Below are 207,563 nucleotides of genomic sequence, written 5' to 3'. Positions count from 1 at the left end.
ACTGAAATCACTTCCATTGAATTTATGACTATTCTGAAGCATTTTTAAAAAGAAAATGAATAAAATCTACGGACATAAAGGTGGCTTTATTTAATCATCAGTCGATTAGGGTTCTCATTTTCCACAAATTCTAACGGTTTCTCATAAAAATGATTAAAACCATTGGCTATTCCATTTAGCATTTTTGGAGGCTTTATTTGACGTATACGTCAGTTTATAAAGACTTGAGTTAGAATATAATCAGATGACGTACTCGTTAAGTGTCTGACGGTAGTGGACGGATCACTCGAGATCTAACACCCAGGTTTGTGCTGAGGTTAAATTCAAAAGGACTTATTAATGCAGTGACGTGATTAGCACGAGTGAAGGCTTAACGGAACTCAAAGAAAAAAAATCGGACACAATTCGTGTTTATATTCTTATAAGAATATATGTCTATATTTTTCTTTATGAATAATGTTTATAAAAACCACTGCAAGACATTTAAGTAAGTTTCAGTTTTTGCAAAAAAACTAAACAAAATCCAGTTATAGATGCAACGCAAATCTGAAAAATTTAAATGGAAGAAAAATACATTGGAATAGCAAAATTGTAAATTTTACTCAATACAAGGAAAACTATTTTCTTCATGTTTCAGATAAGAAGAGCCTGGGGGTCATAATAGCGTCATTTAGATACAATTTGTTATTGGAATAAATTATTCAGATTAAGTAAACCTAATTTGGGTTCAATTAGCTTCATATTTGTGGTGTATTTTAATAGATTTTAAAAAATGAACAAGATACTTTTCCTATAAAAAGTGAGCTTTTCATAAAGAATTCCACAGAAGACTTAAACTGATTGCTGGATTTTATCAATAAATGCTAACAAACACAACAGATATTCATTTTAAAAAACTATTTTATTATCCTAACAAACAATCAATTAAATCAGAAAAATAATTGATAGCTGCGTCATAAAAGTAATGGCAAAATAAAGTCAATCCAATTCAAGTTGACTTGCTAAAAATTAGTCAGCAACCATTTTTCAAATTGTATTTTCAGCCCCCAAAAAATCCATTAAGAGAATCACTATCTTGTAAATTCACACATTATGAAGGAACATCTGGATACACAACCAAATCCTGCGCAGTGTTATTCTGCGCAAGCGCTATCCACTTTTGTGGTATTATTCAATTACACGCAGATTTGGTGCCTTTACTGAGGTATGCGCTCTCTTAAATATATCCTCACTTGCAATTTTCTTCAGAACCACGAATGCAGGGCAATCTTTTCTCCTATATATAATTTGCTATTTCTATATTTTTAAACCCTTTTAATTTATATCATGGCAAAGATTTTGTTTATACATTCGCAAGGTATACCCGGAAGGAAAACGGGGGGGGGGGGAAGAAAACAGTAAAACGTGTGGAATTTTTGCCGCAAACTTTGACTGGAAAAAGGTAACACCTATGGATCTCTAAAACTGAATGCGAGTAATCGACAATGAAAAGTTCACATAAAGGATTTCATTATTCTGTGTTAAGATATAAGTGGGCAAATCATTGTCAAAGTTGTCTCGAAAAATACATCACTGTGGAGTTATGGAGCGAGATGAAAGTCAGCGCTAAAGTGAAGTGACGTGGGATAGACGGCTAAATGGGAAAGGAGATGTACTGATCCTTGGTTTCCTTGGCAACTAACAGCTGTTAAAAAACAGCAGTTGTTTGTTTACATCAACATCAGCTGCAGCTGCCAATGCAAGTGATGTCATTAAAGTGAAAGTAAGATGACAATTTCGAGCTATTAAAGTTAATTGACTGCAAAAAATATTTTTTACGTTGGTACACTTCAGTCTGTAATTTTCAGTACTTCTCCTTTTAGCTCGTAAGAATCCATATGGTATGACTGTGAGTACTTTTGCCACCTCTGAACAGGCATCTTGTTAGATGGTTTAGACTCAAAATCGTCCGTGAGGAGAAGATTATTTATACGGAGTGGGATGTCCTCGAGTACACCACATAAAATAAGAACGGTGAGAAGAACCTTACCGATCGTATGGGGTCTCTCGTGTTTCAAAAATCGATATATTGTACACCGGTATGTTGGGACTGTGAGGCTGAATCGGCGTAGTCTCCATTTCAACATGCATGGACATTTTACATGCAACCGAACATGATGCTCTTGCATGATTTCCATGTGGAATACGTACGTGTTATGTAAATGGCCGTGAGCACCGCTCATTGAGATTGGATATGGATAAAGTTTTGTAAATCTCCCGAGCCGCTCCAAGAATGTGGGCTTACTCGGCAATGCCCGCAGCGTCGCCGCACAACAAATTTCATGGCTATCGTCTGTCTTTGGATGAGACGCAGATGTCGGATCCTGTTCCCACATTACCAATGTAATGTGTTACTTATGGAATGGTGCATTGGCGGGCGGGGGGGGTTTGTTTGTTCACTCTGAGCTCTTCCTGTGGACACGCTACTGTCAACATGGAAAGCTTACGGTAATTGCATGTGAATGAAACTGTTGAGTTGCTTTTCTATTAACGTTCTATTTCCATCCAGAGCAGTCGCAGCTTTATTGCAGCATCCGTGACCAATGGAAGAAAGCAAATACAAAATATTCCCACCACATGAGTATTCTAGCAAAGTGTTTATCATTGGAGCAGTGTTGACTTGGTCACAGTGGAGAGTTGCTCTCAAGAAACCGGCCAAAGGCACGGCGGGACTTTTGCCACGTGCTTGTCAAAAGATCTGAAGTAATGAAGAATTGAATTACAACCAAACAATCCTAATCCCTTTGACAACAAGTGAGCTGACCCGGCAGGTCTGCTTCCAATGTTTATAACAGAAACATGACTGATCTTGGCTTTATCCTCACATCCTGCATGCGTACGCTGATGTAAACTGGCATGTAGTACAATACATCACGATCACACCGGCAACAGAAACCTCCAATAATTTATTTTTACAAAAAATGTTATGACTACAGGACATTTTAGCAAGGTAGTCTACAGCAGTGACTCGCCAAGTATTGTTTGCGTACCATTTGAGGTATATTGGCTCCCTCTAGTGGCACGCAAAAGAATTACAAGCAATTATTTTCACGTTACAAAGGGTCTGTATCACGCTATTAACTGTAGATATATGTTTATATATTACCTTTGGCAAAACAGCGATCCAATTTCATGAAATATGAGTTATGTTGGTGGAACTAAAGCAAAGGTTTGTTCAAGCGCAAATACTTTATATTGTTTGTGCCAGCATTAATTGAAAGCAGTGCACTGAATAATAATCCATTTGTGGAATTTGAGTAAAACAAAGCTCGGGCCGCCAGGAGTGATGTCGGAGGTCCAAAAAAAAATCCAGTTTCAAACTGTCATCATGAAAATTTCATTCACTACAAGTGATGAAATGTAATGCCAATTGTTAAACACAATTTAATAGCAATTGACCCGACATGATCACATGAAAATGAAGACACGAAAAATGGCGGAAGCGTCAGTTGTCACTTACCGACATTAGCAATCATTGCATCGTCGCTGTTTCATCGCGATGCCGTTGCGCTGGTTGACCGATGGGGCGGTTCGGCTAAACCCTACGAATTCTGTGATACAACAAGTACCTTAACAAATAATTAGAATAATACCACCATAATAGCATAATATCACCAATACTTCTATAGAGAAATAGCAAGCGAAAAAAAAAAAAGTCAATATGTAAAAATGACATCCGGCAATGTCACATTTGGGAATGTTTTTGGACCTCTTGCCCGTTTTTGCTTAAAACTAACCACTGAGCCTTCGGGCTGTTAACATTTCTAATTTGTTTCTTCATGACGTGGAAAAGCAGATTGTTTGTATTTGCTCGGTTGCATGAGAAACTGAGGAGGTTTCGACAAGTGGTTTGGACATAATTGGTGCGATTATGATTGATCAAGACAAGCGGTTGAGCTCGATTGTGTGCACACGCAAAGAGCGAGGATGTTTCGTGTTGGAAAATGTTTGTTGAAAAGCAAGCAAAATGAGAAACAACTGTAAAATCTCTCCCAGATGCCGCCATGTAAGACTATGACTACTATTGAAAATAATAAAATACCGGACAAGAGTTTTGCTGACTTTATGTGGCGTCATATATTTAGCGATTAAATGTCTGATATTAGCAAAATAAAGTACGGCAGAATAAAGAATTAAATTAACTTAGGAAATGTTGAAAATTAAAACAATCGTCGTGTGTAGACCAAGGTTATTTTTGTTCACGAAAACTAACGAAATAATTTAAACTAAAAATATTTACCTAATACTAACTCCAAAAAAATAATTGAAACTATATTTTATATTTAGAAAACTAACTATAATCATGGCAGTGAATTGATTGCAGGAGCCTTTTGGGTCGATTTTAAATGGATTTATTTCAATATTACTGAACGGCCTTTAGGGAAGGTCAAACGGTCGTCTGGAAGTTGTCGTCCTCTTTATGGGTCGCACAGAAGCGACGTCATCAAGCAGCAGCCATTAAGAGTAAATGATGTCGCTCGTTGGACTTTTGGGCTCACCTGCTCTCAGCCCGAAATGCAACGCTAGGCAAAAAGTGCTTTACATTTTTGTTTCATACGTGAAAAAAAATAAATAAATAACCCAAAAAGAATTCAATTCACAAATCCACTTTAGAAGTTGGCAACAAGGCATCTTAGCTTTATTTGATTAGGCCGCTTACATGCATGCATCTAACTTTAGAAGCGGTATCATGCACCACACTCATTGTAATTCTAAGCCTGTTAAACTGTACGCAGTATTATGAAAATGTTTTTAAAATAATATTTTCGGTGAATTTTTCCAATAGAATACTTATCTTGCACAAAAAACAAAAAAAACTAATACTAAAACTAACAAAATCTAAACAAAAGCTAAATGTTTTTGAAAAAACTAAAACAAAAAAAAAACTAAAAAGCTGCCCTGAAAACTACTTAAAACTAACTAAATTAAAAATAAAAAAATAAAAAACACTAAAAACAAAATATAAATAAAATTCTAAACTATAACCCTGGTTTAGACTCAAGTTCACTTTATATTTACATACCATTCTTATTCTTATCGACAACAACATATTTTCATGTTCACGTCCAATTTCCAGTTCTTTAGTTGGCATCGAACATTTCCTCTTTGCCTTCATTGCTACCCTCCTCGGGTGCAAATCAGGACTGTCGCAATGTCACCATCAAATATGTACGTGTATTTTTGCAGATTTTTTTCAAATCAAATTCCCAATTTTGCGCCATTGGAACCATTCGACATTTGGGGTTGTAGCGTAAGTATTAAGCAATAATACACATGGGACCAACGTATTGGTGCACAGGTGAAGCAGAGCTCTGAGAGAACAAAAGAAACACGGGAAGTCAAACAAACAGAGAACACGTCAGTGAAGTTTAAAAAGAAGTCAAAACAGGAAAAAACACAAGATTGTTGAGTTCCTCCTTTGTGGTAAGTGGAGCAAACTTCCAGAAAAGTGATTTCCAACATGTCACTCGCTATTCCACATCACTATCAATAGACCTCACCTTGATGGCGCTCTGCTTTTAAATCCGCTGCGGAGCTTTCCTGTGAGACCTGACCTCTGCGCTCCCTGCCTTCCCCCCCCTCGCTCTCGGGAACTCGAAAGGAGTTTTCGACGAGGGTTTCGGTGGAATTGTTGCCGACCTGCCAAGTGACAGGATTACATATACAGCGGCCACGCTTGGCTTGGACCATTGAAGGCTTTTGTGTCCTTGTTGATTGGGTCGCCTTTTGTTATCTGGGTAATTAAATGTGTTCACAGTAAAGCATACATAATTTAATGTCTAATGATGACACTTAAAAAAAAAAAAAAACATGACGCTTGCTTGACTGCAAACAAAAGGCGAGAGAAGTGGCGAGATTTTGATCTATTTTTCAGGAATTATCACTTTGAAAATTCCAAATTGTTAATTTAAGCCTCTTAAATTTGAATACTCTTCGATTTCTTTAATCCTCCATTGATTGAAACAAATTGTCTCTGTGTTTTAAGCAAACCATTATTCGTGGACATCAGCAGCTCGGAAAAATGTGTTACGAAATGTTAAAATGGAATTTAATTGTTTTAATGACTGCACAAGGCTGTGGGGGTGTGTGTGTGTGTGTGTGTGTGTGCGTGTGTTTGCTAGTGGAAGAATTTGGAGTGGGGGGTGTTACATAGGATGCCGTTCAAATTAGGACTGCCACTGGAGATGAATGATACATTTGAAATATGTTTCTTGCAAAACGTGTAAACAGTCCAGATAAAAAGAATCAGAATTTCGCTCTGCTGAATATTTATGTGAGATCCACAAAATATAACAAAAGTACATCTGATCTAGGTGTCATTTAAAATGCCGCCCCTGTAAGAGCATATTTCCGTCCAAGTGCAATAAAAGGATATAGACCCATGATTTATGGACGCACCATGAATACAGTACATCCATTTAAAGTCATAGTACAGAGGTAAAGCAAACGTGGCTTTAAATAGTAGAAGTGGTCGAAGAGGAAGGCAGGAACTATGCGCTGTTATCATTGAAACGTCTCAAGGAGCATATGGGAAACATTTGAGACACAAGTTGGAGGTGAATGGGCTAAGAAAACAGACGCGATCTTAATACGGATGCTTACTTGTGTCGCATATCTGCTTATCAGGCTCTTCTGTATTACAGTTTCGGTCTGCTTCTTCTCCATGCAGGACTCTACAGGGGGAAAAAAACATCTCGGATGATTTTAGGTTTGGCTTGCTCACGTAAACTAAAACACCTAAAAACATGAATAAATGAATAAAAAAATAAAGTTGCAAATTAAATACAAAATGTTCTTTTATTTAAGAACCATCAAATAGCTGTACTGCAATTTTAATAATTCAGGGTAGTTATGATGTTATAAACTATGAATAAACTACAATGAAATACATGTTATAATGTATGTAAATTAGAAGTTATGCGAATTAAGTGACGGTTTCCCACAAAACTTGTGTGCCAACCAACGACTTAAGGGTCTGTATATCTCACTGGTCTCTTATCCCGCGGTCACCAGACGCTGCTACTGTTTACCAAGGGAAGTCTTATTATAAACTATCATTTTCATAAGGTCCGCTTGATACTACATCTAACTGGCACAGGGGAGGAAAGCAAAATTTGGCAACCAGGAAGTCGCTCATCTAATAACTGGCTGTTTATGAAGTTTCATAAAGTGGTGACGCATTTTCAAGTGATGTTTCTGATTAATTCATTGAAATCAAAAATTCAAAAAGGCAAACTCACACATTAGATATGTTAATTTTCTTAATTTTATATATAGTTGAAAAATTTGATTAATGGCAATTAATCATGGATATTTTTGTGATTAATTATTAATTATAATCACTGGATATCTGCCTTGGAGAAGGCTTCGGATAACAAACAGAATTCCTACAGTATTAGTATTGCAAATCTGATAATGATTAAAAATAAATTAAAAATATTAATATTTACATTTTTTAAAGTGACCCCCTGAGTGAAACCACATTCAGCTCGTGAGCCACAGGTTGACCACCCTTGTGTCTCCATTCGAGACGACGTTTGCTTTCAATTCACTCTGCGTCAACATTTATAAACAAAACATTAACGTGGCCTTTTTTTCTACGCTGGCATCATATTTACTCTTTATAGTTAAAATTACATTCGATTCCCTTTTGTGTTTGAAATGAGAACCGCATGTTTTCACCAGGATTTCAATGACAATATAGTCACTTGTGAAAAAAAAAACATGAGCTAATGTGCTTTGCAGCAAAACGTTTTCATACTCACAAGAGGCGTGGAAGCGAAGGAGACCAACAGTTAGCCGGAGTGTTTATTTAGCTTGGCAGCGGTCACACGAGCTTCTAAAATGACTTCCAGCGCCGCACACATGCTTCAGGTTAGACGGACGGGTCCGCTGCTTCCTTTCATACCTGCGCAAGTGCGCCGAGACCTGCACGCAGCTGTGGAAACAGTCGAGTTGATTTGCCGTGACCTCTGTCGGCTCCCGGTCACTCCCGCTTGACTGTCACAACATGCCAGTTGAGTGATGCGTTTGCGATGCGCAGTTGGATCGTTACGGTATAGAATCCGTTGAATGGCTCTTACACGGCCTTTAAAAGCACTTTCTATTCTCAAATGTGCAATTTTTTTTAATGCGCAAAAGATGTGGCCTTGTGGCATCATTGTGCAGTGAAATAATGATGAAAAATGAGAAAATATGACACTAAAGCGTGTATAGATAGAATAAAGTGAGGAACTTCTGAAGACAAACAACTAAAACAAAGACTCTTTTTGATTAGTGGTCTTTTCACACAAGCAAAGTTTCAATTCCAGTTTCTCTTCTGATCTGATTTTTTGATTTTCAACTGCGCCGACTCTTCTAAGAACGTTAATGACTGTAAAAAATTTTATGAATCGACTTTGCGCAGGTAACCATCACCTGTTTTCCTGGTTTGGTCATGTGACATTCACAAGATGAGCGCTCGGGCACTATGATGTCATTTTCTGCGATGGAAACAAATGGGTGGATTTTGCTGATTTATTCATTTATTCGAGTGAATCTTGACTTTTTTCAAGAAGGGACACGTGTGAAGCATTAGCTCAACCAAAGATGAACCAGTTTCCTGAAAACATTCACAGCAAATGAAGATTATTGTTGTGTTGTGGTTGAGAATTTGATTCCCAAAAGGAAGTAGGAAGACTGCACGATAATTCATAAAGTTTAGCATGTAGAATTTTCCATAAAAAGATTGGCCCACATTCACATTTCTATCCTTTTTTTTTTTACATTGTGCTATTGTCCTGTCTTTTCCCTTCTGCATCACAATGAGAGCGTTTGTCAACAATTAGCATTGAGAAATGTGAATGTTGCCCAGTTTCTTGTGCAACTTTCAATTTAGAATATCACTTTTGAGAGACGTTCTAATCATTTTGAGAAAAAAAATGCTTTTGCAGGGGAACCATGGTGATGTTTTACTATTTGTACGAATTGTTTTGAGAAATGCACTTCGGTTTGGCCAATTTTAACTCTGATCTGAGAAATGTATCATAGCGAGTGTTTTTATTTACAGAACCTTTTTGGTTCTAGCACTGAAAAACTAAGAGCGAACAAATGCTTATAGATAGATAGATAGATAGATAGTTGCGACATATACATAAGCAAAATGTATCAGAGATGCATATATCATAATCCATCGGTTTCCCACAGAGGAAATGCGATTAGGGGAGGGGACTGCTGTGCCCATAAAGCGCTTCAGCAGAGCAGAAGTTCGGTGGACTCCGTTCGACACATGGCCAGCTGTCTTCTTGAACTCTCAAAGGGAAGCTTGCCATTATATCATGTCATATTTTGTTATTCAAGCAATAATTGAACCAAATTGATGGGAGATCGTGTCGGCTCCAGCTTCACGATGTGACCACGACCTGCGCTTTTTTTACGCACGATGGAGGACTTTTTGCGCGCGGATGACATCCGGCCCCACAACTCGTCGTGGGACAGGTGGCGTGCGTGGGACAACGGGAGTCACTCCACCAACGCCACCGCCGCCGTGAACCCTTTGAAACGTAACGACGATGTGGCTAAAGCGGAAGTGGCCGTACTGGTGTTGGTGCTGCTCCTCGCGCTCACCGGCAACCTGTGCGTGCTGTGGGCAATCCGCGCCGCCAAAACGCGCCAATCTCGGATGCTCTACTTTATGAGACACCTGAGCATCGCCGACCTGGTCGTGGCCGTCTTCCAGGTTCTACCGCAGCTCATCTGGGACATCACGTTCCGCTTCTACGGGCCGGACTTGCTGTGCAGGCTGGTGAAGTACGCGCAGGTGGTGGGCATGTTCGCGTCGACTTACATGCTGGTGCTGATGTCTATCGACAGGTGCTTGGCGATATGCCTGCCACTCCGACCCGTGCGCAGGGGACGGGACCGCGCGTGCGTGGGCACGTCGTGGCTGCTTAGTCTGATATTCAGCACACCTCAAATGTACATCTTCTCCATGCGGGACGTCGGGGATGGCGTGCACGACTGCTGGGGGGATTTTGTGCAGCCGTGGGGGGCCAAGGCGTACATAACATGGATGAGCCTGAGCATTTACATCCTCCCCGTGTGCGTCCTCAGCGTGTGCTACGGCCTCATATGTGTCAAAATCTGGCAGAACTTTAACCTTAAAACCAGGAGGGAGCACGTCTTGGCTCTGTCACCCAAAGGTGCGACTCACCTCTGTAGGGTGAGCAGCGTCAGGCTCATCTCCAAAGCCAAGATCCGCACCGTGAAAATGACTTTTGTGGTGGTTCTGGCCTACATCGTGTGCTGGACCCCCTTTTTCTTTGTCCAGATGTGGTCTGCGTGGGATGATGCGGCTCCACGGGAAGGTAGACATGCATGCACCCAAAATGTACTTTTACGCTCATGTTGAAGTTTGCGCTTCCATATAAAGTGCATCCGATTAAACGAACAAGAGAAATGTACAACTTCAAGTCAAGAAATAAATACATTAAATAAATAGATAATAAATAAGATCAGACTTTTAGCTCAACAGAGGGATCAGCCGGAGGCGGTTGAGGATAAGGTTAAAAAATGTTAAAATGTGTTTGGAAAATCATTAAGAAATTAAGATTTCACTTTGAGTGATAAAGAATGGAATTACAAATTTAATCAATATGTAAAACTGTTCATTTTATAAATGTTTTATATTTCATTATTTCCAATAAATCTGTGATTGTTTGGTGACTATTCCAGGGTAGCCCCTCAAACTCATTAAAGTCAGACGGGATAAGTTGATAACGATATGCTTGATATAATAAAGAAGCATGGATGGATATATGATAGATGTCAATTAGCAGATTCAATGAGATAAATGCATAAAAAAAGATAAACATTTGAATACATTTCTGTTAACCAATTTCAGGTATAAATTAATGCAATAGCTATTATAAGACTTTCATATGCTCAGTGGACCAAATTAAACAACAGAGTGGGCCGTATGTGGCCCGCAGACCACATTTTTTTTTTTCCCATCAGGCATCTTTGCCCCTTCTGTCTCGGTCTGGTGGAAACTGGAAAATTAATTTCATTGCTATTAATTTCTATTTCCATTCTATTTGGTATGCTTGACACCCTGATGACATCCAATCAGTACAATATTTATGTACAATGCTCATACAGTCGATCCCAGCGATAAGGACCAGGACTGCCTGCTAATCGTGAAGATTTGCATGTAATAAACGCCCATTGATATATATTGTGAAATGCCACCTCCCCATTTGATTTATTTATTTATTTATTTATTTATTTATTCAGCTTGCATCAAAATTAACGCATAATAATGAAGTTTTACAGCGATAATAATCGCTTTATTGGTAATGAATGCCGCTCTGACAGAGTCAATTCAAAATGGAACTAAAACATCACTATATAAGAGAAAGAATTCTCCTGAAACTGTATTGGATTGCATTGGTTTATACGTGACAGGTGTACCTAATATTGTGACCAGACATCTTGGAGCACAGATGAAGGTTATTCATTTTTATTCTTCCGTGCGTGAGATAAGACTTTCCTTTGATATTTCCAAAGCAACGGGCCTGAATGGTGTACCAGACGTGTTCCCAATGGGACCACATGTCAGTGAATGAGTGTCATTGACAGTGTTTATCAGTGGAAGGAAAAAGTCCGTGGGAGTCACGGAGGGAAGGGAAATGTAGGACTCCAAAGAGTGGACACAAGAGCAGGGAACTATTAAAACGTCATTATCGTTCAGTTATTCTTGGCATGTAATCGTGCAGGAGTCTTTAATGAACTCATTCTTTTCTTTTAGAATTCAATGGGTTATGTTTTTACTTGGATCAATGTTCCCCCGAGGCACAAGCAATATAAAGTTATTGTTAATGAGCACATTGTATCAAATAGTCTATTAGTGGTTATGACTGAATGCACGGAAGTTTAATCAGAAGGCCACAATTCTCGTGAAAGGTTAGCGTCTTTCGGGTATTATTGTTTTAGCGGTAAATACTGAAGGAAATAAAGTCAAAATACATTTTAGCATGCAAACAAAAAACATGAGCAACAACACAAGCATTATGTGCTTTGTGTTTTAATTTTGCAATCAATTAACTCATTCACTTTCAGCCGAGCGAAAGAAAATGGATCTTTGACGTATTTATCCGTCAATGGCAGTGAGTGAGTTAATTATTATTTTTGAAATATTTGTTTATTATTAAATGTCAAATATATTAACGTTTTGATTTTTCTGACAGTATATCGTATATATGTCAACAATTATATCTAAAAAAAAAAAAAAGCACAGCTGATGTTGATCTTCTTTAGAACACAGGTGTCAAACCCAAGGCTGGCGGGGCCAGATCTGGTCCGCCATATCATTAAAGCAAATTACGACCATCGACTTAATATTTCCCACGAAAATATAAAAATCTGACATTTTCTTGTGTGTCCGCACTCTTTTGAGTTCCGTTCAAGTTTTATCCCGGGATTCCCGGTGGGTTCTCATGTTTAGAAGCCATGTAGGGAAGTTCACTTTAATGAGCTCAACAGGGCTTGAACTCCAAATGGGACTTTGTGCACTCATGCAATGTTTGCATAACTTCTGCTCTTTGATATAGTGCACGCTCCTAATCGAATAAATGATGGCGTTGTCATCGTAATCCGCTTCTGGATTTCAACATGACCTCAACTCCATCCTCGCAGCGCCGCTCGCTAAAGAGGCGTGAAACGAAAATGAGCGTTTCATCTCTGGCGTAGGACAAATGTAAAAGTCAAACAAGGATGAAAGTTCACCGTCATTTGAAGGCATTTCCCCAGAACGATCGTTTTCCCACTCGGCACATTTAAACAGGATTGACGTGTGGATGTCAAAGCACCACTCGAGCACGCAAGAGGTCAGCACCTTCAGGAGAACAACATTTGACACACTTTAAATCCCTTGCACCCCATTATAGGATTAGTAAAAAAAAAACATGGAAACATTTTCTCTTTTCCGCTTTCCCAATGGCATACTCCCCCCCTGTGTGTTGAGTCCCTCCCATCACTGGAATGATCATCATTTCCATGAATAATAAATGACTTTTTTCCACGCAGGACAGTCACAATGGACCGAGGACATTTATCATACTTGTTCCGATGGAAATGCACCAAGCGACCGAAAGTTCAATTCGTGTGGCATACTTATAATGCCAGATGTTCCTGAGGTTTCGCTTTGCCTTAACAATGATTTGTAACATCACCGCAGCTGGCCCGAGCTGTGGCTGATCTATACTGTAGACATACAGTAAACATGAGGGAAATTGTTGACTGTCTCTTTTCCACTTGTGCAAATGTGTAGAGGATGGATTTTGTTTTGGTTTTTTTTTAGAAATATATGACATTAAATAGGGCAATGCATTGGGCGAGCGGTTCACATGTTTGGCTCACAGTTTCAAGGTTCAAGGCTTGAGTCTTGCATCCTTGTGTGTGGTTTGCATTATTTTTTTCCAAAATATCTCACCATCAAATTAACAAAGGGATACACGGGCCATTTATGCACATTCAGACATGTAATGATGAGCATAAGCCGCTACTTTTTTCCTAGATTTTGAACAACACGGCTAATAATGCAGTGCAGCTTTTCGGTGGATTTTTTTCTTTCACCACTAGGGGCGCTCTATAGTCCAGAAAATACGCTAAATAAATCTCGATTTTTTTTTTTTCCTCTTGTGTCTGTCCTGTTTTAATTAGCAAAGTTGTTGCCGTGTTAAAAGGCACTGTTTTAAAAATTTGTTTATGTACCTTTATGTGCATTTACAGAACAAAATCGTTCTGTACATGCAGTAAACAACTATTATTTTTCATCATAGAAAAGTGTGGTTTATAGCCTGGCGCGGCTTGTGTATTTTGTAATTTTTTTATTTATTCATTTAATTTTTGGGGAGAGTTGCTGCGGCCATATACAGGTGTGTCTTATGGTAAATACGGCAAATGCTTTTCGGGACAAATTAAGTGATCTCGCATAAGTTGCATGCAATTGCCTGATAAACTCTCAAGGAGAATCGTTGCGCCACATCATGCTCGTTGGCCTGATGTCATGTCATGTCATGTAATGTAACCCATTGTAATCTAATTTGACATATTCGAATGCAATATAGTCTAATCTTATTTTAGCATGGATGGATGGATATATGGGTAGATATCATATTGTTTCCTTCACTCTAATAGAAGTTGTGTGTCTGACAAATACAGTGGAGCTTCAATTTTTTCAAGACGACACACGATTGTTTTGTCAATTTTTTTTCAATTAACTCAACTCAGCTCACAATTCAACATGTAAAACTTTGGCACATGAAAGTGATATTATTTTTCTGAAATGGAGGCTTCAAGTTATTAATTGATATTCCCAATTTAACTTTAGTGTCAAGCTAAACGTAAAACAAAGATTACATGTTGTGTATTTATACCAACCACACACTTTAACGTTCCCTTTCTGATAGCGTGATGTTGACATCATATGTAAATGTTTTATGTAATTATACAATTACTATTATTTATGTAGAATGTAATCTTCCTGACAAAAAAAAAGCATGAGAAAAATATAATTTTAGGGGGGAAGCTGGAAGAGATTAATGACATTTCCATCATTTTCTTTCATTAAACAAATGAAATTCTATCGCAAGGCAAGCACTGCTACAAAAAAAACTACAAAAAAACAAACAAAGAAAAAAAAAAACAGGTCCTAACTGTTACCTTTATGATTGCCGCGTTTCAATCAAGAATAGTTTAGTGGACTATGTCCTGATTTGGTTCGCCGCATGACTTCTGTAAATTGCGCAACATCATAACAGCAAGCTAACGTGTAACTTGGCAGCAAAGTCAACAATGAAAAAAAAACAGAGCGCAAGTAAACTGCTGCGTGTCATCGTGGTCTGGAACAAGAAACACACATGTCTTCATCTCGCCGTCGTGACCCACAAGTCATGCTTCGGTTTACTCTCCAAGGGGTTCGCGTTAGAAGTAGGGCTTATGTAAGAGTGGCGCTAAGGTTCGGGCTCGAGTTCGGTTGGTGGGATTAAGGGCGCATGTTTATGTTTAGTCAGGCTATGGTTGTGGCAACATTTGGCGATGGGGGTTTAAGGTTAGCATTGGTTTTGGGGTGTGATAGAGATCTGTGTAATTGCATATTTTTTTATGTGCTTTTAGCTTTGCTTTTAATTTGGAGAACTCTGAGACCCTGTGATCAAAAATGTGGTTGAAATCAAATTGGGTTTTTATTGTTATTATTAATATTAGGATTACCATTATTATTATTATTATTATTATTATTATTATTATTACCATTATTATTATTATTATTATTATTGTTATTATTATTATTATTATTATTATTATTATTATTATTATTATTATTATTAAGGATATGCGCGTTTATGTTTAGAATTAGTAATTTTAGGTAATTGTGAAGGGTTACCTTGTGCAGGTTTGGGTTAAGAGGGTAGGTGTTAGTGTTAGCGCAAAGCTAGGTTTGGTTTAAGAGGCACAAGGGTTGGGATTTATGCTAAGGCGTAGTGTTGGTAAAAGTACAGAAAAAAAACATTAAGCACTACTGAGTATAAAGAAGATCATAAATCCTACTCAAAGAAGCAAAAACCACAAAAAAAAAATAGCAGCATGGGAGTGAAAAAGAATTCAGACAGAAAGACAAAAGATCTGGCAACTTCTTGCTGTGGCTGTAAAACTCAAGACTGGGAGGTGTGATCTTCCATGCTTACATTTTCTGCGACATTTAAAAGGAAACTGCAGGGCAAACAGAGTAAAAAAACAACTCGGGAAAGTTTTTTTAGGGACGTTAGGGTTCGGGTTCCTTCACTGACCGTCCAGATCAGATCAGGATAGAATATTCCTACTTGACAGTACATGGTCATACTGACCACAATTTTCTTCCATGCGTCCTCTTTTTGACAGACACGGGCTTCATCATCAGTATGTTGCTGGCCAGTCTGAACAGCTGCTGCAACCCGTGGATCTACATGTTCTTCGCCGGTCACATGTTCCAGGGCGTCACGAGCGGCTTCTTCTGCTGTCGGCGCTACGCGGCGGCGTCCTCGTGCAGCCGCCATCACACCACCAAGAAGGACAGCAGCCAAAAGAGCCTCTCGCACACCTCGAGCACGGGCGAGCCGGCGCACTGAGACTCCATCCCGCCGTTCAAGTTGACGTCGTCTTCACTGGCACGTCATTATTTCAGAAGCTTCAAATGGAAACGTCCTTTCCAGACAGTTGCATCCACGTGATAAGAAGAGAACAATTTTTTTTACGTTTGCATGGCTACTTGTTGCTAAGTAGAGTAGAAATGTTGGCCTGAGAACAATTGAGCCACTGAGAACTTGAGCAGGCTAACTGGTTGTTATTTTGCCCAGCTTTATGGCAACAGTAAAATCTGGGTGTTGTTGGGGACTTGGTTGACAATGATTACTTTTTTTTTTAATTTATTTTTTTTACAGAAATTGGATTTCCTAAGGTTTGGCATTTTCTTCCAGAGATCATAATTTTGATAAAACGTATGTGCACTGTTATCTACTGAGTTGCAGTTCTGACATCATCTTTGATTTTGTAAATTGAATCCCAGTCATTATAATCTAGACTGCTTCAAGGATTAAACACAAATACATTCACTTCTATAAACATACGCTGTTTAGCACGCAAGCAAAAGCCCAACTTAAAGTCCAAGTCTTCCATCAATCTCTGATCCTCACTTTCTGGGATGCCCACCGAGTGTTGCGCTGGTGAATCAAGAAAAGTCTCGAGTGTAATAGTTGACTCAATCCAGTCAACGAAGGGAAGTAAACCTTGATGAAATGCCATGTACGATATTTAGTTCCTCACTTATTTAAAAAAAAAAATGACCAAAAGGGAGTTCTCATTGGCTAAATTTAACTTAAAATCACACAATGTTGTTCCTTTAGGGAGATTCGGCAGTCCGAAAACACTTTTTTTTCATTATAAAATATGCAGCTGCCTTTTCTTTTCACCGCTGCACCATCTTGTCGATTATGTAAAATATCAACGTGAATACATTTGGAAGTAACACAAACCTTTACTGGTGGACCAGCCAGGGCACCGCTCATATTACATAATCAGTCAATTTTGAAATGTTTTATGAACAAGTGAAACTAAGTATGATTTTAATTTGTAAGGACACGCGTAACACAATAAAGACACATTTCAGTCAATGATGTAGCTATGTGTTGCATTTATGAGATTGTCCAATTTACAAATATCAAACAAAGCCTCTTTTGTTTTACTGCTCTTAGTGTTTTCCATCAGCATCTCTGGGACGTCCATTTCTGTCATTGTTTGTTTGTTTCAATTGCATTTGGTGTAATGTTGCAATTATATTACACCACGTGGAAAGAGTTTTGTTACACCTTCAGCTGTTGTGAAATGAGCTTTATAAATGAAGTTGTATTGTATGCGTGTATTGAAAAGTATCAAAACAAAAGTAAGAGCTCTCTGATTTAAGACTGCCCCCTTGTGGCCACATGTTGTTATCTGTCAGGGATGAAGAACATTTTCCTGCTGTTTCCTGCGTGGATTTTAAGATAAATCAAATGAATTGTTATTTAATATGATCATCTATTAAAAACCTTGTGTATGTTTAGCAATTTAAGAGCGATAGTCTATTTAGTGTCCATGCCTCTGTCGTGTATCTTTAATATTGTACATGTCACTGAAGTTACAACATAGTCGAGGAAAATGGGTGGCACAAAAATAGTATAACGGCACATATACTGAGATCCAAAAACTTTATTCAAAATCAGTCTTAACTGGGAGGTGTTTTCAATAATTTTACCTGGAACAAAGTATTTAGGGGGAGGGGCAAAGTCTCCGAATAAACCAAAAGAAATTTAACAATGCATAAATTCTCGTTAACGGGAGTATAGAAAATTCCACAATTTATGGAGTAAAACGTTGATCACGTTGTGTTATACTGCTTTCATTCTCAATCTTAGAATGTGAAAATGTCTTTTTTTTTGTAATCTCCACGCAATGCAATATTCAAAGAACTAGTTTTAATCTAATGAAAATTGTTATAGAGCTAAGTTTTTTGCTGCAAGAATTATAATAATGCATATATGCACTGCGAGTGGGATCACTTTCTTGTTTAATTCTTCCATAAGGGAGAGTAATGTTTTATTTGTTTAAAAAAACTAAAAACTAAATCATAATCAAATAGACTATAAAGGTTGGTACCACATAAAGTTGTAAACTGCACACTGTTACTAATTATTTAAAGTGTCAGGCACAAGTTATTGTTTCCAAACCTCATACACTGTTGAACTCTGAGCAAAGGTGCTGTAAACACAACTATGATGAACACTGTAATGAAATATCCTTGTCCACAAGTGATTAATCCACATGGTGGCTGTGCCCTCGTTACAAACAAAAGGTGAGAATGTGTTATTCCTCAGCCAGGTGAACGCTTAAGGCGCCACAGCAGCGTCCGGCGCTGGTCAACAAGGGCCTCACGAGAACGTCCAGCACGACGCTCCAAAGGTTCTGCAGCCAGCGTGTTCCGATAAGAAGGCTCTTGATGCACGGGCTGATCATCCTGGTCGACACAACAACACGCTTACTGCATATAGCTTGTCATGGTTTTTTTTTTCTATTTAATAAGAAATTGATCCCAAAGTCCATTTCCACTTGAACAAAAATCATATTGCAAAACAACTACTTTGTCACAGCGCAGTCCAAATCAGATTTCAATGATTATAGTATAAATACTAGCACAGATTGTTAATTAAACAACAAATAATAATATAATAACAACTAATACAATACAATAATTTGAATCAAGTACAGATTTTAAAAATGAAATATTTACTTATTTCATTTACCTAATTAACTGCTCTTTTTTTTTTTTTTACAGAATACGTCAAAGGAACAAAACTAATTATAAGTATTTTTTTTTTCTTCAAACTGGCCCACTTACCATATGTGTATGCAACTGAGGACAGCAAAGAGGATTCCAGAAAGGATGGACATGGGAATGGCCAAAAGCACTGTGATGATCCTGTATACCCAAATTCGACTGACTTCAAACAAAGCGTGGCTCCAGATCCACACTCGGTCCCCACTGCGCACAGACATTGGCTCCGCAATAACATCCTCAAACGTCACCTGCTGGGCGAAATAACGCACAAGTTTGATTGACAAGACCAAATACTGCATATGAATAGTACAGAGTTTTTCTTTCATTCATTCATTTTGTATTTAATACTGAGTAGTGATCCCTGAGTACACAAGTGATGTTACTACAACAAAAAATCATTGTAATTGCAATTGGGAGGTACCCCACTAGAGGGCGCTGTTTTTCGAGTTTCATATTGTGTACAGAGTATAGAATCAGGTGAGGATGATTGGGTATCATGAACGTGATACATAAATCAATAAATGAATTGTCACGTACAAACGAACAAATGTTCCTTTCTGTCAGAATTTTTTAAGTGTCTTTCATTCATTCTAAAAGCATTTTATAGCTAATACAGAGTACTGTGTGCACGGCATGAGTGAAGTGGTTAATCACTACCCATTCAATGATGATTCAGTGTGGATGTGAGTGGTTCTCTCTCCACTCTATGTGCCCTGTAATTGACTGGAGATCAATACAGGATGTAGTCTTCCTTTTCCCCATCCTCAAGTCAGCTGGGATTGACTCCAGCCCACACGATAAATAAATGTGGACGTGGCTGTCATCTGCAATTTTTGGACCGAGCTGAGGGGCACAAATTATTGTGCTACACAAATTCTGCCTGGCAACAGGTTGATGGTATGAAAAAAAATGAAAACAATTCTGTTCACCTAAGTCACGAAACACATTTCAGCCATGAAAGCATATCAGCATTTGCTACCTTAAGGCAGTCGTTCATCCCCCGAGGGTCTCGAAAATCGAGCAGAGGTTTAGTATCGCTGATATCCACCAGAGAAGACGAATGAATACTTTCTTCTGCGCGGTCAGAAGGCGCTTTCCATAGCGTCTCTGGTTGTTCCTCCGTATCAAACTCCTCAGGGTCACTGGAGTCCTCCAGGTCAATCTCCACCTCCTCTAAATCCCCGCGCTTTCTCAGGTCGTCCATTGAAACAGGTGAACACAACACAGTATAGACGGCAGACACTCCCAACTGAGGCCAAAGCTCGCTTCAGCTGTGGGCAAGGGGGGGCTATATTGGGAAGACTGCGTTGGCCTGGATGGTATTTTCAGATGGGCTTTCAACTTGGATCACTTTCCTGTGCTGTGAGACGATGGAGGGATATAAATACTGGCCACACCACCAACCACACGCACGCATTATGTCATTTCATAATATTGAATGACAAATAGGAGTGGCTCGCAGATGTGGCAGATCTGGGAACGCATTTATTTCAGAGAACTATAAACTAGTCTCATTTTATAGATCAGTGGTGCTGCTGTAAAGTTTGGATTTGCTGTGAATTTATTGTTAAATGCAGAAACGCATACTGCGCATTGTCTTAGTGTTCTCTCATGTCACTCAACAGGCAGTGACGGGCCGTGCATTTCACACTCAGGCCTTCAGCGAAGTCGTACTTAGTCTCACTTGAATAATACATATTACCATCATTTATGAGTCACCACGGCTTGGACAAATAATACACAAAAATGCACGAATGAGTGAGTGTTGGGCGACCTGGCTTCTCTTGAAAGGTCTGTCTTGAAAATGGCCTTGCAAGTGTATCTGCAATTAAATCTACACTTTTCCCTCCTTCGACCATTGTGGTTTAAAAATATTATAAAAAATATATATATATGTAAAAATATTTTAGATTTTCAAACAGTCGCCAGGTACAACGTTTGGGTGTGTTGATTCCGCATTGCACTGCCCCCTCACAAGTGAGTATCCAATCACAAGACGCGCTCATCTCCTTCAACGTAAGGCCAGCGAGAAGGCCTTACTGTCCTCAACTCGAGATGATTGGCTAAAAGCCGCCTTACTCACACGGAACAGATGCCCGCACGATTGTGTCTGAAGGCCTTGGACGAATAGTGCATGCTTAATGGTATTATGAAATCTGCCTGGCAACACGAGCTAGCTGAATTCTGATTGGATAAAAACTCTAACCTAAAAATTCAACACTGGGTCATAATATGATATCAATGTGAAAAATATGATCATGATTTCTTGATCATTAGGCCAGCAGAGAAGGCCTTGACTGCCCCAAATTGCTCCAAGGGTTACCACATTGAGTATAAATATGTAGTTTAGCTTTAATACACATTTAATGAGTATATATATTTAGTAGTGTGCGTTAAATTTTCCCCATAATTTTCTTACTGGAATCTAGTACCTACTTCTTTTCATCCTGATATTTTCGAAAATTATGTTACATAAATCTGTTTGCAATACTTTTCGTATGAAATCTTACATTCCTTTAAGAAAAGACATTTTCGACAGCCCTGCACGTTGGTACTTCGTAGAGGCTTTTTTTTCTTATACATATCGTCAGAAACAACAGAGATCCTCAATGCAGACCTGCAGAAAAAATGTGTCGCAAGCTGAATCAGTAACTGGCTGCAATTTAGTGGAATATCAAAACAAGGGCCATCGCGGAGGGATGTGATCAATGAGAATAATTCAATGACGACAACATCCGCCATCCTTTTGAAATGGAGTTAATGAGGCTTCTTGTTCGAGGGCCAGCTGCACACAAGCGGTTGCGGTGGTCCTTTACTATACGTGCTAGTCCTCTCACCGCAAGACACAATCAAAGAGGAAGTCAAGGCCGAGCCACACTCACAAAACTAATGAATAGCACAGATTGGTACACTACGTGCTTGGAGATTTTTTTTTTTCATGATTGCAAAAGAAGCCAAGAAATGCTATTTCAAGATTATATGATACACACCATATAAAATTTCCATTTTGTCAAAAGGCCTCCAGTTGTGTCTTCTTTTGATTACAGTATATTATTTCAGTCCCTTTATAGTGCACGTAAACTTAAGCATATTCCTCCAAGGCGAATCAATAAAAAAGTAATTTAAAGCCGACTATACGATATCGCAAAAATTTCTTCCAAATTCACAGCACTGACATCTGCTGGAGAATATTCCCATTCATACACAGATGTAATGAAGTTAGCAAGAGTGGAACATAACTATTCCCTTAAGTTTATTATTGGCACAAATGCAGTGAAGCACAACAACAAAGTGATTCAGATATTGCTTATATGTGCACCGAAACTCACCAGACACAGCCTAAGGTGCACACACATGAACATTCTTTATTAAAGTGTAGTCCCGCTACCTAGTTTGGAAGTTGCTCAATTTGTTTTAACTCATGGACCCTTTGAACATAAAATACTTAATCTGGTGGGATACAAAAAAAAACCAAAAAACATTTCTGTTCTGTCTGTATCCATCAAAACGGAGCATTAGTAGCTTTGTAAAGGAAGAATTTTGGATACAGCACTAGTATTTTTGCACCTTGCAGATAATCAGTACCTCGTACCTAAAAACGAAACGACTTCCGATTAGTGAGAAACTGTGCTTAAAACGGCCACCAAATGTCCTCATTAAAAAGAAAGACGGGAAAAAAAAAACATCTGACCCCTACTTGGGATCTTTTTTTAAAAAAGGTCAATACTGACTGAAATGTTCAAAATGGTTTAAAAAAAAATTACGCAAGTGAGGAGTTGACTCCTCTTGGACCGGACATCCATTAAGGTCATTAGTGTTTTTTGTTGGACAACAAACGGATTTTCGACAGAGCAAAGCAAACATTAAAATACAATGTAAGAACGTGCTAGTCTATATCACACGTGAGCTTAAAAGCACTGTACATTTGCCCTCCGGGATATGTAATACTGTCTAATGAGAGCGGTCCCAAGTTTACAAAAAGGTGATTACTATAAAAAAAATAACCTAATTGTAGCACTACATTGAATAATGTGGATTAGGAGAGGCGAGATAATGGCTGGATGGACCTGTCACACGGTTACAGTGCAGCACACACACGAGCAGACAAGATGAAGGCCGAAGCGCACCGCTGACTGGCATCAATCATATCGACGCGTTGTCGGGCAGGGGTTGCTCGGCTTTGTGTTCCACTTTCACCAAGCCCATTCTCTTCTTCAGCAATTTGTCCTCATTGTTCAACTTGGTCCGGATGGCCGTCTTGATCTGGCTTCTGTCCACACCAAACTTGACCGCCACGTGCTCTGGAGGGAATGACGAGACGATAATGAAGAGGAATCAAAAGGTTGTGTGTGAATGCTGAGATGATGTCATCCAGCAAGTCCGGCATCTCTACGCAGACCCCACTGTGTTCCTTCGGTGAGTTCTTATCGATTGAGCGCAACAGTGGTAAGAAACTAGTCGTTGGAAATATGCTAGTCGGCATCCAGAGTGGAATACCATGTTCTTTTATTAACACATTCACTGCCATTGACGGATTAAGACGTCAAATTTCCTTTTTTTTTTTTTTTTACTTGGCTGGTCGTGAATGAGTTAAGAATGGAACCAAGGGGCAGCAGACACAAATACAATAGAGGCCCCAGAATTGAACCCTGAGTAACACCATCCGACACTGGGGCAGTGCAGAATTCAGAGCAACCAAGGCTAACGCAAAAAGTTCTAACTCTTCACTCAAGTCTCACACATTGTTGTGAAAGCTTGATTATTAATCATTCCATGACATTCGTTCTCCGCAACCTACCGATGATACTCCTGAGGATTTCAGGTGGAAGCTGGGGCTTGTGACATTCCTCCCCATTCATAGCGTTCCTGCGGCCCTGCAGCGAGTGTGTGGCCAGCGTTTCTCTGTCAAAAAGCATCATGAGCAGCGCCGCGGTGTATTTCTTGAAGTCGGCGATTTCGCCCACGTGCTCGTAGAGATTCCTCGGAACGCGGATGTTTTCGGCGAGGTACATGTAGTTGTTGATGTCCTGAGGGTGAGAAAGACTGAGCGTGTGACGACGCATAAGAAAGGCGGTACGGCGACACCGATTAACGAGCGCTGACCTCTGGCTTGTCGCCTACTGCTACGATGTTGGCTTCGTGCTCTGACAGGAAGGAGATGCTTTCGTCTTGGGAGTTGTGGGGTATCATCATCGGGTCGCCGCCTTGGAGGACGTGGTCCAGCGTGGCTCGGAGGTCATGAGCCGTGTGTCGCATCTCCACCATCAGCGTGTTCATCTCTGCGCCGAGCGCCGCGTCAAGACAAATGAGCATTATGTGTTTGAATGTCCACAGCCTAGGCTAACGGAGCGAATCACAATTCTGGAATCAATTTTTTGCCACCAAACAAAACAAAAAGACATCAATCATCACAATTCACAAAAAAACACACCTATTCGCAGTTGTTGCTCTTTCTGAAATGCCCTTAGATGCCACAAGATGGCACCAAAACCCTGGCTAATAGTTGTAATTGTGGGTAAAAGGAGACATGATCAATTGACCCAACTCTTCTAAAATCTTTCTATGTCAAGGAAGTTTAGCCTGGGGCATGAGCGGAAGAAGTATGTTTTTGTCGAGCCAACTGGCTATTAAAATCTCATGCTGACAAACAACCAAGGGCTCATTACTGCTTGATATTTCGTATTTCTACGAACTGCAAAGGTAATACACAATAAATGTGCATTTCGTCTTTCTTTCAAAATTGAAGAATCTAAAAAATGTTTTGAGATGATAGTTTATGGCATGCTGTGGTTGGAATTATTAAAGGTAGAGTTTTCATTTTAGAAGCTGCTAGCAAGATTGGAATGTAGCCTCATGAAGCTGCTAGAAAGGTTGGAATGTAGCCTCACTTCACCCCCCATCCCCTGTCAAGCCAAAGGAACAGCCACTGCTCACTCAAGTGCATGCACAGGCGCATGCTAAGGTCGCTACATTGCTAACATAACTTCATTCTTGATGGAGTGATGCCAAAAATGAAATGTCACCGGAAAATTTTTCTTCAGACTCCCAAAAATAATTACATACCACAAATTTGACAACCACACAGAAAAAGAATGAACAGACGCCATTCAAACACAATATACCGCCCACTTGTCCGCTCGTCTAAAGTCGCCGTGAACTTTTTTCTAACCTACAAAACGGCACTAAAAACTTCAAGTCGCGAAAACTAATCTAGATATTTACACTTAACAATGTACTGCCGTTCATAGTGAAAAGGCGAAGCAGCACACAACTGTGGTTGACCGCATAGGATTGTGGGAAATTGTACTATTTTTTTTAGCAAAAAGCTTGAATACCTGGAAGTTTACAGTTTTTGATTTGTTAGTTTTAGTCACACAGTGATGAGTTACGAAATAATAAACAAAAATGAAATTACAGGCATAAGATAGAGCCAGAAATGGATGACTTACCAAAAATAGTATTCTACTGTTGGATCATACATGCGGTTTTAAGATATATGGCTGAATAAAAGCTGCTTTTTTAAAGCACTGCAAACTCCACTTTTTAAATAAGCAGTCATCAACACTTGGGGGTGTCGATTACAGGTGTTTTTTGCTATTTGCATCTGAGACTTTGTGATAGGGAGGGATAAGTAATCAGTCTCAACTAACAAAGTTAAGCTCTGCATTATCCTCTTCAATACAACCACGATATGGAAACAGGAGTTCAGAACATTCTGATATGCTACCCATCTTATTATCAGCAACAAACACATACAAAACAAACTTTTTCATCTTTCTGCCCACCTTTCATATCCCTCAGCTCTCTCTCAGCAAGAATTCGACACCTTCGTTCATATTTGAGTTGGGCCTGCAGCTGTTCGATCTTCATCAGCAGGCTGATGGTGTCCGTTCGGATGCCTGGACTCTCTTCATCTTCAATTCCCTCAAATTCGTGCTGGGAGAGGAAACCACGCCCTGTGGTGAGGAAAAGTGCACAACGCGTGTGTGTGCAGCGTTCAAGAGAACCGAATCCTACCTCGGTGTTGAGAAAAGCAGAGTAAGTGGACTCGGCCAACTCCTCCATTGGACCACCCTCCAGTTGGACCGTGTTGATCTTTAGCATCTTTCCCGGCGTCGGGGAGGGAGTCGCCCCCGCCTCTCTCTTAGGTGGCATAAGGGTTCAAAGGAAATCTGGAGAGGGAAGACACATTTTGTAAAGTTCAGCCCCAGGGAACGCCGTCTAACTTTGCGCCTCAGGGAGAGACGAAAATGGAAAGTTAGTTGACGCCGCGTCCTCAGCTCGACCCCTCCGCTGCCCACTCAGCTCAACGTGATAAACACCCTCTGTGTGCGGCGGGGGTGAATAAATTTCGCATTTTAAGGATACAATGATGGAAAATGAACCTCACCTGGTCACTCGGGATATTATCGGGGAATTAAAGTGTAACGACACCCACTGAGGACAAAGGCAGTGCAATATATGCAAATACTGCGTTGTCGAGGAAGTAGCAGTACTACTGCAGTACTACAGTACATGGATCCCGGTGTGATAATGTCAGTGTTACATGAGCAGCTCGAAAGGTTTTGAGCTCAATGCACGAGGGGAATAAATTGCATTTGGTTTTAATATATATAGTATGAATGTGTCAGGAATAACTGTGTTGTTTGATTTTTTTATTTTATATGCGGAACTAACCCGCGACACATTTTTCTACCAGGGTCCTATTTTTCCACAGCACTGTTTCCTGTTATTCCCAAATTCCATTTTTAGCCAATAGGATTACAGAGCCATCTAAATAGGCGGGATTTGGTATCCATAAACCAACCAGCATCAATTTTCATTCCGATTCAATTTCGTGTTAGGTTGACCTGCATGTTACCCATGTGGGTGCAATGTTGACTTGAGTCCTGCGAAAGTATTGATTTTTTCATCAACAGCGTAGTTTGTTTTAACGCATTTCACAATGTCGTCGTCCTTCTTCATCAAGGGGTCCAAAAAACCCAAAATCATGAAAACTGCGAAAAAGACAACGATATCGAAGCGGAAAGTAAGTGTGACTGACTGGGGCAAGCTAGCCACCGCTAATGGCTAAATTTTGCAATGCGCATTTAAACGTACACTTTTCATTGCATGTCACTATTAAAATCATGTTTTGTAATCTGCTTTTACTCAGATCGATGGCGACACTGCTGGGAAAGTTAAAGGCAAGAAAACGAAATCAAATTATAACGAAGAGATTTCCAGCGAATCTGAGACAGAGAGGTAGATTTAACTTTATAATATGTTTATAACATAAGTATAGAGACATTATTAGCCACATTAATATTTTTCAATATATTTTTGCTGAGCAGTCCGGTCGTTAGCAAGCAAAGAGAGGCCGACGAGGAGTATGACTATGACGAGACACCGCAGGAGAAGAAGCTCAGATTAGCCAAACTTTACCTCGACCAATTAAAGGAACAAGGTAAATTTCTTCTTGTATGTCATTTTTTTCTTTAGCCCACACTTGTCTTTCACTTTTTTATCCTGTCTTAATTAGAAGAAGATAAGGTAGAAGATGAATCATTTGAGACTGATCTGATTGCGGGTAGACTTCATGAAGAAGTGGTAAGATGGGCAGCTATGGACACGTACTCAGTTTGTGGAAAGAACGCACATGTGTTTGATATGGAATCTTTTCTCTTTTTTTATAGCTTGAACAGAAAGGGAAACTACAGCGATTTATTGCCAAAGATGTAAGAAGTTACAGAAAGTTTAGCACTCTGTGCCTTTGGTGGGGGTACATTTATTAAATGTTTTTCTTTTAGCTATTACCACCCGACGCTTCCGAAATCCGTCTTTTACGAGGACACAAGCTCCCAATCACCTGCTTGGTCGTCAGTCCTGGCGATAAGTACATCTTCTCATCCGCAAAAGACTGCTCCATAATTAAATGTAACACATTGTCGATTTATGTTCAGCATTGTGTCGATGATAAAAATGTGTCTTGAACGACCTCTGGTTTTATATTTTTTCAGGGGATGTCGAGAGCGGGAAAAAGCTGCGGGTCATACCTGGTGGAAGGAAGGGTATGCAGGATCGCCATGTTGGACATACGACACAAGTCCTGTGCATGGCCATGTCATCCGATGGAAAATACTTGGTGAGAACCCATCACTTTTACAGTGTAACTGAAACTCACAAACAACCCGAGAATTAACAAACACTTTTTTTTAAGGCAACTGGAGACATGAACAAGCTGATCATGATTTGGGAAGCTGAAACGTGCAAACATCTCTATAAATTCACAGGACACAAAGGCCCCGTGTCGGTGGGTAGTCACTTAATATCAGGAGTTAGCAATTTTTGATTAATTTGGAGTTTATTGTCAGTGTGGTAAAGCCTTCTTAATGTAACCCTCTCGTGTACATAATAGTACATTTTAATTAAATGTTGAACATGAAAATATCAACTTAAGAATCGTATTTGACAAAGAAGACATTTTCCCAAGTCCTTATTTTCACATTATCTATAAAGAAAAAAAACCAAGTCATGTATTCAGGGGGGGCGTATGGCATTGTCCTTGAAACACTCCCACCTGAACAAATGTAGAAGCTCTTTTGCGTGAACGTGCTTGTTTGCTTGCAGGGTCTCTCGTTCAGGAGGGGAACTCACGATCTGTACAGCGCCTCACACGATCGCTCCATCAAAGTGTGGAATGTGGATGAAAATGCCTATGTGGAAACTCTGTGAGTGAACTCATGTATCTGACACCTTAAGTACATCAGCCCGATACTCACTTAGTTGTAGAAATACTGGCTTTATATTTTATAATTCTATTCATTTACATCCCATTATGACTTCTCACAGCTTCGGGCATCAGGATGCCATCACGGGACTAGACAGCCTGAGCCGGGAGCGCTGCGTGACGGCCGGCGGCCGCGACCGCACCGTGCGGGTGTGGAAGATCGCCGAAGAGTCACAGCTCATTTTCCACGCCCACGAGTAAGTGTTTGTGTGCGTCACATGATGGCGCCAGTGAGACAAGTTGTTTTAATTTTAGTTTTCTTAATTAGTTGATTTATAACAGTTCTGGTCGTGGTTATAAATAGCATGCAATGAAGCGTTAGTTGTCCTACACCATTGGAGTTTTCGCCAATGATAAAAAGACATCGACTTTTAATTTGTTACAAATGTGTTTCTTACAGCGGATCAATAGATTGCATCCAGCTCATCAACGAGGAGCACATGATCACGGGAGCTGACGACGGGTACGTCACGTCATAAGACAAGTCATTAATATTGTCAGTTTGTCAATTGGATCACATGTCCCTCCGTTTCTGGGCCGACTTCCTCAGCTCCGTGTGTCTTTGGAGCGTCAATAAGAAGAAGCCCCTCAGCACGGTGAAGCAGGCTCACGGTTGCCAAGGCGACGCCGGGCTGGAGCAGCCTCACTGGATCGCCGCGGTGGCCGCACTTCAGAACAGCGACGTCGTAGCCTCAGGTGCCTCTGGCTGTGAGAGTCCTTCCTAACACACACACACGCATTCATTGAACCTTGTAATGGCCCTGTTGAATGGATGCAAATGTTTTCAGAGCAGTGTGATGCACACACATTTCCATCTGGTTGAGTGTACCGAGCACAACACCAGTCCAGTCACCTCAGGTTCTCTTTCGCAGGTTCCAGCAACTCGCAGGTGCAAGTGTGGAAGTGCGGTCCAAATTATCGATCGCTTGAGCCTCTCTTCACTATTCCAGTGGTAAAAGCATTTTGAAATTCACTGACCTTCATGCAACACCTTGAGACCTCGTGTCTTCTTATTCTGCGTCCCTTTTTTCCCCCTCCCTCAGATCGGTTTTGTCAACAGCTTGAAGTTTTCTCACTCTGGTCACTTCTTGGTGGCGGGTGTCGGCCAGGAGCACAGGTAATATTGCACGAATGCTGCTGTTTCCATGGCAACTGTTCCCTGACATTTTTTTCAGCACCAGATGTTGCACTCGGTGTCCACTAGATGGTAGTGTTCTTCTTTGCTTTTAAGGGAAAGGTCATATGACCTGTTGGGTGTAGTAGCAAAAATTTGCGAATAGTAATTTTAATTAATAGGTTTTATCCTGACCCAAAATATGATCCAAACCATTTCAATATTATTTATTTTATGATAAAATTTATTGTAAGAATATCAGTTCGTCTGTGGGGACTATTTGAACATTGTGTCAGAGGTCATTGAAGTTGGACCTCATCTCAAAGTCTGGTCTGAAAGTAGGAATTTGCCCTTTTGAGGCTTTGGTGTTATTAAATTTTTCATCTGTCTCTGTGCAGGTTGGGTCGATGGTGGAGACAAAAAGAGGCCCGCAACGGGATCTGTATCATTCCCCTTAAAAGGAAATCTCCCAATCAAGTTGAAGCCCCGACATCAGAATAGTGGACTTATTTTTCTTTTGTAAATTAAAGGTGTTTAAAACCTTTTCCCTCAATATTACTTTTTATTAAAAAAAAAAAAAAATCCAAACATCTTTCGAGAATGAATTGATGTTCCTAAAACCGGTTATTTGTTGGTGAAAAACATGAATTCAAGTTTTTACTGGGTTACAAATGGGTGGCTCACAAGACTCACCTCCAAAAGACAACAGACAAACTGATTCCTTTTATTTGTTGTACACTGAAAACATTTCAATTGAAAAAAAAAATATAAAGCTGAACTATTTGTCATCATTTTCATTGATAAAGTACTCGATTAATTAATGTAAGTAAAAAGTGGAAGCATCCTGTTTATATGTTGCGTTCTAATTCCAATTCTTTAGCTGCACTATAAATGTCTTGACCATTTTAAACTAAAATGGAGACTTACTGCAAAGTAAGAAATTGATCTTACCATACTGGTAAATTGAGGTTCTCTAATTTCAAAGTGGAACTTGAATGATTAATAACCAGTGTATTTTAAAACTCGAAATGGGTGCCCATATGGATTTATTAATCCCTTGCCTTTCTGTAGGCTGACTTACAAATTTCCACACAAAATAAAAAGCTTTGAAAGAGGCCATTGAACTGAAATGGCACTAAATTGGCCCTCCCTGTTAAAAAAAAAAAAAAAAAAAACTTCATGAATGCACATCACAATGTAAAAGTGCTGAAAGTTTCAATACATTCACAAAATGACTTCATCCTGCACAAATGAAAGCAACATGCTAATGTGAATTGGAATGAAAGTCAGGTTTGCTCTGACACAAACGTGAGATGATCTTCGGCTCGTATGAGTACAATTGCACATGACATAAAAAACAGCATTCATATTCATACTTGGAGGAGAATGTCAAGTTCTTTTTTTGAAAATGTTAAAATACAACTCTATTCTCTATTCTGATATTACAATAAAAAAAAAAACGTTTTATTTACATTAGTTACATGAAAGCACACGTTCTAGAAAGTCTACATCAGCACATTCATACATCAGTAGTCTAATTTCCCAAATGCTCACGAAGGTTGGTCACATTTTTACAGACGGACTAATTTAAATAAACATTATTAGACTTCAAACATTGGATATATTCACATCACTGGATGGACAATAAGATATAAGAACAACTGTATTACGCCACTGCCACACACAACATGACGAGTTAGGACAAGGCACGGTGCAAGGCGTCACGATCCACTTCTCGCCAGGAATTTGTAAGATTTTGTACAAAAAAAAAATGCATTCATTCTAATTCGTAGAAAAATTGCAATCTTCTTTTGTTTCAGTATAGTTTATTTATAATGATTTGTTTCATAACGGCGAATTTGATTCATGACATTTCATTTTGAATTTAAATGAGCGAATAAAGCTTTAAAATGCTAAACTATTTCAAGGTTTTTCTTTTTTTTTTTTTTTACACTATGATTGTTGAGAATGTTAAATACTTCCTGTACAGTCAATAAAGATTTCACAATAATGACAGTTAGACCTCGGAACAGATTATTCCGGTGCCTAATTTTCGTACAATTTCCTACTAAATTCTCACAAAAACGAATTGTCACATCGAAGTGTAAACCAAAGAAGTCACAGTATCTGAAATCTATACAAGTGATCCGTACTGCTTGCTGGGGGAACTTCGGCTCAGCCCGCACATTAATTGTCTCTCTGGTGCCACGGCGACCTGGCTTCTTTTTCGCACCGATGATGGGATGTGCTCACAAAGAAGAAGTGGTCGAGTCCACCACCTCGCGACCGTTACACACCGCTGGCACGTAGTTGGACGCTGACCCTGAGAGATGTTCAGAACAAATGTTTCAATGATTGTCAAGGAATCATATTAGGTATCGCTTTGGAGGGTGGATCATGAATTTAGTATTTGGTAACTTGTAATTACTTGTAATTTTCTTCAAAAGAATATTTTTTTTTGCTGGAGCACTCGTTGAAATATGGCATTGTGATGAATATTGCGATTGCGCAATACAAGTTAAGCAGTAAAATCCACCCATTTTTAACTATGTTATTGGGCGGCCATTGTGTCACTACTGTTGCCGGAAAATGACATCACAGGTGCTCAGGTACGGACCAATCATGGCTCAGCTTCAAGAAAACATCTGCGCTCTGATTGGTCGTTACTTGAGTCCTGAGCAAATGTGATGTCATTTTGAGTCGACAGAAGTGACAAAATGGCCGCCGCCTGCGATAGCTAAAAACAGGTGGATTTTGCTGCTTAGCTCATATTTCACAAATGCAATATTAATCACAATGCCATGTTTAGAGTAGTGAAGGCGCATAGAACAAATATTGCCAGAATTTTGCCGAGATTTGAAGAATATTGATGTAACTTTTAGCAAGCGTGGAAACGTCTTTTGTAACTAGGTGCATTATTAAAAATATGAATATTTGCATTTACAATTGAATGCAGCTACATTAATCATGTACGTTTTATTTAACATGTCCTGATCAAAACAATAAATACATCTTCCTCCATGCTTGTTGGCGCTGACTTCACTGCCTCCCCCATTTTGTTTTGATACGCTACTCTCGCGTAGTGATGAAGATCTCATGTAAATTTATGGGGGGAAAGTCGTTATTAAAAGTATGAATATTTTTTTTTATCATTATCAGGCTATGAAAAGAAAAATTGCTGCATACATTTTTTTTTAACCCCGGCCCTAGTTTGCAATTTATGCCGGTCGTTTCATCAAGATGATGGTTGTGTGAACGTGTGCACCTTTGGAGTAACTGGAGCTGGGCGCCGATGCGGAAGCTGACACGGTGGCACTGAAGCGGTTGGCTGTGACCCGCAGCGAGGCCACGTTCTTCTGAGGCTGGAAGAGGATGATGTGGATCTTGGGAGCGAACAGGCAGCCCAGGACCACAGAGCCGCTCAGACTGACAGAGATGCACATGGTAGTGGTTTGGACCTGCCAGGACATGTGGGATGGCACAAGGTGAACACATTCAACATGTCCTTCTAAAGATCACTTAAATGCATCTTCCCTCTTCCTACCACTCTCCATCATCATCGCAACCGGGAATTCATCACCCCACTCGTTGATTAAATCACCAATTACATACAGGCTGCAAATGCAAATCTTGAAATATTTAGTGCGCTTTTCCCGGCCTTTACTTCAAAGTGCCCATTAATGCTAAATAATTCTAAAAAAAAAAAAACACTAAAGGTCCTTGTGGTTAATATCACGTAAGTGAGTCTGTTATTCAATTAATGTCATCAAAGAAATTTAATACAATTAGTCCAATCAAAAATAACATACAATATGTTAATACAAATACACACATCTGCATTAAATATAAAAGAATAATAAGAATAGGCTACTGGTTGTCAGTCCGCGTCTGTGACTGTTATGCTCACCTTTAATTTTAAATGAAAGTGGACAAAAGCATTACGACAATATACATGTCTTTGAAAAACCACAGTATTTAGGAAATATTAACAAGGTTAATTCATCAATTTTTTTTTTTAATTCGGCGGGCCGGATTAAGACATTTAACGTGCCGCATGTGGCCCCCGAACCGTAGTTTGCTCTAGAGTATTTCAATTGGTACAAAGATGAATCCTCAACAGTATAGAAATTGTAATCACTGCATATAAAAAGTAGTATTAATAAAAGTAATATTTTGCGTTTCTCCGAAAGGCAAATTTATGGTACACTGAGATGTCAGAGAAAGGGGACTGAATCACTATGTCATACTCCGCAGCCATCGGGGGTGTTTGACACCTTACTCGAGGGCACTTCATTTGGCAGGGCTCAGGAAGTTCACAGACCACACTCAAGAAACGTACTACACTAATTTTCCTTACATGTACATTTTTTTTCCAAGTTTGAATGAAAGTGCATGTACTGTATGTGAAGACAAACGCGGGTAAGAATGCGAATCATATGTCGTTGTAATGGACAGTCAGGGGCATGTTAGTCACGTTTCAGCCTCTAATAAGAGCTGACTGTTGGGGTCATGTGCCTGAGCACCATCTCTTTCAACGCCTACTGGATAGCCCCACAGTACAAGAACTTCTATTTGCAGACAGCATGAAGTGACGAGAGACCCCTCACCACCTCCAAAACAAAGAGAAGACACACACGTTCGAACCTTTTCCTGGAGAAATACTGTAAATTGGGCGAAAAAAATAACATTTCAGCAAAGGCTGCTGGTTGGCTGAAAAAGTTCCTGAAAAATTAAAATGAAAAATTCACAACCCTGTCAAATTGGAACGATTTAAAAAATTGCCAAGTATCAGCAAATTAAATGATGCTTAGTTCTAAATCGTTAAAAAGCAAGCAGTTGTCTCGCCCCGCTGAAAAATGGAGGCAACTTTGTCCAGCAATTTTCTTTTGCCAACACATTAAAACATGATTAAGCCACGAAAATAATTCCTCATTTGTCTGAAATTTATCTCACTGGGTTGTCATGGGCTTCCATGCCACCAAGCGCTAGCTATCAGCTAGCTCACGAGCTAACAGACTTCCGAGGCTCCATTCAACCGGCACAGGGCTCGTTCTCGGTGTCACCTTCTTCATTGAGAATTTAAATAATGACAAGGTTGTCTTCTTTAATGTGTGACATCAAAGAAAGTGTTTTTAGGTGTTCTGTGGGCATAGCTAGCCAGCTAATTGAACGCTGTTGTGGTAGAAATAGTGACAACGAACATACACGTAACTCGTACGGTATAACCACTGATCTGAATGAAGGCGCTCAAGTTTTTACATTTACATTTAGGAACAAATGTCTGAATTCTCTTTACAGACTCCTTGGCGTAGTCTACTCTTTTCTTATCCTGCTTAATGTAGTGATAATCCACGCTGGTTTTCTAGAGTTCTGTAACCATTGATTTTAAATTCAAATTTGTAATATTCAACCACAAAGGACCTAGTTTCGTATTTGTTATTTTGTTTTTGTCATTCTGTGCCTGTCATTTATCTAAATTAGATTAGCAATTGGAAACAGCCATCTGCACGAGGAAGTACATCTGTTCAACACTGTTATGCAAATGTTGTCTATTCGTTCCTGATTGTTTGTGACACACAGGTGAGAGCCCACCTTTGGCCATATGTGGAACACCTGAAGGGAGCAAAACTTTGATCACATGCAACAATAATGCAAAACTCTTTATTGTATTTTCCCTGACAACTTGGTCTGCCAAGAATTGTCACTGTTGAATGAATCGGTCGTTAATAAGATCTATTTGCGTACGTGTGTGTGTTTGTGAGAGAGTGCATTTTTTTGGTGTTTAGGAGGATTTTGTAATATAGGAGCAAGTTTCATGTGTGAGAGGTTTTGAGAATGTGAGGGAGCATTTACATGTCATTGAGAGCTTTTTTTAGGCGTTTAGTTTTTTTTGTAGGTGAGAGAGATTTTTGTTTTTGAGCGAGATGTTTAAGAGAGAGTGAATATGCGTCAGAGGAAGACCATAACCGCGCCATTCCACTAAATTTGTGCCATTTGCTTGTTATAATGTACTGATATATTTATATACCTATATTTGAGTACGGAACAGGAAAAAAGCGACAGGAATGAGTTTTTTAGCATAGAATTTTGAAATATATGAAATAAAGCCAGATGGCATTTTTGTTTGTTTCTTTAAGGAATGAAAGTACATAGTTGAAATAAGCAATAACATAAAAAAGAAATAAAAAAATAATAATAAAAATAATAAAACATTTCTAAAGGATTTAAATGATTAGATTTAATGGTAAAGGTGGATTTTATGAAGCGTGGAACGTCAACAAAGGGAATTTTTCCGATGTTGAAGGGAGTTACATTCTATTTGTTAAATATGCAATAAATCCAACATGCAGGACACTGTGCTCAATAAAATATGTATCATGCATTTATGCATTTTATTTCCTAAGTACGCAAATGGCGCCAATTCGGTGGAATGGCCCAACTTTTAAAATGCATTCGACATCCCTGCCGGAGGTGCTCCGCAGGATCCGAACAGAATGATAGTTACCCTGTAGTCACTGGCGGTGACGTAGAAGATGGGCTGGAAGGCGAGCCAGATGATGCAGGTGGTGTACATGGTAAAACCAATGAACTTGGCCTCGTTGAAGTTTTCCGGGCACTTCCTCGTCTTGAAGGCGTAGACGGTGCAGAGGACGATGAGGACGCAGTTGTAGGTGAGCGACATGAGCATGCTGGAGTCCCTGCTGTTGCACTTGAGGGTGACCACGTCTCTCCGCTCCGGGCTCACCTCCTTCCTCACGCCGGGCACCTCCACCAGCAGCCAAATGACGGCCACCAGAAGCTGGCAGGAGATAAGCGCTCCGCATATGGCCACCTGGGAGGCCGGACTGATGAAGCGTGGCCGCTGGGCGCCGTCTTTCACGCCGCTGAAGATGCGAGCGATCCGGTTGGTCTTGGTGAGGAGGGCCGAGTAGCACACGGCGAACGAGGTGCCCAGGCCCAGTCGGCGGAGCGTGCACACGGCGGTGGAGGGTTTGCCGATGTAGATGAAGGTCATGCTGTAGCACATGAGGACTCCCAGCAGGAGGATGTAGGAGAGCTCACGTCCGCTCGCCTTCACCACGGGCGTCTCGTTGTGCTTGAAGAACAGACCCACCACGGACAGGGTGCACATTATTCCCAAGCAGGAAATGGTAACGGGTCCGATGGCCCACGCGTCCTCCCAGCGGATGTACTCTTCGGGCAGATCGTAGCAGCCCGTCAGGTTGTCCAGGGGCCACTGGCCAAAACCGCAGTCGGCACACGTAAACTCATCCTGCAGGTACTGGTAGGGTTGGCAGGGGATGCAGATCCAGCAGCACACATCCCCGGGCTGCATGCTCTTCACCTCGTTCTTCCTGCAGGGGTCGCTGCACTGCGACGTGGGCGGCAACAGCCCGCGCCAGCTTACCAGGGTGGTGTTCAAGGTCAGGTTCTGGTCCCAGTAGCCGACCTTCTTGTAGACGAACTTGCCGTCTTCTTTGTGGTAGTGGAAGATGTTGTAGCGGCTGATGCTGTCGCCAACCGAGTCGAAGCGGACCATGTTCTCTGTGTCGACGGGTCGAAACGGAGCTGGAAGGAACCCGAAGAAGAATTAAGGGATCAACCATTTGCTTTAGAAGTTTTGACTTTTGAATTATAGTGGAATGCGCCTTAACATTTTTTTTCCTGGAATGACAGCCCTTAAAAGTTTTATCTCTTACATAGCTCTGAGCTTTTGCTTTAGTTTTGATCTTCAGCCTCGGTGGTCTTTGGATAGATGTGCAAAAATGTCATAGATCAGCTCATTTCGTTGGCTCCCACAGATCAGTCCACTTCCACTGCGGTCACCTTGGCACATATATCTGCTATTTTGTGCTGTGATATGATCAAGACTGGATTCGGATATCGGATATTTAATTTCTCACAATTGTTTTTGTTATTACGCTGCCACAATGCATATGGGATGAAAAAACTTGGATCACTTTTATCGCTATTTTGTAGCTACCAGGCCAAACATTGAATTTACATTCCCACATCGCATAAATTACGTTAGACCAGTGGTTCTCAAACGGGGTTCCGGGGACCCCCGAGGTCCCGTGAGCCATAACTTGGGGCTCCACATGCCGTATCGTTTTCTAAAATCCGTGTACTTTCATATGTTGAAACAAATCAATTATTCTTACCTACTTTAGATTTGGAGCCAAATAAAAACTCTGACTGGGACGTGTCACATAAATTTCACATTCTTGCATGCTGCACGCATTTCTAGCTCTCTCACACTCGTAGAGTTGTATAGGTGAAACAAAATTATCTTTGCAATATGTTCACACCTTATATGCGCAACTCAGCTCAAAATGTTCCAACACCTCAGTAAATTCCGTCTGCAATGTACAAATGTCTTTATCAATGTTCAGCTATTGTTGTCTCTTCCACTACTTACCGGTACATAAAAAAAATAAAAAGATTCTGGAGCAATAAAAAAGAAAGTCTCTAAATATAGCAAACATGTGACTTTTGGCAATACTGACTAGTACGCAGCCATTTTGTTAGCTCAACTGGCGACGATAAACAATGAATTTAATTAGTATGGTGCCACTACCGGCCTTATTTTAAGGTATCGGGCTCTTGTGGAAGATGTCGATACCAGCCAACAATAGTTAAGGCAAAAAAAAATAATAATAATAAACTGACATCAACTAAGTCCTGCAGCAGTTTAACATATCGGCGACATCATCTGCGTCTTCACCTTTTTTTCCCTTTGAGTAAAATAACATATTAAAAATTAAAAGTACTACAGGTGTGGTTCGGTATTGTTGTTATCAGTGAGAATGAGAGGAAAAAAGTGGCATCAAACATCCCTAAAGAGATTTTGGTGACGTTCCTTTCTATTGATGCATATTTAGGGTGAGACCACCCAAAAATAAAATATTCTCATGTCACTAAGTGGTGTACTTGGTTGTTGGAGTTAATCTGCATAAGGTGAAAAAAAATTCTGTCTTGTTTGTGGCGCCTTGACCTCTTCCCTTGTGAATGGATAATAACTGCCTGCCAGTCGATCGGGTCGGTATTAACATTTGATGTGAAATTCTTTTGCTCACCTTCAAACTTGGTTTTCAGGATGAACTCCTTGTAAAATCTTTTCCCATTGCCTGGTTTCATTGCATCACAGACCTTGGATGTGTTGGAACACACGGCTTGCCTCATGTTGTGCAGGGCGTAGGCCATGGCGTAGACCGCGTTGACCACAAACATGATCTTGGACTCCTGCTCAAAAGTGCCGTCTCGAAGGCTGCGGTCGCTGCATCCGTGTTCCTGGAGGCTGCAGGCGAAGCGGTGCTCCCAGAATTCTTTGAACCACGGGTTCCTGGTGTTGGTGTATGGGTTCAGTTTCGTGAAGTAGTCTTCAAACTCTCTGATGGGGTAGGAGGCCAGCTCGATGGTGAAAGCGCCATCCGCTGCCGTCTCGCTGCTCCTCACCACGCTCTCCTGCGCCCCCCAGCCGTCGCTGGCCACCCAAATGAAGGTGACTTTCATGCGGGCGGCTGCCACCAGCAGCTCCCTGGCATCCTCGCTGCGGGTGAACATGATGACCACCTTGGCGTTGGACTTCTGCTGCAGGGAGCGGATCACGTTCTCGAAGCCCTGACGGTTCATGGAGCGGCTCACCTTGGCCGAGGTGGCGATGCAGATTTGGTGAGAGCGGGCCTCCTGCTGGAAGGCATCGATGCCCGTCTCGCCGTAGTCGCCCTCTGAGGCTACGGTTGACACGTATGTCCAGTTGAAATAACGCAGAATCTCCGCCATGGCTTTGGCTTGGTAGAAGTCTGCGGGCACGGTGCGGGCGAAGTAGTCATAACGGGATTTATCACTGAGCTTGGCACTGGTGGAGGCGTAGCTGATCTGAGGGATCTGGAAGAGTCGCAGGAGGTTGGCCACCTTCATAGAAAAACAAAAGGAGGTTTATTGCTAGAAAACACTGTTCTAAGTAATCCGCTATTTGACCAAATCTGTGGTATTAGCTTTTTTCAGGGCCAATACCGATACTGATTATTAGTTGTCATGGATAACCGATATTTTAAGCCGATATTCATTCCTAGAAAAAAGGGGTAAAATGGTGTCAAAATTTTGAAAAATAAAAACTCCAAAAGTTGAATTTTATAAATGCCTTTAAGTACATATTTATTCAACTACGAGTGATTAACAACAAGTTAACGCTCTTTTTTAGATCTTAGAAAATAGACAACTTTATTGTAGTAGACTGACATTTATTAAAATTTCGGCAAAGTCTGTCGCTATACCTTCGTCTACTCACGGGACGTCCCCCCGTAGTGCGTGTCACTTGAGATAAAAAGCAAACGGGCAGCTTACTGCTGATTGGCTGCACAAGTAATCAATCTGTGGGTGGGCCAATCTGCCTCTGCAGGCAGGGCCACGAGCACAGCAGAGAGAGAGAGAGAGAAGTGCGCTGCAGCCAGCCAAAATAAACCATCTTATAATTTGTCGCCCTTGAAAGTTAAAAAAAAAAAAGGCAGATTTTCCTTGCCCTCCTGGGGGTTAAGATCGGGGATGTCGATTGTGGCTATGTAAAGCCCTTTGAGACTGTCTGTGATTAAGGGCTATGCAAATAAAATTGACTTGACTTGACTAGATGCCGATAATCGGCAAAATGACAAGTATCGGCCTTGATAATCGGCTCGGCCGATAGTCGCTCTATCACTTCTATCATATGCTGTGATGTAGCACATCGAAGCTTCTCTTAAATATAGTTTTTTACCACAAGGCTTTTACGACCTGTCTATGGCTTGTCTCACATGTTTTAAACATTTATCTTTAGCTTGTGGGTATTGTCCACGTGGGGACATTTATTGCCAAGGAGCGGCCAAAAGACTGACATGAGCATTTGTTAATTTGGATTTTGCCCCCTCCGGTAACTGTTTTGGTCTATGCTTTCACATTAATTTCGAGCAAGAGGCTCTTTGCATGGAGCTCAAGACTGTTTCTCGGTGTAGATGCCTCCGAATGCAGAGGCTGCACTACACGTTGGGGACTTACTGCTTGTTTTTGTTGTTGTTTTTTTTTTTTTTTTTTTGACAGATAACAGCTTCTTAACACAATACTAAGTGAGACATTGAACTGCAAAGTTATACAATGCAAAAACAACACTAAGAACATTCTCCGTTAGCATAACAACTCGGCATTTCCATCAGTTATGTGCATTACAGGGGCACTCAAACCCACTCATGAGACCCTCCACATCCACGTTCGGCTAAAATGTTGGTGATTAAAGTTCATTTCTGACTAAAAAGTGTGATTTTGAGAAATATCTGATTTACGGAGCAAGATGAAGTCTTTTAAATCCTGTGCTTTCACTTAAATGGATAAAAACATTTATCAATACTGAATATAGTTTACACACATCCCATCTATACTTCTGCCCATCCATGTACCACGCGAGTGGCACACAACTATATCAGCATTTTTCTGTCCTTTCATTGGTTGCTCAGAGCAAAACTCCCTGAAAACAAAGACAGAAACCTTCATTTGCACTTAATACATATTCATCAGATTCCTTTCCAAATGAATGAATGTATTTTACATTTTAATTTATGTAGGCTCTTGTTTGATCTACTGTATCTTATGTAGGCTATTAGTAGTAGTCGTCGTCATCGAAGTAGAATTGGTCCTTTAAGACACGTTATTTATTTGAGATGGTGGAGCTGAATACAACATTATCACGGTGACAAAGCACACTGGTTAAAAACAAAACAAAAAAAAAAAAACTGCATTTTTTTTCAGGATCCGCACGAGACACCTTGGCGATTATTGAACAAACGCACGCTTATTATGCATCCCCTTGCTTTATTGTAAGCCTGAGGGCTTCCCAAACAATAATGTACTCATGGGTGTAATATTGAAAAATCCCCCCTCTTAAGATTAAGCCTGATTAACGTGTTTTTATAACATAACTCATTCCTGCCCTTACAAGGAAAGAAAGCCATTAATCCTGTATAATATTATACACTCACTAGCCACAACATTAGGTGCAACTGCACAATCTAATTGCCCAAAACACACGCTAATGTCAGAAATTCTGCCTTTGCAAAAACAGCATTGGACAGTTTTGATTGTCAGTAGGTCAATAGATACGCAAGTCGGACGGTATGTCTGTCCGCAGGTGGGTAGAGATGCATAGGTAGGGTAGGCAATCATGTAGTAGCAGGAAAGTAAGTAGACAGGGTACGTAGCATAAAAGTAGGGGATTTGCTTACCCACTAATTTTACTCTAAGCAGATCTCAAATCACTGTCAAACTATTATTTTAAGGTAAAGATGACCATATTGCTGTTTTAAATAAAATACAGAACGTAAAAATACAAACGCAACCCATGTAACTGAGCAGTAACTTGCAACAAGCTATATTTGAGGAAGGATCTAGTTTAATTTTCCTGGATAATATTTTCCCACCATTAAGACACACCACGCTGCCTGAGAAATTTAAATGGTAAACTGTAATCAGCCGCACATACCCACGCAATTGACCTCTTTCTGCCGCAACAGCCCAAAGACAAGAGACGGCACAGGCGGCGCTCTACCAGTTCCTGAGGGTATGAAGTGAGTCAATGTGATGGATTCAGACAGGCACGCCACACACCCGCCAGTGCTTATATTGTGTGCGTACTGGGCCTGGGAATATATATAAAATATGCCACAGATGTCTGTAAATTCATGTTGCTTTTGTGTGTATGATCTTTACCATACAGCAGGCTGAAAAACGGTCCTAGCCAACAGCAGAAGTAGCAGAAGTCCTCACACTGTGCTTACGTAAAAGTAAGAAAGTGCTGATTCTAAAACAGACTAAATTAGAAAGTAAAAATTCACATTAAAGGTCAGTTATATACAATACTGTACCTGTTTTGTTGAAAAAAAATCCCTGCACACAAATAAAAATGGTCTCACCTCACCTTACCTTTAACGTTCTTTAACTGATAACAACAGTTGGCTCAACTTAAATAGTGTAAAATAATATAAATACATAAATATTATTAATCTGGGAAGTTATGTATGTAGGTTTTTATGTAGTTAGCTAGCTAGTTAGGTACGTAGTTAGGTAAGTAGGTAGCTCGCTAGCTTGGTAAGAAAGTACAGCAGAGGAAGACGATAGATAGTTAGCTAGCGAGCTAGCTAGCCAGACAGACAGACAGACAGACTAGATAGATAGATAGATAGATAGATAGAATAATATTGTTTTGTGTGAGACCGTCCACATTAACACTAAATGACATTTAAGCTACTGCCTGTAAGCCTCGTAAAGCTGACATTTTTGCGGTTGGTATTTTTATTGTACAAGCAAAGGTAGGTTTGGTAGATTAGATAAGTATGAGGGCTACACTAGGTAGGCAGTTAAGTGGTGTGTGCATGAGATTTATGCGGAGTGTGAGACTGGCCAAGATTCTTATTTAAAGTCTCACACATTCACTTTGGCAGTACAACCAGAATGACACCAATTAGATGCTCTTTACAGTTCAGTGGTCTCATCTCCGAAAAATTGGCCGCCTGCTCCGTGTCATAACTTCCGCTTCAGTGAGCGCGGTAAAAGATGCGTTCCGGAGGATTAGACTGCTACATCCATGAGTATTATGAGCTAATTAGATTATCAGTTATGGTCGCAATGCTCAGACTCAATGGCGTCATTGTGTGATTCAAGACTTTCTTATAAACAATTAGTTGACCATACTGAGTCTCTGTTAACATGGCGGCGATAGTATTGAATATGCACTCGAAGCAGTTAATGTTCTGCATTGTTTTGAATTACTTGTAGTCACAAGCCTGGAAGAATCGTCTCAGACCCTAACTTACATTCACAAATGCGGAAGTTAAGTCCGATTTGTGTACAGCAATGTACTGCAGGTATGGCAGAATTACAGGATTCTAATGCAAAGAGTCAGGATAAAGCAAAAACATATGGAATATAGAATGCTTCCTAACTCATGTTGATGTCACAATTTCACTCTGTTATTTTTTTCATCTCAACATGGAAAGTCCATCTGCATGTCTCCGAGGTGCGTGTCAAGTGGAAGCCTCCAGCGGATGACATTCAGGCAGACACTTGAAGACCTGCAGCCTACTCCAGTTCAAGCTTTCACTGAACGGCCCAGAAAAACGGCTCAGTCTTTGTATAATATATAAGTATACCATATAGGACCTGTATGGTGTACTATCATCCACTGGAATGATAATCCTCCAACGTGACCAGTAGGATTGTGTGATAATGTTTGCAAAAGGATAGAAAATTCCCATCACATTTGACACTTTCTTCCATGGGAAGAATTTTAGGAATATTTGGCCAAATTGTGTGTAATTACTGATAAATGGAACGCGCACGAAAACTTAAAATATGTAACGTGTATAAAGTGTATTTTATTTATTCATTTATTTATTTATTTATTTCATATATATTCATATACATTTAATATAAAAAGCATTATTCCTCAAAGCATGCCAGTGAATTGAACAGTTATCCCTCAAATAATGTGTTAAATGAAAAAAAAATGTTAAAATGAAAATTACCCAAAAATTCCGCCAAATTCCATTTTTGAACATTCAAAACATTACACATCCGCAATTTTTTTGTTTCATTTTTCAAATTAAATGAGAAAACTGAATGACCATCTTGTGCCATCCATCCATTGTCCAAAAATAATTTCAAAAGAAATCATGCTGTGAAAACGCATTTCTACCATTAATATATAAAAACTGATTAGTTTTCAGTCTACAAAAACTTTTTGTCATATACTATATGTTAAAACTGTTTTGTATGGCCTTACTGCAGAATATTATTCAAATTATGTCACTCCGAATCACTAACTTCACATAAAACCTCTTGCATTACCAAATTTTGTAATCAAATGAATGTGATTGTTGACAAAACACACAATAAAAACATGCTCGGACAAGATGAAGTGACACCTTTTGTCAGTAAATGAGCAAAAATACTGATTGTTTAGGTGCCGACTTGACATCACCAAGTCTTACTTCACTTGTGAGTGTCACTGTGACGTGTTAATTGGGAGCAGAGTTTGTGTACTTTCTGTTGCACACAACGTGTGAGAGGTTCTTGCATAAACACGACAGTGTGAGGCAAGTGAGAGGACAGGATGGTGGAGGCTGAGGGATTAACAAGCAATTAAAACACCTTTGTCAACACACGATTCTTATTTTCACGCGGTGCCTTTGGCAACGAAAGATCCAGTTTACAGTTTGGGTGCAAAAGCAAGTTCAGAAATGTGAAATTGAACAACGGATGGAAAACGAGGAGAACATTACGGCCTTCTTGCCAGCAGTTCTGAAGGTTTTTAATCAAGTGCATATTACCGTTTCATGAGTGGCTGTTACAAGCTCAATGAAAAAAAATTATTTGGCTGTCTTTAATGTTCATTTTCATGTAAAAAAAAAATAAAATGAAAATTATTTGCAAAATCCGCTTTACCCCACATAGTAAGACAACTGACCTGATAGTTTTGCAACACTCTCTGCACTGACACAAAATATGAAAATGACATCAATTTGTTACACATTTTGTTTAAGTATGATGTAGTGACTCTAAGAAGTGGAAAAGGGGGTAAAGAAAAAATTGTGACATCAAGACTCGATCGTTGCTATCAGACATTTTTAACATGCACGTTTATTTATTTATTTATGTGTTTATTTATTGATTAATTCTTTCATTTATTTATTTATTCATTATTCCATTTATCTATTCATTTATTTATTTATTTATTCATTATTCCATTTATTCATTCATTCATTTATTTTTTTTATTTACTTTTTTTTTTTTTTATTTATTTTTTTTTTTTTACGTTATCTACAAATAACCTGCCCTAAAAATGAAATGTATCCTTGAGGTGAAATATTTTGCCTCTCCAGTTATAAGGTAAAGTATGTCAGTGTTTGGAAAGGTTAACGTTTTGGTGTTGTATATTTTTTGATAGATTTTAGAACCTAAGCGGCATTGGACTTTCACAGGAAGTTCCTTCCGTTGATGTAAAAATTGGATATTGGCATGAAATGTGAATTGGACGCTAAGACAAGCAGTGTAAATGCACGTCAATATTCAAGGCTAATTCAATTCTCCACCAGATGGTCCTGACTGCTTCTTTTGTATTAAGTTAAGACTTGACAAGGAAGACAAAAAAAAAGATGATGAAAGTGTTTAATTATGAGACAATTCTTGTCAGGCTCACGAGAGGGTGGCTCATCTTTCGTTAGCTTTCTTTCTCACACACAGGTGGACGCTTCGCTGCTCGCCAAAGGAGAAATCTCACAGATGGCGGGAAAAGACACTTCTCCTAAGTTTACGACGATCATTCTCGGCAGGCTCTCGTTCCCTTATGAGACGGCGCAATCCTGCAATTTGGGGAAATTGTTTATACTATAATTCTCCCCAAAAAATGCTGAAAAAAAATGATAAAATAAAAAGAATTCTCACTTTTAATGCCAAAATGCCTTTACTGTTATGTGCCTCAAATGACATTTCAAGATTTGCAACATGTATCTTTTCTGATGTATGTTTTAAGCGCGAGGAATTGCATGACGTAGCGTGTCTTTACCGTCATTACGGTGACTGCCATGGTTTGTGACTGGAATGACAAGTTCTGATCATGTATTCACTTGTATCTCTAGCATTTGAAGGGCAACCCATATAAATTGTACATCTTACAAGGTTGCAAAAAAGCTGTTTTTGTCTTGATTACGCAAGAAGTGTATTTCAGTGGGCCACCACCACTTGCTCTATCAATGAGTTCCATCAACAAAGATGTGGCAAAATGTAACGTGAACCCAAGTTGAACAAATTTTGTTCAGATTACATTTGCAATGAAATGCTCTGAAATAATATTTTTCTTCCATGATTATTCATGGGGGTCAACTTTACCTTTAATCGTGGGATTGTGATGGTACAGGATAAAAAGTTAAAAGGGACAAGGAGAGTTCATAAGGAAAAGGTTGCGACAAACCTTTTTTTAAAAATTTTTTTTAAATTTCGCTGACCTCCAAAACAGGAACGATACGAGAATCGCAGTCATTCTGAATTGGAGCAACACAGAATGGGAGTCGTTTTCACCGGAACGGGACGGCACCGGATTTATATTTTTTACCTATGTGTACTGTGCGGATTTTTTTTTTCTGTGGGAGTGGGAGGGGATGGGAGTGAAATTCTTCTCCCTTGTCACCATTTATTGACGTGCCTGACAAGCATCTGAATGACAAAATGCACAAGAAGTGAAAGGATCAATCAAATTCCAGGTTCAGTAAGAATTACTATTTAAAATGTTTACAAGGAACATCACCTGCAGATGTTTTAATGCATTTCCACTTCAGCCTGAATTTTCACCCTCCGATTTTTTATGAGTAGTGTTCAACTCCTGGCTACTTTTTTGTCTCCATTCAGAGCTAGAATGAAAACAGACACTTGAGCGGAGTGACAGTGGCGCTGTAAGCTTGATTTTGGGCCTGGGTGGTCTCTCGCACGTTGGCGGGGGAAGTGGCACAAACTCGCTGTGCTTTTATCAGAGGCGTCGGCATCACAGAAAGAAGGTCGGTATTGTGCCCGTGACTTCCAATGAGGACGTCCCGTTGTTAAAATGGTCTTTTGGAGACACGCTCATGAATATGCTCATCATTTAGCCTCAATACTGTGATACTGGACTCATGCCCAGAAGTGATTCAAGACTGAATGTTTTAAATCACGCTGCGGCGTCACAGTCTTATTGAAAGAATCGCTGCTTCCACCTCATATGTTACTTTCTGTGTGGAGGAGCTGGCAATTACAGTGCAAAAAAATATGTTTTTCTACTCCCACAGGGAGAGGCAAAGGAACTACAAATAGATTTGGTTATGAGGAACCATCCAACTCGTTTTTTCTCAAATGCAAAGCACTAAAAAGTAAGCAGAGAGCAGAAACTGAAAAAAAATTCAAATGGGGCCAGATTTCAAAAGCAACCAAAAAGTGATTGAAAATTGACAATATGATGATTATTATTTTTCAAATCAATTATCAATTCTACAATATATAATTCAAGCATGGCATGGATGAAAATATGACATGTCTGTATTTCTTCCGGTTGTAAAAATGAATTTATCATTGTGATAATGTCAAAACTTAGTGCTGATTTCTGCACGGGGCGATCCAACACAATAAAACCATCTTAACATTTTGCCCTAAAGGCATTCTCATGTGAAAAAGAAAAATAGTATTATGAAGACTTGTATTCTAATCCAAGCTGTCAATTGAAAAGTTGTTCTTTTTGCTGATAAAATTGGAATCTGAAAAGTAATAATTGCATTGTAACGAGTACACAACCAACACTTCAAGGAGCTCAATGACGCTGATTAACCGCATCAATAATAAATGAATACCGGGCACACTAGCACAAATACTCTTACATTTGCATGCAAACAGCAATATGTGGCAGGTTATATAATTGGAGAATACCGTATATACATAATTAAGCTGTCTGAAGTTGGTTCATGTCAAGTATGTGCACAAATCCACATACTGTACGTACGCAGCAACAAATACGAGGATTAAAAGGCGGAAACACATCTGCATATTCATGATCTCACTTAGTCACCAACACTTCAGGTGTTATGTCAATTATTAATGCAATGCCACGCAGGGTGTGTTTACTACAACACACAAGAACATGTTGACTGTCTCGCAATAAAGAATGTGGAACTCAAGTTTGAGGCACGAACATTCCTTGCATTTATTTGGATGTTATCGTCATTCAGATTTTTATTCCAAATAAAACAGGGGAATAAAAGCCTGTGGGAATCGATATTGTACCACAAATGACAAAATCAACTTTCCAAGAGTGCATTTCTGCCAAATATGTTTTGGCCCGAAAAAAAAAAACTAACTCTGTTGAAAATGTGTTTTAATAAGTTTAAGTGTGTTTTAACGTAATAATGTTCAGTGTTTAATGTGTGTGGTTGGGGTAAAACGATTTAAAAAATTTGCATGTGGTCTTTGGATATTACGGATTTTCCGGAAACAACCCTTCTTAATAAACAAGGCTTCATTGTAAGGATGTTCGAGACCACTTTGTTTTGAGACCGATAGTATTGTTGAGTCCTCAACGATACCCCTCATATATTATAAAATTTCATTTTACAGATCTTTCTTTTGGACGCAGGTGATGATTCACCGACGTGTCAAACTGCAACAGTTCAGCGCCAACTACTGCCGAGGAGGGTTTACTCAATGTCAGAGTGAAGTATCGGTGGCAGGTTTCAGCAGCCTGCACAAGCACCCGGTACCCTAAAACAGGCGTGGGCAAACTACGGCCCGGGGGCCACATGCGGCCCATTAAATGTTTTAATCCGGCCCGCCGAACTTGAAAAAAATTAAATGAATAAACCTTGTTAATGTTTTCTGTTCTAAATACTGTGTTTTTTGAAAAGACATTTATATGGTTGTAATTGTAATGTTTTGGTTCACTTTCATTTAAAATTAAATGTATTTTTTTTTTCCTCCGATGAGATGAGGTTACCAAAACACTCCATCCATCTAATCCTGGTCCGGCCCGTCTGTCAAATTTTAGAACCCATTGTGGCCCGCCAATCAAAATGTTTGCCGACCCATGTTTTAGAATGAAGCCGTACCGGGTCGTTACCGATATCTTTGATCAGTACTCGTCCATCCCTACTCCAATGTATTATATATGTTTTTGAAAGTGAGTACAATAGATTAAAATATAAAAATAAAAATTCTCAACTGGCACATGCTTCCATTCATGCACGAATGAATTTTCACATTTACCTGGATGGAAACATCACTATAGGAACCACCGATTACCCCGGAAATGGCCAGCGGGACCTCATTCTGGATGGGTCGCGACCCGTCCGGGCAGATGAAGCCTGGGTCGTGCACCTTAGTGAGGGACGCCCTGACAAAATCAAGCGACTGCTCCAAAGCGTAAGTGTCCTTTGAGCAGGTGTCAAGGATGTGCGCCCCCAGCTGGAGTCCAGGAAGGATGCGATCACTCGAGTTAATCTCGTCGAGCGCCAGCAGCATGGCCTCCAGTCTTTGGATCCCTCGTTCCTCGTTGATTTTCCCGCAGTCCTCCGTCCCTTCACCTTTGTGGTGCACCGGGAAGAGGCCGCCGATCACCAATTCGCCGTCTATGAGGATCTCACGCTTGGCCGCCGGGGGGAGTCTGGACATGCTGGGCAGGCTCGCCGGAACCAGCAGCTCCAGTAGGAGGATGTGAAGGGGCCAGTAGGACGGCGCAAGAATGGTCGACGACCTGAGGTGGAGCGCGGCGCTTAGCATGGCGGCAGCAGGATGATGCGCTCAGTGTTTCGAAGTGGAAGGAGTTGTTGGTTTACAGCGAGTGTGTGTCTCCTGATACTGGACACAGCATGTTGGACACTTCCTAGAAATGAAATGAAGAATCAATATGGTCATTAATATAACCCCACAGGGTGAAAACATGGACGAAAACAGAAGAGATACGAATGGTTAAGAGGACATTTTTTGGCACTGATGTTACCTTGGAGCCCAGTTAAGTCAAGCAAGGAGAATAATTCGAAAAGAGGAAGAGAATGCACGGGAAATTATGTGAACTAATCAGACTCCCATTCACAGTGGTAAAAATGCAGTGTGACCAAATTTTTCTTCACTTGTTCTCAAAGTAAAGCTCTTGTTTTATCATTTTTGGGATTAAAAGTGGTTAAACTCTTCTTCCACTTGCGTGACGGTAATGATTGTTAAAATTAATTTAAATATTGAGTTAAGTGGGATTTATTTGCTTGGATATAACCTAATTTTTCTCGTAAAAGTATCATTTTATTTTTAGCCTTTTGGTGGCCAAGGCAAATAATTGTATTATTTCACAGGGCACACCTGAAATTGTTTACTTTTGTCCTCAGGAGATGTGACATATCCAAGCTGCAGATATTCCAGACACCTCCCGAGTGAGGAGGATTTTCCCAGCTTACGAGAAGATGACACAAGGTGGTGCTCCTCAATGAAGGGGGGTTGCCATGGTAACTTGCTGGGTTAAAAAAAAAAAAAACAAGTGAGGGTTGGACTGCAGGGAAGCGGGCAGTGTATGCTAATATGGATCTCCATAAAGGCGAGCGTACTGGTTTTGGATTAGTTGAGTTGTTGTGATGTCTAATGATAATGACGAGCGCTCATTAAATGATTCTAAAGATGCCAAACATGCTTATTTATTCATATTCAATCGTGTCTTTAAACTTTCGAGTGTGTCCACACCACATGCTGCATATTTCCTAATAAACAGGTGATAACCCAAAATGTACTGTTAACGATCATCAACATTGCTTGTAGGCGGCGACGGCCTAAAATGTGCTCCAAGAATATTCAATGACATTCCCAACAGGAAAACAACAGGAAGGTACGAGTCTAATGAATGCTGCATTCCCCCGCTCAGGATAAATATTACATCAGGTTGTGGGTGGCAGCTCGAGCGGCGCATTGATGAATGCACTGTTTTGTATCCAGCGAGGAGGTTCGCCGAGAGTGTGAAGACGTGATCTAAGTCGTGTCTGGGAGTGCAACACGGAGAACAGAAAGCAGGGTGCGGGCCTCGTCAAACACATTTGACCTCATAGAGTCAAGGTCAGAGTGCCCACTTGCACGTCCAATATGAAAAAAAAAGTCTAATTGCGCTTCTGCACAGGAGCAGATGGCAGCTTTCTGGTTGCAAAGGCAAGGTCGCCGTGTGAATTAATGGCGCCATAAGGAACAGACAATTAGGCGAGCCTTTGTAAACTAGGCCAAATGGAGGTTGGAGGTCTCTCAAAGCCCTAAGAAGTGCAAATGCCGTCAGACGCCATAGAGAACATGAAACGCACGCTATCAAAAAAACCCCCAAAAAAACGCATTTCCGATTTGAAAGACAACCAGGGGCTCGATCAGCCTTCAAATGGTCCCATCAGCTTTCAATCAGGTCATTAAAAGGACGCCGATGGAGGCGTAGCGGCGGAGTGCGTTCGTGCTCCGAAAGTTCAAACGTAAGGAGGCAGTCAGAGAGGACTTGTCCATTCCAAATTAGCATAAAAGATGCCTTGATAACACCATTTTTCATTGTCTCGTCCAAATATAGCCAGTGTGTAAGGCGTGAGTCAGTGCAGACTCACTGTCAGCTCCGCTGTGATTGGCACGTACAGTTACACAGTGTGCACGGCAATGTGTAAGTGTGTGTGTGAACATGTTAAGTGGGAGCCAAACATAACAAGAACCACCTGTGCTTGAGTCCTACTGGGAACATTGGTGATGCAGTCATCCATGCATCTTCTATAGAGCTTGTCCTCATTAGGGTCGTGTATGAGCTCAAGCCCTATAAGGACACCCAACCATTCACACTCACAATAACACCTGTGTGTATTTATATTTATATGTATATATATATATATATATATATATATATATATATATATAAATATATATATATATATAATGCAGTTTATTTTGGAGTCAGCCAGTCCATCCTCAAACATCTACAGTTGATGAGGGAGAAAATAACTGCAATTTGGGCCTCGTTTTACTGGCTTCTGTAGATTTTATAATTCATTTTAAGATTATTTTATATGTTTTCAAATCTTTACATAGGCTGGGCCCACCTAAGCCCTTTGACCTCCTCCACCTCGAAGTACGGTACCTGCCCAGTGCCTCAGGTCAGTGGATCAGACACAACTGGAGGTACCTGAGAAACATTTTCCGCTGATTGTCCCTCCCTTTGGAATAAACTTTCATTAAATGTTAGGCAAGCGTCGTCTTAAAACACATTTTTATTCTTTAGATTTTGAATCAGCATGAAACTGGACATTGTTTTTTTGTGTTTTATTGTATTTGTTGTTTTTACCTTATATCCATTATTTGAACTGTTTTTTTTTTAATGTTTATTTTGTACTGCACTTTGCATGCAACTGTGGTTATTTTAAGTCCTCTATAAATAAAGTTGTAATTACTATTTTGGCTTGAGTCTGTAGTATGCTAAATTTCACTGCATCGTAGCGAGAGTTGTTTCTGAGAACTTCTGTGGTTAGAATTAAAGTTAACCAAACTATCAATCAAAGCTGTTGAGTTTCAGACAAGATGTAAGCCTAAACTCTATTTTGCCTCACTTGCATTGTAATTCTTGTAAAGGCAGAATTAGTTTTTTATTAGATTGTGTGATGCACCTAATAGTGTAGCCGGTGGGTGTAAATGAGATTTAATTGGCTGGATTGGATGTGATGTGAATGTTCAGTATCATTTGAATAAAATCATTCAAAGCATGTATCTATTATGATTAGAAGTGTGAGCCTGTACACACTTTGGTGGACTCCTCCACGGTACAAGGATTGACATTTAATTTAGTATTTACGAATTACAGTGGTAACAGCTAAAACGCGGCACTCCTCCTCGTGAGATTTAGAAGGGGGGAGAAAAGGCTTCCATGTATTTGTACCACCGACACTGACAAGATTATCATTTCTTACAGAGAGTGAGTACCTGATATTGTGCACAACACCACCCAAATGGATTTCATGGGCACAAACAAATGACCATGTATTAAAATAAAGCAAAGGGTTTCTCAATTTAAAATTCACAACTTGGTCTCGGCTAATAAAGAAAACCGACTTGTACTTCATCCTCATCTCCTGCACCTTCACTTGACATCTTATGTTTTTAAATTGGTGTGGCAATTCAGTACATAAAAGTGAAGTGCAAGGATGCAACTTGTTTGGATTCAACATTGATTTACACTCTAACCAAGCACGTTTCGTGTGGAAGAGCATGGCTGAAAGTGACAGTGACAGCTCCAGCCTATTGTCATCCATCACTGTCAAGCGCTTACATCCGATGACCACTAGATTAGGTACACTTGCACAGTCCTGACAGATCATAATGCAAGAGCTGCATTAAAAAAAAAAAAAAAAAAAACTCAGTTTGTATTGAGAGTTTTACACCACTGCCATCGACAAACGCACTACAATTACCATATTGGTAAATCTTGTCATTATTATTTTTGTAAAAACGCATTTTTTTTTATTTATTCATTATCAGGTAAGTATATGCAGGTGTAGGTCTACCTAATGAAGTGGCCAGGGGATGAAATGTCTTCGATTTGGATATTTCGGAGCAAAGTAGAAAACATTCAGACGTGTAGTACTGTTTCTAGCATTGCTTAAGTTTTCTTCATAAACGAATTAGTCAATTGTGTCCAATTGTGTCAGTCAGGAGCGTCTTAAAAATGGAGATAGTGTTGAGGCTCATGATGAATAATAATAAAAAGCACATTGAAAGCGAAGTGAATAATGTCTTACCTAAAATGTTATTGGCGCGCAGCTCTCCTTGGTGACCGCGAACGCACCGCGAGCCGCTTCATGTGACCAGCAGCGTACAGATGTTGCCCTCTCCTATCGTGTTTGCCAGGCTGCTGCTTGGATCTGTCCTTGGTTCTGAAGTGTTTGCTCACACTGGCAAAACTCCTTCGTGCTCTCCAACTTGCCAGCCGTCGGACCGCCGGACCAGCCAGGTCCAGCCTCGCGCGAAAAGACGCCCTGACTGCCACTGGGCACTATAGAGAAGAACCGAGCTGGACTTGGGAATGAAGTGGCGGTTTTAAAACAACTTCACGAGCTTTTGTCGTGGGGAAGTGGTCAGAAGGAACTTCAAAACAAGAGGGAGCTGAAGAATGTCGCTAGTGGTGCTGGTGCAACACGGACGCGCCTCTGCTGCTCCACTGAGCGCAACGCGACCACGCTGCGCGCTCCCGCCTGTCAGCAGCTTCCAAACAAAGCCAAACGAGACACAGGCTGAGAGAAGCTCGGTTTGAAACAAAACGAAAGCTTGGCGAGCAGGAGAAATCGCATTAGAAAAAAAAGAAGAGAATTCCAGGCTGAGCTTCCCTTCTCTTATTTTAACACAGCTTGGGTTAACTAAAACTAAATTTGGCCACACAAAAAGAGACCTTTCATTAAGGACTGGCAATCTCATTCACCTTTATCTCATTGAAGCCCAAACACACTCGAGTTGAGTGGGGTATGCACTCCACTGCAAATTTGGAGGTTTCATGTGTGTGAGGGGGTGTGTGCGCGTGTTTCTGCACATACCTTGATGAATAGGACAGCATTTGTACGTCGGCGGATGGGGGGTTTACAATTGAAGTCCCACTGTGGTACGATTCTATTCTTCTTCCCGGCTACAGTGGAAGAGCCCTTGAGCATGGCGTCATGAAACTACGGCCCAAGTTCAAGAGGTGCAGCATTGTTTTGTGAACCCCTTTCAATCGGACATCTCTGCTTGCATGCTCGCATGCATGCGTGCAATTTCGTTCAGTGTGGTGTAACACAAAGATATACAGTGATGTGTCATTTAAATTTCCCTTGGAGATTCAAAATTCAAAAATGAAAACATGTACTGCAATAATTACTTACTAGAAGTGGTTTTAATATATCATGACATGGATCACATACTGTATACACATGCATTCACACTTACATTTACACCTAATTTAGAGTCATCAACTAATTTAAGAAACAGGATTGGATCATTGAGCTATGTAAAATATTTACTGTACGAATTGTAAATAACTAAAGTCGAACGAGGACACTGCAATAGAGTGACACACTTACAGTACGGCAAGTGAGGAGAGACATTTAAATGTTCTAATTTCAGTTAGTATAGGGCAGGGATTGACAGCTCCAACATCCATCCCACGACCTCTGCAGGGTGAGGCTGTGGCCGTCATTTTATAATCTTAAATTATGTCATTGTAACGTTGCCCACTTGGCATCCATTACAGCTTGGTCATCCTGAAAAGGGGATTTCCCCATCTGCGGCCCCTTCTCAAGGTTTCTAAATTTTCCCCATTATTTTTTTTCTCTCTTGCCCTCCTGGGGGTCAAGATGAGGGGATGGTTTTTTTTTCATTGAATGTGAAGCCATTTGAGAATTTTCTGTTATTAAGAGCTATATAAAAAAATTGGACTTGACTAGACAGCAGCTATAGAATCATCAAAAATATGTTATGACCCTATTGTCTGTCGGGTCATAAGAACAAATGCTCCCTCAACCCCCCCCACACTCCCAAGCATTTCTTGTGCCTACCGTAAAACTGAGATCTGGTGACAAGTCTTCTATTCTTTCTATTTCTATTACTTGTATTCATAGAATCAAGATGTAATTGCAGTTTACACTTTCAACTTTAATTTAAGCACTTGACAAAAATATGATAATTTACCAATCATAAATTAATCGCTTTCACGCAGAGTAGCTGGCTCAAAAGTAAGAGGTTAAGTGGCGGCCTATTCTTTTGTTACTTCAAGACAAATGAAGTTAATATCAGGTATTGAGTTGGGATTTGGCTGATGTTCAATTGAAGCCACCAATATGAAGTCCAGGGAGATCTCAAAGCGAGTGAAATAAAACAAGATAAGTCCGCAAGCGAGAGAAGAAAAACCAAAGATGTGACCAAGAAATAAAATAATTGTGAGCGCAACGTTGAGTATCCTGAAACACCACTAAAACCCGAGTCTTCGTGAATAAAATCAAAACCACATCGGATCTTCTGTGTCATTTTAGATTGCATGACAAAGCTTGCCGTGATTTTTCCATGACTTCTGTTCAAAACCAGTTGTCAATCAAAAAAATGATCATGACCAAATGCAGGGCCGCGTAGGCAATTATGTAATATGATAAGATAATTATTAAAGTTCCCACAAAGGACATATTAGGTAAGGCACAAGAAATATAAGTTTTGCACTCTAGTCACACGCCACAGGTGCACGTCTGCATCAAGCTTATCCCAACAAGAAGAAACTATTGATGTTGCACTTTCCGAAAATTAAAAGATTTAGGAAGCTGATGTTTTATTTTGTGCAATTAAATCTATCCTGCTGTACATAAGAGAAAGGCTGTTTGGTTTGCATTTTCTTCCCTGACTGAATCGCCAACTGGAAACCAAGTTACATACCTAACCATGATTTCTGTCATACTGTTACGTCCCTAAAAATACATACCGAAATACCATAAGTAGAATATAATCACGCCGTGATGAGAGTTTGACACTGTCCCGGTTCCAAGTTTTAAAAACAATGGGACACAGGATGGGCACTACCAGTACATGCAATTGCCACGCGATCAAATATAACAAATCCCAACTTCAATACATTAGCAGGCTTTTGTAAAATTAATGAAATGATCAATTTATTTTCGGTAACGCAATAATATATTTGTACCAATTTTCCACTAACACTTCCAATTCTTTGATACATAAAAAGAAGGAAAGATAAGAAGCGACAAAAAAAATCTCAGCAAAGCGGGAGACAAAAACATAAATCCAGGAAGCAAGAGGGAACAAAAGCATGAACTCCCCTAACATGAAACAATAACGCTTTCAAAGATGTCTGGTTCAGAACATGACAGAAGACAAAACAATTTTATAAAGGGCGGTGGTAGAGGCAGACTATTTATACATAAGGAAATGCGACACACAGGTGGACACAATCAGGGAATGGACAATCATATATATATATATATATGTAAAGTCCATTTAGCACTCGAATCGCCAACTTTGGTCCTTGAGGGCACCTATCATGCATGTGTTTGATGTTTCCTCCCTCTCACACATCTGATTCAAAGGAATAGCTTATCAGGTGGTAACCCTTGATTTAGCTTATATTCAAGACTCCGGATTGCAGCTGAGTGAGCATTTTCCCCATTCTCCGGGGAATATGACATCAGCAGCATTCTTGTTGCATAATTGGTCAGCCGCGGCGAGGTGTTCGACTGCACAAACACAATTAAACAAACAATTCCTCTCAGGAAGCGACATCAAGTTGCTTCTACAGAATATGTGACTGCGGCTTCCTTCCTCAAACAGGTCAGCCACCTTTAACATACTTCAAACACACGCACGCGCGCGCACATTTCAGGACAATAGCTGTGCAGGGGGGGGGGGGGGGGGCAAATAAGGACTTTCGCTGTGCTGCGGCAATTAAAATGACAAGCAGGTCCTGCCTGTTACGTAATTCTCTCAACTAACACAAAGGGACCAATTTTCTCCTGAAATACAATTGTAGTTTATGTTACAATGATGGATGGCAAGTGGGCGGAATCCAGACTTTAGATAGGAACATGCCAATTAATGTCAGGGGGGGGGGGTCAGCTGAAACAAAGTGCTGCTATCCTGTAGTGAGGATGTGGCGGCGTTGGGTCTTTATGTAATTATTTAAAAAAAAACAACAGATAACAGCTAAACAATGTATTCCAATGAGAAATTAATCGGAAATTGTAAAAATGTTTGAAAACAAATGTGATTTTTCCAGCAACAAATGAACACTCACTCACACCCCACTAGCTATATATATATATATATATATATTGTTTTGAGAATGTACTCATACTTTTTCTTTTTTTCATTCGGTTGTCTTAAATGAATCGCATTGCTAATTACTTTTTTTCCCATTATTAATACAGAAGTATCCTCAAACTCTTTCAGTGAAGTGATTTTTTTTAATGTAAATTATATTTTAATTATATCAGTAATTATCCATGGATTGACCATGAATGCTACATCACATTTGAGTATTATACTTATAGTATTATTAGTAGCTATATTTCTTGGGTATCTTAGTAAAAATAAAACAATTAATAAAAAGTACCCCCTAATTATAAATTGATAGTGAGACAGACGCTCAACTGATGAGTCAATTATTTTTTTTAAACTGGCGCAGTTGCTCATTTAGTGCATGATAATGTAATCCTTTTTTTTTCTTTAATTGACAAATTGTTTAAATCAGACGGATTAAGGGGATTGTTGCCGGGAAAAAAATGTGTGGGAAAAATGGTTGTAAATCTTGTTTTACATTTGTGCAAGTGCTGCAAAAAAAAAAAGAAAAAGTTGGCTATTGATCACAAAAGAGGAAGGACCAATTATTAAAGTTGACATCTGGCTAAATGATTCTGCCACATTCAATATATTTTATATGACTTTTATGCAAATGATACCGTCTACTTCTCTGTGTGAGTGGATGTTGCAATGTGTTCTCTTCATTGGCGCTGATAACTTTGCTGCTGCTCTTAATGAGTTTATTTGCCCTCTTCACCCGAACATTAAGTCTCGCAATACAGTCGTCAATGTAAATACGCTCGTGTGTTGCTACTTTGCTTTACTTCATTTCGTTCGGGGTCAAACTACCAGAAAGCGTTCTAAAATGTTATGCAAGTGTAAAAAGAAGCAAAGCGCAGCATAATAAATCACTCACTGGATAAGGAGTCCATGAGGAAGTAAAGGAAAGTGAGACTTGAGTGTAAAAAGAAATTAATTAATAGTTCATAATACAACTTTAAAATTATTGTATTGACTATTTTTCTTTTTTTATAGTGGTGCCCTAAGATCTTTAAAAGCTTTACACCACCACCATATATATGCTATTCATTAGCTTGTCTATGGCGTTCTCCGTAATATGTTAGCATACACAAAGTGTGCGGTATATCTCTTTGTTTGATCTTTCGTCTCACTTGAGGTCGTGCGTGTAGTTTAGGTGGCGATATTTTCCCTGAAAGTTTTGGTCGAATTGTACATCATCAGATTTCGATAAGCCATCCAGTCCTTGCTTTCCTGCAAGACTCCGAATCAATCTAGAGATGTTGCTGATAACCAAAATATCAGCGTATGACCTCACTCTGGCCATCTTAAGTCTTATTCCACTTTGAGGCAAAATCCAAACTTAAGCTTGGAAAGAGGTGATTTTTTTTTTTTACTTCTCCAGCCTCAGCCTCGACCCAACCGTGGAATCGTCCCTCACGATCTTAAAGGTCGGCCCAATCTTCAGAGTGTTTAAGAGACGCCTCGTTTCTATCCCATTCTTTTTATTCCTTCTGTCCTGTCAATCTTATTCTTGAAGCTCATTACTCATATATGGACTTCTGTCTGTGAAGGCATTCCTCATAGCGCTCAGAGTTTGAAAGAAGTTGAACCTATTTTGGCAGTACATCTGTGTGTGTGTGCGCAGTAAACAAGGCAGGGCTGGGGTACATCTGCTGTCTGTAATTATACACCTCAGGGCTTCTCTTACATCCGTAAAGCTCATCAATCACGTTAATCCTCGGGGAACAAAAGCCCTTTAGCATTTAGATTTAGAATGTATAAACCAACTATAGATCATCTTATTTGGAGAACATTTAAAAGATAAACACTCAGCATTCTTTCATCGTCCCAGAGGCATAACTGATTTCAAGTAAATTAAAGAATTGGTGATGCGCATTGGTGATATCTTACGTAGTGCTCGTACTGAGATGGGGGGAAAAAAAATGATGTTAATTGTCGGACGGAGTTTAAGAGCTCGCTAGCATCTGCTTGACTGTTATGCTAGCAAAACAAATCGTAAGTATAGCCTTGCCAACTGAGTAACCAAAACATTTGAAATTAGCTAATGATTAGAATTGGAAAAAATATACTGTATTTTCCTGACTATAAGCTGCTATTTTTTTCCTAGATTTTGAACCATGCGGCTAATACAACGGTGCGGCTTTTCTGTGGATTTTTCTTTCACCAGTAGGGGCGCTCTACAGTTCAGAAAATACGCTAAATAAATTAAAAAAAAATTCCTCTTGGGTCTGTTCTGTTTTAATTAGCAAAGTTGTTGCCGTGTTAAAAGGCCCATTTTTAAGAATCCGTTTATGTTCCTTTATGTGCATTCACACTACAAAATCGTTCTGTACATGCAGTAAACAACTATTTTTTTCAACATAGAAAACGGCAGCTTTTTTTTTTTTTTTTAAAGAGCTGCTGCGGCTTATATACAGTTGCGCTTTGTTGTCGGGAAAATACAAATTTAGTTTTTCCCCATATTGAACTGAGATTTTTTTTTTTAAATTGCAAATGGCTGTGATATTTAGGCCGGCATAAGGCGGATGATTGTCTGTCTGTCAGCTCCCTCCTGTTAGAATGAAAATTGAGTTCACCAAACGGTAAATGCAGGAAGAGTTGTGGCTTGTGCCCTCAGGTCGGTAAGGTTACGGGCCACGTTTCTCCCTGGAGAGTTGCTGAGATTTGCAAGCACCATTATGGATGGCCACAGGGACTCTGACTACTCCATTTGAAGGCCACCATCATTTTGAAATACAACATCAAATCTCAATTAAAAGTTAAAAAAAAACTGGTTGGCATCCTGGGAAGTTTCTCACAAAAGTGGAATGGTAGGTTTATAACAGTTGATGATGTATTTATTTGTTTATTACACATGTAATTACAGTGACATAGGCTACTGATTGCAGATTTATTATGAAGTTCATCAGATCTTAAAGAAATTTCCTGGATGGCACCTAGGGATAGTCTAGTTTCTCCCATAAGTCGAATGGGGTATTATCTTTAGAAAAAATCAAAAGAATCGACTGCATGTTGGTCCATATTCCACCTGTGAATGATGGGGGGTGGGTGGGCGGGCAATCTGCGGTGCCAAAACTGGATTAGTTATTTGTTCAATTGTTTCCCAAATCATTCTGTGTGAAATAATAAGCGCAAAGAATGAATAGTTCTACCCTGCAGCAAGCTCTCACTCAATCCACCGGGGCAGCTGTGGAACCATTGTAGAGTGACTCACACTTACCATCAAGTCTCAAGTGATGGAAATGTGACAAGGAGCTTAGCGGGCTTCGATTTTAGACAAGACAAAAGCCATTGTTTACCTTATTTTCATCAAGGCGAACACGGCAGTCTGAAAAGTCTTAAATGAACATTCGAGACACCCAAATGCTCACAGGCGTTGACTTGATGACAAGTGTGTGCCGTGCGTACACTCGCAAGACACCGAGCGGCTTGCAATGAAAAGCTCGCTGTGATCTCTTGTTTGCTCAGAGATGAAGGCTACGGATGGATATGACTGCACATACATCACAGACTGCAGGTCAACAGGTGGTCTTGCAGACTGCTGCTGCCATCTCTATTCCGGAGAGGAAAAAGAGCAATGGGACGAGAGGGGAAATGACATTAGGTTACAGCAAAGAAATGGTAGATTAGAATTGGATGACAAAACAGAGCGGGAAAGCGGCGTGTGATTTTATGAGTGGGGATAATCGGAAGAGGTGACAGGCTGATAATTGTACAAACAAGAGACATTTAATCAATTACGTGCCTTAGGGGTTCTCAAACCTTTTGGGTCCATTAACCCCTTAAATGCCAGAACCTAATGTGTACTGTTGATGTGAGGTTTGAGAGCAAAATATTGATACTTCCAATACCATTTATGCTCAAAAATTGATTCTCAAATATAATAAAATGTACAGTGGTGCCTTGAGATGTGAGTTTAATATCTTGTGGGACCAAACTCGTGACTTAAAATTAGGGCCCAAAGGATTTGGCTGATCTTAGCTTTTTTTTTTCTTTAAAAAAAAAAAAAGACTGAATTTTATTATTGTTTTTTTTAAACATATTATATTGCAACATACGACAAAGATAACGACATTTACTCATTGCCGACCCCATCAAAAAAAAAAATAATAATCTACAGAATTTTCTCACTGTTCTAAAAAACAAAGACAAATATTCTGCCGCTAATTCATTCATTTATTGTTGAAAGCGTTGAGACGCAAAAATATGTTATTTTATTGCATTAAATTTTTGGGGGAAAAGCAATCTGTTCCAGTCCTGCCCAGAAATAAAACGATATTTTTTTTTCATGATGAAAATTGCTCTCTTTAATATCCTATCTTTTAAAAACACAGCGCGAGGTCCTTAAACAGAATGAAAAAAATATGCGGGAAAAGAATAATCCATTCACAATGTGTGTTTTTCAAAAATACATTTATTGAAATCAACTCAATAAAAAAAAAACATACACAGCACTAGTACAGCGTCTGCGAGGTTAAAAAGCTTAAAACAATCAGTGGGCATCATATGTAACACTACGTACACTGGAACACAATTTGACTCGTGCTAAATGGAACTGGATCCCTCAGTTGCTTCTGAATCTAAAATATTCCGTTTCTCAATATTTTTTGGACAAGAGTATGCCTCCAACTTTGAAGGAACAACTTGAGAAAGGCTCTTTTTTTGTAAGCTTGTGCGAAAAGCAACATCAGTAAAGGCATTTGTGTGCGAGTTTGAAGTGGAACATTGCCACCAACAAACAGCTCGGGGATGAACTACAACATAAATGAGGCAGGCACATTTTTCTCGGGTTCGATGTCGCAAATATTCCCGCAGAAGAAAAGAGCAAAATGGATCAAAGTTGAAGAAGCTACGAGCAACTAATATCCAGGTGCCCCAAATACTCTATTAATTCATGACTCTAATAAGATTTACAATTGAACCAAGTAGAAATCATTCCATTGAAAATGATTTGGCTCATCGAAAAGCAGCACTTGTTAAAACAAATAAAGGGTGCAAAATTCTACCAGCAGGAATCCTTGCGGCAAGGATGAATAGTACATTATCAAGTCATCAGTCACAATTATATAACAATACATGATGGGGAAAAAAAATAACATTCATACATGAAGATATGTATTCAAGATTTGCGCCTCCAGGAAAAGAGTAGGCATGTGACTTCGGGTTATGGAGAAAGTAAAAAAGTTCAGCGTATCCTGAGAATTGAACTTTTTTCGTTTGCTCTTTTTTTTGCAGAGGAACTTCTGACACAACAGAGGATCTACTGTATAAATCTTTAAACCTGTGCAGTCACCCTTCACTCCTCGCCGCCAACAACACCCAACAACTGCGGGACGGGGTCAAGGCTCAGCCGGCTCGAGCATTTATTAAACCGTTCTCCTTCTTGCTCGTCCCGTTCCCAGTCCGTCTCCACGGGCGAGCGTTCCCTGGACGCTTCCCCTCGGGGATCTTCGTCCCGGCCGCCCCGGACCGACTCGGAGCGGACCGAGGACGCCACCGGTGACGTCTCTCGGCTGTCTGATAGGAAAATCCCAGTCCCTGAGCTGTATTCGCTGTTTGAGTCTGCACCTAGAGAGCGGCCATCAAAAAGAAGAGGAGGAGATGGGACAGATGGTGGGAGCACTTTCATAAACAAACACAAGGAAAGCACGGCTTCCCAAATAAACCAAGAGATTCAGGCGAAATCTGCCTGCTCCAATTTGAGCTGCATTGCAACTCATCCATTATTTGCCACCCTGAAGCAAAAACATTGATTGCCCTAATGTTACCAACTGCACAGAATGCATATACACTCGGGATTGCAGCTGTTAATATTCCGACATTCACACTTCTGGTTAGATGACAACTGCTTTTTATTGGCCGTGCACAAAAACAATAAAGTGGACTCTCGGCTCAAATCTTTTCTTTCCCTCTCGTGTTCTCATTAAAGGAGCAGAACCGTCTAGTTAAGTTAATTGGCTGTCAATAGCAGATTCGCATTTTAGCATTCAAAAAAACCCCCCATTGTTATTTCTTTGAAAAAATACAGAAGGAAAAAAAAAATATTAGGACCACATTAAAAAGTAAAACAAATGGAGATTATAACAGTTAGATGAAAAACAACTAAAAAAAAATAAAAAATGTAATTTTTTTATGTGAAAAGTCAGAATATTGATTGAATTTGTAGTGTTAAAAAAAAGTCATAATAGTAGAAAAATACAACCAAAGTTTACTTTCTTTTTCTTTTATTGCATTTTCTCCCCTTCAAATCCTTAGACAGTAGTGTATGAGCATCATCACGGCTTTCGGATGTAATGACCATGAAATTTTAAGTGGCATTGCACCAAATTAAAGGGAGTTTAGTTGACCAGAAGCTCATTAGCATAAGACAAGACCACCCCTCAAATGTTCTTAAAGCTAAAAAATAACAAGGTTTAAAGAATTATAATTATTGCTACTTAATATATTTTTGAAGTAAGCACATCACAGAGATGCTATAAATCTGGTAATTATTTGAAACTTTGGAAAAAAAAGGACTCTCGAGAGAGAGAGATGGTGGTCGTTCACCTCAGACATGTGTGCGAGATTTCACACATTCACCTGATGAAAAGACTTTTTTGTCGATCACCAAAATAGCAAAACTATTTTTATATTCTTACGTTTACATTTTACACAACAGAAACTATGAATTCCAAGGCTATATTAATCCTGCCACGGTGACATTTTACATTGCCTCTTGGCCTAGTATGGAAGGTCAAAATTTGCACTTTTTTTTCCCACCAAGGCATTTTACATCCACTAAATGTCTTCTTCTCTTTCATTCGAAGTTTATATTACGTATACAACCTTGTAACTTTCTCTTTTTTTTTTTTTCCAATTTGCCCTTTGCAGGTTAATCTGATCAATTTTATGCCTGTGTGCAACCACTCTGCTGCCCTTTTTGGCCTTTTGTGTGGCAGTGAGTGTTTTCACAAGATTTTTCTCAAATCAATACATCCAAACAAGCAACGAGCCTGTCATTAGCGGCCGGCAAAATGAGGAAGATAAACACACAGTATGAAGTAACCTTTTGCATGAAACAAGAAGGGGAAAGCAAGCAAATATTAGCATGCAAACAGCAAACATTAACTGTCCTTAAAAAAAAAAAGTTTCCTCACATATTTAATAGTTCAAGTGAGAGATAAAGAAGGCCAGGTTGCTGAAGAGCTACACGGTGGCAATTTAGAGGATCGAATGAGTTAATCTTTCCAGCCATATAATTCAAGTTGACCGTAATTTCCAATCTATAAGGCGCAGTAACTCTTTTCGGGAGGAAAAAAAAAACACTACTTTGCTAATTAAAACAGAACAGATCCAAGAAAAAAAAAATCTAAATTTATTTAGCCTATTTTCTGAACTACAGAGTGCCCCTACCGGTGAAAGAAAAATCCACAGAAAAGCCGCACTGTTGTATGAGCCGGATGGTTCAAAATCTTGGGGAAAAACGTTGCGGCTTATAGTCCGGAAACTACGGTAATGCTCAATTATAGCTATTCTCATTAGGGGTATATTTAGGGAACAAATTATTATCCTAAACAATTGTAATCATTTTGAGGAGGGTGTCAATAAGTTGGAGACTGTACTGTTTATGATTTGCTTTGCTTCAAAATCTTTTATTGGCTAGGCAAAGTTATTTAATACACTAATATGGTTCTTTGCCTGCAGCTCACCCAGTTTCATATAAATGTGCCCATGTCCCGTGACACTGCATTATTAAATGCCATCAACACAAGAGACATGATATGAAAGTAGAGAGCATAGCTTTGAACATGCCTCCACGTTGACGGAGAATATTAGAGCCAAACTGAAGAGAAATGGATGGCAGGAAATGTAATAATCACTTCATGCATGCCCAGCGGCTTGTTGTTTTCAACCCTACACACGAAATGTTAAATGCACAAGAAAGTATGCCAATGAAATAAACCTCGGAATAATCCTCATATGTGGATAGAAAGCAGCAAATCACTTTTAAATGGAGCTGACAGCTCTTGATTAATTTAATCCTAATTGATTAATTTACACATAATGAATGTAGGCGAAACAAAAATAAAAAAAATAAAAAAAAAACATGCATACTGCACTGTAGTAGAAATATTAGTTATAACAATGTATCAATGCCAAAGGCAAACCACTAAATGGGATTTGGGCGGAAAAATAAACTGCAGGTATGCTTGATATTTTTGGTGTGGAAATTGATTCTGTAGGCATTACACATACGGTACCAGTCAAAAGTTTGAAAGCAATTTCTCCTGCTATTGAATAAGATATTGCGTCAAAACTTTTGACGGGAAGTGTAGCGATTGGAATAATAAACTGGAATACAATACGGGCCATTCAGTATGTGCTTCAACCTTTGTCGCAAAAAGAACTGAAGGACAAACAGTGAACTCAGATGACGTGTCTCCCTCAAGACCTGCATATGTTCAAGAGTTTTAAATTCATTCTTGTAAGAACAGACACAAACACGTGAAAGGAGAATTTCTAAGATGCTGTCTAACAGATCCATGCGCCACAAAGCGAGAAGTTCGAGGGTTGATTGTCCCGACCCCGAGACGGAATCGGCGTGGGGAGGCAGAACAGCGTGTAGGCAGCCTGGACGGGTCAGTGGGCCGGCCGAGGTTCCAGTGAGCGAGCCGAGTGAGTCGATCACACAGCCTGACAGGAGCACGACTACCTGTCATATTATTATACCGAGTCGCGGACCCGTACGTCACATCCACTCGGTGCATATGACACGAGAAGTGCTGTGATTTTGTGAGGGCAGGACACTTTTGGAACAAAGGTGCAAAAATGATGGGGAAAAAGAAAATTGCTTTGACGGCACCTGAAGTTGTCAATTTTACAAGTGAATAAAATTTAAGTAAGTTCTAAAAAACACATTTTGGGCACATGTGCTTTTTCTTTGTCTTTTGGCGGCCACCAGAGCCGCGCAGTCGGTCCTGGGGGCGAAACAGTCCAGCCCTCCGGACGACCATTTTTGGGCCGGGGGTCCGGTAGTGACAAATGTTTAAAAAAAAAAAAGGTTGGATTAACAAAGGCCGTAGGTCGATTTTAGTCCGGCCCGCAAATCGGCCCTCGTTCGTGTGATGAACCTAGCCGCAAAATGGGCAAACGACAAAAATTGCCCCGGAACGCGTCAAAAGCGCCACTACCAACTGTTTGTGTATGAAGAGACGTTAGATGGCAGCGTGCGTTCACGCGTGCGTGTATTGCAGGTCGTAGGCCGACAATTTTTAAGAATAAGGCCGGACGGTCGAGGCCGGAACGGTCCAGAGATCGTATGGGACTGACCGGCAAAAAAGGGTCAAGTGCCCTCCAACATTTATGATGTTACATGAAAAGTCAGCATCTTGTGAAAGCTCAATTTGGCTAGAATAAAAACATTTCCGATCATTACTTAAAGGGGAAGCCAACCCCCAAAAATTCTTTGCTATAATAAGTTCTTTGCGCCTTCACTGGTCTAAACATGGCATTCTGATTAATACTGTGATCGTGGAATATGAGTTAAGCAACAAAATCCAGCAGTTTTTAGCCAGCTCTGTGAGCGGCCATTTTGGCACTTCTGTGGCTGGAAATGACATCACAGTTGCTCAGGTAACGACAAATCGTCTCAGTTTCTGAGGACAGGTGAGCCATGATTGGTCGTTATAACAACTTGTTTTGTGGTTTAGTCATTTGACTGCCAAACACTTAAATATAACTTTAACTAGGACTCAGTCTGAAAAAAAAATGATACTGATACATCTCTAATCACAACCCAGTGGAGGCCTGTTTGAGAGAAACAACTGACAATCAACCAAATATATTTATCATGACATCATGGTTGTCATCTGCTTTCCTAATTTAAGCATGCTTCACATTATAAGCAGTACAAAGAATTCTTTCACAAAGACCAGTAGAGGAATTGAGCAACCCAAGAGAATCCTGAGACTACGATAAGCACTTCGCTTGTGACATCCTTGGGTCAGGTGGCCATATATTGAACGGGGAAAAAAAAAAAAATCTATACATATATGATGAGCACAGAACTATCACGCTACCTTCCAGCTGTGTCAAGTTCAAACACAGGCCTCTTTTTATAGAACTAAAAGATTCTCCTGTTCCTATCACCCGGGCTTCTCGTTACACATTGCATAAATAGGATGCGCTTCATACAGCAGCGAGTGTGATAAACACTCCCTCAGAAGCATAATAGTCTCACGAGGATAAATTAGTGTCAGGTGGAATAGCGTTAACATGCTTGTGCATCTTTTCCAGTGAAAGCAACTTTTCCATATGGCATCCGTCTTGTTGCGGACAGCCCCTGGGTGAGTGGCAGGACACATTCACCGGATGCTGTTGTGGCTGGTCTTTTCATTAACACCTAAAAAGGCGTAAATCACACACGCTGCTGCGCGGGCCGCGTAAACAAAACAGTAATGGAAACAAACAACGAGGAAAAACCCAAGAGTCATCTACCACGGATGAATGTCAAAAAAAAGAGGGTCAATTAAATTGAGTAGTGTTATATTTGTTCTACAGTAGTTGCAGTTTTGTATAAGATACAGAGTTCAGTATGTTCTCGTTAAAATTTGGACTGGGAATCGCTGAAGCTAAAATGTGTGTTTGAATACATTTGATTGACTATCGGGAAAATTAATCCATTTACCAATTGATTTTTCTCATTTTTTTTTTTATTGTTCATTTTTAATGTGATGGTAGATTCTCACTGAATTTTCGAAACGCGTTAAACACAGCATTGTATTGAATAAAATAACGCTACTTGGAGAAGTTGCCATTACGTGGAGAGTTTCGAAAAATTTGCAAAATTATATAGCAATTATTATATTAAATTATATATATTATATATAGTAAACATAAATTTGACATACAAGCAGGTCCTTGGTCACAAGTTTATTTCGTTCTGTAACCACACTTGTAACATAAATCAAATCTCAAATCGTATTTCCCCATTGAAATGAATGGAAATGCTATTAATCTGTTCCAGCCATTGTCCTCCTTCTAGTGTTTGCGCTTTGGTCATCAGGTGGCAGTATAATCGATCCATGCATGTATTATCTGATTATCTTTGTCATTCAGAAAAGTGTTTCCCAACTTCGTGATTCAGTAAACTGTTTGCCATGTTTTGCAGAGAATAAAACGATACATGACATTCAAGTCCACAAAGTCCAACATGGGATTCACAGTACCTGAAATTTCAGAGTCAGAATCCAATTCTTCTTGTTCTGAAAGCCTCCTTTCCGCCAGACGGGCTTCCGGAACGTAGAAGTCTCCCTGCCGAGCCAACGGCGCCATGAAGTGGATCAGCTTGTCACTGTAGATCTCGAGGAACGGGTGTGCACACAGCTTTCTATCCTGTGACAACATCACAGTAAAGTTTGTGAGCTTAGCAAATATAATCCAAATCGATTTGCCCTTTTTCTTTTTTCTATTTTAGGAGTGGAGTTTTGCAGCATAACCTAATACAGGGTTTCCCAAAAGTCAGTACTTTTTTTTCCATTTTGTTTCACGTATCACCTGGACAGATGTGAGATTTCTGGAATGCATTTTATTCCATCACCGTGCCAAGTGACATTGGAGCAGCGTTGCAAAATTGTCGCCCTGCAAGAGGATTTTCTGTCCCCGCCTGCAGTTTAACACCAGTTGGAGAAGCTTTATGGTCATCAAACTACTCTAATGAAGCACAATTTACATTTTTCCTTGGCAAGTTTCTGGAAACAGGTTCTGTCTTGACAAACCACGCAGCAGAAAGCCTGCGTCGGCCACCACGGATAAAAACACAGAACTTCTATAGTGGGCATTCATGAAAGCTGTCAAGTGGAAGATGATGCTCAATAACAACCTGAAGTTGGTACGGTTAAAGCTTCATCACTCGCTGAAGCAGTCAATAAATCGAGCTTTTGTTGACTAATTACAACACAGTCAACGCTCGCAAGCGTGTACAGTGTGCTGGTCATTTTTCTGCATCAACATCAATAAGGTGAATTGAAATTATTTTGGCATTTTATAACGAATCAAATTGAGACCCCCCAAAGGGGAATAAAAAAAAATCTACCAAGCAAGCAAATTCGGGTGACATTTGTTCGTCATAACTGCCATTCCCCGGCTTCACCATTCGCGTCAATCAACCAGAGGCTCACGAAACGCACACTACTCCACTTCTCACTGCTCATTAACCTTTCATATGCTGCCTTTTTGTTATTCTGCTCCTGCGCCTCAGACGCGGATTACTTCCACACTTTTGCCGTAAGCGAAACGTCTGGCAGGGTGCAGCTCCAGTGCAACAAGCAAGGGTAATCGATGACATGTGAAAGTACATTTGAAGGTCAACATGTTCTCAGAAGAATTTGGTTGGAAAGCATACAAAATGTTTTCAATTAACATTTATTATTTTGTTATTATAATTTGTGTGATCAAAAGTAACAAATTCATTCATTATCTGTACCGCTTCTCCTCACGAAGGATGCGGGGGGGTGCTGGAACCTATCCCAGCTGTCTGCGGGCAGGAAGCGGGGTACACCCTGAACTGGTTGCCAGCCAATTGCAGGACACACAGAGACAACCAACCATCCGCGTTCACACTCATACCTGGGGGCAATTCAGAGTGTCCAATCAACCTGCCATGGATGTTTTTGGAATGTGGGAGGAAACCGGAGTACCCGGAGGAAACCCACGCAGGCATGGGGAGAACATGCAAACTCCACACAGGAAGACCGGAGCCGGGATTGAACCCGCGACCTCTACACTGTGAGCCCATCATGCTAAGCAGTCGCCACCATGCCGCTCATTAAAATATATTAATAGGATTTTTAGATTGTGTATGACAGTCTACTAAATTTTGTTTTTATTCATCTTTTGTGAACCTGACTGCACATTAGTGAAAATATAATAAGCAAATTGGGATAGTACTGTACGCCAGACTAGATGACATCAAACCTGTTGAAACTGAGAGCTACTTCTTGTCTAATCCTCCTTATTTTTACAACAGGACGGCAGTCTCCTTGTTTATCACCTCATTGCTAAACACTGGTGCCTTAATTGTTGGAATCACAGAAAACACGACAAGCCAAGGAAAAAGCAAAACACGACGAGTCTTACCTAAATGACAGACGGGATTTTTTTTAAAAAAAATATCATTGGCTCAGTTACATCTTGTTCAACCAGCAAAACATTTGATTTATGGTTCCACCGTATTCGAATTGGTATTACTTGATTTGACGGGAAGAAGAGCATGACGATATTTAGTCAAACATCTTGTCATACTAAACGTCTCTTTGATCGACAAAGTTATACCTTTCTTCGAGTGTTAAGTGTGGGTTTCACTGCCACCGCTAGCACCTTAGCATGAGCGTTTAGAGCCATCAATAATTTCACATGCCCTTTCCAAGACTTTCAACCATCAAGATTGTTTTATAGCCTCTTGACAGATCAGGAGAGAAAAAAAAGTCTCCTTGTAGGCCCTGCTCATAGTCCACTTTGAATAAAGTAAGAGTGGAGACAGTGAGGTTTTTTTTTTGAAGTGTGAAACCGAACTTGTACGACTCACATGCACACACACGGGAGACATCTGACTTCTTTTCAAACTCCATCCCATCATCTTCATCACCATCTGTCTCAGCAGTGATATTCCTCGCTCCGCCATATGCACCAACATCCATTTCAGTGATGTCAACGTCAATTATAAATCCCCTCCCACACCCCGACCCACCTAGAGGCATGTATATCCACGTCATGAGTAGAATACGCGTTGCATCATGCATACCGATGCGCTACCTCACAGACACAAGCCATCGGAAATTTGTCAATCTAAAATAAAAGAATGCATTAAGAGGAGCTGGCCCGGTAATGCAGTGGGTCCATTTTCATTCGTTATTTCTTTTGTTCTAAATAATGGAAGGTCAGAGAACTTGACGCAACAGAAAGGGGAAGCGGCACTTGTGAGTTCAAATGAACTGACAGGCAGCGGTATTTAAGAGTAGACCGTAGTCTAATAAAAGAATGAAATCTTTAGCAATCAACCTCTTTGTCCTCTGCAAATGCGTCAATCACTTTTACTTTTCAACTTCAGGATGTGAGCCATTTGCAATAAAATGTTTCAAATAAAGATACGTCTTCTATCTATGCATGCATGCATTGAGGTCCCGATCAAAGTTGAGGGAGTCTGCTTTTAACCATCGTGTCAAGTTGTTTCATGTAGTCTAGTCACAGTTCAGCTTCTCTCTTCTTTAGAATTTACTTAAAATGAATCCCATCTTAAAATACATTTGGAGTAAAAAGAGCAGGAAATAAATGTATGAGTAGATAACCGTTACTTATTCTTTTGGTTTGGAACTTTTATTCGGGTAAAAGTGATAGCTCGACAAGTATAAGAATAAGGTCAAATGTCCGGTAAAAATGACAAAGTTGTAAACCAGACAAAAGTTTGAATGGACATTCACTTCATCACTTAATTCCACAGAGCAAAATGTTGATTTGTTTTTCCTGATGTTTGTGATATTGCCACAAAAGTCTACCATTGACGGAAAAGTGGAGACATGTGATTTCCATCAACCGAATTGATGAATTAACTACATGGAAATCGTACGTGCTTCTTTCTCCTTGCTAATTCACCAATTCAACTTAAGATGACAACGATAAAGTGGCCGAGGCTAATTTTTGAAGGACAACGAGCCCAATGCCTGTCGCAACAGTTCAAGATTTTATGCTGCTGACAGATTGCCCTGGGTACAGATTCATTCAACTGACATTTAAAAAAAAAAAAATAGGAACAATAGCTTTGAAATAAGAACAATTCTAAGGTTGACAAGTGTGCCGGCGTGAATTGTGCTCAACCGTAGATGTTTCGCTGTTATTAATTCTAAATGGATTAATCCCAGAAAGCAGCCCAAAGTGAATGATAGGAATAAATATGTCACTGTAATACAGGTGTGGGAAAACTACGGCCCGGGGGCCACATGCGGCTCGTTATACGTTTTCATCCGGCCCGCCGAACTTGAAAAAAATTAAATGAATAAACCTTTTTTTTTTTTTATAAATAGTGTGATTTTTCAAAGACATATATATTGTTGTAATGCTTTTGTTCACTTTCATTTAAAATTAAATGTTTTTTTTTTCTCCGATGAGATAAGGTTACCAAAACACTCCATCCATGTGTCAAATTTTAGAACCCATTGTGGCCCGCCAATCAAAAAGTTTGCCCACCCTGCTGTAATACAAAGATGAATCATGACCAAGACTGTAACGAGTATGTCATCTTTAAAATGGTGACTAAAAAATACAGTCAATGCAAAAGCATCAAATGCAGTGATCGACTTCAGCCTGGCAGCAATGCATGTCTCGCTATAATTGAAGCGGTGCAGACAGCGCCTCATTTAGGCTCCATGCATAATTGAAGCGCGCTTTCATTGCTTCCACTAATTAGTTGTGGATTTGTTTTGTATTTATTCATTTTTGACCAATTTGATGGGCTTCCCGGCTCCCTGCAAAAACAAAAACATGACAGCTTTGCGTTGATTTTTAATCAAAATGGCTTAAGTACTCGTTAAAGATTGTGAGTATTATTCAGCAACTGATTAATATGAGCTGTATATTAATAGCAGCACAAAGGTTTTGTTGGGAATGAACCAAAAATAAATTGGAGTGCCCTTGTTTGTTGTGTTGACAAGAAGGTGTCGCCCAGTTCAACGCCGTCGTCTTTCATGTGTGTGAATCATTTTTGGAACACAGCGGTGATCGCTGGCAAAATGGAACCTCAAGCTCTGACTACGAAGGAAACTGTTTGTTCGATTAAATATTTCTGTGCCTTTGTATATTCGGGGGAAATGGATAAATTATATTAGCTTCACAGACCACTAATCAAAGGCAACATTTTTGTACCAGTTTAATCTTTTAAAAGAGTTTCTACCATTTATGAGGTATGTAATACGTAAACCTCAATTGGGAAAAAAAATCCAGAGAAGGAATATAAAAATGTCGTTGCGCCCTCTTAAAACTAGGATGGCATTGTGTGAATTAACCAATTACATCCAACCTCAGTACAGGACACACCTGCCATCCTTTAAAATGGCTTTGAGTAACCCCAAATTAATTTCAGATGTTCTAGTAGGCTTTTGATGACATTTTCATCATAACATTTTACAGCACAAGCGATGGTCTGCAGAGTGCTTCCACGGCATCAGCGGGATCGCCATGTTCAAAGTTATGAGCAAACCACTCCACTTCGGTTGCACACACAATTTATACCGGTTATTTATGTTTAGACTCTCGTAGGCCACATTAATGGAATGGTGGAAAAAGCTTTGAAATGATTCATCTTGGTCTGATAAGCCCCGAATTGAAATCATTATGATGTTTTTGTTACGCCTGTAATTTCAACTGTGTGGACAGAGTAAAGGTAAGATAGATTCTTTAAAATTATCTGTGAAGACCTAATCCTTGGAGCCCTAACTGGTCCGTTTGTATGCTACTTCCCAGCTTGGAGGCTTGGGACAAAGGGCAAAGGCCAAATAAGAAGACCTGCAGTGGAATCCCTGACTCACAACTGCATGCTTGTATAATTGGGGAGAGGATTGTGTATAGTGAGCTATTGATTTTTGCGGTGTTTTCTCCAAACGCTGCAGAATCAGGACCACCGGGACCAGTGCAAGCATTTAAAGGTAGTAAAGACTATCATGGTCACGGGAAGGGCATTTCTTTCGGGACAGCACGTGAATTACATTATTCCAACAGAATGTCGATTTCTGAACTTTCTATGAAAGTGTTAATCGATAACGCCATTAAGGGGATGGTCGCTGTCCACTTTTGTGATCTTTCAACATTTTCCCGTTAATGGAATGTCTGTAATGCAGAAACCCCATTCACATTATTGAAAAAAAAAAAAAGACGCAATTTGTTTTTGACAGAACAGCGACGCTATGTGAAATCACACAGGTCAACAAAATGACTTTTTTTTTTCAATAAATGAGGCACGGTTGAAGATATCCATCTCTGTCAGTAAATAAGCGTCTTTAATACCGAACAGGGTTGTCACTGCGTTTAAAAAAAAATAATTAAATTGTAACTACAGCTTTATTACACCATTTATTTTTACTGTCCTACCAAAGACCAAAACTCCACCGGTTAAATGCTGCTTATTTACCGCCGATCTGCAGCAGATCCTGAGGGACCTGCTGACCGATAGATGGTCAACATAGGAAGAGGATGTGCAAGTGTTTTCTCTTTCCAGGTCCCTCGCCTCGGGGACTACATCTGCATGAGACCCTACAGTGAGTGCGTCATGCTCTCTTGGATAAATAAATGAAACACTGCCGTGTATTTTTAGAGCTCGAAAACAAGATAATTCTCATCTCCCTTGGTAAAACATGCCTATACACTTAGCCTATGCCATACAGTATGGCTTGACAGTTTATTTCTTTTCCTCGAAAGCCAAGTAAATGCATAATACAGGTATTACACTAAAAAGAAGAAATGCTGCTGTCACATATCTTGGCGTTAATGCGACTTGAGTGGTCATTAAATTGTTCGCTTGTAACTCTCTCAAATCTTCTTTGCCGATTGAAATGCATTGAAATGCGATTAATCCGTTCGAGTCCACTGTGCAATGCATTTTAATAAGTACCACTCTACACAATATTGCGCTTGATAAAAAACTGAATAATGACACAAGTAGTATGGAAAGAATTAGAAAGTTTTTACCATAATTTTTATCTTCAATTCAATGGACATTGTACTGTTCCTTCTCATGTTTGCCCCGAGGCCATCTTTGGGCAGCACAGACATGGATGCATGGATGAACCGAAAAATTTTACGAAAACGGAACTAATTGTACTATCAAATCACATTTGTTTTCATTAAATGATTTCCTTTCATTATCTGAAGATAATTTCAAGAAAAAAATCAGCCAAATTACTTTCATTCATGTCAATCCAATGAGAGTGATGTGCTTTAATATGATCAGCTACTGCGCATGTTAACGCCTTTGACCAGGTGCAAATTGAGAAGAAGCAAAAGAAATGACTTGTCGCAGACTTGAAGTCGTCATTCACAACAGTGCGATGCATTTGCTGAGGAGCAACTTTAAAAAAATAAACATATACTGAATATTAAAAGGAAGGCTTATTATACATAATTTCAGCTACAAGTATGGTGAGAATTGAATCCCAGAACGTCCTCAGGGAAAACTCAACAAAACTGTTTAAATACAACGTGCAGAAGATAAGTTGATAATGTCTTCAGATCCCAGGGGGCATTGCATCCACTGGACTGGAGAGGGAATGAGTCATCATAGCTGACACAAAGTTTGTTTTTATATGGAGAAAACAGTCAACAAATGTGCAAAAAAAAAAAAAAAAACCTTAGCTCACAAAGGCCTTTTTCTCTAGAGAAGGCCAGCATAAAGAAAGAAACTTTGGGATGCAAACGCTGCTGAAATATTTAATTTCAGATCATGTGTCAGCATGTTTTGGGGATGCTATTTCTTAACTTTTTATTATTATTTTTTTTTAAATCACTGCTTTGTGATTAGTAGCAACATTAGGATAAATGTCATGTAGCTTTTTGTCATGAATTTGCTAATTTTATGCTAAAGACACACCTGCCGCTCAAATGCGTTGTAGTACAATAAATCAATGTCACAAAAACTTTTTGTATTTGTTCAATGAGTATGATCAGATAGGTTGAATTTTTAAAATATAAATTTTATTTGGAGTGTGTTATAATGGAATTGCCTAAAGACAAAAAAAATGGATAACAAATCAACAATGTATAATCAACTATTTAGTTTTCCTTTGAATAAAAATAAATAGAAAAAAAAAATATTTCTAGTTACCAAAAGGTTTAGTGAGACTTAAACAACACCGCAAAACCATCTTTCACACTCGTGCTACAAAGCAGACTGACATTGGACCACATCTGGAACAGACCACGCTTTAATGACAGTAATCATTAAGATTATGGGTTGGCAAACGCCACTGCTCATTTGAGTGTTGAACTATTTGCGGTGTGACTACAAAGCACCTCGTATTATTTGTGAGCTCGTACAAAATAAAAACACATCGTGGACACAGTGCCTTCTTTGATGAGACTTTCTCTGAATGCTCTGCTCTACAGTTGATATAAACGCCCTAAAGGTGTAAAAGTCAATTCAAAGATGCTGAAGACATAATGAGTGACAGAACTCACTGTCACTCCGAACAATCCCGACGTCACTCAAGCAGCAATTCTCACTTCATTGACGTGTACAGCCATGACAATATTAGAAAATGATTGCCCCAAAGTCAGTGACCTGAATAAAGCAGTTAATTCCTAAGCCTCTTCTTTATCTACACAATTTTCTTTAGTTCCCCCGCTGAAGTACCAGACCCCTTCACCTTAGTTAACAGGACTCCATCCCTGTCGCGCTTATATTTGAACTCTTTAAAATTGCTTTCTCGATTGCCATTCGCAAAATCCCTTGAGGGCAGCACAATGGAGGTTGTGGTTAATACATGCGCCTGCCGTTCTGAGGTTGGCCGTTCAAAATTGGGATCTAGGCTTGCTGTGTGGGATTTGTATTGCTTCTTGCCCCCCCCCCCCAATCTTGTGTTGTTGTTTTTTTTTCCTCATTGTATGTTGGCTTTGTGTCAGTAACATCCATATTATGTTCATTGAAGACTCAAAATCGTCATTGAATGGGAATGCGAATGGTTGTCCAGGGTGCACTCTGCCACCCACCAGAAAGTCAGATGGGATGGGCTCGAACACACCCCGCGATCCTACCGAGGATAAGCAAATCCTTCCAGAGGACGCTCTCGGATTCAGTTTATTTGCATGCCGGTATCACCAAAAAACACATGCAAATGGTTGGAAATATTTACGAAAATAGCATGCACACCTCGGTGCAGGGAAAACAACCGATGTTAACGACTGACATTGATCAGACTAAATCTACCATCATGCAAAGTGCCGCAGATTTCTCCGCGAGTTCATTCAATTATATTCAAACGGGATCAATAAGTTAACAAGTGTTGTGGTCTTTTCTCACGGCCTCACGACACCCGGACAAGACACAGTAGAAATTGTGCAACCTACAACAAACCTATGTAATCGACTGTAAATCTTGCAAGTAGAAAGGACACTTTACTAACTCACATCAAAAACAGCAATCAAATAGCATCAATGAAGGCAGCTTTAAAAGCGTCTTTAACGCACATTTCACTTGATTGATTAGCTCACCGGTGGCACGAAACAATTTGTCCCACATCTAAAAATAACCACGCCTCTTCTATTGCAATCACACTTAGCAGCATGATCTTGATTCAGAGCGACAGGGTAACGTTTGAATCGGATCAATCAAATGCAGATGTGACATTTAACACCAACTGTAGAGTCCCAAACGCCTGCAGATGAAAGTCATGTTTGAACGAGGCAAACTCTGCAGAGCCTCCTGTGGGAAGTGTTCGCTTGCAGGCTCGTGATGCAACATTCTCATAAGAGTGAACACTAACTTGGTTTTGTGACTTGAAATTGGATTACCGGTACATTAAATTCCAAGGAAATGGAAAAAAAAAAAATAGATTGGCGAAACCCCTCCAAAATTAAAAACGTTGGGGGGGGAAATTTGTATTTAGAAGCGATTTCTAATACAGATAGTAATTAAGCGGGGAAAAAAAAATAATTGTGCCGATTGTGTGGACTGATTGATCGCGTGATGAATAATTATGCTCGTGTTTATGAGGACAAAATGCCTCCCAGCATACAATTCTACCTCCGTGTCTTTGTCGAGCACAAAACCCCGTGACCTTCACTGACCTTTTGGAATTTACATCCCGGCCAAATATCTGCATGTTTCATAAGCCCTGAGGACAAGCAGATGTGCCCTAGCTTGCACCACTCGGGTCCGCCATACTGGCAGGACTAACGCAAAATTGCAAGCGGCAGCACTTTTGTGAGGCTTCATGAGCATGTTGCCATGTGTGTCAAGTTGCTAAAAATAAGGACATTATTGAGGAACAAAGGTAAACTTGCTTATATATGCAGCACGGAGGCTCAGCGCTGGCAATCAACTTTTAGTGCCCTCAAGCAAACAAATGTTCCATAGTCTGCCTTTCTCGAACCTTTAGATCTCGGTGAATGTCAGCAATATTATCTTCCCATTCCAGTCGGCCCGGCCGCTGCGCACCAATCAAATCTCAAGACGATGCCGCATCTGTGATGAAGCTCACCACTTGAGGGGTTCGGCACAGAAGAAAGACTCGGGGGCTGATCGATGGTCTGACTAGGCAAATATCAGGCCTGACCACGGGGTGGCAAAACAAAGTGTCTGACAGCGAGAAATCATCTTGCCATGGCAAGCCAGATCTGCTAAATGCTGATGAGCCGCTTTGAAAAGGTCTCACCATTTGGGAGAGTCAACGTGTGAGACATTAACTGCATGCTTTATTCGAGTGAAACCAAGCTCAGAACGGACAGCGTTATTCAATATAGTTCAAAGGAAGATCTGCAGCTCTGGGGGAAGACTGTAAAGCGTGAATGTTTGTTTTTTGGAAAGGAAAAAAAAAAAAAAAAAAAAAAGGCTCGTCACTGTTTGAATGCCAGCAATGCAAAAACTGAAATCTTATGGAAGATGTGTCTTTAATTTAAGCAACATTTGCATAACTTAAGATTGCTTTAAGTTATTTTTAATTCAAATAAAATTATCAAACGAATTCATTGTTTCTTACTTAATTATCTTATTTGAACTTAGACTTGGCATCAATTATTGATAGCGAGTTTTAAGTATTCTGAGGCTTAAAACAAACACTTTCAACATTTTACGATGACTGACCAACAATCAAAAGTGCCCCCAGAGATAAATAGATAGATAAATAAATAAAAAAATAAGTAAAAAATTAAATTAAAAAAAATAATAATTGTGAGTTAACGCTTTCATTTTAACAGCCATATATATATATACACTTACACACAGTATAGTGTGGTTAAAATGGGGTTCTGGCTCTGTTAAAAATTAAGCATTTGTAGAGTTAAGTAAACAGCTGCTGGTCAAGAATATAAGCGCATTTAAAATCTAACAAAGTTTTGACATCTTGGGTTTATTTCCCCATCAAATGGATTCATCACACACCTGCCACCCCTTAAAGTGCCTCTGATTACCCCAAATAAAGTTCATCTGTTTTATTGTGCTTGTTCTAACTTTCATAGTCACATCTTACAGCACGAGTCAAAATCCTCACACAGCTTCCTCCACATCAAAAGGATCTCACAGTTCAAAGTTGTCAGTCAGGAGAAGCGTACAAAAGAATTTCCAAGCTATTAAATATTCCATGGAACACAGTGAAGACAGTCATCATACTTTAGAAAAGGTATGACAAAGCAGTGATGTAAACAAGAACACTCCAAAAGAAATGAGAAGAGAAGAACACTGATCAGGAAGGCATTTCGTCACTTTATGCAATTATGTTGGAAAGCATTGGAGAGCAAATCTAAAATGGGAACCAAAGGAATTTTCAACTGTTAAAACAAATGGAATTTAAACTGTCTTTCGGATGCTTTCATGTCATATGATTAGATGTGTAAAGAAGGAAGCAAGTAAGGGGAAGAAAAAAAAAGTATTCCAAATGAACCTATTTGGGATTACCGACAACGCTTCAAAATACTTGCTGGGTGTCTGAGAGCAGTGTCAGTGCATTCTGGGTGATGCAACAGAATCATGTATTAGGTATGGCAAGAAGTGAATTTCAAAATATATATATATCTATATACAGTGAGGTTTGAGACCTCATTATTATGTCTCAGGCAAACTTCAAACTGGGAACACTGAGCTGTATTTCAATAACAAAACACCACAATGCTGTTCTGCTGGGGACTGCAAATGTGCAGTACAGTTAAAAGAAGCGCTGCAAATCCCTCAACACTCATAACATCATCTGCTCAAGCATGAGCATTTTCTAGTCAAAGCTGACTGATGTTATTGCGATAAATAGAAATAAAACGACTTGCCGAGACTTTAACCTATATTAACCAGAATTTTTTTTTTTTTTAGTCACTTTTGTGATTGGTTGTTACCTGAGCCTTGAACAACCGCGATGTAATTTTCAGTCGACAGTAAGTGACAAATTGGTGCGCATGTCCTTTCACGAGGGCATCAGTGACGATGGATCAAAAGGAGAAAATACAAATGACAACCACAGAAGAACTTGCAGGGAAAGCATTAAGTGGAATCATTAACAGCAGTTGCGTGCGCAACTTCTTTTTTTTTTTTTTAATGTTCAATCCCTGGAACAACCTAATTTCCATATTTCTGACATGAGAAATTAGTTTTTAAAAAAAAAAATCGGAGTAAATCATATTTTGTGTTTGAGTTCCGAATGAAAGAATACCAACGGAGCAAAACTGGGCAACTACAGCCAGTGAATGAGTCACACACTAAATCTCAGGGGTACGGGTGGATAAGATGGACTAAAACTGACAGCTGAGCTACTTGAGGGCAAGCAAAGATAAAATTGTGATGTAATTAGGAGAAGAAGAAGACCGATGGCCAGTTAGATCATCGACAGTGTACGTTGACCTCTTAGACTTGTCTAAGTGCCACTGGAGGGCAGCCAGCTTTCCATAGCGACCAAACAGATGGCGGAGGTAGCCAGACAGGACCCGAGCCAACATTCCTCCGACAGAAGCAGCGCTAGTGAAGACAACCTGTGGTGCTGCCACCTGTTTTGAGCACACTGCATAATTAAACAATCGGCAGATTCGCCACACAAGTCAGCACATCCCAATGACTCATTTTCACGGCATCCCTCAAGCAGCATCGAGTAAATAAGGCCCTTCATCCGACGGCGATAAAAACAACGTTCACTTTCTATCCTCGCTTTTGCCCTCCGGTTGACTCCACACGGTGCGATAAATCAGTTGTAAATAATACCATCACAACTTGCGAGGATGCTGTAAAAACTGTAAAAGAATATTAAAATACAGAAGCCACATGATTTTATAATCCTGAGAACTTAATTTCTTCTGTTTGACTTCACCCTTAGCAATGATTCATTTTGTCACCCACACACACTCTTATTTCATTTCTCTTGTCTCCGCTGCTAAAATGAGCCTGTGATTCATTGTGTATCCCTCCCCCCCCATCTCCTCCTGCCAGAAAGAGCAGGAATTTAGTTTTACATTACAGTATTTTAAAAAAAAAAAAAGCAGTTGCCTAAGAGAGAATATTAAAGACTGAACACTTATTAAATTCCTAACGGAAACACTTAAATAACAGTTTAAATTATATTTGCTATTGCAATAATGACACACAACCCATAATTGTGCGATGGATTCAATTTAATTCAACGAGATAAAGGTACAGACCTTGCACACTTGTTTTTTTGTGCAAATATTTCAATCTAAATATAAAGGAAAGGGGGTCCTTGATTTAAACCCATCAAAAATCATCACCCTGACCCCACTCAGTGATCTACTTTGTCTACTCCAGGTGTGGGAAAACTACGGCCCGGGGGCCACATGTGGCCCGTTAAACGTTTTAATCCGGCCCGCCAAACTTGGAAAAAATTAAATGAATAAACCTTATTCATGTTTTATTTTCTAAATACTGGGGGTTTTCAAAGACGTATATATTGTTGTAATGCTTTTGTTCACTTTCATTTAAATTAAATTTTAGTTTTTTTCTCCGATGAGGTGAGGTTACCAAAACACTGCATCCATCCACTCCTGGTCCAGCCCCTCTGTCAAATTTTAGAACCCATTGAGGCCGCCAATCAAAATGTTTGCCCACCCCTGGTCTACTCCAATTCAAATCAAAAGGCAATATTTTTGCAGCTCTGTCTTGAGCGCAAAACTCAATACTATAGGAGTTGAGGAGTAGAACTTTTGTGTTGTGATTATAGAGTTGGAGTTAAGCCCAAGTAGGCATTTTTTTTTTAATTCAGGGGAAATTTTCATTGCGTTATAACTGGAATAAAGAAGAGAAAGTAGCACAAGACTGTAGAATGTAGCATTAAAGATAAAAATCAAATTGAGAATTTCAGTGTATATAAGCCATATGCAAAATATATTTTTTGATTGATGTGAGGTTGAGCGGCTTGGATAATGGATGAACATACAATCCACTTTAAGTCAAGTTTGGCAATGCAAAAAATATTTTTCATCTTAACTGAATATGTTCTCTTTCTTTGCGGGCCTTTTTCCAACCTCACATTCATGTTTGGGATCACGTTTCTAATTGCAAGCCTGAGATTCCAAGCAATATTTCTGAAGCCATAAAAAGGGTCAATTGTGTGACGAATGAGTGCAAAAAGCAAAATACCTTGATGTAGCTTTCTAGCCGTGGATAGACTCGTTTTACTCCCAGGAGGATAGAGAAAATGGTCCTGTGAGGGAATGAGGTCGTGACAACGTGTGTGACTTCGGGAAAGGAGAAAACTTTAAAGCCAGATGTCTCGTAGAGCTTCAGAAGCTCCTTGTCGGGCTTGTCCTCCCCCTCGCTCACAATACTGCCGACAGCACAGCGGCACTGAGGTCCAGGCACCTTTGAATTAAATAAACACGTGGAAAAGGGCCATCATTAAAACAGAACATGCACAGGCAGCCTATATTTAAGGGGCTGACAATGTGAAGATTTTCTCCATCATCAACCAGGTGAGGAATTTTAAGAGAAAACATGCTCATTAATCAGAACTCTAATTGAAGAATTTGACGCGCTGAGCCTTGAGAGCAGCCTGATGCCAATTAAGTAGAGGAGGATGGAGACAGAGGGAAAAAAAACAACGAACATCCATGCATGCGTGCCACTAGAAGCACAGAATACATCCGATTTGTGCAAAAACCTCACGTTTACGTTCTTCATGTGCTCCCATCATGCTAATTATTTCGATTGCGCAACAGTGCTGACGACAAAGGTTCTGTTCATTACACCTTGCGCTGCTTTGCAGCAGACACAAGTAGTGCTGATTTGACAGAACAGAGAACACTAATAGTTTTAGGGTAGCACCTGCAAGATTTTTTTTAAGAAATTATTTCACTGATTATCACAATAATTAACTGAGTTACTGAATCATGACTGATTTTGCATTATTAAACAACAAAATATGCTTGTCGTATTTTTGTTGTAGCCTGGGGATACAACAGAGATGTCAAACTCTGGCTCGCGGGCCAAATTTGGCACGTAGTGTAATTATATTTGGCTCGCAAAGTTATACCAAATGACTACTACAACATTTTCCATTCTATATAAAAATAGAAACACTTTTTCTTGCAACTCCAAGACATGGGCTTGAATGGTTGATTGATTTATCATTGTTTTTTTTTTTATTTTAAAATAATTATTGGTTATTCAAATTTTATTTAATGAATGAATGCCATTCATTTTTTTTTTATTCAATTTTGCATATCTGGACTATTACGTTATACATTGTATCATAATAAGTGTTGCTTGTTCCATATTCAATCAAATCTTGTTTGGGTCCATATTAAAAGGTTCATTTGTTCAACACTGGCTAGCGGCTTTGTTCAAATTTAGCTTTTCGTCCCACTGTGTCTTTGAGTTTGACACCCCTGTTGACACCCAACATACTATCTGTATCTTTGAGTGTATGTGGCCGGAAAGGTGAGGCCTAGCCTCATAAATGACATAGAACTCAGGGAATAAGAGCGTAGAGATGGCTGTTGTCAGCTCATATTAGCAGCTGTTTTCTTTTCAGTTGTGGCTGTAGCAGCTTGTATATGATATATGCGTATGGGCATTCCAATATGAGCTAACTGACACCGTGTGTTGGCGATCATAGACATGCTGTTTGGTACGTCAGTAGTAAGTTTAGCGTTGCAAGAGATATATTGCACTTTATCTTCTTTTTTTAAGTGTGAAATCATTCAATATTATAAACATTTTGTCTTTCACACATTCTTTCCGCCGTCATCACACCAACTTATTTTTTATGTAAAGTTGGGCGTGAGGCTGTGGTGACTTGAGTTAGAGACGAAAAATGATCACCGCAAAGCTTTGAGGCTGAGAGTTTTTTTTCCTTTTCAATCAAATTAATTTATTCGATTAATCATTTCGGCCCCAGCTGGTTCCGTCATGGACTGGCACTTAGCAAAAATTCGAGTATGCAGTGGTACAATTTGGAATTCAACAATGAACATCGAAAGATAGTTTGTTTTTCTTTGCTTTAGCTTTGTTTGTGTGTGTGTCTGTGTTTTTTTTTCATACCAGGCAGCAGTTTAAGCTAATAAGAAATGTATTCACTTGATAGTATACTGTATCTAATGGAAGTCAACCAGGGTCATGCAACAAATTGTGTACAACTTTGGACGCCCCCCAGGATTTTTGGCTTTGTGGACCTCTGAAAATGCACTTGAATAATATTCAGTATCACTCGTGCCTTTTTAGTGAAAAAGTGTGGACGAGGAGCTGTAAGCATTTAAAGTGCGCTCAATACTTCTCAACTGAACGAGGGCTGATCCCAGAAGCAATCACAACAAAACATCTCATCATGTTTCAAATCAATGCTAGTGATTGTAAATTACAAGACGCATGAGATGCTTTGCAACTACTTTGCAAGGAATAATGTGTCAAACGCATTGTGAAATATTGAAATCGGTTGTTTCGATGTGTCACATATTCTGTTCACAAATGATCCAACCCTTCACGTGCATTCTTGACATCGTGGATGTATCTTTCGGGAGTTCACAGTGGAAACCTTCAGCCAAGTGGGTTTATCAATAACCGCAGGACTACATGTAGAGAATTTAGAAAAAGCAATATCCTCTTGTTTTGCCTCGCTGCATTTACTGCACTTAAGCCAAAGACCATATGTGTGTGGATTTAGCCAGGTTATAAACGCAATCCTGTTGAATCCATTTTGTGAAAAACAGATCGTTTACATTATTTTAAATAATAAAATCCCAAAAGTCATTTTATTCTGGCTCAAAGGCCAATTTATTTCCCCCGTGTAGGCAACTTGGTTTTACTTTGTTTATGGAGACTTTAACCTCTGCTGAATTTTCTAAAGAAATCAACACCAGCTACAGAAAATGTATTATGTTACAAGTCCCAAACCACAAAAAGAGTTTGAACAGTTTTCCCTCCGCCCCTCCTATATAATGTTTGGCCGGTAACAGCCGCATTGATTTGTCAGAGGGATGTTGCCCTTCGGCAGAGACTGCTTTCTAATCTACTCCAATTTCGCTAAACAAACATCATGCTTTGTTGACAAAAAGTTGAAACTACTTTGCCTTTGTGATGAATTACATATTTATACAAATGTATTCACGGTCAAAATAATTTTACTCAATCGGCAAGGTCCCCAACATTTCAAGGGTTGTAAAAAGTTATACTGTTTATTTAAAGGGACATTATTGTAAATCACATTTTGTTTTAATTTTACTGCGAAAGTCTTAAAGGGGAAGTGAAGTCAAAAATCTTCTTTCCAATAAAATATTTTATGCACTCTCACTAGTCTAAACACGGTATTGTAATATTAATATTGAGTGTGTGGAATATGAATTAAAAAGCAAAAGTCACCCGTTTTTATCCAATCTGACTGAAAATGACCTCACAGCTCAGGTAACAACCAATCACGGCTCACCTGTTTTCTGTGTTTGGTCATGTGACGTTCGCAAGATGGCGATGATAATAATTAATCATTTCATGATTTAACATTTAGGTTGATAAGCCGAATAGATTAAGACAGCAAAATGTCCATCGTGACAATATTATCAAAACTATTTTCATGATTTGTCCACAAAAAACAGACAACACTGGCCAAAGAGATCAACTGCAGTTCAGTGCCACACGTGGGGAGACAGCCCATCTCTCATGTCTTTGATCTCTCCAGGAGCGAGTTCCGAGAGCACTTTTTTTGCTTGCTTTTGTTTTCCCATTACATTCCAAAAAAGTTGAGGATAAGTGGTACGGAAAATGGGTGGATGTTTAAGTAAAATTTGTAAAAGGGTCAATTTGCCTTCAAAAGGCCTTTTTATGCTGTGCTTAGTTTTCTTAGGCTGCACGCAAGGACGACAGCATCCCGGTGCAAACTTGACCATATTTGGAAGCGCTTGCATAGGAGCCGACCAGGACGGAACATTTTTTAGCTGGTCTTTCGCTGTTAACACGCTGAAATCACTCCGCCAGACCCTCGGCTATTGGATGCGCTTCATGACGTCATCATGACGATGCTCTCAAATTGAATATTTTATTTTTTAATTTGAGGGTAAGTCACAGCAATTGAACACCTTACAAGGTAACACGGCACTCTGTCATTGTGCACTGGCAGCATATCCACAAAAAATTGATTAGTGCATGTTGTGCTACGGTTTGATAAGTGCAGTATGGGGAGAAAGAAGAAGAAAAAAAAAATCACATGCAATAGCATCGCAAATGACATTTCAAATACAACTCTGACCCTTGTTCTACATAAAACAATTTAGCAGAGGACAAATAACTGTTAAAGCCATCCCAGAGGGATAGAATTAAAATGTTCTTTATGATTTATGTTGAGTGAGGCAATAGAAGGGGTGAGGCAAACTATTCTGCGGCAATATGAAGTACTTTCACGTGGACTTTCTGTCGGAGACAGCATTAGAGAGATTGTCGACTATTTCATCAGCCTCCACAAAGGATACCAGCCGCACTAATTCGCGTCTTCCGACCAACTCGTCCTTTTCAGCTTCCATCATGTTATGACCTCAGCGTGGCTTGCTGAAACTTTCAAACGTGTCATCACACTAACAGCCATTTTAATGAAGACAATGTATGTCAAAACGCTGGCCTTGACGGCTTACGAGAACGTGGATAGGATGTAAACATCCTCGTAGAGGATGAAGTAAGCCACGGGGCAGAGAAGAGGCCACATTAGGTCAGGGAAACACCGCTTGAAATTGAAGAGTTGTCAGGGAGGAGGAATTCATGAGCGGGGCCCAGACTATACGATCGCTTTTTTTTAGGGAACAAAAAGAGCCACTCCAGACCTGTATCCATGGCAACCATCACAGGACCAACTTAAGTTCTCGCGGAGGTCTTTAGTTTCCCCAGAGGAAATAATTAACGGTGGCAAACGTGAGAACGGGGTACGAGGAGAACAAGTCTGGGGACGAGAGTAGTCATGCAGACACTAGTCCTGTGTCAACCGCACCTTTTGAAAAATCTTCTCACCGCAAACATCAATAGCAAGTCTCTCCCCAGTTAGACACCAAATAGGAGTCCTCTTATTTGAGAGCACTCTCTGGGGTTCCTGTCTAGGACTGAAGACATCCAGCGGCTTGGACGCTAATGAGCTGAGATCATTACACCAATTATTTGAACTTAAATCTGGAGTTGGCTGAGACCGTGCAGAACCAGCACCCAGTGCTATCCTAATTGTCAGCGTTTGAAAAGAAGATTTAAAACGGGGCTAGGCTGATTCTGTCTGAGCCAATTGCAAGGTGCCGCAAGACAACTCGGATCTTGTAGTAGGCATCAATGACTTGATGGGCAATCGCAATTGCAGTAACAAGCTGCAATTTTGAATCTAAATACATTTAGAGTTCACTTTTGTTGACAAAGCCTATTTTAAGTTAAGACTTGGGCAAGAACCAGTGGGGGACTCACCCACTAATGCAATTAGTTGGCCCAAAAAATAAAAATAAAAAAAAATAAAATATATATATATATATATATATATATATATATATATATATTATATATTATATATTAAAAAAAAATTATTATTAAAAGCGAACAACACAATACATTGTTTTTTCAACAGCACTTTCACAACAGCTGCAACAAAGCGCTTTAAAAATATATACATAAACCTTAACAATAATACACCAAAACACACAAGATTAAACACTGAAGATAAGAAATCTAGAATATCTTACGAAATAAAAACATAATTAAATTAGAGGGCAATTTATGTTTGTGCATGTTCTATACTCTCAATTTGAAATAATGTCATGTTGTTGTTTTTTTAATAAAGGGATGCAACTTAAAATGTGTTTTTTGACACAGTTCATCGATTAATCCTCAAAACAATGGACAGATTAATTGATTAGTAATAGAATCATTACTTGCAGCCCTAAAAGAAATAGACAGACTCAGCACCTTTCTAAGACTCTCCACACGGCAGTCATATTAGCTGTTCTTCGCAGAGCATAAAGAATATACACGTGTGTGTATTGTTATTTCTTTCTAGACGTGTTACTCTGCCGTTTGTGTTCAGATATGTGTCGCTTCAAGTGTAACAACACTGCTACACAAGATGCTAATTGTTATCCCATGTGTCAATGGTGTTTCCCAGTGTAAGATAGCAGAGGTTAATTTGTTGTCTTGACTCAATCAACGTGTAACATGGTTTGTTTTGTTTGGCGTGACATAAAGCGTTCATGTCTGGGGCAGACACGGGCCTTTAAGTGACTTGTTACTCGAAAACGTCCTAAGTTCAGCCACTCGTATCTCGAGGCACCCCACTGTATTGGGTCAAGTCAGTTTACACTTCAGCGTTAAGATTGGGGCTCATTTTGGGCTAGTGAGAGATTTTTATTTATTTTAAAAATTTTTAAGCTTTGTTTTTTTTTTGTTTGTTTCTTTTAACTGTTGGACTGTCTTGTAAAATGTTGATCTTTCCATCACAATGGAACATTCAGTTTATCAACACTGTAATATTCAGAATCAGTCTCTCCGTCATTAAACAGTTGCCATTTACCATTCCGAGGTAAGGCATTTCTAAATTTCTAGTTGTTTGGATTTAGCTTATTGGATAATAAAGTTTGCCCGGTGGACTCACAGGTGGGAAAACGCACCGCATGAGTTGGAAGACTGCAGAACGTGTGCAGGATTAGGTATCAGGAGCGGTTCAAACAGATATTATTGCCTGCTGTGCACAGCCTCAGATATGTTTGAATAAGCTCTCATGAACAGAAGGTAGGAAAACATCTCAAACAATTCCACCCCACTAACTTTTATATGTAGTATTCTAGGTGGAGGAAAGCCTACTAGTTTACAACGCATGCACAGCTGATTTGGATTCTTAAAGTGACATATTCTGGGGGCAACAAGAAGTGACAAGTGACATGACATTGTTTAAAAATGTATTTTGCTTTCTATTTCATAACATTCTTGTTTAAGATAACGGTTCGATTGGGGTCAATAGAAAACGTCTATACAGTGGTAGTTCTCATTAATTAGTAGGGCCCAACCGATATGGATTTTCCTTTTGGACCGATTTTTAGCAGGAAAGAAAGTTGATTACCAATTAATCTGTTGATTAATTCCAAATATATATCACAAATAATGGGCGTCAATTATATGCAGATTTTCTCTATTCAGGGGCCCACTTGGCTGTCAATAACCAATATCACTAATAACAAATAATACAGAAAAATTATTTTCATTATTAATTATCGTCTCCCTAGAGATCTTAAATTATGCGGAAATTTCCTACCCAACCAAGCAGCCTGAACCGCAGCATGTATAGTATTTGTTTTAAATCGGAACACACCTTGTCCAGATGCTTCAGCAAAACTAAAAAAAAAACATTTGTCATGCATTCCCGAACTGTTATTTCAGTTTATTATTGCTAGATGTATTTTTCATACCAATTTTATCATGCATAAGTGCTAATGTATCGTGTATATTTATTTAAAAATACTGTACATGGAATTTATTACCAACAGCAACTTTCTGTTACAGTATATTGTCTAGAGAAGTGTGTTGGCGCCATCTACCGACTACATCCATGTATTGCCTGACTCATAATCACTGAAATCCAACACAGAGGTGAACTGCCAAATACAAATATGCCTCATCTTCATAATAACTGGTGCGTGTTTTTCTTACCTTTTTGGGATCATCATAGAAAATTCCGATACAAGAAAGCTCGGGTGCGAGACTGTTGGTCTCTTTGAACAGTTCTGCGCATTTTTTGTACGGCCCTTCTTTAAACTTGTAGACAAACGTCACCTTTCTTATAGGAGGCGAGCCTGTTAATATGAGAATATCTGACAAGAGTCCGGAGTACAAAAAGTAACCTGCCAGTAACAAAAGAGTGACGAATACGCTAACAGCCACACACAGACTCGCCCACTCTGACATAATAATTACAGGCAGGAATAATCTTTTACTTGCTTTAAAAATCGTTGTATAATCGCAACTGCCACACTGTGTTGGATAAAGCCACAAGTGGATAATCGCAGGAATTTTGACTCATCCTTTTTGGACTGAACTTGTGATACATTCAGCGAGCAAACCACCTGGTTGGAGAATGAATGAAAGAAACTTCCTGGAATGTACCATGTGAGCCAGTGAGACGGGGGTAATAGTAGTAAACGCGCCGTTTGTGGGCGACGCCACTAAAAGAAAACCCACTTTTCCAAATTAATTTCGTATTTGTCATTTTTAACACAATTCAAGTTAGAAATAACTTTAATGGCGAAATTCAGCCGTAAAGTTCAAACGAGGTACACTGTGACTGCTGCGTTTCCTTGGGTCCATGTGAACATTAAGAGGGTTGGGCTATTTTTTTCATTGCCATCTGGACGCGTCACACGGAAATAAACTCTCCCTTTTTTTAAATAACGAAAAAACAAACTCCCACACAATCAGAATGGCTGCGAGACGGTTTTACGACTTGACAGCTAAATTACTGACTGGAGAAATGTTGAGTTTCTCCTCACTGAAAGGTAAAGTGGTCCTCGTTGAGAATGTGGCGTCACTTTGAGGAACGACATCCAGGGATTATACCCAGATGAACGACCTTCACTGTCGCTACTCTGCTCAAGGCCTCGTCGTTCTGGGTGTACCCTGCAATCAATTTGGACATCAGGTAGGAGGTCACTGAAAAACATCAAAAACGTCTTTTAGGTACATTTCACAAATCGGTGAGGTGTCTGTTAAACTTTACACAGTCAGTTTAAGGTCCACCCTGTCACTGTCCACTTCACAACCGAACTTCGTTACACTCATTTAACATGATTATTCAATGAAAAATCTCCATTTGTTGGGGAGGGCGGGTGTTGATACTGATTAAGTAAAAAAAAAAAAAAGAAAAAGAACTGACCTATATTAAGCCCCCTAAATTCAGATATGAATTCCATTAAATTGCACTCTCTTCATTTTGTGCTGTTTGTTTGCTAGTTGTTTTTTTAATACAATTACATATTAGCAGTTAATTTTTTTAATCGAACTTGAATTAATTAAAAGAATAAACCTTGTTAATGTTTTTTTAATTAGTTCAATAAGCCTTAGATGTAACAAGTTACACTCTAAATTGCCCCTAGGTATGAGTGTGAGCGCCAAGGGTTGTTTGTCTATGTGTGCCCTGTGATTGGCTGGCAACCAGTTCAGGGTGTCCCCCGCCTACTGCCCGAAGATAACCGGGATAGGCTATTATTAATATTTCTTTTTGTCTTGTTCATAGGAAAACTGCAAAAATGAAGAGATCTTGAGGTCACTCAAGTATGTCCGTCCAGGGAACGGCTTTGAACCAAAGTTCCAGCTTCTCGAGAAAGTGGAAGTGAATGGAAACAATGCTCACCCCTTGTTTGTATTTTTGAAAGAAAAGCTCCCATTCCCCTGTGATGATGCCATGGCTCTCATGACAGATCCAAAGTTCATCATTTGGAGTCCTGTCGGTCGCAGTGATGTGTCCTGGAACTTTGAGAAGTTCCTGGTTGGGCCAGATGGGCAGCCCTATAAGCGCTACAGCAGGAAGTTCCACACCATTGACATAGAAACAGATATTAAAGAGCTGCTTAAGCAAGTTAGGTAAATTGCACTCCAATTTGCTTGCTGTGAGTATTACCCATACGGTTTGGGAATATGTCTAATAGTAAGTAGTCACCCTGTCTTTTGTGTATCCACTGCCACTGTTTAAAAAAATCTGTATTGATATGAGCAAGATATCATGACCATTCAGTCGTTTTACTCAATGATGATACGCCTTGAAACCATTCAGTATGGGGAGTTTCTGATGAATATGTAAAAGACTGATTTGGCCACGATGTGAACTGATATCATAAAATGATTTAAAGCCATTAAAAAACATTTTGAATCATTGCTGTCTCGTTTACAATGCTTTTATAAAACAACGTTATAGACCTATTAAAAGGAATGGCTTTATTCATGCATATTTCTGACTGACGCCACCAGAAATATATTTTGATTTTTCCAACCATTTTCTTAATTGCTTGTCCTCATTAATGTTACGGGTGAGTTGAACATCATGGCGATAGGTGCGGCACACCCTGGACTGGTCGCCAGTTAATCTCAGGGCACATAGACAAACAGTCACACTCACATTCAGAGTGTGTCTGCATCATTGAAGCCTTTTTTTAATGAAAATGGGGAAATACGGTTGTTACTGTAAAGCACAATATGTTTGACAGCAGTTTCCGGTGTAGAATTTGTGGAACACCACTAGAAATAAAACAGGTATAGAATCATTTTTATACAAACCTATATTTAATGGAATGGTATTTTTTAGCATTTAAAAACTGCTTTTTGTTAAGCTCATTAAACATACGTTCCTAAAATGGACATTTGTGGATATATATTTTTGTCGACCCCTAAGGCTCATTTCCGGTTTTACGCAGCTGGACGCTAGCTTGACAACGCAAAACTCGACTCGTCCAACATGGCCGGCCAGGAAGATCCAGTTCAGAGAGAAATTCACCAAGACTGGGCCAACCGGGAGTACATCGAAGTAATCACGAGCAGCATCAAGAAAATTACTGACTTCCTTAACTCTTTTGGTAAGCGTTTTCTTTCTACAGCGTACGATTGAGGTTCGACTTTCCTGACGTTTGGCAAGCTAACTCCTGATGTCCTCCGTAGCCACTCCCAGATATCATCTAGTTTATGGGTGTATATTGTTGTCGTTCTTGAAACGTCGATGTCAAGCTGTATTACAATATTATAATGTAGTCTGTTCTTTGGATAATATTCGCATCAAGCAATATCGCAAACCTAAACTGATCTTAATAATTGTATTCGAGTAGCCTGTTAGCACCGCTCGGTGGCCGCAGCTATCCAAATGCTCTTCTAGTTGTATTTGGCACATATAATATGAATGTTACATAAACTGATCATGATGTGTAAAATTTTGTGGTGGTGGATTTGCATTTTGAATACGTCTTTATGTGTCTCAATTAGACATGTCATGTCGATCTCGCTTGGCTACCCTCAATGAGAAGTTGACAGCCTTGGAGAGGAGAATCGAGTACATTGAAGCAAGAGTAAGTAAGATGTGTGGCGTTTGAGATCTTACACCCGTGCCTCACATTGTTTTTTATATTAATATATGAGAGCGACACTGAAAATAAACAAATAATTGTATTTATGAGAATGATATCGTAAAATTAACGAGTGGATGTCACAATTCCGACACGAACCTAAACGCAACAGTCGGAGACCACCCATTTGTCTCTTTCGTCCTTTCATTGCTTGCACCACCTGGTATCACCTTTTGTGCAATACAACTTTTATTTGATTAAATACATTTTTGCTTACTATGTGAGGGAATTTTCTTTAAAAATATTTCCATACCATCAAAATCCCATTTATTTCCATTGCATTTCCCATTTTCATTCTTAAATCAGAATTCTGTCTCCTTTTTACAGCTAACTACATTTCCATTGTTTATGTTTTATAGTTGATAAACTTGCATTGTTGTTGTTTTATTCTATTGAACTATTGGCTTGTTGAATATTTATTCTATATTGTATCCATCTATCCATCCATCCATCCATCCATTATCCAAGCCGCTATTATCCTCACAAAGGTCACGGCCGTGCTGGAGCCGATCACACCTGTCTTCGGGCAGTAGGCGGGGTACATCCTGAACTGATTGACAGCCAATCACAGGGCACACATAGACAATCAATCATTCACAATCACAACTAGGGACAATTTGGAGTGTTCCTGCATGTTTTTGGAATGTGGGGGGAAACCGGAGAAAACCAAAGCAGGCACAGAGAGGTGGGACATGCAAACACCACACAGGATGGCCGGAGCCGGAATCAAACCCTCGTTTTAAAAATTTTCGTTTTAGTGATATTGCTACGAGCAATATGCTTTTCTTAAAAATGACAGTATTTGACAATATTTATCTGTCTTACAGGTAACAAAAGGCGAGACATTGACTTAAACATTATCATGGAAAGTTGCAGCATCCAGATGCTATCCTTCCATCTCCCAGTGGCCCACTTATTTTTTTTTTTGAGTTTGCGTGATGGATTCCACCCTCCTTTTTGATGCTAATTTTTAAATTGTATCACTCGTTTTGATTATTATTTTTTTTATATATGATTCCACCGCTGTGTGTTATATACAGAAAATGGCTGTCTGAGTGTGTGTTACTTGGGCATGGCATTTTTAGGAAACAAAACAAAAAAAAAAATAACCATCTAAAAACGTTGCTTTTAACATTTTGGGGACTTTGCTACTTGTGTGGTAACAGAAGGTCAAATTGGACCACTTGTGTTTTACATCATGTCAATAACACAGCACAGAATTGATGAGTGGGGACCATCCTCTTGTGCCAATTTGAACAAGTCTTGTGTAGTCTTTAAAAAGGACTGTGTGTACAGTGCACTCTTTGCTCATGTGTCAACATTTAAATATTGTAATAAAGTATAAGAAAAACATTGTTGAAAATGAAACCAACTTTGAATTGTTCTTTTTTTGTCTCGTCATTATTTTTGTTTCTACCATTCAGGCATAAAAACAAGCATTTTCATTAGCTCTGTTGGTTGCTATCATTTATGTTTTGTAATAAAATTATGTTACCCTGCCTGTATTTCGGTACGCTTTCTGTAGAATACTTTGCGGTTTCATACTGCGGTACACCCTGAATTGGTTGCCAGCTAATCGCATTGAATTGAAAATAATTATAAAAAAAATAAAAAATTTTAATAAATAATAAACCAGCTTTTATTCTATTAATTCGAACATTTACCACCAAAAAAAATAGCTCATTCGAATATCCCCTTTAAACAGACATTTGAACTTTATCAGGAACAAAACACGTCTCCGCTCGCTGGAAATCAAGTTGTAGCGCTCACACAAATTATTTGCGGTTTTATACAATGACGGAATATTTACTGAACAATTTGGAATCAAATATTAAGCAGTCGCAGCAACATAACATTTCATGACAGAGTGATTCACGCAATAAACGTTAAGATTTATTTCCCCATTTACAAATTCAGGAATTATTCTGATCTGATGTTGCCAATTAATGTCACTATTTCACATTTCTAAAGAGTCTAATGATTCTGATAACTCGTGTATTTATCGTTTACTTGTGTGAGGTAAAAATACAATCTAAATTAAACCCCTTGATGCGTTTGAACTCGACCTATTCGGTGTCAAATGTCCTGTAAGGCAGAATTCGGGTCATAGTTTACCTATTTAGAGTGAAACCCTGATGCATCTTGGGAAGAAAGGGGTGTGTGTCTTTCATGAGAGGCGTTCCTGAATGTAGCCGGTTGAAAATATTGGACATATAAACTAGCAATACCATACTGGTGAGTTAGTGTTACATTGCAACGTAAATATTGAACCATTCGTTTATTTACCTTCACATCGTTGAAATTCAATAAATGTTTGTAATGACAGAGCTGTAAATTAGTACACTCAACATTGGAGCTGTTTTGTGAGTCCATAGCCTTTGAGTCTTTCATTTTGCATGCATGTTTCGTTTTATTTTCGTAAACATTTGAATTAGATTTTTTTTTTTTTTGCTAATTTTCTAGAGGTCGTGTGGAAACAGTCGAGACAAATTGGAGCAGATAAGAGGTGAGTTGGAGCGCCACAATAGCAGAAAAAATGTTTGCCCCTTTCCTGATGTCTCATTTGTTTGTATGTTTGTCACACTTAAATGTTTCAGATCATCAAACAAATTTAAATATTAGTCAAAGATAACCCAAGTAAACTCAAAAGGCAATATTTAAAGCAAGGTCTTTATTATTAAAGGAGAAAAAAAATCTGAACCTAAATGCCCTTGTGTGAAAGTGTTTTCACCCTGTTAAAACATAACTGCTTTATCATGCCTGAGTTCATTTTCTCGAGCCACACCCAGGCTTGATTACTGCCTTACCTGTTCTCAATCAAGAAATCACTTAAACAGGACTTGTCTGACAAAGTGAGGTAGACCCTAAAGATCCTGAAAAGCTCGACATCATGCCAAAATCAAAAGAAATTCAGGAACAAATGAGAAAGAAAGTAATTGAGCGTTGTCAGTCTGGTGAAGGTTATAAAGCCATTTCTAAAGCTTTGGGACTCCAGCGAACCACAGTGAGAGCCATTATCAGCAAATGGCGAAAACATGGAACGGTGGTGAACCTTCCCAGGAGTGGCCGACCGACCAAAATTAACCCCAGGAGCGCAGCGACGACTCATCAAAGAGGTCACAAAAGACCCCACAACAACGTCCAAAGAACTGCAGACCTCACTTGCTTCAGTTAAAATTACTGTTTGTGACTCCACCATACGAAAGAGACTGGGCAAAAATGGCTTTGCATTCCTAAAGTAAATACAGAAATTCAGCTCATCTTTAAGATACTAAAAACGTTGGTAATAATAATTGTTCTTTGCAGAGGATAAAGAATATATGCCTGTGAGTATTGTTATCTTTCCAGTTGTTACTCTGTCATTTGTGTTCTGATAGATGTTGCTTCAAGTGTAACACTATCAATAACTGATATCACTAATAACTAACAATAGAGAACATTTATTTATCATAGGCCACACAATATGAAATTAGGCCAAACACCATTTCAGAAAAGAGGCAATTTGCTACACATCCAAGCAGCCTAAACCGCAGCATGTATAGTATTTGTTTTAAATCGGAACACACCTTCTCCAGATGCTTCAACAAAACCCTAAAACCAATGTGTCATGCATTTCAGTTTATTATTACTAGATTTATTTTTCATACCACTTTTATCTTGCATGAATGCTAATGTAGTATGTTTATATCTGAGAATACTGTACTTGGAATTCATTACCGTACTGTGCTTTTCTGCAATTGTATGTGTAGAGAAATGTGGCGTTGCCATCAACAGACTATAAAAAAAAAACAGAGTTTATTACTAGATGTATTTTATCTTGCATGAATTCTAATGCATTGTGCTTATTTGAAAATACTGTACTTTACCATGCTGTACCTTTCAGTTGCTGTATATCGTCTAGTGAAGTGTGTTGTCGTCATCTGAACTCCAAAACTGAGGATAAGTGCCAAATACAAATATGCCTCATCTTCGTAACTGGTGTGTTTTTCTTAATCATAGACTGTTCCGATTTCAGACAGCTCAGGTCAGAGACTGCTGGCTTCTTTAAACAGTTCTGCGCCTTTTTGTATAGGTCCTTCTTAAACTTCCAGACGAACGTCACCTTCCTTATATGAGGAGAACTTGATTTATATTTCACCGGATAAAAAAAAAAAAGACCCGCAAGTAACAAAAGTGACAAATACGCTAACAGCCACACTGACTCGTCCCAGGAATAATCTTTTAATAGATTTAAAAATCGTTGTATAATCACAACTGGCAAACAGTGTTGGATAAAGCCGCAACTGGATAATCGCAGGAATTTTCACTCATCCTTTGTGGATGTGATGCATTTAGCGAGCAAACCACCTGGTTGCAGAATGACTGAAATTTGTGCCAGTTGTGTGTGTGTGTGTGTTTGTAATAAACGCGCTCTTGTGGGCGATGCCACAAAAAGAAAACACTTTTTCAAATAAACAACAATTTAAGTTATAAATTACTTTTTGAAGAACGACATCCAGGGATTACCCCGTGTTGAATGTCCTTCACCGCCTTTTCTGTGGTGATGAGTCTGATAAACTGTTTAGCATATCTGCCTCACAGTTCAGTGGTGCGGGGTTCAATTCCGGCCCTCCCGTGTAGAGTTTGCATGATCAAAACAAGTTGTAGCACTCACACAATTTATTAACGGGCAAATATTTTCTTACCGTACTGGAAAGCAAGTATTAAGCAGTGGTAGAGTAACATAACATTTTGTTTTTTCACACAATGATTTGCATAAGAACACTTAAGCTGCATACAACTTGTAAAAACAAAAAGTATGCATGTTTTTCAAACACCTGGGTGTTTAGCTTCTCTGGTGTTTAGCACCTCTCACAGGCAATTAACAAAATCGCCATAGCAATTTGGCACATAATGCACTTGCGTCGTTAGCTTTTGCATTGTGGGGCTCCGTACAAAACAACTCTGACCATGAGAGATTTTGCGAATCGCACTATCGACGTCATGGTTTTATCTCCCCATTCACAAATTGAATAAATTGTCTGATCTCATTTAGGCAATTAATGTTATGTCTCACTTCTGCATCATTTAATGCTTTTTATAACTTGCGTATAAATCGTTTTGTCGTGTAAGGTGAAAATGAAATGGAAATTAAATCACATGATGCGTTTGAGCACGACTTATTCGGCTCATAACCTCCTTTAAGACAAAATCCGGGTCATGCTATCAATATTAATTGAAACCCCGATGCATCTTGGGAAGAAGAAGGTGTCGTCGTTCTTTCATGAGTGTCAACTCTGAATGTAGCTGGTGGATAATTTCGAAAACAGCAGACAAATATTCGAAGGTAGCCATACCGCACTGGTGAGTTCGTGTGCACATAGACACGTAAATGTTTAATCATTCGTTTATTTACCTTCAGATTGTTAAAATTCATGTTTGAAAATGAGTACATTCAACATCGGAGCTGTTTTGTGCGGCCATAGCCCTTGAGTCTTTCAGTTGTCGCATTTTGCTGTTGTGCATGCATGTTTCGTGTTATTTTTTTTTTCTTAGCAATATTTGAATATGCTTTTTTTGTGTGCTCATTTTCTAGAGTCCGTGTGGAAACAGTCGGGACAAATGGGAGCCGATAAGAGGTGAGTTGAAGCGCCACGAGAGCAGTTATAAACTATTACGTGTGGTGTCAATAAACGATTGAAAATGAGAGCTTCTTCTGGAATACTGATCAATGCAAGGGGTTATCAGTTTTATATTTCTGTGTAAACATTTGCTAATATTTACCTTTGTTATTAACGATGATATTCGTCAATGTGAGAGCACTGGTCTTATTAATGGTATATCAGTATTGGTTAAAGCTTTAACAAAGTAGAAAATATAAACATTAGTTTTATATTGAAATGGACAACCCAAACATCATTCCTATGAAATCACAATGTCCTGGTGAGCGAATCGTCTCATTGCATTTCATTGTTCTGCTGACATTTTATGCCACTGTTATAGATAGCTGAACAAACATTTAATAAATACGTTGTGTTTGATCGTTTTTTTTTTAATTTTTTTGATTGGATACGTTGGATAATCTGATGGTAAAATGTTATCTTCATCACCATATGACACTTTAATTTGTATATTGCTATTGCCTGTTCAATAGGATAAGTCGGACTGAACGGAGCGGCAGGTATGGCTCGGACGCTCCCCGTGATGCTTCTGATTGGCGCGACCGACGAGAACGCGATCAAGAGCGTGATCGCCGCTGGTCTGATGAGAGACGTGGAGATCGCAATGAAGGAGAGCGAGATCGAGATCGTCGAGGATCCAGAGACAGTCCAGAGGTGATTACATCATAATCGGTTCATATCAACGCTCAAAATAACCGTTTTTCTCTTTGCAGCCCAGTTTTGCTAATCAGTGACTTGATTTGGGTAACAGTTTACTTACTTTGTGGAGGAATTTTTGCTGGTTAATCCCAAAGAGATGAAGCAAGTCTTTTATTAAAGCAACACACCACTGAAAGTTCATTGCCCACCATTAATTTAGTCAGTGTGTATATATGAGAGTAGTGCAAATATCAGTGGCATTACATTCCTTAAAAAAATTATTTAGGCTATCAAAATAATGACAAACCCTGTGCAGTGCCATCTTGACCAGTTTTGAGCAGGTATTTGATCACTGATGCAGTGCGTGCATTAACATGGAACTGTTAATTTAATGCACTTGTTTTTTTATTTTATGTTCTAGCCAAGAGAGCGGAAAAGGCGCAACAGTGACAGATCGGAGGACGGCTATCACTCTGATGGTGATTACCCAGATCAGGATTACAGAAGAGAAGCTGGGGATGAGAAGAGGAGCAAGACCATCATGCTATGGGGTCTTTCTTCTCACGTCACAGAGGAAGATGTGCGTATTTTTTTGTGCTTGCATGTGGAATGAAGCCTTTTAGGTTTGTAGTTGCTGACTATTTTGTGCGTCATGCAGATTTGTTTTGCCATTGATCAACTGGAGGGTCCCCAGCCAGCCGATGTCAGACTGATGAAAAAGAAGACAGGTGAGACTGGGATACATGATGGACCTTCACTTTCCCCTAAACTTTGACCATAGGGCAAATCTGCTTCCAGTCAGACCCATTTACTCATAACAACATGGTTAGATTAGTTCTTAAAAAAAAAAAAAAAAAAAAAAAATCAAATGATGCTTTCATGTGTCATCATTTTGAGTCCTGTGCAGGTAAGTAAGAAGAGCAATAGGGGTACTTTTGTTACGTAGCGTGGCGTGAGCAATGGTTTCCATGGTATTGGGCAATGTTTCCCTTCTTCCTTTTTGTTTTGCTGTGGTAAAACCCGTAAGGATTGGTCTATTGTTTTACCAATCAAGGCCTGGGTCGTGAAGCAGTTTGTGGAACAGTTTTAATAAAATGCCCATGGACTCTTAACTAACACGCCTCCCGTCTATATTTGAATGCTGTCTCTAGGTATAAGCCGTGGTTTCGCCTTCGTGGACTTTTATCACTTGCAAGATGCTACCCGATGGATGGAGACCAATCAGGTTGCTTCACAATCGCCAAGTCTAGCTTTAATCTTGGAGATCTAGGGAAAAGTAACCCCAAAGGCAACCTTAAATGCTTTGAGCCCAAACATTTTTTTGTCCATTATGTGTTGGGGGCTTTTCCCCCTGGATGATAGATTATTTTGAGGTAGTGTATTGTAATACCAGTACTATGCAGCATATTTCTTTGGACTCGTGAGGCCATCTTTTTAAAATACTGTACGTGTATCTCATACTGTTTTGCATTGATTACGCTGGCATTACTGATTAGACTTGGATAGCCCCATGCAAAAAAAAAAACAAACTTTAATCCATGGGGCATTATTATATATATATTTTAAGTATTTGTTTTTATTGTAGTCATTTTGCCAACATTTCTGTGGGGAGGTCATCTGTGGTTTTCCAGAAAGCAGTCAGAATTGTCTTTTAGGGTCTCATAAAAACACTTTACTCCAGCTCACCCTGAGCACTTGGGTCCCAAACACTTAAAGATCTTTCTACACATCACATACATCACGTCTGTCTTTAACAAAGGATACATGCTGGGGGTCCCTCACCCCCTCCTCTCCCCTTCCAAAATGGTTGCTCTGTTGAGTTGAGATCAACACACGCCACAAACACTCGGGTAACATTTGTATTCCTCTTTCAGAAACGTCTGGTCATCCAAGGGAAAAATGCGGACATGCACTACAGTCATCCCAGACACAACTACGGAGACTGGCTCTGTAATACTGTAAGTTAATGCTCCGTCTTGATTCCACTATGCAAACGACCACACTCTCCATGCATGTAGATATGTCATCAAGTTTTAAATAGCTTCAGTCCTGTTAGCTTGTTTTCATTCAGTTATATATTTACATAAGTGCTTGAGGCTAGGTGGTATCCCAGGTAAGTAGGGTGTGCTGCACCAATCTAGACTTCAAGTTGTCTCAGGCAGCACTGTGCAGGAGGGCATTTGCAGGTGTATAATAAAAATGATGTGAACGGTTACTTGCAGTGTGGCCTGTACAATTTCCGGAGGCGGCTGAAGTGCTTCAGGTGTTCAGCAGCTAAAGTTGGTAAGTAGTTAAAGATCAACAGGAGGCCACCGACCCCCAACATGCAAGCAGGCTGAGGCAACAATGTTGGGATACAGCCCAGTGTTTATTTTTGAGACTTCTAGAATTCTTGTGAGATGGACAATTGTCCTGTCCCTGTTGGACATTTGACCCAGCACAGATGGGAGGCTGAGCATGCACTTCAGACAAAATCCTTCTCAATTGGCTAAATTACAAACTTTGGCGTTATCTCTCTAAAGTCCTTTGAAAGGGTTTTAGTGATTTTCCTTTTTGTTGACTCGTCTAGAAGTCACATTTACGCACCAAGTCTGTCTTTCTCTCTACAGAATGTGAGACGAGCAATAGTGCTGACATCAATGATACTCAGCCCGGTGGAGACTTCTGTGGTGACAGTAAGGACTATTAATTTTGTAGACGTATTGGACCCATAATTTGGAATCAAAGGCTGCTCACCATGTGGTAATATTTTTAATTTGTTCTTTGTCATTCACAGCAATCATCCTGAGAAATATAGCTCCCCTGAGCACCGTGGAAGGCATCATGACGGTCCTGGCACCATATGCTAATCTTTCGCCGAGCAACATTCGCCTAATCAAGGACAAACAGACGGGCCAGAACAGAGGCTTTGCCTTTGTGCAACTGTCTTCTCCTCTGGTAAAAAAAAATAAAATAATTGATAGCAGGTTATCTTTCATTCACGTTGATGCAATATTAATCAAAACATATCTGCTCTATTTGTGAACACAGGAGGCCTCTCAGCTGCTCACAATCTTACAAGGACTGCAGCCTGGGCTCAAATTGGATGGGAAAACAATTGGGGTGGATTATGCCAAGAGTGCTCGAAAGTGTGTAACTGTCCAACTTAATTGTTTTATGACTGATGAATGAATTTATATTGAGTAGACGGTAATAGTTCTTTAATTGCAACTCTAGGGACCTTTTACTCCCTGATGGGAATCGCGTCAGTGCCTTCTCTGTTGCTAGCACAGCGATTGCTGCAGCTCAGTGGTCCTCAAGTCAGGTAAAAGCATACTTTCTTTTTTTTTTTTCCCCCTCACCAATTTGTGCAGGCTTCTAATTGTGTCGCTTTTTCAGCCTCATCCGAATTCAGAGGGAGTGTCCGAGTACAGCCTTTTGCACGAAGGCTACACTCCAATGTCACAGGTTCGTAGAACAGTAGAGGTCACTATTGTAACGCATGAATTTGGGATTTCTGTAAAGGCTAATGTAAATCTATAAAATTGTGGCACCACAGTCCCATCTAGTTGGTAGAGCACCATATGGCCCTAGAGTCATCCTTGGACGTTTATTGACCTTTCTGCATTATTTGCAGGCATATTATCAGGTTGCAGGCGCCAGCACCTCACAGGAAAATGGGATTCTTGGAGGTATCAAACGCTAAGCTCATCATCATTATGTTTACGACGTGATATTTACAATCCTTTATGTGCTTAAATACAGCCGCCCCGAGCATGAAGCTTGTTCCTGCTGCCGGCGTAGTTCTCTCCCCGGCCATGCAAGTCTTTCAACCGCATATAATTGGCCAACCTGCTATTCAGGTAACGCGGTTGTGTTTGCTTGTACCGCAAATGGAATGAGCAGTGTTACAGAGGTGAAATGACAAATGTTTTGCTTATAGGCATTGCAGCTGGCTCAGCAGTTGGAGGCCAAATCTCAGGCAGGACATTTCTCAGGCGCTGACGCTGTGGCTGTAGCCACAGTGACGGCTGCCACTGCAGCTACGACTCCGGGTCAAGCGACAGACTCCGCCACTGGTATAACCATGTCGAAATTATTTCTAGGTTCACCTGACTACTTTCCTATCCTTGTTGTTTTGGATTGTCAAATGTCTTTTCATTGCCAGTTCCAGATACATCCACTTATCAGTATGACGAATCATCTGGCTATTATTTTGACCCTCAAACTGGCCTCTACTACGATCCGAACACGCACGTAAGCAGCATCCAATTTCGGAATAGCTCCCTTCATAATCACTGCTGTCGTTATCTAGTAATGTACGCTCGTGTTTATGTTTTTCCTCCTCAGTATTACTACAACTCTCAGACTCAGCAATATCTTTATTGGGATGGCGAGAAGCAGACGTATGTCCCCGTCGCAGTCGACGCAAACACTACACCCGCTCCCACCACCGCAAATTCGAAAGAACCCCGTGAAGGAAAGGAGAAGAAAGAAAAGCCCAAGAGTAAAACTGCTCAGCAGGTATCATATTTATCCTACAGCAGCACAATTATTGCTACTTTCTTCTTTGTTCTCTTTTGACTCAATGATTTGCTTCCAGATTGCTAAAGATATGGAACGCTGGGCTAAAAGTCTTAATAAGCAGAAGGAGAACTTCAGGAGCAGCTTCCACCCGATCAGTCAAGAGGAAAGGAAGGAGGCTGCTGCTGCGGATGCTGGCTTCACACTTTTTGAGAAAAAGGTAACCCGGTATTTTGATCAACTTCGGTTGTACGTCACTAGTTGCCGTTGTTTAAGTGGATGTACTACATTTTCAGCAAGCCGGTGTACTGGACAGATTCATTCCAGAGATGATAAATGTTCCCGAAGAGGAAGCGGCCACCAGCTCCTCCAACACCTCCAAGGTGAGATTTTGTCTCACTTTGGGGCCGATCAATAAGTCCTTTGATTGGGGTGCGAAAAGTCATGCGTTTGTGTTGTTAGTGTGGCCTTGTGGCGGCCTATAGCGGAGACAGTGACCCCGAGGAGGCAGCCGACGGTGGAGAGGGAAGCCAGGACAAGTTGACTGACTGGAAAAAGCTCGCCTGCTTGTTGTGCAGGAGGCAGTTTCCCAATAAAGAAGGTTTAATCCGACATCAACAGCTGTCCGACCTCCATAAGGTAAGAAATATTTTTTGTGTGCTTATTAACAATGTCGACGTTTGGTTCACGTCAGATGTTCTTTCCTAGAAAAACCTGGAAGTTATGCGACGATCGCAACTGAGTGAAGCTGAGCTCGAGGAGTTGGAGAGAAGAGAAACGGAGGTTGGCCTGACGGCCTTTTTGAGTGCAATATTTATAGTTCTTGCATATAAATGAAATTGTTTTAATTCTTTGTTTGTGTAGTTGAAATACAGAGACAGAGCAGCAGAGCGACGAGAAAAATACGGCATCCCTGAACCCCCTGCCCCAAAAAAGAAGAAATACAGCCAGCCAACACCTGTTGTGTAAGAATTTTGTATACACTTTTTTACTCACGTTTCATAATTTGATTCTAATTTGTTTCTTCCTTTACTGCAGTAACTACGAGCAACCCACCAAAGATGGCCTCAACAGTGACAATATTGGCAACAAAATGTTGCAAGCTATGGGCTGGAAGGAGGGGAAAGGCCTCGGTCGCAACCAGCAGGGCATCACTGCACCCATTCAGGTATTTAGTGGGGGTTGTCTTGATGAACATCCATTCACTTTACTCAAAGTACACATGAGGAGATTGTTCACACTTGTTTTGTTTGTCCTTCTCATTCTTGCAGGCACAGCTAAGAACCAAAGGAGCCGGTCTCGGCACTCAAGGCACCAACTACACCCTCTCTGCATCAGACACATATAAAGATGCAGTCCGCAAAGCCATGTTTGCACGCTTTACTGAGCTGGAGTGAATGAGATGATCACTGAAGTCGTACACTACATTGTCCCGCGTGTTCATTATTTTTGCCTCGAGCCGAAGTGGCTGAACCATCCAATGGAAAAGAATTTCACATGGAGGCATTTGCAAATAAGTACATATAATTTATGTTGTAAATATGCACAGTCAAAGTAACACCCCTGTTTTACACGCTTTCTTTTTTTTGTGGTGCTAATAGGATATTCATTAGTAAAGAGATTGTACAGTTTATACAAAATGTCTTGTCTGTTTACAGCAAATAAACTATACTAAAAAAACAGTCTTGTCCCTTAAAAAAAATAAACCAGTTACACCTTGACCTGGTATGCAAATGATCTAAAATATAATTGCGGTGAGCTTAAGAATTGTACACGTCCAAAGGCCCATCATGGTTTTGAACAGAAATACGTCAGTTCCTCTGCTGACAGTTGTGAAAATAAATTAAGTGTAAACATATTTGGGGCGCTTGTCGTGCATCATAAAATACTTCCGTCGTTGCAATGTCAACTTGTGAAAGAAGGTCACTTTTTTTGCTGCATGGCCATTAATTATACTCAGGTCCTCTTAAACACAAATTAGGAAGTCATGAACAGAAAAAAAACAACAACAGAGAATGTGCTGGTATGAGCATGGTCAAACAAGTTGTCGCTCCATGCTGTATTTTGTCCATGTCAACACCAGCCTTGACAGCACACAGCAAGTGTACCTAATGAAATGGCCACTGTGAGTACTATTATTTTTGGCTGCCCTTTTAACCCTTCGCGGCGGAAGTGAGCGCTCATTGTTTTCGGGTGCTTGAAACCTGATGCGAGCCGTAACGCTACACTTGACAACCTGCTGCGCTTTTACGTCGAGACTGACATAATTTAAAGAAACAACGGGGGCAGGGGTGACGATAATGTCTTTTTTGGGGGGGAATCGCGTGTTTTACCGTGACGCTGGGCAGAAACGAGCGTCGTGATTTACGCACATGCCTCTCCGTGCGTAAATGGTTTTCCACTCGAGCTACTCGAGGAGGTGGCGGTGTTCGTGTGGGAAGCAAGTGTGTGAGAGGGTGGGTGGCTTACGTGGGTGGGTTGGGATGGGGGGAGAGGAGGGGGGGGGGGGGGTTGGTTGTAGAGAGCCACCAGGGGAGGCGGACCTTCTCCAACCCCCACAGTTTGGGCAGCAATGTGCTTCACAATGCCGACCATTTCTCCACAAGCATTGCTCGCTGCTACCGAGGCGGGCGACCCTTCAATCGTGCGTAAAAGTCCCAAACACATTTCAATATATATTCCAAGAAGGACGACCTTCGATTCGTCACGCGCCTGAGGAATTAATACTGACAATTTCCACACTAGAGACCTTTTGGTAAGACATGTTTCATTTTCTTTTCTTTCTTTCTCCTTTTCTTCGTTTTTGTAATATATATATATATATATATATATATTATTTTTACGTTTGTATTGCCCATGCGCGCACCGTACTGGATTGATCCGGTTGAATTAAGGGACTAGCTGATAAATAAAAACTCAGGATAAAATATTACAAATACAGATTGATGAGGCTTACAATTCGAGGGCCACCTATCGTCATTTAACGAGTGTGTTTTTATCTCTAGAGAGGGGTCCATGATAATAAAAAAGTATATTTAAGAAAATGAAACAGCGTGCGATACTCTCGTGAGCGCCAAGTCCACATGTCACGACCATGTGGCTCTCTGACAGATTGTGCTCCATCTTTTATTTCACATGGCTACAGAAATAGATTTAGTCAAGCGCTCAGGTGGTATTATTTCGTTTTTTTCATTATGTTTGTCAGGCTGCATCAATATGATTCATTGCAGCAACAGGTAAGCAAAGCCAGCAAATCTTCTGTCAAATTATTCAAAACATTAATCTAATGTAGTAAATATAGGCAGCATGGTGGCACTTTTCACTCACAGTTCTGAGGTTCTTGGTTCAAATCTCTTTTGGATTTCCTGTGTTGAGTTTGCATGCTCTATGCTGCTTCCTTCCATGTTCCAAAAACATGCATGATAGGTTAGTAAAACACTCTAAATTGTCCATAGGTGTAATTGTGAACGGTGTCAATGCAACCATTCATGTTGTATTCCAATTTTCACCAAAAGTCACCTAGGATAACTTCCAGCCCAGCGGCGACTCTCGTAAAGATAAGCAGCTTGGAAAATTGATGGATGCATACTTATTATATTTATTCATGCTTTGTTGTTGCTATTTGCTGTGTAAACCAACGTGGACGATAACGATGTAAAGGACAGGTCACTCAGTGGATGCTTGATTGTGTACACCTGCATGAGCTAAGAGAGGCGTGCAGCGCACAGTGAATGCCTCACGGCGAGTGCATCAATGCCCCCTAGAAATGTGGTGGTAGTAGATATAACTGACATGTGTCTGGTCTATTGCCCCGCAAAAGACATTCTGAAATTGGCCTGTCAACAGGTGGAAGTGGGAGTGCTGTGGATGCCACCATGTGCCCCCACTCTGCATGCCACTGCAAGATAATGAAATCCAATCCAAGTTCTGTATCAAAAATTCTGAACTCTGTCTCGAAGCAATTTAAGCATAAATGGAGTCGTGCATGCATGGATTTTTTTTTCCAGGTACTCCATTTTCGTCCCACATTTCAAAAACATGAATGTTAGGTTGATTGGACACTCTAAATTGTTCCTCGTTATAATTGGGTGTGTGAGTGTTTGTTTAAGGATGGCGTGCTATGATTGGCTGAGTTAATGCAGATGTGCAGTTAATTCCATCTTCTTTAAATTGCTGTCCAACATGGCGTCAGATTTGAGCTACACACGCAGAATAAATGGTGACATTTTTTGGAGTATTCGGAATATAATGCAGTCAGCACAGATGGTGATTCTAAACAACACATATAGACTTTGAAAAAAATGTTTGGAAGTTAAACATCGGTAGATGTCTATGCGGTCAACACTGGACTTTTGAAGAAAAAAAAAAGAGAGAACTTCACCCTGTGCTGTTTTGAGGAAGGCCAGATGATTTTTGGCAAATTTTTGTTGATTGAAAAAAACATGTACACGCATTAGCACATTAAAATAGATTAGATGGGCCAATTTTTGCCGATTTTTCTCTCTGTGGTAAAGCTAAACAAATTCTAAAGGACAATAAAATAAAAAAAAAATAAAATTCGCCTTGTATTTAATATCTTTATTGGTGTAAGTATTAAGCAATCAAAATAAGTTATTTTATTCATTATATATTTAGGAAGTTTATTCTGCCAAAAATTTGAATTAACCCCCAAGGAAAAAAAAAAAATCCATACTGATCAGAGCCTCGTTTTGGGTCATGTGGGGAAATCGTTTTTGACTTTGGCCCCACATTTAAACACCAACAACCTGCTGTATGGATTTTTTTCCTGCTGGGTCATAGTGGGCAGATAAGATGAGGTGCGGTCAGCGAACTCTGCATGTGCTCAGCAGCTAAAGCGGATGTTGCACAGGTGTTTTCTTCATATGGGAGGCAGCCAGCTGTGCGGGTAGGAGATCTCAGAAGAGTGGAAGCTCTTTTACTTTCAATATGCTCTTCCAGTAGGTCTGACAGCTTGGTGTTCCAATACTTTTGTCTACATTTCTCGACAGTATTCGGTAAGCTGAGCATCTTCCGAACTTGATCGACTGTGATGCGGGGACTGCGACAGGAAGCCAACCGCAAACTTTTCTTAGTGGCTCAATACTGGAAATGTACAATGTTGTGTCAACAGACAGGATGGTGGACCCACTTTCACTCCTCTCTTTGAGGTTACTGGCAATGGACTTTGGATAGACCAGGAAAATATTTGCTTGTTCTAGATTTTTTTTTTTAACATGGAACAAAGGCTAAGTGGAAATATACAATTTTGTTTTTGTGGTTTTGGCACTTCCTTGAAGTCATAGAAATGCGTAGCTTGGTGGCAATGTCAGTTTCGTGGATCTTTGTTCGTCTTTGTAACTCTACGGATCGGGGTTTTGGTATTTGACAAAACTTTGTGAGAAGTGAAAAAAATGGGCGCCCCATAGGACGGCTAAAAACGAGTGGATTTTGCTGATTAACTCATATTCCTTAAACCCAATATTAATCCGAATGCCATGTTTTCATAAGTGGGTCTGCATCAAACGTATTCTTTAAATACGTTCCTTTATTGACAAACATTTTAAATAAACTGCACATCTCATAAGGTCAAACCCTTTCCAGCTCTTTTCTCGTGCATGTGAGGCAAGGTGACTTTGGCAAAATATTTGTAAGCGCATACCATTCCTCGAATCAAAAGCTTCCAGGATGTTAATAAATAAGTTATTTTGCAACGTAAAAATGGTCACCATGTGTCTGGCAATATTCAGCATAATCGTTTTTATGATTTCCTTCCACCAGACTACAGTATGTTAAATAATGTTCAACTGAGCCCCTTAATTTTGACTTTTTTTTAAAAATTATTTTTTTTTGAGCAAAAATTAAACTTACTGGTACCTTTTTCAAACAATTACCCAGTCATCACTAAATATAATGACCAAATTCCCAAGTTGGAAACGCTGACTTTTTGTTTGCGGCCATGCTGATAGTGGAAGCAGTGCAAGTCAGAGGACACGCTTTGAAGTTTGTACCATAGGAAAAAATAAAAGGATTTTAAAGACTAAAATCAGCCTGACAAATGAATTACAATTAAATGGATAATGTCAATTAATTGCCCAGCGTGAGTTGAGAGTGAGCCAACAGCGCCTCTGCAGGCTGAGGTTCAGGAGTGCGCTGAAAAATTGCTTCGAGGCATGCATGTGGTTTCAAAAGTGGAAATGTGTTGTTGTTCTTTGACTTTCAGCTTAGGATGTTGAAAATTAACTCAAATTATTAGATAAACCTGAAATAAAGTTCAACAGCACGAACCTATTTTTGAGCCACGCCTCATGTTGAGTAATGAATGCCTCTGCAAAAAAAAACACAAGAAGGGCAAGTGAAGGGAACATGTTGAGTCCATAGATATTGGAGCTAGGTCTGCTTTCCAAAAGTAAACTGCTGCCACAGAGCAATCATGTGGTGCCCGCCGTCACGAGACTGCATGCGTTCCTGTGAACTCAGAAGGCACGTGGCCGAGGATGAGCTGACGCTCGTTCCTGTTCGGCCACGGCCACGTGGGCCCCCTCCCCAAAACGCTTGTGCAACTGACGCAACGGAAAATGTTGCGCGATATTTGCGCAGCCTCAGTTTCGATGCATTTGCTAACTACATTTTCTCACTCACCTGTTCAAACATTTCAAAATTCTCAGAGCGACGTGAGACGTTCTTCATGACACTTCCTTAAACTGTATCACAACTGCAGAACTCGTACTGTGCAGATGAAGACGAAAGCTGTCATGCTTCAAAAAACACAAATTTTGATCATTTCAACCCCTAATAGCGAGACAGATGCGTCATGAGTGTTCCCACTATGGAATTCCTTAAAACAGGAAGCCATTTTGGAGTCCAACAGTACTACAACTGGTTCATGAAGTAGATTTGAAGCTTCATTTACCCATCTCTAGTGACAGCCAATCATGGCTCACCTGTTTTCTGAGTTGAGTCATGTGACATTAGCCCTTACGCACTGTGATGTCATTTTCAGTCGACAGCTATTGGTAAAATGTGCGGCAAATAGAAAAAAAAAGGGGTGTATTTTCCACAAAATATTAATCAGAATAGCGTGTTTCGATGAGTGGAGGAGAAAATACAAAACATTTTGGAAAGAACATTTTTGACTTCACATCCTCTTTAAGAATTTCACTCATTAGATTTTCAAATATGGTCTATGGCCTTCCTGTGTGGAGTTTGCATATTCACCCCGTTTTCTGTGGGTACTCCGGTTTTCTCCCACATTGCAAAAATATGCATGGTAGGTTAACTGAACACTCAGAATTGTGGTTGGGAGTGTGAATAGCTTTTCGTTTATTTGTGGCCTGTGATTGGCTGGCAACCAGTTCAGAGTTTACCTCTTGTACTCTACATTTGCACATTCCCGCGACCTGGAGAGTTGAGAATCGACACGAATGTAAAGAAAAAGCACCGTTTTTTAGCACCCCCGAGAACAATATAGAGAATTGATGGATGGAAACTTTTTTTGTAAGCACATTGGGGTTTTTTTTTGTTGACATTTACAGTAAGCAAAAATAAAAATGACTTGAGCAATTATAGATATTATGCTTGAAATATAATTCGGTATACCTAAGGTCTGTCAATTGAAAACATTTACTTATTTGCGTTCCACACTGGTCACCTGATGGACTTTTAAATGAATAACGTCAACTTTCTAAAAAGCCTAGAGTTAAACAGATTATTTTCATATGACAGGTTTTTTATTTATTTGTTTTTAAACATTTCCTCAAGTTAACGCCAGTCGCTGGTTGCTTCCTTTTTGACATTCGTCGCAATTCACGTCACAATTGTGGAGAGTGGCTCTGCCCTACTTGAGGTTGATCACGCACACAAAGATTTTCCGGTCTGAATATTGAACAGGTTTAATATTTATGATTAGCTAAATTTTCCGAGCAGGTCGGGGAGGGCACTTCACTCCTAAAACATCACAGGGTTATCGCTCAGGATCACCTTTTAGCGACATCTGTGAATGTATCATTACATTACATTATTATCTGTTTTTGTTCCAACGTGTGAAACTCGTGCCGCCTCTGAGAATCGGCTGGCTTGTGACCCGCAGTACTCACAACCTAAGCGCAAACACCCAAAAAGTCAAACAGGCCTTGACCTTAGACGGTGCGATTACCCAACCTGAGACAAAGTTGTGAGAGTTGTTGCTGAATGTTGAAAGTCATTGTTTCAGCAGACGATCTGAGTTACGGCACGTCACCCGTGCAACAAATAGAAACCAAATCCCAGGGAACATTTCACGCTAATTTTTTAAATAAAAGGCTCCTTGTGGTATTTTGTCTTCATATTTACATATTAAGACATGCATGATGCTTTGCAGAGGCTAATAAAACAACCAATATAAATATTACACCCATTTTTTTGTGTGATGCGAGGCAGTTGTGCACCACTGCAAACTGCAGCCTAAAAAAATTAAATATCGTTCAATGAATACTTTTGGTAGTAGGTATTATTATGAACAAAGCTCCAGTACTCGATTATGTTAAAGTTTATAGGAGTACCTCCTAAAATGGCTGATGATGATTGTGCGCTACCTTCCCATGAAATAAAAATCACCTTCTGCTGCTGACCAAAATGCCTCTGAGCTGTTAGTTGATGTACATTGACTTTTTCTAACTATGCGATATATCATTATCGTTATTCTTGCTTACTGTCTTTATATTATTTAAACATTTTGATGTGCTAAAAACTTTTTTTTTGGGAGATTCTCTGTTATCTAGGTCTTGATAAATCTGCAAAAGTTGAATTGAGGCAACTCTGGACTCCTCTTTTTGTCTTTATGGTTTCAAAAAAAAAAAATGACCTGGGCGATTACGGTATTAGGCTAACGATACATGGTTAAAAAAAAAGTACCGGTATGCTTCCCCTACTTTGTGAAGTTGACATTACTTTTAAGTGTTGAACATGCCTGTTTGGAAATGAGGTTAAAGAAACCAAAACAACGATTGCTAACATGCTAGCTAACCGAAGTTGTCAGTGTTTTATCATTAACGTTTAACGTACTGTACACAATTCTGAAATAGCGCCGATGCTAGCACGAACACAACATGTGAGCTTTCCTGGCTGGTCCACCCATAGTAAATAGCAGTGCTTCTCAAATATGTGTTGGGAAGATCAGCAGGTGTGTCGCAAATTCTTGACCAAGCTTACGAGAGTATGGAATGACTTGCGGCTTTTTGGTTCATATGTTTTTGCATGTCGTGTTTTTTTTCACTTCACTGCATTTTTAACACGTGTTCCTTCTCCATTTGAGACACGGACTTTTGCTGACACCGAACGTTCAAAAGAGCATCCGTTACACCTCTCACGATGGAGCAAGCTCAATCCGAGATGAACATTTTATCCAATGGGAAAAGCCACAACCTCGGAGACGATGTTGACGTGCCGATGAAGACGTCGCTCGAGGATGATCAGTGAGTGTTTCTTGTACTCCGCAAGCATGTCCACGGCAGCCTCACGTCTTTTTGTGGTCATTTGTCATTGCTAATGAGCTTCATAACAGGTTGGGTGAGCACCGTGTGTGTCAACTAAATGCCTGTTTGCTTTTTGTTTTTATGATCGCATGTTTATTTTATTGCCTCAATGGGTGGATCCTTGCGCAGAAATGGCACACAAACAGTCAGGTATGACAGGTTTAAATTGAATTTCAATTTATTTTACGGTTGTTGGCTTAAATGAATCATGTGATTTGAATTCTATAAGCAACGGCGCAAGTTTTTAACTTTCTCTTGAAGTAACTGCCGACATGTGTCACATTAGATATGACGACCCCGATGGTGGAATGGAGAATGAGGAATTTTTGCCCAGTGGTGATGGAAAGAAACCAGTCCGGTTCACAGATGTGAGAAAAGTCAAGTCACTACTTTACTAGTTTTTAAAAATGTGTAATGATTATATATTTGTTTTTCTTTTCAGTTTGAAGGGAAAACCTCCTTTGGCATGTCCGTCTTCAACTTGGGTAATGCCATTATGGGAAGTGGAATTCTGGGACTGGCTTATGCCATGGCCAACACTGGCATTCTTCTCTTCTTGTGAGTAATCCCGATGATTTTCAGTGCGATATTTAGGATCAACTAAAGCGGTGGTATTGAAAATGTGAGGAATTCAGCCCGACAAAAAATAGAGAAAAATCACGTTCTCTAAACCTGCTTGGCTAACGTCAACTAGCCATTACAGGCGAAATGGGTTGATAATTCGTCTAAATTTTGTTATGGTTGGTTCACCTTGACCCGAAACGTAATTGTGAGAAATTACTCCAGAAAATAGCATCCATAAAACTGGCGTAATGGTTTCAGATATTATTATATTATATGGAACTAAGCCCAATGCATTACATTGTTCAACAGCAAAGTTGAATTTTGTTTGTCCCGAAACATATTTTTCATGCTGTTTAGAAAAAAATATTTTTTTCACGCACATTGCACATTATTTTTTTGAGGAATTTAATTTTTTGTTTTAACTTTAACCTGTAAACCTTGCGCAATACGGATTTTACCATGTGTTGTAATTTATAGCTACATTTCCCAAAAAATCCACTTCCCTCTTTATACGTAATATATTACTCAATTATTATTATTAATTATTAATATTATTATTTTGAAAAACAAATGTGTTGGAGAAAAAAAAACAAGTGCAACATCTGAAGAGAAATTTTATCTTGAAAAGTTAACTTGCATCTCTGATTAAAAAAAAATGTAAAAATGTGTTGAGCAGTATAATTTATTTATTTATTCACGATATGTTGCTAAAATTTGATTATTTTACCAAGGATAATTTTAAGAATGTAACTAAATATAATTAGACTTTTTAAACAGCAAATCTTAAAACACGTGTTCTAAAGATGTTTGCTCAATTTCTTTTCTGCCCAACATATTCTCTGAAGTCATCTGAGTTACTTTTTTTTTTCAAGCCTGAGAATCTTCATCTTAAAGTTTTGTTACAGTGCAACAGAAGCAGTGGTATTCAATCACATTCAAGGCTAGACCCACCCATTGATGGAAATGCCATTTCTCATAATAAACAATCAAGTGAAGCCACTGTTCGACATTCCTATTTGGTCAGAGGGTGCACCCACATCAATCCCCTTTCCCAAGCCCTTAAGACCGCACAGTATTTCTGGGTGGGTGACGGCCTTGTAAGCAAGGACTATCGTGAGACTGAGTCCGAAAGCCGAGAAAGCCACAGCATTTAAATGTTCCGTGACTGTGTGTGTTCTCAGGGGACAGGTGTTGCCACTTTACACATATGACCAACATGTCATTAGATACACCTGCGGACTCGAATGGAGATTCAATACAACAAATCACCCAAACACCCAATCTGTCATATAAACACAACAAGAACACTCAGCTTGTCTCAGGTGAGGCGTGGGATCGAAGTTTGAGGCCAAACATTGCGGTAGTAAAGATTCCATGCAGGTTGATTATTATACATCCAAACAGAGGTCAGGAAAGCTTGTACTAGCGTCAAGCTCTTTGGTTTCAACGTGTGTAGGTGGCTCACCCCGCTAAGACAGACATTAGAGGGGTTTTCTATCACAACCCGGCCACTTTTGCACTCGGCATTCAAACAAACAGGCAGGCAGACTAAATGACCAGCGGCTGCCAAGGCCATGTGTGACAGCTGCACTCTGCACGTACTAAGAGGACATAAATGAGCAAATCCAGATCCCACATTAGGGCTGCAGATTGGACTATTTTGGGCTGTGGCCTTTCTGGAGTCTGTAAGAGAATATACGTAAAGGTGGGTTGGTTTATTATGGGACATGATCTCTTTTGAGATGCTGGCTGTCATGTCCATTGAAGCTCTCTCCGGCTCAGTTTTAGCGAGGTTCTGTTTGGAATAATTCCTTAAGTCCAACTCTCCCCATCAAATATATATATATATATATATATTACATTAACAGCTTAACATCGTGACCAGAAATGAACCGTCTACTGTTAAAACAAACAAAACGCTAAAATCATAAATCAAGTATAAACAAAACGGAGTACGCTTTCTATTTCCATATGAACAAGCTATCGGGCATGAAATATATTTTCCAAACCCATGAGTGACCACTGTTGTTGTTTTTTTTTTAATGACTTTCTTTCCATGTTTATAGAGATTTTTAGACTTTGAGACTTCATCCATAGTGAGAGATGTTGACCTCTCCGTGAGCAGACTGCAAATCGATAGCGCGTGTGTTAGGCATGTACAGGCTAATTTAACCTTAATGACCCACCAACACTCACAGTCAAGTATAACAATAAATCAACCACTAATGTAATTAGAAACAGTAAAATATGATGCAAATGGCAAAACATAATGTAAATGCAGAGAATGTTCTACTTTTTTTTTATAACAAATGACAAACATATGGCTGTTGCAGCTAGCTAGCTGTTGACTAGCATGAGAAGCTAACATGGCAGTCACAAGCTTTACTCAATGCCTATTTTGATCAAACATCAAAAACAGATGGACTCAACTGCTTGTCAACAGATCCAAATTGGTGTTTCACAAAATGATGCTCAATAGCAGCTGAGAATCATAGCAAGCTAGCAGCAGTTAATCAACAATGGGAAGTAGAAAAATACCAAGACAAAACTGGCAAAAGCAACTCTTCTCGAATACGACTTAGAAAGAACTGCAAACACTTGACAATAGTAGTTGGACACCATCCTTGGAATGTGAATTTACTTTCCAATCAGTGTCCAAATAAATTGAATAAACAAGGATGCAATATCTAACTTTCATTCAATCATGTTGCAGGTTTCTTCTGACTGCTGTGGCTGCCTTGTCATCTTATTCCATTCATCTCCTGCTCAAATCCTCCGGAATTGTAGGTAAGAAAATCTTAGTCGGTTGTAAAGAAACTGTTGACATTATTGCATATTCAAAGCTTACCTGTGAAGATTGTTAAGCAACTGTTTCTAGAAAGTTTAAGATATTGATTCACTTCTGTTATACCCTCAGAAGCTTCTAAGGAGGAGAAGGCATTTAATTTAGTGTTTTGTGGAAACTTGTTGTGACAAAGCCCATCATGTTTAACCAGTAACACTTGTGGGAGGAATGGCCCTCCAAATATATGCAATGTCACCTAGATAATAAATGATGATTTTGTGGTTTCAGGAATTCGGGCTTACGAACAGCTGGGCTTCAGGGCCTTCGGCACTCCAGGAAAAATGGCGGCCGGCATTGCAATCACTCTACAAAATATTGGAGGTGAGTGAGTGAATCATATTGGGAGTAGATTTGCGAATTAATCGCACCATTAGTAGTTTTTTGAGGCACATATTGCATCAAGCCTTTAGCAATTGGTGGAAATACACAGTTGCTTCATGGATGCGGTTCATTTTGAATGTTTACGTTTCAATTTGAAACTGGTTCATTTTAGTAATAAAATCATCATTCTTTTTTTCTTATTTGACCTCAAGTGATATTTTGTAATTGATGAGAAATCTGAACGATCAATTATTCAATGAAATTATACATTAAAAAGAATTACCTTACCCGGTAGATGAATATAATAAATATTAAAGAAATCATGATAATATGCTTGGTTAGTGGGCCTAATTAAAAATGGAATGGGCCATTTTGTGGATACCATACTTTACCCACCCCTTATATAAACGCATGATATATCAATGATTTTCTCACTTATCTTTGATCACTTTAAAGGACATTTTAAATGGCATAATCGGAATATACTTCTAAAATATTGGTCAAAAGTCATATTTTACAAAGAGAAAAATGGCGATTGAAGCCCACTCATGGTTCCACATTTTCTCTGCAGCCATGTCCAGCTACCTGTACATTGTGAAATCCGAGTTACCTCTGGTCATCCAAGCGTTCTTGAAGGCTGACCCAAACGCAGAGTGAGTAGCAACATCAACAGCGCTACGACTCATGACTTGACAGCTTGCCAGCTGGCATGGAAGGGGTGTGATGAGAATGCAAGCTTGTAATTGAACGAGCAAGAGGTGGGCTTGTCGGCTGATGTGTTGTGGACACAACGTCAACCTTCAGTCATGCCGAAGACTCTTTGCACAGCTCCGGGTTCCCAACGCCTCTTCCGACGTAAGCACTGCGCTCAAAATGGACTGTTGCCGCATACCTTCCAGCCACTCCCATCCTTCAGTTCAAGTGTATACTTAAATCAACAATAGCCCAGAATGAGAAGCATCGAAGTACTGGATCGGCAAAAGTGTTGGGACACCTGGTGATTAGACCTACAGGAAAGAAAAATATGATGACTTATTTTGGACGTGAGAAAGGTGTTAGATGGGGTTGAGTTCTTATACACTAGATTGTCCCCCACCCCCACGTCATTTTATTATCATCTTCATACCATACCATACATATGTTATTAATTTTAAATTAAAAGCACTGAATGATGCCAGTGACAGTTAACAAATATATTTAAAAAGTTTTTTTTTTAAATTACAACCCCCCCTCTAATTGATCATTCATTTTACTCTATTTGATCAATGAAATCTCTGAAGCCTGATTACAGTGGCCCCACTTTAAAAAAGAAAAAAAGAAGAGATTTAAAAAAGTATACTGAGTGATGGAAAATGAGAGCGCCAGTCGCAGACACATTTTTCAGCTCTTAATTGAACTTTGATAGAGCAGCAAAACACAAACAAATCCAGCACACTCGCAGACAATCGCAGCCAGTCAGTCCACTTGCCAATCTGCATACCCTGCCAATCCCCGCCTCTTAATGGCAAAAGTCTAACACATTGACCCTACAATACTCACAATATTTTCGAGATATTTTCCACATTTGCATTTTGGCATTTGTGTCGCTGCAGGGTTCACATTAGGTCTAAATGTATTGTTAAGTTGAATGCCTTTTCATCAGAAACACACAAACAAGTGACAGCAGCAGATGGTGACACGCAGTCTTCATTCCGAGTGTGACAGTTCGCCTCGGTTCAGCCGCTCATTGAAGGTTCATGTCCGCCTGGCGCGTCTCCCGCCGCTGCAATCCATGGCATCGAGTGGGGAGCGTGGAATGAGGGGGCGAGGGGGAGTCGAGTTTTTTTTATTTACAGCCCTCAGTTCTTGAAATAGATGGCGATGACTTGCGGCTGACGGACAAAATGACACCTTCCGCTAAAGTGGTAATTAAAATACTTTGATATAAATGTATGTATATATAGCAGGTACATGATGTGAACATGTTATAAGAGGTAAAAATAAAATGGTTCTCCATGTGATTGGCCACGCGCGCAGAAATTGCAGTCACGTGTGTGAACTTGAAACTTCCACTTGACTATTCAGGCCCTGAAGCAAACCGTGTCACATTTCAGTTGGTTACATAAACATACATTTATGAAGTGAAATGTAATTGCTAATACATTTTGAAAGTGCAAAAGGCCTGGATTTTTCTAACAACCTGAAATTTTTTTTTTGTTCTTTTGATCTATCAAGACTGGTTTAGAGTACTTGAAATTAGCGATCGTGATTTGAACTCTGACCTTTGAGATTTGTACAAAAAAATGACATCAGCTGCAAATGTTGGACTTACAAAAGATGCATGTAATGCTCACACACACACACATACACAGAAACACACTCTTGAGTCACCGTCCTGCAACACCACTTTACTCTCTTTTTGCCCCCTCGAGATATTTGTTTTCCTTGGCATGCCGGTTGAGGAATCTTTATTTTCCTGCGAGATTCAGCGCATCATTGTCCGTTTTCCTCTCGGACTGACGACAACCGCACATTGTGTGTTTACTGTAAACTGTTGTGGACGTTCCAAAACAGTGAAAAAATACTGGAGGTCCATTCAACCAGCGTGGAGGTCAGTCATTACCGACAAACACAAAACAACAGCGGCGATGACAATTCTGTGCAAACAGGTTTACCTTGTGGATCCTCCAAAATCAAATACCCCAGAAATGGAACGATTTGATGTTCTTGGAAAGGGTTTACGATGGTATCAGCTATAGGAACACAATGTTCATGCCTACATTTCCTGCGGCTGAAATTAGAACGACCAGCATTTCGAACTTCTATGTCGTGTGCATACTGTCTACCTCTCAGGGCTTATGTTTTATGGATGTCATCAGTGAAGGGGGGGGGGCATACATGCGGTGTCCACATTTAGCAGATGATGCGTAAGCAGCACAGGAATGAAAGCGGGGCAACGCCAACATTGGGTATGCAATCCCAGTCCTGTAAGTTTTTCAGGCTATGTGGCTTGCATGGCAACGTCACATCCGTGAGTTGGGTGAAGCTTGCACTTCCTTCTGTTCAGCTGCGAGCGCTCTCATAGTAAATCCTCAGTTATGAAGGATTCAATTTCAGTGTGACTGCATGAGCAAACACTGCATCACTTGCGGCGAATCAAATAAATCTATGCAGTTGCACTTGCGCATTACGCAATACTTCAATTGACGTGACATTTCGTTTTCTTTTTCCTGTTCTTAACAGTCTTTGGTACTTGAATGGCAACTACCTGGTCATCATGGTGTCCGCCAGTGTCATCCTGCCCCTGGCCCTGATGAAACAGCTGGGTGAGTGGAGACTTGAACCTCAAGCTTTGTAGCAAATTGTAGTTGAAAAATGCAACTAATCCCGATTAATTATTGAAATTTAATTAATTGAAAATTTTTGAGAGAGAGAGAGAGAGAGAGAGAGAGAGAGAGAGAGAGAGAGAGAGAGAGAGAGAGAGAGAGAGAGAGAGAGAGAGAGAGAGAGAGAGAGAGAGAGAATTTTTTTTGTAGTTAGTAGCCCCCACTCTGTCTTCTTTCAGGTTACCTTGGCTATACCAGCGGATTTTCTCTCAGCTGCATGGTGTTCTTCCTCACTGCGGTATGTTGACCGACTAGGAAATGGTATAAAAAGTAGAATAAAATCACAACAGGTGTTTGATCAACGAATGGAAATTTCACGGTCCAACTAGAATTGGTATTGAAATGGTCCTCTTCATTATGCTGTTCAAATGCTGTGTTGTCAGATGCTTGCAATAGAGACAAAGAGAGACTGGAAGAGTCACAAAAATTTATAGGCGGATGTCTTTGCTGAACCCAGGTCATCTACAAGAAGTTCCAAATTCCGTGCCCCTTCGAGGAGTTCAACTCGCTCAACAACACTGCGGCCCACCACAGCCTAAACGTGTCGAACCACGTTGCCGATCACCACTCGCCTCACGAAGACGACGACAGTCTTTGCGCGCCGCAAATGTTTACCATCAATTCCCAGGTGAGGCAGCACTGTGTGATTCTGTCACTGGTTGGGAATCTTACAAAGACAGATTGTGAGGGGCGATTTTGGAAATTCTTAGATGAGTTTAGTGTGGGAAAACGTCCACCAAGCAATTGATATAAACAATTCCTTTTATTATTCCTTGTTCACTTCCTGTAGGTGTAATGCACTGTGTGCTTCTCCACAGACAGCCTACACCATCCCCATCTTGGCTTTCGCCTTTGTTTGCCACCCCGAGGTCCTCCCCATTTACACTGAGCTGCGCAAGTGAGTGGCTTGCCTCTAAAATGCAAGTTTTAATCATGTTCAAATTCTGACATGTTTCTTTGAAATTGTAGCCCAACTAAAAAGAGGATGCAGAAGGTGTCCAACATCTCCATCTTTGTCATGTACACCATGTACTTTCTGGCAGCTCTCTTTGGCTACCTTACCTTCTACGGTGGGTGCGCATGATTTCAAATCACATTTTTACACATTGATTAGTGTTTTGCAGGTTTTAACAGCCCATATACGGTGCTGCTTTTACAATATGCAAACAACATTAGGCTAATAAACATACCAATTTTACATTTGAAAAGCTCTAGATTGGGGAATTTAAAAAAAAATGATTCTGAGTGGCCACATCATTAGGTACACATGCATAACCAAGTCAGATCAGTCAGAAGTCAGTATTATCATGCTTCTCCCCTCTGCTAGAAAGCAAAAAAAAAAGCCAACTAGAACATCTCAAATGTATTTAGGGTTAGCCAGAAGCAAGTGACATGTGTGCGTTGACTCCAATTTAACATGGGTTTGAATATGATTGATTAATTCTGAATACAGCCAAATGCCAGTTATGAGGGTGTGCGCACTTGTGCAACTGCATATCTCAGCTATTTATTTTAAATGCCCTTCTCTAAAAAATATACCTATGTGACATTACTCATGGGCAATTATTAATTTTGGACTCTTTTTTTTTTAAATCATAATTTTTTTTTACATACACATATATTTATATATATATATATAATTTTATTATTATTTTCTAAATAGTTTTTGAATGTGTTCCTGTAGGCAACGTTGAGCCAGAATTGCTTCACACTTACAGCCGCATTGACCCATATGACACTTTGATCCTGTGTGTGCGTGTGGCCGTCCTCACAGCTGTCACACTCACCGTCCCAATTGTGCTCTTCCCCGTAAGTTTCCACTTTCTTCTGCTTGGAGACTTCAACACAATAACGTGGTTAATCTTATTTTACCTGCCTGTGTGTTGCGTGTGCGTGTGTGTGCACGCAGGTGCGCAGAGCCATCCAGCAGATGTTGTTCCCCAACAAGGCTTTCAGCTGGCTGCGTCATATCGCCATCGCTGTGATTCTTCTCATATTTATCAACATGCTGGTCATTTTCGCTCCCAACATTCTGGGCATCTTCGGAATCATCGGTTAGTACGTTTTATTCAAAGCTATTTTGTACAATAAATTCTCATAAAATGGAGAGGGGAAAATATAATCTTTCACCGACGTGGACAGGCAACTTTAGGTGCTTTAAGTTTGATTAACATTACTTTAAATACTCTTACCCTATTGGGCCAGTATTTGAAAAAGTATTCAGTATGATTCTGGACCACCGCAAACTACAAGCACTAAAATCGTTGCATAATCAAAAAAAATACCTCCCTGAAAATATCAATAAAAGTTGCTCGCTAGCTTAGTAAATGCACTCACTCATGAATATACAGGTGTATCTAATAATGTATTTCAGCTACGCATATATATATATATATATGCGTCGGTGTTTAGTGTCACACCCCGTAATGTTTGACATTGTACATTTTCAGTACCTCTGCGTGCAAATCTAAAAACGTGACCACTGCTTGTTGGCACAGAAAAGGGTAAAAATGTACAGCCAATTACCGTCAATATTCCTCTGCCACTTGTTTCATGGAATCGAGATCATCTTTCTTTGTTCAGAGGTGAAAGTTGAAAGCCTTTCTGTTTACACGCTGCCAAGGACATTTTCAAAGTAGCCGATCGCTTGACAAGCACGCAGGGGTACAAACATAGAGTGCCGTGAAACAAACATCAGTAGTATGGCACAATAGAAGCGCGGTCACCTGTCGATAACAGAACTGGCGGACAGAGACGACCTTTCACACACATTGATCATAGAGGAGAAGTTGTGTTGAGTTGGGTGCACTGATGAGCATGACTCGTGACACATTTGGAGCACTATTATAAGAAAGAATGCTCAAAAAAAGATCCAACGTGTTCCAAACCGATAGACCCCTCTCCAAAAAGACGTCTGTGTTGTCAAGCAAAAGACAATTAAGTAGAGCATTTTTTCTAGTTCAAACTTCTTTAATTACACTCAACTGAGGATAGTTTGTGACTTGTGAAAAAGTTTTGAAATTACTTTAATGGCTGTAAAATGTCATGAATTTTGGTAACAAAATATTACATTAAGTGATCTGTTAACCACTTTAAAATGTTGAATTTGCAAGTTTGTTCATGATTGAACAACTGTTCACTATTTTGCTTTTATGTATTATTTATGCATTTATTGTCTATTGTCATTATGTATTTGTATATGTTACAGTTAACAAAATGTTTTCATTGGTTTCATTTGTTCTATCGTGCTCATGTTTGATGTAACCAGTATATTATTGACATATTTAAAGAGCTGAAATTAATTCCCCAAACTTGGGAAATTTCATTACCTTTGAAACTGAACCCCAAAAATTGATTATTTGGAACAAATTTGGGTCAAATAATTCCGAGGAGCAAAATTGACCCATGGATCACTTGCATAATATGTTTGTCACCGTTTTTCACCGGATGCCCTACCTGGCAGCCAAACTGCTGCCAACATGTTACATACAATTTACTTCAACTTAAGTACACAAAAACTGTCCAAATTGACTACCAGCTTTATGTCTTCACGCTGCCCAAATTTAATCTTCAACCCATTCTGCTGTCAAAAAAAAAAAAAAAAATGAAGTCAACCTTGGGTAAAAGCAACCCAATCTACAAATTCCCAGCAAGTGGGTTAGAAAACAACCCCGGATTTGTTTTTTTTATTTTTTAGTGTGCATGTATTGGGACTGTGGGAACTGAAATAAAAAAAATAAAAAATTATTCCACGCTTGTATGCTTCACGATTCCAGGTGCCACGTCTGCTCCTTGCCTTATTTTCATCTTCCCTGCTGTCTTCTACATCCGCATTGTTCCCAAAGAAAGCGAACCCATGAGCTCTGTTCCCAAGATCCTGGTGAGCTCATTTAGACCAGTTCTACTTTCTGGATCGTGTGAAGCCTCCTGCGATGCGTTGATGCTATTTTCAACTCTTTCTTACAGGCCGTCTGCTTTGCCGCCTTGGGGGTCTCCTTCATGATAATGAGTCTCAGCTTCATAATCATTGACTGGACGTCAGGGAGCAGCAATGCCGGCGGGGGCCACTAGAATCGGTGTGAGTGTGTTCGAGCAGACGAGCGACAAGACGAAAGAGCTCATGTATATAAAAAAAAAATGCCAAGCAAAATATCACACTTGTGTTTAAAGAGCTGAAATAACATTTTTCTGCAATGTCATCCGCATACACTCAATTGGGTACACTTTATAACGCGCAGGCATCAGAGAGGCATCGATAATTTTATGATGCTATGGGGGGGGGGGCACTGCACCGCATCACACCAACAGAAGTTTTAGTTTTTCCTACTAAACAACGTCACCAAAATTTTGTAGTAAATACATCCTAGTGCGATGCAGTGTATGTAACTACACTGTAATAAACATATTGTGAAATGATCACCTCGTTTAGATTTATTATCTTTGTAAAAGCAAATATATCGCTTCAGGTTTAATTTGATTGTGGCCAGTGAGTGTACAAAAGCAAAAATAATGCTCTTTAATTTCATGAATTAAATAAAGCAGCAAAGAGCTTAGAGCTAAACCAGCGACGTTTCCTGCGAACTGCAGCTGGTGCCGTTTAAAAAAAAAAAAAGATGAATAATAACTTATTTTTACGTCCACAGGAAATACAAGAAAGACATTCAACCAGGAGTGTGTATTTATATAACTACTGTTTTTTCACTATATTTAACTACTATTAGAGTTAATTGTTCCGATACGTTATGGATGATTTAGTTTGGATTAATGTTATGCAAAACTGACATTTTTTTTAAACTGCGCAACACTCTTTGCACAACTATGATAAAACACAACTGGGAGTTTATATATAAAAAAAATAATTAAATTTAATATTCAAATTTTGAGTTTAAAGTGAAATCGTATATATTGAATAAGAGCTATCTTTTAAGTGGAAGTGACACAAGAAAATGCCTAAAAACACTAAGATGGAAAACAATCCCCCAAATTATACATAACCTTTCTCAGGAGAAGCATATCCAACCAGTGCTACATTTTCCATCACGCTTTTTCTTATATAAACCTTTTGGGGCTTTTAGCGATATCAAAATGTTAATTTTGCATCAAAAGTGGTGCTTTCCTCCATTCAACCATCTCGGAGCACTCCTGCTCATTCCCGTTCTTGACGCACCAGCCCCTCCCAATCCATGAAAACAACTTCATCCTCACTTTTCTACATCACAAAGTGAGGCGCCCTCTCCATACCGCCACTGCAGACTAAACACACGTCCTAATTTCTCGAGCAGCCAGCAGCATGGCCGACAAGCGTATCCCGCAAAGAGATGCTATAAGTGATCACCGGCCACCATTTGTTTGTCTGATCGTCATTTCCCTGCCTGATGAACCTTGGCCAGTACAAAAGTGGATTGGCCGGAGATTAAACATTAAAACTTGCGCAAATACCACAATAAAACCTTCCATGGAGGCCACCGCGCGAAGTAAATCAAACCGCTAGCTAAATGATAATATTAGCATTGATGCATTAAAGTTTGCTTTGTTATCAAGCATTATTTGTCCTAACTCTGACTCATATATATATATATATATATATATATATATATATATATATATATATATATATATATATATATATATAGTACTACTATTTGCATATAAGTCCAGTTTATGACCACTAAAATAATCATTATGCTCTCTAAGATGATTTTTAAAGGGAAAGATGAGTGAATGACAAAAGCAAATGTCGTTAGTCGTGATTTGTGTTGCCACTGTGGTTTCAGATACATTTGAAGATCAAAAATTCAAATGTAATGCCACTTCTCTAAAAGGCAGCGCAACATCAATGTCAACCAAAAGATAGAAAGTTAATTTGGCTTTAACGCTCTTGTGAGTTTAATGTCAGTGGGTTGTTTTTGCTTGTCTATTGATGTGAAATCCTTTTCAGAATAGTGTTATATTTTGAGTATTTCTACTCTAATGTTGATGATCACCTGTTCACTTCAAGCTTAATTCATTTGAATTTGTGGATCATGTTATGATTGTGATGATTGTTTTTTTTTTTTTTTTGTCACTCAGCACTAACAAAAAAATACTGGATGTACGCTTTGGCTGTAAATGCACCAACCAAATGAATGCAGAGATATTTTTTTAAAGAGCTATTAGCCCCCCCCAAGATATGCTGCTTGTGCCCAAAAAGGATTTTATATTCTAACAGATGCCACAGTTTATTTATGTATAAATCTATTATTTGTAGCTGTGGCCATTTGGATTCATGCTATTCAGGTCTTTTCACAGATAATTTGTGAACAACTCAAGGAAATCATTGTCCGTCCCTTACAATGTATTTGCAGTGTTTGAGCTCCGTCCTGTCTCCAGCAAGAGAGTTCTTTATTTGAAGGGATATTGCCAAAATGACAACAAACTACCTATTGTTTGAAGGAGAGAAAAAAGCCTTTAACTTTTGAAAAGAAAAAATGCTGCAAGGTCAGTGAATAGACTATGTCAAACATGCAATTCCTGTTCCTAAATATGTAATTGTAGCTTAAGCTACAATGCACTCGTCGTCTCTGGAAATGACACGGGCTTTTGGGGATTTAGTCTTGGCTTTATACTGATGATGTGTATAAATGTAAACATTTTATATTTGTGATGCATACTGCATTTGCCGTAGTAGTGTAAAGTGTAAATAGCAGGTTTTAGTTTGACAATAAAATAATGGTTAGTGTTTTTTTTTTCACGTCTTGTCGTCTTTTCAATCGTGTATTCGCACGTTATTATTATTATTATTTTTACGGAAGTATTTATATTATTATTATTATTTACATTTTACTATTATTCTTAATAATATTATTATTGTTTTTATTATTATTGCTATGAATATGTATATTCATCTGTTGTTATTCCTGGATTGAGATCACTTAGAACTAAACCCCCAAATCAAAACTAGATTTGATAGACAAATATTATTTAATATGCACTACATAATAGTAAATATAGTAATTAACATTATTTCTAGCAGCTTTAAAAGATGGAAATACGTTCTTTTCATTCACTTTTAATAGTTCAGTTGACTCTGTAATTATATTAATTTTTTTCATAGTAATGAAATAAGATAGATTTGTGATAATGTCTGAATTTCCCAATTTTGGCACTAAAAGTCAGAAATCTTAAACAAAGATTGACATTTTTTTTGTAGCTCTGGGCTGCTTTTCCATAAATGCCAACATTCTAAAATGTAATATGGCCCAGGTGGAATTACATTTTAAAATTTTGACAGTAAAATGTTTGACAATCTGAATGAGATTCAAACGGCAGTTTGGCCTCTGGTCTGTCCATGGTGCAAATGCAGGATGTGGGAGAAAAAAAATCTGGATCTCAAAAAAATGCTTAAAACTATAGTTAATATATAATATCTATTTAAATATCATTATCAATACAATCAAATGTCATTTTAAAAGCAGAACGTGAATTTATTCAGAAATGTGTACTGCATTAGGGCATTTCTGACTTTTACAGTGGAAATATATAATTGTCCACTAGAGGCCACTGTTTCTCAACTTTCCATTTTTTCTTTGAAAATAGCATCCGTACTTGTTCGAAAAATACTCAAGCACAAATAGCGTGCCTGAATAATCTCAAGTAAAGTTATGCAGTATTTGTACTTTCTTACCTTCAACCACTGGTAATTCCAAAACAAACAAACTATTAAAATGTACTGAAATGAACTAGTAACCATTTGGCTTTAGCTTTAATTTGTGATTTATCAGAAAACTGATTTGAACAAATATGAACGTACTGTTGAACAACCGTTTGAGGAGAACTACAACCAAATCTATTGCGTAACTCTCAAGACCTGTTCACCTGTCACCTCTGTCAAGTATTTCTTCGCTCCCTCACAGCATTCCCGCCCCTCTATCCATGTCTCAGCTCCCGCCGCATGTGATCACTTTGATCAGAAATTGTTGTTACCTGGGTTATTTCAGAACTTAAGGACATTGTATGTCCCTTCCATGATGACTTTAAATAATTAATGCGCAAAATACAGAAACAAGCCCTTTTTAGTGTAAATGATAATGAGAGAAAGCGTAACGTGTGTTCCGTGTCATTATTGTTGGACAAGTTCCCACTCCGATTAAGTGAGAGTGTTCATGTGTCAGACGATGTTTTTCCATGGTGTAGTCTACCTTTTGCCCAATCAGGTGGGATAGGCCTCGTGACCTTGAACAGGCTCAGCAACCTCAAAACACAACCAAACCTCTCCCATGTGACGCGTTACCGTGCACTTTTCTTTGTACACAAATAATTGGATGAGTCAAATCAGATCGCCAGGAAATATAAGTTTTCACACCCGCGTTGAAGTGCGAGATTTTTATGCCGTAAGCAAAAGGACTAAGATCAATCTTTTCAAAATTTTCCACCCTTAAGATAACCCCTTACCTGTTGAATGACAATAAACATTTGAGATAATGCCACTGATAGTGTAGTGAATGAGCCTGTTTTTTTTTTTGCGTTGTCTCCACCTGTTCACATCAACCTGTTCCCTCGGTGTATCGGCCAATCAGCTCTCTCCATCCACTTGAGTCTTGTTTTCTCAACAGTCTATATATACTTAGTTCATTCTCACTTCCTATGATTATAAGTGGTCTTGTGGCCTTGTCACATGACACGTCGCTTGTAGTGAGTCACGTTTTCGGTATTTTGGTTATGTCTTTCTTTCATCGTTTTGTTGATAAATTCATTTTTGAGTATCCTGCACTTGGGTCCTCCTACCTTCTTTGCCTGCACTCCATCATGACGTACCTTTAATCAAGACCATTGTGTTCAAATCAAATATATCATGAAATGAAACACGAGACAAAATGGCCTTTTCTTCTTTGAACCATTACAAGTAGATCACCAGAAACCCAAACGATTAGAAGCAGGAAAAATGACTCTTTAGTTCCTCGTTCCTTACTCATTCGTGAGCAGCAGATGGTAGATTCAAACAGAAAGAAAAAGAAGATTACTGAGTAAAAAATACAAAACAAAAATAAAACCACAAAGAGCAGCGCTTAGTTGCGCATGTAAACTCGTCTGACGGCATTTGTGGTTCAGCATAACTGACTTCAATCCAAACACTCGATGTCACCAACGCATGACGTGGTTGCTTTTCAACTCTTCGTTTCAACTCTGCGCGAATATTTTCTGCTATGTTATTTTCTAAACTAGTTTGACAGCATTTATGTTATGGTATAGCTTGTTTTTTTGTCCAAACAAATTACAATAGAGTAAAAACGAATGAAATAACTAAAACTGAGAGTGGAAAAAAAAAAACATTTTGGAATAAAATAAAATGTTTTTTTTCTTTTAATGATAATTAGCTGAAAGTACATTTTACATTTGGAGAGTTAAAAAAGTAAATATAGGAAACTATCAAAATAGTATTTGTCAATGAATTTGACACAAGCTTTTGCGGTATATTTTAAACGTATTAATTTCATTGTACGGCCATATAGAAGGTTGAACAGTAGTTTGGGGATTAAAGTTTTCTTTAATGTGGTACACAATACATTTGTTACACTCAACAAATACTCCAAGCATGAAAAAAAAAAAAAAAAAGCTCAAATGAAAACTACTAAAAACAAAACTAAAACAAATGTTTGAAAAAAAACAGCTAAAAACTAACAACCCCGTCCTTAAAAAAAAGAAAAGAAAACTAACTACATTTAAAATAAAACGCTCAAAACTAAATAAAAACCAATGAATGAAATTCCCAAAATGCTCCAAACAAATGCGTACAGCATGAACGTATTTTCCAAGTTCTGTCAAGTATAGGAGTCTCTTTAAAACTTTTTAGTTTTTTTTTCTTCTGGCCCTATGTTCATTTGTGGGGACAAATACGAGAAGGAGCCCAAAATTGACGGTAAGTACCAACTCTGACTTTTTTTTTTAATTGTGGAAGCCAAGTTAGCTTATTATATCAGTCCAAGAGCCAAATTACACTCTGGCTCTGAAGTGAATGCGTTAGCCTTGTGCAAGAGTAATGTGAAGACGAGGGAGGCGTTGGAGTTTCGCACCACGTGGAACTTGAACAATTGCTGGGAGTTGTGACGTTATGAAAAGATTTGAAGCTGCATGAGCCAAACTCAACATACTTCAGTTCTGTGCTATTTTTGGTTAGGTTTGGGTGTCATCGTCGTTTTATGAATTCTATGTTTTTCTAAATAAAAAAAAAAGAAAGAAAAAAGAACAATTCTAATCTCTTCTATTAGACTCGATTTGTGTCAAAGTGTGAACAGGAACTGCTGTGCCAGACTTTCCTAGAAGTATTACTCCCCTTCATGTACCAAGAACTGCAGATAAAGTTGTTGCAAAAGTCCATTCATTAACTCTAAGAACAGTCATGAAGGCTCCATTGTGCTACTATTGCTAAATAAAGTACTGAAAAATCTGTCTTGTTTTTGGTTTCGTATTTAGTTTGAGCTTTTCCTTGTGTTTCTTTGTGTGTCTCGTTAGTTTATTGTGTACGCCTGTGCTCGTCATCTCTGTCCCTTGTGTTACCCAATCAGCACCCTGCAACACTTTTTGTCTTGTCCAGGTGTTCCTCGTTGTCACGTTAATTTGTTTGTATTTAGTTCCCTGATTCTTTTCAGTACTTGTCCATTCATTGTTATTGTCAATGTCATTTGTCCTTCATCCGTGCTGAGTCTTGTTGTGTTTTTTGTCTAGTCCTGTTTTCCTCGTGTTTATTTTGTTACTTTGATTCTGGTTCTGTACATTTGTAGTGATTTTGCTTATCTCAGTTCCTTGATTGCCTTTTTTTTTTTTTAAATAATTATTAAATGAAGTCCACCATACTATCCTGTTTACCTGCTCTCCTCCTCTTACTTGACAAAAACAAACTGCTTGAATTAAAGGAAATGCTGTTATAGCAAAAGCGACTGGCAGAACGGAATAACCCTCCAGGCAATTATCTTTTTTTTTTTTTTTTGCCTTGATCTGAGCTATGTATATGTATAATTAAATTTAGTATAGATAAAGTGCCTCCTGTTTGTATTGTCCATTGTCTTCCACCCATTGTGTGAGCAATGGCAGGTTACGTACATTGCCTACTATATTGGGCTGCGTGGCACGCAAGGTGTGTGCACCTGCTGACAGAGAAAATTGATTTCCTCATGGGCGTATACGTGCTGACAAGGGAGGTGTACCTACGTTCACGCACACTCTTGACTTCCTTGTCTTGTGCACTCCCTGTATTCACAACATGGAATTCTGTCGGCTCGCCTTCCTGCTCCTCGCCGTCCTGGTCCCTAGTGAGTTCTACTTCATTTTCTCTTTTATTATGTATATTCTGAGTGTGTGTATTGCGTCAATGACAAGGTAGTCGTTACATAGGAAAAGTCTCACAGCAATATCCAACTCAATTTGACTGAATGACAATTTGGACTTGAGACAAAGGTGTGATTTTTGCCTTAGAAAAAGAATCAGCTAAACTGCACTCAATTAATAAATATTTTAATGTTTAGTTATGAGACAACACAAGTGAAACTATAACACCTTAAATAAATCAATATGAAAAAGTGAAATTCCAAAAGTTGAGGATATATTTTATTGGTATGTTTTATTCGCATGTTACTCAATGTTAACGATTATTTTTGTTAGGTGAGGTTCCATCCATTCAGCCACATCCATTTTTGTACCGCTTAAGAATTACCTACATTTAACTGGAAAATCATGATCAAATAACTGTTTGGCCTCAGTACTATTGGGGTGACACATAGAACCACACAATTGCAAACCAGATGTATGGAAAAATTACCTTTTGAATATGGAGAAAATACGTGCGTTTGTTTGTTATTGTACATTGTAAATCAACTCACTCCAAAATTTTAACATTATTGCGTCATTCCAAATCCGCTAACGTCATTCAGTCGACTCATGTTTTAGCAAGACCCAATGCGAGCGCAACTAAGCCAAGTCTGTCATCTAGTGGTGAATGGTGAAATTGCAATTTGCTATTTGTGGGTGAGAGCGCCAGCCCGCGAATAGATAAAATCCGTTTGTAACCGGCGCACATTGGAAAATGTAAACATACAAAAAAATTGCTGCTCAACCTCCAGGAAATATTTTTCATGAAAATATTAGGTCTGATTCCCCCAGAAAACCTTGGGCCGGCTACATTAAGTAATGCTTCTCACCATCTATAAAAAAAAAAAAAATCTGATAGCGGAAGAGACGCATTGCATCTGCTTCAAAATATCGACGAGTCTGAAGATGAATTGCTCGGCTGACACGTAGCGATTAAGAGATTAAAAAAAAAAAAAAAGTCTCCTTGCCCCGACTTGGCGAAGAGGGGTAAAAAATTTTATCAAATGTGATAGTCAAATGAGCTGTTTATTGTGCGCCGCTTGTGTGCCGTATTTCTGATTTACTTCCTCTTGTTCGACTTTAAGTGCACTCGGTCTTTTGCGACACGCGTCTAATTTCCTTCGACACCAAACTAGCTGGATTTTAGAACAGGTGATCTCCTTCACAGCGCGCGAGCCGGAAGGGACCATAGGCACTCCACCAACTGTTTCTCATTCATGTGACATTTACAGATGGTTACTCACAATATAATTGTGATGAATGAAATACCTTTACTAGACAGTTGCCCATCCAGAGAGAGACAAATTGTGTCTTTCTTGGTCTTCTCGTCAAGATGATTTAAGGCAGAGGTGGACAAAATTTGTGATTGGCGGGCCACAATGGGTTCTAAAATTTGACAGAGGGGCCGGTCCAGGAGCAGATGGATGGAGTGTTTTGGTAACCTCATCTCATCGGAGAAAAAAAATACATTTAATTTGAACTAAAAGTGAACGAAAGCATTACAACAAAATATACGATATGAAAAACCACAGCATTTACAAAATACAACATTAAAATGGCTTATTCATTTATTTTTTTTTCCAAGTTCGGCAGGCCGGATTAAAACGTTTAAAGGGCCGCATGTGGCCCCCGGGCCGCATTTTGCCCATGCCTGATTTAAGGTCATCTCAAACTGCAAGATTAAAAGTACACCAATAATAATCATTAAAAACAATTACGAAGTAACAAAGGCGTCAATGCAGATAAACCAGTTTAGGTTTCCATTATGTGTGTCACTTCCTGATGCCTTGTGATTTTCGTCAGCGGAATCTTTCTTTCATTTTGAATTCACGGCTGATATCTGTTATGCGTTTCCGAAAAGCCTCTCCCGCATTCTCAAATATTTCACATTTTTCTCTCCTGCAGGTGGCTCTGCGCAGCTTGATGGTGAGCTATATTTTCCAATCTACTGTATTTTACATATTGAAGAAACATGCTTATTCATCATGTCAGTGGGTGTGAATTCGTGTAAGGCGTACCATACACAAATTTGTGTTTACATATCCACATGAAGTCAGAGAATGTTATCTTGAATGCTAATGAAAATCCTGGTTTGCCATTCTTAATTTCACGTTCGTTATAATGCTGCAATTCGGAGCCGAAGTTATACTCCGGAGCAGGTGTTGAACCACATGCCTCACGCAGACCTCAAACCGCCTGAGGCTTAGCGTGTGGCAGCCTTCTGCCTCAATTACTTGGCTTGAGGGAGAGTCATAGAGAGGCATCCAGCAGGGATAAGGGTGTGTGTACTGTTTTCAAAGAATTGGCAGTGTACTGTGATTAATGGGATTAGTACTACAGTACTTAGTGCTGGGAAAATTACACACTCGTAGTTGTTATAATTTATAAGTTACTTTCCTCAAAAAGTAATTGTAACCGAATTACTCCTACTTAAAGGTAATGAGTTGCCAGAGAAAGTAATTATTGCGTTACTTTTTTGATTAACATAAAATACGTGGAGTACGTCAAATTTGTGCTGGTTTCAAAGACTCGAGCAGCATATACAGGTACTTTATTTAAAATATTTCTTAGACTTCTGACCAGAACTGGTAGACTGTAGGTCCTATTCAAGTATTTTCTTAACTATCAAAAGTTACTACTATGCTTTTTAACTCAGTGTAGTGCCACATAAAAAAAAAAAACGTTGTGACATCTTGCAAACAATTGGTATACGTTACTTCAGATTTTTTTTTTTTCACCAAAAAAAACTAAGAAAAAAACCCCAAATCCTTTCTACAACAGTTAAAGCGCTTTCAAGTCTTTCAATAAATCAAACTGGGGCGTGCCACTGACGGACATTTCACGAGATTAAAGTCAGTAACAATGGATATGGGTTGACTCAAAGACAGTTTTTGACTTGGCCCCTTCAGTATTCTTGAGCGGCTGTTGGCTGCGTATTGAACTCTGAACTCCGGCACTGATTGTCCTAACATAACAGTGTTGTCTCCCATTAGCAAATGATTATTATTACTTTTGTCTATCATCACTCCCCACCCACAAAAGGACAATAAAAAAAAAAAACATCACTGTATATTTGCAGCTCCACTCCTCCTGAATGAGGCTGCCTGAGCCAGGTGTGGTAATAGCCGTTCAATTATCACTGGTAATCAGTGCATAACACGCCTCATTTCATTATTTACCAGTAATGGTGTTGGATTACCCATTACTACAACACTGGTACTTCTAAATGAACGTGATAATCATATCTGAAGTAAAGGTGTTGCCATTTCTTAACAGTACTTTTAGGAACACTTCTCATAAAGTCGGAAATATTGTCAGTCTATTAGCAGAGAGCGGTTCTTATAGGACACTAAGGCAGCCTCGTAGACAGAATGCAGACGAATCTTTGAACAGTACTCGGAGGTATATGTTATAAAGAGAATTTAGAATCACATTCTTTCAAATAAAATGTTCATGTTGCGCTTCTCCCAGACTTATTGGTACAAGCATACGCCATATACCGTGGCATTTTTTTTTTTTTGTTGCAGTAGAGACGTGAAAAAAAAATCAAAGCATTCAGGTTAGACGTGCTTAGTGATTGGCAACTTAAGTTGACCTGGTGGCGGCATTGTTAGTTTAGTGGTTCTCAGAAAATATGGTCCAAGAGTGTGCCATGAGAGACCAAAAATAAACAATATAATTTAAATCCGAGTCAAAATGAAACATACTTTCAATCAAACATTCCTGCAGTGTGCTCTGAATAATAAAAATAGTTCACTCACCCCTTTGTTTGCAAGAGATTGTTGAAAGTCGTGGTACTCCATTGTTTCATATTGGAGCCCTTGGTACCTGAGCACCAAGCAATGAGCAATTATTAAAAATTACACTTGAATAACTGGTACACATGACAGTTTTGTCTAATTATGTACCATAAAATCGCAGTCTTCACCCTAATGATGTTTTTTCCATGTCAAACTGTGTTTGCTGTAAAAATGCTAATGCAAAATCCTAAATGCCGTGTTTGTGCGTTTGTGTGTGCGTGAGATAGTATGCGGCATGGCGCCCCGCAACACGAGGATCGTAGGCGGTCAGACAGCACCTGAGGGGGCGTGGCCCTGGCAGGGGAGCTTGCACAGGAATGGCTTCCACACGTGTGGCGCGTCGCTGATCAACAACCAATGGGTGCTGTGCGCGGCTCACTGCTTCTCAACGTAAGTCTCTCACCACTTAGTAGAAGTGAATCCCCTTTCATCGCGGGAAATATGTTACAAACGTCTGTGTTGGTAGACAGCAAAAGAGTGCTCAGGCGTTCGAAGCAAAATATCTTGATTTTTGTGCCGGTGCAAGACCTAATCATGAGCGGTGAACAATGACGAGTATGTACTGTGAGTGTTCGTTCAAGGTCACAAATGCTCACCAAGCAGTTGGCAGACGTTCACCTGTACTTTTCTTGTTGCAATTGAAGTGTGAACAAGAAAAAAAAAACACTGGTGGCGAACCTTTGGCTTTCGAGTGGTGGAGAATTTGGCCGACGGATTTGTGCCATGCTGAGCGTTTTAGTGTACTGAGGGTGTCTCCTTTGATACGTCATCAATGCGACGGAAATGTGATGGTTGAAAGTAAACTAAACTCACCTAAGGGTGCTTGAGTATTGGCGCAGATTTGGGATTATAACTGCTCTAAGCTCTGTGCATTTGCGAAAATACCAAAATTTATACCCTGCTCCTTTGCACAATTAGACCTCACTATGTGCCAGACTTACGAGGGCTAACGCATTGCATGTATGTGGCGGTGGCGATGTAGGTAGTCTCTGTCTCCATGTATACACCCGTGTGCCTGTATTATACTGCCCCCTGGTGGCCAATGCACACACCAGCAGTAGTAGCATAATAACCATTGAATTGAAGCAAAATGATGTGACTGAGTTATGTGTGTTTGCTAACAGTTCGTTCGTCGGTAACCTGCAAGTCTATCTGGGCCGCCAATCCCAGGAGAACCCCAGTAACAACGAGCAGGTACGTACTGTGGCGCAGCTCATTCGCCACGAGGACTACAACACTGCGACCAACGACAACGACATTGCCTTGTTGCGACTGTCCTCGCCCGTTGAGTTCAACGACTTCATCAATCCGGTGTGCCTCGCCGCCCCCGGCAGCGATGTCCCAGCTGGAACGGAATCCTGGATCACTGGATGGGGTACAATCGGCAGCGGAGGTAGATATTTAGCTAGCCATGTTCTGTACTGTATTCTTTACACATTCCTGATGCAATTGTGATATTCCAGCTAGAGGGTGACACTGGAGTGGATTTTCACTCTGGTCCCATCATACATATTTTTAAACGTACTGCTGTCTTGCCTCATCAGTTCCACTTCCGTCGCCGCAGAATCTACAGGAAGTGACCATTCCTGTGATATCCAACAGTGACTGCAATGCCGCATATGGTATCATCACCAACAACATGATCTGCGCTGGACTTCCAGAAGGAGGGCAGGACTCGTGCCAGGTGACCCTGCTTGCGCCACCTTTTATTGAATATTTCAGCATCGCCTCCACTTATTATCGGACATTTGTTCACTTCCTCTTGTGTTTGTAATTACCTTTTATTAACGGTGTAAACTGCAAATATACCATCAACTATCACCCCAAAAGTCCTTAATCGTAATCTTTATTGAAAATAAGTAGCTAACAGATTATTTGATTATGGTGACCCTTACCAAGTGGTTGATCATTAAAATCTGTTTTTAGGCCCCGCTTACAGTAAGCTGCACTGTATTCAGTTTTAGTCAACTGCAAAAACATGGCATGATTGTCAATGAAGAATCCCATTGCCACAAAGACAGGAAAAGGTCGATGATAAAGGAATGACTGTTGGACGTCCCCTTGGCACCTGTGCAGTTCAGTGACAGAGACTCTTTACACTTTGCTTTCTAGCCACGAGTACATTAATCCATCCAGCTATTATCCATACCGCTTCTCCTCACTAGAGTCACGGGGGTGCTGGTGCCTATCCAGGCTATCTTTGGGCAGTAGGCGGGGTACACCCTGAACTGGTTGCCAGCCAATCGCAGGGCACACATAGATCAACAACCATCGCCACGAGTACATATTAAATTCTAAATATATTATATATAGCATATTGTATCATTTAATTGGCACGTAGATTATGAGAGGAGTCTTTGGAAAAATCGGACTTACTCTTTTAACTCATATATGCAGAGACATATCATTGCCAGTCCAGGTAAAATGAATTTACGTTTTGGCTTCTATACACGCTAATGGCAGTGAATGGGTAAATTTTTCAATATGGCAGAATAACGCATGTGCACAATTGTGTCAATGTTCGCAGGGTGATTCAGGCGGTCCGATGGTGAGCAAGAACGGTACGAGGTGGGTCCAAACCGGTGTGGTGAGCTTCGGAATAGGATGTGCTTTGCCTAATTTCCCGGGAGTCTACGCCAGAGTGTCCCAGTACCAGTCGTGGATCACGGAGCGCGTCACTGGTGCCGTGCCGGGCTTTGTTGACTTTGTACCTGGCACACCCACGACAAGTGTCGCTCCGTCGGTGTTCCTCTCAGCTCATCTGCTGCTCACTCTTTTGCCGACAATCTTCGCCTCTCTGTTGCTCATGTGATGAGGACTACCAACATCAAGTGAAGGGATTCTAACGAAATCAAAGTGTGGTGGCTACAAGAAGCCAGCGACCGCAAACTCATTTGAATGAGTATAATGAAGATTTAATTATTATTATTATTATTTTTATCTCTTAGGTTAACTCGGTTATTTTTGGGTAAATTGATCCTAAATGAACAGTAACATATGCTTTAAATACTTGACTTTTTATTGAACTTCCTGATTTTTACATGCTAAAAGGTTCAAAACATATGAAGTCACAAAGCTCAGCATGACAAAGTGACTTTTCTATGTCACAAGTTCACCTCAAGCGAAGTTTTGCACTGATTCACAACATTTACATGTGAAGTTGTCAACTTGAATTGAAGCACTGTTGCCAATGCTGCAATCTGGGGGTCTGGAAGAAGCTATTCTCTTGCACTGTGAGACTTTTGAATGTAGGAAAGCTTTTTTTTTTTAATGCTTATTACGCAATGTCAAATAGTATTTGTATTACTCGACTTTGGGTTGTTTCTCTTTAAGTATCTTATGTCTAATCGCCACCCCACAAATTAGCGTCGTGTGGATCAATCGATGTTAGTGTTGATATTATACCAGTGTCATGAGATACTTAAGTTTTAACTTCTCTCGGATATGTGGTTTCAACAAATAATAGTGTTTATTTCTTTGGATTCATGTCTTTGGGGTTTGTTCTGTCATTGTCACAATTGTTTCTCCAACCTTTCAGCCGAATTTGGGTCACAGGGAGAGTCATCAGCATGTTGAATTTTCCATAAAAAAAACACAAATGCGCAGATGAGGAGAAATTCTTATCCATTTTCTTGTCTAACAAAATAATAATTTGTTGAATGATTTTTTTCTCATCTAAAAATTTTGTGTACAAAAAAAAGGAAAATCCAGCGATTAAAATCTATGAGAAAACATTTTGTTACTGTTCTATACGATTTAATTGAGAGTATCTACAGCTTCGTCAGTCTTTCCTCTGTGCAAGATAAGTAATAGTCTAATGGGGAAACAAAACACATTCCAAACATATTTGCTTTTTTGCGTTAGAAAATTTGACTTGCAACGCTGCCAAATTCAGCAGGTTAAAAAAAATCCCAAGTTTTGACTGCTTTGTTTTTTTTTTTTTCATTCATACAAAATCAGTAATGAGAAGTAAATAAACTCTATATACAAACACTAAATTTTTATTAGAGTTGAGTTGAATAGGAAACGTTTCACAACAATTTTCAAGCATTTATTTTGAAAATATGCATGATTAATTTATAAATGTAACAGTTATATCTCAAGTTACATTCACAACACATTAAGGCATCAGTTGCCTTGCAAATGCAGCTTGATTGAAGAATATTTTTGGCTCAGTGGTGGAGTGGTCTTCTTCCAATCGAGAGGTTGGAAGTTTAACCCCCGGTCTTTGTGACCATGTCAGACTGAAACATTTACTTGTTCAGACATCACTGGCATCAGTACCACTTTCGTTGTCATTACTGAACCTCTGGAAACTACTAGATTGTGCTTTGCTTTTTGTCAAGCCACCTTAATTTAGCTTTTTTGCGTCTTCATTCGAAATTGTTTGAAGTAAAAACCTTGGCAGAAATTCCAAAAGCATAATCATCATCTTATTGGAAATCCTAATTTCAAAGAATTAATTCTTGTGTTTTTACATACATTTTTTTTTAAACGCATACTGCAAGTCATTAGACATTTTATTAGACATCAGTTTGGCACAAACGAGACGTGATGACATCATTAGGTGTTTTTCCCAATAATTACTTATTGTTTATTCATTTGATATATATTTGACTTAGGGCTTAAACTCTTTGTAGTAAAGTGCATTTGAACACTTTAGGACGACTTAAGTATATTAAATGGTAAATTTACTTTCTGAACCTGCGCTGAATTCAATAAACAATGCAGCTAAAACTTTCAAATGCTCGTTGGTCCACATAAACATGGACAATATTAATTAATATTTGAATTTTTTACAGATATTGTTTTCTGCTCAAATGGAAAATTTTTATACCAACGACAGGAAAAAAAATAATTATACAGGCTATTTGGCCATTATTTCCTTGTTATGGGACCGGTGCCCACCATTTTCTGTAATTGTTCCATATTTGGCGGCTGCTAAGTAGTCTATCCAAGCGCATGACTGTCTTTTATGTAATTAATCGTGAATTGTTTGAAACCAATTACCATTAATGGGTTTATAGTGACACCTATTGGTAATATTTGTTCACCACACCTGTTATCTGCGTATGTGAAGCTGTATACTCATTTAATGTATCTTTGGGGCGTTAAACCGCTATGTCGTTTCTGATTAACAATTAGGCCAACCATACAACATTTTTTTTCATTATGGTGGGACTGGAAGAGTCCTAAAAATAAATGACACAACTACGATTAATTTAATTCCTTACTTTATGACTGATTTTTACTGCATGTACAGTCTTTTGTATGCTCTAAAAATACAGTTAAGTTGATTAAATCAAACAAAATCATCGATGAATTCGTTTGCTGGCCGTTCTGTCGGTTGAGGACAATCAAATGTGGCCACAGCAGATTCTTGGTTTGTGCTCTCGCATTTGAGCTCTCTTGGCCACCGTAGCGCGAGGAAAGAAGCAGACAGGTCGCATCTGGGATGGGAGAAGCGGCGAGCTGGACTCAGGCGAGAACATTTCAGCTGCTTGGTGGACGCGAGCAGCACGCGCGGTTCTGATTGTTTGGAAATGGACCACCGGTAACAGTCAACACACATGATCCGGAACCATTTAAGCTGCCATTCATCTGGAGATACTGACTTTTTTTTCACCCTTTCCCATTGGATTTCCCTCCCAAACATTTTTTAAACCTTACCGCTGGTTTTTTTGTTTCTTTAGAGAGCCTTTTTGCCGGGCGAAAGGTTTGGCGCTGCCCTGTCTTGGAGCCATGGGCTGCACGGTGAGTGCGGAGGACAAGGCGGCCGCGGAGAGGTCCAAAATGATCGACAAGAACCTCCGAGAAGACGGGGAGAAGGCGGCCAGAGAAGTCAAGCTGCTCCTTTTAGGTATGCCTCGGTTTTGTGCTCCAACGATTTGGTTCAATGGAGCTCGATGATCATTTGGCAAGCAAAGAAACACTTACTGGTCACAGGATTAGGTACACCTCAGTCGAATAATCGGTGTCACTAAAAATGTCCTTCCAAAAATAACGATGCCCAGTTTTGATTGACAACTTGACAGTGTCACTCATGCTCATTTTGCGCCCTCATGACACTATCAATCACACCGACAGATGGTTTCAATAATTTAATAAAACTCTCCTATTGCTCGAGAGTCGATCACAGAGATGGGCAAATATTTGTTGCACAGACCTGAAAAAGAAATAAAAAATGTATATTTCTGATGATAAATAATTCACCAATAAATTATTCAATAGTAAGAAATGAATATTTGATCACGTGATTTTAATTTTGTTTCAAACATTTTCGTTTCATTTTTGAAATAAATCATTTAAATCATTATTGAACGCATTAAAATTTTAAATTATAAATTAAAATAAAAAATTAATTAAACATTTTTTAATTCAAAATTATTTAATGACATAAATAAAGTACAATGTGTAAATACATTTTAATTAGACAATTTGCATATGTTTTCAGTTGTTCATTTTACTGTTTGTAATTATTAAAATTAATACATTTAAATGTATGTGTATTTTTTATTTGACTAAAAAAAATCAATACTATTTGCAACCAATCATTAAATAAATTAAAATATATGAATAGAAAACAAAATAAGACATTTTTAGTCATCAATTTTTTGGGAGGAAAATGTTCATTAAAATGAAAAAAATGCAACATTTTTTCATAACTCATCAAAGGAAATGCTCTGGGCCGAATTAAAGATCTGTGCAGGCCATATGTGGTCCTCAAATTTCCCCATTGTGGGACTAATGAAGGACATTTTTAGGCCATACATTTCTCACCCTTGCTCTATAAGGTTAACATGTTCAAAACAGCTCCATGTATACAGTTTAGTAGCACATCTCTGCAAACTACAATCACATCATCATCACACTAATACCGCAATTACAAGTGCCTTGTACTTTCAAATGTTCTTTTGAACCAATTACCATTGACCTAGCTTACACACCTACCTGCTTATTTTTGGCTCTGGAAAAGGTAAAACTTGAAGTAGTACAATAATTAGCCTTGTGCTCTAGATGAGTGCAGATTGCATTCACCTCGTTTAGCTTATATTGTACAGCTCCTTGTGTGCATATGTGTGTTGCCGAGTGGGAGGATGCTTCGTTCGCGTGTGTGAGGCAGGACGTGTGTCATCTTGCTGTGACAAGCTGTTAACGCAAGCCAGGATGGAGAGCTGCAGGATGGCTAGTCAGCTGACAAGTCAATAAGAAAGGCCAGCAAGTGTGTGTGTGTGTGGGGTGTGTGTGTGTGAGTGTGTGTATTTGCGTGTACTCTACCAGACCCACACCAGCATGTCATTGCTCCAACCTGTGTGTGAAAGCTTGAATAAGCACCATGAACATATTGTGCTAGGTGGGCAATTTCAGCACTGAACTGAATGCTGCAGAAGCGTACTGTAAACGTGCGTAAAACTGATAAAATGCTGCCTGACGTTGCTTGCCAGTTTGGAGACTGTTGCATCTTTTCCTTCAGTAAAAGCAGCAGATGGTAAATGATGGGACGAGCGCATTAAAGACCCCTTAACGTGAAATTATCCTTTTGTTTCTATCTATGTTATATATATTTTTAAATTATTTCTTAAGACATGCAAAGACCGGGAACTATGTAGCACTGTACTGTGGAGATGTACGGCCCTATTTTCATGCTCTCTGCAAGTCTAGTACAAAGTGAAGTCTAACTGTGCACATAGGTGGAGTTTTCTTTTTTTTGATATTTTTGTAGACGGGTTCAATTAGAAATGGGCGTTTGCGCCGTTGTGGAAGTGAACACAGCCAACTTGATTGTCGGCCGATTATCAGGTGACTGATTTACACGGCAGACTTCACAAATATTAACGTGATATTGACCCTCATATTTGTGATCACAGGGCACTCTGCATGGTAACGTTCAAATTGTCCCATGAACAAAATATTCCCATGAGTTCCTAAAAGTTATCTCTGTTGTCTGTCCATTTTGGGGTTGATTTAAGGACACCCAGTGCCCGTCATAATTGTTATATTTGTCAGCGCGGTGTGCGAGAGGATGCACATTAGCTCTGGCAAAGAGATGATGAGTCATTCCATAGTGACCACTGACTAATGAGTGCGGGAAGCATCTTTCTTTCTTAGTTGTTTTTTTTTTTCCACCCTTGAAAGTTCTGTCATCGCAATGATGTAGTTTGCAGCTGATTGTGAACCAGAAACAGCAACCGGATATAAACGATGAGTCAACATTGGTGCACATTAAGTGAAGCTAACTAGCATTACAGAGAGGTTTCAGAACCGTATTTATTTATTTTTTTAATTAATTTATTTTTTTGTCAACACCTACCCCAAAAGATGAATATTGGCCATGCACTCTCAAACACGAGGCCTCAAATCAGCAATCCTCTTGAGGTTTAATCTTGTGTTTTTGAATTTTGCAACATATATTCCAGTTTCAGTTAAGCTACTTGTGATCAATTCTATGGCAGAGTTTTTTTTTTAAGGTGCTGAGGCAAATAAGTTCACATTACACCTTTGGAAGACTTGTTTTTTTGTCTTCATAGTAATAGAAGTTTTTTATTTGATGTGTTATGGTTAAGTATGCTGAACTAATACTAATTGAGTATGCTTAACTAATTCCCCAAAACCACAAACATCAGAGATGCAAGTAAACCTTTCTAGATAATTTTTTTAATCAGCCTTAATTTTTTTTTCTAACATATCACGTTTTCATATTAATAACAAAAATAAAATAATGTATGTAATTTAGTAATACGCAGTAATTAGTAATATTTATAGGTAATAAAGTTAAAAGTAATTTTTTTTCAGAAATGTCAAAGCTATAAATGAAAATGTATGGCAAATTCTGTATCTCTGTGTGTTGCCTTTTTCAGCGTGAGAACAGAAAGATAGGTTGCACATTGTAGCCAAGAAAAGAGCCTAATCATGCAGCATCCATTTAGCTTTAGGGTAGGGACGAGCCAATATATCTGCGCCTTCGAGTCTGACAAGCCACCTTGCTTGAAGGATGTTTTGCTACTTTCCTCATTTTTAATTATTTCAATTGAATTGAGGCCAGAACCTATTTGGAGTAGGTTCCTTCACAGCAAGGATTGCAGTCTACATTTTTTCAACTGGAAAGTATCCATGGTTGTACTTTATTGTTATATAATAAATACCACTCAGGGCACATGATGATAATAATATGCGTTCACCGACATGGCTCATTTCTCAGTGTCCCCACAAACTGACAAGTTCGACAGTCATGTCTCTCATCAAAATCGCTTATTCTTTGTCGATAAATTCTTTTTGGTTTCCGTACGAGGCATTCTTAAGAGATGACATTTTCTACTTACATGTTGACTTTTGTTTACGACATTGAAGTTGTCTCAGATGAAGCACCGTGCACATCCAGGCGGGTTTAATTTGACGCACTCCGGCTAAAATGTGACCCGCGTCAACAGATTTACCGAAGCAATGTTTTACATTTACATGTTTTAATAAAATCAGTAAAGCCCCTTTCTCCCAGCCCGCAATAATAAAATGCTGACAGATCTCCTGCAGTATCGTTACACACTACTAAGCAATCGAATCCTACTAGAATTTTTAATCTAGGATTTGGCTACTTTAATGTTTTTTATTCCTCATTATCTAGCGTCACGGTTGATGGTTGTGTTGTTGAGGCAACACAACAGATGCTAACATATATTAGATAAACGGGTTGGCGTTGAAGAAACATATTTTTCATAGAAGGGAACAAAAGAATACCTTATTTAAATTGTGCGACGTGGCTCTAACAGACGCCAGGATTTTCAAGGTGGGGAGGCTTGACCAATACATAGTGAGGGATGAAGAAATAATTTCAACATATATTTTAGACTAGAAAATCCAATGCTGATACTTAACAGCGACCATTTCTGTTGAGCAGTACATAAATGTAAACTGCGATTGTACACACTTTTGCTATTGTGGTTGTTCCTTTACCCTGGATGCAGTTGCGTCACAGTATTCCCCAAAGTCCACTTTGCTGCAGTGGCCTGTTTTCTTACTGCTCGCAGTCTCACTTCAAATACAATTGCAGCAGGCACACAAAATTAAATCCAGGAGACTGTCCATCCATCCATTGTCTGAGCCGCTTTTCCTCACAAGGGTCGTGGGCGTGCTGGAGCCTTTATCAGCTGTCATCAGGCAGGAGGCGGGGTACACCCTGGACTGGTTGCCAGCCAATCGCAGGGTACACAGAGATGAACAACCATCCGCTCTCACAATCACACCTATCTAGGGGCAATTTAGAGTGTACAATCAACCAAACATGCATTTTTTCGGAAAGGGGGAGGAAACTGGAGAAAACACACGCAGGCACGGGGAGGATATCCAAACTCCACACAAGAAGACCGGAGCCGGAATCGAACCCTGCACCGCTATACTGTAACGTCACCCTGCCGTCGTCCAGGCGACTGTCACTATTCTTAATAGTTAAGAGTTATTAGTTATTGGTTGTCTTGTGCCGACTGATGTTTGGTTTTTGGAGTTTCTTGCTGGACTGTTTTGGAATATAAAACTGACCCTACAATGAAAAGTTCCATTCTTAACTCATTCACTGCCATTGATGGATATAGACGTCAAAAACTGCATTCTTTTCACCTGGGCTGCTAGTGAATGAGTAAAGAGTGAAGCGAATGAGTAGTCAAATAGTTCATTTGCTGAAGTGGCAGGGTAAGATTTGTACCTACTGTATTATTGTGATTTCTAAGCATGGTGACTTGCACCGAACTCGTCTATTCTTGGGATGCTCCAACCTTGCACTGTTCTGAACGACCGTGTTGAAAACTCATTCTGGCAGACATACTTGAAATTTGTGTTTGTAAACGTCTTCCTCGATAAGGGTTGAATAACGTCAGATTTTTTTGGTAGCCAACGCTAAATTGATGATTTTCTCTCCTGAGGCTAAGGGAGCAGGGCGTCCAGATCAAAATGTGGGACGGCGGGGGTGTTGTTTTTGTTTTTCAGTGAAAGCATGATAAACACCGCAAGCATCCTAAATCCTAAATAAACTATGTAAACATTGGTTATTAGTCATTTTTATGGTTTTATTCTGTCTACAGTGCATGATTTCCATTACATATTTAGTATATTTAGGACTAATCTCCTGTTTCATGTTGTTAATGCAGAAACGCATGACTGGCAATTAAAAAAAATTCACACAGTGGTAAAGGCATCACTTCTACTAGTCTACTAGTCGACTAGTAGGTTCAACCCCTTGCTGCATTTTCTTCTTCCAGTTGACTGTGTAGACGACGTTGCATCATAATCAAATCAGACTCCCACCTCTGCTATTGGCTTTTTCCTCACAACGGCTGGATCCACAATGGTGCTGGCCACACATTTAAACTGCAAGTAAAGGACCACCCGGAAACTACTCGTTTGAATGTCGAGAACAAGCAAAAATACTGCGATGCAGAAAACTGGGAAGTCAGAAATTTTCAACATTCGTTAACGAGAAGGGCTATGAAACTCTAAGTTGAGATCAAACATACAGGCTGGACAAATGCAAATATCTTCTGGCCTTCAGGCCTTGAGAAGCATTTAGAGATAATTATCAGAGCTGTAGTCAGAGGACATTAAAATACATTCTATGATTTCTTTTTCGGTAATACTTTTATTTCCAAGTCCCCAGAAGTCTCAAATTCAGCGTAAGACGAGGGGAAGAACTAATTTGAAACAAACTGGAAAAACATGAAAACCATTCATTGCAGCTTTGGAGTGTATAAAGTCCAGAGGCCTTCATGTGAACCACCATTACTTCCAAACGCTTCCTCCACAGGGTTCCGCCTAATTGGATCCTTCCTCATCTTTCATTTTACAGTCACACTCCCATTATCAGCGGCATTCATAATTCAGGATGCCGTCTAATATCACCTTATTTTCCTGCTAGTTCTTTCACATCACACTTCTCTTGTCTTCTATGAAGAGCGCATGAGTGGCAAAGTCTTTTTAGGACGAGTAGTCATCAAGATGCTCCCACTATTGACTCCAATCTATCTGCATAATTGCACTTGACTCCAAAGTCAGGCGGTGGTGGAGGCGCTTGATGGAGTTTGTTTCTGTCGAAAAAGAAAATTCTCAGTTGGATGGCGGATTGTGATGAATGACGAAAAAGAGGGTGCCAGACACTTACAAAACTGTGTGATTAGGATGGTAAAAATAGGGCAACGTGATTGGAAAGCTATCAGTTATCTGCTGTTACGAAGGGAAGTCTATCTATCTATCTATCTATCTATCTATCTATTTAGCTAGATAGCGAGCTAGATTGCTATCTAGCTAGCAATCTAGCTAGCTAGCTAGCTAGCTATCTCATTTTAATGCAATGACTGTTCTAATAGCTTTCTTTGATCCTTGAATACGATTAAACAGTCATTTTTACAGGCATTTGTCTTTTCTAAACTATTCTCAAAATGTATATAGTACATTTAGCTGCCCACAAGCACCACACTCCATTAGTGGAGGTCTGCAAGGTCCAGTGGTACCTTGAACAGGGTGTTTTGTTCTGAGCTGATGTGCTAAATATGTACAGCTAATATAGTACAGTATTTGAATTTAAATTGCATTTAATTGCAAATAGTATTTAAAAAAAGCAGGCAAACAAAAAACTCACTGATCAAGCTGATTGAGATCATGTTTTTGCATCCCGTCCAACTTGGACTTTTCCACGAGCTGCTCTCTATAATCATAAATGCAGAAAAACGAAATCCATGGAATATATTATTACACATAATTGGATTAGCTCAAATCTCCTCGTTTCATTTGTTGAACTGGAATTAAGAGCATTATCCTGCTCTTGTACATTCTGGGGAAAACACTAATAAAATTCAATACAAGAACTGGGTGAAAGATTATTCGTGATGTAACGATGACAGTGTAAACAATATTTTTGGCATCTTGGTATGATTATGATCATGAAAGCAGAGTATTTCTATTGGATAAGAGAACTTTTGCAGGTGTACCTAATGAAGTGTCCATTTATTGTATTGTTTCTTAATAGTGGTGGCTCAGATTAAGATTTATTTGGAAACAACACTTGTGTCTCAGCACCGTGTTATTTCAGTAGCTTCACCTTTGTCTTGTCACTGTTAAATAATCCAGTTTCTGGAAGTCAACAGAGTTGCAGTTTGAAGAGATAGATAGAGGCTTTTGCGAGGGTGACAGTCAATCCACTGCCGCATTGGATGAGAGCATTTCGGTGTCTGCAAGTTTCTACACATTTTACAACTGAGAAAAAAAAACATTATCTACCTCCGTATTTCTTCCCACCGATTCCTCGGAGAGCAGGGAAAGCTGTTAACGAATGAGGTCGCACCTTCATATAGCAACAATTAAACACGCTCTACAAGTGAATGTGGTGCAACAGCCCCGTTTGTCTCCCTGAAGATGAGGCATCAGGTCAGCGGTAATGAAACATCAATTTCCTCGCGCTTGGACAGGCAGCGAGATTTCCGTGGCCTAAAAAAATATATATTTGGTTTGATCTGTGGGAAATGAATCGTATCCAATTTTTGAACCCAACCTCAGAGGCACACTTCGCTGTTTAATGCATTCAACCATCTGAAAGATTAAAGCGGCGTCGCCTTCAGATGGGATGCCGTGCTACGTCTGTCACATCGTAATGGCCTTCTTCTTTTTTTTTTTTTGTGCGCTGCACAGACCTTCTAGGGACAGTTTTACTGTTTGACAGAAAAAAAACACTTCTTTCTGAATGACATCCAATACGAGAGTTGCAGGCAAAAACTATCCTGAAGAAAAATATCCACTTTTGATTTCATTTTCAATTATCTTAATAATGAGCACTTCTCCTTTGCTGAGGTAATCCCAGCATGTCAAGGTACTTATCAAACGGCATGAATATTGCTAGCATGATCGACAGGGGCCCATAAAATTATAATCCTTACAGAATAATATCACACTCAGTAATAAACGTACAATTAGCCATCTATTTAATTTACAAAGCAATGGTGGCAACTGTAAGAGTATTTGTTTCGGAAACGTTCTCAATGCCTCCCCCTCTTCATTACAATAAATCATAAAAGGCAATTGGCCATTTAGTTTTTGGTGGTGTTTGCGGAGATTTAATTTTTTTTATCCACAGATTATAATTGCATTTCATTTTTATGAAGGTGATTATTTAGTATTTAAGCTTTTAATTTTCTGGTCATTAATCTTGAGGAGTTTATGTTCATTTGTTTAAAGAAAGAGATGATTTTGGGATATATTCAGTCTTGCGGCAAATAATTGAATTTCCTTATATTTTGAGTGCTTACGCTAACAAGTAACTGTCATATTATTTTTACAAATATGGGACGAGTCAAAAATATCAATAAATTGCATAGTGTAATGTAAAAATGTGTCAAAATTTTCTGGCTGTGGTGGGGGGGCAGTCTGATGTATTATTTTTATTTTTTTTATGGGGTCCAAAGTTGCCGGCAGTGCCCTTGTGCACAGGTGTGCCATGGGCTGCCCACAATAAAAGGTCACTTTCTTTGTATTGTATTCACCTTGATAAATTATCTTGGCTAAGGAAAAGTGCTCTCTCGCATAGATTTCGTAAGAGTTGTGAGCTGTAATTGATACTATTTTGTGTACAGACAAAACTTTTCCGAGTTCAGCTCATTTTCACAAAAGTATTGCAATTTCTTTTTTTGTCCAGTGTACTGTATATTGTTCTTGTCACATGTACCAATGTACCTTTTTTTAATATGGTATATGCTTATACGTATTTTGCGTGGGTTTATATCTGGAAACTATGCATTTAATTTTGTGTCTGTTTCTACTCAATGTTTATTTTTCGGATTGTACAGGTCATGATCTTTTAGTAGAGAACAATGATTTTTTTTTTTCATAAAAAAAAACAAAAAAACAAAACGTGTGTCGTTGCTGACAACATTGCCGGTCTAAATAATATTTTGTCACATATGCGTTAAAATACCTGCACCATTTACCGGTATGACTGCAAATTTAAAGTAGTCATATTATGGAAAATGCACTTGAATTGCTTGTATAGAAATGAATGGGTCTGTGTGAGTACCGGAGCACTCAGGTGTGAAATTACACAACACAGTCATTTTTCAGAGCTGCCAAATGTTGGAAAGTATGTCTGCGCGCAAGCAGTTTGGCTTTTGGAGGCTGGATGAGCAGTGGCTCAGTTGCATGAAACAGGACACTGTGCAGTTGATTGTTGATTGTGGCAAGATTGTGGAGTACACTACAGACCTCAGTTTGGATTCTTGAGCTACTGTACTTCAAAGCAGACCCGTGCCACGCTACAACTTCTTTTCCTTAGTGCTGAATCAGTTTTTCCGCTTTTCCGAAGAGCATGTCAAGTGTTGTCATCGATTAACAATACACATTCACTTGATTAGCGTGATTCATTGGGACTCCCGCAAGGCAAAGTGCGTATTGATTTCCCTCAGAGATGAATAGTGCACGCTTGGCAACTTCTGACACGTCGCATGACGCACAACACAATTGAGCTGTTAAACTCCGATGTGAGTCATTTGAGGAGCATATCAAGGAGGTCTAATTACACCTGTAGCAAGGGAGAACGTGAGGCTTTAAGTCCATTTGACTGTGGCATGTGTCATATGATGCGCTTGCATTCGTTTGACCTGCTCGTCTCGTTGTACTTATGTGCAACAGTACGTAGTCATGGTAACGCACACTAGCCTTGACGCCAATCGCAACACTGGAGTCATTCCAGCAATGAAACTAAGTTGAAAGTTAAAAGTTTCAACTCAATATTATTTACGATACATTGATTTGCTGTTACAGAAATGTAATCCGGGTCATGGCACCAACTCTAAACCTCTGAGCAAACCTGCACCCAATCTTTTTATTTTTAATGCTTCCAATATTATACTACCATCAGATTGTATATTCTCACTTGAACTATTTAATGGATGCCAGATGCGGAAGACGCTTTCATCTGTACATCTCTACTCTTATACTATCTTGGCCGCGGCTCTGCCTCCTGGCCCATGTGACAATGTGTGACATGATGGTCCTTATTGGATTCAGCTCGATGTGTGTGCCACTGAGTGCCATTAGAAAGCCAAGCAAGAGCGAGGTCATAACTTTACAACGACCTAGCTCAAGTCTAGCTGCATTCACACAATGAGAAGACTTCTCCATATCTGGTTGTGTTTCAAATATACTACAATTAAGCAGCAGACAGCTCCTCCAATCACTCGCTTGAAATGTCAGCCATTGCCGGATCAACCGCTTCTAAGAGACCACTCGGCACCACTTGCGGCATGTTTCACTTTGATCCCAGTAACACTGACTTCTTCCAAATGACAAGGATTAGACAAAGAGCGCAGTCTGGTGTCGCGGCACGTGCGCCGTTCACTGAGCAGGAGAAGTTGCCAATGGTGAGTCATTAAGTTGCTCGGTGAGATGAAGCAGTCAAGAGCAGTGCCGGTGACACCCACCCAGTGGCCTCAGGCGTGCATTAGAAACCGAATTAACCGTGGAGAAAGATTCGTCCAAATGCATTCACAGTAAAGTGAGCGTGACTTTATTGCACTGTACAGTAATGACGCATCACTACCTCCAGTACATACCGCAGTCCGCTCAGCTCACTGCAAAGCCGCAGGGATCGGTGATTGATTCAAACTCACATTTTGCATGCATGTCATGTTACAGCTGCTCAGGTTGCGGTTCTAATTATGTGCACCGGAGCCTTTTTCGAAGATAGTCACCTGAATCTGTCAATTGGCAGCTCCATGCCGACGCTGCAGGAAGAGCCAATTAAATACTCACATCATTTTGGTTTCATATTTTCTACATAGGTTGTCATGTCGTCTCTGTATGTTAACTACAAATGGAGTAAAAAAGAAATTTGGTTGGCAAAGCGACTTGGGTGTGCACCAGATAGACTCCAGCTCACCTGTCAACCCTAATCGTGACATGTGCAATCGAAAATGGGTGGATGACATCCAATATTTTACGGATAATAATGCAGGAGTTTCTCTGCCAGTTTGTGCTGGTTATGCAATGTAAATTTTTTTTTTTTTTTAAAAAGTTATGTGAACTCAAAAATTTAAGGCAGCAAACTATGATAAAAATTTGAAGTTGGGGTAGTTTACAAAATATTCAATTATGAATATTTTGCTGTTGTGCTATTTAACATTGTTGCCATAAATGCCAATAATTTTATTTTCTAAAGTTGTTCCAACTCACAATTACTTTTTTAACCCCCTTCATGAATCCCACCAGTCACAATGCTGCATTAAAAAAAGACCCCCGCCCCCCAAAAAAACCAACATTGTTTTAATTGTTACTGCAGTGGCTTTAAGCTGCATATTGAATTGCAAGGTGCAAATTAAGCAGCCAGGTCACGTACATCCCATGTAGATGGAGCCTGGTGAGCAAACAGAACAAAGGGATTAAACATTGCGTACACTCAACGCAGTCTGCTTCGATGCAGAGACCGGCGGTGGAGCTCATCTTCTTTCCCTGCACAACTGATGACCTACTTTACCACTCCAGACGATATAACGTACTCTATACTACGCTCAAGCGTGTACCACATTTCTCCTTTTGCTGCCCACTCTGCATATGATGCCTGCTTGCACCACCCACCTGCATGGATTATAGAGAATGCATTATATGGATCTTTGTTTTCATCAAAGTAGCGCAGCGAACGTATGGCTCCCGTAAATAAGATTAAAGAATAAAAATCACAAAATATTAGGCTTGACAACATACCATGTTGACTTTAAGAAATATTTTGAATGCATGGACAGGTACGACAATACGGAAATGTTGAGTCTAATACACAACATCGTTAACTATAATACGACAATTACTACTGATATCAAGGCTCTATTTATGACATTGAATCATTTGCATTTCTATAGGCAGGTCAGGGCTTCCTGAATGTGGTCGGGCAGCAGAATGAGTCACGTAGTCCCAACAGGGGGCTCCGATGTAATCATTGGTGTGCATTGTGATCACATTATCGCAGCTGTAATGGATCTTCACTCATCCCAATCAAATTGTCAGCGGGAGATTGGCCATTGATGACGAACATGAGCGCTTTTTTTTTTCTCCAAATGTACACGTGTATGACTCCAGAAATATAGAGGGATAAGTGGTTGCTATTTATCACGATCCATCCAGCCGTCCATTTTCTATTCGTCCTCTCCTGTTCGGCATCGCTGTGGGGAGGTGGAGAGTGTTCCAGCTGACTTGAGGCAACAGGCAGACTTCACCCTGGAGAGACAGCTTGTCCATCACGTTGGGAATGTGACAGGCACGCTGAGCAGTAATTGATCCGATGCAGTCAGCTTTATAAGTGATCCAAGACATTGTCGATGATACTGCCGATCATTATGCAATGGAATTTTTTGTATAGGGAAAAGCCTGTTTTAGGGACAACAAAGTCACAAGTATTTTACTACTTGGGTTAGTTTTATTTTGATTGAAAAATGCGCATTGTAGGTCTGAATTTTTTTTTTAAATTCTTGGTAGTAAACGTGTGTAGTATTAAAGGGGAAGTCAACTGGAAAACAATCTTTGCAATAAAATGTTCTATGCGCCTTCACTAGTCTTAACATGGCATTCTGATTAATATTGCGTTTGTGGAATTTGAGTTAAGCAGCAAAATCCACCATTTTTTAGCCATCTCAACCATTTTGTCAATTCACTCGACTGAAAATGACATCACTATTGCTCAGGGAACGACTAATCACGGCTCATCTGTTTCCTAAAGTTGAGCCATGTTTGGTCACTAGCTGAGCCCTGAGCAACTGTGATGTCATTTTCAGTAGGTAAGATGGCCTCTCCCTGATATGTCTCAAAATTGGTGGATTTGCTTTGAACACATTCTTGTCAAGAACATTTTGGTATTGACTTCCCCTTTAGATAGTTATCAAAAAAAAACTTTGCAGTCAAATTATAATGAGCATTTTTAAACGAATGAACAGAGAGAACCAGTGATTCTGTAGTGCAAATGATTTTTGTGGAGTGTTTTGGAGCAGGATCTCAGAGTAGATAATGGATGAATTGCAACAAAGTATGAGTAGCAGCACTCAAAAGGTTATATTTGCATGTAAAGTCCATACGATGTTCACCGTCACACAGTACATTAATTCCTTCAGCTTGTCTTTAACTTTTGACCCCGCCGTCTTTATTAGATTGCGATAAATACCAAAACTGGTGGCGAGCCAACGCGGCTGTTAGGAAGCAAACCAAACACACAAAAGATGTGTTTACTCCGTAAAACAAATCAATTCAGCAAAAACACAGCTTGTTTTGTATTCTGCTCTCTTTTATCGACGCCCACTGGAGGTTAACCTTTTAAATGGCTGTAAAAGCTCGTTGGTCGCGACCTGTCGTGACATTGTCGTGTTGTTTGGGGGGGGGGGGGGTCAGCGGGCCAGAATGAGATGAATTGTGTCACCGCCACTTGCAGCTCCAAACTGACAGTAGCCGAATGCAGAGATGCGAAGGTGCTGCGGTGTTGTGCCAAAAGGCAATCAATTTATGATGCTGCGACAGCGCCCGTCTGTTGTCGTTTGTGAGAAGGTGAAAAGGATTGTGGCGAAGCTGGAGATGCCGCGTCAACCGTCAGGGCTTCGGTATGGATTTTTTAATAGCATGCTTTCAGATGGTCCACTATAATAAATCTTATTTATTATTAATCAGTACAGGTTGTGCTTTAAAACGAAGCTCACACTGAGAGTCGGTGTTAGATCTCCCACATGAGAAGCGTTTGCGTTTCTTGATGCAAAATCACACTAGTGAAAAGTTCAAAAGTTCAAATGTAATTATCTTTTAAATGAACTTTTTTTCCCCCCACACTGAATATTTAATAAACGTGCATGCAGGAAGGTTATTTTTTGGGGGGATATTATAAGAACAAGAATCACTTTAAGAAATAAGTCCTTTTTCTTTTTAAGCATGCAAAGTGTGCTTTGATGACTTTAGTGTGGAAGAGCCCTGACCTAAACCCCACCGAAAAAACTTGAACGACAACCTCCCATTTCTGATTTCTGTTCCGTGATCCATCTTTTGACGTCAAAAGAATGTTAATCAACTGTACATTTTTTTTTCTAAATATTCATAGCAATTTTAATGTACATGCAACATTATAATCATGATGACGAATTTTAGATGCGCTACACTTTTTCAAAATAACTGCCACCCAAAGGTATGCAGAATTTATATCAATTCTGCCCAATCCCCTGAAAAAGCAAAACAAACCAAGTTAATCCTTGCCGAATTGATGTTTTGCACGACTTCGTCCATGAATCTGTTCCATTTATTTATCAAGTGTAAAAAAAAAACAAAACAAAAAAAAAAACAGAACCTAATGCATGTTTTCAAGATGTGGGAGGAAGCTGGAGCTCCTGGAGAAAACCCACACAAGCGCACCCCCGTTAACCCATTTCACATCAATCTGCTCGCATTGATTTGAGAACATTTGTATGGAGATGCATTCTACTCTCACTGGAAAATAAAACCTGTTGTCGGAGCAGCGAGAGACTCAGGTTGGATGTGAAAAATTTTAAATGATCACAAAATTCTGCAGACAACAAATAAAAACGGATCGTGAGAATTTTGGGCGGTTGCGTTGTTGTCGTCCTCGTATTACACAGCTCAAGTTGCGTCTGCATCGAGAAAGCAAACGGAACCGCAAAATGATTCTGGCACAGTTGGAGATACTGCTGTTATTTATTGAGCTTGTGCTAGAACCGCAAACTGCACTCTGCTGATCCGTCGACTGCTTGCATCCATTAGACCCCGCCGCGGGTTTATCTGTAATAACACAGGTGAACGTGCTGATCATCTGAGAGCGTTTGATGATCTCTGCTGACGCCATTGCGCAAATATTTGACCTCTGCGTGATGAAAGGTTGAAAACTAATTAGGCTTTTGTTGATTTCCCTGCAACATCACACCGTGTTTAATATCCTGCTCAAAATTGACACCCACGTTTGTAGCGAATTTCTAGGAAATGACCAATTTAATATGACAAACAACACCGATTTAATAGATTGTGAAGCTACGAGGTTGTGAGTCATCCGTCCATCCGTCGTCTAGAACTTTGCGAGGGACGCGAGTGAGCTGTAGCATTCAGCTGATTGTGGTAAGAGTCATGACCGGTGCCGATCGCAGAGCACACATAGACGAGCATATTCACACCTGAAAACAACTTAAATAAATCGAAGGTCCGCTACACTCCAAGCGACCTCTCTGAATGCAAATGAAGTAAACAATCTAAAAAAAAAAAATGACATCCCCCTTATGTGGCGAGTGACCCTCGCACACATACCAACTTGCGGTAATGGTGTTCTAATCTTGAATCTAATTTTTGAGGCTCCACATGTAGTATTATTTTTCCTTTAATTTATTCAACTTCAAAATCATATCACGATTGTCAAGGAGGAAGTAAATTCTTCTGGATGCTTTTTTAAAAAAATTTATAATGTATAGAGTTCTTTGAAGGCACACGTGTATTTCAGCAGCTTTCCGAGACTCTCCACGCTTTGCTTTTTAGTGACAAGGATGCACAAAATTATAAATATAGTTACGTTTTATTGCAATACACAATGTAAATATACTGCATTAGTATGGCTTTCAGGTTAGCTCTTGCCTCTTAACCAAAATGTAATTTTTTAATTAAAAAAAAGAAAAAATTGTAATGCAAACACCATTTTGACGATTGTAAGAGAAGCTGAGAGAGTGCGGTTGTGGTTAACACATCTTCCTCACAGTTTGTGAATGTGAGTGTGAATGCTTGTTTATCTATATGCCCCCCAATCCAGGGCGCACCCCCATTTTATTTTTATCTTAATTGCTCAGCCTCGCTTTAGATTCACCTTACTGAACAGTGTGCCAGTGTGCTGTGTCGGACAAGTAAGTAATGCAGAGATCCAGATGTGCGTACTTACTTAGCCTCGCTGAACTCGCTCTATTTACTTTCCATTAGTATGCAGGTTGCATTGGAGGAATGGGAAAATCTCTCACTGAATGTTCTGGACTCCCGTTTCCATGTCAGTTTGCCGCAGTCGATTGCGGCTCCACCAACTCATTCAGTTGTCGGATTCTGCAGTGTTTTTACTTCGAGCATCAGAATCAACAATTTGTTTCCATGTTTGAAATTGAATAATGGTAAACAAAGCCCTCATGCTCTGCTCGTCTTCAGCTTTAACCCTTTCAGCAACTGAGACGCAGAAAGATAATTCACGCGACATCATGTTTTCACCTTAAGCTAATTTTTTACTCCGCTTTTGGTGCAGCAATATGAAAAGCAGGAGTTTCTCCCTTGAAGCCGCTCAGCATTCCCCTTTTCCTCCAAACTATCTTGAGCGTGAAGAATAAGGCTGCACTCATCTTCCTCACCAGTGTTCACATGCTCACCTCCCATTGGGCCTGAAATATTAATGGCCGCGTTTTATTCTGGAGTCGGGAAAGTGACCTTCATGAGAGTGTGTCCACAGAGGGACTAATACTGTATTCATTTCAACACCAGATTTTGGGTCCCAAACTGGCAGCAAGGATTCATGGAGTAAGCCGGATTTTTGAACAGATTTATTGAAGTGTTTTTATCATCATGTCTGCTGCATGGAGGCAGACAATGTTGCCTTTTTAGCCTTGTAATGAAACAAATGCGGGCACAAAGTTATAATTATAACAAGGTAAGATTTAAAAGATAAAGATAAAGAACCTGGTTAGCTTAATGCTGACGTACCATGAAAAATGCCATAGACGGGTTACCAAATAGCACCAGCGTCACAGTATTATACCCCTTAAAGCAACGGGTATTTGAACATTAATGATGGCGCAACACATATAGATAGACATAACAATACTCACAGGCTTATATTCTTCATCCTATGTAAAGAACGACTAATATAATTGCATCTCCTCCATCACAATCCTGTGAAAAACATTTATGTCCATTTTTTAAATGTAATAATAAATTTATTTTTACATTAATGTAAAAAAATTCTGCATCACAGCCATTTTATTATTTTTTATTTTTTTATTTTAACATGACAAAATTAGACAGGACAGCCACATTATACTTTTTTTTTTTTTTAGATGAATTTTTATTTTATTTTTTTTCACCGTTGTGTATTTATTTTTTAACTTTATATTTCTGTTTTCCTTATTAATGTCTCCTTCAACTAGCTAAATGGGTTTTTTTTTGCTCCAGGGCTGTCTTTACTCTTTTCGAAAAAAAAAACTGACAATAAATAGACAAAATTAGTTGCTCCTCCCGGCTGTTTTGCAAGCAGACACAGAAGGCAGCTGATCGGACAGAAAAAGCCACCCCGGGCTTTACTTTGACACCCATATTGCTGCTACTGCAGCTTGGCACGCCACATCATGTCACTTAGAGGGAGGGGAAAAAAATGGCGTGACTATGATGAGCCTCGGCAGAGCGAAGAGAGCTAGTGCTGCATCTCTCGCTTGCTTAGTCGTCGTCACTTTGGCCTGATGTTTGTTGGCATCTGGATCAAGATGGCCCGACGGGAGCAGTGCGTGGTGCCACGCCGGGCATTTGCCTAAAACAACACAGATCAAATATACCTGCCTCTACTTTGTGCTACGGCTGAGCAATTAATGGCATTCAGATTGACAATGCAATGTCATAGAATCACAACGGCGCAATTTGTGAAAAGAAGAAATAATAATTTGGGTCAGTCAGTAGTCTTAATTTTTAATCCGTGTCATTTATTTATTTATTTATTTATTTATTTATTTTTTTTAGTGTCGGTGCTTAATATGTGCAATCCACATGTCTAATGATCATTGCTTTATGAAACATGAAAAGTTTACATTATGGTTGTAATCTGATTTACTGATTTATGTTTACGCCACACTGGTGGAATTTTGTGAAGTTGTTGTAGTGAACACTTAAAAAAAAATACAAGCCAACGAGTAAGTTAACAACTGATGGTTCATTTGCCTTTATTTTGGTGTAATCATTGTCAATGTTAAATTGAAATCGCAATATTGAGAGGGAAAAAAAACGCAATTAGATTATTTTTTCCAAATCGTTCAGCCCTAAATTTACAGAGAGGAGGAACAAAACCCTCATACAAAATTTGTGTCCTGTGTGAGTATTTCCATTGGCATTCAAACCATAAAAGTTCCTGGTAACTGCTCAGCTATAATATTTTTCTCACTCCAAATATGCATTAGGTTACTACTAATAACAATAATAATGAAATGATAATATACACACAAATACAATATCATATAACCCGTTTTTTTTTTTTTTTTTGCATGGCATTTTCTACATGGTGATGCGTTAGCTTTTTAGTAAGCCATAGCAAACCCTTCCATTTCGCAGGATTACAGACGGAGCCTGCCGTGAATCGCAATTAGTTTTTCTAATTGCATTAAAATGTATGAAGTTCCTTTAAAATGAAAAGGAATGTCTTCTAAATAAGACACACCACAGAGAAGAGTGTCGTTAACAACACTGCCAAATTTTCATGATTAACAAAAAACACCCAGTATCGAAAATAAAGCTTCAAAATCCTCTCATATGCTGAAGGTGTATCCACTTTTCTCAACTGTCACATGAGAGCGTGGAACAGTAATGAGGCCACGCCAGCCCGAAGCCCCGGCTCACTCGCTGACTGTCAACTCAGACTTTTTTTTTTTTTTTTAAACATTTTTAAAGATTTCCCCCCTCTTTGCTTTTCTGTCTTTCTCACTGTCACATGGTCAATAACAAGGCGCTCTTAAGCGGCGAAGCTCAATTCCAGTTTGTACACTGGCTTTAAAATCAGACTTAAAAAAATAATAAATAAATAATAGTCTCCCCTCCTTTCTTTTCTGCCTTTCTGACTCATGCGCTCTCACAACAACGAGGCACTCTAAAGAGGTCTTACTGTTGGACGAGCGGACTATCCGAAGTTTTTTCTCGTCGCATTCGTGCCAGGTATCTGCCGATTCGAAGGAAGGGCACTCAAGTTCATGCATAGTGGGTAAATGACAACTCATCTTAGACTCCAAAGAGAGTCACGTGGCGTTGTTTTTGCCACCCCACAAAAATCAGGTCAACTGAAATGGTGCGATATCTCCTCATTCAGCAGTCGCTCCACGAGATGGGCTGCTATGTAAAAAAAAAATCAAATTCCCTTTTCTCTGTTTAGAAGATAATGCTGTGATTGTTTTTTGGTTTCTCTAGAACACCTGCCACAAAGTTGGCCGCATCACTCACTGTTGTGTCCATTTTAGTGCCTCGTATGTCCTAACGTTTCAACGTGTCCCCCTTGGCTTCAACTCCTTCACGCTTTGTAATATAGTCTATTTTTAACACAGTGCTGCGAACAAAAAGTTTCCCTCCAGTGATGCACTCAGCCAAAAACGTCTCTCTTCCCCTCAAGTGAGAAACAAACACACACTCGTATATGTGCACTTGATGCATCTCACCGAGAAGAACATCAACAGGGCAGACAAACCCAGAGGAGCTCTTGTGATGTCATTGACAGTTCAACGCTCGCTTGCTTGCTTTCCGGGAGACAGTTTGAACTCCAAAACAACTTTGTTCTGCTCACAAAGATGTTTGAGCCTTTTTTTTTTTTTTTTTTTTAACTTGAATCTTTGATTTTCCAACAGGTGCTGGGGAGTCTGGGAAAAGCACCATCGTAAAGCAGATGAAGTAAGTCTGATGATGATTTTCTCTTTTTGGCATGAAAACAACAACTTTATTTAGAAAGCACATTTTAGAACAGTTGGAGCTGTCACAAAATGCTTTTCATATGGTGTAATATAAATTAGCGGGAAATTACAACACAAATTAAAACACATACGCAATCGATATCAGAAGTGTTGAGTCGAAAGTAAAGAATATAAAAAATTGTCTTCAAAGGAGTTTTAAAAGTGGCCAGAGGGGGGCGCTTGTCTGACATTTAACGGGAGGTCATTCCATAGGGAATGACCGGCAATAGAAAAGGCACGATGTGCTCCCTCTCCCGAGCTCCAGCTAAAAGATGAGCGGCAGCATTTTGCTCCTGTTAGAGGCGCTTGAGGAAGGACTGGCTGACTCCAAAGGAAAGTGAATTTCAGTAATCTGATCTAAAAGTTGAATTCATAGTTTTGAAAAAAAGAACTCTTTGTCATTTGTTGTAACAGCCATGGTGAGTTGACAGCAGGACACGATCAATCTGGGCGCATGATTGGGCCTCACGCTGACCCTATTGGTCATGGAGTGTTACCACTTTGAGGTGTCACTAAATGTTATCAGTTAAGAGTTATATTTTTTTTTATGCGCGTGATGAGTGCGCCTGTGAGTCCTCAAATGATTTTCTCAGTCGTCCATTTATTTCACTTCGCAAGTATAGTGTGTTGCATGTAGAAAAAATATTTCGTTCTATTTGGGAATACCTGTACTTTCGGATGCAACAGTTGTTTATTTTGAAATGTATTGTTTTTCCTCCACATACAATTTTTTTTAAATTCCATTGAAGACTAAACAAGATGTTACAAACAAACCACAAAGAGTTGTGTGCTCAGTATGTTCATCTCAGACCATTCTTACATCCTCGCTAAGTAGTATCGCAATATTTGCAGGAAGCATGCGATGTTTTGATAACAGCAATCTGCTCTTGCGTCTTGGTGGTTTCCATGGGACCGTGTGGCCTCTGTTGGCTTCACACGAGTATGGGAACAGCAGGATGGAGTTGTTGTGCCAGTGCGCCAATCCGAATACATGCAGGATCCTAAATGGCTTAATTATTCACATTCCTCGAGGCGAACCGGGCACCGGATCCATTTTTTATGAGCTTGGCGCAAGAACAGCCTGTCACCTTTTTTGAAGCATGATTTTTCTCACAAATACGCACGCACGCGCACATCTGTGTCAGCCTACTAGAAACGAACATGAATTGATTATATAACGCCGCTCACGGACGGATCCTCTGCACGCTGCTGAGGAAAACGATCCTTTTGTGTCTGCTCAATGACGGCAGTTGTCAGGCAGCGAGCACTTTTCACTTGAGAGTTAATATGATTACAACCTCGTGTTCTCCCGATTCATTAGTCTGAAAGATTCCATCTCAGCATTAGACAGTTAAATTCCTCTTTCAGGTGTACGGTAATGACATGGATAAAATCGGGTTTGGGGATGTGGCATGAGCATTTTGCAAAATGCTCGGTAGAGAGAGGACATGCACCCTCATTGGCCACAATATTAAGTACACCTGCAGAATTTCTTTTTACAAAGATGCTTTGAACCTATTATTTAAGTGTATTTTTAATTTCCTGTTATTGCGTCAACTCAAATTCATTTTTCAGGACATAGTATTGTAAAACAATCAAATGTTGTACCTCTATTTCATATCCCTCTTGTAAGAGTTTAGGCAGTGATGTGCAAATCTGGTTCAATGTGGCTGCTGTCCTGCATGTTTTGGATGTTTCCCTTCTCCAGCATATCGGCGTGAGGAGGCCAAAAAAGAAGTTATTTAACTAATTTATTCCTCTGCCTCAAAAAAAAAAAAAAAAAATCCACATCGGTCGAACCCTATTGATGATACTATGAGATGGCGTTTTTATCCGTTTGAAAATGATTCCGTCTTCTTCACATCTCCATAGGATTATCCACGAAGACGGCTACTCGGAAGACGAGTGCAAGCAATACCGAGCTGTGGTTTACAGTAACACCATCCAGTCCATCATGGCCATTGTTAAAGCCATGGTCAGCCTCAAGATAGACTACAGCAACCCTGGCAGAGTGGTAAGAGAACACCCACAAAAAACATTTTTACGCCGTTTCTCTGCATATTATGATATACTGCCTTAGTTGGTTGCCCCTCCATCATCTTTCCAATCAGGAAAAAGGGGTTGTATCTGTAATGATCTCAGTTCCGAGATGCTATCGTTCATACACAAAGGCCACTTGGACTCCATTGCTAACTCAGCTGCTAACCATACAACAGCAGCACTAAAGCACCCTTAAATGAATTAATGTACAGACTCCAAGCAGTACTAACAGCGAGCTTCGGTTGTGTGGCGACTGTCTTTAACTCACAACCAGTCGAGTAAAAAAAAAAAAAAAAAAAGGGCCATTTGACGTCTTAAGCCGTCAATGGTAGTAAATGAGTTAATATTATTCCAAAAATCTATTTTTACTGGGTGTTGAGCAACTTCACATTTTACGTAGTCGACGCTTCCGTGTCGATCCACAAATCCACGGTGATTAATCAATTGTGTCATGGATTTATATATATATTTTTTTTTACGTCAATTGGCTGTAAATGCAACTTGTTTGCCTTCAGCGTTGGTATAATGCAAATCCAAGCTCACTCTCCAATCATATTCAATTTATCAAAGTCTAACATTAATTGCCGTAACGCAACAGCAGGGTCGCTACGGCTGACAGGAACCGTTCATTGTAACAATAAAAAGATTGTTGATCGACCAACCGCTTGCCATTTTTTCATTATCAAATCCAGCGTTATGGTTTATTGTCATCCTTTTCTCTGTTCAACGGGGCCATTTGCTTAATTTGCGTCTAAGGCTGCCAGGATTAATCGATTAGTCAAGATGGCACTATGAGAGTATTCAACATGTGAATATATATATTAGGAAGAATTGCAATTCATTCCATCTGCTTCAGTGAACCTTTGTTTTTTTTGGTCTTGTGTTCAAAAGTGCCGGCTGGCAATTTGTTTAGCAGAGCATCGTGTATTTAATTGCCCAGGTGCTTTCTCAGCATCCATAATGATGACATTCTAATGAATTCCTCAGGCATTGGGTGGCCTAGAAGATTCCATTTTTTAACGACTGTCATTTATCATTTCACTGAGGTCAGTTTCTTTTAGGTCCAGTGTTATATGAAACACAAGCATTTAGCGTACCAGAGGAAAATGGATTATTGTGGTGGTCGTGGTATACGACTGCAGTGATTCAAACTTCTATTTTCATCACCATATTTGGTTATGACAACAAGTCTCCGTGAAGCAGTGCAATACTGCACGTCTTCCTCATGTTGTGACCAGTGTGTTCAAAAAAAAAAAAAAAATCCATGCAATATGCTCCTTCTTCTATTCAAGGACCTTCCTTTGAGACTGTTTGAAAGCCCGGCTCCCGCTTTGAACGTTACAGGGGCTTTTCGCCGCAAAATATCACATCAATTTGTATTATCTTAATGATTTTATGTTTGTGAGACTTTGGACTTGGGCTTCAAACGGACAGCTTAATTAGCCGTAATTATCACTCGCTATCTGGACTCTCACAAGTCAAGCTAATTATTAGTGAAATGAAGACGCACAAATGCGCAGAAACACACCGCTATCAACACGGATACAGCGCTTTGCACGTTGCGCAGCGGCCTTTGAAAGTCTCGAGGGTCTCGCTTCAAGTCCTTAAAAGCGCATGCCTTCTGCGGCCATTAAAGCAAAATGGACCTGCTTCACCACTTGAAAACTTGCCGTATCCCGCATGTGGGCATGTGAGAGAAAGCCAAGGTATCCAAAGAGAAAAAAAAAATGAATGAAGTGACTGCAGCTATGCACTTGATTTCAGAATTGCAGTTGCCAGCTGGCTGAATCGGTGAAACTGTGTTCTATTGGACGCCCACTTCAGTGAGGCAGAAAAATGTCTGCCTCGCCTTCAGCTTTTTATTCATCTGGACACCTAAATATGAAGCACACGAATATTTAATACAATAAATTAGCCTGACTTGAGAAAATTAAAGGGCATGTTAAAAATGTCTAAAAACATAATGAAGAAGTTAATCACAAGCCTCCTCAACCCAATTCGTTAGGGATCGAGGTGAAGTGAGGCTGAGTGCTGCCTCGCCTCCGGCCTTGCTGATGAATATGAACAGAAAATTCATCAATCGTGACAATGAAATGTATTTTCAAAAAGAAAATCTATATAAACGCAAACCATGGAAGTAAAATTTAAAATAATTTTCATTGATTATTTTCTTTTTTTTATGATTCGGGTGAGGCTCTTGCCTCCCGTGACTGCACGTCACCGACTCTCGGAATGATTGCTTTACTACATCATGGCAGCTGTTGTGAAAAGAGGACTGTTCATATCCTGCCAAGACATGATTGAAGGACAAATTTATCACCTCTGGTGTGCTTGGATTTGAGCTACTGGCAGTAATTTATCATTAGTTCCTCTTGTTTTTAACCTGCCGTTTTATTCCTGCCTAAGCCGCCAACTAGAAAGTCTCAAGCTCATGTGCGACCCATAAGAACAAGCGCTACGTCACATGGATGGATGCGTTCCATCCTAAATTTCCTGAATATCAGCCCCATTTAAATATGAAAAATATCATAGTTAGATCCGTTTTAAAGAAATATGGCCCAACATCTTCTCTTATGCTTTGTAAAGTGGAAAAGCATTAGCATGATTTTCATAACCCGTTTCAACAACCCATATTGGATAAGAACAAATGCGCTTGTTTGTGTGCAAATGGCAAATTGCAAAAATTGTTATTGTTTCTTGTCAACTGAAATATCCTTTTATATCGCTTGCAGTTTCAGCCAAGTGGGTAGAAAAATAGAAAAATACTCTGATTATTTTGTTTCTCGACAATCGCAGTAACGCCTAATAAATCAATTAAACAGCGCCAGTCATGCTCCATGTATTGTTTCCATGGCAACGCGAGGCTAAGGACTCTGCTGTCCCATACAAGAGAAACAGATTATGAGACGATTGTAATAATTTAACGGGCTCAATTCAATCATAACACCCTACAGTGAAGAAAAACGGATGGATGGCTGGATGAAATTCATTCATGACTAAAACTCGTTTACTGTACAAGTTTAAAGTCAATTTTGTCATTAGAATACAGAGTGGGTGGAGGTAATTGAATTTGTTTAGGGTTTTTTTTCACGGGATGTTCATTTGATTAATTATTTCTGATTAGTTATCTGGACAAATCTGATCCTTGTTTTTTTTTTTTCTAATTTCATGACAGTGCATATATCTCTCTGTGATTCCCGATTGCTCCGCTTATTTGGTTGGGCTACAACAAATAATTTATCTTTTTGGCATGTCCCGATAGATTGTCGGGACGGACGATTCATTTGCGAGTCCACCTGTTGCCATTTATACAACAGAATAAGTCATGACTCCCTCTATTGAATATTTAACTTTGTGTTCAATTGGAAATCAAACTTAGTCGGTTAATCTGTGAGATAAGAGAATTATTATTTTAGAAAACGGCAGCTGTGCATCAATCGATCGTCCGTGCTCGGGATCGGTGCCGATTTCCTTAATTTTGTGGATTGGTGATCGACAGATCCCGTAAAATCAACTCGATCTCGTCCACCGATCTCATCACCCTCCCCGTAGGGCTGAAAAAGTCAGATGATTGGAACTTTGAAGGTGGATGCTGTTAGTTATGAAAAAAAATGGGATTGGCAAAGATTGGGACCAGCAGATAAGCCTTTTTAAAGATCAGGATCCGTGATTGGCCACAAAATTGTGATCGGCGCACCCCTAGTCTACAGAAGCTTTTTGTAATGTTTTTATTTACTGCAGTCCTGTGAGGTATTTTGCATGGAAAATGGCTCAGTCGAAAAAATGCATTAAAGGATTTTTGACTTTTTTTCCATGGCAAACTGCAAAGAGTTCAGAAAGTCACCGGAAAGTGTTGTTAGGAGCAATAACATTCCGCTTTTGCGTGAAATGTCCCACGCTATATACCGCATGACCTTAACAGCTTAACTTGATTCGATGAACATTTGGATGGCCACGTTCAGCTCTTTAAAGTCGCTGTTCACTAAAAAGGAGCTAAACAGCAAAATTTGAAACAGGTGCTTGATTCATGGAAATTTCCAAGGACGTCCACTTGTCTGCCTTTCTGTGACTCTTCCAGTCTCTTTAACACTTTCAGCTCATTGACCACCTGATATGACGAAATCCTGTTTGTCGTCTTGGTCACATGATGTCAAAAAATGACGAGAATGAGATGACGCACATTTTAATTGAACCAGGAAATGGATTGTTGCGTTCATGATTCAAAACACCTGTTGTGAATTTTGCCATTAAAGAACAGCAACACAGCCTGGAGTGGATTCTTCAAATTTATTCCAATAAGCAGTTACTATTCGCATGCAGAATTTTCTGTTTGTGTGCCCGCCACAGGACGACGCCCAGCAGCTCTTCGCTCTGTCCGCCGCCGCCGAGGAGCAGGGCGTCTTACCCGACGACCTGGCCAACGTGATCCTGCGACTGTGGGCCGACGGCGGCATACAGAGCTGCTTCGCCCGCTCGCGGGAATACCAGCTCAATGACTCGGCAGCCTAGTAAGTGGGAATCTGTATGCTCGGTGGGCACGTTTCCGTTGGGCGAAATAATACAGTTCCTCCCACTTTCACATGCAGTCCGCTCCGACGCACAACGGACTCGATTCCACCACTATAAATGTAAATGTGACTTATTGAGAAGATGTCATTTTAAATGTGCTCTTTTTCCTCATCTCTCGCTGTATTAGAAGAGGAAGGGTGTTGATGTTTGTTTGTCGCGTGGTGCTTATTGATTGAATGTTTTGCGTCACACGCGGCAGCTTCCATTTCTTCCGATTTTGTGAAGTATCTAAAGGCGCCTCTTTCATATGCTCTGTCTGCACTTTCAAACCTGCTTTGACCTCCCCAGAGAGCCTTAGCGACTGGAAAGATATCATCTGTTACCTGATTATTTAGCCTTCCCTGCGGTTTGATTCTTTAATATTGCAAGCAGATGAGTGCAATCATCTTGCCGGATGGCTGGAAAAAAAACAAAGTAGTAAACTATGACAACAGGCCTCGTGATGATGAATCCCTGAATACTTTCCTTCATTCATGAAAGTGCACATGTTTTGCTAGAGTTGCTTGGATGGGACGACGGTGTCTTTGTTCAGGCAACCTTAAGAAAAGTCTCCCCGAGTTCAAACCAAGTTGATCATAGTGGTGGTGCTCAATTTTGAAATTCAGTTCAAATAAATTTTTTTGTTGACTTGAGCAACAAAATTCAATCAAGGTTGTTCATTTTCCAACACGAGGGCCATTTTTTTCCTCTTAAATATAAAAACACTCGAGTGATATTGTGTAACTTGAATACTCCTTTATAATGCTGTGTTCTGGTGTTTTACTTCTTTGGCATATGCCTTTTTTTTTGTGTTTGTGTGGTCTAATTTGTACTGCAAGTGAAGTTAAAGGAACTTACTTCAAGCTTAATTTCAACATTTCAAAGACAGTTTTCACTAGGCTCAAACGCTTTTAAAGGAATTCTTGTCAGCTGAAGCACATTTAGTGTTGTTCGCATAATTTTTTTTTTTTTTTTTTTGCATTGATATTCAAGCAAAAATCTGAATTATGATGTGGCCGTGAACTCAACTCCCTTCACACCAAGCAGCAATTTGGCATTTAGTGAACAATTAAGCAACAAATGAGGCTTTGAGCTGTTGGCCACTTGTGTCTGTAAAACAACCACGTCACTGTCAATAGCTGCCTGCTTAAGACTAAAACACAATATAAAAGGCCATAGATGGGCTAACGAATAGCATCTCTTCGGCCAACTTATGACACTTGAAAAAAATTCTTTGAATACAAATGGCGCGGCAGCACATGTACACAGAATAGAGAACAATACTCACAGTTGCATATTTATCTTCAGCGACAGGATACACACGCGAGAAGAAGCACAAGGATTAAAAAGGTTTAATTCAGTTTAATATGAAGTGCCATTTCTACACGTTAAAATTGTTTAAAAACATAAATAAATAAAAAATAAAAATGCGTGTTGCCCATCATCCATGCTTGGCTACTTTATGAAGCAAGCGAGACCCAACATGAGGGAGAAGGAGCTGAGCTATGTTGTGAAGTGTTACTGTGTGTGCATGTTGCACAATAAGAAAGTTGACTCTGATATGTAATTATAATCAGAGACTCTTGACTGACCATCATCACATTTATTCTCTCGGTATCCTCATCGAAACCTTGTGCCTCAGGGATATCTCTTTGACAGCGAGAATCATTCAGTTTCATTGAGATTGCTGAAAAAGACAACGTTTAAATTGTTGTGAGTTCTTCCAAAATTTTGTGCTAGTCATATCTTTTTCCTCAAATGAAATGAAATGCATTCACGTATGAGGCCTGCTCATGATACAACTTTCTGAGTGAAACAAAGGCAGACTAGGCTAGACAAGTTCGCAGCTGGCCATGAGGATGTTGCTAATGATGTAACGCCGCTGTAAGTGAGGTGGGCTGTAAACACACAGATGCGCCGTCGCTCGCTCACTGACTGACAGCCTGCTGGAAAATGTTGACGACGAGTAGCGTGTTGGCAAGGTGAGAAACCCTTTAATGACTCTTCATGAGACTCATTCAAAGCCAGAAAAAGACTTCATTCGGAACAAAAAGATATGTTTTTGAATATTTTTTTTGCTCTCTTTTCATGTCACATATTTAAATCAGTAGGGATCTTGTGTAACGTAGTTTGATAGCACTTTCTTCTTTTTTTTTTTTTTTTTTTTGCAAAAGTATCGGTGGCTGGTATCGACATCCTCCACGATCACCCAATACCTTAAAATAAGGCCTGTATCGGCGCGATAGCGATACCCATCCCAAGTTGTTGACTGTGCTTTGGCATGGAACATGAACCTAATGACCTTAACCTGAGCGGGTGTTGTCATAAATTTTGAATTCATTAATTTTGCCTTCTATGTAGGACTGCACCTATCTAACATTTTGACACTTTCAATTACTCCACCTACTAGCCCGTCGATTAATGGAGTGATTAGATCAAAATATATTTTAAGCAACAAAGTCTGGCCGTGAGGTGCAAGTATGATAGTTGTTCCCTTGGGGTCGCCATTCTCAGGTTCCACACCGTATATGTGACTTTGAGTGTGTGTGGCTTGAAATGGTAGGTGAGTGACTTGGGTGTCGGTGAATAAGAGTGAAAAGTTGGCTGTTTTGGGTTCTGGTTAACATGCTAACTGTTAGCTTGTCGGCGCACTGAGTCCTTGCTGTGGCAGCTCTGTAAGATTATGAATGCACTTATTTTGTGCATCGAATAATGTGCCTATATTTGACTATAGTGGGACAGTCTATCTTTTCTGCGGTCTTTCCTCCTGCCATGGAGCCAAGTTATTTCCACGAGGCGAGTTGCATGCGACTGCAGAAACATTAATTAGTCAAAACATGATCACGGCAAAGCATTGGGATAGTGATCTTGCTTTGACTTTCTTTTGTAATGAAATCATTAGATTTTCTTTTTTTTTCTTTTTTTCTTAATCATTAATCATTTCTGTCCTACTTAGCGACTTTGGTCATCTGTATTTAAAATCACTGGAATACTTGCTTTGCCGTAGGGCGGTTCTGCGTAAAGGTTTGATGAAATGCAGTTAAGGATTATCCCAGGCGTACCAGTGATCTGATGTGTGACGTTCATAACATTCGTCATCATGTGTTGGTTATCATTTCAGATCAGTAGGTCGCTTGCTTTGATGTAAGACAAGATGTTTGAAAAAAGATCATTTGAGAATTTCAACGGGGCAAACACTGGGAAACAGACAGACAGATCCACTGCATGGAAGACACCAAGTCACATGACCACCCCCTCTCTTTCGCGCCACTGCAGAAGCTGTAATAGCCATATAGCCATTCTTACATTTTCTATACTGCTTATCCTGTGTGAACAGACCTCAAATGCTGGCTCGGTCCTTGTCTAAACACAAAGCCATTGTTTCGGGCAAATGATTTCAAATGCAATGCTGTGAGTGTAGACAAGCGGGGTCAGCAATATAAACGACATATAACTGAGTCAAAAATCAATGAGGTATGATGTTTAGCTGTATTATGCTTACGGACAAGTCCATTTTACATCCTTTGATTGGAATTTCACCATCCATGTTTAGACACACACACACACACAAACCCACAGAGACTCCCAACTGGAGTAATCATTTATTGCAACAAGAGAGAATTTCCTTCATTAATAGCTGCTGACCTTCCAAAAACAAAACTGTTCTTTTCTGTAACAAAAAAAAAAAATAATAAAAAATGCAGCTTTGGCAGTGTTTTATGGTGTGTTGAGTGCTGACTGAACATTTGCTCCTTGGTTGAGCAGGTGGCATGTCCCCTGAGAAGCACGTCATGCTTTGTTTGACCTCATCCATCATCTCGTTTCCAGCTCTCCTGTTCAAAAAAGAATCTTCAACTGATCTAACAAATATCACCACAAATGTTGGCAATGTAGTCGGCTGATGACTTGGAGTGTGTGTTAAACAAGGAATAAAAAATAAATAAAGCATGGAGCAATATATATATATATATATATATATATATATTTATATATATATATATATTTATATATATATATATATATATATATATTTATATATATATATATATATATATATATTTATATATATATATATATATATATATATATTTATATAGATATATATATATATATATTTATATATATATATATATTTATATATTTATATATATATATATATATAAAATAATAAAAAAAAAAAAATATATATATATAGTTTTTTTTTTTAATTATTAGTTATTTTTTGTTTTGTCGCTAAGTTAATTGCCATTTGTAAAATAAGTGCATCACGTGGAGTTTTCACAAATTTTCAAGATCTCCCTTCTCATTCTCTTTGTAGTTACCTGAACGATCTGGAGAGAATAGCCAAAGCAGATTACATCCCCACCCAGCAGGATGTGCTGCGAACTCGTGTCAAGACCACTGGCATCGTGGAGACTCACTTCACGTTCAAAGAGCTGCACTTCAAGTAAGGCCGCGCCGCTGGTGATCTTCCTGCGGTAAAAACAGACCTCCACTCCCGCCCACTCGCGCTACAAACACATCAAATGGGTGCATATCTGCTCTTAAACAAAGCTATCACCAAGGCCATTAGTCTCATTGAACAGAAAGTGTTCGTTTCGACATTAATAAAACCTTGCAATGTGCAACTCGGCCAAATTAAAACAGCAATTGAAAGCTTAATTATTATGATTACACGGAGAGTAAATACATGAGTTCCTCAACCCCACACTCCATTTGTCTGTCTATAAAAATGTTTTTTTATGCAACACATAAAACATGGCAAGAAGCAGCCAGAGCATTAATTTGGACCGGGATATTAATGGACTGACATTGCTGCTTCTGTACAACGGTCATTCTCAAGGTTTATGATAGTGTGCATTAACTGATCAAAAAATTATTTTTGCTGCATTGTTTTGTACTTGTACGTGGTCGAAAGAATATTTCAAGCCAGTATTAGTAGTTACAGTTATATTAATATTGTTAAATTGTTTTACAGTGTTGAGATTGAATAAAATCAATTAAATTTTAATGAGAGCTAAGTTTTAAATTAAACAGTTGGTTGAAGATGTCACCTTAAGTAAAAGCATTATGAGAGAGTGAAATATTTATTTGATTTGGCCGAAGCACAAAAACGAATATCCCCATAAAATATTACCGATATTGACTAAGCATCCATAAATATTTGAATCTGAACACCAAGTTAGTGCAGATCCACTAACGCCGCATTATAGTCATATGTTCATATTTCTGCTACTCTACCCATAACTAACTTAAACATACCTATTTTTAGACTAACGTCAAAGTAAAACAAATTTCAAATACATTAAATTAATAATGTGCAAAGGGAATCTCTAAAAGTTTTTTCATTTTTTATAGTTCCATTTTTTTGTCATAGGTGAAAAAAAGGAGATTTAACTCCCAATCTTTTTTTAAGAGTTTCTAGATTGTCTTTTATTGCTGCCCGACCAGATGCTTCACTTGCAAAAGCAAGCTCATCAAATGTTAATGCCCATTCAGGGATTGAATTTCACCTGAACTTTCTCTCCTTATGTCTTTTAGTACACACATCAACTTGCTCCTGTGTCACCTTTCCCTTGCAGGATGTTCGACGTGGGAGGCCAGCGATCCGAGAGGAAGAAGTGGATCCACTGTTTCGAAGGCGTCACGGCCATTATTTTCTGCGTAGCGCTCAGCGCGTACGACCTGGTGCTGGCCGAGGATGAGGAGATGGTGAGGATGGCGCAGCGCCCTGCTGTGACATGTTCATCCACATCCATGATGAACATTACTCGCTCGTCGTTACAAGGCTTTTAATATGTCCTATTATGATTGCGCAATCCATTTTGCTGTTCAACTAATTGAGTTTTCTAATCCAAAGTGGCTTGAACCATTTGACCCCAATTACTTGAACAGGTTATGAGTTTAATGCTTCAACATGCCCCAATGCGACGTTCGGCCTTGTGGTTGAAATTTTGAACAATGGCTCCCTCTGGTGGCAAACTGTTAAATTAAGTAATCGCGGGAAACCTTTTATGCCAATAGAGCAGAGAATTTTTTCTTAGCATGATTTCTTAAAACATATTAACAGCTAGCCCCCCCCCCAAAAAAATAGATAACTACACCTGTAGAACTATGGAAAGAAGATTAATTTAATAAAAATTAATATTTCTTCTTCCTAAACATCAAATCATTCACCTAACGTTTCCACCCTGTAACAAGAGGCGCCGGCTAACACTTAGCTCACAAGCTAACAGGCTTCCAGGGCTCATAAATTCCCACATCCAGTGTGTAGGTATCGCTACTTAGCTAATGCTAACTGCCTGCTGCTGTGTAGAAAGGGTCCTAGTATTTATACCTAAATTACTTGCAATTAATTGGCACACACAGCATATTTTGAGATATTAAATCCTGGCTTGATTTTCGTTTTTTACACTGCTGGGTTACTCATTGGCCGACTTCTCCCTTAGAATCGCATGCACGAGAGCATGAAGCTGTTTGACTCCATCTGCAACAACAAGTGGTTCACCGAGACCTCCATCATTCTCTTCCTCAACAAGAAGGACCTCTTTGAGGAGAAGATCACCCGGAGTCCCCTTGCCATCTGCTTCCCAGAGTACACAGGTACAAGCCGGATTTATCACTGGTCTCAGTCTGGAACTCATATCTGAACAAGTGATCCATTAAGTCAACTTTAAAATGGAAAAAAGAAAGCGCATCTTGATTGAGCCAATGAGGAATGGGCTACTTCCATTTTTGCTGTTAATTCAAAGTTTAAAGGGGAAGTCGAGTTAAAAAAAAAAAGTTCTTTCCAATAATATGCGCTCCACTAGTCTAAAGACTGTATTCTGATTAATAAACCATTTCTGGAATATGAATTACCATCCACTTTTAAGCATGTCAGGCTGCGGCGATTTTTGCCTTTCACTGCCACTTGCTGTCGACATAGAATGAGAGTGCCGAAGGGCTCAGCTTATGAACGTCACAAGATCAAACCCAAAAAAGCAGGGGAGCCAGGACGGTCATTACTTGAACCCTCAGGCACCATGATATCTAAAAAATTGTCTTTTTCCTACATGTTACCTTGAAAAATGGTGTCAGCCCGTTCGAGCTCTCAGTGGTCAACAAGAAAAATTGCCCCCCGCCCCCATTTAAAACTCTGGATAAATTTAATTAAAATAAATTAGCGACCAACCAGTTGATAAGAACTGAAAAAAAATAAACATGTGGCTTCAACAGATCAACTAAAAAAATATTCATGTTCTTCTTCCCAGGGGCCAACAAGTTTGATGAAGCAGCCAGTTACATCCAGACCAAGTTTGAGGACCTGAACAAGAAGAAGGACACAAAGGAGATCTACACCCACTTCACGTGTGCCACAGACACCAAGAATGTGCAGTTTGTCTTTGACGCCGTCACTGACGTCATCATCAAGAACAACCTGAAGGACTGCGGGCTTTTCTGAAGGTGACGTGTTCCAGTGCTATATAGTCTGTTCATATGTTTAGGAGGCCTGCTGGTCATTTCACTTACATTTTTTTTTCTTCCATAATGCATCCATTCATTATATTGCTTTAATTTTTTTACATAAATGAGTTAACTTATTTTTTTTCATTTTATTTTTTTTTCATTTTTTTTTTTATTTTTATTTTCAAATTACAGTGATTGTCAAAGTGTGGTGTTGTTTATGGGCTCCCCCTAGTGGTTTTCAAAAGAATTAGTCAAACTAAATAATGTTACAGTGGCTTTAACTTTTTTTTTTTAATTAATCCGGTTAATTTCTTAAGTACAGTTCATTTGTATTTAACTTTTACCAACATTTTTTTCCGACATTGGCGCAGTGTTATTGTTTAATCTAAGTAATATCATGCTGATTTTACAATAATATTAAATATATTTTCTTTGCCTTTTTGATGACCACTTGGGATTAGTTCACTTTTGTATTTTAATGCCGGTCACCGTAATGGTACTAGGATCACAAATTAAAAAGTTTACCGCTGCATTCGGTTCTAATCAAGTTATTGATAGGGGGCAATTTAGGTTCTAAATTTGTCATGTCATTTAAAAAGTCAGATATCACTGCTAACTTTTCCAAACCAGCAACTGAGACCACTGGAATAAATTGTGTAAAAAGGGCTGATTGTCATTTCATGTACATTTAGTGTGTTTGTGTTTTGTGACAGGACGGCACCCTGCATGAGAGACTACAGCAGCCACGTGACGATGACTGCTTTTCATAATGAAAACCGTGACAGACGTAATTCCAACACGAGGGGAAACCTTGAAAGAACTTCAACAATCGATGATTGCCTGCCATCTCGCACTCTGTGTAACGTTGGTCCTGCGTACGAATGCATAAAAGTTGCCACACGCCTCTTCTCTCTTTTACTCCTTATACCCCTCAATGAATGTTTGAACACCCTCATTGGATGAGAATAATTGAGCAGCCACTCATGTGGAAAAAGGAGTTGTCTTTAAATGAATTGTGGGAACGCATGTAAAATGCACAAAGAATATTTCTCATCCATCAAGAAGATCCTGTCGTAATTGTGTGAAGGCATATGTTATTCTGATTCTTTATTATTATTATTATTATTATTATTAAACTTATTCCGCCCGTTTTTTTGACGCTTAACTACTTCCACATAATTCAACCGATTCACTTCATTCCACTTTTAACGTTTATACTTTTTAACGACGTCACGAACCCGGAAGTGACTTCACGAAACCCGAAGTGACGTATTTTGACCGGAAGTGACGTCACGAACCCGGAAATCATTCCACAAAAAAAATTCCAGCCTTTCCGCCTTCACATGCAATTTCTCCAGGAATTGCATTTTCTAGTTATGATTAAAGTTACCATTTTTCTTCACTGACGACTTTTTTAAGATTTTGTTTTTGCCCTTGAGGTTTATTCAAATACAGTATTTTATATCACATCAGCTCATGTTAACAGCTAATGGTCAAAACACGTGCAGAATGTGAGTGGCTATGTAGGGGGGGGGGGGTGTCATTTTTGTACGCCATTTACAATCAATAATGATCACAGTATTCTCCCGCATGACTTCCATTAATTAGACTGTACCCACTCACACCATCAATTTGACACCTGTTACGTACCACTTGTTTAAATACACTAAACACAATCTGTGAGGTTTTAAATGATGTCTGTTGCTGGCCTACAGTAGATTGTTGTGCACTCTTTGTTTCACTCGAGTCTATAGTTTTGACTTTATGTTTGTGACTTGATATGTTTACACGTGTATCTTCATGTTTCTTATTCACAGCGTCAATTAGGGCTATTTCTACTCTGTAGCTTACGATGCATCCGAGCACTGAGTCTGATGGATGATGCAGTACTTGTTTGTTGATATTAAAGTACAAATCAAGCCACTTGTTTAATGTAAATAATAAAAGTTTGGTCCTGTGAGTTGTTATTCTACTGTCTTCATACAAAAATGTCAGATTTTGGGCAACACTATACAAATGTTATAATACAGTTGGACATCACATTTTATATGATTTTCAATTGTAAAAAGAAAAACAAATAATTTCTCTAACTCTAGTTCTCCAAAAAAAAATATTAAGTTTGAAAGAAGAAAAAGTCAACATTAAATATTGAGAATATGTAAATGCGCATTCATTTCTCTGTTCGCCAAACCACCGTTTTTACACCAAACAAGAATTTATTCGTTTGAGAGTACTGCATGCAAATGTTTTGACCTGTGTGATGATGCCTAATTATTTTCTTGACACGAATGAGTTCATTTGCATCAGTCCCGAGCCTGGCACACAAAGTGCGACCATTCCTCACATGTAAATGAAATGAGGTGGTTAAATGGCTTGTATGCGATTCTAAACAGAATGCTGAATAATTTTCATTGACACGTCACGAGAAAAGGTGTGCACGGTGTTTGTATTCAAGCACAATCAAGAAGCTGATAATACTTTAGGATAAGATAAGTGATGTCTTGATTCAGCCACCAGGTGGCGCCTTCTGCTGCGGGTGCGCTCCACTCTCCGTACAGCACTGTGGCATCGGCAAAATGCTACATAATAGCCACTTTTGATTTTTAAGACGGACAGTTAGGGTTAGACCTTTCAATGCTTGGGAATAAATAATAAATTAAAAATAACAAGTAAAAATAAAGAGTTAAATACTTTTAATTTTTTCAAAAGTATTTATAATCAATCATATTTAATGAACCAATTGTATTATAACGTACATATAAACGTGTTAAATGTATTTTGAGACCAGCAATACAGTATATTTATATTATTATATTTAATAAATTAACCAAATATAATGATATCAAAGAATAAACCAGCATTATTAAGATCAGATCTCACACATACTGACATTCAAGGAGAGTTTGAAATGATTTGATTACTTTACTTATACTTAATTCGCATTGGAAATATTATTAACAATCCAGATTTTAATTGTAATAATTAATATTTCTTACATTCATCATCGTCACTTGTGACTGCTGCAAATTACAGTACTTACCAATTGCTGGAGGCGGGGCTTATTCGGAAGCGTCTTGCTATTGGTCGAGAGTTTGCCTGCATTGCGCTCATTGGTTGAGGCAACGCGCTTCGGCTTCTACAAAGTGTGCTGTCACTCCTCATGTTGAGCACAAGAATGAGGACTCAGCACCCTCAGCATCATCAGAAGTAAACGATACATGAGGAGTTGTTTATTTTTTTCATTTTTTTGTGCTGGGAACCAAATGCCAAGGTTAGTTATATTAATTTGATAAATGAAAGCAGATTCAATATTACAGAAAATCTAATGCAGTGTACTAAATTGCGTCAATTGTATTTTGTTTTGCAGAATACTCAAGACATTTTAACTTCACTGCAGACACATACAAGCGATGGTAAGTTTATTTTCTTCTCTTTTTCTTGCATGCAGTGACGGTGTCTTGACTTTTCTGAAACATCTTAACAAAACATTGTGTCACCCCCTCATCGGTGGGCACTGCGCATTAATCCCCCCCTTAAAATCACCAGCCCGAGGGAAAACTGAACAGTTCTGGCTGAGAGTCCACATGTGGACAAATCAATTGTGTGTTGTGTAAAGGCAGCCGAGGAGAACCTTTTGACATGGTGGCACACTGTGGCAAATGGCAATGCTGCCCCACCGAGGATAAATCAGAGTAGGAGGAGGAGGAGGAGGAGGAGGATGGGTCCCAAATGGTTCCGAACTCACAGCTGTGATAACATCATGTTATTTGGATTCTCCAAAGGAGAAACACTGAAAGACTAGACAAGTTTAAGAAACTTTTTTCTTCTATTAGTCACAATACAAATGAAAATCCTCACTGAGGCAAAAGTACAAGAAAGCAATACAGAACATTTACAAAGAGAGTCATGTTCACTTTTATTGACACTGTCAGCGAGGTATCGATTTACTTTGTGGTGGTTAAAGTGTATGACGGTCCGACATCCTAGTACAGGCTGTTTGTAATTAGTCTGGACCGGTGCCGAGTGATGATCCTCCTCCACTCCCAATTAAATTATAGGAAGGGCACTAGTGAAAAACCCAAATTACAATTAAAATATTTTCACTTTCCTTTCTTTCCAGTATGTATTTGTTTGAAATTTAAAAATTGGTGTTCCATCTTTTTCATATTTTCATTTTTGGTTATGTTGTTGATATTCTTTTTTTTAATATAAATTGATATGGTGATTGTGAAAGTTTCTTTCTTGCTGGCTTGATGTTACGCCTTATTTTGCGTTAGATTTTTTTTACACCGGCCTTTTAGTTGGGACTCAGCCCGCTATCGAATCCACAAGGCGCTGTCTACACAGAACAACACAAGTGATTTTTGTGGGGGTTTTTTTTGTTTGTTTTTTATAGTCAATTCATAGGCTCTAGTTCATATATGGGGGATTATTTTTATTTATTAAATATTCAGCTTTAATCAATCCAATGGTCTTGTGTTGAATCATTTATATTTTGTGCACGTAGCGCCATCATTTCCAATTCTGTTAATGACATGATTCACGCGAGATGTTGAATCATTTCGATCAGTTTGACTGACTTTGAACACCTCATCGTGATTCATAGCTTAAATCCACAATTTTGCATTCACTCACTAACATCCTGTGTCAAAGGATATTTACTACTCAGCTGCGCTTCGCCCCCTTCTAAAGTTCCTCCCCTGCCAGAGGATGCAGGGCGATTTCTCCCCATCTGAAATGTGCATCCTGCTCTCTGACTTTTTTTGCGGATCACACCGCATGACGTGTCGATGGCCGCCCGGAGGTTTGTCAGGAATGTTTTTGCACGCTCGCGGAGGCCGGTGATCTCAGCTGCTAAAAATCCCACCGACTCAGTAACAACACAAGGAAATGTTCAGGTCTCGCCTCGCGTTGGGATGTGCTTGGAAGACGGCCTCGTTGTTTTTGTCCGCTCCTTCATCTGATTGTGTGTGTCTCTGTTTGGTTCTCCAGCTGTGTGTAGGAGATTCCAGCGACTGCTTCCAGAACCGCGCTCAGCACATGATGCGTCCTCCGCAGGACTCAAAGCAGCGGGGCAGACCGAGGCCGCTCAGCGAGCCGTGCGATCGCTCTTTCGCTGTGACCCGCCTCTACAAGCAGAGGGCCCAACAGGAGCGACTCTCCAACCAGCGCGTGTCCCAAGCCAGCGAGGCCAGCACTTATGACTCGGCCTGCTGTCTGGCCAACCCGCTGGAGGAAGAAGAAGAAGAAGGAGAACCCAACGGGCGCTTGGCTCCAGTCTCCCGCAACAGTGACAAGAGTTTGGACTTTGACTCAGGCTACTCAGAGGCCTCCTGGCACGATGAAGGTGTTGTTCTGAGAAGGACGAGAAACGTGCGAGTTTCTTCTTCGGCTTGCCTCAGAACAAACACGGGATCTTCGGGTCGGACCCGACCCAAATCCACCTCGGACGCTTGCTTAGAGCGCTGGACCTCCTTTGAGGCCAGCGACCCGGAGGACTGGACTACAGCCTTGCTAAGCAGGAGCAGGAACAGACAGCCTTTGGTTCTTGGGGACAACAGCTTTGCGGATCTAATTAAGAACTGGATGGACCTACCAGAGTGTCCAGAACCAGCAGAACACAAGCCAAGTGCTGGGCGACGTCTCGCCAAGGACATTCTTATCAACATGAAGCGCCGACTGGCCGGGATGTCAAAAAGTGTGGAGATGAGGCAGAAACCGTCAGAATCGGCTCGAGTGAGGAGGACCGCCGAGGCAACTAAACGACTGTCCTGCCCTGTGGGACTCCAGTCGCTCAAACCTTTCTTCCACCAGTCACACACGGGCCTGCATGCACTCGACTCGGACTTTTACCACTTTACCGCGCTCATGAAGACGGGCAGCCGACAGCCCATAATATGCAACGACATCATCGGCTACATCTGACTCTATAAAACGGATTTTTGTCCAGAGTATCAACCAAAACAAAACTTCCTCATATTTAATTGCACTCAGTTTGTAAAAATCTGTAAACTGTTTCCCAATTCTTTCCGTTCAACAACAACCTTTACTCGAGACAAGCAATAAAACTTCCCAGTCTCCGCATCACTGGCAAATATGTTTTGTATATGAAACTGATTAAGACGAATGTTGAGTAGGGTGAAGATGGTGGTAAACATTTCGGACTGAGCAGAGCTGGGTTCCAATCTCTGCGTGAAGTCGTTCAGATGTTCTTCACTCTTCTTTCACTCCCCTCACATGAGTTGAGTTTGCACTCAGTGATGGTGTGCATGTGACTGCACCTGAAAATCTATTTTTTTTCCTGGTGTAATAGATTTGCTTCATGATGCCATTCTCGTGCTGTTCGTATCACCTTCCTATTTGCATCGCATCTGAGGATTACCAGAGGATGTGATTTATGAACAAACATTCTAATCATCAATTTATGTCTGCAGTAAAACTGTCAAAGTGAAACACAATACATTCCATGACGCCGGTCCACTTTCAGTTTGTTCCAATTCCAAAACAAACTTCCCACAAACAATAGTCAGACCACAAATTATTCCCAAATTGCTCATTAACACCTGCCCAATCAAAGACACCCAAAGAGGAGAAAAGCTTCCAACATAAAAACACAAATCAGATTTGGATGTGATGACAGCGAAATATTTAGCAACGCCCGACAAAACTGGACACGACAGTAGTCTTACTTATTTTTATTTTTATTTTTATTTTTATTTTTATTTTTATTTTTATTTTTATTTTTATTTTTATTTTTATTTTTATTTTTTATTTTTTATTTTTTATTTTTACTTTTATTTTTATTTTTATTTTTTATTTTTATTTTTATTTTTATTTTTATTTTTATTTTTATTTTTATTTTTATTATTTCTCTCTTTTTCTACTTCTTAGTTTTCGGCGCTACGAAAAACAAAGAGTGTTTTGACGCTCGTAGAATCTCAGGTAAGCTGGCGTCTCGTGCAGCATGTGGATGTGAATGAACTCAACATGCAACATTAAAAACAAACACATTGAAACTGTGTATGGACGGAAAAAGAAATCATGCATAAAATAAAATAGCACCACACTGGGCAATAAAAATTGGTTAGGTGAGGTGGCGATGAAGTTTGAAGGTGACAATACCTACTGCTATAGGGTATTAAAGGACTCAGCCAATACCAGAACCCTGCGACATGGACTGAGACCAGGAAGGCTAATGTGGGCTGTTAAATTGCGTAACGCAACGATTGCAAGATTCTCCAGCAAACCGGAGCCATGCGAGGACACACATCGTCCAACTTCTTCATCTAAGTTGCTCACATGCTCAAATGAGGGAAGGGGGGGGGGGCGGTTGCGTCAAACAGCTGTGTCCAGATGGCAGAGTCCGCCCACCAGTCAAAGCTGCGCAGTGTACAGTATCTTGCGGGCCAGCTGCCGGCTCGGCCGTCACTCCTTCAACAGCATCCCCAGCCTGTCCTCAATTAGAGCTTGAAAGCGCTCCAGCAGAAGTGGATCATCTAATCCATAGGCAGAGGCCAGCATCTACTTCTTAACCTTCGTAGGAGTCACGCCACACAAATGCAAATGTTGCCATCCAGAGCTTTAAGAGTTTATTTCAGGTCAATGGGTTCAAATTCGGATGCAACACAAACAAACAATTTTCCGCCAATTGTGTACTGTGGTTTCTTGATGCCATTCATTTCTTTCAATAGAAATTCAAAGTCAAAATGTATGAATGCACGTTTATTTATGCTCATTGACTCATGTGAGTAAATAGGGACAGCAAAATTGAATATTTTATTGGAAAATAATATACGTCAAAACATTATGTGCACAAAATACAGAAAATATAATAACAGCCCTTTACAAATAAATATCTGCGTTCAAATCATGAAATAAATCTAAACTGAAAACTTCCAAAGGAATTTACTATGGAATTGTACCCCAAAAAAATATTCCCACAAAATAATGCAACATTAGACTATATTTTGTGTTTCTTAGATGAATTTTTACATGCCTATTATTGTTCGGGTATATTTTTTAACTTGTCCAAAAAATGCTTTGATGACTTGAAAAGCACAAAATCCTGCTAAACTGAGCAGATCTCATGGTATTTATTATTTAAAAACAAATAATAGATTTAAAAAAATAATAATAATTATTTCAAAACAAATAATAATTATTTAAAAAATAATAATAATAAATCCCTGTAAAATCAAAATAAAACTGGTGAATTTGACCCAGAGCATCTTATGGCACTATTTTAGCAATGCCTCAAAACATTTCAGCAGTTATCCCCAAACATGTGTGATTATCTAGAAACTAATCTCCGAGTTCACTTTACCGTGTGTTTCATGCCATCTGCGTATATACAGTTCCAGTGTCCCTCCCTGCCCCCCAAAGTCAGGAAGTGAGGGGCGAGCCATGCACAGGATGTGACTGGCTGGCGGCGGGGGCATTTGTGGTGTGGGCCTGCTGTGCACATGGTCAGCCCTCCAAGCACAACAGCAGCTCCCCAGAGACGTTCGGCTTGACGGCACACAACCCTAACATGCTGCTGTGTAAGCACAAAACACAAAGATTCCCCTTTGATAATGCAACGCTGAACATTATTTGAACTTTTGTTGTGAAATCAAAGCATCTCACAATGTCCATATTTTGTAATAATAAAAAATGTAATTGATTCCTTTCAAGCAGCCCGAGGCTTCCATGACCTGCAAAAGTTCCCCACTAATCTCCATCTTTAGCTGGTCTAAAACAAACACTGAGAAACCTGAGCAGGAGCATTCTCAATCATCACGACCCACTGATGCTTGTTAAAGTGTGTGCGTGTGTGTCAACAGGCTTGGAGGAGGAAACACCTCATCCTACGTTTAGATTTGACCAAAACAAAGTTGTTTACTGTTTATGCCTGCAGCGGCGCCCTTGTTAAAAAAAAAAGAGAAAAAAAAAATACCAGCCCCCCTACCTTCTCCTCCATCTCTTCATCATCAGCTCCTTAGACAAGACATTCCAACTATGTTTTCCCACCTCATAAACCAATAATTCTCTAGCAATCGGAATGCAAACACCAGGAAGGCGGCGGAGGGCAGCAGTGAATGGAGGCACGCCATTTGGAAGAGTCCGAACAGAACAAATGGTCTGGCGGTGGCCTTTGACCTCAAACGGCGGCGACTTCTGCAAACACACTGCAGCTACCTGGGCTGTCACAGGTAAACAAAACCTGACAACGAATGCCGTCAGGTTCATTGAGCGTGTGAAGAGATTTCAGAAACAGGCCAACTGTGCTCGGAAAATGTGGGAGGAAAAAAAATGCATGCAAAACAGTTATTGCTGCGACACACATTTTATGTTCAAAATACATTGATAAATAATTTTTTCAGTCCCATTATGTATCAGTCAAGCTCCTCTTTAGTCCAGGAGCGAAACCGTGCCGAGTGGGAGGTCAACGATTCCACTTTTGGAACTGCTGCAAGACTTCCCAAGGTCACTTCCTGCTGGCCTCCTTGTCCGTTTCTGAACGAGGAAGTTGTGGCGTAAGGTGTGTTCATTGCTGCATGCTGCTGATAGACACAATGCATCCAGCATGCACACACACACACACACACACGCCCACACACGCAAAGAGTTGACAGATGGAGTACGTGTGTGTCGGATGTGAAGATTTCACTTCCACCAGTAAAAAAGCTGCAACAGCGCAGCAAAGTGTCACATGTCAAAAAGGGGCTTCCCCATAGAGTATATTTTCATCCACAATATATAAAACATCCTTTTTCACAAAAATAGTTCTCCTATACTGTCAACAATCAGAATCATCTTTATTAGCCAAGTATGCTGGAAGAGGTGGTAACCAGGGTGTCGAGGGTGCGAGAGACTTTTGCCTGCTCTTGGATTATTTATTGCAGCACGCAAGGATGCAAGAGATGATTTTTATTTATTTATTTATTTATTTATTTTTGGAGGGGGGGGGAGTCCAAAATCTCCATTGCAGTCGTATTTTTTCCCCCATTTTTGGCAGCACCATACCAGACTGTGATGGATGAGTTGAGGACTGATTCAATGACTGTTGTATGGAATTGTCTTGCTTCCTCAGCAGCCGCAGGAAGTACATCCTCTGCTGGGCCTTTTTTTTTTAATATGGAGTTGATGATGATGTCTCAACACAAATGCGGCAGGATGACACAATTTTGATGATCCAGAAAGTTGATCTTTGATGAATTTGAATGCTTTCCAGATGATGACCGTTGGCTAAATGATTCTTATTGACTCTAAAAATAAATAAATGAATTCCTACATTTAAGTGTAAAATTCAAAGAAGCACTATTGGGCATTGACTCATGTGAAATTCAAGTTTTCATTTAAAATGAAATCATTTCTCCCAACCACTGGTTGAACCAATCCAGGAAGTACAAAATCAAATTGCCAGGTAATCAACTTTGCTGAAATTGTTTTAAATATACTGACGGCAGAAAACATAGATTGTTTAAAACATATGCACAGAAAAATACACGTTAGGTGGATTGAGTATGAATTTTAGTTTATCTTTATGTGACCTGAGTTTGACTGGGAACCCTTCCGGTGTCTCTCACCCATGGTCTGCTAGAATACACTGCAGCTCTAATGAGGGCAAGCGGATGGATGTTACACAAGTTACAGTAAACATCATCATGCACACACATGTAACCTCACGTGATTTGAAGCAAGTCCGAGTTACTCCCATGCAGAAAAAAAACATGTCAAGATATGACACCCGAGTGTGCCGTCTGCTTTTTCAAGAAGTGCTCTTGGCTCCTCCGCAGACGAGTTTGGTCCAATTATGTCTGCTCTGGCGGCCAAGCATTTAGATCAGGGGTGGGCAAACGTTTTGTGCTCAAGGACCACATTTGATCTTTAATGAAACAGATGGGCCAGGTCATCTGTAGATGAGGTAATAAAATAACTAGACATTTACAAATGTTTTTTTTTAAATATTGCATTTGTTTTATATTTCATATAATATATATATATATATATATATATATATATATATATATATATATATATATATGTATATATATATATATATATATATATATATATATATATATATAATTTCATGTGCTGCATTTAAAATTAATTAATTATTAATTTTTATGTCCAAATATGGTATTTGGTATATATTTTTATATATGATAAAAAAAAACATTGTATTTTGATATAAATATACTGCAATTATAATTAATTAAACTAATATTTTGTGGTATCAATTTTAAAAACTGCCTGCCGTCACTGTCGGAGGGAAACCTCTTATGTCCATATATGGTCAGTTGAATGTTTTTCCACAAATCAATAGGATTGGTCTGTTCCCACATTGTTTGTTATTTTTAGACATTTATTAACCAATGAAAGCGTTCAAAATAGCTTGAGAGCATTTGAATTAACGAGAGCGAAGAATTTTTGATTTTTAAATTAAATTAAACTGTAAAATTGTTCTTTTGCTATTTGCATACGAGAGACTCAAAAGTAAGTAGGGCACTTTGTTTGCTGGATGCGCGTGAGCGCACTGTTTGGCAGAATGATGAATTCTAGGAACTTTCTCTTCATTTATCTAGAAAATTCAAATCTCTTTGTTATATCGCAAACTTTGTTTTGTATGTGCTCATTTTCCACACAAGCTGAACCTATTTTTGTTCCCTCCACTCCCTTCCGCTCGCTCATATCAGCCACGCAACATTTGGCAGGAAACTGAAGCCAATCAATGCTTCTGTATCATTTGGTCTGCATCAAGAATGATGTCAGCTATTCAACACCAGAGCAGAGCGAAAAAACAAAACAAAAACAGTCGAACCAGAACTCAAGTAGCTCCTGGAAACAATTATAAGTTCAGCACGTCCCATGAAACAGTAAGAAATGAAACGTTTATCTCCAAGGAAATGTGAAAATGTGATTGTGAACATGTGACCAGTATGGAAAAATCTTTCTCAGCATATGTGCAAGTTTAAATAAAGCTGCACTTCTTCTTATGGTATCGACTGTACTATTACTGGTACATAGCTTTATGACTAAGATTTAAAATAAAAAAAAAATCGAAAAGAAGTTGACTTTTCAACATAGTCTTACGATGCTAAAGTGGAACCACCAAACATTAGTACACTTGTCTTTTTTCTTTTTTTTTTATCACAATTTAGCTCTCTAAAGTACGCATAAGCGCGCCATTCGAACTTGCTCATGCTAATGTTTAGAATGGCGGGTCACAAGTATGCTGCATTCTGTGCGACTTTGCCTTTCTTGTGAGGCGAAAATTATAAAGACACTTATTGATATTTCCCGGTGTTTATTTCAGAAATACAGTTTTAGAATTAACACACTACTACGACTTGACCTCTAAATCCCGATTTGCTACTCATGTTAACAGCAACGAATTACTTCAGAATCCAAAATTAAATCATACCATTAAGAGTAAATTAAATATCTGAGTTGATATTTCAAAACGTTCTAATGAAGCAGAAAGTGAGCATGCGAGCATGTTTTGGCTGCTGCTTCTCCCTTCTGAGAAAGTTTTTCTTTTTTACTTTAAAATGACTTCCATTTACGTTTACCGCGGCCAAATGGTCCAATCGTGCCTGTCGGTGCCGTAATTCCTCACCGGCTGGGACCAGCTAGCTGCTACAGCTTTTACTAGCTAGCTAGCATATCTGATCGTCAGATTGCCTGTCGCGCACATCTCCATAAATGAGGTGACCAAAATATTAGAATTCCCGCTCAGTTTCTTTGTAGTGCAGTTTTAAGACACTTTAAACTACAACCGCAATAATAAACATGTTGCTAATATGTAAATGAAAATTGCGTGCAAGATGAAGAGAATTCAAAAGAGAGACTTCTTAGCATTAATTCAACTTGTGCCTAAAAGGTCATCCGCTAAATTCCTTAAATTGCAGGAATGGCCTAATCCCAAATCTAATCAAAGCTGTAAATCAGTTTGGACTCGTGGTCTGCATGTGGATCTCCAAGATGAATTTTATGTTACGCTGGCTCAACGCATGAAGAACCAATATTCAGTTTGCAACCAATATGCAGTACAATGAGGAGAAATGAAAAATCGTTTCACGCGGGTGGTGGTTGAATGTGTTTGCAGAAGATGAGGATAAACATCTTAAGGATGCTCTCATCTCTAATCCACACATCTTCAATCGTTGCACGCGTGCTTTGGATTAACATCCTTAATTTGCCCACTTTCAACATGCATCCATTATTTTTTTTTTATACTACTTATCTTTATTATGGTCACATGTGTCCTGGAGTCTATCCCAGCTGACTTTAGGCGAGAGGTGGTTGGTTCCCAGCCAATCTCAGGGCACAAACATTCTTTTTCACATTTATACTTCAGGACAATTTAGAGCCCTCAATGAATCTGTTTGTATTCTTTTTTTATTTTTATACTGAAGTTAAGCAATTTTTTCACGTTTCAAAATTCAATTTCCAAGTGTTTTTTGAAAAAAACTTCATTTGTCTGCTCAATCGAGTTCAGACCTTAATACAGCCAGGAGGTGAAACCCAATAAATTCATTTCACGTCCATAAAGGCTGCTGACTGATGTCTCAATCCACAATATAGAAAAGCCAAAAAGAAGTCGAGCCTGCCAAGAAACCAAAACGACTCTCTGTCAAGTCACGGAAAAACTATGAATAAATCAGACATGCATTCCCTTGAACTGTGTGAGTTTTTAACTTTGTCCTTTAGGATGAAAGAGGATTTTGGAGGCAGCAGGTTTGGCTGACTGAAGAGCCTGTCCACAAAAAGAGACATAGCTTCATTATCTTGGCCCGAATCACAACAGTGGAAATATTTTTACAAGCGGTGGCTGTAGACCTGCTTCTTCAAAAGCATTGCTCCCGTTTTGCAGAGCATCAAAGTATCATTGTTTTTTTTGCGTGTTAATCTCCTTTAAACTTTCTTTTTGTGATTATGATCTGGTTCGTCTTTACTGAGCCATTATCTTATCGTGACGTACTAAATGGAGCCTCGCTGTCAAGCATCATTTTTCAGCAACCAGTTGCTTCAGACTGTAGAAACTTTATAGCAGGAGTGGGCAAACTTTTTGATTGGTGGGCCACAATGGGTTCTAAAATTTGACAGAGGGGCCAGACCAGGAGCAGTTGGATGGAGTTTTGGGATAACCTCACCTCATCAATTTTAAATGATAATGAACAAAAGCATTCCAACAAAATATCTGTCTTTGACACACCACAGTTTAGAAAATAAAACATTAACAAGGTTTATTCATTTAATTTTTTTCAAGTTCGGCTGGCCGGATTAAAACATTTAACGGGCCGCAAGTGGCCCCCGGGTAATAGTTTTCCCACGCCTGTTTAAGACAAAGCATTCATGAATATTCAGTACACTATGATTCAAAACTTTTCAGTCATTTATAAATGTCCTTATTTTCGATAAATTGCTACGGTAATTTTCATGCAAATTATTATGTAGTTCTTTAAAAATAACCCCCTCATTGATCTATAAAAAATAAAATGAAAAAGCAGGAACAGTTGAGCTCAACAACAAATGGTAACATACGTAAATGTCAAACAACGAAGTTCCTTTTTTTGTTGTTGTTGATTGACTTCATGCATCCACACGCCACAATGACAAACGTCATAACAGCAGCGGTACAGGAACACTGACCGTCATTGACGCCGCCGGTGACATAACGACATGCACGCAAAGAGATCACGCTACTCGTTCCAGCAAATGAGGACATCTCACTCATGTTAAACTCTCTTAGTGTTGCACAAACACTGATTGATGATGATAGACCGAAAAGGAAAAACTTTAATTGACGTTTGAAGAAATACAGTCTTTGGTCGGGGCATTAGGTACACTTGGATAATTTAGTAAAGTCCACTACAAGCGCTGTATTAAGAAATGAATCATTGTAAAGCTAATAAAGTCCAGTCAGGCAATATTTGCTCTGTGTAGGGTACAGTTCTTAATTAATAATTTCTGTCTTGTTTTGTATAAAGACGATTAAATGCTTTACCATTATTTTTACCCGCTTGGATGTCTCATCAAATCAAATGAATGGTGATCAGAGGTGAATCGGTCACTCAACACGCTAATGTGGCTAACAAGTGCACGGTTGTGGTGTCAATTAGCTTAATTTGCCATTTCTGGACTACTTTGTGTAACTTTTGCTCATTGTGGATCACCCACTATATGTAAACCAAGCTTAATTTATTTAGTTATTTTTCTTTTTTGTCAATGTTCACACCGACGCTTTGGCTAGTTAGCATAGCACACGTATGGCGAACACCACTGTTTGTGTAACTAATAAAATAAACAAATCATAATCTGTTGTCTCTTACAACTGTCTGCTAATAAATTGTAAATTTTATGAAAGCTAAAAAAAGATTAGCTTTAGCATTAGCCCTGGAGCCTGTAGCCGAGAAATACTGGACTAAACGACCACAAGAGGGTACAAAAATCATCTGTGACAATAGCTGTGCTATTATATGTAAAAGTGCTTTCTTTGATGGAGAGTGTCATCTGCTACCTGTTCACTATTGATCAACGGCCATGACTAAACAGATGGCCGGGACCTCCAACTGTTCCCTGCGACACACCACAATTATCCAGCATACACCGGGGAGGCTGGTCAGCGCAGCCGCTTTACAAGACACAAGCAGCAGAGGCACTTCTCAAGAGAGTGCAAGCTTTGACATGTTGACCCTCTGCCTTTACAATGGCTCTCATTGAGGTGTAAAACAGCAAACATCAACTCAATACAATTGTCTTTCAAATGCCAAGATAACAACACTTCACCTGACTGAAAATGGCTTCAAGTCAATAAAACACTCCCCAAGAAATAAAGCAGAAGGCTGCGGACACGCTGGAGCCTGCAGAGATGTAAGCATAGCAAATGGCTAATGGATGCTAATAATTAGTGATAGTAGTGCTAGATTAGTCAGGTCCACTTTTACAGACGTGCAGTTTAAATGAATGCTTCAACATTTGCTGCACACGAATGAGACGTTACATTGATAACAGGGTGATGCAATTGGCAATAGGGCTCGTGTACTGTTGGCACGTATTATCGGAAACTGCTTTTATCACCGCACGGTGCATTGATTAATCAAATGCTTGAAGCATTCAGACGTCACACCGTCTGGGTTGTGTTGCGTAAAACACAATGGACTTTTCCGCTTATTGGCCATTGGAGCAACTTATTGACAATATGAGGTTGGACTCTTGTCTACGGTTGAATGAGTGCTTACTCAGCACATGCTCATCCGACAAATTATTTGATTTGCACTGAAATATTTTTAACAGATCAGCAAATGCACTTCTAATTTTCAAATGAATAATTATGAAAAATTGACTCAAAACAAATTTTGATCTGGATCCGAAAATGAAGGCAACTGAATCACATTAATAAAAAAAAAAAATAAAAAAAAATCTGTGGTAAATGTGAGAATGGCTGATATTGAAATTATAAGTCAAAGGGTAATATACATATATATATATATATTTATAATAAAAATTAAACAGTAGTAAAATGTAAAATGGTCATTATTTTGTCTTTATTGATCAATTAGATAACCATGCAAATCAGTATTAACATAATAGTACCAATTGTATTCATCTGCCTCCCCAGTCCCCCCCCCACCCACACTCACATTTGACATCAACATGGAGCCATGTTGTCTGTAACCTCACAATTAGGTTGCAGCATTTCAGCTAAGTTGCACCAAGAAAGCAAAAGTGTTCCCAGGCGTTCCAAATGGTCGCCGGGGAAAACACAACACCGTGGCCTTTCATTGTGGCCCTTGTCTAAATAAACAAATAAAAAGAATTGAAAAGTAAAATGAGCATACAAGCCTTATTACGTATATACACGTTCCCACATTGCGATCTACAGGAATAAACAAGAATATGTGATAAGTGTGTTGGAGTGGGGGTGCATTACACCAGACCTGACCCGACCGCCGCTAAAAAAAACTCGCCTCCTCCCTTTTCACGCAGACACATTGGTGCTTCTTAAGTTGAACTGGAGGCCCCGCGTTCTTTGTAGTGGTGCAAATCCAATAAGGGGCGTCTCATGGATGTAAACATGGCAGATAATCAGAACCACACGACTGTGAACCATGAGCCGTTTCCACCGGGCAGTATGGTTCAGTTCACTCTGGAGTTGGAAACGGAGTAAGTGAGGATGACTCTTTTCATTGACTTCAGTGTAAAAGTGAACTTTCAACTATTCTATATTCAAGAATCCTATCTGACTCTCACACCGTCATCACGTGAGAGTCTCGGGGCAAAAAACCTGCGAGACACGTAAAACATCTGGAACGGCCGTCTCACTAAGCTCGCTAATGAGAAACCCGCGGCCCCTTTCTCCCGCCAGCATCGCGACGTTAATTAGAAAATAATGAAACAGAAGGAGAGACACTTTTAATCACTTCCACGTGGTGGTGGTGGGGGGGGGGGAGTTCAAAGGGAAACATTTGCACGTGATGGAACGTTTTATTAGTGTCAGTCAGAGAGTGTGTTTACACCACCACAATGTTCAGGGGCGCCTCGATTTTATGACGGAGTTCTAAACGAGTTCCTTGCGCACCGTTTGTGACCTCAAAACATGAATGTGAATGTTCTGAACTCCTGTTTTGTTCCTAGTGTCATATTAAGCAAAAAATAAATAAGGAAGCGTGGATCATATCCACCGTTCAATCACCAGCGCCTCCTTTTTTGTCGCAATTGCTTCAAGGTGTGATCAATTCCGCAAAATGCAGCAAATTCCTGACGATTAGTTTATCAGTAACTCCACGAAGCTCGAACTGAAAAGTTGGATGCAACAGATGATCCTTATAAATGTTGAATACGTTCTTGCTGACTCGCTGGATAAAAACAGCTGGGGAGAGACAGGACGTTTTTTTTTTCATCAGTGCTATAGTGCTTTTATATCTCTATAAAATAGTTGGTGTATTACTCATACTCTCTCTGCTTAATATAGCCTAAAGTGGTTTCTTAGTTCGTGCTCATGTCTGCAGAAAACAGACATCGCGCGACGTTGACGCCAATACCATGAAAAAGTTATGATGTATATGGAAAGAAAAGAGAAGAAGTCACTAAAAAGCCAGCAACTCTCTTGACAAAACAAGACAGAGCAGATAATAACGCCGCAATTAACACACAGAGGCGGGAAAACAACAAGGCATGGATGCTGACGGCTGATTATTCACCAAGCCGTGAGCGCTATTCATGACTGATGTCTCCGTCTCGAGTTTCACCGCAAACAATGGAGGTCCACGCTGGAGCTCCCGTAGGAGCACTGAGGGCCTTGGATCAGGTTTTCGCCATCCTTCTGCTGGCACAGCGCAGGCGGACCGCAGATTGAACCACATGTGAGGCAAAATCTCGTCCTTTGTTGAATCCCTCTCTTTCTTTTCCCAAGCCTGTTATTTGTGCGGCAGATGTGTGACTTTGTGAACGTGCTCTCATATCACAAGAAAGTGGCTTTACTTACTGCATGCGTCAGACTGGCCAAAATATTTCTGTTGAGGTTGTATTTGAATTTCTTCCATTCTCCGTGGAATCAAATATCTACAAATATGAACACTGATCAGATACAAATTAAAATTTCCTACGGTTAAATAGACAAAAGTGCTATAATAGTTTTGTATTTTTGATTTTGACTTTTGGTTTTTATAATTCAATTAAAATTCATTGTTTTTGTTCATTGTTTTTTTAAAAATTTTTATTACATTTTATTTTTGAAGTTGCTACATTTTACTTTCAGTTTTAGTCATCTTATTATTAGTTTTAGTTTAATTCATGTATACCCGGTTAGCTCATCCGCCTCACATTGCAGAGGTCGTGCGTTCGAATCCAGACTTTGGCCTTCCTGTGTAGAGTTTGCATGTTCCCCCCGTGCCGGTGTGACTCATGTATTTTGATTCCAACAAAAAACAAAAACACAGTCCCCCTTGACCGCAGAGGTAGCTCCACGGCTTGCTGACTGACAAAGGCCTCTCTACACGAGACCATTCGTGGGGTACTTGGAGCAGAAATATCTGACATCTGACCTATCCACGCCTTGACACATGAAATGATGAAGCCTTCTCCAGCGAGAGACGAAGCGCCTCCTCAGTCCACCAGAGCAGTTCAGTTGCAATCAATATAGAGCCGTGAGAAAGAATTGACCTGGAAGAATGAGAATAACCCCGAGCACCTCAATTAGTAGTTTGTAATAAAATTAAGTAATCTGCAATTCCCAAACGACTGTTCAATTTTGCTTCTCCTGAAATCTGTGGAATAATACCGAGATAAGCCAAAAGCTCAAACTATTTTTTGCTATAATTATAGTTAGTTTTAGTCAGTTTTGTAAATGTAAAAAGTAATTTTAGTTACTTTTTTGTTATTGTTGTTGTTGTTTTATATATTTTTGGAAAATTGTTATTTTACATTGTTTTAGTTATTTTCTTCATTTGTGTAAACTGTAACAGCTTTGACAGAAAGGTTGCATTTTAAAATTTTGCATCTTTGGATATTCCACCATAGTTTCAGCAAACCCAAAGCCCAAACAAACAACTCAGCGCAGGTCCACTGGGGTGTGCCTGCTTTGAGTGCTCTCACAAGTGTACAGCAAATGACTGACACCTCATTGGTCATCCCTTCTATCTCTGATTGGTTGTTTTCCCACAATGACTTCTCGAAGATCAAAGAAGAGGTAATTTTTTTTTTTCAGCCAATCATTTTAATCATGTTGTACTAAAAGGTATAGCAGACAGTCACTTTTTTTCTTCTAATTACAAATGTTCCTTTTAAATATGATCAAGCTGTGCTACAATTGAGATGTGTTCATCATTAATTAAGAAAAAAACAGGGAGTGAGGAAAACCCTAATTTCTGGTCATGCTGAGCAGAGGAAAATAAAATCCTTGTGAGTGCTATGCAGACTCCGCTCTCTGAATTACTATTACAAGGCAGGAAATAGCCAGCATTTCTCCAAGGGTTGAACAAAGAAACCAGTGTAGAGTTGACCTTGGTCCCTCCCTCCAACATGGCTAATTCAATAAGAGAGTGAAAGGACAAGCTTCGGGGAAGCGTGAAAGGGCACCCACTCAAGGTCAGGTGTTGGAGGATGTGTTAAGATGCCGGGGGTTGCAGAGTATCTTGTATGTCTAAGAGCGCTACAAAATGGCTTTGAAGGTGTTAGACGGCGCAAAGTTAATTGACTCGATATCAAGCCGTGACGCACACACTTTTATGGCCTGGGATGATGTTTCTGTGCTCATTCACAGCTGCACGGACACGTCTTGCATTCGTCTTTGCTGCCCTTGAAGCAGGCTTTCAACTCTTTCTACGTTTATCTACAATGTAAAGTCAAATCAAGCAATTTAATATTCGTAAAATTCTCATGAAAATATAATCACAATCAGCCACTTGGTTTCCTTGGTAACGTAATGGTTCACATATGTCCTTTATGATTGTCCAATCACTTCACCTTTAGTGGGATTTTATACGAAAAGTCTTTTTTTTTTTTATTTTGAGGCAAAGGTTTTAAAAACAACCAATATTGCATCTTCTGAAAACAATTATCTTATTAATGTAATGTAGTGTTTAATATTTCTTCTTCCAAAGACATAATAATATGTAAAGAAAGTTTACAAAAATGAAAATAAAAAAAAATTCCACACTACTGACTATACCACAGAAATATGAGAGTTGCCGTAATAATATGTTCCTCACCAAGAATATTGTAACAACCAACATCTGCTCAAGAGGTTTAACAAGACCCCCAAAATATTCACATTCTCTGAAAATTACAGTTTGATACCATACAAATAACCAATATGAACTTAGAGGAGCTCCTTGTTGGAAGAATTTCAGCGACCTAGCCTGCCAGAGAAAAAAAAACTTTCAAAAAAAAAAAAATTCTAAGTGAGTTTTCCCCAATAATTCAAGTGCATGACGATTGGTAAAAAATGCTACGAAAGTCATGTGAGAACATGTTGATGACACAACTCGATCCTCACCAGGAAATTGTGCCAGCACAATCAGCAAGAAAAAATATGACATCATTCCAAATTTTCTATTAACAAATGTTTTGGGAATAAACGTCAACAAATGTGACTGTTTTCATAATTGTTTGATTACCAGTTATAAAATCTGTATTTAATTGTAATGTTGTGAACCTTTTGTACCCTTCATTATCCAGCGACTGACAGCGAGACGGGATGTTTTTCTCCAAACTCCACATAGAAGAATATTATTCCCAAAGATTCAACTGTTGAGCAGATAAGGCAAGCCTCGCTTTTTTTGTTGACATATTTCTGCCTGAATACAAAGGATAGGAGCAATGGAGGAAAGCCAAAGGTGAGTGAAGAGGGGAAACATCTGCTTTCAAGCAATAGAACAGCAAAGTGCTGGTGCATACGTACTTTTTCCAAAATCACTCAGCCTCACTATCGTTTCGTGGCGGGGGCGGGGCCGCTTTATGATGATCAGCGTTGGCTGACAAACATCTGGCCAGTTAACATTGCACCGCGACGGCTATGAAAGCTGTTACTTGATAGGAATGAACCGAGACCTGTGAGGACAGACGTCTGAGCGGCGGTAAAGTGATCTCTTGATACCGCATGTCTGATCACTGATATTTAACAGCTGCACGTCTGTAGCTGCTTCAAAAGGGCTCGGCTATAATCGTTTGCAACCTCTGGAGAGATGAGCGAGATAACAACGAAAAGTGAGAATTAAGTTTTGGTGCCTTCATTTCTGCAGGATTTTATAATCACTTACGAACACACACACACACACACACATTTGATTCCAGTAGCAGAAAAAATGTCCAAAAACAAAGCGGTCGTCGCTCAGCAGAGGCCGTGTGTTGCCACTTTATCAGGTGAGATCATGTCTAGACCACGCGTCAGACGCAAGAGCACCAGAGCTCGGGAGAAGATAGGCATCATCCGTGAAATTGCAGAGCACTTTTAGCGAGACAGCAAGTTCCACGCGTATGATGGTAAAATATCAATAGAGAAGCACGGCACAAAACGGCTCAGCGTTGATATCAATGCTGCTGTCTTGTTTGTTTGTTGACACGACAACAGCAGTTTTGCAAACCTGAAAACAGATGTGTGAAATGTGTTTTGGAGCACCAAAAAGAAAAAGAACAGCATACCGACATTGAAGTCTGGTGTTGGCAGCATCGAGCTTTGGATTTTTTTTTTCTTCAGAGGAAACTGGCCTCTTAGTCATGGTGGAAGGAATTATGAACACTTGCAAATAGCCGTTAGTGTTAACCCTCGGGCTCAGGAAAAGCTTATTCGAACATCTGAAATGTATTTGTAGTTAATATGAGTTTTTTGTTATCGGAAATTGGATTTGGAATATTTCCTATGGGAATACCTCACCAATGCAATTTTAGGCCGTTTATTCAAGAACTGTAAAACATGCAAATCATGACAACATTAACAGTTGATCCAAATGAATAAAATGCAAAGTTCTCTTTGTGCATCGGCATCACAAATGTCGATGTCATCACTCTAGCACTTGACCGCAGCTGCAACATTTTTCGCCTTTTAGCCGGAACCCCAATTGTAACCAGAGCTTCACTGTCTCGGAGTCGCCTGTCACTGATGCCTCACGTCCCTCCAGACGGACGACCTCACCCTTCGCTGACCCTCGCTCACCTCAGACTTTTCAACGAATCAACGCCTTGAGAGAAGAAAGCAGCTCCAGTGTCTCGCTCCCTGCTGAGGTGAACCGTGGCGGAACAAGCAGTCCTTTAAAAAGATATCCTCTTAAAATGAAACCATAAAATATTGCTTTGCTTTCTAATCTGGCTGTATTTGTCTTTCGAAGCTGAGGCTATATGGCATACGAACTAAAGTACGGCCGCAATCTGGAATAAGATCACCCACTGAGCTGGATGTCATCCATCAAAAGAATAACGTTCTTTCAACCTTGAACGTTACCCTTCAACTGACTTCATTTTTACAAACACACACTCAGGCTAAGCGTTTTTTTTTTTTTTTTAAAGCAATTTACAAAACACTGGCAGTCTCATACAGTGAGAAGGCTCATTCATGCTCCCCAGCCGGAGAGGAAGGCCGTAAATCTACAGATTTATCCCCAAAGTGGACAGGCTTAAATAATAAATACCGTGAGGCTGAATTAAGTGCGCCTCTCAGGACTTGTCGTATGCGGATAAAAGCTTTGTGAATCTTTTCTCTAAACCCCCACACAATCACTTAGTGTAACTGAAGATGGCTGCGGGCATATAAAATTGCTACGCCCCCCCCCAAAATGAGGAGTGGTTGGCCCGGCAGGTGACAGACACACTAACTGGACAGACTCCATAAAAAGCAATATTTTGCAGCCAGTCAAAAGTTGTGACTGAGACATTTCGGATCACGTGTTTATTGAAGAAATGCGGTTGAACAATTTTGATGTAGCTTGTGATGAATCTGCCGATAGGAAATACAAAATCACTGGACTGACATTGCCAGAACAGCCACAGCTGGAATCGTGAGCTAGTTAATCTGGAAGCCAGTTGAAGCGTAACAGACTGCAATGATATTGTCCCGTATTGCTTTTAATTCCGCATATTTTTATTAAATATTTTTTATTTATTTATTTATTTATTTTTTTGTTATTTATTTGGCTGCGTTTTTTTCTGCTTTGGTTTTTTGTAGTTTGGCTGGGCGTCGTAAATTCTCAATGCTGATTGGCTGCCGCTGACACTGCTGAAGAAGAAGAAGAATGAGCAGAGGAAAAAAGAGAGAAGAGGAAAAAAAAATATCTGATGGTCCTAAATGAGTGATGGTAAAATTACAATGATGGGTGGCTGGCGGCAGGCGAATGACAAATTTACTGACACGCCCACATTTGAAAAATAGCACCTGTCAAACAGTATCAGACAAAATATTTTTATGTATGTATAAAGGCAGATTTTGGATGCAGTTCTCATATTGGATTTGGATCGGATGAGATTTTACAGATATGCTTAATGCATGCAAGTACGAGTACAAACATCATAAGATGATCAATGAAAATGATAAACTGGTAAGTTTACATCAAAGTTACGGGCAAAGAAGACGGCACACGTGGACGAATACTCAAATTGAAATCTCTTGCGTCGCCTCCCTCACACCTCCTAAAGTGTCAGTGGTCAGGTGTCACCTCTCAGGCGACAGGTAAGTGCTGTGATTAGTTCTGCTTCAGGGGACAAAAGGAGGGGGAGGGGCTTTGGGTCGCTGTGGGGCAAGTGTGCGTGCGTGTGTGTGTGTGGGGGGGGGTCAGCTAACTAAAAACACAGGAGAAAAAAAACCGTGGTGTTCTTGTTTTCCACTCCGCTGCTCACTATTTAGCACCTTTATCACCAAGTGACACAGGCAAAAAAAGAATAGCGCTCACATGGAGAGTTATTTAAACCGTAGAACTTATTGCATATGACAAAAAAAAACACACACTTATGTGGAAATCAGTGACATCATCATTCACAGAGGGTGCTGAGGGATAACGAGAAGCTTCAACTCTTATTTCTTTGCATCCTTGCATTATAATTGGTAGACTATTGATCATTTGTGGCGTGTGTTAAATACGAAACACAGAGAATTGATTAAAAGCAGCACAAAGTAAAATGTTAAAAATTTCAATGTACCTGCATTGTTATTGTGTCTGTTTTCTCGTTAGAAAGCAGTGACAAGCTCCGTGTCGTGATGGACGTGGCCAGTGAGGTCATCCTTCCTCCTTGGCGGCCCTACAAAGGCGAACCATGCGACTGACGCCGGCCGACGGCCGCGGGCCGTGTTAGCAAACGCCGCGGTGGCAATCCGATGCCTCTGAAAGCCTCCTACACACATTCCAACCATCCGCAGCACCACCGGGATACAAATGAGGAGAAGATGAAGTGCAGAGATTATGATTTAAGATGACATTTGATATGCGCCCAACTTACCTCATACGCAGTCGTATTCTGCTCTTGTGGAACTCATCCAGGCTTGTGGAAGTTAGTGGCTTCGGCACTGGAGGGTGGTCGACTCGAGTTCGTCAAGGGAGCTAATAAATGTTCTTTTTCTGGATGTTTTCATGGGAAATAAGCCAGAAGATTTTGTGCTAACACTGACTGCTATTTGGGACTGTTCATAATTCCTTACAACTTGTCTAGGTCACCTCGAGAAAAATAGATTTTTATTTTATTTTTTTTTTTGGTGATAAGCAGTGTGGTGTTTCGCAACAAACCATACAACGTTTTCTCACGTGATTATAGCATTTTGTTATGATCCAATGTCAGGGAAGGCCTACTAGAACATCTGAAATATATTTAGTTGTGAATCCGAGGCAGTTTAAAGATGCTAGGCAGGAGCAGGGTGGCCATCGGGAATTTCGCTAAAATAGGGACATTTTCCCCAACGGCTGGTGTTGTTAGCCGGAGAACAATTACATTTCAGCACGTGACGGCCACACCCTGTTGCCAACTACTTTAAGTGCATGACAGCCGTTAGATGCCAAATTTTCAGCACATGACCACCGCATGTCAACCAATCATGTCCCTGGTGGCAGGCGTGTGGTGACTCCTGGTTAACATAAATTTGAAATTGAAGTCTGAAAGTAGACAAATCCCAATTTTAAGAGGGTGTGAAAACTTGCACAAACACATCATATAAGTTTTTTTTTTTAATTAATTTTTTTTTTAGTCGAGCAAGTCAAAGTTTTGTAATATAACAAAAATTGCCATCTGAATGGGGGTGTGTAGACTTTTGTTTGCACAATGTACAGTATGTATGATTAAAAAATATTCCCCCGTGTATGTTATAACATTTGGAATTGCATCAAAGTCAGTCAAAGAACAAAATGTCCAAGACTTTTTCTGTTTTGTTTTCTCATCCGACACATAATCGGAATATTGGATTTCTTAATAGCGGGATCTTGGAAAAATGAATAATGCCATGGCACTGCTTGTAAGAACGTCTCCTCCAGTGAAGACACACAGGGCTTATTAGCATGTTTCCCGTAGATTGAAATTTGGAAATAGGAATCATTATGGGGGATTTCAATTTGTAACTTTCCCTCTTCTTCCCCTCCATAAATAACGGCAGTATGACTCAGTTTCTGGCTGACTGTTTTCTCTAACTGGTCTCCACAATACAAACTAGCTCCTTTCCACAAGTTAGAGTGCATTTCAAACCAAAGTCGGCAACCTCCCACTGGAAAAGGTTAGAGAGCTTCTGGAATTTCAGCTATTACAGTCGTTTTTTTTTTCCCAAGCTTTCCCTGGAACCTTTGGGACACCGAGGAGGGTCAATAGGTCTAAAGGTAATTAGAGGTCTCAACCATCCTCCCAAAAACAGCAATAAAAAAATATTGGCTGTGATATATCATCGGCCCGCAAATGTGACGTGCAAAACATCTCCACATAGGCCCATAAAGTGTTGCGACAATGCTCCAATCAAATCAAGACGGCAGACATATAACAAGAAGCTCGCTAGTTTTGGCACGGGAAGGTGTCGGGGCACAGCTCAGGCTTGGGTCAGCGAGGACACAGACAAGGTTCTGAAAGCGCTCACAGAAGTGAGTGTGGCTCCCCTGCTACGACTCGGCCGCCGTTCTGTCTGAGGCTGCTGTAGAGATGTCACCGCACCTTTTATTCGTACGCTCAGATTTTCAAAGGGCCACACATCTGCATGGCTGGACTGCGACCAGATTTGTTCTGCACAGTGACACCGGGAGGTGCGAGGTAAGGAAATATGGAGGAAATCTCTGATCTATATTTTTGCTGTTTATTTTAGATTTAGATTTTAGTTTTATTTAATGTCAAGTTTTTCTGTTTCCATGTTTATATCTTGTCAGCTTGTTAGGTTTCTACCTGTTCTTGACTTTCTGTTGGTAGTAATCCACCAATCAGCTCTCTCCAGGTACTTGTATCTTTTCCAGGTGTGGCTCGTTGTCTCGTTAATTAGTTTCAATTTAGTTGGCTGCTTTCTGTCTGTCTGTGTCAGTTTGTTCTTGTTGCCTTCAACAAAATGTTTTCAAAGTAGTCATCAGTGTTGAGAGTTTAGTTTGGGTTTAGTTTAACTGTTAATTTTTTTTTGTTTTTCCTTTTCTTTGTATTTGCTTGGGCCTTCCACATCAAAAAGCGTGAAAACCCAAACTTATGACACATCTCTACAACTTAGCTTGTTTTGTGGTAACAAACCTAATTACGACGATTAGAACAAACTCAATGACATTCCTCATGGAACAGCTGCAAAAACTTCTACAGTATTTACATTCTGAGGATTCACTCGCAGATGGCTGCCATTGGCCATGCAAGATGATGAGTTAATTATGGGGAACCATTACACGAATGTAGCCCAATTTTGGGCTGAAACGCGCTGTCTCGTAGGCCATTATGAGTTGTCTTGACGTAGCCCGTGTAGTGTGACATACTCAAAGAGATGATTGGGCGGGTTCTGGTCGGTGGCGGACTTGTAGCTTGTAGTCTGACAGCGTGACCGACGTGAGCGACAAACAAGTTATGTCGTCTGAAAAGGCCATTTTTCAGTCATTCCTTTGCGGAAAAAAAAAAAAGCTCCAAGGTGAACATGTAGCATGTCAGCAATGACAGAGCGACATATTTTTCAGTGCATGAGCCAACGTTCGCTTTAAATCACGTTAGACTTGTAACTAGTGACTTGTTCGCGGTTCACCAGAGCATATTAAACCTCACAATGTGACCATGTGACCACATCTCTAAATTAGACTGAAGACACCTCGTGGCTCCATCTGACACAACAGGACGGCCTGCAACCTTCCTGTTGCATGTCCTCACTAAGAGTTTTATCAGGTTTGTGTTGACTACACAATTTGTACGCCTGATAAAGGAACAAAGGACATGCGGAACTTTGAAGCGGCCAAAAGGTGCAAAGTCTGGGGAGAAGAGTGTCTCCCGTTGTTGCTGCGAAGACGCCAAAAGGCATTAGCTGTCCTCCTCTCCTGAATTACACTGCAGTTCTCATCAGCGAATCTTTGTCTTCTTTCCCGTACCCTTTCAGGGGTTACTAGTGATGTGTGTCATAAGAAATCTGTTTTTCTTTCCCATGAGTGGACTCCAGCCAGTCCTTTATGGAGTACTGCTGTTTAATGTCGATATTTCGTGATGAGATACCCTAAAAAGTGATCAATTGGGATTATTTGTGGGGGAAATTCCTTGTGCGTTTTACATACTTGGCCAATAAATATGATTCTGATTCTGATGTTTCCAAACTGTGGCAGTTGAGGCCCAGACACGTAGCCGTTAAATCAACTTTGGCATAACATTTACGTCAGTCATGTTACGACCTTTCACTGATGCGTAACTGTCTGGCCTTATCAGAGTTCCTCAAAAAGTTTGTGGTCATGAGTGACGCTATACAAAAAAACAAAACAAAAAAAAACAAAACATAACGACATCAAGAGAAAGGGAAATGTGGAGGAAGTGAAAAAAGAGAAGAAATTGGATTAAAGTTTCCCCATTTTGTGTTCCGCCTGCCAATCAAGACGTAGCTGTTATGACATTGCGGTTTTACGTCAACATCTGGCTTACGTGCACAAATCAGGCATGAATACGCCATTTTCGGAGGGATTTTGGTGGTGTATTTGGCTTGATACTGATCCGTGTGCCTCCAGGTGTGACTGTAGCATGTGACATCACTCCGTCTGCATGCTTGAGCAGATTACAAACCCTAAGAGGTGCTAAGAGATATTTATCAGCGATGGCTTTCAGGGCTTCGGGTTTCAGACGTCTCCAAGCGCCGGGAGACACGCCGCCGCACTGAAATGTGACAAGTGGGAAATGTGTTACCAGATTGGAAATTTGGGGGTTTGAAACAGTGCAGGTGACACACAGTAAATGCACTACCTTATTGTCTCGCTGCAGGAACTAAACACCATCACAGCCGTCACTTTTGGAAGTGCTTGCATTTAGATAACTGTTTCCGATCTAACTAAAAAATGACTGAAAAGTGATTTCATGTCATGCATGCCAATCATTATCTGAGCTGCTTCTCCTCACTAGGGTTGTGGGTGTGCTGGAACCTATCCCAGCGATCTTCAGGCAGTAGACGGGGTACACCCTGGACTGGTTGCCAGCCAATCGCAGGGCACACAAAGACGAACAACCGTGCTAACCAGTCGACCACCGTGCCACCCTGCACAATTCTACCTTTTCCAAAAAAAGAAAAGTCCCAAAACTTCTTTTCCATGCAAATGAGCAAAAGTGTAAAAATACACATAATGTAAATGGGCCCTTGATCGCTGCCACTTGGAGTTCTTTACTTTCCAAATGCACTCTAAAAGTTGTGGCTTTCATGAAGTCAAGTAGTTAGCTCACAAAGAAGCTTTCTCTCCAAATCTCCTGACATTAATGACCAACAGGGCTGCTTCACATCCACTCCCAAGAAGCTGACAGTGGGGATCATGCCAAAAAGCTCACTATTATGCAAAAAGCCTAAAAATCATGAAAAAAAAAAAACAGGGGACTTCCAGTCTTTCATGAGACATTAAATGTACTTAACTAATGATGTCTTTGCAAACTATAATGTCATCTTTTAAGTCTGACTATGTGTGGACTCACATGGGAGAAGAATGAAGATTTGTAGTCACCTCCAATGTTCACTCCACCCGTTTGCCTCACTGCGTTGTAACACAGTGCAGACTCACTGTACACGACACTGCACTGTGCAAACAGGAAATCTCCCCACACGCATACAAAGCACAAGCCCGGACAGGAACATGAGAGTCATGCATTGGGCTGCATTCATGTAAGAAAAAAAAAAAACACACCAAAATGTGACCGCCACCTTTCCAAACGCTCATTTGGACGAGCAGCAGAAATGTTTTCCATCGAGCGACATGTTCCACAACATGAGCGTCATATTGTGAATTGAGTTCAATCTCAGCAAAGCAATCAGATGGATTAGGAGGGCTCCCACGCAACCAGCTCAAACCTCGTTTTTGACTTCTGTAATTGTCGTGTCTGTTGCATTTGTGCTGAGTTAACCCTTCAGGGTAAGCTCACATCTCTTTGATATAATAAACACAAAAAGCCTCACTAAAATAACGAATGGCTACAATAAATTAGGAGGTTTTAATCTATTTTAAATTAGAGTGGCTGGTTAGGATGCATTCCAGAGTCTTGACAAGATTAGTTGCGACGTTTTACAGCTGAAAGTCGAACATTGTGTTCCTCTTGTTAAACACAGTGATGATTAATGCGCTGATAAAGAAAAATGGCGACGCATAAATTACTAATAGTGATCATTAGGACAACATTTTTATTGCAGATTGGACTACTTAACATCCCACCACCAGAAAAGTAAAGCCAGGTCAAATGGGAAGTGCAACACAAGTAAAACAAATCTCAGCTAAACAAACAAACAAATGCTGTGACGAGTGTGAATTGGTGATAAATGAGCCCTGGATTCAGCAGCAAAGATTGACTCAGTTGCAAAAATAGACGTGCAGGAATATTTTTTTTCATGTTGGAGTCAACTCCTCGGAGTGCCTGTCTGAATTTGATCATTATTATTACTGACTCTGGTGCAACAAAGCCTTCCATCCCAAATTATGATCATGTATTTTTCGGCTCGTTGGGCGCAGCGTTTTATTAGGCGCAATGTCAACGAACGGTCTATTTTGGCTGTGGATAATAGAAAGAATTTTAATAAAAAAAAATTGAAACGGCGACATACATCCATACGTAAGCCGCAATGTCAATTTTTGAGAAAATTAAAGGATTTGAAATGCATCTTACGGTCCGAAAAATTAGGTAATAACTTAGTAATAACTCTAATTAACGTGACTGGCGTATGCCACTAGCGTCCTTCTGGATCCTAGTCCGTGTCAA

The 207,563-nt window shown here is 39.6% G+C and overlaps 13 protein-coding genes across 18 annotated transcripts; 9 read left to right on the top strand and 4 right to left on the bottom strand.

Moving 5' to 3' along the window:
* The first annotated feature begins 9,313 nt into the window (after nt 1–9,313).
* On the top strand, nt 9,314–16,379 carry LOC148327331 (oxytocin receptor B-like). The gene is made up of 2 exons (XM_088308549.1): nt 9,314–10,385; nt 15,958–16,379. Exons 1-2 carry the CDS (start codon nt 9,461–9,463, stop codon nt 16,182–16,184), a joined length of 1,152 nt encoding a protein of 383 aa, XP_088164675.1. The 5' UTR covers nt 9,314–9,460; the 3' UTR covers nt 16,185–16,379.
* A 1,763-nt stretch (nt 16,380–18,142) lies between these two features.
* cav4a (caveolin 4a) lies at nt 18,143–20,185 on the bottom strand. Of its 2 annotated transcripts, none has more exons than XM_088309670.1 (3): nt 19,905–20,185; nt 18,986–19,176; nt 18,143–18,604 (listed from the first exon to the last, which is right to left on the bottom strand). In XM_088309670.1, exons 1-3 carry the CDS (start codon nt 20,127–20,129, stop codon nt 18,454–18,456), a joined length of 567 nt encoding a protein of 188 aa, XP_088165796.1. In that variant the 5' UTR covers nt 20,130–20,185; the 3' UTR covers nt 18,143–18,453. The 2 variants fall into 2 exon arrangements, with proteins under 2 accessions (XP_088165796.1, XP_088165797.1); XM_088309671.1 differs by having other exon boundaries at nt 18,986–19,173.
* Nucleotides 20,186–22,144: 1,959 nt separating this feature from the next.
* Nucleotides 22,145–26,579, bottom strand: LOC148327329 (uncharacterized). Its single transcript, XM_088308437.1, has 6 exons — nt 26,316–26,579; nt 25,943–26,097; nt 25,711–25,861; nt 24,029–24,204; nt 23,724–23,952; nt 22,145–23,226 (listed from the first exon to the last, which is right to left on the bottom strand). The coding sequence occupies exons 2-6, from the start codon at nt 26,078–26,080 to the stop codon at nt 23,069–23,071; spliced, it is 852 nt and encodes a 283-aa protein (XP_088164563.1). The 5' UTR covers nt 26,081–26,097; nt 26,316–26,579; the 3' UTR covers nt 22,145–23,068.
* Nucleotides 26,580–26,588: 9 nt separating this feature from the next.
* Nucleotides 26,589–30,352, top strand: rrp9 (ribosomal RNA processing 9, U3 small nucleolar RNA binding protein). 2 transcript variants are annotated; one of them, XM_088308434.1, is made up of 15 exons: nt 26,589–26,954; nt 27,081–27,169; nt 27,259–27,371; nt 27,447–27,514; nt 27,601–27,642; nt 27,715–27,841; nt 27,925–28,049; nt 28,125–28,217; nt 28,535–28,635; nt 28,757–28,891; nt 29,095–29,157; nt 29,245–29,402; nt 29,567–29,646; nt 29,738–29,811; nt 30,207–30,352. In XM_088308434.1, exons 1-15 carry the CDS (start codon nt 26,871–26,873, stop codon nt 30,307–30,309), a joined length of 1,455 nt encoding a protein of 484 aa, XP_088164560.1. In that variant the 5' UTR covers nt 26,589–26,870; the 3' UTR covers nt 30,310–30,352. The 2 variants fall into 2 exon arrangements, with proteins under 2 accessions (XP_088164560.1, XP_088164561.1); XM_088308435.1 differs by having other exon boundaries at nt 26,590–26,954; nt 29,245–29,390.
* Nucleotides 30,353–30,516: 164 nt separating this feature from the next.
* grm2b (glutamate receptor, metabotropic 2b) lies at nt 30,517–54,325 on the bottom strand. Of its 2 annotated transcripts, none has more exons than XM_088308432.1 (6): nt 54,126–54,325; nt 49,606–50,221; nt 38,886–39,723; nt 36,314–37,377; nt 33,074–33,266; nt 30,517–32,131 (listed from the first exon to the last, which is right to left on the bottom strand). In XM_088308432.1, the coding sequence occupies exons 2-6, from the start codon at nt 50,116–50,118 to the stop codon at nt 32,058–32,060; spliced, it is 2,682 nt and encodes an 893-aa protein (XP_088164558.1). In that variant the 5' UTR covers nt 50,119–50,221; nt 54,126–54,325; the 3' UTR covers nt 30,517–32,057. The 2 variants fall into 2 exon arrangements, with proteins under 2 accessions (XP_088164558.1, XP_088164559.1); XM_088308433.1 differs by lacking the exon at nt 54,126–54,325 and adding an exon at nt 50,692–50,830.
* Nucleotides 54,326–62,590: 8,265 nt separating this feature from the next.
* tex264b (testis expressed 264, ER-phagy receptor b) lies at nt 62,591–91,463 on the bottom strand. The gene is made up of 4 exons (XM_088308571.1): nt 91,007–91,463; nt 83,498–83,719; nt 69,402–69,567; nt 62,591–63,762 (listed from the first exon to the last, which is right to left on the bottom strand). The coding sequence occupies exons 1-4, from the start codon at nt 91,259–91,261 to the stop codon at nt 63,491–63,493; spliced, it is 915 nt and encodes a 304-aa protein (XP_088164697.1). The 5' UTR covers nt 91,262–91,463; the 3' UTR covers nt 62,591–63,490.
* Nucleotides 91,464–91,490: 27 nt separating this feature from the next.
* gpx1a (glutathione peroxidase 1a) lies at nt 91,491–93,221 on the top strand. Its single transcript, XM_088308573.1, has 2 exons — nt 91,491–91,991; nt 92,586–93,221. The coding sequence occupies exons 1-2, from the start codon at nt 91,773–91,775 to the stop codon at nt 92,934–92,936; spliced, it is 570 nt and encodes a 189-aa protein (XP_088164699.1). The 5' UTR covers nt 91,491–91,772; the 3' UTR covers nt 92,937–93,221.
* A 538-nt stretch (nt 93,222–93,759) lies between these two features.
* Nucleotides 93,760–95,826, top strand: brk1 (BRICK1 subunit of SCAR/WAVE actin nucleating complex). The gene is made up of 3 exons (XM_088308574.1): nt 93,760–93,918; nt 94,319–94,401; nt 95,286–95,826. The coding sequence occupies exons 1-3, from the start codon at nt 93,801–93,803 to the stop codon at nt 95,310–95,312; spliced, it is 228 nt and encodes a 75-aa protein (XP_088164700.1). The 5' UTR covers nt 93,760–93,800; the 3' UTR covers nt 95,313–95,826.
* Nucleotides 95,827–96,639: 813 nt separating this feature from the next.
* On the top strand, nt 96,640–107,118 carry rbm5 (RNA binding motif protein 5). 3 transcript variants are annotated; one of them, XM_088308986.1, is made up of 26 exons: nt 96,640–96,693; nt 96,922–96,964; nt 100,034–100,076; nt 100,592–100,772; nt 101,179–101,337; nt 101,416–101,485; nt 101,909–101,982; nt 102,632–102,715; nt 102,980–103,040; nt 103,367–103,432; nt 103,534–103,694; nt 103,788–103,885; nt 103,974–104,061; nt 104,136–104,204; nt 104,374–104,428; nt 104,502–104,599; nt 104,680–104,815; nt 104,905–104,993; nt 105,087–105,260; nt 105,340–105,480; nt 105,557–105,643; nt 105,723–105,899; nt 105,969–106,043; nt 106,125–106,225; nt 106,299–106,428; nt 106,532–107,118. In XM_088308986.1, the coding sequence occupies exons 3-26, from the start codon at nt 100,060–100,062 to the stop codon at nt 106,655–106,657; spliced, it is 2,517 nt and encodes an 838-aa protein (XP_088165112.1). In that variant the 5' UTR covers nt 96,640–96,693; nt 96,922–96,964; nt 100,034–100,059; the 3' UTR covers nt 106,658–107,118. The 3 variants fall into 3 exon arrangements, with proteins under 3 accessions (XP_088165112.1, XP_088165111.1, XP_088165110.1); XM_088308985.1 differs by lacking the exon at nt 96,640–96,693 and adding an exon at nt 96,694–96,821; XM_088308984.1 differs by lacking the exons at nt 96,640–96,693; nt 96,922–96,964 and adding an exon at nt 99,676–99,801.
* Nucleotides 107,119–107,789: 671 nt separating this feature from the next.
* Nucleotides 107,790–128,584, top strand: LOC148327322 (sodium-coupled neutral amino acid transporter 3-like). The gene is made up of 17 exons (XM_088308220.1): nt 107,790–108,015; nt 114,550–114,709; nt 114,899–114,919; nt 115,056–115,137; nt 115,212–115,327; nt 118,047–118,120; nt 118,407–118,499; nt 119,071–119,152; nt 121,722–121,804; nt 122,044–122,102; nt 122,322–122,492; nt 122,683–122,762; nt 122,834–122,934; nt 123,549–123,673; nt 123,774–123,918; nt 125,641–125,744; nt 125,831–128,584. The coding sequence occupies exons 2-17, from the start codon at nt 114,606–114,608 to the stop codon at nt 125,933–125,935; spliced, it is 1,545 nt and encodes a 514-aa protein (XP_088164346.1). The 5' UTR covers nt 107,790–108,015; nt 114,550–114,605; the 3' UTR covers nt 125,936–128,584.
* A 4,420-nt stretch (nt 128,585–133,004) lies between these two features.
* LOC148327321 (serine protease 1-like) lies at nt 133,005–140,738 on the top strand. Its single transcript, XM_088308222.1, has 6 exons — nt 133,005–133,149; nt 135,110–135,130; nt 137,232–137,394; nt 138,129–138,397; nt 138,549–138,688; nt 139,532–140,738. The coding sequence occupies exons 1-6, from the start codon at nt 133,101–133,103 to the stop codon at nt 139,814–139,816; spliced, it is 927 nt and encodes a 308-aa protein (XP_088164348.1). The 5' UTR covers nt 133,005–133,100; the 3' UTR covers nt 139,817–140,738.
* A 146-nt stretch (nt 140,739–140,884) lies between these two features.
* Nucleotides 140,885–178,704, top strand: LOC148327320 (guanine nucleotide-binding protein G(i) subunit alpha-2). The gene is made up of 10 exons (XM_088308221.1): nt 140,885–142,558; nt 142,698–142,864; nt 162,606–162,648; nt 164,580–164,721; nt 169,095–169,255; nt 173,614–173,742; nt 174,878–175,007; nt 175,745–175,898; nt 176,549–176,741; nt 177,458–178,704. The coding sequence occupies exons 1-9, from the start codon at nt 142,548–142,550 to the stop codon at nt 176,737–176,739; spliced, it is 1,128 nt and encodes a 375-aa protein (XP_088164347.1). The 5' UTR covers nt 140,885–142,547; the 3' UTR covers nt 176,740–176,741; nt 177,458–178,704.
* Nucleotides 178,705–179,913: 1,209 nt separating this feature from the next.
* LOC148327319 (PAK4-inhibitor inka2-like) lies at nt 179,914–182,828 on the top strand. The gene is made up of 3 exons (XM_088309366.1): nt 179,914–180,015; nt 180,112–180,157; nt 181,737–182,828. The coding sequence occupies exons 2-3, from the start codon at nt 180,155–180,157 to the stop codon at nt 182,667–182,669; spliced, it is 936 nt and encodes a 311-aa protein (XP_088165492.1). The 5' UTR covers nt 179,914–180,015; nt 180,112–180,154; the 3' UTR covers nt 182,670–182,828.
* Nucleotides 182,829–207,563: the final 24,735 nt, after the last annotated feature.

The sequence above is a fragment of the Idiotropiscis lumnitzeri genome, chromosome 11, assembly GCF_059441095.1.
Source record: "Idiotropiscis lumnitzeri isolate Australia: NSW breed Sydney's pygmy pipehorse chromosome 11, RoL_Ilum_1.0, whole genome shotgun sequence".
Lineage (NCBI taxonomy): Eukaryota > Metazoa > Chordata > Actinopteri > Syngnathiformes > Syngnathidae > Idiotropiscis > Idiotropiscis lumnitzeri.
Note: the sequence above shows the minus strand (reverse complement) of the source record. Positions and strands in the feature narration are given on the sequence as shown.

What these genes read in the sequence shown, in the direction of transcription:
- LOC148327331 (XM_088308549.1), top strand. Translation starts at nt 9,461, where the DNA reads ATGGAGGACTTTTTGCGCGCGGATGACATCCGGCCCCACAACTCGTCG. An exon ending in TGATGCGGCTCCACGGGAAG is followed by an intron (nt 10,386 to 15,957) that starts GTAGACATGCAT and finishes TCTTTTTGACAG; the next exon opens with ACACGGGCTTCATCATCAGT.
- cav4a (XM_088309670.1), bottom strand. Translation starts at nt 20,129, where the DNA reads ATGGACGACCTGAGAAAGCGCGGGGATTTAGAGGAGGTGGAGATTGAC. An exon ending in GGATGAACGACTGCCTTAAG is followed by an intron (nt 19,177 to 19,904) that starts GTAGCAAATGCT and finishes TATTTCGCCCAG; the next exon opens with CAGGTGACGTTTGAGGATGT. An exon ending in CTCAGTTGCATACACATATG is followed by an intron (nt 18,605 to 18,985) that starts GTAAGTGGGCCA and finishes TGTGTCGACCAG; the next exon opens with GATGATCAGCCCGTGCATCA.
- LOC148327329 (XM_088308437.1), bottom strand. Translation starts at nt 26,080, where the DNA reads ATGCCACCTAAGAGAGAGGCGGGGGCGACTCCCTCCCCGACGCCGGGA. An exon ending in AGAGCTGAGGGATATGAAAG is followed by an intron (nt 24,205 to 25,710) that starts GTGGGCAGAAAG and finishes CGCTCGGCGCAG; the next exon opens with AGATGAACACGCTGATGGTG. An exon ending in AATCCTCAGGAGTATCATCG is followed by an intron (nt 23,227 to 23,723) that starts GTAGGTTGCGGA and finishes CATTCCCTCCAG; the next exon opens with AGCACGTGGCGGTCAAGTTT.
- rrp9 (XM_088308434.1), top strand. Translation starts at nt 26,871, where the DNA reads ATGTCGTCGTCCTTCTTCATCAAGGGGTCCAAAAAACCCAAAATCATG. An exon ending in AGCGAATCTGAGACAGAGAG is followed by an intron (nt 27,170 to 27,258) that starts GTAGATTTAACT and finishes TTTGCTGAGCAG; the next exon opens with TCCGGTCGTTAGCAAGCAAA. An exon ending in AGCCTCAGGTGCCTCTGGCT is followed by an intron (nt 29,403 to 29,566) that starts GTGAGAGTCCTT and finishes TCTCTTTCGCAG; the next exon opens with GTTCCAGCAACTCGCAGGTG.
- grm2b (XM_088308432.1), bottom strand. Translation starts at nt 50,118, where the DNA reads ATGCTAAGCGCCGCGCTCCACCTCAGGTCGTCGACCATTCTTGCGCCG. An exon ending in ATAGTGATGTTTCCATCCAG is followed by an intron (nt 39,724 to 49,605) that starts GTAAATGTGAAA and finishes TTTTCTATGAAG; the next exon opens with GTGGCCAACCTCCTGCGACT. An exon ending in TCACCGCCAGTGACTACAGG is followed by an intron (nt 33,267 to 36,313) that starts GTAACTATCATT and finishes ATGTCCTGGCAG; the next exon opens with GTCCAAACCACTACCATGTG.
- tex264b (XM_088308571.1), bottom strand. Translation starts at nt 91,261, where the DNA reads ATGTCAGAGTGGGCGAGTCTGTGTGTGGCTGTTAGCGTATTCGTCACT. An exon ending in GGCTAGAAAGCTACATCAAG is followed by an intron (nt 69,568 to 83,497) that starts GTATTTTGCTTT and finishes ATGTTGTCACAG; the next exon opens with GATAGAAAGCTGTGTGCACA. An exon ending in TTCTGACTCTGAAATTTCAG is followed by an intron (nt 63,763 to 69,401) that starts GTACTGTGAATC and finishes GCCGCTCTCTAG; the next exon opens with GTGCAGACTCAAACAGCGAA.
- brk1 (XM_088308574.1), top strand. Translation starts at nt 93,801, where the DNA reads ATGGCCGGCCAGGAAGATCCAGTTCAGAGAGAAATTCACCAAGACTGG. An exon ending in TGACTTCCTTAACTCTTTTG is followed by an intron (nt 93,919 to 94,318) that starts GTAAGCGTTTTC and finishes TGTCTCAATTAG; the next exon opens with ACATGTCATGTCGATCTCGC. An exon ending in TCGAGTACATTGAAGCAAGA is followed by an intron (nt 94,402 to 95,285) that starts GTAAGTAAGATG and finishes TCTGTCTTACAG; the next exon opens with GTAACAAAAGGCGAGACATT.
- rbm5 (XM_088308986.1), top strand. An exon ending in AGAGTAAAACTGCTCAGCAG is followed by an intron (nt 105,261 to 105,339) that starts GTATCATATTTA and finishes ATTTGCTTCCAG; the next exon opens with ATTGCTAAAGATATGGAACG. An exon ending in GCTCCTCCAACACCTCCAAG is followed by an intron (nt 105,644 to 105,722) that starts GTGAGATTTTGT and finishes TTGTGTTGTTAG; the next exon opens with TGTGGCCTTGTGGCGGCCTA.
- LOC148327322 (XM_088308220.1), top strand. Translation starts at nt 114,606, where the DNA reads ATGGAGCAAGCTCAATCCGAGATGAACATTTTATCCAATGGGAAAAGC. An exon ending in AATGGCACACAAACAGTCAG is followed by an intron (nt 114,920 to 115,055) that starts GTATGACAGGTT and finishes GTGTCACATTAG; the next exon opens with ATATGACGACCCCGATGGTG. An exon ending in GCTCTGTTCCCAAGATCCTG is followed by an intron (nt 125,745 to 125,830) that starts GTGAGCTCATTT and finishes TCTTTCTTACAG; the next exon opens with GCCGTCTGCTTTGCCGCCTT.
- LOC148327321 (XM_088308222.1), top strand. Translation starts at nt 133,101, where the DNA reads ATGGAATTCTGTCGGCTCGCCTTCCTGCTCCTCGCCGTCCTGGTCCCT. An exon ending in TGGCTCTGCGCAGCTTGATG is followed by an intron (nt 135,131 to 137,231) that starts GTGAGCTATATT and finishes TGCGTGAGATAG; the next exon opens with TATGCGGCATGGCGCCCCGC. An exon ending in GAGGGCAGGACTCGTGCCAG is followed by an intron (nt 138,689 to 139,531) that starts GTGACCCTGCTT and finishes CAATGTTCGCAG; the next exon opens with GGTGATTCAGGCGGTCCGAT.
- LOC148327320 (XM_088308221.1), top strand. An exon ending in ACCATCGTAAAGCAGATGAA is followed by an intron (nt 162,649 to 164,579) that starts GTAAGTCTGATG and finishes ACATCTCCATAG; the next exon opens with GATTATCCACGAAGACGGCT. An exon ending in TGGCCGAGGATGAGGAGATG is followed by an intron (nt 175,008 to 175,744) that starts GTGAGGATGGCG and finishes CTTCTCCCTTAG; the next exon opens with AATCGCATGCACGAGAGCAT.